Source organism: Heloderma suspectum, chromosome 1, assembly GCF_057233095.1.
Source record: "Heloderma suspectum isolate Gila_16-S chromosome 1, 16-S_ref, whole genome shotgun sequence".
In the NCBI taxonomy this organism is placed as follows: Eukaryota; Metazoa; Chordata; class Lepidosauria; order Squamata; family Helodermatidae; genus Heloderma; species Heloderma suspectum.
The window spans coordinates 120,828,328-121,065,403 of record NC_139458.1 but is presented as its reverse complement, the minus strand read 5'-3'; the positions used below and the strand labels follow the sequence as shown (position 1 = coordinate 121,065,403).

At 44.3% G+C, this 237,076-nt stretch overlaps 1 protein-coding gene across 3 annotated transcripts; it reads right to left on the bottom strand.

The window, feature by feature from the left end:
- Nucleotides 1-14,549: 14,549 nt before the first annotated feature.
- KCNC1 (potassium voltage-gated channel subfamily C member 1) lies at nt 14,550-219,234 on the bottom strand. 3 transcript variants are annotated; one of them, XM_084855046.1, is made up of 4 exons: nt 218,665-219,234; nt 32,770-33,703; nt 18,762-18,950; nt 14,550-15,530 (listed from the first exon to the last, which is right to left on the bottom strand). In XM_084855046.1, exons 1-4 carry the CDS (start codon nt 219,232-219,234, stop codon nt 15,466-15,468), a joined length of 1,758 nt encoding a protein of 585 aa, XP_084711172.1. In that variant the 3' UTR covers nt 14,550-15,465. The 3 variants fall into 3 exon arrangements, with proteins under 3 accessions (XP_084711172.1, XP_084711170.1, XP_084711171.1); XM_084855044.1 differs by lacking the exon at nt 14,550-15,530 and adding an exon at nt 16,265-16,401; XM_084855045.1 differs by lacking the exon at nt 14,550-15,530 and adding an exon at nt 16,265-16,401 and having other exon boundaries at nt 18,762-18,921; nt 32,774-33,703.
- Between the last annotated feature and the right edge of the window lie 17,842 nt (nt 219,235-237,076).

Sequence of the window (237,076 nt, the reverse complement as noted above, 5' to 3'; positions counted from 1 at the left end):
GTATTAGACAGGGAGATGTATATGAGAAACAAAGGAGATAGACACAAGTTTTCGTGTGAACTTGCTTTCCCTTCCACACTGAGAGATTGAGTAGCAATGCTTATCTCCATATGGACCATTCAGTGATAATGCGGATTGCTTCAGGGGCATCACCACATGCACCACCATGCACATGTCCATCTGGTCCCACTGATCCGAACCCACATTTAGACCTGTGGATTGACTTACCATGTGCAGTGTGCTGACCTACTTGCTGACCTAGATGCAAGGATGCCAGATATATGAGTTGCCATTTCTCCCACCACTATCTAGGCCCCATACAGTGAGATCCTATATAGGGCTGTGCATGTGGAACAGCTGTTCTGCATGCACATGCTTCTGACTGTGTGCCTAAGGACATTGCTAGTTTACTGTGACACTAGATTATTTTATATAGGGAATACTGCATAGATAAATATCAATTTTTAGTTGTACCTTTGGCAGTTATATACAGTATTTATTTTTCTAATTTAGTGAAGAATTAATAAACTATGACGACAAACTGCGCTATAGAACTCAAAAACTTACCAGAATCAGTTTATATCCATTGCTTGAGAGCTGACTATTGGGGAGAGCAATCTTATGGCCACTAGACACTGTTTTTCAGATTTTTCAGATTCTGGGAACTGAGGTAGTCTAACCTCGATTTTCAGAAACTGCGCTGCTCACCCCCTCATAGCTGGCATGGTTCTTTCTGAACCATTGTAGTTTCTGCGCTCGTAAATGGAGTGTGGAGAGGGTGAAAAGGGGAGGGGAGCTCCAGGGGTGGTGAGGGGAGGAGATCGTAGAAGCTGCTTTAGACAGCTTCCAATCGGGTATCTGGGGTCCTTCCCTCTTTGAAGCCACAGCTAGACGCACAAAAATGCACGTCTAGCCACAAATGCAGGATGGCTGGAGCACAGAGGAGAGGATCCTCTCCATGTACCATCTACCCTGCACTGGATAGGCGTTAGCCTCCGAGTTCAGAGGCTGATGTCTCTCTCACTAGGATTGCACCCTAAGCTAGTCAACTCACAATTCAAAGGGTGAGACCAGTCAATTCCTTCCATTTTATGTGGCAATAGATATATCAAGAATCAAATAAGAATACTATAGAGTGCATTGGTGAAAGGTGGGGGGCATCTTGCACCACTGACTGCATAAGTGGGGCAATTCACAACACAATGATGTCATGTCATGGATTATGTTTACCTAGGCATTATGAGACAGAGAACATAAGAAGAGCCCTGGTGGGATCAGACCAAAGAGCTATCTAGTCCACCATTCTGTTTTCTCAGTGGCCAACCAGATGTCTGTGGAGAGGCCACAAGCAGGACAGGAGCATTTAACACAAGAAAAATATCATAAGAATGCCATAGAATTTATCTCTCTCCAGCCCTGCCTTCACATACCTCGTTTGCTAGTATAGAGCTCCTTTTGGCACCGGCTTGTGTATATTGGATAGTCACATAAGAACAGCCCTGCTGGATCAGACCAGAGGCCTGTGTAGCATCAGCATTCTGTTTACACAGTGGCCAACCAGATGCCCGTGGGAAGCCAACAAGTAGGACATGGGTGCAATAGCACCATCCTGCTCATGTCCCCCAGCAACTGCTATATGTAGGCATACTTCCTCTGATGTTGGAGGTCTCACAACATGACTAGTAGCCATTAATAGCCTTATCCTCCATGAATTTGTCTAATCCCCTTTTAAGGTTGTCCAAGTTGGTGGCCGTTACTTAATCAGCCAGTGTCGAGGGTAGGCATGGTTGGGCACCTGCCAAGGGCCCACACCCCAGCAGGGGCCCACTGACAAGACCCCCCGCCGGACTTGCTCCTCCTCTGCACCACTGCAACCTGCTTGTTCTCCTACCTCTTGCTCTGGCCCAGACAATGAAGGTGGTGAGAAGGAGAAGCAGCAGATGCCACTGCCTACTTGCTCCCTGGCTTGTTGCCTGTCAAGCAAGCAAGTGGTAACAATAATAAGAGAAAGGATGATGAGCTGGTGACAATGGCAGTGAGAAGGTAGAGTAACTGAGGGAGGGGGCCCATTAAGGGTGTTTCAGTAACCTGGAACCAGCACTGCATATCATGTGCTGTGTGATAAAGTACTTCCTTTCATCTGTTCTGAATTCTATCATTCAGCTTCATTGGATGACCCCAGCTTCTAATATTATGAGAATTTTTTCCCTCCATATCCACTTTCTCCACACCATGCATAATTTTATAAACTATCATGTCCACCTACTTGCCTTTTTTCTAAGCTAAAAGGCAGGAAACTATCTGCACTATATGTTAAAAATACATATCTCTGCACATAAATACAAGAGGATGAGCTTGGTAGCCCCATCGAGAGCATCTGGGTTAAAATAAGTGGAGCAAAGAATAAAAGGAACCTGGTGGTCAGAGTCTACTACTGGCCACCCAATCAAGGAGAAAATGAGGATGAAACTTTTGAAAAGCAAATTGCCAATGTTTCAAGGAAGCATGATGTAGTAGTAATGGGGGACTTCAATTTCCCACTGTTCCAACTCTACAATATCCATTTTGAGCCGCAGTGACCAGAACTGTACACAGCATTCAAAGCTTGGTCATTTGTATTAGACGCATAATGATATAGAATCATAGAGTTGGAAGGGGCCATTTAGGCCATCAAGTCCAACACCTTACGCCTTCAGGAATCCAATTTAAAGCATTCCTCGCAGATGGCTATTCAGTCTCTGCTTAAATACCTCCAGCAACAGAGAGCTCACCACCTCCCTAGGCAGTTGGTTCCATTGCCTGTCTCTGACCATTAGAAAGTTTTTCCTGATATTCAACCAAAATCTGCCTTCCTATAACTTGAGCCCCTTAGGGTGCAATCCTATGGCCGCTAGTCAGTGGCCAGACAGCCATAGAGTAGGTCAGTTCTCTGAGAACCGACCTCTACCCCCTCCCGCGCTGCCTCATAGGTAGCGCGGAATGGAACCGCGCTCTGTGCTTGGAAAAGGCATGCAGAACAGCGAAAATGGGGCATTCCTGGGGGCGTGCTGGGGTGGGGAGGGCGGAAGTTCCATTCCAATGCTTCCTATGCGTTGTCCGGCGTCCACCCACTCCGACTTCCTACAGCTAGAGAGCCGATTTTGGCTCTCTAGATGCGAACACAGGGTGGATGAAGCATGAATGGGACAATCCCCTCCGCGCTTTGCCTGCCTTGCATTGGATAGATGGTCCTCACCAAGTTTGGAGGCGGCCGCCTGTCCCGATTGGATTGAGACCTTAGTTCATGTCTTACTGTCTTGGATGATAGAAAACAGGTTGTGACTCTCTTCTGTGTGAAGAGGGCCGCAACCTGTTAGGTACTTGAAAAGTGCTATCATATTCCCCTTCAGCCTTCTCTTCTCAAAGCTAAACATACCTAGTTCCTTCAATCTTTCCTGGTAGGACTTGTTTCTGGTCCCCGATACTGGCAGTTTCATTTTCAGTTCCTTTCTAGGGATGTCAGAGAATTCCGCCACAGATCTTGGTGAGGCCGAATGCCAGTGCACGAAATTTGTGGAGGAACGAAGCCCCTGCCCCCCCAACCCATGAAAGGCGCATGAAACGGAGCACTTACCTGCTGCCGTCCATGCTGACTTGCAAATGGTGGCCGCCCTGCGGCCACCATTCACATAGCCATGATAGGCTACATAAATACTTAACGTAAATACGTAAACGTAAGTATTTACATAGGCTAAAACGGGGGGGGGGAGAGGAATGCAAATGGTGCCCACTACACTATTTGTTTCCCCCCCTTTTTTGGCTGTAATAGCCTAAAATGGCTAAAAATAGGGAACACAAATGGCCACCATAGCCGCCGCCATTTGTGTACGTTGTTGGTCTTTTTTTTTGGCTTGCCATGATAGGCTACGTAAATACTCACGTAGCCTATCACAGCAGCTTTGCAGGACACAAATGGGAGCCTCTACGGCGGCCACCATTTGCGTCCGCAGCAGCCTGTCCGCAGCCGGAACTATGGCTGCTGACGGCCCTGGCTGGCGGCTCTGTGGAGCTGCCGTGGAGCAGAGCTGGCCAGGGAGGATTCCGGGGGGAGGGACGGAGCGCCTCCCCCCCCACCGCGAATCACATCTGCGAAAAGGTAAGTGACTTTCGTACATCCCTATTCCTTTCCCAACAATTCCTAATGATTTTCAGTTCCTTTCTTAATGTGTGAACAGAATACTGTTCTAGATGGACCCTTGGTCTGATCCAGCATGGCTCTTCTCATATTCTTATGGTTCCCTACATGGAATTTGCCTTTTCCATAGCAGCTGCACTTTGGATCCCACAGTAAGTCATTGGATTGAGTATCACTAGAACAAACTTTCTGAAAAATATGGGTAAGCTCAAATGCTATCACTCAGGTCTTAATCGCTTAACAGGAGCAGAGAGAGAGATGGCCTTCTAACACTGGAATCCTGTATTCACTAGGCAAATAGCATCATGTGACGGGTACAATGCAATGCAACAAAAGCAGCAATGCGACTAATTCTAATAAACAGATGTTTTCATTATCTGTCAATAAAGGGAAACCTGGTGATTAGCCCATCGCTGATGCTGGGGAAAATATGATTTAATAAAGTAACTTTCAATAAAACCCCCAAAGGATTGCAGGCTGCAGGGAAAAATAGAATTTGGCTTAGTTACTTTCAGATGTTTCAAAGTTGGATTTTCTCAGTATGTTGTTATTGCCATGTATGTATATATGTGTACATGAGAATTTAATAGGTGAGCGGGGATTTGAAATTGGGTTTCTCACATCCAAATTGAACATCCTAGCTACTGCATCATTCTGGAACTCAGTAAATAAAAAAGTACTTTTGTTCATGGTGTTTCAACAATGCATATAACCCATGGATTGCTGCCTTAAGGCAATACACCCTAAATCAATGGCATCCCCCCCACAAATCTATCTGTCCTTTCCTTGGAACAAAATTTCCAAGGCAGAAATTTTCACATTCTTCTTAGAGAGCTTGCTTAGGAATCTTTGGGTGCACCGAGATGAGGCGTTTACTGTGCAGTTGCCCTGCCTTGTTCACAGAATTTTACCACAGATCCAGATAACGTCATCTTCAGTTGTAACCCTCACGTGTTTTCCCATCACTTCTTACATCTTTTTTCTTATTAGAAAAAAATCTGCTATGGAGGTTTAGCTGCACAATGCCTTTTGCTTGGAAGCACTAGGAACGTTCTGTCTGGAAGCACCTTGTTGAATACTTACCTTGGGGGATGTGTCTCCCTTTGTGTTGATATATGGACATCTCTTTTTCTTTGCAGCCATTTGCCTTCACTGAATCTTTCTTCAGAAGGGAAGCAGCAATATCCATACTTTGTCAATGGAGGAAAAAGAGAGATCTTAAGGCTTCAATCCTATATCCACTTACCTGGGAATAAGCCCTATGGAATTGGATGAGGCTTCTGAGTAGACCTGTATAGGATTGTACTGTACGGTTGCAATCCTAAATACACTTATTAAGGGATAAGCCCCAGTGAATACAGTGGGACTTTGTTATCAGTAAACTTACATAGGATTGCACTGTAACTCAAATGTAAGCGTCATTAAGTTCAATGGGACTTACTCCCAGGAAAGCTTATATAGGATTGTAGCCTCAGTGAAATGTCCTACATCACAAAGTATAGTGTGTATGCTAAGAACAAAATGCAGCCCTCCTGCAGCTCAGGAAGGTTGCCCATTTCTGTTTTTGTATCTGTGTTCTGGATTGGGACTGCATTGGTATAATAGGAATCACAATATATGTTTGATCAAGACTGGCAATTTCAAGTTGATATGTGAAATCACACAGGACTAGAATCATTCTTCTTTAAAAGATAAATAAATGTGTTTTTAAAGGGCTTTCAATTACCCACACACAGGTATAGAACTGCACAGGTATATAATCCCCTTCTTCATTCTATCCAAGGTTAGACAACATACATTTTTCATGAGTTTCTGCACAAAGAGTGCTCCAAATAAACAAGAGAAGCATGCTTTATAAGCAAATTGATAATCTAAGAAAACCTGTGAGCAAATTTACATAAGTAAGATTGCATCCATGGAAACCTCAGTTTAGGTTCTGGTGATTATTTTTGTCTGCGTACAGCTCTATACTACATGTGCAGGCAACCACTTGTGAACTGGTTAATCACACTTATTTTTAGTAACAGCCATGGGCTGCTTTTTTGCTGGTCTGATATTTGGAGACACACTGCTAGAGAGAGAGAAAGGGGGGGGGTAATCCTTTTTCCCATGTTGCTATCTTGGCACCCCACTCCACATTTCCTCTAATACTTGGCATGCAGCTATGGCGGGCTTTTATTTTTACTCAAATATAAGCCTGGATCAGGGTCCAATCTCATTAAGGACCCTAGCATCGGAGATAGGGGGATTTCAGCCCCGTGGTCTGGATTGGGGCTCCTGTGCCTGCAATTTGCATGGGAAAAAGCTCCCTGGAAGTCAAAGGGGGATTTTTTTCCTATGCAAATTACAGGTGCAGGCCCCCTGATCTGGGACCACAGAGGGGGACCAAAGAGTCCCGCCCCCGAGTTCCCAAACTAGCAGGGCCAATGCAAGCTTTCTCGCTGCTTGAAGCAAGAGACAACTCGTGCCACCTCGTCACTCTCCCTCTTGCCCCTGTCCCACAGCCATCTTTGCTGCCACGCCATGCATCTGGAGAAAGTGGCCTCCTGCGTCTTATGAGTCCTGGCTAGGCTCCTGTGGGATCTCATGAGACGGTGAGACCTGGCTGAGCTCTTGTGGGATCTCATGAGACCTGGCCGCTGCTTCTGCCTGCATGGCTCTTGCTGAGAACAACAGACGGCTGGCAGCTGCTCTGGACAGCCCCACTGGCTGCTCTCATGCTGCAGCAAATGCCACAGTGGGAAAGCAGCTGGCAGGGCTCTCTGGGGCACCCGCTAATGGAGATGGCAGTGGCAGTGTGGGGGGAGCAGGGCAATTTGCCGCTCCTCCGGTGCCGCCACCTGATGCGGGTGAATGAGCCTGTGTAATGGTAGGGCCGGCCCTGCACACAAGGACCCCAATCTGGATCGAATCCTCCATGCTTTCTCTTGAGTAATAAAAATGCACAGATGTAGCTGCAAGCTATAGATTCAAAGTAACATGTAGTTTGGAGGTTCAGTGGTAGGGAACACCATGTAGACAAACCCCAAAGTACTGTACACATGTAAAGCCAATTTGGGACAGATAAAAGGAAGTACTTCTTCACAGGAAGCATAGTTAAGTTGTGGAATTTGCTACTACAAAATGTAGTGATGGCCACCAGCTTGGACAGTTTTAAAAGTGGTTTAAGCAAATTCATGGAGGATAAGGCTGTCAGTGGCTGCTATTCAAGATGGCTATAGATTAGCTCTTGTACTGGAGGCAGTTATACCTCTTTAGGCCAGTTGCTGGGGAGCACAAAAGGGAAGGCACTGTTGTACTCATGTCCTCTTGTGGGCTTCCTGCAGGCAGCTGGTTGGCCCCCGCAGGAACAGAATACTCGCTACACAGGCCTTTGGTCTGATCTAGCATGGCTCGTCTTACATTCTTATGAGACTATCCTGCATTAACAACCCTGTGCCAAATGATAAGAGATTATCATTTCTCTAGCATTCAGTTCATTATAGCTTCCTACCAAGCATCTTGGCCACTGATGGTCAGTTGATGTAGGAATGTAGATCAGGAGTGGGTGTGGATGGATGGACATAGCAGGAAGAAATAGTTGTGCAGTTTGGATTGGGACTAGCACAAGAGACATGGACTTTTTGCGGTTGGCCAGCAAGAAGTAGCTTTGAGGAGCTGCAGGTGAATAGTGTTCTGCTTTTGGGAAACTGTAGCTGCTTCAAGGACTAGTACCGACTGTCTCTCCACCCCACCTCTTTGGCAATACGATATTACACAGGATATTACAAAACATACTATAAGTCTCCATGAGGAAATGGGCCCTATCAAAGGCTGCCCTTGGAACTTGCCCAGGTAAGTGGGGACCTCGATACAGCAACAATGGAACATAAAGTTGTATGATGGTTTGCTTGAAATCAATGACAAACCATTGTTTATTTTGTGAGAGGGGGGTGGGAAAGAGGAGAATAAAGGCAACCATCCCAGCTTGTTGCCTCAGAATACCTTCATCCTCTATACTGCAGTGCTCAGCTCATTTCTGAATTTTCTTGCTTTATCTCTGCCCTGTTTCCTTTGCATTCCGGCATGCTCATTTGTCCTAACCACAATTCCTTTCAGTGATCGTATTTTCTTTGTGCTTGTGAAACTTTAAAGAGAGAGGGAGAGAGAAAGACAGCAATTTGTGTGAAAAATCATTTTCTCCCAGATTAATGTCCATTATGCTTGACTCTTATCACAGTGTCATTAGCTAGAATCATTTCTGGAGTGACAGAATAATAGAAACCACTTTCCCTGGTTGCCTCTTGCGGAGTTATCCTGCCATACGTCATGTGTCATACTGCTTCATGGAAAATGCCATGGGTCTGCTGCTTGAAAATGCAATGCTGCTGCGTGCAGCTACAGTGTCCCTTATGTATCTTTCAGAAGCCATGTGCAGTGCAGTCGCGATCCATGTTGACTCAGATGGAAATACTACTGTGTTCAATGGAGCTTAGGTTTGCAGCCTTACAGTCTACAGTGGTCCTGTGGAGCAGCCTTCCCCAACCTGGTGCCCTCCAGATTTTAGACTACAACTCCCATCACCCCAATGGGCATGCTGGCTGGGGATGATGATAATTATAGTCTAACACATCTGGAGGGCACCAGGTTAGGGAAAGCTGCTGTAGAGGATTGTCAAGGATGTTCAAAGACTATGATGGCGAGACTCAGGCAATTGGTTAGATCAGGGGTGGGGAACCAGTGGGCTTCCAGATACTTTTGAACTCCAGCTCCCATCAGCCTCAGCCAACTTACCCAATGGGCAGTGATGATGGGAGCCATAGTCCAACTGGTCCATCTGTAGGGCCGCAAGTTCCCCATTCCTGATTTAGATGGAGGAACACAAATTTGGTTTCTGAAATGGCATATGCTTCTTGTCGCACAGTAGCCTTCACCTAGCAATATAGGGCTTTTCTACACGAGAGATTTATTATGCGCTTGTCATTCCCTACTCAAGGTTGTTTATGGGTTCTTTAGATGACAAAGTGGCCCTCGTGTTTCACTTCTGTGTCTAACCAACACTTTCAGTGAGTTTTTTTAGAGCAGGGAAAATGCAGCATTTAATTGTGAAAGTGAAAGAAAGAGTGATTTCCTCTTGTGTATTTGTGCTATTCTGCTATAGTGCCACCTAGAGGTTATGTAGCAGAAAAGCAGGAAAGGAAATGCCCCTCATGTAGGGCTTGGATCTCAATTCTGCGACAATATCAAAGGTAGATACAGCGGATTAACAGCCTTTTAACAGCCTCGTGTAGAAAAGCTCATAGAATCAGTTATTCTGCTATAGAATTACAACTGAGAATGCTATTGCCTCTCTACACAGTTTGCTTTGTGGCTTTAAAGTGGAATTGACCTTTTAGCAAGCTTTACTCATACTGCCTGTAGTTAAGAGTAGCCCTTCCTTGAAGGGGGAGAGCAAAGTCATGAGGAACCCTTCTTAAGAGTCTGTTGGGTTTCCTGTCACCTGGGCACAAATCAAGACTCTGGTTTTAATCATCAGAGCGCTTTATGCTTTTGGGTTTCCTTCCCAAAGAGAGCTCCTTCCCTGCTGTATCCCATCATGATCTCTAATTCTGAAGGTGGCTTCCTGGCTATGCCATCTTTTCCACAAAACCATACAACATCTAGAGAGTTGTTCCGTGGTTGATCTTAGAGCCCATTCCGATGTGACATAAAAGCAGGCAGAGCCAAAGTTCTCCTGAGTCATCCTTCTACCCCCCCCCCTTCTGCTGTAAAGTGGGACTCATGGATCTCACCCAACATGACTCATCTAGAGAGGGGGAGGCTGACGGGTCTCATGATGGGTGATAGATCCATTAATCCCCACTTCGCATGTCACAGCAGAAATGAGGGAAACAAAAGTGTGACCTATTCATGCTTTCTGCTTTCCCCACACTGTGAAATGCTAGATCTATCTCTCAGGCCCAGAATCTCATTAAAGATCAGAGCTGGCTCTTGATTAAAGTGTTAAGGTGGTATGGGGCAGTTTGAGCTTATAACCACTGGAGGCTGGTGGCTCCGGTATCAGTGGGGCAGTGAATCTGCTTTGGGTTTCAGTCAGAACCAGTCAGCGCTCTAAAGGGCCTATCCAAGGTGTGGAGCTATCCAAGCTATCCTTTGATAGCTCCTTTAGAGTTTTGAACTGGTTCTGACTGAAACTCAGAGTGGATTCACTGCCCCACTAACATCTGAGCCACCAGCCTCCCCTACTTATAACCATTTTAGCATGGTTTTAATCTATATTTTGTAGGATTCTTGCTTCATTTTGCAAAGTATATATTAATTTCCATCCAAGCTAATGATTACATTAAGTCAGATATTTTTACATCTGATTACCTAATGCTAAGATTATTTTTGTCTCCTCTTTCCAAATTTATGCACGACCAGAAAAGTTATAAACAAAAAAAGCACAAATATAACTTAAGTGTGCGATTCCAAGAAGTTTAGATGCATCCAGTGCAGCAGTGCTAAAGCCCTGGACTGCAATTCTGCACAGAGTTAGGTCTGCTATTGAATTCAGATATGCTTTAAGCAGCCTAGCTGTGTGCCAGATCACAGCCAAGTTCCTTGCTGTCCCTGTACCCTCAATGCCATTTTCACTTAAGTGAGTTTTTAAAAATGCATTCTCACTTGTCTCAATTTCCAGTAAAAGAGGTTACCTTCCTGACTGAGGGAACCATCCTATCCTTCCTGGGAGGACAGCAGAAAGGCTGTAGGAGGCTGTTGACTCCCCTCTCCACAACCAGAGAGGAAAGGTCATCACCAGAAATCTCCCTGGTGCACTGCTGGAAAACTCAGCCACTGTTACTGTTCTGCCAGTGGTGCTGTGCTGGAGGTGGGGCCAGGAATAGTGCATGCGAGGGGCCACCATGGATCTGTGTGGCTTCCCTATTCACATGAGTAACGCCTGGATAGGGCTAGAATCACTTTGCATTCCTTCCTGTTGCCTTACTGTTGATGCCACAGAGAGAGAGAGAGAGAAAGAGAAAGAGAGAGAGAGAGAGAGAGAGAGAGAGACTGTCACGGTGTTACGTTCTCTCATAAGAGAAAGGGGTTGTGCAAATACCAAAACCTTAAAACTCTGTGAACATCCTCCTGGACGCAGTGAACACATGGGCACTACATTTCAAAAACATGTCTGCAAACCACCCAGAGAGCAGGGTAGACCTTGGTTGGAATTCTGCTTACGTGAAAGATCTATCCTGGAGCTGGTGAAATGGTGCCAGTAGAAAAAAAAACTAGGCCAGAACCACAAACACCTCAGGGCTTTGGGGGATTCAAGCCATTAATTACAAGAAAGAGATTTCTCTCAGCTCAGCAGTGTCTAAGGTAAGCACCTGGAATTCATTGGCTGGGACAATTATCAAAGGTAACTATTTTATGGCAAACAACTTTACTTCAGAGCTTGAAGTACGATTGTTAAAATAAAGCTGTCAAACAAAAAGAGGCAGCCTATTTCTGGGGGTGTCTCTACACCTCCAGTTTGTTGCACATTCATGATTGGCCACTCACTGAATTGTGCGGGTTCATTACATGATGTTGTCATCACCTAATCATTATCCCACCATTTCCTCTCACCTATCCCCTGTTTTCATCAAACGGAAAAAATGTATTTTTCCAAATCTGCACAAATGGAGTGCCATGACCTCCCTGTGTATTTCTCCCCCAGCGTGAATGAACTGCTGTGTGTTGGTGGCTGTGGGCAGTTGTTTTGGGTTGTTAGGGGTGCAGTCATGATGCCGAAGGCGGTGGCGACAGGCTGTGGGGCGTGTTGCCTTCCTGCACCTGCGCCGTTTTGGGTCCTCACCATTTTCGGCCTGCAGCGTTCTGAACAAGGCATCAGAGCGGCAGGGCAGCAGAGCAGCGTGCTGGCCTTCTGACCTGCTGGTACGCCCTCCTGCTGTGCACTCCCAGTGAGTAAACAGCTGAGTAAACGGCTGAGATTGTCAAAAACACTGAATGGAGAGGCAGGGGGCCTGGGGAGATCAAAGGGGGGACTGTCTGCCTGTCAGTCCCCATCTACCAGTAACATGCAAGGGGAAGGAAAGGGGCAGGAACCAGGGAGGAATTATCCCTACACCCCGAGCGTGTGTAATGTTTCTTCACGGAGAAGTGGCGATGCCTCTGAGTGGCACCACAACCCCTGTGAGAAGGAAAGAAACAAAAAATAACATGATGGGGACAGCCATCTAAAGAGAATGACCTAGTCCTGCAATGATACCGGATGAGGAAAAAACTGGCTGTGATGGAACCCTGGGTCCTTCATATGCGTAAAAATCACAGGAGTCTGCCCAGCCTTCCTCACTGGGCGCCACCTTCCCAGTTTTCTCTTCAAAGGAATAAAGGCAAGGTCATTGCCTTCCTCATCACCAACAGAAACTTCCATAACATTGTCATCACCCCCAAGTATATATTTTAGGACCAAATCACATGTAATGCAGGAGATCTGTGATTGGATTTCCTGATGTTTTTATTTTAAAGTACTTCAAAGTATTTTAAAATAGGGAAGGGTTGGGGTTTTTTTTTTAGCCCTTTGCCTCTGTGATGTTTCCCCAATAATTCACTCTCTGAAGCTCCAATTCACTTGGCAGCTGAAAACAGCAACAAGACCAAATATGGTGTACTAACACTGCAGTCCTGTGCATGGCTACTCAGAAGAGAGTCCCATTGAGTTAAATGAGGCTCCCGCCGGGCAAGTGGGTACAGAATTGCAGCTGGGAAGAGCAGTCCTACGGGGTGGCATGGAAGGTTCTGTGGTGCAACAGTCACATCCAAAGTCTTGCTGACTTGCTGTGACCAGGGCTGGAGGGGTGTGCTTGCGTATGGCCTTTCCTCCTGCAGTGTTTTTTTTTTTCCTCCCTTTCTCATTGACTGCAGATATATGGGAGGAAATTATCTCCATGAACTCTAGAGCTGGTGTAGTTTGGGGGCCTGTTTTCATGGGCTAGTCAGGAGAATGGGAGAGCTTAGATACCACCAACCATCCGGTCTTTTTCAGCACTCATTGCCAGCGGGACAGCAATGGTAGTGGACTTTTCTGCTACTACAGCAAGAGGACCCCTGGCAGCTGTCCCACCAGTGGCCTTCCTCGGCTGGCAGGGTAGCACTTCTGCTGCATCCCATGGTCCCTCAGCCACCCTGTCAAGGAGTGCAGGATTGGTCCCTCAGGGCACATGGTGGTTGGGGAATGCTGGGAGTTGTATGACCTTTTTCTGTCTAAACAACATTTTTCTGTCTAAACATGCATAGGATTGCACCTCAAGAGTACTTCCTTATTGTCACCTTCCAAGGAGTACAGGATTGCTCCCTTAGGGCACAATCCCATGCATGTTTAGACAGAAAAAGGTCATACAACTCTATGCTGGCTGGGAAATGCTGGAGGTTGTGGGACTTTTTTTCTGTCTAAACATGCATAGGATTGCATCCTTAGTGTCTCATCTAGTTTGGCTTTTACATTTTAAAAAAAAATTAGGAATATGCAGCCCTTCCAAGTTGAACATATATATCATTAACCTTTAGGAGCAGAAAGGTTTGGGGCAGGGTGAAGAAAGGCAAGATATGCAGTTGTGCTTTTATGTATCTCTCACCATTGAGCCCATTGTCTTTAGCTTTTGTGCCCTTCTTCTCAAGCTGATTCTAGAAAGTTCTTCATTGATATACTTTTTCATACTCATCAGTAGTTCCAGAAGCCTTACCTTCTTTCTGGGAAGCCGGCAGATTACAATGGTGAATCTGTAACCCTTGAAGAAATGCTTTAATTGCAATGTTTTGCCTACAAGAATGATTCTGACAAGTAATCCATATATTTTATTCTTTGAATCTGAAATGAAATGCCATCACCACCAGTACCACCACCCTTCAACCTCTATCACAACCCTTTATATTTGGCAGCTTAAGACATAACTCCATACACCCTGAATTCCTTTTACTCTAGATACTTTTTAAAGGCTTACAGGAAGTGGGCTGCTTTTGCAAAGTGGAGAATTTAAGTGAACCACAGAAGTAAGAAAGACTGAATTCACATTATCAACTAAAAAGCCAAACTTTTATTATTAAGAGGGAAAGGAGAAAGGGAGAAAAAGAGAGAGAGAGAGACCTGCAGAACTCTCTAAGTTTCACCTTCTATTTGTTATATTTATTAGTGCTGTGAAGACTGAAGACATGAGTTGTATCAAGGATTTGGGGGCTCGATTATGCACTCACCAGTTTTGCCATTTTAGAAGCAAAGCCAAAGCAAGCTTCTTTTCTGTTATATTTCCACTGGGAGTCTGATATTTATTCACGATTTCGGAAGCATATCTCTGGGATCCTCTGATTATTTCAGAAAAAGAATTCTGATTTACACTATATAGCAGGCATTGAAACCATGGTACAAAATTTATTTCATGCTAGAATTATTTTGCATAACATCATGCATGCATTTTACTCAGAAGTTCTAAATTGCATACAATGCCATTGTCTTCGTTCTTAAACTCTTAGACAAGTTTATACTTGAGTAATTTCCTGATTTGTATATGTAAGTCCCAGGTGGTGGTTGTTTTTTATTTTAAAAAATTCAATACTGCTTAGTTAATATGAACTATTTGTCATGAGGGGTCTTCACATTGGCTCTATACACCAATAAAGTACAACATAACCAGAGCTGGAAAATTAATTTAGACCAGCTGTAACCATCAGGTCCAAGAATTGGTCCCATGTTTCACAAGCATGCCAACAAAAACAGACAGGAAAAAAGGTCGTACATTTTACACAATTCTAGTTGAATGAAAAGTTCTTGATTTTTCATGTCAGTGTGATGAATGCATGAAGGCATGGTCAATATGACCACCCAATTGCACTTTTAAAACCATTCACTCTTCTTATCTTGTATACAAAAAGAAGCAATCCATAGCAAAGGAATGTACTATTTTAGAACATTTTACAGTTTGGCTACAACAACGTATGTAAAAGTAAAGAGCTTTGAAAGAAAATATATCACTTTATCTTTCCCCACCCCACCCCTTTAAAGTTACTCATACAGTTGCAGGGTTGTTTCTGTTTTGTTTTTCATGCAATTCATGCTATGGAACAACAACAACAAAAATTTCTACCATTTGTTACATTTTGGCCATAGAAAAAGCCTGCAAATCTACTTTATATCTCTGAAACCACATAGAATCATCCTGCAAACTTGCATGGAGTGAGATTACATTTGTCCAAATGAGGAGGTCTTCTATGCCCGCACAGTTCCACCCAGACGTTTATAAGCCATCATTGTCCATCTGGTTCTCTCCATGTCAAGTCACTTTGACTGCCTCTGTTGGCATATATTTAGCAATGACAGGCCTTTCTTTGCAAAGATCTGCATGTAAAGAATATAATCAATACTTGAGCTTCTCTCCTGTGCTTTTCAAACCAAGCTGGGCGTTTTAAAGGAAGGAGGGCTAAGGTAGAAAGAGCTACATGCAGAGGCAGCCAGTTTTCTTCTCCACCAGTACTTTTTTCCCATGCAGCCAGCCAGCCAGCTAGAGACCTCTCTACAGTGTATCTTATTGCTTTCAACATAGAATAGGCACCCATGCAAAGTTTCATCCTACTGCGTGTGTTTTGCTCAAACTCCTGCAGGGTTCCTATGGCTCAAAAATATCCTGAGAAAAGCAAAATCTTCAATCGTTGGCATGTTTCAGCATTGCACCATATGCCTAACCCATTCCATAAGAGCCATTGGATCCACCATTAGCCAAGAAAAGCACATACCGGCATGGTGCACCATTAGAGAAAACTACATGGTGCATCCGCCTTACTGTCTTATGTACCGATATCATGCAGTGTTATGGCCCACCAAAGCTACTAATGCCCACTTAGTGTCATCTCAGCACTACTTAACAAGGATGTGGTCAACGTCAGTGTTACTAACACCAGTAGTAACACCATCCCCATGAGATGCTACTGAGAGACATGACATTTTCAGACATCATCATCGTCTGCTTAAATGTGACACTGCATCGGCTAATTAGAAAGAGTTGCTTTTCTTTTTCTTTCTTTTTAAAGTATCATTATTATGATTTTTAGACCATTCTCTGCTACTGATCCATGCTACAAAATGGATGGGATGGGAGACCAAGAATGTCTCATTGGGCTAGGAGAACTGTAGGGTGCAGGCTTTGAGGATAATCCTACTGCTTTTCCACTTATGCCAGCTATGCTGTTAAGGCTCCGTGACATTTCATAACCTTTGTTTAAAAGAAAAAAAATGCAGAAATACAGCATTGGATCAACAACAGAATGGTCAACAAAGTAGCCAGATCAGTAGCATCCTCATGCTTCGACATGCTGAGAGTAGTATCCCTTGCAACATGGCCATGCCAGAAACAGTCAGAAAATGGCGGAGAGAGAAAAAAATCCTTCCCTTGGATGGACACCCTCTACTATAATATAAGCAGTGTCATAAAGCAGCTGGAATAAATAAACAGCAGTGTTTTCTGTGTGAGTCTACGGAACTCTTCACATCACATTTTATGAAGGGCAGGCCCCCTCAAAAATGTCTTTATCACCCCCACCCCACCAAAAATCAAAAGCATTTATTGTGTTGCTATAGAGATACTACTCAGTTTGTGTACCAGCATTTTTGCATGCACTTGTTTTCCTTTCCCCTCTCTGCCAGTTTTTAGACATGCACAAAACAGCTCAGCAAGTTATAGACACAGTTACACAATCTATGAAATGAAATTCAGTTGAAAGAAACACTTAAGATGTTCTCTACATATATTTCTTTTTTTCCAAACAGGCCAACAATATGCTGACATTTATACTTCTTTAGCCAGCTGGCCTTACTTTCAGTCAACAGGCAGAAGTGCATCATGGGAACTGCACATTTTTCATCCCAAAAGAGGTGCCATTTTGCAGCAGTCTCACAATGCACTGAAGCAAGAACCAACAAAAGGCTCCAGTTGAATGAAAATGGCCTATGCCTATCCAATAAAGAATCAGATATAAAACACTTTGCTACAAAGGTAAATTTTAGCAGAGATACTTTCACATGAAAGTACAGTGATCCTACTATATCTTATCATTAATAAGCTTTACAATTATAATTATGTATACTCTATTCCTACAACTGACATTTAGTCTAGACTTCCTCATTTTTCTTTTACCAACAAGCAATGCATCCTGCAGTTTCTATAGAGCTCTATCCTGTGCCATGGATTTACACCCTACAGTCTTTGTAGTTTCTTAATATGCAGTGTTACAATCTATGGCCACAACGACCCAAAACAAGGGGGGGGGTCACCCCAAACCCAGCATGAGCAAGGGATGCCCCATTCACTTTACTTATTTGGGAACATACCACAGAGCATTCAGCAACTACTCACATGAAGCTCCATAGGCACACTGGAGCCTCTGTGTGCATGCTGGAGTTACCAGAAAGGGGCATATGTATACCACATTGAACTTGAAGTCAGACATGGATTTCAATGATGTTTTACTTTTCTAAATATGCACTTCTTAATTTCATAAGGATATATATTACATTATTTGTATTTTTGCTGTCATTTATTTAGCAGCTTAAATAAGCCATGGTCTGCGCACACTCTCTAGATATATACATATATGGAAGCCACTCGTTTTTATTTCAGTAATGGGTGCAGTCGATACTGTCATAAAAGTTGGGTCAAAATATCCAGGGAGACTGGCAACAGGCCATGGTAACAAAAGCTACCAATGGAAATACGGATTAATTTTGGGGGGTGGGGGTGGAGGTCCTTCCATTGACTTACGATGCTGCTTGTCCTAGAATTTTAACTTAAGTGCCATATAAAGACAGAGGTGGCCAAATGATTGTTTTGATATGCCTGCTCTTTCCAAATAGCTGCTGTCCATCGACTATTCCAGTAGATGAGTCTTCCACATGTCTTGAGGAGCAGCTAGAATAAAGATACTGCAGACGACTCTCTACTGGCACTTCATGAAATAAGCAAACACGGAAGACTAATCTGTTTGATGATGTAGCCTTCAGTGCCCTCTTAACTCAGTGGCTCCCAAACTGCATACTGGAACCCTTTTGGGCACATGAACGCTTGTCAGCGGAAATGTAAATTTTTTTTTAAAAAAAGATGGTGACCACTGTCACTTGCATTCCATTTGTAAAGGCCTGGGATTCCCACAAGTGACCTTCAGGTGAAAGTTCTTAGAACCTCCAAAATTCTACTGAACATGTTTTGTATCTCCTCCTCTCCTCTGTCAGCCACACAGGAAAGCAGGGCAGAGAAGGAACAGGTGGCAGATGCTCAAGGAGTACCAAAACATTTTGTGGCAGTAAAAGGGTTGGTGCCATATTGGCAGAGGGATTGCAAGAATAGTGTGGAAGGAAGCTGAGATGGAACCACATGCGGGCTGTTGCAGGTGCACATTGGATTTGCATGACAGCGACATTACCTGCAAAGGGTACACAGATTAAAAAGTTTGGGAACCACTGTTCCTAGCCCAGGTGTACTGATTAACTTAATAGCTAAAACAAGCTTGCTACTTGTTAGTAAGCACTTTCTTAAAACTATGCTGCTATCTATGTGATTATTGGACCTCATCTACATACCCTTTCTTATTCCTCCATCAGGCGGGCAGGGATATTCCCCGGTTGATAAGAGGAAGCAAGGTCCGTATCTCTCCCGAGTGCCAGAATGGGCAAAGGGCAGGCCTTCCTCGGGTGACATAGCCTGGTCTATGTGGGGACAGTCTTCATTTGCCAGCGCCGCCTTGGCCACCTCCCCATTGAGTTTCGAATCTTCAAACATATAAGCAGAAGGCTATTGAAACACTAAGAATGGTTTTATTGGAATGAAATCTGTCGGTAGGGTTCAACAGCTATGTGGAGATATAGAAAAAGAAAAAAAAGTCGCACATTTCTCCTAGGTACATTGGTGGTGTGCAGTGCACCCAAATTATTGTTATTATTTTAAGGAAAACAGCGAAAGGGGGAAACAAAATGTTAGCTTGTTAGAAACAGGGTAGCATTAGCTCCTAGCTCTGAGCAAAAGTCTACAATTAGAAACGTGATTATGTTTAGCATGACGTAAGATGGCACCCAAATTATTTGTTTCTCATGAAACGTCCTTGAACTCACAGCACTTTGGAAATTGGCATTGATGATTATTCGTTTTGTGGCTTTTGAGTACATTCTAGCTTTGCTGATTTATACCTTGTGCAGTGTGTGTCATGGGAAATAATCCTTACATGAGTTGCTTCTGATTTGTTTTCCATTTTGGTGTACACAAAATGGCGGCACACATTGTAGACAGACAGACACAGAGGATGCAATGGAAATGTGACAGCAGAACATGGATTCTTTATGATAGAATCCATTTGCTGAAGTTATCTTCAGTGACATACTTTTCTGCCACCACCCCTTTTCAGCAGCAGCGCAGGATGCTATGTATCTCTGGGTAAACAAGCAGCGGGTGGGATTTGAAAACAAATGTACATTGCAGTGATAAGGATGGCTTGTTTAAATGTGTGCACTACAATCCACATGTGTCTATGAGAGCAGACATTTTTTCTCTGTGTGACTCGCTTCACAGTCTCAAAACAATTTAAAGTGCTCTTCTAACGTTTTAAAGTGCAGATTAGTACATCGAGAATATACTTGAAATATGGCACAGTTCCGTGGGGAAGTTTTGGCCAAGGAGAAATCACCAGGCATAAAAGGAACCCTTTCAAAGGAGCTGATATCTTTCTTTGGAGTGACACAGCACAGATGGGTGCAGTATTCAATCCCTTGGTTGCACAATGCTTATTACATAAAGAAAGCTAGATGGACATGGCAGATGAGCCTGCAAAGTTGAAATGGTCATATCTTCTGCTCTCATGATAGATCTGATCTGAATGCCCATTCAGACATGTTCAAGACAGTTAGTAGTCTTCAATGACTCACCAAGGGTGATGGATAAAATCAGTCCAATGGGATAAAAGAGACCATGCAAAAAGATATTAGGTACTAAATATTCAGCTAATCATTCTGTCTCTTCAGATTTTGAAGGACATGGTGTATATGAACAGTAACAGAAGGTTTCTTTCCAACTCCAGCCCCACTTCTCACAAACCACACTTTATAATAATTTAGAGATGAAGGGTAGCTCTGAGTCCTCCATTTGGCACTTGTGGAGTGTGTAGAATGGGTGGGGAAAAGAGCCAACAGCTTGAAAAAGTACCTTTGCTCTTTGCATTCTCAGAATGCAACACCAACCACACTGACTGCACCGCCCATGTTAGGCAAGCAATTGAACAGAAAAGTTGGAGGACTAACAAATTGTAGACATGTGGTGATCATCATGAGCATCATGAAGATGGACCACAGCATTCACATCTATCCCTATATTCTATCCTTCACGCAAAGCATTTACTTTCCCCAAAAGGAACTTTTTTTTTTTTTAAAGGCATGGTGGTAATTACCTTTATAAATTTATGAGCCAAACGGGCTCCTGATCCTAATGGCCTGCATGTAATTGGGCACTGCTACATCCAGGATCCCATAGTCTCCATGCTGACTTGCTTGCACCAATTGTAATGCAGACAATGATGTGCTTTTTTGGGGGGGAGGGGTGTAATGTTGTCCTCAAATTGAAAATAGACCCTTGGATTTGGGGAAAATTTGGTTCTCCATAAAGTTATCTTCATACCTAGGAAGCATCTAGTGTGCCTTATAGCCCTATTAAATAACAAAATGTAATGGACACATCTGAATTCTCTACAAAAGACAATCAAATACTCGAAGAACACATAATCCAGTATTCTATCAAGATGAAGCTTACTACAGTTAAACACAATGCTAGGGGAGAACAACTAAGTGGTAACTTATTGATGTGGGCAAACAAAAGAAGCATCTGGTCATGTGTAGCTTCCACCCACATGTTGGAAGTGTGCGTGTGTGTGTGTGTAGGCATTCATGCTTGTGCTGTCCCACAATCATGTTATTCTATGATGCCTACATATAACATGTAGCATAGGTATATACAGATGATTCATTTAATCTTCCCCCTAAAAAAAAGAGATATCGCATAAATTATCTATGCATGCATGTGCATCACAAATTATATTTGAGGTGTGGCGGGAGTATATTAGCATTCATGTTATGTCTACAGAGGAGCTGCTCAGAGAAGCATGTGAACATTAATGTGCCATTAAGTGTGCAAGTGTGGTAAAATTATTCTCACCACATGGGCAGATGAACAGCTCTCCTGTGATATCACCACTTGAATGGTGCTCTGTAGTCATCTTGGTAATGTGGGCCAAGCACAGTCTCTGAGGGGGTGGTGCTTCTCTTCTCCCGTACAGAATTAAAGTGGGATGAGAGAGACCTGAAGCTGTGTGTGTGTGTGTGGAATGTTAGAGGGAGATGGATATAGGGTCATGGTGGTAATGGTAAAGTTCTATGAACATTTGCTTTCTCAGATCCCAGAATTTCTTTCAAGGGCCCAAGAAATAGCACATATATTCAAGTAAAATTAGAGAAGGGAAGGGGGCAGTGCTACAGTCTAAAATAGCTTTCCCCAAACTGGTGTCCTTCAGTTATGTTGGACTACAGCTCCCATTATCCCCACTGGCCATGATGGCTGGGAATGATGGGAATTCTAGTCCATCACATCTGGAGGACACCAAGTTGTGGGAGACTGGTCTAAAACTTGCCATACCTAAGAGAACATGTTCCAGAACTCCCTCCTCCATCCTCATGTTCCAGTTCCATCCTGATTTCCTACTTCATGGACACTATGGTTTGTGCTTTCCCAATTCCCTCTAAACTCATGGTTTGAAATGGATTTCCAGTTCTGGTTTGGAGGGCATGAATAGTTTGCTGATTCAGATGTAATGGCAAACAATGGTTTGGCCTGAACCAGGATGTCAGGAAGGGTATTGCAATATGCCAGGGACAGGGAGGAGGAATTTCATGAGCCTGATGCTCAGACAAATGCCAAACCACCGTAATAATACGAAATCAAATTATTTAATGTGTCAATGTCACTGTTAGTTTCTTTGCATTTTATTTATTTATTTATTGCATTTACATCCCGCCTTTTTTTCCTCCTGCAAGGAAGCCAAGGTGGCTTACATTATCCTCCTCCTTTCCATTTTATCCTCACAACAACAACCCTGTGAGGTAGGTTGGACTGAGAGTCTGCGACTGGCCCAAAGTCACCCAGTGAGCTTCCAAGGCCAAGTGGGGACTAGAACCCAGATCTCCCGGCTCCCAGTCCAACACTCTCGCCACTACACCACATGTTAGAATTAAAACAAAATCTCATTAAGAATAAGGAACTATGGCCATTTCTCCAGGCCTGTGTTTCAGATCTGTCTCTTGTGTGTTCTGATATTTGTGCAAACACAGTTTTCCTTAATGGCTTGAAAGTGAGCACTCTACACTGGGCGTGCAAAATGACTGAGCCTTTGATATCCACATTACTGGAAACAACTCAACATATAAATGAGTTTGCCTGTCTTTGGAAAGGGCAAATGTCCATGGACAGGATGCCGCAGCACTACTCAAATGCACCCAGTGTCATGGGAGCCATTTGCTCATGCTATGATCCTAGTGTTTCTGGTGAGTGGGTGTATGAAAGTGGGTGGGGCCAATTACATGGATCTTCCCCACCTGAGCACTACCTGTCCAGGAGGGTAGTGGATGATGCAGTTTGTCCCACCTACCTGGTTTCATTTACACACACTTCCTAGTGGCGAGATATTACATCATGAGGAAATGACTCCCAATGCCACTGTGGGTGCACGTGCAGAAGGCCTTTGCATATACAACATGACTCTCATCTTCCCCAGTGACATCTGAAATCTGGGTTTGTAGTTAGGGGTTCAATGAAGCACCTTATTGACAAGAGCCAGAAGTGCAGTCGAAAATCCAAAGCACGTTCGCTAAGAAAGCACGGGGTTCTTAGAGCAGGGGTGTTGAATCTCTTTCACCTTGAGGGCCAAACCCTATTTCAGAGAAGCTTTCGGGGGCTGCATTTCCAGTGGTGGGCAGAGCCAAAGGCAAAGAGTATGGGGACAAAAGAGCAAAACAGCATATTTGAGCTTAAAGCTCCTCTTGCCAGTAACAAAACAGCAGAGGCATTTCGACCTTTTAGAATGAGGGGAAAACTGCATAAAGACAGGAAACCTCTAAACAAACCGTGGGCAGGGAAAGGAGGTGGTGTCAGGGGAAGGGGGTATGGCCATCTGGGGAACTCCAGTGGGGTGGATTGGGACCCCAGGGGGGGCAGATTTGGCCCACAGGCCTGAGGTTCTACATACCTCTCTTAGGGACCAATTCTCAGCATGTTTAAACAGAAAAAAGTCCTATGACTCCCAGTATGCCCCAGTCCTATGACTCCCAGTATGCCCCAGCCAGCCATGGCAACATGTCATGCTAAGTTATAGATGGGGGTTTCCTTTTAAGTGTATTCTATAACAACAACAACAACAACAACAACAACAACAACACGTTTATGTGCCACTTGAGGGCATGTTGTTTACCTTCCAATTTCAACATAGAAATACTAGTCCTATTATATAAATAGCTTAATTAGAAATAGTAATTAAAATGTTAATTCAATCAAATGCTTATCTGGCTTCTGTAAAGTGTGAAATTGCAATATTACTATGAGTTTAGGATTCTGATTTATAATATTGTCTGGCTGAATTGTAAATACTTTTTGGGTTTCCCCCTATTTATGTGGTTATATATAATGGGGTTGGATCCAGACTAAGTTAGTCATGGCTTCATCTGACTGAAATCAATGAGGCTAAATTTAGTCATGATGACCAGCTTGTACCATTGATCTGAATGGGACTAAAGCATGTCTAACATAATCTGGATCCAACCCAACACACTTTTTCTTCTCTTCATCCATTCAAAATAATGCTTAACATGTATACCACTGGAGATTAAAGACATAAACCTAAGGCTTTACTCCTGAGACTCAGACACAAAACTATCAATGATTGTTCTCCCAAGATTTACTTAATCAAAAATAAAAGCTGTGCTTTCAGGCAGGCTCTCATTCAGCAAAATACCTATTTGTTTTGTACACCAGACCATGCTCGTGTTGGACATGTGTGCCAGAGCTTCAGAGGGATTCAAAAAGACAGTTGTTGGCTTTCGAATGGGGATGACACATTCCAGTTCTAACTAGCACACTTTCTTGGAAGTATGTTCTATTGAAGACAATGGGGCTCACTTCCAAGGAAACATATTTAAGGATGGGGTGCCAGCAAACCAAGGCTACATTTATCAAAAATTATAACAGAGAAGAATTATAGAGGAAGATACAATAAACCACAGACAAGTAATGAAATGACAAGATGACAGCTAGGAGAGAATATGGATGGAAGTACAGCTTGGAGAGTTAGAGGTTGACAAAAGCTATGGTGTGTAAGTGATTCTGAAACCAGGAGCAAAATTATCTTTCAGCCAATACGTTTTGGAAATTTTCTGCTGGAGGGCAATGCAAATTAAGTTGTTTTCCATGCAGACGGTCCTAAAGAGAGCAATTTAGGGCGCAATCCTATGCATGTTTAGACAGGGAAAAGGCATACAACTCCCAGCATTGCTGGGAGTTGTAGGCCTTTTCTCTGTCTAAACATGCATAGGATTGCTGCCTTAGCCAGTTAGTGCCATGTCGCGTCAAGTACTTACTTTTTCTTTGGGCATTAATAACTTTTGCATCAGGTTTTGTGTGTCACAACCTCAGTGGAGTTTACCTACAGTCTGTGACATCCCTTGCTTTGGATTTAAAGAACTGTACTCTAATGTCCTTCTCTTGCCCAATATGGAGCTCAGGTTGATAGAAATTGAAGGAACACTTTAGAATATAAAATGTGAGAGTCTGTAACATATATAAGTTGCAAGCAACATATAGTAATTAAAAAAGCCAACAAATCATGAGAGAGAGAGAGAGAGAGCAACATGAACATGTAAAAGACTTCATTTGTTCCTACACAGCAATTGAATTGATTTGTAGCCATCCCAAAGCTTTAGCCTTACTGAAATACATTGTGGGCTTTTTTTCTTTCTTTCTCCAAATTAGCAGTATCGTAAAAAAAAAAAAAAAAAAAGCCTTATAATTGCTTTATTGTATATTTTAAAACGCACTTCGATGTCACCTTCATACCAATAGACTTTATGCTGGTAGAATTTAGCTTAGCATGCTAAACCCAGAGGCCCTTAAAACCAACCTACCTGTGAGTATTTACTCACCAATGTGTTGGACTGGATCCCTCCAGGAAGTGTAGGTCCCAATAAAGGTACTTCAGGGAATAATCTCTCACAAACCTTATTGGCCAACGCTGTGACCTCTCTCCTAGACAATACCACCATTTAGAGGCACTGTTTTTTGGAGTGAGGTCACATGTTGGTTTACTGACATCTGAAGACAAGGGGTCAAAATGAGAGCATATGAAGGTCAGTCTTTAACAGGTGACTGGTAAGGTTGAGTAGTGCAATGCTGAAAAAAGGTTGTTCCTGGAAACACTTTCCTTCCAAAAACGTAACTCAGAACTAGAAGTGGTCTTGCAGTACTTACAGCCTCACTCACAATGTTACTGTACCTATAAAATCAAACTAAAACCATAGTAGTTTCATAGTAGGATGCTATAGTCAAAGAACAAGTTGGATAATCTGGGGTCTTGCAGTTTGCTACTTAATACAGCTGGGAGAGATAGACATTGCAGAAACTACCTCTCCTAGCCATCACTTCAGATCTTACAGCAATACACAGACTTTAGTTTAGTGCTTAGATAATAATATTATAATATGATGATCTGTAGATTATGGGATGTATGCCATTCATGGAGTAGAGATGAATGTGAAGAACCATGACAGCAGGAATGGTTTTGTTTTATGAAAGCAACAAGTACAGAAAGATTTTGGCTGACGTTTACATCATGTATAAAAGAGTAAGAAAATGTACACTGAAATTATCCATATGAAACCCCATTTGTTTGTTTGTTTGTGTTTGCAGCTGTGCAGTGTGGCCTTAATTTGCTCTATAATAGGACTAATGTAAAATTTATTACTAGATCCAGGATTCAAACCATCAGTACTTCAGTTTCGCATTGTAAAAAGGGAAGCAATGCAAAGGTGTTGGAAGGTTTGGTTTTTAAAAGAAGGGTTCAACTAACATATCCCTATTTTGTAAATGATTTTCTTGTCCGATAAAAATGTGTCTGACTCAGCAACTACTGCAGTGGTGCTGATTTACACTGGTGCAGAAGATTGGTGCAGAGATGGTCACATCAGCACTATTTGCATCATTGTCAGTGAGGCAAATGGCTTTGTGTCCTCTCACAAGATGGATGCCTCCTCATTTTCCACCCATCCAGTCTCATTTGGCTGACTGACATAGAATCATAGAATAGTAGGGTTGGAAGGGGCCTACAAGGCCATCTACTTGTGTGTTACATTTACTCAGTAACACCCAAAGTCACTAAAATATCACAGCAGTGTTCTTGCAACAAAGATATTTACAAAGCATCAAACCATGGATTGTCTAGTTTTGATATTTAAGGGATCATAAAGGAATAACCTCTGTTCATTAACTACACATGGCATGAGTCAACTAGTAGGATAGAAAAGCTCAAGGATTTTACATTTTCTTTCAGATAAATAGGATATTATGTTTTAGCCCTGAAGGCCAAAGTTTCAAGTTCCGGTGATAGATGATAGCATGGTCTTTGAACTATTTCTCTAATAAGAACCGAGCTATGGAATATATTGAAGGAGTTCCTGAAACTTAGCATTTAAAAGCTGTTTGATTTACTCCAGGGAGTTAAACTAGTTCAGGATGAACTGAAATTTTCAAATTCAGGCTCAGTGCCAGTTCAGGGCTGGGTGGTGGGAGGAAGAAAGATTCAGTCTGTTTTTTAAATTCATGTTCAGCTTGCATTTATGCCCCTGATTTTAGGCATAACAAAAGCAGAACATTAAAGTGAGTTTGACTCTGAAATGAACCCTGGACAAAATCTTAATTTTCCTCCCATCAGAACACTCTGAACTAGTATGACTCCATTTTTTATTCTTCAACGTTTTAATAAAAAAAATGGATTAAACTCTTGACCTGCCTAAATCATCCATGACAATGTGAGTAGACGTTACACGCCTAAAGGGACTCCACTGAATACTGCAATGCCCTCTGGCATATTCTCCCCCTGACCCCCATGCCCTTTGGTGCAATGATGTTGTGAGTTTCCCCAGTCCCACCAGAGAATTTCTCAACGCGATGATGGCAAGGATTATAGTAAGCATTCCTTAACATTATGGAGGCAGAGGAGAAAGCTTGCTATGCAAGTGCCATTTTTATGGCAGCCCCGTGGAGGATGTAACATTTGTTTCCGCTCTAACGTTCTGTATTGATCTGGGGTCCTGATTCTGCCAGGGCCCAGTCAAAATGGATTCTTTTAGATTACCAAGATGAAACAAGCCTCTTGTGCAAAAGTATCCACTTTCTTTGCCCATGTAGAGTGGGCAAAGAAAGCAGATACATTTGGCAACAGGGATGAGATTACCAATTTGGACAGTCACTAGGTGGACAAAGAAAATGGAAGAGCCAGTGGCTCACAGGATCCCTGGATAGCTAGTGCATGGAGTGTGGAATACCATGGCCCAAATGCTGAGTGGATCGTTCCCTCCACATCTCAAGATGCAGATTGAAGGAGAAGAGATTTACCTCAGATCAATACACCCTCCTATTGTGAGAGCAGGGGTGGTGTTAGAGAACTGAATCACAGCTATGTATTTATCATCTAATTGCGGCTGACGCTGAAAAATTCTGCAACACTAAGCCACTGAAATCTTTTGGGCTCCCTTGTAAGCGAAGGGCCAGCTAATATGCACAGCTTTATCTTGCGGGAATCTGGGTGCCCAGAAAAAAGATTTGAGAGGCACACTCTCTCCACCCTGGCCCTGATAGAGAGATCACGAAAGGTACAGGCTCCAGTCTGACATGTCATGACAGTCATGCTAATATGTTTAATCCCAAACCAGAATGTTTCTGAATGTAGTAAACCTATTATATAAGCACACTATAAGACTGAACACTGGGGTGCTTTTAGTGATTATTTTCAGTGGAGGCTGGTGGCCTCGATTGTGGCAGGGCTGTGATTCTATTCTGGGTTTTAGTCAGAATCAGCCAGAACTCTAAAGGGGCTATCCAAGGTGCTGAACCCTATCCGCAAAATGGACTCTAGTTCACAACTCTAGTTCTGGCTGGTTCTGACTGAAACCCAGAATAGAATCACAGCCCTGCCATAATCGAGGCCACCAGCCTCCACTGACTATTTTGTGATAGGCTTGAAGTCAGTGTGGAAGCAGCTGTGCTGGGTCTCAAACAGGGGTCTTCCCAGCTCTATTTGGAGATGCCAGGGACTGAACCTGGGACCTTCCACATGCAAAGCAGGTGCACCACCATTCAGCTTTGCCCCTTTCCTAATATATTGTTACGTTCATATACATCCTCCTGACTTCAGTGGTTTATATTTATATGCAGCTATAGTCAGAATCTTGTCTTCAATAAGACAGATCGGTCTGATTTTTTTGAAAAGGAAACCATCCCTCATGAGGTATTGCTGTGCAGATAGCTATACAGATCATTTAATTCCTAAGGAGTCAAAAAGGCAGAGAGGTCAGAGATTGACCTAATGAGTCAAAAAGGCAGAGATCTAGATGGTCACAGATCAATCTATGTGCTTATCATTCACCTCATTTGTTTTTGTTTGAGATTCATAAACTCAACTTACAAGCAAACGGTGGTTATTGTTGTACTGGTTTGAAGCGCTGGCCTGGGGGAGCTGAATTTGCTTCTATTTATCTTATAGGCCTTGAACAAGATGCATACTCCTAGGCAATAGGAAGATGTATCAAGTACAGAGCTACATCAGGAAGGCTCATGCATGCAGAAGGCCTCCAATTCAATCCCCAGCATCTCCAGGTAGGGCTAGGAAAGAATCTGGCTAGGAACTCTGGAGAACCGTTGCCAGTCAGTGTCAACAATACTGGGTTAGGTGGACCACAGATCTGACTCAGTGACCTGGTTCACACAACACAGCCAGGCCATCTTGGGTTGTTTAATCCATGATGAGCTGCAGTGTGTGCCAGGTACGTGCGGCCATTGTTTTGAGTATGAATAAACAACCCTTGAATAACTCACAATTAGTAGTAGTTGTTTAACCTTCAAATAACACACAATGGCTGGGTTCACATGGGTTTCATAGTCAAAATGGCAGCCACATGGACCCAGCACATACTGCAGCTCATCGTGAATTAAATAACTCTCAATGAGCTAGCTGTTCATGCGAACTGGCCCAGTTTAAGGCAGCTTCCTAAGTTCTCCCAGACTGTCAACTTCTAAAAAATATGGCAGGGCCATTTTACTCTCTTCATCATCCACAGAGTTTTACTCATATCACTTTAGAATTCCTTAGGGGAATATAGAACTTGGCATGATGTCTCTTTCTCTTGAAAGGGACAATCGAGACTGGAGAGAGCAGATATCTGTGCAGACACTTGTGTCTGTGCTCTGTAATTTAACTGGTACTAGCATTGAGGGCAGCTGGGGAGGAGGATTTAATCAGAATTCACTATTCCTAAGAACATGAAGACTGGAAGAATCCATTTTGGATTCACAGTAGACTGGAAGCTGCATATAGCTGGTCAGTGTCTCAACTAATGTACCATGCAGAGAACGTTCATTACGTTTGCATTTCAAGCAACTTTGTAATACTTAGGCATTTGTTCTATATGATACAAAACACCAAATAGCAGTTGATCTCTGCATAAGCAATTATAAAGAATAGCATGTTCTTTCCGATCTGAAGGTGAGAATATCTTGGCCTTGCTTTTAACCACTTATTACTGATGTTACCTAGGATAACATGGACATTTCCAGTCTCTCCCTAGTACTGTCCCCATAGCTGCCATCAGTGTGTGTCAGATGCAATTCCCTTTGGTTTCTTCTCTGGGATGTCCAGTCCCTGTCATTGACAATCAGAAGCCTGGGTGATCTAGTGATGGTGGCTGCCACATGCTACCTGCACACAGGAATTGAGGTGCGTGTGTGATATCTATTTGGAGAAAGATAACAACTTCTCCCTCCACTGAATGTTACAGAGCCCTCACCAATGCCTTACAACACCCCCCCCCCCAATAAAGTATGCCACTTTTTCTTTAGGTTGTACTGAATGAATGAGTAGGTACTGTAATCCGACTCTATTAAACAAAGTGCAAATGAGCTCTGGAGCTGATGAAAAGCAGAAACGGCTTGCTGGCATTAAGGGTCTCACATGCAAGGTGGCCACTTGTTTTCTCCACATGATTCTTCTCATGTATAGGACTGAGTGTTGAAACCTCAATTTGAACTGGGCTGGACAAAAGTGCTGCACCACTCACAAAAGAAATGGCTACTGGACCTATATCTAGTCCAGTCCATATTCCACAGAATCTCACATGTAAGAAGAATCACACCAGAGATAATAGGTGTCCAGTAGGACCTTTTACACAAGGGTTACATGTGATTTCAGAGCATTCATGAGAACACATTGGTTCCACAATGAACCATGGATACACGATCTGCCATGATATTATTGGGCAGTTGGATGTATGTGACACACTGCTTCATGAGTGTCCTCTTATCCTTGCTGCTTTACAGAGCCATTCCTGTATTTATTTACTCATGAAGAAGGTGCTTCATTGCTTGGTGATGACTTTGTGATAAGCATTTGCAACCTGAGGAGAATGGACAGAGAAAACCACATAGGTGTGTGCAAAGGGTAAAAATAGTAAAGAGGCAGTCATTCGCATGGATTGTGGCCAGCCTGGTGCAATGGAAGTCTCCAAATCAAATCAAAGATTAAAAAGAAAAATCCACAGGGAAGAATAGTGGCAAAAATGAAAGCTTTTAACCATCTGGATGGATTTTACAGAGTTCCACAAAGAAACAACAGAAAAGTTCATTTTCTACCGTCACTTCCCCATCTCCTGCAAATTAGCATTTGGCACTGGTGAAGCCACACACACAAAGGAAAGTCACGCTTCTTTTGTGTTCTTTCAATAGCATTCACATGCATGGCCATGAAATGGAAAGAGGAGATTTCTCACCCACATGGAGCAATAAATTAGATTTCCACCAAAGAAGTAAATAAGTAAGTAAGTAAGTAAATAAATAAATAAATGATACTGCAAGACCATCATAAGTATACGCTGGTTTTTAAACATATCCCTAACCACTAAAGTTTGGCACACACCACTGTATAAATGACTTTTATCGCAATATTTACCAATGGGAAATATTTTTTTTAAAAAATAGGCTGAAGGTTGCACCTGGTGGTAACCTATGCTCATTTCACCAGCCAAAATAATTTGTGGTTATTTACTTTAAAATTACATTTTTTCCACAGAATAGGTCAATGATATTCCATGGGTAGAGGTAGATTATGGGGTGGAACTGATCAGATCAAAGCCCTGTAACTTTGTGTGCTCTTGAGGAGTCTCATAAAACTGAGATAGTCCCATAACTAACCACTAGCCATGGGATATTATAATATATTCCATGACGACTAGTATTTTCATTCCCCACCCCCAGTGTTGAACTAATGTGAAATATAGTTTAGTCTGAATGGGAATATTTTCTTATTGCTGTCATTTATCACTATCGTAAAAAAAAATAAAATAGAGTAACCTGTAAGATTATCACTCAGGACTCTTCAGAACAAATCTGCCCCAAATGGACAATATTCTCCCCTTTTCAGTCAGCCTTTAATGGTAGAGGGTTGAAGGAGCTGCAGCTCATGGACCTAAGCTTTCACGAGAAGTCGTTGATACTCCTGTGGTTCTGTATTCTAAATGCTAATACGCTTCCATGTGATTCTGTTGTTATAAAATGGGCTGGGTTGCCTGCCATGGAATAAACATCTCTGCATTTAGCTTTGCTGCCTTGTGAATCACACTGTGTTTCTTTAGGAGATCTAAGCTAATGGGTGGCTGCTAACCATCTGAAATAGACACAGTTGTCTCATGAATCTGCTTGTGTTGGTGTAAGTAATCCTTTAAGCAGCCACCTCGTTCCTCTAGCCAAATGCATGGTTTTCTATAACTTTAAAAGTAGCTAGGAACAAGTGGGAAAAATATCGGGGTGGGTGGAAGAGTGTGTATTTGTTTGTTTGCTTTCCTGGGCAAGATCTGTGCCAATGGCTCTAGTTTGCTAGGAAGCATACAACTTTCAGGAGCCATCTTGATGTATTAATGCAGTCCAGCAATGCAAGCTGTAGAACTCTACAAAAATATCCTTCCACTGGTTGTGTTTATCTCTTAAAATCTTTTAAATGTCCCATTCAACAGGACCAGTATTAAGGCTCCCATAGCGTGCACTCCTACATTTCACTTGTCAGCTTCTCCTGTACCATTTGTCCCTGCAACCTGTACGTCCCACACATTATTCCATGTGTGGTGGTGGGACAGTAATGGGACAATGTGCTACCCATTGTGCTAAGAAAGCAGTCTGACTGAATCTTTCAATCTCTACAAAGGATGGAGGTTAAAGGTCAGATGGACATTCCTCTAAGAGGTTTCCTACCTGCTCTGTTAATTTCTAACATTTCTTCTTGGGCGAGAGGGCATGTGTCGCTCTGAGTACTGTGATGTGGAGAGTTTATGACAGATTTACAATAATTGGGGGATCCCAGCTGGGGCGGCCGAGGGATATGCTTCTTTTTTTTCTTTGGTAGCTTCTGCTTAGCCATAGCTAAGGAGTAATACATTCCGAAATTGTTCACAATGACGGGTACAGGCATGGCAATGGTTAGCACGCCTGCAAGAGCACAGAGGGCCCCCACCAGCATGCCTGACCAAGTCTGAGGATACATGTCTCCGTAGCCCAGGGTAGTCATGGTGACAACAGCCCACCAGAAGCCAATGGGGATATTTTTAAAGTGTGTGTGTTCACTGGCACTAGGATCATTGGGTTTAGCACCTATTCTCTCGGCGTAGTAGATCATTGTGGCAAAGATTAAGACGCCCAATGCCAAGAAGATGATGAGCAGCAAGAATTCATTTGTGCTGGCACGAAGGGTATGACCCAAGACCCTCAGCCCTACGAAGTGGCGGGTCAGCTTGAAAATTCGCAGGATTCGCACAAACCGGACAACCCGCAGGAAGCCCAAGACATCCTTAGCAGCTTTGGAAGACAGGCCACTGAGTCCAACCTCCAGATAGAAAGGCAGAATGGCCACAAAGTCAATGATGTTCAAGGTGTTTTTGATAAACTCCATCTTGTTTGGGCAGAAAATGACCCTCATCAGGAACTCAAAAGTAAACCAAACCACGCAGACTCCTTCGATGTAGGTCAGGAAGGCCTCCGTCTCTGCCTCCCGATAGACACGCACCTGGGTGTCATTCCCAACAATTTCCGTCTCTGTCTTGTTAACGATGGGATTAAATCTCTCATGGGTCTCGAGGCAAAAGGTAGTGATGGAAACCAGAATGAAGAAGAGGGAGGCAAACGCGATATACTGTAGAAAGGAAAAACAGGAGGAAACTGTTAGAGAGTAAAGTCTGTTTGCGAGGGGGGGAAAAACAGGAGGCAACCATTAGAAAATAAAGTCTCTTTGTGATGGGAGGGGGGTGGGGGAGGCACCAAGCATACAGATATCTGATTGAGAATCATTAAAGAAAATAATGATGGTAGAAATAGATATTCTGTAGATTCTGAACACCCAATTAGCAAAGCAACAAAGTCCATGGGCAGGCTGAGTTAGAACAATGAGAAAGCTCACCTGCAATTCAAGAAACATCTTGTGTGAACCTTCTTGTTGTTCCATTATATGGTATTTTGTTTTGCAGGACTTCCTTAAATTAATTTATTTTCAGAAAAAGCACATGCCTAAATGCTGCACTAAAGAGGGAAGGTGTATCCCATTTGGGGGCACCAGTACATTCTGAAATAATAAATGGATGACTGCATTCCATCTTTTCCCACAGGTGCTGCTTCACACAGCTGGCTTAGTACGATGTTGTGACATGGAAGTCCTGGAAGCCCCCCAAGTACATTTGCCCTTGCTTCCAGTGAAGGTCAGTCAGTCCTTTCTCCCAACCCAAACTCTACTATTTTATAAATAGAAATCCAGCATGTAGCAATGTATTACTGTACATCCACACCTCCCCCCTCCCCAACAATGAATCCAGCTGGCCAAATCTCAGGAATAAATATTTATCAACAGTGTAATCCTATACATGTCTACTCAGGAGTAAGTCCCATTTTGTTCAATGGGGCTTACTTCCAGATAAGTAGGTAGAAGGTTGCCATCTCTTCAGTTATGATATGAACTGTTTGCCTTCTCTCTTCTTGTTTATCTTATGTCAGAAGATGAGGTGGAGGATGGGGAAACCAAAATGGCTTGGAATCCAATCTTCATGGGCTTCAAAAGTTCTTCATCCAAATATGGCATCTGGTCCATTAACTTTATCCTCATTAATATGACAGCATGCATTCAGAAGTAAATTAATCTTTTTATGCTATTGCACTGTCAAAATCTCCTGAAGGTGATAACACTCTCCCAAGGACACCAAGTCTTCTAAATATCGATCCTTTTCTACCTCTGCCTGTACCAATATAATCACTAGTGACAAAAGCATTACTTATATTTTACTTCAGTACTAGTATAATGTGCATGAGAACTGTATTTTCTCTAATCCTAGGCATGCCTACAAACTCCTAGTCTCTGAAATGAGAAGTAATGAGCCAAGAATGTAGAACCAGGTATAGAGGACACCTTGAAATGTGAACACAAATATTTTCTAGTTAAAGATCAATAGTCAATTCAGCTGAGTGCCAGGGTGGAAGAATAGACAGAATGTGAGGCTTACACTGCGGAGACCTTGTTCATGTCTCCCAGCTAACCATGAAGCTCACTAGATGTCCTTGGGGAAAGTTGCAATCTCATCCAACAGGGAGATGATACAGCATTGTTGCATGCGTGAAAATCGGATAACTGAGAGGAGCTATAGACAGAGGATAGGCTTAAATTTCAAAGTCACCGCAATAAATTGGAAAGGCGGATGGAAAAGTTTTATTAAGGGCCTTTGGCTTGCAAATAAATGACAATCTGCACTAAGCTACACTATCCTACCAGCTCTTGGTTCCTACACTATCCTACCAGTTCTGCAGCATGACATTCCCCTTCATCTACATCCCATCCTGTGGGAAGCTCATGCAAAGGATAAAAATGCACTTTTCAGGGTCCTCTGGGTAAGTCTGACTGATGGACAGGTCTATAAAATCCTACCTTTTTGGAATTCCAGATCTGCCAGTGAGTTGGATGTGTGAGTTCTCAGTGTGTAAATCATGTTTATCCCATGTGCCTCTGTGTGTGTGTGTATATATATGTGCACGCACGCACATACCATCACACATACACGCACGCGTATGGCCACCAATGTTGATGGCTTTAAAAGGGGACTGGACACATTCATGGAGGATATGGCTATCAAGGGCTACTAGTCCTGATAGCTATATGCTGCCTCCAGTATCAGAGGCTGTTGCCTATGTGCAACTCTTGCACTCATGCCTACTTGTGGGTTTATTATTTATTTATTTAAGATATTTCTTGGCCGCCTTTCAGGGCAGAAGCCCTCCCGAGGCGGCTTACAACAATAAATTACATAAAAACAGTTAAAATATTGAAAGTGATAAAAACATAAAAACAATAAAAACAACCATTAAAACCAATAATAAAACCAACAATTAAAACCAATAATAAAACCAACAATGATGTTAACAATGGCTTTCACATAGGCAGTTGTTTGGCCACCGTGGGAACAGAGTGTTGGACTAGATGGACCATTGCTCTGATCCCGCATGGCTCTTGTGTTCTCGTATGTATGTATGTATGTATGTATGTATCACACACACACACACCGCTTGTGGCAGCATCTGAATCAGCCCCAGGTTTTATGTCGGTGGCAGTTCTTACCTCTGAGAGACAGGCCCTTGAGAATAACCATTTCTAAATGGAGCACAAACATGTCCTTTACTGTGAAACATTTTAAAAGCCAAAAGAACACATATTGAGAGCCTTCTTTTAAAAAGGCTTCGATATGTTTTTGGAAGGGTTTGTTTGTTTGTTTGCAAAGGAGGCCCTTCTCTTGCACAGCATACGTCCAATCCCCCGCACCCCCCCCCCCTGGCAGACATACAGCGTGGATGAACAACAGTTCCTGTAGCTGGGCCATGTGGCGCATGAAAACCTTCAGTACAACCTCCCTGCACACAGTATGGTTTATACTGTCTATACTGTATGGTATATATATGGTCTATACTGAGAAAGAAAGGAAGAAACGGTTTTGACAGGGCACTCAGAACTGCTGCAACATTTGCTAGCAATGTATTGCAAGGACAGTGTGGTACCAGAAATGTCTCTTGCTGTTCGTGCTCTTAAAAGAATGCCATAGCCTTAACTTTGACCTCATCAGGGTTAAATGGTTAATAAAACTTAATGCTATATAAATAATATATTGGAAAACTTCAGCTATTGGGCAGTATAGAAATAAATAAATAAATACACACATACATACATACATAAATGTATGTAGAAGAATACCCTGGCCGCTACTCCTTCCATCTTCGCCAAGAAACTGCACAAACTAGAACCCCCTGGCCTGTTATTTATGCAGTGATGGGATTGCAGGAGTGGAGTGGAGGCATCCTCATTCTTCCTCTTGCTGACCTCCCTGCCCCCTGTACATCTAAGGTTCCTATACTTCTTCAAAGTTGAAAGCTAGTTCAGATGTGTATAAAAATCACTCCATTTTTCTATGCTTGAATACTCTAGAGTTGATGATTCACTCACAGCTGAACATGTGAAAAGGATTGCAGTGGAGGTGATGTGAGATCTGTGGTGTTAAATCTGTGATGGGCCATTCACACATGCAGATTATCATTCATTTCATGTTATAGGCAGCAAGTGATGAACTTGAAACCAGCCCTTAGTCGAAACTTGTTCTACAGAACTTGTATGTCTTTGGTACATGACCCTGAATATTTATATTCATTGATTTGTTAGTTCGTTCATTCATTTCATTTCTACACTGCCCAATAGCCGAATTCTATTAGAATTTTTGGGCAATCTAAACATAATAGACTTGAAAGCTGAGCACTTCTCGTCATTGGAACTGATTCCCCTCCCCAGCATTCCATCTTGGAACACCTTCTTTGATCTCCCTGGGTCATTGGTTAATATTTTCTCAAAAAAAGTAATGTGCTGGTAAATTATGGAACAGCAGAAAGAACTGCCTGTAGTTAAATCGTCTATCTTGTTAGAGCATCAAGAAGCAATGGTTCTTTTCTCCAAAGTGATGTTGATCATGGCTGACCCTATCATTAGGCAGAGTGAAGCAGTTACCTCAAGTGGAAGATACTCAGTGGTCGAGAGGGGGCAATGGTGGCAGCCCCCTGGCTGCTCCCCTCTGTTGGTGGACAGAGCTGTGTGTTCCACTCAACCTGCCCTGCACTCCCTAAGCCAGCCTGCTGCTGTCTGTTGAGGAGGAGGATGCTGTCCCGTCACCAGTGTTGAAGTAAGAGTCAACTGCCATTGCCGCCAGTGTCTGTGGATGGAATGGAGAAAGCGCCATTTTGTCCTTTGCCTCAGGCAACAGTATGTGACAAACATCTTGGGACAGGCCTGATGTTTGCCACATGCACCTAAGTGCTGCTAACAGTAGTGCTGTTACTTGCTGTCCCTTCTTTTACACTTTAAAATGAAACTCCGTATGAGATTCTCAAAAACTGCAGTGGGTAAGCAGGGAAGAGTTTTCAAAACATGGATTTGCATTCCCAGATAAATAATGCAAAATGTGATGTTTTGAACGGAGAGTTGATATGCATGCATAATCTCCAGTTACAGCTGGCAGCAAATTGTAATGCAGATAGTTCAATTGTGCTATTTTTGGAGAAGCGGAAAGCGAGGCTCTTGCTTCCCCTGTCAGTAAAGTATATCTTTGCCTCTTTTATATCATCCTCTGATCTGATTGGAAGAACAAACTATTACAATACCTCATCCTCTGATGACCTTCCTCTGGGATGCTCACAAAGGCCTTAAAAGTAGCGCATTGGTGGTAGCATGTTGTTCTATGGCATGTTATATAGCATGTTGTTGAAAAAGATGAACCCCAGAGGTCTAGCAGCAGAGAACTTCCTCTGGCAGAAAGAGCAGTAAATGGCAAAGACAGTAAATGGCCTTGGCCTTGATGTTCTTAATGAGCTGGAAACAGCTCATGGTGGGTTCTCTATTTTTTTAGTCCAGTTTCAGTTTCCTTGGGTACAATCCTATGTGCACTTACAAAGGGGTTTGCTTCTGAGTAGACATGTATAGCATTGCACTGTTAAGATACCCATTTTGCTTGCACCTCTTCTCTTTCTTTGAATTTATTGTTCCCTTTTCCCTTCCTCCCTCTGTCATTCATTCATTCATTCATTCATTCATTCAGGTATGTAGTCCACTCATCCAGCAAAGCATAATAACACTCCAAGTAGTGGTGGCTGGTGACTTCAGTTCTGGAGGGATTCAGTTCTGATTCCATTCTGGGTTTTAGTTACCACCAGCCAAAACTCTAAAGGTGCTATCTAAGGTGCTAAACTTTATCCGCAAAATGGGTTCAGCACCTTGGATAGCAGCTTTAGAGTTTTGGCTGGTTGTAACTAAAACTCTGAATGGACTCTTTGCCCCTCCGGAACTTGAGTCGCCAGGCGCCACTGACTCCAAGCCATTGAAATAGCATTAAAGTCGCGCCCTTCTCTTTGCTGACGTAGTCTTGAGCCCTCTTCCCATCTCCCCCCTGCCAACTCAGGTAGGTAAATCTTACAGTTCTTAGGCTTGGACTTCAGGGAATCTCCCAGGGGGCAGGTTCCCTAAATGGGAAATAGACAATGCTTTTGCTCCTCTGCTATCCCTTATTCTTTACTTGCCTTTCTCCCCCTGCCACCCAGTTGGGCTAACAGCCACTTTTGTGAGGGGCTAGAATGGGGAAATGGAACAGAAAGAAAGGGATAGCCCCTCCCTCCTGATCAGCCTTAATTGAATTATCAGCCACATGGTTCCTTTAAAGTAAAATAAATAAATGCATGAGAGATCTCTGGTTATGGATCTCCTGCATCACATGTAGTTTGGCCTTGAGTAGCTTTGGCTTTTATGAACACGTATTATTTTTAGCCAGGCTTTAATCATTTTCTGCTGCTTCTCCAATGAAGACTTAGGGCTTAAACACCCCATCCTTCACCCAGCATTAGCCTTGCCCAATGTGTAGGGGATCTCAGTAAGGATGCATCTCCATCTAGTTCAACTAGTATCCAATCAATGGCCTAGCTGACCATCATGACGCAGATGACAATGCGCATCTATATCATGTGGATATAGATGTGCATATCTATATTGCATGTTCAGAAGCTTGCTTCCACACAGTGGAAGGGTCAGCCTTACTGCCATTTTGAGCATTTCCCTAGCACCTTAGCTACAAAATCTCCATTTCACATGAAAGAACTAACCAGAGGCATAGAGAGCAACCCTATGGCTCCTAGATATTGTCTGAGGGGCCATAAGATACTGGGGATCCCCCCTCTGAGGTTGGAGACAGCATTCTGACTTCAGAAGGGTGAGTTGGAGATCTGACACACACATCCCTCACAGCTGATGTGGAAAGAACTGTGCCAGCTGTGCTCGGAGAACCATGCTGGCTGTCCTTGGAAAAGTGACCTTGGAGAGGGGGAAAAGGGGGCATTTTGGTGAGCAGGGAGGGGAGGAGACTGAAGAGGCCAGGATACGAGCTATCCTGAGCCTCTTCCAGTCTCTTTCCCTACCCTCCCAAAACATTGTCACTGGAAGGGCAAAAAAGCCTGTCTAGCGAAAACTACAGGGTGGGAGGACAGGGCAGTGAAGATCATCTCCGCTGCTCCTCCGGCCCTGCACTGGAAGATTGGAACCCCCAAGTTCAGAGGCTTCCAGTCATCAAGGGCACAATTGATAGGATGTCCCCTTAGTCACCAAAGCAAAGTAAGTCACAGCACACACGAGCTTTCTGCTGATAGTATAGGCAGGAGAAGTGGCTCCCACCTTCCATTCAATAAGTGTGGGACTACTGGACTGCACACACGCCCCATTCTCCCCTCGATCTAATGCAGTCAAGCCTCACAGTGCTCAGACTGACTGGCTTATGTAGAGCTCTAATGAGGAAAAGCGCCATGCATGAAGTCCAGGAAAACCCACTGGGAAACAGTATCAGGAACTCACAGCCACCCATTAGCACTCATTAAAGTTAGGAGCCCACACCCAAAGAGGGACTTGATCTCTTCTTGCACTATGCACCCATGGGGCGGCGGGGGGGGGGACACACACAAAACCCCATCAGTGTCATCTACATTCCCCACTTTTTCTTTTGGTCCTAGGAAACGGCCCTCCGACAGAGCCTTTAAGATAGTGTTCTTTTAGTTAGAGAGGACTTTTCTCCTTCAGATGTTTTTCCTGAGAGTTTTCCCCTTGCTCCAGAGGAGAATGAGCATCTTCCCTTCTATTCTTCCATGACACCCTCTGCTTTTGTACTATTTCAGAGAGTTCAAACTGAACCCAATTTGTTTTGTTCATGTTTTGTGCCATATGGGGCTCAACCTGCCTGCAACCCCCCCATTACATTTTTTTCCTTGGATGTTTCTTGACAACAAGCTGCATCTTTCCATCTTAGACCCTAGGTGTCTTAGCCCATCGTAATTCATAATGAACAACCCTGGCACTCTGTTGCAAAGGTGGACCCGTGTTCCTGGTAGAGGGATGTCAGGTTCACAGCTCAGTCTCATAGGCCCAGTCCTAACCAGCCCATGCCCTACATGCACAAGGATTCAGAGAGAATCAGAAACCAGGAGGAAACTCAGGACCATTATACACCTTTGTTTTTGAAGTGGTTACACACAAAACATTTTACTCTAACTTGTAAAGTTGAAATGTGGGCATGCCTCCAACGTATGTTTGCCATCTGTGACTGAGTGAATTAGGTGACTATAACTGGCAAGGGGATGGCCTGGCCATAGCCTAGCTCCCTACTGTGCGTAAAAAAACACAGAAGCGAACTTGTTGGCTGTCACATTATGGGGCTGTTCACATAACACGCTAACCCACACTCAGTGGTTGAGTGTGGGTTGTTTGTTGAACCGTAGGTTAGTGTGTTGTCTGAACCCAGGACTTTCTCCACAGAGTGGCTTGTTAACCATGCAGTGTGGCTTGTTAGCCACCCTGAACAACCCAACAACAAACCATGGGTTGTCAAGGTGGCTTGTTCAAGAAAAGTAAGTCAACATGCAGGACAACCTTTGCTTCCTTTGGTTGTGATAAAGCTTCCACAATTACTAGATCAACACATCAGATTTAAGGGACAACGATGATGGAGGTGTATGTACTGAAATATGTACACATAGCAGTGTAGTTGAACATTTCCCTCATGCCTTTAATTCATTACATAGTCACAGATGTGCCTAACTTTAAATACCTGGAAACTCTAGTATGCCTCACCTGTAATGAAGATAGGGAGCTACCTTATGCCAAGTCAGACCAGCGGTCCATCCGGCATGCTGACTAGTAGGGGTATATGAAACCCCACGTACTTGGCTCCACCAGGTTCCACAGGTGGGGGGAGGCGATCCGTTCCTCCCACCGGAATCCTCGACGGGGGGGAGGCAATCCGTTCCTCCCCCCTGGAATCCTGCCTGGCTGGCTCCGCTCCACGGCCAGGCCGCAGAGCTGCCGGTCGGGCCAACCTGCAGTGGGGCCTCCAGCTGCTGCCGGGCTGCTGTGGACGCAAATGGCGTCCTGTGTAGGGGACACCATTTGCGTCCCTACGCCGGCCCGTGATAGGCTATGTAAATATTTACGTAGCCTATCACGGCTAAAGCAGGGACGCAAATGGCTTTCCCTATGCCATTTGTGTTCCCGCTTTAGCTGTGATAGGCTACGTAAATATTTACGTAGCCTATCACAGTGAAAAAGAGAATGCAAATGGCGGCCGCCGTAGCCGCCGCCATTTGCGTTCCCTTTTTTTGCCGTGATAGGCTACGTAAATATTTAAGTAGCCTATCACAGCCTCTGCAGGGATGCAAATGGTGTCCCTGTGTTAGCAGTGATAGGCTACGGAAATATTTATGTAGCCTATCACGGCCATTCCAAAGACGCGAATGGCGGCTGCAGCCACAGCCGCCGTTCGAGAAGCACTGGAACGGCCGACCAAGGTTGGCTACGTTCCGGGCCCATTTTGCAGGGGGGGTGGGGGGCTTTGTTCCGCCACGGATTGCAGGGGGTCAAATGAGCTGGCATTCAGCCTTACTGAGATCCATGGCGGAATTCTCTGCCATGCCTACTGACTAGCAGTGGCTCCACAGAGTCCTAACTGGAGATGCCAGGGATTGAGCCGGGGGCCATCTGCACGCAAAGCTTGCGTTCTGCCACTGAATATCTCTTGGCTTGCTCCTTCTGCACCTAAATATCTCCTTGATTTTAATTAAGATTTTGTTTGGATAATCATTTTTCCAGATGGTCCTTGTTTATTCAGCTCTGCAGCTAAGTGACCTTCATTATGAAATAGCACGATGAGTGTTGCCAATGCTCAGAATTTCATTGGCCACTTTTATAATACAATACAGTCATTGTATGCCAATACTGGTTTACTATGGACAGCTGCTTACTTTGTACAAGAACCGGTATCCATTTGCAATGAATAGCAATGAGTGATGCTAATTCCTATAGTCTCTCTCTCTCTCTCTCTCTCTCTCTCTCTCTGTGTGTTTAATATTTGGTAATATGAGCTCATGACTTGTTTGCTCTAATGTAGCTCCTTGACCCAATGGTTTCAGATGACAAACATATCTGACAGCAGCAATAGAATCATAGAATAGTAGGGTTGGAAGGGGCCTACAAGGCCATCGAGTCCAACCCTCTGCTCAATGCAGGGATCCAAGTTAGAGCATCCCTGACAGTTGGCTGTGCAGCCTCGTCTTGAACGCCTCCAGTGTGGGAGAGCCCACTACCTCCCTAGGTAATTGGTTCCATTGTCATATTGCTCTAACAGTCAGGAAGTTTTTCCTGATGTTCAGCTGGAATCTGGCTTCCTGTAACTTGAGCCCATTATTCCGTGTCCTGCATTCTGGGATGATCAAGAAGAGATCCTGGCCTTCCTCTCTGTGACAGCCTTTCAAGTACTTGAAGAGCGCTATCCTATCTCCCCTCAGTCTTCTCTTCTCAAGGCTAAACATACCCAGTTCGTTCAGTCTCTCCTCATAGGGCTTTGTTTCCAGTCCCCCAATCATCCTTGTTGCCCTCCTCTGAACCCTCTCCAGTTTGTCTGCATCCTTCTTAAAGTGTGGTGCCCAGAACTGGACACAGTACTCCAGATGAGGCCTAACCAGTACTGAGTAGAGGGGAACTAGTACTTACCGGGATTTGGAAGCTATGCTTCTATTAATGCAGCCCAAAAGAGCATTTGCCTTTTTTGCAGCCACATCACATGGTTGGCTCATATTCAGCTTGTGATTGACAACAATTCCAAGATCCTTCTCACTTGTAGTGTTGTTGAGCCACGTATCCCCTATCTTGTAACTGTGGAATTTGGTTTCTTTTTCCAAGGTGCAGAACTTGGCATTTATCCCTATTAAATGTCATTGTGTTGTTTTCTGCCCAGCGCTCCAGTCTATCAAGATCACTTTGAATTTTGTTTCTGTCCTCCAAAGTATTAGCTATCCCGCCCAATTTTGTGTCATCTGCAAATTTGATCAGCATTCCCTGCACCTCCTCCTCCAAGTCATTAATCAAAATGTTGAAGAGCACTGGGCCCAGGACTGAGCACTGCGGTACCCCACTCGTTACCTCTCCCCAGTTTGAGAAGGTCCCATTGATAAGCACTCTTTGAGTCCGATTCTGTAGCCAACTGTGGACCCACCGGATCGTTGTTTCATCTAGCCCACTTTGAACTAGTTTGCTCATCAGGATACCATGGGGCACTTTGTTGAAAGCTTTGCTGAAGTCAAGGTATATTATGTCTACAGCATTCCCATGGTCCACAAGGGAGGTGACCTGATCAAAAAATGAGATCAGATTCATCTGGCAGGATTTGTTCTTGACAAAGCCATGTTGGCTTCGAGTAATCACTGCATTGTTTTCAAGGTGCTTACAGATGGATTCCTTTATCATCTACTCCAGAATTTTCCCAGGGATTGATGTCAGACTGACTGGTCTGTAGTTCCCAGGTTCCTCCTTTTTACCCTTTTTGAACATAGGGACAACATTACCCCTCCTCCAGTCATCTGGCACTTCATCCGTCCTCCATGATTTCTCTAAGAGAATAGACAGCGGTTCTGAGAGTTCTTCCGCCAGTTCCTTTATTACTCTAGGATGCAGTTCATCTGGCCCTAGAGATTTGAAATCATTCAAAGTCATTAGGTGTTCCTTGACCATATACCAATCGATCTCAAGCTCCAATCCTGCCCCTTTACTTCGCCTTTGCCAGGGCGGTCATAGACCCTCTTTTGAGAGAAGACTGAGCCAAAGTAGGAATTGAGCACCTCTGCCTTTTCTTTGTCATCTGTTATCGTTTTGCCATCCTTATTTAATAGCTGAACCACCATTACTTTCCTCCACCTTTTACTATGCACGTAGCTGAAGAAAGCCTTTTTGTTGTTTTTAGCATCCCTCGCTAACCTCAGCTCGTTCTCAGCTTTAGCCTTCCTGACACCATCCCTGCAATTCTGTGCTACCTCCCTGTACTCTTCTTTTGTTACTTGGCCTTCTTTCCACTTCCTATATGTGTACTTTTTTGTTTTCAGGTCATCTCTCAGCTTTTTGTGAAGCCACATTGGCTTCTTCTGTTGTCTTCCACCTTTTCTTCTTGTTGGAATTGTTTGTAATTGTGCCTTGAGAATTTCCTTTTTTAAAAGCTCCCACCCATCTTGGACTCCTTTTCTCGTTAGAGTCGCTTGCCATGGGACCTTACTGATCATCGTTCTGAGTTTATTAAAATCAGCTTTCCTAAAATCCAGGGTATGCGTTTGACTACACTTGGCTTTTGCTTTCCTTAGAACCAAGAACTGAAGTACAACATGGTCGCTTTCCCGCAGAGTTCCTGTAACTGTTACTTTATCCACTGAGTCATCTCTGTTTTTTAGGATCAAGTCAAGGATAGCTGATCCTCTAGTTTCTTCCTCCACTTTCTGTAGGAGGAAGTTATCCACCACACAAATCAGGAATTTCCTGGAGGGTAGGGAATTCCATGACGGATCTCGGTGAGGCCGAATGCCAGTGCATTTGGCCCCCCGAAAACCGTCGCTGAACGAAGCCCCTGCCCCCCCAACCCATGAAAGGCATGCAAAACGGAGCACTTACCTGCTCCTGTCCGCGCTGCTGTACTAATGGCGGTCATCCTGCGGCTGCCATTTGCTTCCTCCTTCTTCAGCCGTGATAGGCTACGTAAATACTTACATAGCCTATCACGGCTAATGCAGGGACGCCATTTGCATCCCTGCGGAGGCCGTGATAGGCTATGTAAGTATTTACGTAGCCTATCACGGCGCGGCGGGCGGAAACCCCAGTGTACGCAAATGGCGGTAGCCCCCGCCATTTGTGTACACTCTTTCCCCCCCCTGCTGTGATAGGCTATGTAAATATTTACATAGCCTATCACGGCTCACTACAGGGACGCAAATGATGGCGGCTACGACAGCCGCCATTTGCGTCCCTGCAGGGCTGCCCAGCGGCCAGATGTCCATTTGTGGGCAGCCGGAGCTGGCTGGCGGCTCTGCGGCTTGGCCGCGGAGCGGAGCCGGCCGGCCAGGATTCCGGGGGGAGGCACAGAGCACCTCCCCCCCGGCGAGGATTCCGGGGGGAGGGACGGAGCGCCTCCCCCCATCTGCGGAACCCGGCGGAGCCAGGTAAACGGGGTTTCGTACACCCCTACTGGAGGGGCCATGTTTTGCAGAATTTGTCTTCCAACAAATATCGGGGAAATTTAAGTCCCCCATTACTACTACATCATGCTTCCTTAAAATATTGGCTATTTGCTTTTCAAAAGTTTCATCCTCGTCTTCTCCTTGATTGGGTGGCCAGTAGTAGATTCCGACCACCAGGTTCCTTTTATTCTTTGCTCCAAATATTTTGATCCAGATGCTCTCGATGGGGCTACCAAGCTCCTCCTCCTGTATTTCTGTGCAGAGATATGTATTTTTCACATACAGTGCAACCCCACCTCCCTTTCTGTTTCTCCTTTTCTTAATAGGCAATTGGCAACCCAGAGATCAAATCTGGCCCATGAACAACTCCCAGCTTTTATTTCAGATAGGAGGAGAAAGTGCTGGGAATACCTAGGATGTAATACTGACAGGTTTCCTGTAGGCTGTCTCCTGTTCTTGGACAAGTAGCATGTTTGTCTGTTTCCTTGTTCTTGAGCTCTCTGGATTGTTCAGCTGAATGGCATCATAAGGGGAAACATAGCAACGTATTTATTTACTTAGTTTAGTTTAATGTTTCGAAAGATCAATTTTATGATTTTTGAAAGCCCACCTCACAATCCTTGTACATGGCAGAATTAATACAGACTTATTCCAACTGCAGCACAGTGTGCAGCACTGACTAGTAGTATTTTTTCCAAGAAGCACAAGTTCGTGCTTTATTCTTGAATGTGTGAATTTTATGGGCATTAAAGTCTTCTGTGTGCATGTCTCATCCTCTTCTACAAAAAGGGTTGCATGCAAGTAGCAATCAGCCTTCTACTTCTCTTTCCTTCTGTTTCTTGTTGCTGATGCTGTGAACTGACATTAAGGCAACCCATGGAATAGTTCACTTCAGTGAACACAGTTATTTCATTCACAGAGCTGTTCACATTTATGTTACCCAGCTGGGAAATATAACCAAATGGTAAGCTTACAGATAGACAAAGCTTGCTCTGGAGGATAAGAGATTGTCTTCTTGCTCCTGCAGAACCTAACAGACATGCTTATGTAATGTTGAAAAGTAAAATGTATTGCACACCATGCAGTATTTGGCAGCACCCCTGGGAAAGAGCATTCAGATGAGAGAGTGTGTGAATGAATGAATGTACAGTCCACCAGGTATAATATTTACATTTTCTCCCTGAATTCTTTGCTTTTAAAAGAAAAACCTGATATTTATTTCATGTGGTAGCATGATGCATTTGATAGGGAATATATTCTTCACTAGCATTGTGTGAAAATTTAGTAATATGTTGTTTGTAAATGGTATTTCGCCCATATCAAGCATTGTTCACAGACAAAGATTGTTGTTGTTCAGTCGTTAAGTCGTGTCCGACTCTCCATGACCCCATGGACCATAGCACGCCAGGCCTTCCTGTCCTCTGCTCTCTCCTGGAGTGTGCTCAAGTTCATATTCATTGCATTGGTGATGCTATCTAGCCATCTCATCCTCTGCCGTCCCCTTCTCCTTTTGCCTTCAATCTTTCCCAGCATCAGGGTCTTTTCCAGTGACTTTTCTCTTCGCATTAGGCGGCCAAAATATTTCAGCTTCAGCTTCAGTATCTGTCCTTCCAATGAGCACTAAGGGTTGATTTCCTTTAGGATTGACTGATTTGACCTCCTTGTAGTCCAGGGGACTCGTAGGAGTCTTCTCTAGCACCACAGTTCGAAGGCATCAATTCTTCGGCGCTCAGCCTTCCTTATAGTCCAGCTCTCACAGCCATACGTTACTACTGGGAAAACCATAGCTTTGATTATACGAATCTTTGTCAGCAACGTGATGTCTCTGCTTCTTACTATGCTGTCTAGGTTTGCCATAGCTTTCCTCCCAAGGAACAAGCGTCCTTTATTTTCATGACTACAGTCACTGTCTGCAGTGATCTTGGAGCCCAAGAAAATAAAATCTGTCACTGCTTCCATTTCTTCCCGTTCTATATACCAGGAAGTGATGGGGCCAGATGCCATGATCTTAGTTTTTTTATTGTTGAGTTTCAAACCAGCTTTTGCACTCTCCACTTTCCCCCTCAACAACAGGCTCTTTAGATCCTCTTCGCTTTCTGCCATTAGGGTGGTATCAGTCACCTGCGTATCTGAGGTTGTTGATAATTCTCCTGGCAATCTTAATTCCGACCTGTGATTCATCCAACCCGGCGTTTCTCATGATGTACTCTGCATATAAGTTAAATAAGCAGGGCGACAATATACAGCCTTGTCATACTCCTTCCCCAATTTTGAACCAATCTGTTGTTCCATGTCCAGTTCTTACTGTTGGTTCTTGACCCTCATACAGGTTTCTCAGGAGACAGGTAAGGTGGTCTGGTACTCTCATCTCTTTAAGAATTTGCCATAGTTTGTTGTGATCCACATAATCAAAGGCTTTAGCGTAGTCAATGAAGCAGAAATAGACATTTTTCTGGAATTCTCTTGCTTTCTCCATGATCCAGCGAATGTTGGCGATTTGATCTCTAGTTCCTCTGCCTCTTCGAAACCCCGCTTGTACTTCCGATAGTTCTCGGTTCACATACTGCTGAAGCCTAGCTTGTAGGGTTTTTTGCATAACCTTGCTGGCATGTGAAATGAGCACAATTGTATGGTAGTTGGAACACTCTTTGGCATTGCCCTTCTTTGGAATTGGAATGTAAACTGACCTTTTCCAGTCTTGCGGCCATTGTTGAGTGTTCCAAATGTGTTGGCATATAGAGTGCAGCACTTTAACAGCATCATCTTTTAGGATTTTAAATAGCTCAGCTGGAATACTGTCATCTCCGCTAGCTTTGTTGTTAGTAATGCTTCCTAAGGCCACTTGACTTCACTCTCTAGGATGTCCGGCTCAAGTTCCGTGACCACACTCTCATGGCTATTGGGGACATTAAGATCTTTCCTGTATAGTTCTTCTGTGTATTCTTTCCACCTCTTCTGAATCTCATCTGCTTCTGTTAGGTCCCTGCCTTCTTTGTCCTTTATCATGCCCGTCTTTGCACAAAACGTTCCTTTGATATCTCCGATTTTCTTGAAGAGATCTCTAGTCTTTCCCATTCTGTTGTTTTCCTCGATTGCTTTGCACTGTTCATTTAAGAAGGCCTTCTTGTCTCTCCTTGCTATTCTCTGGAAATGTGCATTCAGTTTGGTATATCTTCCCCTTTCTCCCTTGCTTTGTGCTTCCCTTCTTTCCTCAGCTACTTGTAAAGCCTCATCAGACAGCCACTTGGCTTTCTTGCATTTCTATTTCTATGGGATGGATTTAGTTGCAGCCTCCTGAACAATGTCACGGACCTCCGTCCATAGTTCCTCAGGCATTCTGTCTATCAGGTCTAATCTCTTAAATCTATTCCTCACCTCCACTGTATATTCATAAGGGATATGATTGAGGTCATACCTGAATGGTTTAGAGGTTTTCCCTACGTTCTTCAATTTAAGCTGAAATTTTGCAATAAGAAGCTCATGATCAGGTCTTGTTTTTATTGACTGTATAGAGCTTCTCCATCTTTGGCTGCAAAGGACATAATCAATCTGATTTCGATATTGACCATCTGGTGATGTCCATGTGTAGAGTTGCCTCTTGTGCTGTTGGAAAAGAGTGTTTGCTATGATCAGCGTGTTCTCTTGACAAAACTCTATTAGCCTTTGTCCTGCTTCATTTTGTACACCAAGGCCATGCTTGCCTGTTATCCCGGTGATTTCTTGACTTCCTGCTTTAGCATTCCAATCCCCTATGATGAAGAGGACATCTTTTTTTGGTGTTAGTTCTAGAAGGTGTTGTAGGTCTTCATAGAACCGATCAACCTCAGCTTCTTCAGCCTCAGTGGTTGGGGCGTAGACTTGAATTACTGTGATGTTGAAAGGTTTGCCTTGGATTCGTACTGAGATCATTCCATCGTTTTTGAGATTGTACCCCAGTACTACTTTTCCCACCCTTTTGTTGACTATGAGTGCTACTCCATTTCTTCTAAGGGATTCTTGCCCACAGTAGTAGATATAATGGTCACCTGAATTAAATTCGCCCATACTTGTCCATTTTAGTTCGCTGATTCCCAAGATGTCGATATTCAATCTTGCCATCTCATGTTTGACCACCTCCAGCTTACCTTGATTCATTGACCTTACATTCCAGGTTCCTAAACATAAACAATATTGTTCTTTACAGCATCGAACTTTCTTTTCACCACCAGACACATCCACAGCTGAGTGTCCTTTCGGCTTTGGCCCAGCCGCTTCACTCTTTCTGGCGCTACTTGGAAATTCCCTCTGCTCTTCCCCAGTAGTATATTGGACACCTTCCGACCTGAGGGGCTCATCTTCCGGCGTCATCTCTTTTAGCCTTGTGATACGTTCCATGGGGTTTTCTTGGCAAGAATACTGGAGTGAGTTGCCATTTCCTTCTGCAGTGGACCACATTTTGTCAGAACTGTCCACCATGACCTGTCCATCTTGGGTTGCCCTGCATGGTATAGCTTATGGCTTTACTGAGTTACGCAAGCCCCTTCGCCACAACAAAACCCCACACTAATAAAAGCTGTGGTCCCTCAAGCATCTCAAATCAAGTTGGGGAGTTGTAATAAATAGGGGTCCAGGAACAAAATTGCCTTATTTTAGAGATCAAACATGGCCTAGTATTTAAAATAAATGAGGAACACTTGCTTCAACCTCTTCTACAGACAAACCTATACAATTCAGGTCACACTGGAAACAGACTGTAGAAAGATGTCTCCAAGGAAGATATTTCCAGGAAAGAAAGACCTCTAAAGAACAGCAATTTGACAATATAGCCACTTGAAGTTGGAAGAAAATTCTGTCTTGACCATTCCTATCCTATAAACAACTCAGACTGGGAACATAAGAATAAATATTCCACCCACTGAATCTTCATAATAAAATCTGGGAAAGGGAATACAAATCCATGCCACTCAATACCTTGTATCTGACTATGGTAGTCCTGATACTCTTGAGGGAGGAGCAAGGGAGGGAAAGAATTTTACTTGATTGTAACAGAGCATACTGAGGTGCCAGAACAGAAATCACAAGATATCCTTCATGAATGTATCCAGATCTGTCCAGAATCCACAGATGTCCATTAGCACCTTGCAAACTGTGGAAACTCTTTATGTCTACAGTCCACTATCATACTACCCCAGAAATCTTTTGACGTTTGGGTCCAAACATGAGAATTTGCCACCATCTATGAAGTGATGTTTGTAGGTATTCTAAATGTGGAGGGTCAGCATGTTTACACAGCATGTTTACCTCACGCACAGCCTAGGAACTGGAGGAGCTGTACGCCATTGACAAGAAGGGGCCAGGAGCTCTGGACAACTGAGTTCTGGGAAGCTGTATGGTAGGAATGCCAGGTAGGGCAAGGCAGGGATGGGGATAACAGAGCCAGGGTAGCTGACATATAACTGTCCAATCTTTGCTTGAATTCCTCCAGCAATGGAAAAGCTACCACCTCCCTAGGCAGTTGGTTCCATTGTCTGACTGCTGTGACAGTTAAGAAGTTTTTCCTGATGTTCAGGGAAAATCTGCCTTCCTGTAACTTAAGCCTAGGGATGGATGGACTTAGCTCCATCTGTCCTCACCGAGTGCTTACTGAACCATGGCTACCACCCGCCCCTGCTCACCATGAGAGCCGGTGACCACCTGTCCCCTTAGCGAGCTGCCACTTTGCATAAAAATGGTGGCTCAGGGTTTTCTGGAAATGTAATGTTGCATAAATGGCCCCTTTATGGCTGCCATTTCTGCAACATTACATTTCCAGAAAACCCCTAGCTGCCATTTCTACGCAAAATGGTGGCTCGCTGAGGGGATGGGTGGCCACCAGGCACTCGTGGACCACACGGTACTCAGTGAACAGGCCCAGTAAGTGTGTGGTGGCTTGGCGAGCAGGGCCCAGGAGCTGAGCAAGGGGGAGTCTGCTGGACTCCACCCCCTCTCAGATTCCCGCACCATCCCTACTTAAGCCCCTTATTTCGTGTCCTACAGTCTTGGATGATTGAGAACATGTTGCAACCCTCTTCTCTGTGACAACCCTTTTGGCTGCTGATCTTCTAACAAAAATATGTAACATGTTCCTAAGATCAGCCTCTGTACCAGAGGACTAGAGAATGGCCAATGTAACACCAATTTTTGAAAAAGGATCCTGGGGGGATTCAAGAAATTACAGGCCAGTTAGCTTAAGGTCTTTTCTGGGTCAATTAGTTGAAAGCATAATTAAAGAAAAAATTAGTAAGCATATAGAAGGATAAGCCCTGGTGAAAGAGTATCAACATGGCTTCCGCAAAGGTAAGTCCTGTCTCACTAACCTTTTAGAGTTATTTGAGAGTGTCAATAAATATGTGGACAGGGATGATCCAGTACACATCGCTTACTTGGACTTTCAAAAGGCTTTTGACAAATTCCCTCATCAAAGACTCCTGAGCAAACTTAGGGATGTTGCGGGAGTCCGAGTGGGGGGTGAAGTCCAACGGACTCCCCCCTTTGGCCTCCTGGACTCCAGTCCATGGAGTGTTGCCACTTACCCGCCCCTCTTCAACTCCCTGGATGAGCTGCTGGGTCCATTCAAACCTGAATAAAGGGTAAATACTCCCAATGGAGGGATGTAAACAGGGTGGTCCTACAGGGACCAATGCTTTTCAACTTATTGGTAAATGATCTGGAATCAGGAGTTAGCAGTGAAGTGGCCAAGATTGCTGATGACACCAAATTATTTAGGGTGGTTAAAATAAAATGGGATTGTGAGGAGCTTCAAGAGAATTTCTCCAAACTGGCAGAATGGGCATTGAAACAGCAAATGTGTTTCAATGTAAGCAAGTGTAAAGTGATGCATGTTGGGGCAAAAAAATCCCAACTTCAGGTGTAAGCTGATGGGATCTGACCTAGCAGTGACTGACCAAGAAAGAGATCTTGGGGTTGTGCTGGACAGCTCAATGAAAATGTCAACCCAGTGTGTGGCTGCTGTGAAAAAAATCCCACGTTAGGCATAATTAGGAAAGGAATTGAAAATAAAACTGCCAATATCATACTGCCCTTATACAAATCTATGGTGTGACCACACTTAGAATACTGTGTACAGTTCTGGTAACCGCACCTTAAAAGGATATTGTTCAACTGAAAAAAGTGCAGAAAAGGGCAACTAAAATGATCAAGGGGCTGGAGCATCTCTTCTATTAGAGAAGGTTACAACAGCTGGGATTGTTTGGCTTTGAAAAAAGGAGGGTAAGGGGAGACATGATAGAAGTGTACAAAATTATGCATGGTGTGGAGAATGTGCATAGGGAGTCATTTTTCTCCCTCTCTCAAAATACTAGAACCCAGGGTCATCCCATGAAGCTGATTGGTGGGAGATTCAGGACAGATAAAAGTATTTCTTCATACAGCACATAGTTAAACTATGGAATTAACATCCACAAGATGTGGAACACAACATGGGCAGGAAGATGCTGTTCCACTCATGTCCTGCTTGTGGGTTTCCCGTGAGCAGCTGGTTGGCCACTGTGTGAACAGAATGCAGGACAAGATGGACCCTTGGTCTGATCCAGCAGGGCTCTTCTTATGTTCTTACTTGAAAAGTGCTATCACATCCTGCCCCCTCAATCTTCTCTTTTCAAGGCTAAACAAACCCAGTTCCTTCCATCTTTCCTTGTAGGACTTTGTTTCTAGTACCCTGATCATCTTTGTTGCCCTTCTCTGAACTAGTTCCAATTTGTCTGAATGTACTTAAAGTACATTCAGACAATGTCCAGAACTGTCCAGAACTGGACACTGTATTCAAGGCAAGCTCTGACAAGTGCACAGAAGAGTGGAATTATTACTTTCCTTGATTTTGAAACAATACTTCTATTGATTCAGCCTAAATTGCATTTGCCTTTTTTGATGCCACATCAGATTGCTGATTCTTATTCAGCTTGTAATTGACAACATCAAGATCCTTTTCACATGTACTATTGCCAAGCCAGATATGCCTGATCATATACCTGTACTTTGGGTTTCTTTTTCCTAAATGAAGAACTTTGCACTTTTCTCTGTTGAATTGCATTTTGTTATTTTCTGCCTCGTCTTCCAACCTATCAAGATCTGTTTGAATTTTGTTTCTGTCTTCTAATGTATTCTCTGTCTCACCCAATTTTGTGTCATCTGCAAATTTGATAAGCATTCTCCCCACATCTTCTTCCAAGTCATGAATAAAAATGATGAAGAGTACATGGCCCAGGACCAAGCCCTGCAACACCCCACTCGATACATCTCTCCAGTTTGATGAGGAACCATTGAAGAGCTGATAGACAGAGTGCCTGAGGAACTATGGACGGAGGTCTGTAACATTGTTCAGGAGGCAGCAACGAAATCCATCCCAAAGAAAAGAAATGCAAGAAAGCCAAGTGGCTGTCTGATGAGGCTTTACAAGTAGCTGAGGAAAGAAGGGAAGCGAAAAGCAAGGGAGAAAGGGGAAGATATATCCAACTGAATGCAGAGTTCCAGAGAATAGCAAGGAGAGACAAGAAGGCCTTCTTAAATGAACAATGCAAAGAAATCGAGGAAAACAATAGAATGGGAAAGACTAGAGATCTCTTCAAGAAAATTGGAGATATCAAGGGAACGTTTTGTGCAAAGACGGGCATGATAAAGGACAAAGAAGGCAGGGACCTCACAGAAGCAGATGAGATTAAGAAGAGGTGGAAAGAATACACAGAAGAACTATACAGGAAAGATCTGAATGTCCCTGATAACCATGGTAGTGCGGTCACTGAACTTGAGCCGGACATCCTAGAAAGTGAAGTCAAGTGGGCCTTAGGAAGCATTAGTAACAACAAAGCTAGTGGAGATGACAGTATTCCAGCTGAGCTATTTAAAATCCTAAAAGATGATGCTGTTAAAGTGCTGCATTCAATATGCCAACAAATTTGGAACACTCAGCAATGGCCGCAAGACTGGAAAAGGTCAATTTACATTCCAATTCCAAAGAAGGGCAACGCCAAAGAGTGTTCCAACTACCGCACAATTGCGCTCATTTCACATGCCAGCAAGGTGATGCTCAAAATCCTACAAGCTAGGCTTCAGCAGTATGCGAACCGAGAACTACCGGAAGTACAAGCTAGGTTTCGAAGAGGCAGAGGAACCTCGCCAACATTTGCTGCATCATGGAGAAAGCAAGAGAATCCCAGAAAAACGTCTATTTCTGCTTCATTGACTACGCTAAAGCCTTTGATTGTGTGGATCACAACAAACTGTGGCAAATTCTTAAAGTGATGGGAGTACCAGACCACCTTACCTGTCTCCTGAGAAACCTGTACGAGGGTCAAGAAGCAACAGTAAGAACCAGACATGGAACAACCGAGTGGTTCAAAATTGGGAAAGGAGTACGACAAGGCTGCATATTGTCACCCTGCTTATTTAACTTATATGCAGAGTACATCATGAGAAATGCCGGGTTGGATGAATCAGAGGTCGGAATTAAGACTGCTGGGAGAATTATCAACAACCTTAGATATGCAGACGATACCACCCTAATGGCAGAAAGTGAAGAGGATCTAAAGAGCCTCTTGTTGAGGGTGAAAGAGGAGAGTGCAAAAGCGGGTTTGAAACTCAACATTAAAAAAACGAAGATCATGGCATCTGGCCCCATCACTTCCTGGCATATAGAAGGGGAAGAAATGGAAGCAGTGACAGATTTTACTTTCTTGGGCTCCAAGATCACCGCAGACGGTGACTGTAGCCATGAAATTAAAAGACGCTTGCTCCTTGGGAGGAAAGCTATGGCCAACCTAGACAGCATAGTAAGAAGCAGAGACATCACCTTGCCAACAAAGGTCCGTCTAATCAAAGCTGTGGTTTTCCCAGTAGTAATGTATGGCTGTGAGAGCTGGACTATAGGGAAGGCTGAGCGCCGAAGAATTGATGCTTTCGAACTGTGGTGCTGGAGAAGACTCTTACGAGTCCCCTGGACTGCAAGGAGGTCAAATCAGTCCATCCTAAAGGAAATCAAGCCTGAGTGCTCATTGGAAGGACAGATCCTGAAGCTGAAGCTCCAATATTTTGGCCACCTAATGCGAAGAGAAAACTCTCTGGAAAAGACCCTGATGCTGGGAAAGACTGACGGCAAAAGGAGAAGGGGACGGCAGAGGATGAGATGGCTAGATAGCATCACCGATGCAATGAATATGAACTTGAGCACACTCCGGGAGAGAGCGCAGGACAGGAAGGCCTGGCGTGCTATGGTCCAGGGGGTCATGAAGAGTCGGACACGACTGAACGACTGAACAACATTGAAGAGCTCTCTTTGAGTAAGGTTCTTCAGCCAGCTGTGGATCCACCTAGTAGTAGAAGTATCATCCAGCCCACCCTTAACTAGCTTGCTAATCAGAATATCATTTTTTCAAATGTCTTGCTGAAGTCAACGTATATTATTTATTTCCCCCTTCTCTTTCTCTTCTTACCTCTCTCTCCTCCTCCTCCTCTCTTTCTGTGTCTCTCCCCATCTCCCTCACACACACTCACAATGTCCCCTCCTCTCTCCACCCTCCTCTCACTGTGTTTCCTCTCTGTGTACTGAGAAAGGCCCCCCTTTTTTCAGTGTACGGGCAGGAAAAGGCAGTGAGCTAGGGATGCAGGAAGAGATCAGAAGGACAAGTGAGAGGGTTGGCCAAGAGAGAGTGTGGCTTGATGGGAGAGATGGGAGGATGGCTGGGGAGGCCTGGTGGGTTGGATCCAGCTTGCAGAGGGAGTAAAGAGAGTGAGAAACTGGAGAAAAATCCCATACAACACTTAGGGGTAGGACAGGGTGTTGCTTAGGGATGTATGGATTCCCCACCGTCTGTTCTGGTGGGGAATCTGCCCGGGGGGGGGAGGTGATCCATTCCTCCCCCTGCCCGGAATCCTCTGGAACAGCTCCGCTCCGCTCAGATTTTGTGGAGCCACCTGGCTTGAGGACCGCTTACCTTGATGGCGGAAGCTGTTCTCCTCTGCGCCGATTGCCATTTTTTTTTTAAAAGGCGATCAGTAGGATGTGCCCATAGACTTATACACAAAATAGAGCCATGAACAAATGGATGGGGGACTTTGGCTGGTGAGTGAGTGGGCCAACAAGCAAGCAAGTGGGTAGGGGGTCTTTGGCTAGTGGGCAGGCGGATTTGGCAGGCAGGGGCCCATCGGCAACACCATGCCAAGGGCCCACTGGAATGTGGCACCAGCCCTGTCTAGAGCAGTGTGGTAAAGGAAGTCAACAGACCAATCAGGTTAAACAGGGAGTGACTGAGAGCTGAATACTGCATATCAAATTCAACTGAATAGTCAAATATTGGCTGCAGGTCTCTAATTTCTGTTATAATGCTACATAATTTCTATATGAAATAAGTCTGCTTTAAAAAGAAAGAATAAATATAGCAGCCTTTCCTAACCTGGTACCCTCCAAATGTGTTGGAAACCACTCAAATCACTACCGGTTTTGTGGGATCAGTTCCATCTTCTTCCTTCTGATGAAGTGGACAAGGTGCTTTCATCTGTAAAACCGACCACCTGCTTACTTGATCCCTGCCCATCGTTATGAGCTGCAGAGAGAGGCTGGGTGAGGGGATCAGGGTGGTGGTGAATACCTCTCTAGAGGACAGAGTGATGCCATCAGCCCTCGAGGCAGTGATAAGACCGCTCTTAAAATCCTCCTTTTGATACTGTGTATCCTCCTGGACTGCCTGGAGGGGTTGGTCATTGGAGATACTGTACAACAGTGGTTCCGATCCTTCCTCTCTGGCAGGTACCAGAGGCTAGCACTGGAAGAGGAGTTTTCGGCCCCTTGTCGCTCACTTGTGGGGTGCCACAGGGTTCTATCCTCTCCCCAATGCTATTTAACATCTATGTGAAGCCGCTGGGGGCTATCATCAGGAGGTTTGGGGTGCGGTGTCATCAATATGCAGATGACATGCAGCTCTACCTCTTGTTCAAATCCTCACCAAGGTTGGCCATAGAATCCCTGTCCAAATCTCTGGAGACGGTGAGAGGCTGGATGGGGAGGAATAAGCTGAAGCTGAACCCTGACAAGACCGAGGTATTTTTAGTGGGAGACAAGAAGAGGTTGGGGGATGTTGACCTGGTGTTGACTGGGGTATGGCTACCCTTGAAAGACTAGGTCTGCAGCCTGGGGGTCATTTTAGACTCCCAGCTGTCCATGGAGGCTCAGGTGTGAGCCAGACAGCTCTGTATCAACTCCATCTGATATGGCAGCTGCACCCCTACCTTCCCGACCATCTGCTCCAATTGGTAGTACATGCCCTGGTCTCCTCTCATCTAGACTACTGTAATGCACTCTACGTGGGGTTACCCTTGAAGACAGTTCAGAAGCTGCAGCTAGTGCAGAATGCGGTGGCTTGCCTGATTAAAGGCAGCCACCGGCATGATCACATCACTCCAGTGCTGAAGGAGTTGCACTGGCTACCATTGTTTTCCAGGCCAAATTCAAGGTGTTGGTTTTGTCCTTTAAAACCCTATATGGCTCCAGCCCAGCCTATCTCAAGGAGTGCCTCCAGCAACACCAGACAGGTGGCTTAACAAGATCAGCCTTGGATGGCCTTCTCTCTGTCCCATCAGCCAGGACAGCTAGGCTGGTGAGGACGAGGGAGAGGGCCTTCTCCGTGGTGGCCCACACTATGTAGAATTCCCTCCCTAGGGAACTCCGCCATGCTCCCTCTTTAATGAGCTTCCACCATGCATTAAAAATGTGGTTGTTCAGGCAGGCATTTGGGGTGGGTTACGGTATTTTTCGAAATACAATGTTTTAATGTGGAATTTTATTGTTTTAAACCGTTGTACATCGCCCAGAGGGCCCCGGTGACCGGCCAGATGTGTGATTAAGAAAATAAATAAATAAATAAATAAATCACCCATAGGCTGGGGATAATGGGAATTGCAGTCCAACACATCTGGAGGGCATCAGGTTGGAGACAGCTGAAATATGGTACGTTGCAAATGCTTCTCAATAGAAGGATACTTTATATAGGCAACAAGGTCTGTCCTAAGACTAGTAACACCTAAAAAGTTAATAAACAGGATTGACATTTTTTGATTTAGTGTGTTAGTCATGATGGTCCATTTGTGCACTGAGTCCTTGTTGCTATTCAGGAGACACTGCTGAGATTCTGTAACAAATTAAAAGAAGCAGCTTGTCACACATGTGTGTGTGTGATATAGAAGTGGGATCCATACTTAGTCATACTTAGAGAAGACTCATTGAGATTAATGGAATGAAAGTTAGTCAAGACTGATTTAATACCCATTGATTTCAATGGGTCTACTCTAAGTACAGTGAAGTCCAGATACAACTGATAGAATGGAAGATTTCCCAGTACCCATGCAGTGTCAGAAAATGATCTGTATGTTTTATATATTTCAGCTGTTCCTGAAACGTTATAGCGTATCTTAGTTGGAAATAGCCATTAGTCTCTTATTGCAAAGGTCTATAGAAATAGCATCCCAAAAAACGTTGATTTAGATGTCATGCTAAACTGGCTGCATGTGGTGATGCCCCAAAGCCTGTACCTATGTAGGAGCTCCAACCAGCCACCCATATGAATATTGTATGCGTACACTAGAGTTCCCTGGCCTGATGTCATTGTGCAAGGATGGACATGGAATACTCATCTTTTAAAGGTGATCCTGGTCACATAGATAAGGGATTTTCAGTGATCCTGACTGCAGCCAGCATCATAATGAAAAAAGGCCCTTCGAAAACTCCCACCATCACATGTGAAGCCATGTGCTTTCAGTAAGCACACAATGCCTAAAACAACAACAACAACAACTTTGTAATTTCTTCTTGTATGTTTTTCTTGTTTTGTTTTATGGTTGTCAGTGGTCCTGAGAATATTACTGAAGACCGGCATACAAATTATTAAATAGGTAACACATTATAAACAGAAAGAAATAAAAGTGCATGTTGCACCCAACAGTACTTTCTTTGAACTCCTTGTCAACTTCTGGACAGTATCATAATACTATCAATTCAACTTCTAGTACTACTACTTCCATTACTATTATTACTACCACTGCTGCTGCCACTACTTCCACCACTACCATCATTATCATTACTGTCGAGGCTGGACAGCCATCTGCCAGGGATGCTATGACTTGGATTCCTGCACTGAGCAGGGGGTTGGACTCGATGGCCTTGTAGGCCCCTTCCAGCCCTACTATTCTATGTTTCTATGATTCTACTGATTATTGTGTTTTGGATATCCATCTCAAAACATCCCCAAAGGGACTAGATTTCAGGCAATAGTCAACCTCCATCTAGTTTTCAAATTGTGTTCTGGGAGCCTTGGGATTCCTCGGGGATTATTTTATTTTATATTTCATCTCAGAGATGTATACCCCACCCTTTAAAATGCCAATTAAAAAGTTAAAACAAAAACATCAAAACACCATGAAATAAAAGTGCAGTATAAATGCAATCAGCAGAATTAAAAACAAACACACCAGGCAGCAAAAAAGGCAATGTACAGAGGATTTAAACACCGGGGGAAAATAAAAGGGTCTTTGGTGCCAAAATGACATCAAGCTAGGTGCCAGGTGAAGGTGACTCTCAGTTGGGTTGGTACAACCAAGTATGCTCTTTCCCTTATGGCCACCTACTGAGCCTCAGATGGCGGGGGTACCTTAAGAATGGCCTCCACTGAAGATCTTTGTGAATGGGCAGGCACAACTGGAATCTTTCCCAGTAGGTTCACAGCTGGCACACCAGTCTCAGCTGGTATAAAGCACTCCATGCCAGAGGCAACCTGCACCTCTAATTGCAAAGATGGATCAATGAGTACCCCCAGATGTGATCTTGTTTCTTTAAGGGGAGTTCAGCAAAGGGTAAGCACCACTGACCCAGGCAGATTAACTACTCATCTGAACTTCAGTTTATCGGCCATCATCCAGCCCATTACCTTTCCCAGGCACTGATCTAGAACCGTCATGCTTCACCTGAATTGGATAAAGAAGCAAAATAGAGTTGGGTGTCATCCACATATTTATTTATTTATTTATTTATTAAATTTATTAATCGCCCATCTGACTGGTCACCCAGCCACTCTGGGCGATGTACAACCCACCATAAACAATTTAAAACAATAAAATTTTACCATAAATTTTTTTTAAAAAAATACCCTAACCCACCCCAAATGCCTGCCTGAACAACCACGTTTTTAATGCACGACAGAAGCTCATTAAAGAGGGGGCATGACGGAGTTCCCTAGGGAGGGAGTTCCACAGAGTGGGGGCCACCACAGAGAAGGCCCTCTCCCTCGTCCCCACCAGTCTAGCTGTCCTGGCTGATGGGACAGAGAGAAGGCCATCCGAGGCTGATCTTGTTAAGCGGCCTGTCTGGTGTTGCTGGAGGCGCTCCTTAAGATAGGCTGGGCCGGAACCATATAGGGTTTTAAAGGTCAAAACCAACACCTTGAATTTGGCCCGGAAAACAACTGGTAACCAGTGCAACTCCTTCAGCACTGGAGTGATGTGATCTCGCCGGCGGCTGCCTTTAATCAGGCGAGCCGCCGCGTTCTGTACCAGCTGCAGTTTCCGAACCGTCTTCAAGGGTAACCCCACGTAGAGCGCATTACAGTAGTCTAAACGAGAGGAGACCAGGGCATGTACTACCGATGGGAGCAGATGGTCGGGAAGGTAGGGGCGCAGCCGCCGTATCAGATGGAGTTGATACAGCGCTGTCCGGCTCACAGCTGACACCTGAGCCTCCATGGACAGCTGGGAGTCCAAAATGACCCCCAGGCTGCGGACCTGGTCTTTCAAGGGTAGCCGTACCCCATTCAACACCAGGTCAACATCCCCCAGCCTCCTCTTGTCTCCCACCAAAAGTACCTCGGTCTTGTCAGGGTTGAGCTTCAGCTTATTCCTCCCCATCCAGCCACTCACTGTCTCCAGACATTTGGACAGGGATTCTACGGCCAACCTTGGTGAAGATTTGAATGAGAGGTAGAGCTGAGTGTCATCCGCATATTGATGACACTGCACCCCAAACCTCCTGATGATAGCCCCCAGTGGCTTCACATAGATGTTAAATAGCATCGGAGAGAGGATGGAACCCTGTGGCACCCCACAAGTAAGTGGCCACGGGTCCGAAACCTCCTCTCCCAGTGCTACCCTCTGGTACCTGCCAGAGAGGAAGGACTGGAACCACCGCAATACAGTGTTTCCAATGCCCAACCCCTCCAGGCGGTCCAGGAGGATACCGTGGTCAACGGTATCAAAAGCCGCTGAGAGGTCGAGGAGAACAAGGAAGGAGCATTCACCCCTATCCAGAGCCCTCCTCATATCATCCACCAAGGCGACCAAGGCTGTTTCTGTCCCATGCCCAGGCCTGAAGCCCGACTGATATGGGTCTAGATAATCAGTTTCTTCCAAGTGTGCCTTCAACTGCACCGCCACCACCCGCTCAATCACCTTGCCCAAAAATGCCAGATTTGAGACTGGGCGAAAGTTGTTCAGAACTTGAGGATCCAAGGAGGGCTTCTTTAAGAGCGGTCTTATCACTGCCTCCTTGAGGGCTGATGGCATCACTCCCTCCTCAAGGGAGGCGTTCACCACCGCCTTGATCCCCTCACCCAGTCTCTCTCTGCAGCTCATAATGAGCCAAGATGGGCAAGGATCAAGTAAGCAGGTGGTTGGCCTTACAGATGAAAGCACCTTGTCCACTTCATCAGGAGGAAGAAGCTGGAACCGATCCCACAAAACCGGTTTGCCACAGGCCGCCTCTTGCTCACTAACTGTATCCACAGTGTGCAGAGTAACACACCTAATCTGATCAATTTTATCTGCAAAGTGCCTTGCCAAAGCCTCACAGGAGGCCTTAGAATGCTCCAGTGGTTCCGGAGCCACAGGACCGACCAGGCTGCGGACCACTTGGAACAGCCTCCTGGGGCAGCACTCTGCAGACGCGATGGAGGCAGGATAATATTCCTTTTTTGCTGCCTTCACCGCCACGTGATAGGCTGAAGATATAGCTCTAGCCCGTGTCTGATCGTCTTTGGAGCGAGACTTCCGCCACCGGCGCTCTAGCCGTCTCACCTCCTGTTTCAGAGCTCGTAACCGCGGATTGAACCATGGTGCAGTCCGAGCCCTGTTCAGGGGGAGAGGGCGTTTCGGAGCCACCTGATCTAATGCCCCAGTGATTGCGGCATTCCAGCCACCCACCAGGGTCTCGACCGAGTGGCCGTTGGCATGCCCCAGAGAATCCCCAAGCGCGTTCAGGAATCCATTTGGATCCATAAGACGCCTGGGGCGGACCATTTTAATGGGTCCTCCACCCCTGCGGAGGGGTTGTGGAACCGAGAAGTCCAACATCACCAGATAGTGATCTGACCATGACAAGGGGGTGGTGGATATACCCCCGACTTCCAGATCACTCCCCGCTTCTCCAGAAACAAACACAAGGTCTAGTGCATGACTGGCTACATGGGTGGGCCCAGTTAGAATATGGTGCAGCTCCCAGGAGGCCATGGTCTCCATGAAGTCCCGAGGTGCTCCTGTGAGGATGGCCTCCGAATGTACGTTGAAGTCCCCCAACATATTGATGACACTTCATCCCAAACCTGCAGATGACCTCAATCAGCCGTTTCATGAAGATGTTAAAAAGCATGGAGAACAAAATAGAATGGAATGCCATAACATAGATGCCTATTTGTTCCTCAATAAGAGGACCAATCATTTGGACAAGATTCCATGAAATACAACTTTTCTACAACTACCAACTGTCCTGTGAAATTTTCAGCTGAAGAGGAGAGCATGAGTTTGTTCTAGGTCCCACACTCAGTTAACATAGAACAACAATGAAGACTAACAGGCCTAGCCAACCTCCTATGTGAATTGAGTGTGTACTTTCCAGAATTCACTGCAACACATAGAGCTTCCATGACAGACATGCAGGGGTTTCTCAGAAAATAAGCATATGAGGAAATAGTTCCTCAAAGACCAAACATTTGAAAACCATTGCTACACATATATCTGATTTTGTGAGATACAAACATTATTAAGGGTGTCCACATCTACAACTACTTCTGAAAATATTTGTATGACTTATAGTTCATTTATCATATCCTCTCTAGGCCTGACCCTAAAACCTCTGAGACCAGTAGAAAGACTGCCACTCGCTTTGTGGTGCTTATCAACTGCTTAAGATATGGAAGGTGGTCAGAAATGGCAGAAAGACTGAGTAATCCAAGACTGAGGCTGAATCTACACATAGCAATTTTACCATTATCATACTGCATTGATAACTGTTGGGACACATGACACTAATGGGCACCAATAGTTATCACTGCAGTATGATAACGGTATAACTGCTATGTGTAGATTTAGTTGTGTCTATGGCTTTTTTTTTAAATGCCACAACATATCAATGTAGCTAGATCATGGGGAACAGGATGTGGGAGGCTATGCTTTAGTATATACAACACATAGTAGAAGAATCAGGAAGATGTCTCTTCCATCTGTGACACTGATTGTATAGCCTTCTTCTGAATTGTCTAGCATTGAACATAAGGACAGTAGACAGACTATTGATCTGTTCTGGCAGTTTCAGTATTCATTTTATATGTGTTGCTATATAACAAAACTACTCTCAATAGACTAGAAATTAGATAGTTAGGCTTGCGGGGGCGGGGGTTGGACTTGATGGTCTTAGAGGCCCTTTCCAACCCTACTATTCTATGATTCTCAATTAAAGAACAGCAGTTATACACCTCCTATTATTTGTTTTACATCTCTTAATATTTCAATAGAGGTCAAAGCCCCAAGAATCAGGTACTGCGTGCATGTCGTCCTTCTCTCAACAACCAAAGTCCTAATAGTTAACACAAGGGCAATCTAGATCTATTTGTTCTGCATGCACCTGTTCTTTGCTAGTAATTATACATTCTGGCCCACCTTCCATAAGATGATCTGAGAAGGGTTGGTGAATGGATGGTCCTAAACCTAAATAACATAGTCTCACTCTCAAGGAGGTGTTAGTACAGAGTGCTTGTACACTAATCCTGTACGAATATTGCAAATAGTTGTCCCTACATTGAGTATATTTGTGTACTAGATGACTCAATACAAAACAGTTGTCCATGGTGGAATATCCTGTCCTAAATCCTGCCTGTTCTTCCATGAAATTTTATTTTCTGTTACCCAGTTCTCAAGTCTAGCTAACAGGTATCTAGCTTATATCTTGGCAACAATATCTGTTATGCTGATTGGGAGCCGATCTACATTGCGCCCTCCATCGCAATGAATTCGGTGTCCTGTCGGGTTAAACGCTCTCGCATTAAAACGTGATTATTCACACTCACCCATTTTCCCCGTTGCAGTGCTTCATCGAATGCGCATGCTTGGTTCATACTCAAGTGCTGTGCTGTTTTCCTGCTGTTTTCCTGCGTGTGCTTGTCTGATCTCAGATGCTAAGCGGGGTCGATCAGTAGTTGGATGGGCGACCGCCTGGGAGTCAGGCTTCCTGCATTGAGCAGGGGGTTGTTGTATCCCTTCAAATGAGACTAAGTTTTACCCCCTCCTATCCCCCGCTCCCGATGTTTTTTTTAAAAATTAAGGCATTATCCTTGCAGAATCGGGGCTTCTCTGCGATGTTTCTTTTCCCCTAATTCAGGCATGATCTTCCAAGATTCGAGGTTGTGAAGCTTCACAACTTCAAAGATCATGCCTCAATTAAAAAAAAAAAAATCGCGGAGAAGCCCCGATTCTGTGAGGATAATGCCTTAATTAAAAACAACATCCGGAGCGGGGGATAGGAGGGGGTAAAACTTAATCTCATTTGAAGGGATACAACAACCCCCTGCTCAGTGCAGGAAGCCTGATTCCCAGGCGGTCTCCCATCCAAGCACTGACCGGGACCAACCCCACTTAGCTTTCGAGATCAGACAAGCGTGCACACATCCAGCCCTTTGCTTGTTGCTAAGGAAATGGGGGCTGCTGAGGAAGCTATGTGATCGGTAGCCGGAAGAAGACATGGGGCCGTCGAGAGCTGTGATTGGACAGGAGGGAAATACAAACACCACCGCATATGGACAGGCGGGGGAGGGGACTATGACTGGATATGGTAGCGAAGGCAGGAAATCAGAGCATTTTAAGGGGAAATACCGGGATATTAGGGTATTGAAAGCGGGAGCATGGAAGTGGGAAATTCTGGTTCCAGTTCGAGGCGGCTACTGCGTAGTGTGAAAGGCGGGCGGTGAAACTTCATTGGAAGCGAAAAAAGGCGATAAGTGTAGATCCAGCCTGGCTTAAAATTTGACAGTGAAGATCTGTCACCCTTTTTATATATGGAAATATTTATGCTGTGATTCCAGCCAGCTGGGATAGTTTTTGTCAGGTTAACATAATAAAAAATCTGACATAATAAGGGCACCCACCAATTTAGGTTCTCCTTAAAATATGTCACTATTTAAATATGCCCCCACAAATTCCATCTTCTCCTGAAGCCTTGCCCTTGGGTAATGCTGAGATTCTGTCTGCTCTTTTGGCTGCAGCAGTGGGGGGCCATATATCCAAACTGGTTAACTTGAGGCAAGGTTCTAAACCAGTTATGGTGGAATATAGAAAGATAACAATAGCATAGAAATAACTCTCCCATTTGTGTAGTTGAGCATTTGGAACCAAATCAGTTCCCTTAGGCCTCATACCAGAATTGAGTGTTTGCCAAAATTTTGCCTGGCCTTTTAGCTTGATTGCCTGAGCTGGATCTGTCCAGAGCTGGGTCTGAAATGTAGCTTTTATCTTCCTTAGCAGTAATTTATATTTATTCTTAGAAAGACCCTAGAAAGCCACTGCCAGTTGCAGTAGACACTGTTGGACCTCATTGGACCAATGGCTGGAATAAGTAGAAAGCAACTTCATATATTCAATGAGATCTGCAGGTAAGGGAAAGTGAGAGCATCCAGGAAGAGGCGTGGCAGGCATAAGATGGGCATATAGTTCGACCTTATATTTTATACAGTATTTATCATTTTCAATTAAAATCAGTAATGCTAAGAATGTAAGAGTTGTGCTAGATCAGACCTATCTACTCCAGCATTCTGTTCCCACAGTGGCCAACATTTGCCCATGGGAAGCTCATGGGCACAACTGCACCCTCTTGCTTGTATTCCCCAGCAATTGGTATTGAAAGGCATACTGTGTCAGATACTGGAGGGAGTACTTTGCCATCATGACTAACAGTCAATGATGCTAAGGGGGAGGTAACTTCTGTGTTTGTTTGTTTGTTTACAATATTTATATACCGCTCCATATCTAGAATAGATTTTGGAGCAGTGAACACAAAAGATAAAACAGTAAGAGCATAAAAAGATTAAAACACCACATTAAAATTACACTGATCTAAAAACAAAATGCCAATAAAAACCATAGCTGGCCAATTAAGGAATGCCTCCTGGAATAGTGCTGTTTTCAGGAGGCACGGGAAACAATGCAGTGTTGGTGCCTGGCTGACCTCTGAAGGGAGGGAGTTCCACAGGAAGGGGGCCACTACACTGAAGGCCCTTTTCCTGGTGGACTCCAGCTGGGCCATGGGCCCATGTGGAACCACCAGGAACATGCCCTCTGATGACCTCAATGACTGGGGAGATTAGTAAGGGAGAAGGCGCTCTCTCAGGTATCCTGGTCCCGAGTTGCTTAGGGCTTTGTACATGAGTACTAAAACCTTAAACCTGGCCAGGTAGTGAATAGGCAGCCAGTGCAGTTCCCTCAGCAAAGGCGTTACATGCTGGAAAGGGGCAGCTCCTGACAACAGCCAAGCTGCTGCATTCTGCACTAGTTCCAGCTTCCGGACCAGCCTTGAGGGCAGCCCCACATACAGCACATTGCAACAATCCAGTCTTGAGATTACTAGTGCCTGTACCACTGTGGTACAGGAGAGGCTGTAGTTGGTGAACCAGCTGAAGCTGGTAAAAGTTTACTTAGAAAGTCTGTTCTATAGAAAGCCCTTACGAGGCTGGACTCAGACTGCAACTCCAGTGATGAGTGGTCATGGGAAGTCCAGGTCATGGGAGTTCTGTCCCATTGGGTCATTTGGAACTGGGTTCTGGGTTGTCTGCATAAGTCTTAAAATGCAGATTTTGTTGTATAAATATATCCCATGGGGTCAAGCGAGAGATAATGGGGTGCTGCTTCAGCTCCACTTTATGTTCACATAAGATTTCTGGTTTCACATGGAGGCAAAATTGTATAAAAATGAATGCTGTGGTTTGCTTAGCCATGGACATTTCTTTTGGCTTGCTTTACCTTTCCTTCAGGAAATTCTCTTTCTCCTATTCTCTGTTCTTTCCATTTCCAGCATCTATTCCAGTTGCTCTTGAGAGTGGATTGTCTCTCCTTCTTTGTTGCCATGGGGATGCATGCCTGCTTTGCTTGCAATTTTAATTTCTTGGTCTGTTCGGTTTTGTTGCATTCCTTGTTTTTAGACCTTTTTCCTAATGTATGCTGGTATTGTAGCTCTTTTACAAGCTCCCCCCTCCCCACCCCATTCAATTTCTGTTGATCCTACCCCATTCAACAGCAAAGACATTGCTTTGTTTTATTTTTCCTCTGGGACAAGTTGTACTGGTTATTTATTAAGGAAGCATAGACAAGTAACTATATACCTTTGGAATAAGTAGCACCAAAGAAAAGAAAAGAAAAGAGAAAAAGACAGACAGACAGAAAGAAAGTAAATGTAAATGTAAATGTAAATGTAAAAGTAAAGAAGAGAAAGAAAGAAAGAAACAAACAAACAAACAAACAAACAAAAATCCACCAGAGGTAGATTAAGAATATGAGGGCCCAAAGAAGCATGGTGCATATGACCTTATGCATATGACCATGAGCAATACCGTACCTTGTATAATGTCGTTGCAGTTATGGAAGAAGAATATAAATACGATCAAGGTACATTGATACATTACAACTAACATGAATATTTTGAGTAGTAAGTAATTAAGTTAAAAGTAGTCCAAACTTCTAATATCCTAAGAAATAAAGAAAGAAATAAAAGTGCACAGAGTGGTTCTCTCTCAAATAACCAACCCAATCGTTATGGTGTTATATATTATTGTCTGCATAGAATGTGGATTTTATTCTAGTTGTTTAAAGTACAGCTTTCAAAAAAAGTTGCCTGGTCTCAAAGTAAACATTCCTGACATGATCCAGTAATCTATTCTGTGTGCGGTGGGTGGGAGACCCTGCAGCTTCTAGTCATGGCATCTCATGCTCGCATCTGCAAGAATGAAAAGCTAAATATAGCCAGGCATTACTTTCATGCACAACACTGGCATCACAGCCTCCTCTGCTTGGCTTTCTCATTGCCACAAAAAACCCTCTATAAAGCCAACATCCTACAGCACTATTAGGCTTCTTACAGGATATGTTTTGTGACCTCTATTTGGATTTTAAAAGCATCAAAATAATCTTTCTGAGATGTTTCTGTGATGCCAACAATTGTATTTGAACACTTAAGCTAACACACCATCCCATTCTTCATGTAATGTTTTCAAGATTATTACACATTACACTTTACATTACACTTCAAATCTTCTTAAACTTTGAGGTTCTACTGCAAAGATAAAAGAGGTAACCTTGTTAAAATGCAGCTCAGCCCCTACATTTTATAAAGTGCAGCAGGTTATTGCTAGGATTCTCTTCCAAACATTAAGCAAGCCCCTTGACAACTTCTCCCCTTACTTTTTGGCTCAGTGCTTATGCTTTCGCCTTTTCCTCTTCCACTGAACTAATGTGCAGGTATCCAGGATTGGGTGTAATTTTATGCATTTTATCTATTTGAGGTGTCCCCTAATCCAGTCATTTTCAGACACAAAGCAGTTAACTGGGCCCTTTCCCTTCTGTGTAATGCCTGTTGTCCTTTTCTGCTGTAGGCAGCCACCCTATAGGATTGTGTCAGCCCATCCCCCTAGGATATTTCTGTAGGATTAGCCCTTTATATTTGAAAAATGTCTGTGATTAGAAGATGACCATTATTTGAACTTTCTGTTGATTGCTGTTTTTTTGCACTTGTAGCTGAAAAATACTGAATTTTGAAAGCTTAAAAAAAAAATTCCCGATGATACCAAAGGGCTCAATATGTCTAAATATGTCTCACATCACATCAATATTGGATATTGCCTCTGACATGACTTATGATCAGCATATCTTCCTCCACCCATGTCCATCGCATGTTGTTACACTAAGAGCAGCATTCAGCCCACAAACATGGGACTTGCATGGCAGCTGAAACTGATTAGCCTTAAGAATGTCATTTTCCGCTTGGCAACAAGTTGTCAGGACTTTGACTTGAGCTCTTAGCTGAATTGGCTGCCTCCTTCTGACATGCCCAAATAACAATGAGTGTCCAACATCACATCACATTCTACAGTTTCTAAAAATGTTTAGGCCGGCTACAAATATTTAAGTGTGTAACATTTCAATATTAAAAAAAGGAAGCCAAGAGCTTTTCTTGGACCTGAGTTGTAAGAGTTCCTTTCAGATCATCATGATCAAGTCAGTAACCCAGATCCCTCTCATTTTGGAACTTCTGCTCAACACGATCATCCCAAGCCAGCAAGGGAGACTCACATGCTGAACCCTATATACACAGTCAGTGCAGGTGTGTATCCATATCTACCAGAAGATGTTCTTCTGGTCTCTACTGAATTGTTGTTTTGGGGGAGTGGGGGAGATGTGCATCTCTATCCATTTTTGCTGCCAGCATCTAGCTGAATGGGATAAAACTAGATCAGGGATATTATGTAGATGGGCTCTGAAATATATCTAATTCCAATTGTGATAACTGAGCTGTTCTGTTAATTCTCTAATTAAGAAAACAAAATCAGTCAGCTACCATGCTGTTCAGTAGGTGGTGATATTAGTGTGTATACACACACGTGTGATTGTAATTCATATACATCAAATATTGTTTGCACTTAAAGCACCTTTTTAGTACTGCATATTTCCTTTGCACCTTATCTAATTGGTTTATGTCATTCTTTGAAATTAATAGTCTTTGTATGCCACCGCAAGCAATGTGAAAAAGCTGGTAGAAGAATTTTAAATATATTGCATAAATAAATATGCAATATAATAGAGTTATAGCTACTACAAAGAAGGAGAGAGGAGCAACCTTTCAAATTAGGTATAAACCAGGGCTATCTGACAATGTGGGCAACTTTAAAAATGTAATTGGAGCTGCAGTGATGTTGACATTGCTCTGGTTATTCAGCTGCTACTGCTTTTCAAACATAGTGGTTTTCTCTCATTTAAGAAAACACAGCTTTATCTCTCTGGTCTTAAAATATCTATTTATCTATCAAAATTCTGATCCACCTTTTCAATCACTCAAGTTAGCTCATGACAACAACATATTTTTTAAATTATACAATTGAATAGTGTTATTACAATTTCAATAACATGATACAAAAACATATTTAAGTAAAAATAAAATGCAGAGTAGTGCATCTTTTAGCATCTAGAGTTTCCAAAAGCCAATTTAAAAATTCCTGGAGTTCCCTCCCAGAGCATCTATATGGTGCCACCTTTCTCTCTGTCTTCAAATCCCTCAAAAAAGGTGTTTCTTTCATGAAGTATTTGGCTTAACTCTTGGGTAGACTGACAATGTTTACTTGGAAATACCTGCCATTGCATCTAGTTGCAGCCTAGTGGTAAAATCCAACATAGGTCCTACTTACAGTAGACCCACTGAAATGAATGAGATTTAAGTTTCAATGGGTCTACTCTAAGTAGGACATGTTGGATTTTACCTTTAGTCCTCATCCCCAAATGAAATAATTCTGCATGCTCCCCCTTTCCCCAAGTGATTAGAAGTTCCTGGATTTTGTTTCCTTAGAAAGAGAGGTGAGTAGAGATGTATGTTATCTTTGTAATACTAGCTTTATTTAAAAACATACAAGCAGAGCATGGTGGAGGCAAATACACCCTAGTCTATACCCTTGTTGTTGTTGTTCAGTCGTTCAGTCGTGTCCGACTCTTTGTGACCCCATGGACCATAGCACGCCAGGCCTTCCTGTCCTCCGCTCTCTCCTGGAGCATGCTCAAGTCCATATTCATTGCATCAGTGATGCTATCTAGCCATCTCATCCTCTGCCGCCCCCTTCTCCTTTTGCCTTCAATCTTTCCCAGCATCAGGGTCTTTTCCAGTGAGTTTTCTCTTTGCATTAGGTGGCCAAAATATTGGAGCTTCAGCTTCAGGATCTGTCCTTCCAATGAGCACTCAGGGTTGATTTCCTTTAGGACTGACTGATGTGACCTCCTTGCAGTCCAGGGGACTCATAAGAGTCTTCTCCAACACCACAGTTCAAAAGCATCAATTCTTCGGCGCTCAGCCTTCCTTATAGTCCAGCTCTCACAGCCATACATTACTACTGGGAAAAGTCTATACCCTAGTTTAGCTTAACTCCAGCCACACTTAGCTCTCTGTTTCTTCCCAAAGTTGCAAACTGCTGTTTCTTACAAATTTATCTGCTGGACATTGGACTCTGCCCTATCCATTACCCATGGGTGGTGAAGTGCCCACCCCGGAAACATTCACAAGTCATGAAGAATAATTCATATTATTTTTGTCAAAGGCCCTCCCTGAGCTCTCCTTCATAATGACAAGCTGGCCAGTTCACAACCCTATTCCCACTCTCAGAAAATGCCTGGCTATCATGCCAACAGCTTAAATGGCTCATTTTTTCTGAGGAAAAGACAAATCAGACAAGTTAAAAAGGAAGACAAGATGATCATATATTGCAAAGATATTTGGCCATCATCAAACATGCACAGGGTGGGGGTGGGGTGCTAGACAACAACTCTAATATAACAGCACATTTCTGGGCATGTTAATTTAGAAACAAGCCCACTATGTTCAGTGGGCTTACCCCCAGATGAGTGTGCAATGTGTAGAATTGCTGTCTAATTGCTCAGAAGTAAGCCCCATTGAGTTCAATGGGGCTTACTCCTATGATTGCAGCCTTAGTATGTGTAACTGCGTATTCATTCCCTGTAGCCTTTTCTCTCCCTTCCTCTGATTTGTCTCCCGCTATTGAAATTAGTCTGGACTCTCCATGGGGCATGGACCTATCTCTTTTTGCTTTTGCAACTTTGTCATGTGTCATGTACCTTGATAGCGCTATATAAATAATGTTAACAATAAATATCTTCACCTTTCATTAAAGAAAAAGAAAAAACGAGAGAAAGTCAAGCATGGCTAAGATGCCCTTGGGAAGCAAATCTAATATTGAGGAAAAGCAACCAAGAAGGCCTTGGTGTTAGTCCATATTCAACCACACTTAAGCAGGTGCAGCCTCACCATTAGGGAGAGAGATTGCTATGGGCAAGGCATGTGATTGGTCAGTGTATCGCTCCTGATTTTGGCTTGGATTCTAACTAGGATTCCATGAATGGAAGCGCTCCTTCTCTTCAGACAGGACCAAGATCCAGTAGAGGATCTTGCTGGGAGAAGGGGGAAGGCAATTTTGTTGATTACCCCCTTCTGCAGCCCCCCACTACTGTTCCAGAGGGGCTCCCCCCAGCTCTCTAGAGCAGATTTGCAAGCACCACAATAGGCAGCAGGAGGATGGGGGAATTAGTGGAAGTCATCTCCCTCCCCTTCTGCTGGCAGGAAGATGCTGTGAGCCAAGCTCTGCTCCGGAGAAGTTCCTGCCAGCCAGAGCAAACTCAGGATTCCAGCCATTGATTAGGAAAGCAGAAGCCAAGGAATCAATAGCAAGAGCAATGGAGCTGGCTGGCAAAAGAAACCTTGATAATGACGAGAAAGGCCCAGTCATCAATATAGTCCTGAAGGAGGCCAACTCAAAGTGCGGTCTTCCAAACAGAGAGGGAGAAAGAGAGGCTGACTAGGATATGAAAGTACTCAAAAGAAAGGGTGTGAGAATGGAGGCTTTTATAGTGAGCTCTGAAGCACAGGAAATAAGAACATAAAAAGAGCCATGCTGGATCAGACCAAGGTCCATCTAGTCTAGCATTCTCTTCACATAGTGGCCAACCAGCTAATCATGGGAAACCCACAAGCAGGACATGGGTGCAACAGCACCCTCCGCTCATGTTCCCCAGCAAATGGTGCACAGAGGCATGCTACCTCTGATACTGGAGGTAGCATAAAGCCATCAGGACCAGTAGCCATTGATCACCTTCTCCTCCAGGAGTTTGTCATCATAGCTTTATCCTCCATGAAGTATACTCAGTCACAAACCTAGTTTTGCAGCCATGTAACTTGTGAGAAAGGGTTTAGAGTAACAGCACTAGGCTAATATGATTACATAACAGCATCATCCGGTTAAACCTTTATCAAAGAGATCCTTGTTCTTGAAAACCACCTTTTACAAACATGATCCAGTAAGTAACAATGTGTACAAAGAACACCATGGATGGAGCTTTATCTTGAAAATAAAGCTCACAAATGAGGGAAAGGTCTTTTTTTCATTCGTTTTTTCCTTCTTTTTTGAGACAGCGTGTAGACCTGCAGGTTGATTGTGGTATGAGCTTTCACAGCCTAGAGTTTGTCAGATGCATCTGATATGGTGGTTTCTAGTCCACAAAAGCTTGTGTTGCAATACCACGGAAAGGCTTTATGGTGCTGCAAGGCTCCTTTCTGCTGCTACGGACTAGCATGGCCATCCCCCTGTTTTTGTTTTGTTTTTGAAAACTGTATCCAAGGCAACTGGGTTTCATTCCGTTACCAAGACAACTGGAGGAGTAATACTGTTTGCTGTAAAGTCAGACAAACCTACTCATGTTCTGTTGACTTGAGAAGGTGTCTTAGAAATTGTTCAACTATTTTTAGCTATCCAAATCCATAACTCACAAGAACAATTTACTGCCTATTAAAATTGCCAGTATGCTGTATAATTCATACATATGAATTATTCATGTCGCTTTGGCTTTCGGCAGAAAGGGTGTGAATTCGAGATTGTTTGACTTTCTACAGGAACATATAATTTTGGTACCGAATCTGACGCTTAGGCAAAATCCTAAGGAGAATCCAGTATCAAATGTGCCTAGATCTTTTTATGGGGATCTGCATCCTTGTCCTGGTAAGGCAAAAAGACAACCCCCACCCCCAATGTGTTAATGAATCAAATCCATACAATATGAAATGAATTCCATTCCAAACAATCAATATATGGTCAGTTATATACAACAGGATGGTTGGTAAATTGGTCAAAATAAAGTTACAATTGATTTTGTGTTTTAAAACTTAATTAGTGCATTTATAGCCATACTGAATAAGGCCGGCCACAACATACACAAGTAGTTTGTTTCATCCACCTTGCTTTGTGTTTGCAGTCAATAGCTGTGATCAAGACAACTATGAAGCACACCAGCAGGCTACACACTCACTGCTGTGATCGTGTTCTCACTGCATGATGGGGTCTAGGACGCATCTCACTGCATCTATTGACTCTGCATTGAAACTTCTTACTGCATCTGTGGGGTGGAAAATGGTGATATGGAGTTCCTCATCCCACCTGCTTCTTGAACCCTATTTGAGTAACTGACAGCTGACTGATCAATGCTATAAAAACAGCCTTCCCCAACCTGGTGCCCTCCAGATGTGTTGGAATGCAACTTCCATAATTCCCAATGGCCATACTGGATAGGAATGATGGGAGCTGCAGTCCAATACATCTGAAAGGTACCATGCTGGGGGAAGGCTGCTATAAAATATGCTTCACTCAGAAGTTCTGCACAATGCTGACCTGCTATTGGAAAGGACATAAATATCACTGCACCTCACCCCCACTCCCAGACAGCTGTGCCAGGGAGCATGCTGGGGACTGGATGTGGAGTGCCCCCCCACACACATACCCACCAAACTGGCTTCAGTATATCCAATATGTGTGATCCGCCTTTGGAAACCAGTTCCTTTCTGCAGATTACTGTTAATGGATAGAGGTGGCTGACTGATCATGTGTTGCTTTACTAACTGCAAGGTGCAGGCTCTCATGATTAGGAAGGAAGGTCTGTGTGGGTGTCTGCCAGCATGCTGTTAAGTGCAGACATGGATGGGGTTGTTACAGCCATCCCTCAGACTGAAAAGGGGGTGGAAGGAAATCAATTATCTTTTATGAAAAAGCATGGCGGGGAGAGGTGGGGAGGCTTCTTCAGAGCAAAGAGAAACAGGCAGTGAAGATTTCCATGGCAACACTTAGCTAGGCTCAACCCTGAAATTTTGCAGAGCAGTTTTGATGCTGAGCTCTGGGATGTTTTCAAATGTCAATAAATGATGGGAGAAAACGCCCCTTAAAATATTTCAGGATTCTAAACACTTAAATACTGCAACAGCAACAAAACTTTCCCCTGGATGGTAAGTTTCTTATGCACACAAAAAAGGCTCTAAAAAGAAGAAGCATCCCTTCCATTTGGCTAGATTTTAAAAGCAATAATTTGGGTACTGCTCACAGACATATCTGTAAGTTGATAAATTCTTATAAGGATTGCAACTTCTGAGTATGTTTTTTTGTTTTGTTTTGTTTTGAAAAATCTAATTAGTCTGACAGTTTGTCTGCCTTCCAACCTCCTTGATGAGCAACCCAAGTACAAGATGTTCTTGTTTCTAGCATTTTACAGATTCTCCTCACTCTTGTCATTTCCCACCAAATATACAGCTATGTTGTATTGAGAAGGGTAGCTTGGCTGAACACAGAGGACTACGTCCCCATATTATAGAATGAATTGCAGGCAGTGGTGGCCACAGATCAATGCAGTGAGCGTCCCTAATTCAAACTTGGCAGTGAGTACTCTGACTCAAAACACAAATGTCCATGTCTTCCAGGTTTAACTGACACAGACACAAAAAAGTGATGTTGACCCATTGTACCTGGCAGCATTCACTCTTGTCCTGGACAAGATGGGAATTCTGTTGGTCAGTAGCCAAGCCAAGCCAGGGCTAGGGGTGCAGCCTGTCTTGGATATGGTCGCTCTCCCTCTGAAGGGCTTTGGGTGCTCTTGGGCCCAGCAGTGCTCCTAGAGGGCCAGGTGGCTGCTGTGGCCAGGAATACCTGTGCCCAGCTTCGACTGATGTGCCAGGTGACCCCTTTCTGGAGAAAGATTTAGCCACAGTGATCCATGCCTTAACTACCTCACATTTAGGGCACAGCCCTATGCATGTTTATAGAAGAACATCCTACAACTCCCAGCATGCCCCAGCCAGAATGGCTGGCTGGGGCATGCTGGGAATTGTAGGACTTTTTTCTGTCTAAACATGCATAGGGCTGTTCCCTTAGATTATGTAAAGTGTTCTACATGGGGCTGTCCTTGAAAAGTGTTTGGAAACTACAGTTAGTGCAAAATGAAGTCGCCAGAATGTGGCTGCTATGCAATTTACAGACCCTTTAACGCCTGCCTTGAACAAATAACACTGGCTTCCAGTTTGTTTCCAAGCCCAAGTCAAGGTGTTAGTTTTGACCTATAAACCCCTCAACAGTTTGGGGAGAGGATAAATGAAAGACCACCTCCTGCATGAGCCTGCCCATAATTTGCAGCATTCATCAAACACCCTGTTGTATGTCCCAACACCAAGAGAGTCTAGGTTAGTAGGAACATGAGGCAGGGCCTTTTCTGTAGCAGTACCCCAACTGTGGAACACCTCCCTCCCCTATTGAGGTCAGGTTGGCTCAGCCTTTATAGAGTTTTAAATGGGCACTGTTTCAATGGCCTTTGATGGATTTTCATGCTGCTCTTTGACTTGTTTTAAAGAAAATTTCATTTCTGCTTTTATTTTGCTGTTGTGGTTTGTTATTTTTATTGTTTTTATTGTATTGCTGTTTTAAATGGTACATTGCTTCGCAGGTCCTGGTGGGCAGGATAGCATTCTCTAAATACTATAGATAGATAGATAGATAGATAGATAGATAGATAGATAGATATCAGCTCAAAGGAAAAGAGGGTTGAGCCACATACATTGTAGGTCCTGCCTGGAAAGATATAGAACGTTCTTCTATTGACCCCTGGCACTCTAGCAATCTCAGTACATGCAAGGCCTCCTGTACTGGACTGATTGGAAAGGCGTAGGCTAGCGCTGCCTCTTGCCCCAATCTTGAGACACACACAAGGAATTCTGCATTCCAAACCTCCTTGGTGAGTTTGCATCTTCCACCTGGGAACCATACGGATCTTCCTAGGAAGCATAAGAACAGCTCGCACACGGAGAGCATCATGAGGAAAATGCTGGGAAATTGCCGGCATGCATGTATCATGTTCCCCTTCATGGATCACTGCCTTGTTGTGGTGAAGGGGCTTGCGTAACTCAGTGAAGCCATAAGCTATGCCGTGCAGGGCCACCCAAGACGGACAGGTCATGGCAGAGAGTTCTGACAAAATGTGGTCCACTGGAGAAGGAAATGGCAACCCACCCCAGTATTCTTGCCAAGAAAACCCCATGGAACGTATCACAAGGCTAAAAGAGATGACGCCGGAAGATGAGCCCCTCAGGTCGGAAGGTGTCCAGTATACTACTGGGGAAGAGCAGAGGGTATTTCCAAGTAGCGCCAGAAAGAGTGAAGCGGCTGGGCCAAAGCCGAAAGGACACTCTGCTGTGGATGTGCCTGGTGGTGAAAAGAAAATCCGATGCTGTAAAGAACAATATTGTTTAGGAACTTGGAATGTAAGATCAGTGAATCAAGGTAAGCTGGAGGTGGTCAAACATGAGATGGCAAGATTGAACATCGACATCTTGGGAATCAGCGAACTAAAATGGACAGGAATGGGCGAATTTAATTCAGGTGACCATCATATCTACTATTGTGGCCAAGAATCCCTTAGAAGAAATGGAGTAGCACTCATAGTCAACAAAAGGGTGGGAAAAGCAGTACTGGGGTACAATCTTAAAAATGATAGAATGATCTCAGTACGAATCCAAGGCAAACCATTCAACATCACAGTAATTCAAGTCTATGCCCCAACCACTGAGGCCGAAGAAGCAGAGGTTGATCGGTTCTATGAAGACCTCCAACACCTTCTAGAACTAACACCAAAAAAAGATGTCCTCTTCATCATAGGGGACTGGAATGCTAAAGTAGGAAGTCAAGAAATCACCGGGATAACAGGCAAGCATGGCCTTGGTGTACAAAATGAAGCAGGACAAAAGCTAATAGAGTTTTGCCAAGAGAACACGCTGATCATAGCAAACACTCTTTTCCAACAGCACAAGAGACGACTCTACACATGGACATCACCAGATGGTCAATATCAAAATCAGATTGATTATGTCCTTTGCAACCAAAGATGGAGAAGCTCCATACAGTCAGTAAAAACAAGACCTGGAGCTGACTGTGGCTCAGATCATGAGCTGCTTCTTGCAAAATTTCAGCTGAAATTGAAGAACGTAGGGAAAACCACTAAACCATTCAGGTATGACCTAAATCATATCCCTTATGAATATACAGTGGAGGTGAGGAATAGATTTCAGGGATTAGACCTGATAGACAGAGTGCCTGAGGAACTATGGACGGAGGTCCGTAACATTGTTCAGGAGGTAGCAACGAAATCCATCCCAAAGAAAAAGAAATGCAAGAAAGCCAAGTGGCTGTCTGATGAGGCTTTACAAGTAGCTGAGGAAAGAAGGGAAGCAAAAAGCAAGGGAGAAAGGGGAAGATATATCCAACTGAATGCAGAGTTCCAGAGAATAGCAAGGAGAGACAAGAAGGCCTTCTTAAATGAACAGTGCAAGGAAATCGAGGAAAACAACAGAATGGGAAAGACTAGAGATCTCTTCAAGAAAATTGGAGATCTCAAGGGAACGTTTTGTGCAAAGACGGGCATGATAAAGGACAAAGAAGGCAGGGACCTCACAGAAGCAGATGAGATTCAGAAGAGGTGGAAAGAATACACAGAAGAACTATACAGGAAAGATCTTAATGTCCTTGATAGCCATGATAGTAATGTCCTTGATAGCCATGATAGTGCGGTCACTGAACTTGAGCCGGACATCCTCGAGAGTGAAGTCAAGTGGGCCTTAGGAAGCATTAGTAACAACAAAGTTAGCGGAGATGACAGTATTCCAGCTGAGCTATTTAAAATCCGAAAAGATGATGCTGTTAAAGTGCTGCATTCAATATGCCAACAAATTTGGAACACTCAGCAATGGCCGCAAGACTGGAAAAGGTCAGTTTACATTCCAATTCCAAAGAAGGGCAACGCCAAAGAGTGTTCAAACTACCGCACAATTGCGCTCATTTCACCTGCCAGCTAGGTGATGCTCAAAATCCAACAAGCTAGGCTTCAGCAGTATGCGAACCGAGAACTACCGGAAGTACAAGCTGGGTTTCGAAGAGGCAGAGGAACTAGAGATCAAATCGCCAACATTCGCTGCATCATGGAGAAAGCAAGAGAATTCCAGAAAAACGTCTATTTCTGCTTCATTGACTACGCTAAAGCCTTTGATTGTGTGGATCACAACAAACTGTGGCAAATTCTTAAAGTGATGGGAGTACCAGACCACCTTACCTGTCTCCTGAGAAACCTGTACGAGGGTCAAGAAGCAACAGTAAGAACCGGACATGGAACAACCGAGTGGTTCAAAATTGGGAAAGGAGTACGACAAGGCTGCATATTGTCACCCTGCTTATTTAACTTATATGCAGAGTACATCATGAGAAATGCCGGGTTGGATGAATCAGAGGTCGGAATTAAGATTGCCGGGAGAATTATCAACAACCTCCGATATGCAGACGATACCACCCTAATGGCAGAAAGTGAAGAGGATCTCAAGAGCCTCTTGTTGAGGGTGAAAGAGGAGAGTGCAAAAGCTGGTTTGAAACTCAACATTACAAAAACGAAGATCATGGCATCTGGCCCTATCACTTCCTGGCATATAGAAGGGGAAGAAATGGAAGCAGTGACAGATTTTACTTTCTTGGGCTCCAAGATCACTGCAGACGGTGACTGTAGCCATGAAATTAAAAGACGCTTGCTCCTTGGGAGGAAAGCTATGGTAAACCTAGACAGCGTAGTAAGAAGCAGAGACATCACCTTGCCAACAAAGGTCCGTCTAATCAAAGCTATGGTTTTCCCAGTAGTAATGTATGGCTGTGAGAGCTGGACTATAGGGAAGGCTGAGCGCCGAAGAATTGATGCTTTCGAACTGTGGTGCTGGAGAAGACTCTTACGAGTCCCCTGGACTGCAAGGAGGTCAAATCAGTCCATCATAAAGGAAATCAACCCTGAGTGCTCATTGGAAGGACAGATCCTGAAGCTGAAGCTCCAATATTTTGGCCACCTAATGCGAAGAGAAAACTCTCTGGAAAAGACCCTGATGCTGGGAAAGACTGAAGGCAAAAGGAGAAGGGGACGGCAGAGGATGAGATGGCTAGATAGCATCACTGATGCAATGAATATGAACCTGAGCACACTCCGGGAGAGAGCGCAGGACAGGAAGGCCTGGCGTGCTATAGTCCATGGGGTCACGAAGAGTTGGACACGACTGAATGACTGAACAACAACAACAATGTATCATGTTGTACAAAAGATCGTGCAGTAAAGAACTTGCAGTCTGCCTGATTTCGAATGCATACATCCCTCTGTATTTCTAATGGGTTTTCAGTGGGTACTGCTGTTGCTTCCACAGCAGACTTTCTTTTCTTTGTGTCTTCTCCCTTATGCACCTCCAAATCCACCGGGGTTTGCGAAGGTGGCCCTGCTCTGAATTGCATTGGGCCAAAGAATTAAACCAATGATGGTTCCATTTAGGGCATTTTCAGATGTAAACCATTTATCTATGGAACTCCTGCCAAAGGGAGGCTAACAGAAGCCTGGCAGGCTACTGAATTACGTGGTTTGAGAGTAATTGTATTCTTTACTATTGTTATATACTTCATCCTAAGCACGGTTACAGCCCAGCAGAGAGCTATTTGGCTCAGTTATAGTCCAACTGGGAGCTTTTCAATCATTTTTAACAGTCATTGGTTCATGGCAGAAATTGAACAAGTGATCCCCCATATGGACTCAAATATGATGGGCTTATGTGTTAAACAAGAATGTGGAACATTTCACATGGAACATCCACTGTGGACTCAATGCTCCAAAAAAACTAATTCTGCATACATGCTTTGTTTTATAGCTTCATTTATATTGACCTTTAATAAGAAGACATGAATGGAAGGCACTTGTATCCCACATTTCCCCTGAGAGCCATTAGATGATATCTCATTTTATTATCACCACAACCCTGTTAGGTTGATTGTTCAAGACTGCAGCCACCCAAAAAGTTTCATGACTTAAGTGGGGATTTGAACCTGGGTTTCTATGGCTCATGTCTACCAAACTAGTCACTAGGCCACACAGTCTCTCATGTTGGTTATACCCCACTGCATTGGAAGATAGGGCATCTATTTGACTTTTTAGCATGTGTGCTGTCTATCTGTTCTTTTCAGCAAGCAGATTAAAATGATTTTCGATGCTTGCTGCAATCCCTTGAAGTAATCTGCAAGAAGCACCTGCATTTTCATTGTGCAGATTCAGCTACTGAGTTTGTGTGGTGGTTTTTGTTCTTTGGCACTGGCACTGACAGTTGCTGGGACTAAATTGCACCAATCAGTTGGCTTACTGCATGGCAGGAAATATTGATGTTTCTTTTTAGCATTATCTGTAATGTTTTCCAAGGCTGAAAGGGAGATCAATAGCAGCACCATACTTCTGTTCCAAATGCTGATTGTCCGAGGTGGTGCAGTCCTCTCAGGGGATTGTACCATTTTGGTTTACCTCCAGGGAATTCACTGTCACATGAATATTCTACTGAATGATGAAACATAGATATCCTTTCTGTAACTTACATCCATTGCTTCCTGTCCTATTCTCAATGGACAAGGTGAAGAATTGTTTTCTCTCACTTCTCCGCCATCCTTTTAATATCTAAAAAACATCGCCATGCCCTTCCTTTAGTATACTTTTCCCTGGGTTAAGCAAACCCAGGGCCTTTAGAGTGAAAACCCCAAAACAATGACAACAGAGCATCACTGCAATCAGTTGTGGTCCCAGATGAGTCTTAGGATCAAAGGGAGAGTCTATGCAAGGGGAAATACATCCATTACATCAGATGAAGTTATATCTGTATCAGCAGGCATTGGGTTTGGTCCTGGGTGTATTTTTTGAGATTGTTTGAACTTGTAGATCCCTTCATGAAACAAAGCAAGACAACAGCAATCCTTTCTGACTTAGAATTCTATTTTGACCACTTCACTGCTTCCTTAGATCAATGGAAAAAGACGAGTGTTCATGCAGATTTACCTCAATTTAAATACTAAGCTAGGGAATGCAAACTTTAGAGCAAGCCCAACATCTTAACTTGGTAGTGCAACATGTAATTGGAAAACAACAACTCCCAATTGTTTCAAGAAAATAATGATATACCTCAGTCTTTACAGGGTTTGATCATGTAATGCTTGTTGATGGTTGTGTGAATTGGTGTTTCATGTGGCGTCAGTTTTCTTTATTACTTATAGCAGTGGGCAGACATATGGTGGGGCTTTGCAATGCAAATAGTGTGTGTCGTAAAGGATGCTTCAGATCTTGTGTATTTTTACACAGGGCTGAGCTGTGGTAGGTGCTTTACAATTATCCAGGAAACTCATTCTCTGAATATCTATTGTTATGTAGCCAAAATGGTCCCATCCATGCACAAGAAGGAGGTATCAGCAAGCTTGGGGGAACTCCTAGATTTGCAGAGGTACAAAAACCTTTGGGACAAACCCTAAGGAGGGAAAACTCCAAAACAATGAGGACTGAACATGTTCAGTGAGCACAGAATGTTGACTGACTAGAATAGACCAGGCATGTGTAACCAATTCAGACAGGATAGTGTATCGTTTCGTTTATTACTTGCTTATACCATGCTTCCACTAAGGGTTGAACCTCAGGTGTATGGGTTGAATCCGGCCTGCTTGGGGTCCCAGTCCAGTCCTCTGGAGTTCTCCAGATGGCCACACCCCATACCCTGGCCCCACCCACCAATCATTTGGTGCTTTTCTGGCTTGGGTGCATTTGTTCCCTGTTCTAATATCTCTCTTAAGACTTAGGTACTGGCTGTAAGAGCTTTTAATGAAAACATACTGGTTTTAAAAAATATTTTAGCGGTGCCCGTTTTGTCTTTGACCCTGCCCGCCACTGGAATGTGCCCCCCCCCCGAGCTTTTCTGAAACTGAATTCAGCCCTTGGGCTGAAAGAGGTATGACACTCATGCTTTAAGGAGCTCGGGTTGGTGTTCATAGTTTTCACCACTCACATTTTATACTTACAACAACCTTGTGAAGTAGGTTAGGCTACTGACCAAAGATAGAGTGACTGACCAAAGGCCAGGCAGCTAGTAAGTTTCATGGTAGAGTAGGGATGTGAACCCAGGTCTCCCTGCTGTGGCTTACTTCCCAATAAGTGGGCACAGAATTGCAGCCCAAAGCTCCCAAAGAGTTCTTATCATAGAATCATAGAATAGTAGGGTTGGAAGGGGCCTACAAGGCCATCGAGTCCAGCCCCCTGCTCAATGCAGGAATCCAAGTCAGAGCATCCCTGACAGATGGCTGTCCAGCCTTGTCTTGAATGCCTCCAGTGTGGGGGAGCCCACCACCTCCCTAGGTAATGGGTTCCATTGTTCAGTTATGTTTTCCATGTTCATTTAAAAATGGATTAGGGAATGCAAAGTATTCTAAACCTGATAGCTGAATGATTTTACACTCTTAATATTTAAAAATGAATGAAATGCAATAATATCCAATACCCCTAAAAGCATACATTGAGCAAATAAATCACAGGAAGGGTGATGGCTATCTAAATGAGAGCCACAAAAGAGAGAAGAGATAGAGACTCATGCCACATTTTAAATGTGCAGATGATAATACAGCTACATTCAAGTAAAGAATCATTGCAGTCTGTCATAGGCTTCACGAATCCTTGTGACTGCCCTAGTTCATTAACAGTGCAATCCTATAAAATCTACTTAGAAGTATGTCCCACTGAGTTTAATGGGCTTACTCCCAGGTAAATGGGTATATGATTGCAGGCAAAAGCATGCAACTACCTGAACGAATACATCCCCATTAGGTCTTGCCATGATTGTTGGTTTTTTAAGGCCATGCTTGTTCTGTCCTGTTTCCGCATGTGCTTGCCATTTTGTAAGAAAAAAATAATCTGTTCAAAAATTAGTACACATTTTTTGTAATGTACACATTAAGATATATATTAATGTATGCATTTTTATGCATATTTTTAAATGCATGCATTTTTGGATGCATGGACCCATTTACTAAAGTATGTCTGCATATTTTGGAAATGTACACATTTGTCTCTGCATTTTCCAAATGTGTGCATGTCAAAAGCATTTCGGTATGTTTTGCAGAATGCATCACAGGCTCAGAAATCTACAGATTTCTGACTGCAGATTATGTCTAGGCCCAAGAGGTACAAATTGGGTAAACCCTTAAAAAGAAAAACCTCAATAGATTTCTCACACATCCCTAAACCCCATAAAAATATATGAAATATAGGAGCCACACATTTTGGAATTGATTTGGCTTACTAGCCAGCCATTATTTGTGGTGATCACCATTTCCTCCTCTCACAGGTTTTCTCCCTGGCAATGGGCTTTTACAGGAGGAGAGATTTATTTCTGAAAATATTTTTATCCCACCTTTCTGTCTCCAAACATAAGGAGCAACCAAATAAAAATGTATTGGGGAAAAAGCAGCAAAAATTCATGGCATTGAAAGTGAGAAAGAAAGAACCTGTAAAATGAAGAGACCAAGCTGGAGAATATAGTGAAAGCAAAGACAAAAAATACCAATGAGCTATAGAATCGTTAGTTATAAGTTAATAAAATGTGTAAAAAGAAGTTAAAACTTAATAGTCTGAAAGACTTACCTGGAGAGCGGCTGCTAGTAAAAGGAGACAATACTGGACTAGATAGACAAATAGTTTGGCTAGTATAAGGCAGCTTCCTACATGCAAAGAATGGCAAATGAAAACAGAGGCCAAATTCTACCTTGTGGCTCCAGTCCAGTTCTTGATATGCTCTGTTTGTTTGTTTGTTTATTTATTTTATTAAATTTCTTAATCTCCAATCTGGATGGTCACCCGGCCACTCTGGGCGATGTACAGCAATGCAAAAAGTTTTAAAACAATAAAATTCTACTTTAAAACATCATATTTCTAAAAATACCGTAACAGACCCCAAATGCCTGCTTGAATAACCATGTTTTTAATGCGTGGCGGAAGCTCATTAAAGAGGGGGCATGGCAGAGTTCCCTAGGGAGGAAGTTCCACAGAGTGGGGGCCACCACAGAGAAGGCCCTCTCCCTTGTCCCCACCAGCCTAGCTGTCCTGGCTAATGGGACAGAGTGAAGGCCATCCAAGGCTGATTTTGCTAGAGGCATTCCTTAAGATAGGCTGGGCCGGAACCGTATAAGGTTTTAAAGCTCAAAACCAACACCTTGAATTTGGCCCGGAAAACAACTGGTAACCAGTGCAACTCCTTCAGCACCAGACTGATGTGATCACGTCAGCGGCTGCCTTTAATCAGGTGAGCTGCCGCGTTCTGCACCAGCTGCAGCTTCTGAACCATCTTCAAGGGTAACCCCAAGTAGAGCACATTACAGTAGTCTAGATGAGAGGAGACCAGGGCATGTACTACCAATGAGAGCAGATGATCGGGAAGGTAGGGGCTCAGCTGCCATATCAGATGGAGTTGGTACAGCGCTGTCCGACTCATAGCTGACACCTGAGCCTCCATGGACAGCTGGGAGTCTAAAATGACCCCCAGGCTGTGGACCTGGTCTTTCAAGGGTAGCCATACCCCAGTCAACACCAGGTCAACATCCCCAGCCTCCTCTTGTCTCCCACCAAAAGTACCTCGGTCTTGTCAGGGTTCAGCTTCAGCTTATTCCTCCCCAGCCAGCCACTCACTGTCTCCAGACATTTGGACAGGGATTCTACAGCCAACCTTGGTGAGGATTTGAACGAGAAGTAGAGCTGCATGTCATCTGCATACTGATGACACCGCACCCCAAACCTCCTGATGATAGCCCCCAGCGGCTTCACATAGATGTTAAATAGCATCGGGGAGAGGATGGAACCCTGTGGTACCCCACAAGTGAGTGGCCATGGGTCCGAAACCTCCTCTCCCAGTGCTACCCTCTGGTACCTGCCGGAGAGGAAGGACTGGAACCACCGCAATACGGTGTCTCCAGTGCCCAACCCCTCCAGGCGGTCCAGGAGGATACCATGGTCAACGGTATCAAAAGCCGCTGAGAGGTTGAGAACAAGGAAGGAGCATTCACCCCTATCCAGAGCCCTCCTCACATCATCCACCAAGGCGACCAAGACTGTTTCTGTCCCATGCCCAGGCCTGAAGCCCGATTGCATTGGATCTAGATAATCGGCTTCTTCTAAGTGTGCCTTCAGCTGCATCGCCACCACCCGCTCAATGATCTTGCCCCAAAATGCCAGATTTGAGACTGGGCGAAAGTTGTTCAAGACTTGGGGATCCAAGGAGGGCTTTTTTTAAAAGTGGTCTTCCCACTTCCTCCTTGAGGGCTGATGGCATCACTCCCTCCTCAAGGGAGGCGTTCACCACCGCCCTGATCCCCTCACCCAGTCTCTCTCTGCAGCCCATAATGAGCCAAGATGGGCAAGGATCAATTAAGCAGGTGGTCAGCCTTACAGATGAAAGCACCTTGTCCACTTCATCAGAAAGAAGAAGCTGGAACAGATCCCACAAAACTGGTTTGCCACAGAACGCCTCTTGCTCGCTAACTGTATCCATGGTGCATGGAATAACACTCCTAATTTGATCAATTTTATCTGCAAAGTGCCTTGCCAAGGCCTCACAGGAGGCCTTAGAATGCTCCAGCAGTTCCGGAGCAACTGGACCGACCAGGCTCTGGACTACTTGGAACAGCCTCCTGGGACAGCACTCTGCAGATGCGATAGAGACCACATAATATTCCTTTTTTGCTGCCTTCACCGCCACGTGATAGGCTGAAGATACAGCTGTAGCCTGTGTCTGATCGTCTTTGGAGCGAGACTTCCGCCACCGGCGCTCTAGCCGTCTCACCTCCTATTTCAGAGCTCGTAACCGCGGATTGAACCATGGTGCAGTCCGAGCCCTGTTTAGGGGGAGAGGGCGTTTCAGAGCCACCAGATCTAATGCCCCAGTGATTGGGGCATTCCAGCCACCCACCAGGGTCTCAACTGAGGGGCCGTTTGCGAGCTCCAGAGAATCCCCAAGCATATTCAGGAATCCATTTTTGTTAGTTACCTACAAAAATCAGTGAGCCCTAAAGATACCCAAGCAAACAGTGAAGTACAGATGTGCATCTAGTCATACACAGATCTCCCTTGCTGGATCAAGTGTGGGCCTTCAAAGGTTTTGAGGAACTAGTGGTTTCCAATGCATTTTCGGCATGATTCCATTCCAAGTAACTTTGATGGGAGCTTTATCTGAGTTTGCCAGCACTATGCGCTCTCCTGTTGGATAAAAAGAGAAGTCAAGTAATGCTCCTGGAAAGGGATGATTCGGGTTTGACTTGGCAAGCCACTAGGAATCCCTGTGATTTCTCTCTCTCATGCCAATTGAGTCCATATGGATAAGTTGATATTTTACTGATTTTAAAAGGAAAGAAAACCTGTACAAACTGAAAAAAAATCATCTCTGCAGTATATTTCTCATCTTTCTGTGGTGCACTAATATATATGTGTGCAAATAAGTAGGGATGTGTGAAAATAAGTAGGGATGTGTGAATCAGCAAAACTTGAGCTTGTTGTAGTTCTCCAAATTCCACCTTGAAGCTCATTCTGACTCATGTCCATATCAGATTGTGAGCTTTTTTTTTCTTTTTGCATGAAAATTTGTGCATATTTTTAATGCACTTTTTTCTAATGTATCCATTGCTTGAACACATTTTTCATTCTGCAAATCGCATTGGAAGCTCAGAAATGTATGGACTTCAACTGCAGATTACATTTGGGTGCACGTTCCGTTATGGGAGGTGCAAACTGGCTAAATTCTGGTAAAAAATGAACTGAAATGGATTTTTCATACATACCTATATGGAAGTCCCTTCCTTTTGTGTGGAGTTCCACCTGAGATCAGAACCTTATTAAGGTGGGCCAAGCCAAGGTATCTCGAAGTGTGATGTTGGCCTTCTGATGAAACATGGAAGACTGCCATGCTTTGTGCTGACTAAGCAGTTTTCAGTTATTTAAAGTAAGCTTCTGGTGTCCTCCAGATGTTTGGACTACAACTCCCACCAGCTTCAGCTAGTATGGCAATGGTTATGAATGCTGAGAGTTGTAGTCCAAACATCTTTAAAAGAACAACTCTCAGGGTTGTTTAACATTTGCATAACCCATGCTTGCCGAGTTAGCTTGACACGACAACCCCCGAGCTCGGGTTGCATATTCAAAATGGTGGCTTCATGTGCCCTGCACGTCCCACAGTCTCAACATGGGTTAAATAACCCATGGTGGGCTGTCGTGTCATGTGAACAGCCACTGTGTGTTACAGAGGATGCTGTGGTGAAAAACAATCCACTCCCTTGATACTGCAGGTGCTACAAGCGTTAAGGACCTGTTTGGTTCCCCTCCTGAAGGCCAGCAAGGGTTCATTCTCCCACTGCAGAAAACCTTGCCGTTTCAATCACTTGCCCACTATTTTGTTCCTGATAAAGGCATTACTCTATTGTGGCATTTGGATTTGTTTTTTCTCATGGACTGACATGACTGACTTTGGGGCCTTTCTCCCTCAGTTATTCAGAACTATCAGAATTATAGAAGTTACAAGTGTTCTGCTAAGAATGAGGATGTTTAAGTTCTTGCAGAGCTTGGATGTGCACTGCTGCCAAATTTCCCAGTTGTGCTATTGTAAAAGATGGAAATTAGACTTAGGGAGCAATCCTATGGGCGCTAGTCAGTGACTAGATGGCCATAGGATATCTTGTTTCCCGGGAACTGACCTTGGAGCCCACGATCCAAGGTTGGTTCCCGGAAAACCGACTTTTCCCCCTTCTGCGTTGCCTTGCAGGCAGCACGGAGAAGCCCCGTACTCCATGCTCGCAAGAGGAGTGCGGAGCGGCCAAAACAGGGCGTTCCTGGGGGTGTTCTGGGATGAGGAGGGTGTAAATGCTGGTACAACACATCCAATGTCTCATCCGGTAGCCTCCTCCCCCACTCTGCCATCCCGTGGCTAGACAGCCGAAAGCAGCCGTCTAGCCGAAAATGCAGGGCAGGAGGAGCGCGGAGGGAACCCTCCATGCTTCTCCTGCCCTGCACTGGATAGGCAGTTGCCTCCAAGTTCGGAGGCAGTTGCCTATCCCCGTAGGATCGTGCCCTTAATTGATCTTGAAATAAAAGAAGCAGCCTGGCCCATTCTCCTTTTGCTGACATAAAGAAATGTCATCCATAGTTGGGGGGGGTACGCATATTTAATTTCACTCCTACCTCTCCAAAGTAAAATCACAGAACACGTAGGCTTTTTGTTATGTCCAGCAGCTGTAGAGGCACAATGGTAACTCTGTACATACACCTGGCAACCCATATCAGAGGTCTGACATCATGCTCGGAAAACCCACTGGCTGTTGCCAAACCATAAAGTGCTCAGCAGAACCAGAAGGATTCTCTGCAGGTGATAAAACAATGAGGCAAAGACAGAAAAAACAGCAGAGCCATGAATAGCTAACTATAGCAGATCGCCTGCAGCAAACAATATTCTATGATAAAAACACAGACGCAAATGACAACAATACTGAGCACCATTTTAATGCTGCTTGTCCAATTGGAAATATCATTCCCTAGATCCAAAGATGAAAAGCGTGGAAGAAAAGAGTAAAAAAGGAAGGAATGGGGATACGTGTTGCTCATGATTTGCAGTTTGAGTAACAATGGGCAAAGCATTGCATTATATGGCCCTCCTTGTCAAGTGCCCTTTTTTGAAAGGCCCATTGAAATACATTCTGGGCCCTGGAGAAGCCAAGATAGAAGGGACCATAGCAAAGTGGCAGAGTATAAAATTTGTATTTAGAAGATCCCAGGTTCAATCTCTGGCATTTCCAGTTAAGTGTTTCACTACAGGGGCAAATAATCTGACTTTGTGTAAGGCAGCATCCTATGTTTCGCCCTGCTTTAGACCAGGGCTGCACAAGTGATGACCCATCAAGCAGAATGCAGCCCACCCACAGCTCTTGGCAAACCTGTTTCTGCTGCCTCCCAAGGGCAACAAAAAGAAAAAAAGAAAGAAAACCAGACAGGCTGTCAAGCACCTGTCTGGCCACAATACCTGGCAGGTGGGCTGCTTGGTTGCACACGTTGTGCAGGTCTGCTATGTAAGGAGCAATGGAAGTTGCAAAAATTCCTTCTGGTTGTATTGCTGCTTCTGACCCAGGAAAGGAATGACTCCCATTCCTCTTATCTCCAGAACTGATCAGAAAAGGAGGAGGCAGGGTAGTTTCAAAGTGTGAGGGCTGAACACTGTGCAGATGTATGTTTTTGTGATCCCTTCCAATGTTGCTGCTCTCTCAAGGGCACTTTGGAGAACTTCTGTTCGTTCACTGGCTTTGTAAAGTCCCACCAACTTACCAAACATCCCTTTATTGCTGAATTGCTCCTCTATGCACACACAGTGTCAGACTTTAAGGGTTTTTAGAATTATAGGGAGATCCCAGGTGGGGAAAGAAATGGAAGCAAAACAGAGGAGTGGGGAGAAAAACCTGGCTGAGAATCCACTTCCCTTGGCTGCTGCTACAAAGATCCATGCATTTCCGCAAATCTTCCAGTGAATTCAGCCACTGTAATCTAGAGTTATGCATGCTTCCCATGCACTGCTGTAAGCACATATCTATCTGCATTTCCCCACTGATCTGAGATTTTGCGCTGTCAGCTCTGACAACAACAGAAAGCTGATGGGGTATGTAGGCTTCCTGATCTAGGAATGACAGCACATGAACAGTTCTGGGTACTGTATGTGATGATCCATGGCACGAACCATCGATGCAGGACTTAATTTTGTGAGTCCCAGTCCACTGGGGGTGGGGACCTGTGCAAACCTGCTTGCATGCATGTGCATTGGATTGGGGTGAACCTGACCTGGATAAGCGATTCATAGGGACTTGATCACATGTGGAATCAATTATTGTGCAATCCACCAGACCCAAATGCTTGCTCACACATGCTTTGAAGCTATAGCTGTTGGCTTTCACTGATGTACCCATGGCTGTGCTGTGAGTAATGTCTGCACTGTGATTAAATCATTTATTCATCTTTTGTATTGCATTTAAAAGGTATTTCCAAAAATACTGCCATTAAAAATAGTTTGAAAAAAGTTATGACAGGAACATTGAAACATGTTGGGATCAATTTCTTTGGCATATGATAAGTTTAAAAATAAAGGTGCTCTCATGAATCAGCACTTTACATTCTACCAAGTTCAGATTTAGCATTTATCACTGAAGATAAATACTAAACTGGCCTCTTTTGCTATATAAGGGAAGAATAAAGCCACCAAAACATTTCAGGTCAGGTTAAAATAAACACCAAACGTGAAGCTAGATTTTTTTTTTTTTTTAGAACAAAGAAACAAATGGTGTTGTCCCAGTGATATGGTCAGTAAGACCTCAGTCAACGCAACTGGAGACTGATGGAAACAGCTGTCCTAATGCTGGAGGTATTTCTGAGACTAGTATCAGGTATTATGGCAAGTAGTGCAATTTTTGCATTAAAAATGATTCAAGACACTAAAAATGATTCAAGACATAGATTGGTTTTCTTTTTCAGTGTTGCTTAAAATCAACCTAAAGTTAACATTTTAAAAAAATGAAACTTCAGAACTGAATTTTAAAAATTGTTAAATTTTGAATTTGTACATAATGTAATCTGTAGTGTTTTTCCATAGAGTGACCAGGGGGTAGGGGTGTACGAACCCCACTCACCATTCTGGTTTGGGGCTTCCGCGGGGGCGGGAGGCAATCCGTCCCTCCCCACGCAATCCTCCCTGGCCGGCTCTGCTCCGCAGCAAGTCCGCAGAGAAGCCAGCCGGGCCCATCTGCAGCCGGACTTCAGTCCGCTGCCGAGCTGCGGATGCAAATGGCGTCCGGCATAGCGGACGCCATTTGCGTCCCTCCTTTAGCCATGATAGGCTACGTAAATATCACAGCAAAGAGCAGGGACGCAAATGGCGTCTGCAACGCAGGATGCCATTTGCATCCGCAGACCGGGGCAGCAGATGGCAGCGGATGGACCCAGACTGGCTGGTGGCAGGTAGGGTCCATCCGGGGAGGATTTTGCGGGGTGGCGGGAGGGAGTAGTCCATTCCGCCATGGACTCCGGGGGGCTGGATTCTAAAGAATCTGGCCTCATTGAAGTCCGTGGTGGATTTCTCCCTACTGGGGGGGGGGTGGTATCTCCATAAGCAATTTACTCTGAGCTGGCTGCGTTTGGAGGTCGTTCGGGATACATGACGTTGTGGCCATCCAGCAGCCACCCCAGAGCTTATCAGGGAAAAAATTGATTTCTTGAGACTGCTTAAAGTCCAATTATTTTCCTTAAGTCAGGTTCTCCCTGGTATAGTTGCTATGTGTCCCAACCCCTGCATTGTCCTCGGGTATGCTAGCCCTGCCCAGAGGTGTGCCTTTCACCGTGACCCCAGTCAAGGGGTGTTTCCTGGGTGTTTCCTGTCCCTGCACAAACCCATTAGTGTCTACTCAGAAGTAACTCCCATTGTGCTCAATGAGGCTTCTCCCCTGAATGTCTACATCAGAACTTACTGATATTCTCCTAAAATGAAATGGCTCAGTTTAAAGCCCAAATTCTGTAAGTGCTGTCAAGCGTGATCTCAAGGCTCTGATTCTCCACTGTTTGGTTTATTGCCTTAGAAAGTAACTACTTCACAGCTTCATTATAGAGATCCTGGGCAGCATCGGGTTAGAAACAGGGCTGGTTTCCCATCCCTGTGTTCTCCCCTGCCCTTTTCCCAGCACAAGCATATGCGTGTCTACTCAGAAGTAACTCCCATTGTTCTCAGTGATGCTTGCTCCTGAAATGCAGGTGCATCTGGAGTTTCAGGGGAAAGGAGAAAGGGGGGGGGGAGGAGAGCAGGGGGGGAGCCTCTCTTATTGGTTGAGCAGCCCCTGCCAGTCAGATGACATTCACTCCAACCCCCACCCCCACCTGGAAGTATGTTCTGTAAGGTGATTTTTATTGGTGTGGAGCACTCGCTTGTGGAGCCCTGCATGGACCAAAGCACAGCAAAGCCGATTCCTTAAAAAAAATCCAGTACTCCTCCATTTGCTTCTCTTTCCGTTGGCATGGAGACACAGTCCAAGAGTACTAAAGTACTAAAACTTTGGCATACAATAGGAATAGGATGTATTGGATTAGTCCATAGACCATATCAAAAGCTGGCATACAAATATGCACAGAATTGTTTTACTTAACAACTGCAAGCAGACCGTCCATCCCCCTATGGTCACAGTTGCACATGCAGAGAGGATTATCAGCATAAGGCTCAATAGAGCACCTCTTCCTACTCCCACTGACTGATTCCGTATATGGAAATGCATGCATTACATCATGCCTGTCTTTACTTACAACAGAAGATCTATGTGCACCTCCCATAGATACATCCATCTGTCCTTCTAATCTCCCAAGTAAATTGTTGGCTGGGGCCCTGAGGAGGAGAGTAACAGCTACACACATACATGCGGAAGGCATGCATTAGACCTCCTATCAACAGGTGGTGGCTGGCATGCCACGGTGCATTTGAAACTGAGGACAAACCATGGAAGATGGGAGGGAAATGAAGTCTCTATTGAGCCCTGTGCTGATCCTCTCCTGCATGTGCAACTGTGTCCATGCGAGCTGGAGGGATGGATCATGCCTCTGCTGATTTAAAAGCCTCCTATGCATGCAAGCTATTTTATAACATATAAGGTATTGTTTTGCTTTGGTCCTCATCAGTTTGGTGGCTTCAGGGATGGGTAAAAGCAGTTACAGGATGTAATCCAATTAACGTCTTCCACTGATGGAATGGAGTCCCTTCAGTGCAGATTTGGGGGTATAGGGGGCTGTAGGAGGGAGGAGAGGCAAGTCCCATTGTGTGAACAAACCTCTGCTCATGCAATTGAAAGATCATCAGAAATATTTGAAAATTCAGATGTCCTTTGGAAAAATAAGAAATCAGTGCTGCAATAGCAAAGTCTAGAGATTATGGACTTCTTTCCTGCCACTGGCAACTGTTTCCTTTCAGGTGCTGCCATTCCCTCCCTCCTTCCTTGCCAAGATGCAGTAAATCAGCATTGAAGGTTGGACTCAAAATGCATGGCCGCCAAGGTGGGGAATTTTCCACTGACTTTGATTGGACTGAAATTAATGCTCTTCTAGCTTTAAAAATTGGCACTTGACTAGGGAATTCTCTGCTTTTTCAGCACTACACTGAAAAAGCATTAGTGTGGCAGGTGCAGGTTTTTCTCCTGCTAGTGTAAGTTCATGGAGTTCTGAAAGTGTACACATCTCAACCTTGCAGACAAGAGAAATGCACACAATTGTATGGGAAATTGACTTTACAAAAACAGAGGTACTGCAGTGTGACTTCTGTATTATATAATGTGAAGGTCCAAATTAGAGTAATCCCAATGGCCAATGTGGTAGAAATAGGGATAGACGAATCTATCAATTTCAGAGTAATCCCAATGGCCAATCCCAATGGCCAATGTGGTAGAAATAGAGATAGACGAATCTGTCAATTTCATTTTCTCTCAGTTACCCATTTTTCCAGTCTCAGGTTTGGTTTATCCTGAACTTTGAGAATTTTTTCCAGTCTTAAATTTGATTCATCCTGAAAGGGTTTTTTTTTTTAAAAAAAGTTTGCATATACCTTTTCATTTTTTGTGCATTTCTTTTAATACATGTATTTTTATATGCAGGTTTGCCTAATATACACCCTTTTGCAAGCATTTTTTCCCTAATAAAATGCATTTTTTGATGTAATTTTCACTAATCTATGCCTTTTTGGTGTACTTCTCAAATATTTTTGTATGCATTTTTTTATCGGAGAATTTGGAGATGTGTGGATTGAGAAGGATAACTATGTTTCAGCTTGCATATTGGTTTGAAAGTGCGAAATTAGGTAAGTTTTCATTAAAATGCGAACTGAACAAATTTCTGCCCCGTCCTTAGGTAGGGAGCAGGATGGTCAGTAATAAGTACTGCTAAGCCTATGTTGAGATACTATCCTGGCAAGTAGGGCCACACTGCTGTGGTCTCTGCTGCCTGCCCTTGCTTTGCTCAGTCTTGATCTGTCATCGCCAGTGGAGGCTGTTGGCGCCGATGTCAGTGGGGAAGTGACTCTGCTCCGAGTTTCAGTTAGAATTCCAAAGGAGCTATCCAACAAGTGTCACACTTTGGTTAACTCCTTTAGAGTTCTGACTGGTTCTGACTGAAACCTGGACCGGATTCACCACCCCGCTGACATTGGAGCCACCAGCTTCCACTGGTAATTGCTGTGCTATTCCTGTCCTGAAACTGCCGAACAGAGACTGCCTATGGTGCTGAATAGCGTAGTGCTCTGAAACGCGCCTCGCCACCCCCACATATAAATTTAGAATCCAAGCAACTTAACTAAACTAATAGAATCACTAATAGCAGCCCTGTTCTCTAAATATGTTTTTAAAAGGGCAGCCACAGCGTTTTTCTACTGCAGTGTTGTATCCCGTTCATAAGCACACGAAACTAAATGTGACTCTTGATAACACTTTTCTTGTCTGTTCTCACCACCTGGTTAAAATGAAGGAAATATATTAAAGCAACAAATAATTACATGTATGTGTTGGTGCTGTTGAAAAAACCAAACCATCAGTCCAGCTTATATTTTTCTTTTAACAAGACTGGTGACGTTCCTATCTCTAGAATATCTCAAATGAATTATTACTGAAGTGCATTATGCTTAGGTTTGTTGCTCCTCTACTTTTGCTATCTTAGGTATTTCTCTTTAAGAGTAAAAGCTTCATCGCAATGGGTCTGGACAACTGCATATCTAGACTTCTCATTCTTGGCAGTGGAGAGAAACTGTAGCAAAATCTTTTCTAAATTTCCTCAGATTCTACTCCATGAGAAGGGTAAATCAGTATCAGTTGAACTTTTATTGGCCATTTTTCTTCCAGGAAAAATGAATAGGTGATCTAGGTTCAAATAGGATTTTGTCCTTTCATATTGGGCTGAATCTACACATAGCAGTTATACCATTATCATACCGTTATCATAATTATTGGTACATATGACACCAATGGGCACCAATAGCTATGATAATGGTATGATAACGGTATAACTGCTATGTGTAGATTCAGCCTTGGTGAAAGCATCAGCATTCTTTGGGTATGCTTATGAGAAATGTTCCATGGCAAATGAGGAAATGTGGATGTTCTAATAAACTTGCTAATTCCCTGTCAATTTGCTGGACTGTGTTGGAAGGGCTGGGCTGCATTCGGGGTGGGGCTGGAGAGGCATCCACATAGTTTGATGTCAACAGTGGCAGCAGAAATGGTGCAGCTGACTTGAGGGTCTGCAAGGGTGGAAGCAATTGTCTCTCTCCTCCAGCATTCCTGTCAGTGGGGTTACTACCATGGGGCCAGCACAGGGAAGGCCTCATGCTTCATCCTTTGCTTGCTCCATGGCAACAGAACTTCTATGATAGTGGGGCTGAGGGAGGAGAAAAGGTTGGCCTCCCTTTGCTGCCACACAACAGTGGTGTTTCTGCTGAGAGGGTCTGTGGAGGCAATTTAGCGTGTGTTGCCTTCTCTGTGCTTTAGTCACCCTGAACCTTCTTTCATACATACACCAATGGGACAGGATGCTCCTACACAGTATGGCTAAATGATGGAAGCCAGGCAGCTAGCTTTTATAACTAATGCACCTTTTCAGAGATAAAAACAAGACTGGGAAATGGACACTTCTGAGATTGTGCACTCATGGGGTTATAAACTGGGACAATTTGGTTACTTTTGGAAGCAGTCAATTAACTTCCTCTGGCAGCTTTTCCATGTTCCCAAAGTATATAAAATGGTATACACTGGAATAGTTGGAAGATACATAGAATCATATGTGTATATATAGAGAATGGGGGGAGAGGGAGAGGGTGAAGGTGAGGGAGAGGGAGAGATACAGGGCTGGCCTTAGAGGTGGGTGAGCTGGGCAGTCACCCAGAGCGCCAAGCTGAGGGAGGCGCCAAGCTGAGCTAAAGGGGTGCCAAGCTGAGCTCAGTGGCTGTTTTTCTGGAAGTACTGTGCAGTGAGCTAGGGTGGTAAAAAGCAACAGCCTGTAACCTTTCTTTCAAGGTTCTACAGGTTGTTTGGGTTTAACTACAAAAATGATCTTCCTTCAATTAGCTTGAAAGTACATTTCTTTTTCAATTTCCATGTTGATGTCATTTGCACTACCTTTTACTTTGGGGTAACATTACCGAGCACTTCACACTTCAAATACTGTAAACACTATAAGCACAATATCAATAATAAAAAAATAAAGCCATGATCTGGAAGAGGTCAGCTGGATATCTTTTTTATTTATAACTTGTCTTGATTATTTTTAAAGATAAAAATAATGGATATCCTAAAATAAAGAATGCTTACCAAAAGATAGGAATTGCTACAGAACAAAAAATGTTATAAGTAAAACCTGTGATAGTTCTGCTGTGTTGTATGGTGCACTGCCACTGCTCGGAATGTGGCTTTTCGAACTTTGGCTTGTGCAAACCGTAGCACAGCGGCTGACAGATCAAGGTTCGAGCAATGTTGTTCTCGATGGACCTCGCACCTGGACCAGGCCCCATAAATCCTCTGGGTGGCCCTGCAAAACTGACTGCGGGGGGGGGGGCACCAAAGGCACTTCTCGCCCAAGGCGCTATTTATCCTAGGGCCCACCCTGAGAGACAGAGAGAGAGAGACCTGCGTGCCACAACCATTTTTCACCTGCTTGAGACAACTAATAGCAATTCAGAGGGGAAAAAACCCTAAGTGCTCCCTGAAAATTAGAACGTTTTGATCGTTCATATCCTGATGGTAACCACTTCTGATCCACGCAGTTTATGGCATAGACAAATGCCAACACAAACCTGAAATGTCTGTGTCAAACTTTGGTAGAGCAGATCTAGCTGCATCTCATGTGAAGGGGAGAAATGCCTCCTGGTATTCACCCTTATGCAGACCCAACATTCAGAGTAGACCACTGAGACCTCTCAAGATCAGGTCAGCACACTGTTATTGTTTCAGAAGCCTGAGCCTGCAACGAGCTGATCAGGGGTGCATGTCACTACGCACAGAATTTTGCTTCTAGCACTTGTTAGGAAAAACATGTTTTTTTGATGCATTGGCTAAAACGAATCACTACATATGTATGTATTAGCAAAGTTAACATATTTGCTCCAGATCAAATCATAACTTCCCCAACCCATTTACGTTTAGCTCTACTGCCCTAAGACAATGCCAGCCAGCTTAGAATCCTTGCTTGTAAGCGTGGGAGAGCGAGTAAATTCTGAACAGTCTCACCCAAGCTGTCATGATTTTTCATGTGCATTGCAATGATTGTTTGAAGAGGGTGGAATGAATGACCATGTAATTGTTCCCTCCAGTCATAAAGCCACACCGCTTTCATTCATGCTGGCTATAGTGCACTGCAGGGCTGGCTGAAAATTTTTTGCTGCATGGGGCAAAGAACAAGATGGTGCCCCTTCCCCTGTTTCATGTTGGACTAAGAACTGAATCCTGCTTAAACACTGGTGACAGGACAGTGTTCTCCACCACACCTCAGGGCAGCAGGTTAGCTTAGGGGTTGCTAGGCAGGCTGTGTGGCACCCACAGCTCTATCATCCAACAGCTCTGCTGCCTGAGGCACCGTCCTCTCTCTGCCTAATAGAAGGGCTGGCCCTGGTGCACTAAATATATCTCGCCAGATACTCACAGGCTGCTCTCATTGACTAAAATTCTCCTTGGTGTTCCTCCTGGGCGTTGTGTGCCAGCTCCCAAGGAACTATTTGCTAATCACACCATATTTTTAAATTCTTTTCCTTCATTGTTCGAGATCTTATTTATATGCAGCCTACATTTGCTGCAACTGAGCATGGATTCAAGGGGCATCCCAGTTGTTTAATACCAGGTTCAGTTCTGCCTAAATTTCATCCAGCTTTCAACACCCAGCTAACAGGCAAATACATTCCTCAGAATGTGGAATAGAAATTCAGTACTGGCAATTTGCAAATGCCTTGCTAATTATAACCCAGTGCTGCACTGTTATTTTTTTTTAAGGAGATGATAAAGCATGTCATATTTTTTCAAGCAGGCAGCATGTAAATACGTTACAAAATGTGTTAGATGCTACAGCAGCAAAGAGAAGGTTTTTGTTACCTGTTCTGTAATTGCCAGACTATAGTATGGCCATAAATATGTCTCCTGGCATCCTTACACAAGCCATAATGAATGTAGTAAATCTGATGAATAAGGAGCTCAAGTCCAGGGGCAATTTGCCTTTAAATTCAAAGGTAGATTTGAAGCTTTTACTTCCAACATGTTGGTTTTAAAATCTTAAGCATCAATGAGGAAATTTCAACTTTTGGTCTAAACTTTATTCTCTTTAATCTCCCCATTTGAATTATTATCTACCATACTCCTACTCTTACAAAATGGATGAGTGCCTATACTCAGCTGAATGTATTACAAATTGAGTCAATGTGATTCAATGGAACTGGGCCTCAGAGATATTTGATCCCATATCCCAAATACCGTTGAATTTCTGGGCGACCTGGGAGAAGATGCTGATTTTCACCCCTGATCTATAAAAAGGGTTATTACCTCAGAGATTACAAGTATGAACAAAGTGAAGAATGTAAAGCATTAAGAGTGTTAAAATAAAGAGTGCTAAAATAATCAATACACAGGAAATGAAAGCACAAATAGTATTTAAACTTATCGTATTATAGGGGCCTAAATTTAGACCAATTCTGGCATCTATAGATAAATGGCCTGAAATTATTTAGATTCCCAAACCTGTGACAAATTAGACTTGTCTGGGCACTTAGGACCGAATAGTGTGCTGAAGACCACACGCACATACCAATGTTCCGCTTCATAGTTGTGCAATGTACCCATCAGGCCACTGTTTCCTTACAAATGTAGAAAAGAATGACCCAGTTGTCTGCGCATGCACAAAACTGTTTGTCTGCCTGTGGGTGATCTGGGTATGCTTTACAAGGCTACTGCCATTTTATAGTGCCCCAACTATAGACATGTTCGGACATGTTGGGAGTCTACAAATACAAGCTTACTGGATATGTGAGGGATGGGGGAGTGCGACTAGGGATGTACGAAAGGGACTTACCTTGTCCCGCAGCTTTTTTCGCAGTGGGGGGGAGGCGCTTCGATTCTCCCCCCGAAGTTCATGCGAGGGGGGGGTGTCTTCCCGCCTCGCCCGGCCGAAATTCAGGCCGGGGGGGAGGCTTCCCGCCTCGCCCGGCCGAAATTCAGGCCGGGGAGAAGCGCCCCATCTCCCCGGCCACGAGCTTCAAAAGAAAAGTAAAAAAAAAAAAAAAAGCCCCGTGATAGGCTACGTAACGATTTACGTAGCCTATCACGGCTAGATCTGCAAAGTCAGCCATGATAGGCTACGTTAATCGTCATGTAGCCTATCACGGGTGACTTAAAAAAAAAAAAAAGCGCGTACAATAATGGCGGCCCCCATAGGGAGCTGCCATTAGCGTACGCGCTTTTTTTTTTTTTTAAAGTCACCCATGATAGGCTACATGACGATTAACGTAGCCTATCACGGCTGACTTTGCAGATCTAGCCGTGATAGGCTACGTAAATCGTTACGTAGCCTATCACAGGGGGCTTGTTTTTTTTTTCTTGTAATGGCAGCGGTGGCAGCCGGTCGAAAGACCGGCTGCCGCCCCCGCCCCTGACGAAGACCTGCTGAACCGCCGCCGGGACCCGCCGCCGGGAGCGACATTCGTAAAAGGTAAGTCCCATCCCGGGGGGGGGGGTGTGTGGCAGGGGGGAGAATTTCTCCCCGAACCTTCGGAGGACCGAATGCGTTGGCACTCGGCCCCCCGAGGTTTAGGGGGGAAATTCTCCCCCATTCCTAAGTGCGACCCTGTTGATTCTCCTGGACCTCTCAGCGGCTTTCAATACCATCGACCATGGTATCCTTCTGGATAGGTTGTCTGAGTTGGGAGTTGGAGGCACTGCACTGCAGTGGTTCTGCTCCTGCTTGGATGGCTGAATCCAGAAGGTGGTGCTGGGGGATTATTGCTCTGTGCCATGGCAATTATGCCATGGGCTTCCACAGGGCTCTATTTTATCCCCCATGCTGTTTAACTTCTACATGAAACTGCTGGGGGAGGTTATCCGGGGGTGTGGGCTGAGGTGCCATCATATGCGGATGACACCCAGCTCTACCTCTCTTTCTCATCAAACCCAGGTGAGGCAGTGGCTGTTCTGAATCAGTGCCTGGGCATGGTAATGGACTGGATGAGGGCCAATAAACTGAAACTCAATCCAGACAAGACGGAGGTACTGTTCGTGGGTGGTTCGTCTGCCCGGCTACGTGATATTCAACCTGTTCTGGAGGGGGTTTCACTCCTCCTAAAGGATCAGGTTCGTAGTTTGGGGGTGCTCTTGGATCCAGAACTGTCACTTGAGGCACAGGTGAACTCAGTGGCACGGAGCACTTTTTATCAGCTTCGGCTGGTATACCAACTACGCCCTTATCTGGACAGAGATAGCCTAGCTACAGTTATCCATGCTCTGATAACTTCTCATCTGGATTACTGCAATGCGTTATACGTGGGGCTGCCTTTGAAAATGGTCTGGAAACTTCAGCTGGTCCAAAATAGGGCAGCAAGATTGTTAACAGGGACTGGCCTGCGAGCTCATATTACGCCAGTACTTTTTCAGCTGCACTGGCTGCCAGTCCATTTCCGGGCCCGATTCAAAGTGCTGGTGTTAACATTTAAAGCCCTTAACGGCTTGGGGCCAGGTTACCTGAAGGATCGCCTCCTCCCATATGTGCCTGCCCAGACCTTAAGATCATCGTCAGCGGCCCTTCTCCATGAGCCCCTGCCAAAGGAAGTGAGGCGGGTGGCTACTAGGAGGAGGGCTTTTTCTGCTGTGGCACCCCGGCTCTGGAATGAGCTCCCTAGTGAGGTTCGCCTGGCACCTACATTGTATTCCTTTTGGCGCCAGGTGAAGACCTTTTTATTTTCCCAGGCATTTTAGCATTTTAGCTTTCTAAACTTTTAGCTTGGCTGTTTTAAATCTGTATTTTAAACTCCTGCACTGCTGCTAGGTTTTATTGTGGTTGTATTGTTATATTGTGGTTTGAATTTTCTATATATTTTAAATTGTTTTATTGTGTGCTGTTTGATTTTAATTTTTGTGAACCGCCCAGAGAGCTTTGGCTATTGGGCGGTATAGAAATGAAACAAACAAACAAACAAATAAATAAATAAATCATGTGTATGTTACATTTCCTTTGTTTAATCCTGCCTGCCACACACAGTGAGTGGCTTCATGTTTGCCTTGACCAGGTCCTCCTAGGAAGCATTTGTATATAATGGCTAGTCTGATCCCACCCTCATGCCCTGGAGGCCTCCATTTAAATTGTTACTGTGGTTGCTCCACTCTAGTCTATGATGTGATTCGCCCGGTTCTAAAGTCCCTGGGACCTAGAGGGATGATTTTCCTGTCCCCGCAGGACGGTCTGGGTTTTCATGGGACTGGTAGCTAATCTCTCTTTTAACCTGATGGCTGTCTAGGAGACAGGTGGGCTACTACTCCATGGACTGGGAAGCAGCTGAACAGGACTGAAGGGGAAAGGGGAAGGAAAACACAGGCCTGAAGCAAAGGTATAGATAAGGTAGTGAGCAGAGGATGGAGTACAAAGAGGTGGAGAAGAAAGAGGATGCCAGGGGGCAAAGCAAAGAAAGTTACGGAAATCAAGCTGAGAAAAGCAACTTAGATGCAGTCCTTCTTAAGACTTAGGTTTCTGAACACATTCCCACCATTTTTGAGCATGTCGCTAACACAGCAGTGGGGACGGGCTGCAGCTGAATAGAATGGAAGAAGCGAGGGGCAGGAGGAGGATGAAGAGGCACCTGTCAGGACGGGGCCATGGCAGAAAAGTGAGTGATGAAGCAAGTTGCGAAGCGAAGAAGGGGCTGACAATCAACAGCCCTCATGGTTATGGGGGTATCTTTATGATCACATTTCTACTCACATTCCCACAATTTGGTGGGCATCTGACTGATGTGAATAACGTCAGAACAGTACTTCTAAATCACTGCGTGCTTGTGGGTGGGTGGGAGGTTGGCTTGTCTTTCCAATAATTTTGGGTTGATCTACAGGAGGGTTTTTTTCCTGTCATTGTAATGCTTGGCTTGCCGGTATGGCACACGATGCTCTCCCTAATCCATTTTTCTCACACTCTTTCAGCCCTTATCGCCTGGAATTCCTGAGATGGCTTTTATAATGATTTTTGGTCATCTTGTGGTTGACTTGCAGACTATGCGCTGTGCATTGCCACTGTTCTGGTTTCGTGACCTGTCCTGGTGGGAGTGGCTTCACTTGCAGAACTTCTTCAGCAACAGCCAACCCTTTGGAGGGGCATGGTGGGCAGTGCATGGCTCTGTGGTGAGCAAATGGGCTTGTCAGCTATTTGCTGCCATTCTTGGCAGTGGATCAAATCCACCAATTAAATTGGGTGGGGGGGAGTCATGTTCTTCCTGTGCAAGTCTGCATCTGCAAAGAATGGGATTTGTGGGCAGGAACACCCCACCCCAATGCCATCTTCCTTTTTCACTTGCTCTTCCACAGCTGCCTGTCCAAACAGCCCCTTGCCGCTACCATCAGCAAGGAAAGAGTAGGGAATGACAGGAGGAGAGAGGCGTTGGGGTGGGGGGCACTGGCAAGGGGCCATTTTGTTGGGTGTTGCTGTGCAAAAGCAGCCTCCTCTCCCCCTGTCCTTTCCCTCCTCTTCTGTATTTTTCTTGGTGTGTGTGTGTGTGTGTGTGTGTGTGTGTGGCTACTTTTGACTGCGCACATACGGTGCAGCGGAGCTCTGAATTATTTTTAAACCTCCACTGCTTCGCACCATCACAGGTGTGCATTCTGTCAGCTGAGTTAAAAGAAGAAGAAACCAGAGGGAGCAGCTCATCCCTCCCACTTCTTCTATGCTCACGTGAGCTGTCAATCCTACTTCTCCCGCAATTAGAACACTATGCCATTTTGTGGAGCATGCAGTCACATTATAAAGAGGGTGAATGCTGCACCGTATTCATTAGCATGTGCCTCACTGGAAACCATTGCATCTTGAAAGAATTCTGCCACGGTACTGACTCGCATATTGAACAGGCTCTAGTGTAGATCTTCCCTTTGAGATTCTCTTAAGATTGAGTTTAAAAACACACACACACACACATTCTGATATGACTATGTTTCATTCTCTCCTTTTTTGGCCTTTAAGTGGAAACATCTAGCTATTAAATAGTTCTATTTATGTTTTACCATACTGAACTGTTTACAGGCATTTTTATGGTCATGACTGTCTACTTACAAAGTAACAATGATGTATGACAAGTTTCCTTACAGAAGTCTCTTGTCAATGCAAGCTATTGCTTCAGTAAAGCAAGGCTATTCTAATTTACATCTTCCCTTTTCACCCAGCCTACCTGACAAACTGACAAAGTGTTCAGCTGTGCATTAAAATCTATGTCTTATTGGCACACAAGAGGAAAGTACAGACATTTTGCATGGTTATTGTTCTGGGAGAAGAGAGAGACAGTTAAGGCTACAGCATTCTTTCTCTCAAGAAATGATGTTGGATTTTATTCAAATCACAAGTAAGATGGATTCTGCTATGTGCAGTTTTATATACTGTGACTCCATGTCCTTAAGCTTAAGGAAAATTCTTAGGTCAATGTTAGCATTATCTACCTTGTTGGATCTGCACCACTTGTGACCTGCCAAGCCAAAGACAGCCCACCAGTCATCATGTATGGTGGCCCACGAAGGACTTGACAACATTCTGGTTTTGTTGGTTAATTGGCACTGGGAAAAGAAAGGTGTTGTCAAACACTATACAGACACAGTATGTGGCTGGTTCGATTGCATTTAGTTTGGTAGGTCATGGGAGTAACCTTGGCAGCAAAATCTTTAGGATTAGAATGTCTTAAGGTCAGATTTCCTAAATTTCAGGCAAGCACCTGAGCCATATTTCCTAGTCCAGTTGTAGGAATCAGTGCTATGAATAAACAGATTTTTAAGGAAAAAAATAGTTTTGAGTATCAGTGAAGATTTGGAGTCTTGCTGATCCCCCAGCTTTGGGGAAACAGGGTTGCCTCACAGGATCTATACTTTATTTCTCCCTCCACACCTGAGCTTCATAATTATGGATTTGAAGCTGGGTTTCCCAAGTCCAAATCCAACACCCTAGTAAAACCTCTATGGTTTGGTAGGTCATGGGAGTAATGACCTACCAAACTCTATGGGTAGAACTTCACATACGAATTACTTGGACCAAGGTCCCGCCGCAGCATGTGTCAGTGATATCTGGAGACGAGTACAGCTCCAGCTTCAGCATAGCAGTTTTGCTATGTATCCACGGGGAGGCTTTTGGAATAGACCCTATGGATGCATACGCTTGGTCAAATGGGCTGTCCATGCAACTTGCTCAGAGACCAGGCTAAGCGGATGGGAAACAAGCAGGCAGGCAGTGCCAGTCCGCAGTCAGCAGCAGTTCAGCTCCCCATTATCCTAGAAGCAGCTTCAGCCTGCTAGAGAAATATGTCAGTGAGCTCTAAACTCAGAGAATCTTTCTTTCCTGCCCACGTTCAAAACGGCAAAACCAGCTCATTTCAGCCCTCATCGAGGAAGGTGAGGAGTGACACAAACCCCAGGAGGTCACAATGGTCAAAGGCCATTAATAGGACATTGAGGGATCACTGACATTGACTGGGTTATTTACCCCACAGTGGGCCGCGCACCCACGGGTGATATATTGCATATCCAACCCACACTCAGGGGTTATTGTGTCATGTGTACTGGGCAAGTGTGGGTTATGCAAGGGTTAAACAACACTCGCATAACTCTAAAACAGACCATGGTTGTTTATTTACCCTTGTGTACCCCATGCTCACTGGGTTCACACAACACAACAACCTCTGAACCGGGTCTGCATATTTAAAATGGTGGCCACCTGCGCCCCACCTGCGCTGCAGCCTCACCATGAGTTCACTCATAGTGGGCTGTCACGTCATGTGAACAGCCCCAATGTCTGTGACTGAGATGTCTGAGTGAAAGGACCTTTTCCACCACTACAGTTATCAGTGTTGCACAAAATGAAGGATCAGTCTGTCTTCCATCTATATAAGTAGCATAAAAACATCCCCCTGCTTCACAAGGAATATTAATTAAGAATGGGAGAAATGCAGTTACCTTCTTGATCCAGAATTGATATTATGGGGGGAAAGGTGTGTGTATGTGTGTGTCCTTTATGAAATCAACAAACCCCAATTCCTGATTCCTATCTATTTTAGCCAAATCATAGCTCCCCTATACTGTTCTGAAAACAGTACCTAAGGGGGCTGTCACAAAAAGTGAGAGGTCCAGGGGCCCCATGCCCCCCTCCCGATAATTGAAACATTTTTTTCTTGGGTAATCTCCCCTCTAATTTCTACTTTTCTGTGCTTGCCAAATTCATGAGATCAAAATCATGAGCCACATCTCATCAAACACTAATGGGGATAAATACAAATGATTCCATAAACTCCCCATCCCCCCCGCTTCAGTACTCCCACTGTGTGAGTATAATGATATCAGACTAAAAATAATATTTAAAATTCCTCTGTTTTGGCTGCAATGGAACTCTTTCCTTGCCTACTACACTTCTCCTTATTTCAGAATATTACAAAACCCCAGTCTTCACAACACTTCCCTTTTACATGTTTGGCCAGATATCTCTAAAGAACAACTCCAGTGCAGCCAGCAATAAAGCAGGGTTTTTAAAGACTCATTCCTATGCATAAAGTCCTATGTTAATTATGTCCTTTCTCTGTGCCTGATCATGTTGTGCACATTCTTTCACAAAGTCAAATTATGCATCCCTCTCTTATGTCTCTTTTCATAGCAGAGAAAACAGAGAAAGGAAGTTTTTTCTCTGGTATCATAATCTAGAACCTGGAGTCATCCCATGAAGCTGAATGTTGGGAAATTAAAGACAGATCAAAGGAAGTACTTCTTCACACAGCACATATGGAATTTGCTACCACAAGATGTAGTGATGGTCACCAACTTGGAAGCCTTTAAAAGGGGATTAGACAAATTCATGGTGGAAAAGGCTATCAATGACTGTATATTACCTCCAGATTCAGCAGCTGCATGTTTCTATATACGAGTTGCAGGGGAACACAAGTGGGAGGGTGCTAATGCACTCATGTCCTACTGATGAGCTTCCCACAGGCAACTGGTTGGTGACTGTGGGAACAGAATGCTGGACTAGATAGACCTTTGGTCTGATCCAGTGCGGCTCTTCTTATGTTCTTAAGACTGCATTCACAGAAACCCCAGACTGCTGAGATCTACCTCCTCTCCTGGGCTAGGTTGACCCTAGATGAAATGGTGCCCTAGCTGCCCTAGTGTTTTGGGTGGGTGGTCATTAACATTAACACAACACTAGCCATGCAGGTCAGTATTGCCAACTTTAAAAGTAAAGATGCTTTGCTCTATTTATTTCAGCTGTTGCATAGTTAGGTGAGTAGATAGCCTATTGCAGGTGCCCCCAAAGCCCTGGACCCTCTAAGCTTGGAACCCCAGGCTGTCAACTGGATTCCTGCCCTAAATACAGCCCTGCTCCTGGGCTGAGTGGTGTTTTGTTTTTAGGACTTTCTCCCCTCTTGCCCTTGTCTCACCTCTTAATCTTGGCCAAGATACTATTCTTCTTGAAGTCTTCTTCAATAGACCTGGAAATCTCCTTGACCTGTATCAATTATCAAACTACCCTGAGGTGAACTCTTTCACTCTAGGGTATGCTTGGCCATCTGTATCATCCTACCAAGTGATAATGAGACAGGTACCACTCATCAGGTGAAGATGTGTGCTAAAAAGGCCATCTGCATCCATCTGCTTATTGTGTAGTACCATGATATGGAGCCCTGCTCAAGATAATGGCTCAGGCAAGAGCCAGAACAGGCTTGCTGGACATCTTCTTTGTTTTAATTGGATGGTTTTGCTTTTCCACCCTATGGACTAATGACTATTGTTGGGATTTGATTCTAGAGGCATGTGATGTCTCCATTCAGAATTGATGGTTGATGTTTTGCATCCAATGGATTGTTGTTGTTCACACCAACTTCTCATATCGGTGTATTATATTAGTACTAAAGAAAGAGGGCAATGACAAGATCTATTGCTGCCTCTCAGTATGGAAATACACTATGCGCAGGATCCACCACCACACCTTTCCATTACATGTGCCTACACTGGATGGATTTGAGCATAAATTACTCACACATCCTTTCTCCATGCTTCCATGGCTTATCCAAAGCCTGGCGATACATCTTCTCCTCACACATCCGGAAGTGCTGAGAGAATGGGCATCTTGGATGAAAGGCAGAAGCAAGACATCTACTATAAGCAAATGTAATGGAAAGGTGAAGTGGATCCTGTGTGTATTATTCACATACCAAGGGTCAACAATGGATGCTGCCATTGCCCTCTTACCAATGCACCACTGTGAGAAGTTGGTGTGATCCAATCAATTTGGTGTTGGTGTTGCACCAACAGTATGATGCAAATGTAAACCAAGATTCTGACTTGGAGACAATCCCACGCATTGCCCTTTACATTGTGGAGCTTAAAATAACCAAAACAAAAACATTAGATCAACAGGAGTAATTGGAAGGTCTAGGATTTTCACATACAATGGTAAGAGGAAGAATACCAGTTGTATTAAATTCATTCTGTCTAGTGCAATGGGCCCTCAGCCAATGTTTAAACATCATCAGTTCTCATTATAAAAGGTCATGGCATCCATAGTCCCTATTGAAAAAGTGGCTTGTTTCCCACATATCTCATACAGCCCAGTAACATCAATCAATATATGTTTACATTTGTAAGCATTCTGATTCTTTCCAGAGATGATAGCCAGAAAGGAAAAATACCATTCTGAAATACTAAGGACCAATACCAAGCTCACTCTCACAATTACCTAAAGCACTTTTTTACTCCGCATAACAGGTATACGTCATGGTCTTGCTACCTATCTCAAAGGTTGAGAAAGGACCTTTAGGAGGAAGCGTCTAGATCATCCTTCCCCAAGTTTGTGCTCTCCAGCTGTTTTGGACTACCACTTCTATCATCCCTGAGCCATTGACCATGCTGACTAGGGGATGATGGGACTGGTAGATGAATAAGGGGAAACATGATAGAGGTGAGGTATACAGAATTTTACATGGTGTGGAGAAAGTGAATAGAGAGACATTTTTCTCCCTCTCTCATATAATACTAGAACACAGGGTCATCCCATGAAGCTGTTTCGTAGGAGATTCAGGATGGATAAATGGAAGTACTTCTTCACACAGCACATAATTAAACTATGGAATTCACTTCCACAAGATGTAGTGATGGCCACCTATTTGGATGCTTTAAAAGGGGATGGGACAAATTCATGGAGGTTAAGGCTATCAATGGCTACCAATCCTGATGGCTATATTCTACCTCCAGTATTAGAAGCAGTATGCCTATGTACACCAGTTGCTGGGGAACATGGGCAGGCAGGTGCTGTTGCACTCATGTCCTACTTGTGGGTTTCCCATGGTTAGCTCCTTGGCCACTGTGTGAACAGAATGCTGGACTAGATGGACCCCTGGTCTGATCCAGCATCACTCTTCTTAGACCAATATAGCTGGAGGGCACCAGCTTGGGGAAGGCTGGTCTAGATGTCTATGTCTACAATAATTTTTAGGTATACATCTATGAATGCAAATAGTAAAAAGTCATATAAGAAGTTCTATTTTTGATAATTTAGAAAATGAAGAAATACGTGACTGGGGTGGTCAGATATGTTCAGGCACAGGGCATATTTTAAAGGAGAGAGGCAGTGTTGAAGAGAACTTCAAGGATTCAGGTAAAATAGTTCACAATGACATCCACAACAATGGTTACTCACAAATCCCTTAGGGTCCTGTAAGGGTCTGGTGTTAGAAACAAAGGTATCTTTAAAACACATTGGAAGAAACAACGAAAGGCCATACAGAGCTTTGAACATATATGGGGAAAGCACAGTCAGACCTTCAGAGAAGGTAGCAATACAGAGTTTACAACTTCTCTTCAAACTTTGGATGGTGAGGGTGAGAGGAAGAAAAGTATATAATTTCAGCTGCATATTTCTCCATATAACTATCATCATATCATCAAGCAAACCAGACCTGGCAATGTACAGAACTTTAAGTGCACATAAATTATAATTGGCTTGATGGAATGATTATGTCTTAATTATGTTGATTATGTCTATTAAAATCATTTGGGTTCTGATGGTATTTTTCCTTGCATACGCTATAATTGGAACTCTCTAAAATCTAGATTTAACTAACTATGTTGTTCTTCTGCTGAAAAGTAATCCTCATAGAGTGATCTAAAAACAACCACTAGGTCCTGATGGCTACTTTTTCCAAGAAAGTAGTTTAAAGGAACATGAATATCAAATTTAGCAGAAGTTATTTTAAGAGTTACCTAATTTTGAATATCCTTAATTTGTGGATGTGGGTGGTGCAGAAGAGAAACACAATTGGCCCTTAAAAAGGGATCTGGGGGGATCCAGGAAATCCGGTTAGCTCAAGTCTGTTCAGGGTAAGCTGTTTGAAAGCATTATTAAAGATAAAACTAGTAAGCATATAGAAAGACAAGCCCTGCTAAAAGGAATCAACATGGCTCCTGTAAAGGTAAGTCTTGTCTCACTAACCCTTTAGAGTTCTTTGAAAGCATTAATAAACATCTCAACAGGGGTGATCTGGTAGACATTGTTTCCTTGGACTTCCAAAAGGCTTTTGACAAAGTCCCTCACCGAAGACTCCTGAGCAAACTTAGCAGTCATGGAATAAGAGGGGAGAACCTCCTATGGATCAGTAACTGGTTAAAGAACAGAAAGCAGAGAGAAGGAATAAATTCTAAGTTCTCCCAATGAACGGAAGTAAATAGTGGGGTCCCACAGGGATCTGTATTAGGACCAATGCTTTTCAATTTATTCATAAATGACCTGGAGTTAGGAGTGAGCAGTGAAGTGGCCAAGTTTGCTGATGTCATCAAATTATTTAGGGTGGTCAAAACAAAAAGGGATTGTGAGGAGCTCCAAAAGGATGGTACGATCACATTTAGAATACTGTGTACAGTTCTGGTCACCACACCTAAAAAAAGGTATTGTAGAGCTGGAAAAAGTGCAGAGGAGGACAACAAAAATGATCAAGGGCAACTACTCTATGAGGGAAGGTTACAGCAGCTGGGATTGTTTAGCTTGGAAAAAAGGCAAGTAAGGGGAGACATGATGGAGTTGCATGAAATTATGCATGGTGTGGAGAATGTGGATAGGGAGACATTTTTCTCCCTCTCTCATAATACTAGAACCAGGATCATCCCATGACGCTGACTAGTGGGAGATTCAGGACAGATGGAAGTAGTTCTTCACACAGTGCATAATTAAACTATGGAATTTGCTTTGTTGTTGTTCAGTCATTAAGTTGTGTCCAACTCTTCGTGACCCCATGGACCATAGCACGCCAGGCCTTCCTGTCCTCTGCTCGCTCCCGGAGTGTGCTCAAGTTCATATTCATTGCATCGGTGATGCTATCTAGCCATCTCATCCTCTTTTCCTTTTGCCTTCAGTCTTTCCCAGCATCAGGATCTTTTCCAGTGAGTTTTCTCTTCGCATTAGGTGGCCAAAATATTTGAGCTTCAGTTTCAGTATCTGTCCTTCCAATGAGCAGTCAGGGTTGATTTCCTTTAGGATGGACTGATTTGACCTCCTTGCAGTCCAGGGGACTTGTAAGAGTCTTCTCCAGCACCACAGTTCGAAAGCATCGATTCTTCGGCGCTCAGCCTTCCTTATAGTCCAGCTCTCACAGCCATACGTCGCTACTGGGAAAACCATAGCTTTGATTAGACGGACCTTTGTCGGCAAGGTGATGTCTCTGCTTCTTACTATGCTGTCTAGGTTTGCCATAGCTTTCCTCCCAAAGAGCAAGCGTCTTTTAATTTCATGGCTACAGTCACCGTCTGCAGTGATCTTGGAGCCCAAGAAAATAAAATCTGTCACTGCTTCCATTTCTTCCCCTTCTATATGCCAGGAAGTGATGGGGCCAGATGCCATGATCTTCATTTTTTTAATGCTGAGTTTCAAACCAGCTTTTGCACTCTCCACTTTCACCCTCAACAGGAGGTTCTTTAGATCCTGTTCGCTTTCTGCCATTAGGGTGGTATCATCTCTGTATCTGAGGTTGTTGATAATTCTCCCGGCAATCTTAATTCCGACCTGTGATTCATCCAACCCAGCGTTTCTCATGATGTACTCTGCATATAAGTTAAATAAGCAGGGCGACAATATACAGCCTTGTCATACTCCTTTCCCAATTTTGAACCAATCGGTTGTTCCATGTCCGGTTCTTACTGTTGGTTCTTGACCCTCATACAGGTTTCTCAGGAGACAGGTAAGGTGGTCTGGTACTCCCATCTCTTTAAGAATTTGCCACAGTTTGTTGTGATCCACACAATCAAAGGCTTTAGCATAGTCAATGAAGTAGAAATAGACGTTTTTCTGGAATTCTCTTGCTTTCTCCATGATGCAGCGAATATTGGCGATTTGATCTCTAGTTCCTCTGCCTCTTCGAAACCCAGCTTGTACTTCTGGTAGTTCTCGGTTCACATACTGCTGAAGCCTAGCTTGTAGGATTTTGAGCATAACCTTGCTGGCATGTGAAATGAGCACAATTGTATGGTAGCTTGAACACTCTTTGGCATTGCCCTTCTTTGGAATTGGAATGTAAACTGACCTTTTCCAGTCTTGTGGCCACTGCTGAGTGTTCCAAATTTGTTGGCATATTGAGTGCAGCACTTTAACAGCATCATCTTTTCGGATTTTAAATAGCTCAGCTGGAATACTGTCATCTCCGCTAGCTTTGTTGTTAGTAATGCTTCCTAAGGCCCACTTGACTTCACTCTCTAGGATGTCCAGCTCAAGTTCAGTGACCGCACTATCACGGCTATCAGGGACATTCAGATCTTTCCTGTATAGTTCTTCTGTGTATTCTTGCCACCTCTTCTGAATCTCATCTGCTTCTGTTAGGTCCCTGCCTTCTTTGTCCTTTATCATGCCCGTCTTTGCACAAAACGTTCCTTTGATATCTCCGATTTTCTTGAAGAGATCTCTAGTCTTTCCCATTCTATTGTTTGCCTCGATTTCTTTGCATTGTTCATTTAAGAAGGCCTTCTTGTCTCTCCTTGCTATTCTCTGGAACACTGCATTCAGTTGGGTATATCTTCCCCTTTCTCCCTTGCTTTTCGCTTCCCTTCTTTCCTCAGCTACTTGTAAAGCCTCCTCAGACAGCCACTTTGCTTTCTTGCATCTCTTTTTCTTTGGGATGGATTGAGTTGCTGCCCCCTGAACAATGTCATGGACCTCCGTCCATAGTTCCTCAGGCACTCTGTCTATCAGGTCTAATCCTTTAAATCTATTCCTCACCTCCACTGTATATTCATAAGGGATATGATTTAGGTCTTACCTGAATGTTTTAGTGGCTTTCCCTACGTTCTTCAATTTAAGCCAACATTTTGCAATAAGAAGCTCATGATCTGAGCCACAGTCAGCTCCAGGTCTTGTTTTTACTGACTGTATAGAGCTTCTCCATCTTTGGCTGCGAAGGACATAATCAATCTGATTATGTATCAATCAATCAGTCTTCATAGAACCGATCAACCTCAGCTTCTTTGGCCTCAGTGGTTGGGGCATAGACTTGAATTACTGTGATGTTGAATGGTTTGCCTTCGATTCGTACTGCGATCATTCTATCATTTTTGAGATTGTACCCCAGTACTGCTTTTCCCACCCTTTTGTTGACTATGAGTGCTACTCCATTTCTATTAAGGGATTCTTGCCCACAGTAGTAGATATAATGATCACCTGAATTAAATTTGCCCATGCTTGTCCATTTTAGTTTGCTGATTCCCAAGATGTTGATGTTCAATCTTGCCATCTCATGTCTGACCACCTCCAGCTTACCTTGATTCATTGATCTTACATTCCAGGTTCCTAAACAATATTGTTCTTTACAGCATCGGGTTTTCTTTTCACCACCAGACACATCTACAGCAGAGTGTCCTTTCGGCTTTGGCCCAGCCGCTTCACTCTTTCTGGCACTACTTGGAAATTCCCTCTGCTCTTCCCCAGTAGTATGTTGGACACCTTCTGACCTGAGGGGCTCATCTTCCGGCATCATCTCTTTTAGCCTTATGATACGTTCCATGGGGTTTTCTTGGCAAGAATACTGGAATGGGTTGCCATTTCCTTCTGCAGTGGACCACATTTTGTCAGAACTCTCTGCCATGACCTGTCCGTCTTGGGTGGCCCTGCTCAGCATAGCTTATGGCTTCACTGAGTTACACAAGCCCCTTTGCCACAACAAGGCTGTGATCCATGAAGGGGATAGAATCTGCTACCACAGTACATAGCGATGGCCACCAATTTGGATGGCTTTAAAAGGGGATTAGACAAATCCATGGAGAAGAAGGCTATCAAGGGCTACTAGTCCTGATGGCTATGTGCTACCTCCAATATCTAAGGCAGTATGCCAATGTGTGCCAGTTGCTAGGGAACTTGGGCGGAAGGGTGCCCAAGGTTCTGGGTGTTGCAGAACCCAGAGTCAGAGAGACCACGGAGTGAAGGAAAAAGAGATTCTTTATTTAACGCGCGGGCTTAAGGCTGGAATCATTTCCAAAGAGCCAGAAGCCCCGAAATACATCAGCACATTGTTTTTATAGACATTGTGACACATATGAAACGGCTCCTCCTCCCCCTCCCGTGTGGGGTTGCAGTCCTCAACATTTCTTCTCCTAGCACTATTGTTTATAATACAAGAACTGGGTTATAGGATAGCCATGATAAGGAGAGAACAGAAGAGAACAGCAGAGAACAAGATATACAATTGTATGACCTTTGACAAGATAAGGAATTCCTGTGTCTCGTTAGCTTACAACAATATATTCAAGGGAGAAAGTGCTCAGCAAGAACATGAAGCATGAGACTGCATGAGGCTACTTAGTCTGACCCCCGATATGGCTGCTACATTCCCCCCTTAAATGCATAATTTCATTACAATTATAGCATTTCTGATAACTATATAAAGCTTTTTGTGACATACATATTACTTAGCCTTTTGTTGGGCTATTAGAGCGTACAGGGCAGCAGTTTTACTAGCTGAGACATAAAACAGATTGGTTAACCAGCGCATAAGACAAGGAACGCAGAGACATAACAGTATCTCTATGAACAACACTGGTAGAATTAGGATGAACAATGCTTTTAAGCCAGCTAAGATTTGGAAGCCAAGGGGTTTACTAATTGAGCTAATTGTTTTGTCTTATTGTTTTGTTAGCTACTATATTGTGCAGCTTGTTGATCTGTTCATCTACAGCATTGCCATTATCAGTTAAGTTAAAACAACAGAGCTTTTGGTGTGTTTCATAACTTAAATGATGAAGAAGGAAGAGGTAATTTATACCAGCTTTAATATTTTCTAGAACTGCACCTCTTAGACCACGCAACTCTTTATTTAACAATGACAATGCTCGTGAGGTGGCATTTATGCTTTTGGCTAAGCTGCAAGCTAACCGGTTGATCTCTAGACTATTAGCCAAGGCTAAACCTGGAACCCCAACCAGTGACATTGTTAAGGCCAATTTTTCTGAGTCAGAATATAACTGCACATGACTATTACAATTTTTAGTTAGTTGGAGTGCTCGAGGCTGCCGTCGACGGATTTTTTCGGGCCACAGGGGAAGAATTGGCACTAGTTCAATTGGCTGCTGAGGCAACATGGGTGGTTATTAGACAAGTTGGCAGGAATGAAAGACCAAGTGCGGGAACTACATGTCTAAAACCATCCATGAGGCAAAAGTATGTGGGCATTATTAAAAGATATGTTTTGAATTTTATTACAGTGGAAGGGGGCCAGGGATAGCTTTATATTTTCTGGAAAAAATTTTGACAATTAAGCATTCGTGCACACGTAGCATTTGTTTCAGCAATGATGGGGGTGCGTAGAGTGAACTCTGTAGGGGGTAGGATCTTTGCAACCATGCCCCAATTAGCATTTTGGGAATAAGTTAAACTTACACCATAAACTCTTAACATGGTATCTTTTTGAATTTTCCCAGGATGTCTACAGACAGGTATTAGGCAAGAGCTAATAAGCCTGTTTGAAGGTATACCTCTTGGCAAACAAAAATGTTTTACTCTCGTGATGTTAGCCAGGTGAAGCCAGTAATTATCAGCAAATCGCTAGGACAAACTTTCCCTTTCAGGGGCTGGCCCCCCTTTTTGCACCTTATTAAGGAGACACAATGCAACACTACTAACACTACAACACGCATGTTTGATCTTCTTTGGGATCTGACCGTACGCTGGGCAGCTATTCACCTGGCAAGCTGCAGTAGGGTCTAGTCCCCTTCTTCAATTTTCCAGTTGCAGGTCTGACCGTACGCAGGGGGACAGTCTCCCGGTGTGTCCACAGTAAGGTCTAGCCTGAGTCTTTTTACTGCTTTTTCAGAATGATTTTTAAAGGATTTTCAGGATTTCTGTTTATAGTCTACTCTCCCCCTCTCGCTTTCTTGACTCGTGTCTAATGTATCCAGGGTTTAACTCCAGCTGCTTTCATAGCTGCGGGGGTGGAAAGTATGACAGTTTTCAGTCCTCTCCATCTGGGAGTCAAAGGGTTATTTTTCCCTCTTTAACTCATACTTTAACTTTTGGTTGGAAAGGATGAACTTCTGTGATGGGAATTGGGGGCTTATTTTCTAAGACAAAGCGACGCTGGGCTTGAAGAGCTTTGCTCAGTGTTTGGACTTCTTGTTTAAGGCTAACGTTTGCTTGCTCTTGATGCCACTCCAGTGTCAATCATGAAGTCAATGTCACGGCCCCTCACAGTCAATGTCATGGCCCCTCTCAAGCTGTCTCCCTCTTCGCCCATTCTGGCCCCTTTGGTTTTCTCCTTTGTGTATTTGATTTATTTTATTTGGGCATTCATGCCACTAATGTCTATCTTGTCTACACTGGGCACACTGGTTTTTTTTTAAGAATCTTCTGCCTCTGCCGGGTCTTCTTTTTTTCTTTCGTCCACGTCTTCTTGGGCCTCTGGGTTGAGGGAGGGGGGTATACTGGCGATAGGCATTTGAAAGACGCTCCAAGTACACTCTGGGGCCTCGGTGGCACCTTGCAGCACTTTAGACACTTTGGTCATATTAATTGACTTTTTTATACCTGCCTTTACTGCATTTAACAGCAGGGTTTGATACTGGGTGAGGCGCTCTAGCCCCACTTGTGTTTTGGGATTCCAGCGGGGGGGGGGGGTTACTTACAAGGAGACTTTATTGGGTAACTTACAGCACACAGGAGTACTTAATGGTTGGATCAGACAGCTTCTCTGAACCACGAACTATTGGGCTAAATGGGTTTTATACCATACATGTTACCCATGAGGCAACACAACACTAGCAAGCATTTTCAGCATAGGCTAGAAGTGTTTGGTTCTCAGGAACAGCTTCCTGTAAACAACTTCGCTTCCTAAAGTGCTTGATAACACTTTTATTTATTAGTATGGGAAGACAAATTTTTTCTCTTTCTTTTGCTTTCTTTTTCTTTGCTGATCTGCCTGTATTGCAGATCATGTTTCAAACTTTTTATATAAAACTTTCTGCTTCATGCACCAGCCTTGTCTCTTTATTTGTCTTTTTTAAGTTAAACTCACTTACTTAAACCTTTCTGCCTTACACTAGTCCCAATGACACACATTTGGGATAGGCTCTTCTTCTCCTTCTAGTTACATTTTTTTTATCTTAAAGAACTATTACATTATTGTGGCTACTTTACCCCAGGTAATAAGCTCCAGGCACAATCAGCTGCTTTTAATTTACCCTGGGGGCAACTATGGCCACGCTTCTTTTCTACAAATGTTTTTTCTTTGCCTCTTGCCTTTTTTTTTCTTCTTTTTTCCCCCTCCCTTCTCTATCTGTCTGCTACTTTCTCTATTTCCTTCTTTTCTACTTGCCTTTGTCTTTTCTCCTTGTCATCCATCGGGAACCACACTTAGTATCATTTGGAGTTGCAACTAACACTAATCTGCAAATATCACATATATTTTATGATATCTAAGAAATCATAAAATATACACAACAAACTTTTTCTGCAATTTAATACAATGAATGGAAAACACTTTTTGCATGGTAAGGCATGATGGAGCAGATCCAGCAATCATACTGCTCTTCTGACTGAAAGCTCAGGGCCCATTAAAATCAAGGGACGGGCATACTTACACACGCAAAGAGTTCTAGGTCACCATTTTTGCATCAGCAACTCTATGCTGCATGAGTTCTGGCAGAAGGAAATCTAAAAGTCATAGATCAAACTCAGCTTGCTGTACACTGAGCTGACTACAAACACAGACACACGGTCTACAGGGATGAGAGTTCAAGTTTATCAAAAGCTTCACAGCACTGTCTATGGCAAGTCTTTGACAATTTAAAATTTTAGTTCATGTGCAGAGTGTCTCTAAAAAGCCCAGATGATGATGGAGGCAAACAGAGAAGGCTCTGGGCAATGAAGATGCGATGTTTCCAGCAAAGGCTCTCCACTTTTGCATCAGTTTAAAAAGGGAAAGTGTGGCCCTACACCCCTTCTGACAGACAAGGGCCTTTAACTTTTTAGCAAGGCCTCTGTCTAAACAGAGCGGCACAGCTCAGCTCTCTAGCCGTGATGCTTTAACCTGGGCAACTCTTCTGTAAATTTTATTCTACTTCTGTCAGGTTCTCACAGACATTTTAAAAACTTACTCTTTTTTTTTTCTCTTCTAACCTGGTACACGAAAGCACTGAAACACTGAGTGCCGAAACTCAGGACGCTGGGGGGTGATGGGCATCGCTTTATACTTGCATTTTTCAGGTAGCCATTAATCTTCGGAGAGGCGGTGGGGTGATTTGCAGGACTTCAAAGGCAAGCTTCTTAGTTTGTTTGTATTTGTAAATCCTAAGCTTAAAACAGGACACGATGAGGTACAGGGCAGCCAAATTCTTGCTTTGGCACGGGCAACAAATAACTCGGGTCACCTTTCTTCGCTGGGGTCTCAAACAGGAAAACAGTCTTAATTTAAAGTTGTAACATCACTGACAGCGTCAGCCAGCCAGCTACACAGATCTCATTTTTTTTTTAAGACAGTTGCTTCAATATCTTCTTTTTTCAATCAGGTTGGGTCTCCCAGCTTACACAGTTTATTGCAGCTTTTAGGAGCATGGTAGTAGTGTGATTTTGGCTTGGCCAGGAACATGCTGTCTGGTTTCTCGGTCTCTTCAGCACACACACTTAGGCAGTGTAACACTGGACACTCAAATCAGTGAGATTTCTTCATTGCAGGGAATCCCACGGCAAAAGCTTAATGGTTACGCTATTCAGAAATCATATAGCCGATGGTCAGTAGCTACAGGCTCTATGCAATTCTAACACAGTTTAAAGCTAAACACGGTTACCTTGACAGAGATCTTTAACATGGTCTTTCCGCTTCATTCTGCTTTGGGCCAGTCTTATGGCACACTTTTCACTCGAAGAGGGGTCTAGCCTGTGCTCTGGGGGCTGATTCTTCACCTTTATTTTCTATTTTGCCTTCATCTTCTGGGTCTTCATTTTCAGTTTCCATTTCTTAGGGATTTCATCTCAATTAGGCGAGGTGATGATGTTGCACAACTCAGAACGCTGTGGGCAATTTTCCTGCCCCCCCCCCCTCTCGGCGCGCTAGGCTAACAGCTACTTCTTCGGCCTTACACTCTCACGCTCCCACGCTTTGTTAAAAGCCAGACTGTCCTGCAACATTTTTCTAATTAACAGCCTCAGATCTTGTTCTTTTTTCCCTCTCAGCTCGACCTTGAGCTTTTTGCTGTTTTCTCTCTCTATTCTGAATCTTTTTTTTTTTTTTAAACCCTTTTCCTTCTTTGTTTGACATACATTTCAAGGGGGTGCAAGTCTTGAGCAGTAGAGGAGCTCGCCTCCTCTTTTTTGTGAGAACACATCTTTTTAAGGGTCGCTGCCGATTTTATTAAATCTTCTGCCCAACACTTCAATTCTTCAGTTTCTTTTATTAATGCTGGTTGAGGTGTAAGAGGGGAACCTCCCGATCCCGTAGAGATGAAAGTCTCGGCAGACAATATCTGGGAGTTGAGGACCGTAGCTGAAATCGGCGAATTACTGCCGGTGGGGCTTGAAACTGATGGCGACAGTTCTAAGTCAAAGCGAGGGGCAATGCCTCTGTAGGGGGGATGGCAGGGGCTCAGGAGCCACAGGATCTGGATCTCGACGGGGCGGTCTCACAGTAACATGGGCCCGTGGTGGAAGCAGGGCATAAGCAGGTGGAAACGCCGTTAGCTCTGCCAGATCTTCACACGGGGCTTTTAACACTGGTTGTACTTTCTTTTTGGCCAATTTTTCTTTTCTGAGCACCAAAACTTTTGCCTGGGATTCTAGGCATTTCTTTAGCAATGGAGGAGAAGCGCGGACTATGGAATCCCACGAGTTTATGTAGGGAAATTGGTCGGGGTGCCCAGGTCTCCCAACCACAATGGCATATACATGGCTGATTTTGCTGGGCTCTAAAGAGCCTTTAGTAGGCCATCCTACACCAAAAGACGGCCACTCTATTTTATACAAAGTCTGCAACCATTGAGGATTCATGGGGGGGTCCCCATAATCTCCACTAAAACCTTTCTTAAAATTTGCTAGCATACATCCCAAGGGGGTGCAAGGTTTGCTTCCCCCACCACCCATAGCCTCCCTCCTAAATTGAAGACAGACACAATTAGGGAATGGGAATTGGTCAGTGAGTAAGGGGTCTCACTGGCTAAGAGGATTTTACACACCACGCACTTTGCTACTGGCCTGGGCACCCGGACGGTCAACGGTATGCGTCAGAAACCGTAGTAGCCACTCACACAATCATCAATCTCTCCACTGCATCCATATGTCCCTGCCACCCACTTTTCCCACTTTTTACCAGAGCGGAAAGCGGCTTCCCCAGCTTCCTCAGCTTCCTACTGAGTACTGGCGTGCTGGGTACTGGCGCCCACTCGGGGGTGTGATCAGGCCCCCCTTCTACCCGCAAGGAGTAGGTTCTTTTGTATACGTATACCACCAACACTGACCTTCTTCATAAGGCGGGGCCCTCTTTTTTTCTGCCCAGTGGCCTTTCTCCCTAAAGGCGGGGCCCTCTTTTTCCCATATACTTGCCTTTCTCCTGAAGGCTTCCAATGTGGGTTTCAACTCAATTGCAGCTGCGATACAGGCAGGGCTCAAGTTCCTTCCTCCGCTTCCCAAGGTTCTCTTGCCACTCACTGCTGTTTGGGTGATCCCGGCTCAGGCTTTCTCCCATTCACTCGACAAAAAGGTCGGTGGCGCCAAGAAAGGGAGGCATGCGCCGAGCTCGTCTTCCCGGTGCGGCGATCAAGAGCAGGCAAATGCCACCTGTCTGGCTCAGAGCCTGCCACATCCGAGTCACGGCACCATTTACGTTGCAGAACCCAGAGTCAGAGAGACCACGGAGTGAAGGAAAAAGAGATTCTTTATTTAACGCGCGGGCTTAAGGCTGGAATCATTTCCAAAGAGCCAGAAGCCCTGAAATACATCAGCACATTGTTTTTATAGACATTGTGACACATATGAAACGGCTCCTCCTCCCCCTCCCGTGTGGGGTTGCAGTCCTCAACATTTCTTCTCCTAGCACTATTGTTTATAATACAAGAACTGGGTTATAGGGTAGCCATGATAAGGAGAGAACAGAAGAGAACAGCAGAGAACAAGATATACAGTTGTATGACCTTTGACAAGATAAGGAATTCCTGTGTCTCGTCAGCTTACAACAATATATTCAAGGGAGAAAGAGCTCAGCAAGAACATGAAGCATGAGACTGCATGAGGCTACTTAGTCTGACCCCCGATATGGCTGCTACAGATGCACCCATGTCCTGCTTTTGGGTTCCTGGTCAACAACTAGTTGGCCACTGTGTGAACAGAATGCTGGACTAGATGGGCCCTTGGTCTGATCCACCATGGCTCTCCCTGTGTTCTTATGTTATTAAAGAATATCTATTTTTACCATTAAAATATGGTTTTCTTTGATTTTTCTCATCTGCTTTCCCCTGCCCACTTTTCCTCTGTATCCATTACATAAACATCTATATTGTATCAATATAGTCCTTAAAGCAATACTGAGTTCTAGCAGGTGGATCATAATGGTTTGAAAGGGAAGAAGAAAAGACTTTTAAACCCCACTCACCCACAGTCCATGGCAAACTCCACCAAGCCACATGTATGGAACTTAAATATGCTCCAATCCTAGGCTGGCAATGGTGGCTGGTTTGTGTGGAGACGTGAGTACAGGGGGCAATTTAAGAATTATTTTGACTCTTTTCATTTAAACATAACAGAAGATCAGCATGACCAAGAGTCAGAAATGAACCACCTGTTATACATCACAATGAAAATGAACATTATCACGGGGGGGGGGGGATTGTGTGTGAACCATATAGTTCCAGGATTTGTGGGGTTGAAGATGCACACTGGGCACAGACCTACACTGTATCTCCATCATAGGGTTGCTGTTGGTGAACGCTGGGCTACACAACATCAGGGTGGTTGGCAGGCAGAGTTTTTGTATTTTTAAAATAATGTTATCAATCAATCAAGCCACCCAGTATTGTCTCCAAGTGCAGTGCTTTATTTATTTTTTTTACATAGGAGTGAGTAATAGCAATTCCTTTATATGGAAATAAATGAAAGATATTCCCTGGGACATTGTGGAGGGGGTAGGGAAAGCATTCCCCCTCTCCTCAGTGATCCAGTATCTCCAAACTGTGTCTTAAATTACAACCCATTTATAACAGCCCCAGGTTCTGCTTTGTGTGTGTGTGTGTGTGTGTGTGTGTGTATGGGGGGGGGGGTCCACTAGAATGTGTTAGAAGACTAGAAGAGTGTAATGAGAAGTTGGGGACTTGCTTTTACATATAATAAATTATAGACACCACTTTCCAGTACCATACAGTAGTACAACATGAGTTTGTTCTTTTCAGAGAAGAGCTGAAATCCCCTCTTCTCTTTTTGCTGTCATATTCCTTCACTGCTTACATCTTCCTGCTGAGGACTTGATGAAATAAGGGAAAGGAAAGGTTCCTCCTGTGCAAGCACCGAGTCATTACTGACCCCTAGAGGGACGCCGCTTACTCTGGCATTTTCATGGCAGACTATAGCGGGGTGGCTTGGCATTGCAGCCTTCCCCAGTCGTGACTACCTTTCCCCCAGCAAGCTGGGTACTCATTTTACCGACCACGGTAGGATGGAAGGCTGAGTCAACCTGAGCCAGCTACCTGGGACCCAGCTTCTGCTGGAATCGAACTCAGGTCGTGGGGAGAGTTTCGGTTGCAATACTGCCACCTACCACTCTGCTATATGTAAACACAGCACATAATTCACAGGAAGAAAACTGCTGCCATTCTAAATTAAATGCTTGGGTAGTCTTACTGCAGTGACACTTGACCTACTGTTGAGTGATGAAAAGAGGCAGTGTCCTGAAAAATGTCGAAGGATTTAGGATTCCAACCCACTCTATTTCTCTCTATTGTTTGAAAAAAATGAATTCCTTAGGGAGGCAAAAAGGGAAGTGACACAATCTCTGTCAACAGCACAGTATGACAAGATCATGTCATTTCGTCCCAATGGGTCTACACTCAATAGGACTAAGACTGGAGCCAACCCATTAAATTTGGGGAAATGTGCAGCTGTATCTACAGTAGCGCAAACCCTGGGATGAAGAACATAACTACATATGAAGAGCCATGCTGGATCCGATCAAAGGCCGATCCTGTCCAGAATTCTGTTCCCACAGTGGTCAACCAGATGTCCTGCTTGTGGGAAAGCCCACAAGCAGGACATGACTACAATAGCACCTTTCCACTCATGTTCCTCAGCAACTGGTATTACCTGTGATAATGGAGGTAATATACAGACATCATGACTAGCAGACATTGCTAACCTTGCCCTCCATGAATTTGTCTAACCCTCTTTTAAAGCCAGTCAGGTTGGTGGCCATCACTCTTTCTTGTGGTAGCAAATTCCTCAGGTTAACTATATACTGTGTGATGAACTGCTTCCTTTTATCTGTCCTGAATTTCTCATCAGCTTTATTATTGGATGACCCCAGGTTCTTGTATTATGATGGGCGAGAAAAACCTGCCCCTATCCACTTTCTCCACACCACGCATAATTTCATACACCTCTGTCAACCATGGACTTGTTGAGCATTGGCTACACGACTGATTTCAATAGTGCCATGGCTCAGTTGTACATGAGATATACAATCAGATCAAATCATTTGCATGGTAGAATGGTTAGATCATAGTTAGCAGTCTATTTACTTGTCCATTAACTCTTCCATCTCTCAGTTCTTGGGGTTCATTTGGTATTGTCTCTTTGCCTGCTTCAGGATATTCTTTGCAAGAGGGACAGTTTATTTGTTTAATGCAGGGGTGGGTAACCTCTTTCAGCCCAAGAGCTGAATTGAATTTTGGAGATGCTTTCGGGGCCTGCATTCCAGTGGTGGGAGGCTCCAAATGCAGCGGCTTGGCAATAAAGGCAAAAGGGGTGGAGCCCAAATACTAAAAAATACCAGCCTACTTTAAAGCCAGTAACTCAGCCTTGAGGGACAGGGACATTTCAACCTTTTCAGCTGGAGAAAAGACTGCACAAAAGCCAGGAAACACTAAACAGTCAGTGGTTGGGGAAAAGATGGTGGGGCCAGGAGAAGGGGGTGTACATTTCTGGGGAATCCTTGAAGAATGGATTGAGACCCAGGAGGGCCAAGTTTGGTCCCCGGGCCTGAGGTTCTCCACCCCTGGTTTAAAGGACATATTCTGATTTTTGGCATGAGTTTCAAGGCAGCTAATAATCAAATTAGATAAAGCAACCAAGACATCATTAAAACAACCATATTAAAAGCAGCAGCAGACAGCTTCAGAGCAGTAAAACAAGCTAGGATGCAGTAAGAACAAGACATAAAAATGGGAGGGGGGTGTGAATATCCCAAACTGCAGATCAAATACCACTAAAAGGTCGACAGACTTTGCCTAGTGCCTAAAAGATAACAACCAAGGTTTCAGGCATATGTGCTAATGGAATGAGTGCCATAACTGGAGATCCCCACCAAGAAGACCCTCTGTCCAGTAGCCACACACCTAACCTCATTGATATTGAGAGGTGTATCTCCAGTTTTTGACCATGCAAATCACATAGAAAATTTAAATCCCCCATTAGAGCCAAAGGTAAAAACTGAAGATAAAAATTGGCCCTACCTCCAAAGCAGATTCAAAGATGTAAAAGTGTGGTGTGAGTCATTTTTTAAAGTCAACATGCTTTACTAATATGATTAGTAAAGGTATTCAAAATCCTATTATTAATTATTAAAAGTCCGGATTAGGGTGATTAGATTTTGTATAGCACTGAGAGTATCTATGGTTGGCATGCAACTTCCCAGTCAATTCTATATCAGTGTGTATTTGACTTGACAATGTTTTAATGGTTTGTTTGTTAAGGGTATTTTATTTTCTGAATTTTCCATGATTAGCTCCATGGCAACAAAATGCAACAAAATTGCATGTTTAAACAAGAAGACTGGATTGGAACTACTGACTTAACCCCTCAGTGTTTTCTGACCCCACTCCAGCCAAGTATGAAACACTGAGCTTTTCTACATGAGACATTTATTGTGTACTCATCATTACCTACTCACAGTTGTGTATGGGTTCTTTAGACAACATCATGACCCTCCAGTTTCACTTCTGTTTGTAAACAGCACTTTCCATGAAGTTTTTTTTAGAGTAGGAAAAATGAGGTATTATTTCTGATGGTGAAAGAAAGATCAATTTCCTCTTGTGTATTTAAGCTATTCTTCTATACCACAGTGCCACCTAGAGGTTATGTAGTAAAAAAGCAGGAAAGGAAACACTCCTTGTGTAGCACTTGGATCTCAATTCTGAGGCGAAACCAAAAGTAGATACAGCATATTAACACCTTTGTGTAGAAAAGCCGATTGTCTCTCATTTAGAAACAGTACTTCCACAGCCAGTTACACAGTTACTGTCTGAGAATATGACTTAAAAATTCATTTTCTGCTTTACCATCGCAGTTTGGTACACTGCCACCATCGATGACTTTTCAGTTAAATGGCAGGCTGAAAAAAGAACTAACTTCATTCACAGGAAATATTCTTGGATTTTAAGGAATGGGATTTAGGTTTAAGGTATTCACACATCCACTTACTAGAGCCAGTGTGGTGTAGTGGTAAAAGTGTTGGACTGGGAGTTGGGAGGTCCGGGTTCTAGTCCCCACTCGGCCATGGAAGCTCACTGGGTGACTTTGGGCCAGTCACAGACTCTCAGCCCAGCCTACCTCACAGGGTTGTTGTTGTGAGGATAAAATGGAGAGGGGAATTATGTATGCCGCCTTGGCTTCCTTAAGGAGGAAAAAAGGCAGGATATAAATGTAATAAATAAAAAATCCAAAAGAGATTACTCAGTCCATACCATGGAGGCATCTTGAAGTTTGAGGGCATAAGTAAGCTCATTACAATAAATCATGCAGGATTGGATCCAATGGCATCATTCCACTAAGTAAATTACTTTTGTCAGCAGAACCAGCAATGGGCGATTCCCACTCCCCCTGCAAAGCGCCCTCCTCAAAATCTGCTCTGGAGGGCTGGGAAACCCTCCAGAGCAGATTTTCAGGAGGCATGGAGGCGTCAGAGAGAAGGAGAGAGGGAGAAAGTTCTGTTGCATTAGTGGACTTCCTCTAGCATGACACTGGATCCAACCCCCAGTCTAGAACAACAAAGGCTGGCTGGGGAATGCTGGGAGTTGTAGGCCTTTTCTCTGTCTAAACATGCATAGGATTGCTCCCTAAAATAATAAAAGCCGAGTAGACATCAACAAATAGGACTTTAATTTAAATGAACAAAGAAACAAACAATGCATTGCATACTAACTTTTTATACAGTTCAAACTCGGTACAAATGGTCTCAGTTGAACTGAGGGTAGTTTAAACTTTTTGAGAGGGTTAGATTTTACCATGTGTCAGGATCCTGGGGACACCTGGCCCACAGTCTGCAGAGAGTTCAGGAGCACAACCCAGTCCTGCTGAGGACCTAAAGCCTCACCCACTATCTCCACATTTTGTAGACAAAAGAGAAACAGAGGGAGGAGATAAGACTCCCTGGAGTCCCCAGCCGGTCCTGTACACTACCGTTGATTTACTTTCTTTAAGGTTTAGCCAGTAAGGTAGAATATGTGGAAGTTGAAAGGCAGGGGTGGGGATGGAAATGTGTGGCCCTCCAGATGTTGTTAGACTCCAGCTCCCATGGGCCCTAGCCTGTATGGCCAATGGTGAGGGATGATGGGAACTGCAGTCCAACAACATCTGGAGAGTCACACATTCCCTGTTCCAATATGTGGAGGTTGTGCATTTTTAATTCAAAGGCATAATTTGGAGAAGACATCATAAAACATTTTCTGCACTGGAATGCCATTTTCTGCTTATGTTCAGTCTGCAGGGCATCCAAACAGTCCCAACCTTTAGATTTGCCCAGCTGGTTTAAGAGGCACCATTTACCAACAGAACATCCCAAATGATGTTGCATTTGCATAGTCTTTGGAAGTCCTATGTACAATGTAAGACAGAATTTAAAAACCACAGTATGGTAATACCTTTATTAGGACCAACCAAAATGTCACAAAGCCATGAGCAAGCTTTTGAGTTCTCTCTTGAGTTCCCTCCTGTCTAATTAGTTTTTGTTTTGTTTTTTTAGAATCTGGGACATAACAACTATTATGAAATTAACTTATTATATATATTCTAGGGAAAATCAGATGTTTGAAGGTAACTTTGTTAAAAGATGCATTCTATTACCTTTTGGAATTATAAATATAGTGATGATTTGCACCCTCACTCTTTATTTAATATATGTATTTTAGGAGCATATGTGTGAGATATATATATATATATATATATATATATATGCAAAATAAAAATCTTTTTGAAAAAAAAAATGATGCAAGTATTTATAAAGGCTGCATATAGCAACCCCATCTTAGAAGAGGCATTCCCACCTAGTGTGATGCATGAACAAGTAATCTAAAAACAATAGTTCTTTAGAACTATTATTTTTCTCATATGCAAGTCTATGCAAATTTAATCCATCAACTGAAAAGCAGTGCAATTGTATCCATGTTTACTCAGAAGTAAGTCCCACTTCAAGTTCAATCCGGGTAGGTGCACAAAAGATTGCAGTCTAAAACTCATTGGATTAATCAACTGTTTTCTTTAATCTTGTAACATTAATGCCACTATGTTAGAAAAATACTAAGATAGATAGGACTGATAACATTGATCCTTCCATAACATTGCACCTGACTTTCTGTATTCTATGCATTCAGGGTGTATTTTTTCACCCCCCCCCCAGGAAACACTTCATGACCCCTTAGAATTGTTCATATTATAACAAGCAAATGAAATTTTGTTCAGCAGGCTCAATAATTACGTCTAATCTTTTTTTGGCTGAAATAAACATTATTAATAAAACTGCAGTGAAAGAAACTATTCATTGACAGACATAGGAGCTAATTAGCATCCTGGGTTGGTCCTGAAAGTTTGCCAGTGCATGCTGTCTTTGGAAGTACTTCAATTTCAGAATGACAGTTTCCCCATTTAAGTGGATTTTTCTCCTGGGTGTCTTAGAAACATTTAAAGCCTATGAATGTATATAGGTTTACTCACAGAACCTTAATATCAGTCAAAAGTTACTTGGTTTTGCTTCTAATAAACACGTCTTATTTTGTCAAGAAATATATAATGGTGTTGATTTACCATGTCAAAAGTAGGCTTTGATGAAGTGGAGCCTAGTGGCTCCGATTTCGATGGGGCCGTGAATCCTTTCGGGGTTTCAGTCAGAACCAATCAGAACCCTAAAGGAGCTTTTCAAGGTGCTGAGCTCCACCCCCAAAATGGGTTCAGCACCTTGGATAGCTCCTTTAGAGTTCTGGTTGGTTCTGACTGACACCCAGAATGGATTCACAGCCTCACTGAAATCAGAGCCACCAGCCTCCACTGGTCTCATGGCAGAGTGCATGGAGTGTAGGGATGGTGGAGAATTCCGCCATGAACTCCCTTGGAGTCCGTGGCGGAATGGACCACCCACCTCCGCCACCCCGCAAAGTTTCCCTGGAACGGATCCTACCTGCCACCAGCCAGGTCTGGTCCGTCTGCTGCCATCCACTGCTGGTCTGCCAAAGCAAATGGTGTCCGGTGTAGCAGGCGCCATTTACGTCCCTTCTCTTTGCCATGATAGGCTATGTAAATTTTTACATAGCCTATCATGGCAAAGAGCAGGGATGCAAATGGCATCCGCTATGCCGGATGCCATTTGCATCCGCAGACCGGCAGTGGGCGGAAGTTGAGCTGTGGATGGACCTGGCCAGTGGTTCTGCGGACTCGCCGCAGAGTGGAGCTGGCCAGGGAGGATTCCAGGGGGAGGGAGGGAGGGATCGCCTCCCCCCCCTGCGGACCCCCCTGCGGACTGGTGAGTGGGTTTCATTCACCCCTAATGGAGTGTTGGGTTTAACTGTAGGAGAGTCTGTTCCAAGCAATTATGAAGCTCGTTGGGAAAGTGAACATCTTTTCAGCCTAACCCGGCAGGCGTGCTATATGACAGCAATTGTCATAGAGCACATTACACCAGTCTCCCCCAACCTGGCACCCTCCAGATGTGTTGGACTACAATTCCCCTGGCATGCTGCTGGTGTGATAGGAGCTGTAGTCCAACACATCTGGAGGGCACCAGGGGTATACACTGGAAACAACAACACACACACACACACACTGCAGAAGAAAAAGATTTCCCACATCACTGTTGCCTTTCCTCTCTGCATAGATTTTTAACATTAGAATAAAATCCGTGTCAGATGATTTTTGTCCTTACAAGAAGATGTATAGAAGAGGGATAGAAAGGGAATGAAAAATACTCCGGGTGAATGACTGGCTACAAAGGTGGTGCTGACGAGAGAAATTTGGATTCATGGGCTATACTTCCTGGAAGATGGGCTGTTGGCTAGGGACGGGTTGCACCTCACAAAGGATGGGAAGAATGTGTTTGGCCACAGCATGAAGAACTTCATCAGGAGGGCTTCAAACTGAATCCTACAGGGAAGGGAGATGTAATGTTGGGGGTAACAATGGATGTAGGCGCATGCACTGCAACGGAGAGAACAGCTCTGATAGCGCCCAATAATAGTCTTCAGACACATGTAGGAAAAAAGCCAGACCATGAAGAACATGGTCTTCGATGTCTATATACTAATGCCCAGAGTATGGGAAACAAACAGAACGAACTTGAACTCTTAATACAAGAGGGAAATTATGACCTGATAGGTATAACTGAGACTTGGTGGGATGACTCTCATGACTGGAATACAGCAATTGAAGGATATATCTTGTTCAAAAAGAACAGGAGGAACAGGAAGGGAGGTGGGGTTGCACTGTATGTGAAAAATACATATCTCTGCACAGAAATACAGGAGGAGGAGCTTGGTAGCCCCATCGAGAGCATCTGGGTTGAAATAAATGGAGCAAAGAATAAAAGGAACCTGGTGGTCGGAGTCTACTACCGGCCACCCAATCAAGGAGAAGAAGACAAGGATGAAACTTTTGAAAAGCAAATAGCCAATGTTTTAAGGAAGCATGGTGTAGTAGTAATGGGGGACTTCAATTTCCCCGCTATTTGTTGGGAGACAAATTCTGCAAAACATGGCCCCTCCAGGAAATTCCGGACTTGTGTGGCGGATAACTTCCTCCTACAGAAAGTAGAGGAAGGAACTAGAGGATCGGCTATCCTTGACTTGATCCTAACCAACAGAGATGACTTAGTGGATAAAGTAGCAGTTACAGGAACTCTGGGGGAAAGCGACCATGTTGTACTTGAGTTCTTGGTTCTAAGGGAAGCAAAAGCCGAGTGTAGTCAAACGCGTACCCTGGATTTTAGGAAAGCTGATTTTAATAAACTCAGAACAATGATCAGTAAGGTCCCATGGCAAGCGACTCTAACGAGAAAAGGAGTCCAAGATGGGTGGGAGCTTTTAAAAAAGGAAATTCTCAAGGCACAATCACAAACAATTCCAACAAGAAGAAAAGGTGGAAGACAACAGAAGAAGCCAATGTGGCTTCACAAAAAGCTTAGGGATGACCTGAAAACAAAAAAGGACACATATAGGAAGTGGAAAGAAGGCCAAGTAACAAAGGAAGAGTACAGGCAGACAGAATTGCAGGGATGGCATCAGGAAGGCTAAAGCTGAGAATGAGCTGAGGTTAGCAAGGGATGCTAAAAACAACAAAAAGGCTTTCTTCAGCTACGTGCATAGTAAAAGGCAGAGGAAAGAAATTGTGGTTCAGCTATTAAATAAGGATGGCAAAATAATAACAGATGACAAAGAAAAGGCAGAGGTGCTCAATTCCTACTTTGGCTCAGTCTTCTCCCAAAAGAGGGTCTATGACCCCCCTGGCAAAGGCGAAGTACAGGCTGAAGGGACAGGATTGCAGCTTGAGATCGATAGGCATATGGTCAAGGAACACCTAATTACTTTGAATGAGTTCAAATCTCCAGGGCCAGATGAACTGCATCCTAGAGTAATAAAGGAACTGGCAGAAGAACTCTCAGAACCGCTGTCTATTCTCTTTGAGAAATCATGGAGGACGGGGGAAGTGCCAGATGACTGGAGGAGGGCTAACGTTGTCCCTATCTTCAAAAAGGGTAAAAAGGAGGAACCTGGGAACTACAGACCAGTCAGTCTGACATCAAGCCCTGGGAAAATTCTGGAGCAGATGATAAAGGAATCCATCTGGAAGCACCTTGACAACAATGCCATGATTACTCGAAGCCAACATGGATTTGTCAAGAACAAGTCCTGCCAGACAAATCTGATCTCATTTTTTGATCAAGTAACCTCCCTTGTAGACCATGGGAATGCTGTAGACATCATATACCTCGACTTCAGCAAAGCTTTCGACAAAGTGCCCCATGATATCCTGATGAGCAAACTAGCTCAAAGTGGGCTAGATGAAACAACGATCCAGTGGATCCACAGTTGGCTACAGAATCGGACTCAAAGAGTGCTTATCAATGGGACCTTCTCAAACTGGGGAGAGGTAATGAGTGGGGTACCGCAGGGGTCAGTCCTGGGCCCAGTGCTCTTCAACATTTTTGTTAATGACTTGGAGGAGGAGGTGCACGGAATGCTGATCAAATCTGCTAGGGTTGGCGGAGAATTTCTCCCCGAAACTTTGGGGGGCCGAGCGCCAACGTGTTCGGCCCCCCGAACAAGTTTCGGGGAGAAATTCTCGGCACCCCCCTGCCCCCCGCACCCCCCCAGGACGGGACTTACCTTTCCCGAATGTCCCTCCCGGCGGCAGGTCCCGGCGGCGGTTCATTGGGTCTTTGTCAGGGGCGGGGGCGGCAGCCGATCTTTCGACCGGCTGCCACCGCCGCCATTCCAATAAAACTAAAAAAAAAACAAACGCTCCCGTGATAGGCTACGTGACGATTAACGTAGCCTATCACGGCTAGATTTGCAAAGTCAGCCGTGATAGGCTACGTAAATCGTCACGTAGCCTATCACGGGTGACTTAAAAAAAAAAAAGCGCGTACGGATAATGGCGGCCCCCATAGGGAGCCGCCATTCCCGTTCCTTATTTGGTCGCTGTAGTCTACGTAAAGATTACGTAGACTACGGTGAAAATAAGGGCAACGCTAATAATAATAAGGGAAGCCTCCCCCCCCGGCCTGAACTTCGGGGGGAGCAGCGAAGCGCCACCCCCCCACTGTGAAGCAAGCTGCGAGACCAGGTAAGTGACTTTCATGCATCCCTAGAAAAACGTCCTGACTGTAAGAGCAATACGACAATGGAACCAATTACCTGGGGAGGTGGTGGGCTCTCCCACACTGGAGGCCTTCAAGACGAGGCTGGACAGCCATTTGTCAGGGATGCTCTGACTTGGATTCCTGCATTGAGCAGGGGTTGGACTCGATGGCCTTGTAGGCCCCTTCCAACCCTACTATTCTATGATTCTATGATTCTATGTGGCTTCTGCATCTGCTGCCTCCCTTGAGACATATGTTTAAAAGTTCATAGACATGTAACTGAAAGGTTATAGTCTCCCTGTCTCTTTGGCTCAAAGACAGACAAGTCACGGAAACAGCAGATGACAGGGTGAATGTCATGTTGCTTTGATATATGTACAGTGGTGTTATCAGCATCTCTTACTCAACATGGAACTTGAGGGTTTTGTTTTTTTTTTTACTTTCAATGTAATTTATGCTCCACTGGACACACTTTCACTGATTTATAATTTATTGATCCAAGGTGTATATACATATCTTTTGCTAAATCCTATAAAAATATCCTTTGCTAAATGCAAACTCAAGCCGCCTTGAACTTTTAAACCAGTTTAAATGTAGATAAACCCTTCAAGCAATGCAGGTTATCCCCATGTTTTAATGAGGCAAGCAAACAAGGAAATCAGATTGCTACTTCAAAATGGGGATGTACAAGAGTTTTCTCCTGGTTCGTTTATATGGCAGCACTTAGTTGGGTCCAGGTGGTGGAGGAAGGGAACAAAAAAAAAACACAGATGTAGCTGGGATAATAAATTGGCCACAACTTAATTGACTTTCACTTGGATAGGCTTGGCAGTAGCATAGCATCATGCCATTGGCCAGCCCACCTGCTGTCTGATTCCCCCTTCCTGGCCCACAGGCCAGGAACGCTGGTGGTGGATGGCAGGGCGAGGGACTCAACGTGGCACAAACTGCTAATGTGAACCCCTTTCCACCACCATGGATATGGCCAGCTCACAGCCCCCATGCTGGGCTGGCCTTGGTGCCACATCCCCAAGATCCCTTGTGGGAATCCCCACTGTGGGGGACTGGGGAGCCCAATCCTGCTCCCCTTCACCACTGGATCCAGCCCAAAGCCTATCACACTTACGTAGTTGTGGCAAATGTTATAAAATGAAGCATCCAAATTTTTTTTTACTGACAGTCCAGATAAACTTATTTATAATGTAATTAATGTTGCAATGGGGAAGGCAAAAACCCTGCACTGTCTTTGCCAATTGGTATGGAGGTAAAATTCCATCCCCGCCCCACTGGCGACTGCTTCTACCACTGCAAGACATATTGCTAGCCAGAGTGGGTGTGTGTGTGTCAGGATTCCCTTTGCCCCCACTGAACTTCAAACACCGAATCAAACACAGACAAGAGGCTTCAGTCTACAGCTTTTAATCCATTACCACAAAGGGTCATGTTGTTGTTATTTATTCGTTCAGTCGCTTCCGACTCTTCGTGACTTCATGGACCAGCCCACGCCAGAGCTTCCTGTCGGCCGTCACCACCCCCAGCTCCCCCAAGGTCGAGTCCGTCACCTCCAGAATATCATCCATCCATCTGGCCCTTGGTCGGCCCCTCTCCCTTTTGCCTTCCACTTTCCCTAGCATCAGCATCTTCTCCAGGGTATCCTGTCTTCTCATGATGTGGCCAAAGTACTTCAGTTTTGCCTTTTAGATCATTCCCTCAAGTGAACAGTCTGGATTTCTTTCCTGGAGTATGGATCTTCTTGCAGTCCAAGGCACTCTCAGAATTTTCCTCCAGCACCACAGTTCAAAAGCATCTATCTTCCTTCGCTCAGCCTTCCTTATGGTCCAGCTCTCGCAGCCATAGGTTACTACAGGGAATACCATTGCTTTCAATATGCGGACCTTTGTTGTCAGTGTGATGTCTCTGCTCTTCACTATTTTATCAAGATTTGTCATTGCTCTCCTCCCAAGAAGTAAACGTCTTCTGATTTCCTGGCTGCAGTCAGCGTCTGCAGTAATCTTTGCGCCTAGAAAGACAAAGTCTGTCACTGCCTCCACGTTTTCTCCCTCTATTTGCCAGTTCTCAATCAAGCTGGTTGCCATAATCTTGGGTTTTTTGAGGTTTAACTGCAACCCAGCTTTTGCACTTTCTTCTTTCACCTTCGTCATAAGGTTCCTCAGCTCCTCCTCGCTTTCAGCCATCAAAGTAGTATGATCTGCATATCGGAGATTGTTAATGTTTCTTCCAGCGATTTTAACTCCAGCCTTGGATTCATCAAGCCCAGCACGTCACATGGTGTGTTCTGCATACAGGTTGAATAGGGAGGGTGAGAGTATACAATCCTGCCGTACTCCTTTCCCAATCTTAAACCAGTCCGTTGTTCCGTGGTCTGTTCTTAACGTTGCTACTTGGTCGTTATACAGATTCCTCAGGAGGCAGACAAGATGACTTGGTATCCCCATACCACCAAGAACTTGCCACAATTTGTTATGATCCACACAGTCAAGGGCTTTAGAATAGTCAATAAAACAGAAATAGATTTTTTTTCTGAAACTCCCTGGCTTTCTCCATTATCCAGCGGATATTGGCAATTTGGTTTCTAGTTCCTCTGCCTTTTCTAAACCCAGCTCGTACATCTGGCAATTCTCGTTCCATGAATTGCTGGAGTCTACCTTGCAAGATCGTGAGCATTACCTTACTGGCATGTGAAATAAGAGCCACTGTTCAATAGTTTGAACATTCTTTGGTGCTTCCCTTTTCCGGTATGGGGATATAAGCTGATTTTTTCCAATCTGATGGCCATTCTTGTGTTTTCCAAATTTGCTGGCATATGACATGCATCACCTTGACAACATCCTCTTGCAAGATTTTAAACAGTTCAGCTGGGATACTGTCGTCTCCTGTTGCCTTATTATTAGCAATGCTTCTTAAGGTCCATTCCATCTCACTCTTCAGGATGTCTGGCTCTAGCTCACCGTCACCACACCGTCAAATCTATCCCCGATATTATTATCCTTCATACAGATGCAAATTCCCAGTGACTCTCAGTCTGCAAGGAAATGCCTTCAGGGGGCTCAAAAGATAGCTACGAAAGTTGCCCGCTGTTTGAAAGAAAGGCAGTCTCACTAGCCTAACTTAAGTGGTGGGGGGAGGTCTCTGTCTCTCTCGTGAGGCTTCTAAGCGCCACTGTTCATGCAGGGCCAATTGGGTGGATCTTCTAAGTTCAGCCCCGGCCTTCTTTCTCTTGGCTCTGCATCTGCGCCTGGCATCTATTAATTCAGACTCTCCAAACCCCACCTCTCCCTGTTTGCTATCTCTCATGGGGGTGGTGGTGAAGAGGGACCCTCCTCCTCCAGCTGGACTGTTGAAACCTGAGGAGTCTGCCTAGCCTTGTCTGGACTAGCCTGGGAAAATACCTCCTCCATGTCTGGTGGTTCTTCTTCAGAATCTGAACTACTATCCCACTCCCTGTGCTCAGAAACACTCCTGACAGTGGGGAAGTCAGTGACTGCAACACTGCAGGTGCTCGGGAGGCCTGCTTTTAAGGGCTTCAGGTTCAACTGGAGTGAGAAGAAGAGAGATCTCACACCAGTGGGTCCGCCCCTTTGGCCCCACCCATCAAGTCCATTGGAGCTCTGATTGGCTCAGCAGGCCTCTCCCTGGAAAGGCACCAATGTTGTGGCTGAGCAGCGGCTCCTTGTCCTCGCCAGCCTTTTCTCCCTTTGCTGCCAGGCTGCAGGCCTGCCCAAATCACAGCTCCCTGCTAAGCGGGGAACTCGGCCTGTGAGCAGAACTTGCCCTTTTCACCTCCCTGAACACAAATGCATTTTGCAAGCAAAGCTTGCACGTGTCCAAGCTTGCAATACTGGTTTGAAAAATGTCTACTTTGAGAAATTGTGCACTTCAAAAGTGTGCATGTTTATGCTTTAATCAATGGGGGAAAGTATGCCTTTGGGTACACACTTAAAAAAATGTGTACCCAAATCCATACTTTCCCCCTTCGAACAACAACAACAGAAGCTGCAGTTGGGAATGGAAATGAGGCAGACCAAACTTTGAGGTGGAACTTGGAGAACTTTGACAAGTCAAGCTTCGCTGATTCTTCCATCCCTACTTCGAAGAAGGGATTTGTTACTTATAAAAGCTATACAGTTGGACATTTTGCATGAAACTGAGACATGACTTATTCATCTGCATGTTGACCATCTTGGGGCACATTTTCATTGATATGCAGCTGTTATCAAAATACACCATACACTCAGTGTCCCAGAGTGGATGTTAGTGTCAGAATATGCTGATATACGTATATCCACTGAGAGTCATCTCAAAATGCTCAAGAGTCCCAGGATATTACCTGTAAATGCTACCTCAGATCTTATGACTGTTAATATAAAAAAGAAGGACAGTATTCAGCACCACTTGCTTATAATTCAGGATTCATCCACTGTGTTCCCTAGAAAAACAATTTTTGATTGCATGTCAGCAACTCATGGGTATGAAGAAAGGAGAGGTGGATAAGTGGGTGTTAATCATATGGTGAAATGAATGGGACAATCTATTTTGCTAAATCAATCATAGTGGAACAATACATATTTATTTAGTCTGTACTGTACTTCAGCCAACAGAAGCATCACAAATCAATCTTGCTCATAAAGTTCAATAAGTAACCCAAGCCAGCATTTTAAATGCCTGTATCTTTGTGAACTGAGCTTTTTCCTGATACAACAGTTGATTTTGTAACAGCCATTCTTTCCCATGATGAATATCTTCTCACTGTTCATTCTCTATAAACTCTGACAATCCCATTCACAGTCTAAATAATAGCTGTTGGACAACAGAAATAGCTATTAGGCTATTATGGAATGTTACGGATTTTAATAGTAGTTATCAATGAAATTAAATATGTTAAATAACGTTATATTTTGGTATTTTAATGGAAATTGTTTTGAGCTATTTTATATTTTCTTTGTTTGAATAATTTTGTTTTTTTTTAAGAGAAAGGCAACTAAGAAATTCAAGTAATCATCATCTTGATCACCACCACCACCCCACCACCACAAGAGAACTTATAAGCTGACTCTCCTATTCTAAATATTTGTGCCAGTGTTCCTGACAGCAGTGCTGATATGATGTTATTCTTTGGAACAGAGTGGTGGTACAGTGGCAACTATCCTAAGAACTTTCCTAACTCGGAAATTATTTACTATCAGGCTATTTTATAACTATTGGGTTAATAAGCTCATGGACTATTAATGATGCAAACTGTCAAACTAATTTACAAGGATTGGCTAATGTAGCCAACTTTCTTTAGAATTTTTTTATCCATCAGATTCTAGTTTCATTTGAAAATATGGCTGCAATCCAAAGTGGCACACGTGCATTGGAGAGAAGTATGCATATAATCCTGGATTTTTCCTGTGCATGTGGTTTCATAGTCCTTTGGGGCTTGAATATTATCTTAGGGTTTTTTTAGCAGTTATTCTTTTTAATGGGAAAAAGTGCACATTAATTTATTTATTTACTTACTTACTTACTTACTTACCAAATCGCCCATCTGGCTGGTCACCCGGCTACTCTGGTCGATGTACAACAATAGAGACAGCTTTAAAACAATAAAATTCTACATTAAAACATATTTCTAAAAATACCCTAACCCACCCCAAATGCCTGCCTGAACAACCATGTTTTTAATGTGTGGCGGAAGGTCATTAAAGAGGGGGCATGGCAGAGTTCCCTAGGGAGGGAGTTCCACAGAGTGGGGGCCACCACAGAGAAGGCCCTCTCCCTCATCTTCACCAGCCTAGCTGTCCTGGCTGATGGGACAGAGAGAAGGCCATCCAAGGCTGATCTTGTTAAGCCACCTGTCTGGTGTTTCTGGAGGCGCTCCTTAGGATAGGCTGGGCCAGAACCATATAGGGTTTTAAAGCTCAAAACCAACACCTTGAATTTGGCCCGGAAAACAACTGGTGACCAGTGAAACTCCTTCAGCACCAGAGTGCTTCTAGTTCTTATTCATTCCAGATTCCATGGAAATTCCATTTTGCTTTCATGCAAGCAGAAAACTTCATGGCCCAGTGGTATTCTTGGTGGTAGCCTCTGTTCTGTTTGTCTGATCTTGTGGAAAATACACGTTCAACTCCAAGGGTAACCCAGTTTGTTTAAGTGGGCAAAGACACCCACTAGCATATTTCAGAAACTCCTGCACCATTTGTAAGACAAAGCCATATGAACACTGGCTAGAATGTTGTGTTTGGGTCCAGAAAACCAATTACTTCGAGGGGCACTAGGCCTTTCCTCGCTTAAGGTTGGTCAGCCACCTGTTGGGTATGGATGGGGGAGAATTCTGCCACGAACCCCAATGACGCCGGATTCCAAGAATCCAGTCCCATTGGGGCCCGTGGTGGAATGGAGCACTCACCTCCCCCTCCCCCTGGAATCATCTGGGTCAGATCCGTCTCTGTGTCGATCCTGCAGAGCTGCCACTTGCTCCGCATCGCTGGCGATACGGCCGGCAGCCATTGCCGTGCCGTATCGCTGTGCTAAGTCTCCAGACACAAATGGTGTAGTGGGCGCCATTTGCAGCCGTAAAGCTCGTAGATTAGCCTAGGTTAACCTACCAGCTTTATGGCCGCAAATGGCATCCACTATGCCATTTGCATCCCTGTTTTTTGACGTGATAGGCTATGCAAATATTTGCGTAGCCTATCGCATGAAAAAACAGGGACTAGGGATGTACGAAAGGTACTTACCTTTCGCGGATTATGTTTATGGTTGGCGGGGAGGTGTTCTGTCCCTCACCCCGCCCGGAATCCTCACCAGGGGGGGAGGCGCTCTGTTCCTCCCCCCTCCCGGAATCCTGGCCGGCCGACTGTTCTCCGCAGGGATTCTGTGGAGTCGCTGGCTGGCTCCGCCAGCAGCCAGACATCCGGCCACTGGCTAGCAGGGACACAAATGGCGGCAGCCGTAGCCGCCGCTGTTTGCGTCCCTGCAGTCAGCCGTGATAGGCTACGTAAATGTTTACGTAGCCTATCACGGCTGACTTAAAAAACAAAACAAAATGCGCGTATGCAAATGGCGGTGGCCACGGCCGCCGCCACTTGCGTTCCTTATTTTGGCACGTCTTAGTCTACGTAAACATTTACGTAGACTAAGACGGCGAAAATAAGGGGAACACAAATAGCGTAGAGGCTACGCTATTTGCGTTCCTCTTATTTTCGCCGTCTTAGTCTACGTAAATGTTTACGTAGACTAAGACGTGCCAAAATAAGGAATGCAAATGGCAGCGGCTGTGGCTGCCGCCATTTGCGTATGCATGTTGTTGTTTTTTTAAGTCAGCCGTGATAGGCTACGTAAATCTTTACGTAGCCTATCACGTTTTTTTTTTTTTAAACTGGAAATGGCGGTGGCGGCAGCCGGTCAGAAGACTGGCCACTGCCGCCTCCGCTGCTGCCGGAGCCACCGCCGCCAGGAAGATCTGCCCAAGGTAAGTCTCGTCCCAAGGGGGCGGGGGGGGGGCAGGCCGTTCCACCACCAATTTCGGGGGGCTGAATGCGCTGGCATTCGGCCTCCCTGAGATCCGTGGCGGAATTTTCGTACATCCCTAACAGGGACACAAATGGCGTAGTGGAGGCAGCTGTTTTTCCCTAGCCGATGCATCTTTTTGTTCCCATCAGAGCTTGTTGCTGATTTTATTTTCTTCTGGAACCTTTGTTAGGAGAACACTACCTTTGGGGATCCAGTAAGATCTTCCCATCTCTTGATTTTGTCTTCACAACATGTGGTCCCTTTTTGAAGATAGGGATTTCTGAAGGGCTCTCAGATACAACCCTTGAATATTTGGACAGCACTGCAGCAAAGGAGCTGGAATGGAAGGCAGTGAACATAATCATATTCATTTGGAAGCCACTCTGATTAGACAAATATAACAGAATTCTATTCTGTCACATAATCTTAGGATCGGTGCATTGTGTAATCAATTGTGCCCAAAGGCAACATTTAAGCTGTATGCAGGTTAGGGATGTACGGATCTTGTAAAGTCTGTTCCGTCTGTGTTTCACTTTGTGATTGCCATGTCCCTTTCATTCTGTTCCAGAATCAGATTTTTTTTTGTTTCCAAATTTGTGTAAATTCGCATGAGCAAAAATACACCAATTCCCCCCAAATGCACGTTTTCATGCTTTAGCCTTTGTGAGAAATGTACATTTTTGGCCGTTACTTTTTTAATGTGTATTTTTCTCTGATGAAATTTGTCAAAGTTAGAAAAAATGGTCCATGAGTCCACAGAATCTGCCTGACAGTGGGAAAGCCGGTCTGCTGCAGAATCCTCGGGTTGGATTCCTGGAAATCTGAGCTCATTTGGTTCTGTTGCGGATTTCTCCAGCATCCCTAATGCAGAGAGCCCCCCTTCCCTCAAAGCGCTCACTGAAGCAGGATTGTGCCTGCTTTCCACTCCCCGTGACGCTTTCATACCCACTGGCTATGCTCCCCCATGGCTGCTTAGTTAGCGGGGGTACGAAGGGGCCTATGTGCATACAGATAAATACCCATAGTGCTCCTTCTTGCATGCAAAAACTCTGATGGAAGAACCCTATACATGCACATTTTACACCACCGCTCAATGCACAACTGCTGTGTGTCATTGCCAGTGGCCTGCTACCCCCTAACTTGTTCACTGAATGTGAAGGTGGGCCATCTGCATAGTCCGTTAACTGTCTAGAATTCCACAGTTACTTGCGGGCGGGAGTGGTGTGGGGAAAAACACTGTCTACATTGTTAAAGCATTAATGGGTTGTATGATGTATCCAACAGTGTCCTCTTCACAGTGGAAGGGACACCGCTGGTGGATTTGGGTTTCTCTCATTTTTCTAATCTTAAAATTGGTTTGTCTCAGACTTTTGAGAATCCCCCCCTTTAAGTTTGCATGAAATTCATAAGCATTTTTGTGCACATTTCTCCTAATATATTTTTGTATGAACTTTGGCCTAATATACACATTTTTTTTTGAAAGCGATTTTCCTAATTGGGTGTATTTTGAACACTTTTTTTTAATTGGAGAACGCCACTACAAAATTTGGAGCAGTGTGAATTTTGAGGAATAACTGAGTTTCATTCCACATAGTGGTTTGAAAGTGCAGAATCAGGTCACTGAACGACTTTCTCCCCCCTCCCAATGTTATTGGCTTGGGTTTCGCCTCTGCTTCTCAGATAATGTTGGGAAATCGAGGCCATGTGAGAAGATCCTATGATGGAGCTCCTTCCACACCAGTGCCACCCATACTAGAAACTTAAACAATGCTAGAGTGGGAAGAAATCACATGTGATTTATCCTCCTGTGTGGCTGCAGACTTTGGACATTGTATTTATTTATCAGATTTTTATACTGCCCTTCAATTTGCAATTATCATGATTAATTAGTTCAGAAGCAGCCAAACTTCAGCATCGCCTGTGTCTCTAAAGGTAACATTGTAAGGGGCCTAAAGTCACCAACTTGTCACCTCTTCTAGAGGAAGCAACTTTCAGGTTACCATTTTAGTAACTATATGTAAACTTTATATTTGCCCATTGCCTAACTTGGAGGTTGATTTCAGGGGTAACTGAAGGGAGAATAGCACAGAACCTAGTGGGGAGACTGACTCACTATTAGGAGGAATGTATTTCCTTTTCCAAGTAAGAAATATTATTATTATTATCATTTCTACAACTGGGATATGCAACAAAATGTTGCAGTGTAGAGTGCTTCTGTTCAGTGTTCCTGCCAGCCACATGCCCAATCTCAAGATGGTCCATTCCATTCCTCCTTCCACCTCTCTCTCTCTCTCTCTCTCTCTCTCTCTCTCTCTCTGTCTCTCTCTCTCTCCCCCCCACACACAGTAGTTTAGTATTCCATGGCAGGCCAATGAGCATGCTCAGTCCTCCTTGGGTTGTTTTGGGATCTCCCCCTTAGGTTCCCCAACCATGCTTAAATGGCTGTGGATGTGTCCTGAATGAGCAATTCACCTGCAGCAGTGGGGTGTGAGTTGAGTGCTTGGCAGATTGTGCTTGGCAGTTTTTGCAGCTGGAATGGGCAGAGAGCTGTGAGTTGACTAAAAGTGAAGCACACTGGGGGTCTCTCTCTCTCTCTGGCTGAATCTACACATAGCAGTTATACCATTATCATACCGTTATCGTAACTATTGGTGCCCATTAGTGTCATGTGTACCAATAGTTATGGTAACGATGTGATAACGGTATAACTGCTATGTGTAGATTCAGCCTCTCTCTCTCAGGATGTGATGTACAGTGGAAGAGTAGTGCATGTATTTGTCTCCATATATGCTCTGTGTGCATATTTATAAATAAAACAAATATTAAAGCTACACTACATTTGTCCTGTAGTCTCATCCAAAGGAAACTAAATTTGGTAACACTGCCGTTGGAACTCTTAACTGCCTCTGAAGAGCTCGTAGCAATATTTTGTCTAGCGTTGGCTCCTTAGGCCCTGTGTAAGCTTTTTCTGTGTCCCTCCTTATTGGCCCTTCTTTTCCCAGTTCCACAGCTTCTGTGCCTGGTTTATCCTTGGGTCTCTCTGTGTCTCCTTTACTTGCTTTTCCCGACAAGTTCCTGTATTTTAGTCCCTGGTGTCTCTGTCATCCTGCCTCTGAACTCACTTTCCTTCATTCCATGGCCTCAAGGGGCCTCTTTTCATTCAGTTTGCATTCCTTATCAACACAGCTCCTCCTGTTTGGCTCTCATAAGCCAGTGTGAGGTTTTAGTCAGGGGCAAAAGAACCACTTCCTTCTCTCAGAGGAGACTGCCCATAAAGATTCTATGCTGCCTGAATCTGTGGGTGGCAAGGAAGAGATGCACACCCAATTGGGTGTCCTAGCTTTATTAACTTTAAATATAATAACAGCCATTAAAACAGAACCATAGACCAGTGGGAAGCAGAGCCATGTTTTGGGTCTCTAGCACCTCCCTGTCCCACCACAAATGTTCCTCAGGCTGGTGGCCAGTCCTGAGCTGACTGTCATCGGCAAGCCTGCCCAATCCATGCAGGTAGGCAAAGGGTCATCCAGGCAGCAGCTACCTAAATTCCTGCTTCCTGTGTAACACCTGCTCCGCCCAAAAGGAGATCCTAAATCTCCTTGCCTGATTTCTAATCTGCCCTGCTGGTTTTTGCACTCCCTTTCCCCCAGAGTGCATCACTGATGGTCTTACCATCCATCACTGGTCCACCTGTCCGAGCAGCAATGACAACAATAATCCAGTTAGCGAAAACACACCAATCAAACAATGCCTCAGGAAACATGCCAAGCAACAGCCAATCAGGTAGGCATAAAAAAACAAACACCGTCCTGGTCCCTGTAATGGGTGACCAGCACATTCAGAGCATTCCAATATATCAAAGAGGTGGGTGGGACATATTGCATGCCTAACCCACACTATCAACCCACACTGCCCATCAAGGGCAGGAACCCTGTCCTGTTTCCTGCCTCTCAATCTAACCCCCATGATGATAGGCTGCCTACCCCCATCACTGCAATGCTTAGCTTTAGCTAAAGGCCATAGCAACCCATTTGTACGTTTGGTGCCTGCCTGTTGTTATCCCACAAGCTACGCTGTGGAGGTGAGGAGCCCACACCCCTCAAATCTGGAATGTTCATGAACTTCACATCACCTCAGCCAAAAGGAACCCACAAGTGGGACCTACAACAAAATACTGCAGTGTGGAATGCTCCTGTTGAGTCTTCCAGTCAGACAGTCATGCCCTTTTCTAGCACACTCCATTCCATTCTCCCTTCCACTCAGTTTCCCATCCCCACGCCCACAACAGTCAGTCAGCATTTTATGGCAACTGAGCATGCTCAGTTCTCACTGGGGCTGTTTTATGGGGTTTCTTCTGCTCAGTGTAGCTTTCCTAAAGATTTTTTTGTGCTTCTGTAAGCTTTCCCCCAGGCTGACTGATACCTCCCTCTTGTGTGTGGATGGTGCTATTTTGGCTACATAATCCACACTCACCCCTGAACTTTGCAAATAGAAGGAATAATGGCTTTGCTGCTGCTGGCCTAACTGCTGCAATCGCTGTGACTGCCACAAAATCCCTTTGCAAATAATACAGATATTTGCTTTGCTGTACTAGGATTTCAATTTTGGAGGTCAAACTCCATAAGGAATTTTGCACGGGATTCAGTCTGTAAGTGTAGAAGTGGAAGGCAACTCCAACAAATTCCAGCTATTTCCTTCAGATATCATTAAACTGATCCTAGATACCAAAATGTTTGAGGACGAAAAATTAAATTGCTGCTAAAGAAGAAAGCACTACTTGTTTTCAAAACAAGCAGTACCATCTAGCACTGGCAGCTGGTAGGGCCAAGAGGTCATGAGAGGTGGAGCCAAGGGGTCATGACAGGCAAAGGACTGGGCACTGTCTCTGACCCACCAAACTCCATCAGAAAACATTCCTTTGAACCCACACCATCCTGCTCTACCAGCTGCAAGCAATTGCACAGTATCCAAAATCCACCTCTTTACACAAGCATCTCCACCGCTTTAAGATCATGATGCCAAAGGGAGGGTGTGTGTGATTCACACAGCCACACAAAAGCACTTATTTGGACCCACATTCTCTTGTTACAGCAACAACTCCCATTGCACAGAGAATCAAGTGCCTTTAAGATCATGAGTGCAAAACAGTGTGGGAAACTCCCGACAGTGACACAAATGGTATCCTCTGAGCCACACAGAAATGCAGTCTTTGGAACCCAGGAGTGATCCATTGCAAAAGGAGACACTGAGAGATGATGATAATGACGATACTAATAACATCCCCAGAGCTACACAGAAAAGCATTCAACATCCTGGTAAGCATGGCAAGTAGGCAAATTCTGATGATCCAAGCATACATCTCAGCAAACCCCTCAAGCAACAACAGAAAGAAGTACACACAGTATTTTAAAAAATCCATTTTATAAATGCCTGCTCTGAAGCCAAAGGCCTGGATTACTCAGGATTAAGCATGGCCAGAAAACTCCGAGTTTCCAAATATACATCTCTTTACATGAGTATCCTCACAGTCACCCCTCTCCAAAACTCCTCAGAAGTAAGCAGCAAGTAAAAACAACAACACAAAAAACACAACAGAAGTTTACAGGTCTCTCACAAGTACAAAGGCTGGATTACTCAGGACCAAGCATCGCCAGCAAGTTCTAAGCATCTGAAGCAGCCCAGGGATTGTTACCCCAGCCCAGCCCCCTATATTCAAGCCATTTTCAAGCAGCCAAGGCCCAAGGCTTTAAATTAATGCAGCCATAGAGAACAAACTGCACTTGTAAATTTGCCCCTCTCCTCAGTCCACCTTTATTCAAGCCAGAAAAATATCCCCCTTACCAACATGGGGAGGGAAATGAGGAGTTGTTGTTTTTATTATTGTCATTGTTTTCATTGTCAAAAGGACTTTGAACAACAGCCAAATCAAACCAAACCAAAAATGCCTTGCTCAGCTTTCAGGCAGCAGCCCTGGAAAGCCCCAAGGGAGGGAGTCCTGCTTAAGTCCTCTAGAGGACTTTTCAGAAAGCTCAAGAGGCTGGAGAGGTTGCAAGGACAGACAGGGTAAAAATGGTAAAATAATGAGCACCCACCCCCTTCCCCCTAGTCACCCATTTACAGCAGCCAAAGATGGAGAAGCTCCATACAGTCAGTAAAAACAAGACCTGGAGCTGACTGTGGCTCAGATCATGAGCTGCTTCTTGCAAAATTTCGTCTTAAATTGAAGAACGTCGGGAAAACCACTAAACCGTTCAGGTATGACCTAAATCATATCCCTGATGAATATACAGTGGAGGTGAGGAATAGATTTCAGGGATTAGACCTGATAGACAGAGTGCCTGAGGAACTATGGACGGAGGTCCGTAACATTGTTCAGGAGGCAGCAACGAAATCCATCCCAAAGAAAAAGAAATGCAAGAAAGCAAAGTGGCTGTCTGATGAGGCTTTACAAGTAGCTCACGAAAGAAGGGAAGCGAAAAGCAAGGGAGAAAGGGGAAGATATACCCAACTGAACGCAGAGTTCCAGAGAATAGCAAGGAGAGACAAGAAGGCCTTCCTAAATGAACAATGCAAAGAAATCGAGGAAAACAACAGAATGGGAAAGACTAGAGATCTCTTCAAGAAAATTGGAGATCTCAAGGGAACGTTTTGTGCAAAGACGGGCATGATAAAGGACAAAGAAGGCAGGGACCTAACAGAAGCAGATGAGATTAAGAAGAGGTGGCAAGAATACACAGAAGAACTATACAGGAAAGATCTGAATGTCCCTGATAGCCATGATAGTGCGGTCACTGAACTTGAGCCGGACATCCTAGAGAGTGAAGTCAAGTGGGCCTTAGGAAGCATTAGTAACAACAAAGCTAGCGGAGATGACAGTATTCCAGCCGAACTATTTAAAATCCTAAAAGATGATGCTGTTAAAGTGCTGCATTCAATATGTCAACAAATCTGGAACACTCAACAGTGGCCACAAGACTGGAAAAGGTCAGTTTACATTCCAATTCCAAAGAAGGGCAACGCCAAAGAGTGTTCAAACTACCGCACAATTGCGCTCATTTCACATGCCAGCAAGGTGATGCTCAAAATCCTACAAGCTAGGCTTCAGCAGTATGCGAACCGAGAACTACCGGAAGTACAAGCTGGGTTTAGAAGAGGCAGAGGAACTAGAGATCAAATCGCCAACATTCGCTGCATCATGGAGAAAGCAAGAGAATTCCAGAAAAACGTCTATTTCTGCTTCATTGACTATGCTAAAGCCTTTGATTGTGTGGATCACAACAAACTGTGGCAAATTCTGAAAGTGATGGGAGTACCAGACCACCTTACCAGTCTCCTGAGACACCTGTACGAGGGTCAAGAAGCAACAGTAAGAACCGAACATGGAACAACCGATTGGTTCAAAATTGGGAAAGGAGTACGACAAGGCTGCATATTGTCACCCTGCTTATTTAACTTATATGCAGAGTACATCATGAGAAATGCCGGGTTGGATGAATCAGAGGTCGGAATTAAGATTGCTGGGAGAATTATCAACAACCTCCGATATGCAGACGATACCACCCTAATGGCAGAAAGCGAAGAGGATCTCAAGAGCCTCTTGTTGAGGGTTAAAGAGGAGAGTGCAAAAGCTGGTTTGAAACTCAACATTAAAAAAACTCAGATCATGGCATCTGGCCCCATCACTTCCTGGCATATAGAAGGGGAAGAAATGGAAGCAGTGACAGATTTTACTTTCTTGGGCTCCAAGATCACCGCAGACGGTGACTGTAGCCATGAAATTAAAAGATGCTTGCTCCTGGGGAGGAAAGCTATGGCCAACCTAGACAGCATAGTAAGAAGCAGAGACATCACCTTGCCGACAAAGGTCCGTCTAATCAAAGCTATGGTTTTCCCAGTAGTAATGTATGGCTGTGAGAGCTGGACTATAAGGAAGGCTGAGCGCCGAAGAATTGATGCTTTCGAACTGTGGTGCTGGAGAAGACTCTTACGAGTCCCCTGGACTGCAAGGAGGTCAAATCAGTCCATCCTAAAGGAAATCAACCCTGAGTGCTCATTGGAAGGACAGATCCTGAAGCTGAAGCTCCAATATTTTGGCCACCTAATGCGAAGAGAAAACTCCCTGGAAAAGACCCTGATGCTGGGAAAGACTGAAGGCAAAAGGAGAAGGGGACGGCAGAGGATGAGATGGCTAGATAGCATCACGGATGCAATGAATATGAACTTGAGCACGCTCCGGGAGAGAGCACAGGACAGGAAGGCCTGGCGTGCTATGGTCCATGGGGTCACGAAGAGTCGGACACGACTGAACGACTGAACAACAACAACAAGCACTGAAGCTCTGCACTCTGAGAAATTTCTCAGAAATTCTCAACATCCCTACAAAAGAGGCAGAAGAATGACTGCCTCTTTCACAGGGAAATGAAGAGGTTGCGAAAGGGCAGGTAGGGTTTCAGCACAGCACTACTAAATACCCTGAGCCTACATTCTGCCCCTTAAAAGCCTTGAAAAACCTTTATATCTGTCCAGATGGCAATGTCTGGAGTATCATTCCAGGGTGTCTTTGAGCTTCATTGACTTCCCATGGCTATCAAAGATTTCTGTGAAAAAAAGTATGTTACCTTTGATATGAATAAATTGTCATGACCCACAGTGAACTGGATAGAATGCCTCAAGGATGACAGTAAATTGCTAGTATTCCTATTTTACTTCCAATCCCACTCCTAATATGGAATGCATACATAACTCAGCTTGTTGCAAAACCTTAGCACCTTTCATTAGCTTCTTGCTGGCATAACCATAAGGCTCTGGAGACTTGGCAATCACTGCTTTATGTTACCTTGGGAGTTCTTTCAGTTCAGTCCTGTGGAACAAATATATGTGAGAGGAAATAATTCATGTTGGAATTCTAACAAATTGGTGGGTTTTGCATAATTTTTTTTGCAAGCTCAAATTGTGAGTCACAAATTCAATCCTTCTATGTACACAGCACTAAAAGGGTTTTTGTGTCAGTCCTAAAGCTGAAGTGGATATTTCTCACTGATGAAAATAATAACTGCACCATGAAATGAATTCTGTTTCTTGTCAGATCTCTTCATATTTGTCATGATTTTTTCTGACTTTCTTTTGTGAAATATCGGGCAGCCCTAGGGTAGGTTCAGTAATCATTCTAGGTTCATTTTTTACAAGAGTCTGTTAGTGCGCTGGTGTGCAGTGTACACTTTAAGTCAAATGTCATATGTTTTTGCTCTGCCTTAATTACAAACATTACCGCAACTCTTCAGGGTTTCTCTGGTTTTGTAGAACAGTCTAATCAATAGCTTGCTCAGGAATGAGCAGAAACTTGCCTGAATGGCTTTTGCTGGTGTAGACAGGAGACAAATTTTGCTCTGCTTGTGAAATATGTCTACAGAAGATATGCGAGTTTCTCCTTTAAAGAAGGGTATTGTGATTCACGAAGTCAGGGTAGTTCTATTACTGCTTGTCCAGAACTGCTTTTGTGTAGCATAGAGCATGTCATTTAGTCTGTGAATTAGTTCCACATTTGTAAGAAACTGGGCAACAGTTTCTGTTACTCCTTTGTTTAGTTAAAATACTTTCTGACCCAGAAGCTTCTCACCATGTCTACATACAATATACAACCACTGAGTACCATTCAGTGACAGCACTGCTGTAATGCTAACTTTACTCCCAACATCACAGCTTAAACATGGAGTATCTCATAGTACTAGAACCCAGGGGCATCCAATGAAGCTAAATGGTAGGACATTGAGGACACAAAAAGGAAGTACTTCTTTACACAGTGCATAGTTAAACTAAGGAATTTGCTACCAGATGTGGTGATGGCCACCAATTTCACAATTTCATAAGGCTATCAACAGCTACCAGTCATGATGGCTATATATTACCTACAGTATCAGGGGCACCATAACTCTGAATACCACTTACTGGGGGGTGGGGGACATGAGCAGGAGTGTGCCATTGCTCTCATGTCCTGCCTGTCAGTTTCCCATAGGCATCTGGTTGGCCTTTGGTCTGATCCAGCTCTTCTTTCTAAAGATTGATGGCTAGACTGGCTTGGTCACGTATCTCCTTGGGAGGGTACAATTTAAGAGGCATCTGCTATGCCAGCATCAGGCATTCAAGTCCCAACTGTTCTATGGCTTCCATTTCAGCATATATGGTACAATATGCTGGCACAATGTATGAACTGGGAATGCACTCCTGAGCCTTCTGTAACATCATGAATGTGCAGGTACATTCTCACTGTGGCTCGCCATGTTCCCACTCCTGTCACTCAGAGAGCAGTGAATTGTTTTGCATTATTATAGAATGGAAGAGGGAAGAAAGAGAGGTATGGAAACATCTTTCTATTGATTTGAACAGTTTCTCATCTAGTTGATAGTTTTGTTTCCACTGAGAATATGTGTTATGGTAAACCACACATGTGCTCATATACACAAGGCCTGAACCTATGAAGCTGCAGCTACTGTTGCTTTTAGACACTCTTCTTTCTAACTGCATGGTGCCATGAATGTATTTCTTCCAGGATGAAGCCAGAGCAGCAGATGATGTAAAGGAAGCCATTTGACCAGCTCCGCTTTTGTCTAACAACCAAATGGATTGCAAGGTTGATAGGTCAGCTCCAATCTTGCATATTTTTGTGACCTTTGTTAGCTTATCTCCATTGCTGAGTCTACTTAGTTTTCTGTTTCAACTCTTCATTGGTTTTTATTCTTAGTAATTTTTAATCTAAGCATTCACTCAGGGTCTAAAATCTCATTCTAATTTCAGCCTTTAATTTCCTGTGCTATTAATTACATTTGCTGCATTGTTCAGAGTAAGTATGCAATGACTGCCTCCCTCTAAGGTCCTTTTCTTTACATCTCAAACAGATTCTCTGAGATATTAATGCTATATGTATGTTTTCCACCTGAGAAGTGAACTCCCTGGCTCTTTAGCAGGACAGATTTGTCCTCAAAAGAATTGGCAAACCCAAATCCGTTGCATTATGATTGGTTGAGGAAGTTCAGCCTTCAGATACTGCTCTGTTAATAAGCAAGGAAGGCTTGGGGTTCTCACAAACTGCACTTTAAGACTCATAAAGGTAATCCATTTAGAGGCTGGGCTAGGGTGCCTCTTCCACCACCAGAACCCCGTTGTTTCCCAATTAGGCAAGTGGAAGCCTGTTTATACATGGCACTTGAGTACACTTCTTACAGTCTTCAGTTCTGTTTACATTCTTACAAGCCCCTTTCAACTGACTAGCCTTGTCACATACACTGGTACATGTTAGCAGAGTAGTCAGATGGTCTCGCTCAGAGTCAGTGGTGCAGTGAACCCCACAGGGCCACAGACCAAAGTTCTAGATCTTAAGCACTAGGGTATTTATTAAGTCCCCTTCATGGATCACTGCCTTGTTGTGGCGAAGGGGCTTGCGTAACTCAGTGAAGCCATAAGCTATGCCGTGCAGGGCCACCCAAGACGGACGGGTCATGGCAGAGAGTTCTGACAAAATGTGGTCCACTGGAGAAGGAAATGGCAACCCACTCCGGTATTCTTGCCAAGAAAACCCCATGGAACGTATCACAAGGCTAAAAGATATGACGCCGGAAGATGAGCCCCTCAGGTCGGAAGGTGTCCAATATGCTACTGGGGAAGAGCAGAGGGTATTTCCAAGTAGCGCCAGAAAGAGTGAAGCGGCTGGGCCAAACCCGAAAGGACACTCAGCTGTGGATGTGTCTGGCGGTGAAAAGAAAATCCGATGCTGTAAAGAACAATATTGTTTAGGAACCTGGAATGTCAGATCAATGAATCAAGGTAAGCTGGAGGTGGTCAAACATGAGATGGCAAGATTGAACATCGACATCTTGGGAATCAGCGAATAAAATGGACAGGCATGGGCGAATTTAATTCAGGTGACCATCATATCTACTATTGTGGGCAAGAATCCCTTAGAAGAAATGGAGTAGCACTCATAGTCAACAAAAGGGTGGGAAAAGCAGTACTGGGGTACAATCTTAAAAATGATAGAATGATCTCAGTACGAATCCAAGGCAAACCATTCAACATCACAGTAATTCAAGTCTATGCCCCAACCACTGAGGCCGAAGAAGCTGAGGTTGATCGGTTCTATGAAGACCTACAACACCTTCTAGAACTAACACCCCAAAAAGATGTCCTCTTCATCATAGGGTATTGGAATGCTAAAGTAGGAAGTCAAGAAATCACCGGGATAACAGGCAGGCATGGCCTTGGTGTACAAAACGAAGCAGGACAAAAGCTAATAGAGTTTTGCCAAGAGAACATGCTGATCATAGCAAACACTCTTTTCCAACAGCACAAGAGGCGACTCCACACATGGACATCACCAGATGGTCAATATCGAAATCAGATTGATTATGTCCTTTGCAGCCAAAGATGGAGAAGCTCCATACAGTCAGTAAAAACAAGACCTGGAGCTGACTGTGGCTCAGATCATGACCTGCTTCTTGCAAAATTTCGGCTTAAATTGAAGGACGTCGGGAAAACCACTAAACCATTCAGGTATGACCTAAATCATATCCCTGATGAATATACAGTGGAGGTGAGGAATAGATTTCAGGGATTAGACCTGATAGACAGAGTGCCTGAGGAACTATGGACGGAGGTCCGTAACATTGTTCAGGAGGCAGCAACGAAATCCATCCCAAAGAAAAAGAAATGCAAGAAAGCCAAGTGGCTGTCTGATGAGGCTTTACAAGTAGCTCACGAAAGAAGGGAAGTGTAAAGCAAGGGAGAAAGGGGAAGATATACCCAACTGAATGCAGTGTTCCAGAGAATAGCAAGGAGAGACAAGAAGGCCTTCTTAAATGAACAATGCAAAGAAATCGAGGAAAACAACAGAATGGGAAAGACTAGAGATCTCTTCAAGAAAATTGGAGATCTCAAGGGAACGTTTTGTGCAAAGACGGGCATGATAAAGGACAAAGAAGGCAGGGACCTCACAGAAGCAGATGAGATTAAGAAGAGGTGGCAAGAATACACAGAAGAACTATACAGGAAAGATCTGAATGTCCCTGATAGCCATGATAGTGCGGTCACTGAACTTGAGCTGGACATCCTAGAGAGTGAAGTCAAGTGGGCCTTAGGAAGCATTAGTAACAACAAAGCTAGCGGAGATGACAGTATTCCAGCTGAGCTATTTAAAATCCTAAAAGATGATGCTGTTAAAGTGCTGCATTCAATATGCCAACAAATCTGGAACACTCAACAGTGGCCACAAGACTGGAAAAGGTCAGTTTACATTCCAATTCCAAAGAAGGGCAACGCCAAAGAGTGTTCAAACTACCGCACAATTGCGCTCATTTCACATGCCAGCAAGGTGATGCTCAAAATCCTACAAGCTAGGCTTCAGCAGTATGCGAACCGAGAACTACCGGAAGTACAAGCTGGGTTTAGAAGAGGCAGAGGAACTAGAGATCAAATCGCCAACATTTGCTGCATCATGGAGAAAGCAAGAGAATTCCAGGAAAACGTCTATTTCTGCTTCATTGACTACGCTAAAGCCTTTGATTGTGTGGATCACAACAAACTGTGGCAAATTCTGAAAGTGATGGGAGTACCAGACCACCTTACCTGTCTCCTGAGAAACCTGAACGAGGGTCAAGAAGCAACAGTAAGAACCAGAGATGGAACAACCGATTGGTTCAAAATTGGGAAAGGAGTACGACAAGGCTGCATATTGTCACCCTGCTTATTTAACTTATATGCAGAGTACATCATGAGAAATGCGGGGTTGGATGAATCAGAGGTCGGAATTAAGATTGCTGGGAGAATTATCAACAACCTCCGATATGCAGACGATACCACCCTAATGGCAGAAAGCAAAGAGGATCTCAAGAGCCTCTTGTTGAGGGTGAAAGAGGAGAGTGCAAAAGCTGGTTTGAAACTCAACATTAAAAAAACTCAGATCATGGCATCTGGCCCTATCACTTCCTGGCATATAGAAGGGGAAGAAATGGAAGCAGTGACAGATTTTACTTTCTTGGGCTCCAAGATCACCGCAGATGGTGACTGTAGCCATGAAATTAAAAGACGCTTGCTCCTTGGGAGGAAAGCTATGGCAAACCTAGACAGCATAGTAAGAAGCAGAGACATCACCTTGCCGACAAAGGTCCGTCTAATCAAAGCTATGGTTTTCCCAGTAGTAATGTATGGCTGTGAGAGCTGGACTATAAGGAAGGCTGAGCGCCGAAGAATTGATGCTTTCGAACTGTGGTGCTGGAGAAGACTCTTACGAGTCCCCTGGACTGCAAGGAGGTCAAATCAGTCCATCCTAAAGGAAATCAACCCTGAGTGCTCATTGGAAGGACAGATACTGAAGCTGAAGCTCCAATATTTTGGCCACCTAATGCAAAGAGAAAACTCCCTGGAAAAGACCCTGATGCTGGGAAAGACTGAAGGCAAAAGGAGAAGGGGACGGCAGAGGATGAGATGGCTAGATAGCATCACTGATGCAATGAATATGAACTTGAGCACGCTCCGGGAGAGAGCGCAGGACAGGAAGGCCTGGCGTGCTATGGTCCATGGGGTCACGAAGAGTCGGACACGACTGAACGACTGAACAACAACAACACAATTTATTAAGCAAAGTATTCTGAGTACATTAGGACAGAGAACTATAGACAGGCATATCTTTGTCTGAAGCCAGATAGCCTTTAGACTTTTTTTAGCTCCAACTTTTTTGGGCTCAGTGGGTACATTTGGAATTCTGAGAGTGGTGCATGCTCTCACAAAATGGCTGCGATGTTTTGTTCAGTTGATAATGTAAATTTGTATTTTGTGTTATTATTTGTGTTGTACGTCGCCATAAATAACAATAAAAAACCCACTCTGGAACCCAAATAAAGGTGGTGCTGCAGGGCAGAACTTTGCTTTGCAGCATGCCAGTCTGCCAGTTAAAAAAAAAGTAATTAAAAACATCTTAAGAAATAAAATATAAATCAGGAGGGGCCAGGAGCCTGGCAGGTGCCGAGAGAGACCCCAGCTTTAGAGGAAATGGGGAGTTCAGGATTCAGCAACTTAAATGGCTTCCTTTGGATGTTACTTCATCCATTTCACCTAGTTCCATCAGGGCCTTTTGTCAGCAAGGAGTCTAGTCAAGGGAAGAGTCTCCTTTATTCAAGAACTTGGAGCAGAACTAGCTTCCAGCTCTTTGTTCTGCTGAAACACCTAGGCAATGCCTCTTTCATATTCGGATCCCACAGGATGCAGGTAGGACAGACTGAACCAGACAAAAATGTCCTGAGAGAACCATAGTTAATGTCACCTTGTGCCTCTATGGCTGAAACCCTATACACACTTACTCAGGAGTTAGCCCCATTGAACTGGATGGGACTTACTTCTGGGCAAAACTGCATAGGATTGGGCTGTAAAAGGCTCATTTGAATCAATACAAAAGAGTTAATTTCATGGGTGTTTACACAGTAGACACCATATTGCATTACCTGATTTATAAGATCCTTTGGAACTCATTAGAGCACAGGGCAGTTATAATACTACTCGACCCATTGAAATTCTGACATTCCATATTCCTTTCACAGCCACTTCCATCAAAGTGGTGATTGGTCAACTATGCCCTACTTGTTCTACAATATGCTGTCTTTTGCTGTTACTTTGATAAAGAACATGAACATCCATGTCTTTAAATGCATAAATATCTAATACTGGGTGGGTAATTAGACATTTTTCAAGAGAAGATTTCTAAATTAATTTCCAGAAGTTTGGTCTGTGCATCTCCCTTGGATTATTTCAAAAGCTCTTTTTAATGCAGCGAGAGGTACTGTTGTGAGAGGAACAAAATCCCCAGTGCAATACACAGACCTCGGAATGTATCCCTTACAGAGCTCTCTGGATTGTAGTCTCAGTCCTGCATGTGAAGGTGGAGTTTTAAAAGCCTGTGCAGTGCAACCAATAAAATACATACGAATAAACCTTTGATTTCACAGTAGGTATAAAATTAGGCACCAAATCTCCTTCTCCAGTTTTCTGTGAAAACTGTGAACTTTTCAATGGCAAATACCTTCAAATGGAAAATATTCTTTAAAAACATTCTGTCACATATGTCAACAACAACAAAAGAAACTTGTACACACATAATGTTACTGTTATGGTACAAAGTATGTACTGGATAATAATTTGTTTATTCTATTGGCAACAATCTGGAGAGAGAGAGAAAAAACACCACATTCTTACTATTATTCTGTCTTTTCTTTTTCTGTCAAGATATACTTAGATACTGTGGAGGCTATAATAAGCAGTTAGCAGATACAACTCTGTGCTCACACCGGGAACTTGTTTCCAAGAATGATAACCGATGATTTATCACTGAAAGCAGAAAAGACATAAATGTTGGGGTTCCTTGTCTTTTTCAGCTGGATTTCTAGGTCTGTATCTTGTGCCTCTCTGCCCTGTGAACAAAATGTAGAACTCTTCAGAAAAAGCCAGAAACTGCCCCAGAAAAATAATCCCTGTAATTGTACAAAGCTGAGCAACTTTGTTGACACCCAAGACCATCATTGAAACGACAGCATAGCATGGAGCACAGAACTGGAGCTAATCTGCATATTAGTTTTCCATGCGGTCTTATAATCTACACATCATTGACAAGAATGAGATGGGAGTCAATTCACTGGGCACACTGCTCTTTTTCTGTGGTGGTGGTGGTGATGATTCCCATAAATTATCAGCGTGGAAAAAGTCTGAATCAGTCCTTCAGACTTTAAAATCTGAAATCTGGGTTTCATTTTTCTTGCATTGACCTCTGAGCCTTGAGAATGTTTTAGCATCAAGTTTTGAAATGCTTCAGCAACAAGGGAAGTTTAAACCTAGAGGAAGAGCCAGTCTGGTGTAAGTGCCTAGAGGGTGTTTCTACATTAAGCAAAACCCCTGCAAAAACTAGGGATGTTGGAAAATTCCGCCATGGACTCCAGTGAGGCTGGATTCTTTAAAATCTGCCCCCCCCCCCGGAGTCCGTGGCGGAACGGACTACCCCCCCAGCACCCCCCAAAATCCCTTCCAGAATGGACCTACCGGGGGGGGGGCGGCTCTGGCGGCGGCTCTAGGTCATCTTCCGGCCACTGCTGGGCTGCTGCAGCCACAAATGGCAGCCGTCATAGTGGCCGCCATTTGTGTCCCTGCCAAGCCGTGATAGGCTACGTAAGTATCTACGTAGCCTATCACGGCAAAATACAGGGATGCAAATGGCGTAACGGCCTCCATTTGCGTCCCTGCCTTTTGCCGTGATAAGCTATGTAGATACTTACATACGTAGCCTATCACGGCTTGGCAGGGACACAAATGGTGGCCGGCGTAGCGGCCGCCATTTGCGGCCGCAGCCTGGCTGTGGCTGGAAGTCAGGCTGCAGCCGGCCCTGGCCGGAGGCTCCGCAGCCTTGCTGCAGAGCGGAGCCGGCCGGGGAGGATTCCGGGGGGGAGGGATGGATATTTATTTAGGTATTTAAACCCCACATTATAAGGCTTTATAAGGCACAAAGCAGCTTGCAACACAGCTAAAATGGTAACCTTTTAAAACAGAAAGGGTTCAATAAAACAATGCAATAAAAATGGCAGTGGTGAAATTCTCATTATGAACGTAACAGGAGGGGCTTACTGAAAACAACACAGCAATCACCCACTTAATCTAGAAAAAAAATCATGGAGTAAAGTGGCGCAACTTGGAGGGGGGCAATTAATTTTTCATACCACTTTCTCTCTTCACTTTCTTCACAATCTTCACTAAACTTTCTTCACAAACAGTAGTGTTACCAACAAAACCACAAATCCCCTTGTAACCAGGATTTTGTTTTTTACTGCTTGTGTGAGCAACTAAATGGCTCAATGATTTTTCTTCTGGGGTATGGACTTCTGATTGATTCAACAGTATTAACAGTGACCTATAAGGTCAGAAAGTGCTTGTTATTTCATTAGGATAGAACTAAGCATATGGACAAGTCAGTAAGAATACCATAAATCCCTGCATATGCTTTTGGTCCATTTTAGGGTAAGCATGGCACAATTACTTTAGAATTGTAAGTCCAGTAAAAAGGATCTGGACTTTTCACACTACATATGATTAAACTGAATTACAATGGCAACAAATATAAATTATATTGTCAGGATATTTTAGGCTAAATGTAACCATATAAATAATGTTCAACTTCTTTATAAGCAAAGTTTGTAAAAATAAAAAGGCAAAATACAACTTTAAGGAAATATATTTCCAAATTCCTATCATCTATAGCAGAGGGCCTAACAGTTCACCAGCGTAAGACTTCCCAAAGCAAGGAAAGAATTATTAGAGCCTCCACAGCAGAATAAAGATGAAACAAATAACATGACTGAATAATTACTCTGACACCATGCACTGGCAGCAAGCAGATCAATGGGAAAGAGACAGAAAAGTTATTGTGGATATATTTAAGATCCCCGTGGGTAGAAACAAAAAGACATCTCTGAAAGGAAGGACTTCCCCCACTGCCCTCAGAACTGTCAATCTGACAAAACTGCCCAACATATACTGGGTTATGAGCTGAGGAGAAGTCAGCATTGCACTCTATAGCCAACTCAAAATGTGCACAGAAAAGAAGCAGGGGTGTCAAATCAAGGAGTTTACTTTATGCTACCCTTGTTATGTTTTTGTTAAGAACTTCGCTTGACATTTTGCCAGGTTGCCAGTGATGACCAGAAATTTACTTCTGGTGACCAGCAGGGAAAGTCTCAAATATCCGGCTTCAGGAATAATATGTTATTTAAAAGCTTCCAGAAGCAAAGAGAGGCAGAGTGTCTCTTTCAAAATGGCACCAGGTTTTATCTTGCATTGGAATGTGTAACATTAGTGTCATGGGTTGAAAGAGGTGGGGAGGTTTATACAAACATGCACACATTCTACTAGGCCATGGATGGAGAACCTGTGGCCCTCCAGGTGTTGGTGGACTACAGCTCCCATCAGCCCCAGCCAGCCTAGCCAATGGTGAGGGGAGAATTGGAGTTTCAGTCCACCAACATCTGAAGAACCACAGGTCTCCCCACCACCACCCTGGGCTAGCCACTCAGTCCTCCTGTGAAAACTCCCTCACTGGATTGTGCATACAAAAGATTTTTCTATCCCACAATGCCTAGAGCCTGCCAATGATGGAACACAGAAGGTTGTGGGGGACAAATAAGGCTGGCAGGTGCTTAACTGGAAGCTACCTGTCTGTTAACAGTTAGAGATGCAAGCACAGCACAATTAATTATGTAGCACTAATGGAGCTTTCTGTCCTGCAGCTTCAACATTCTGCTTGCCCATCTCTCTGTCTTGCCTGCTATGGGGTGCAACTATAGTAGTCATGGGAGAGGCGTAAGCAAAGGTTCCCTGGAGCAGCAAGACAAGGTATTTCTGGCTGCTTTCTGAGCTCAGTCTGAAGAGAGAGGCAGAATCTCCAGGTAATCATTAAAAAAAGAATGATCAAGCAAAGTCTCTGAGTCCGGAGGTGGTAATGTCAGGGTGGAAACTGAGCCCATAGAGCCCCAGAGCAGTTCTGATTCTGAGGAAGAACAGCAATCCATGGGAGAGGAGCATGCTCATCTCTCACAAGCACAGCAGCTGGCAGAGATTCCTCCTGCCAGCATTCCTGAGAGAGATAGTGACCCTGGCAGTGAGAGAGCGCTGGAGGGGGGCTTGCTGGACGCTCGGCACAGACGCAGGGAGCGGCGACAGATGGAGGGCGCCGAAAGGAGGCGTACCACTCGTTTGGTGCTCAAACAACGGTCGCGTCCCGAGGACCCAAGGAAAAGAGGGAGGATCTCTCCCTAGCCCATAAGTTCAGGGTCTTCCCATGGTTCCCCTTCAAACGGGGACCAACTGCCTTACCTGGAGCTAAGGCTACTCTGCTATCTTTCCCCAGTGCTGTTCCTTGCTTAGTTGCTAGTGATTAGTATCTGAAAGAATCATAAAGGAATAAAGGAATAAAGCCTTCAAAAGAATCCTCGTTGTCTGTGTCCTGAGTTGGCTATTGGAGGGGACTGCAAGAGGCAGCTAGGGCGCTCCTGACAGGTAACCCCAGACTGAATGAGACTGTACAGTGATCTGACCTTTCCCCCTCTTCCTGTTCTTCTGTAGCCAAATGCACAGAGCACTAATGCAGGAAGAACACACCCAGTTCCTGAAAAATAGCGATGCTAAACCATTCTTTAAAAGTCTTTGCCTAGTGAAGGGGTGGACAACACATGGCCACTGTAGCTCCCCTGGCTGTTTTTGTGAGCCCCTGCACCTGTGGCAAAAAATCAGTGATTTTGGAAGAATAGAAGGCATACGGGGAGCGCGTGCCTTGTTTGGGAGCAGAATCACATTTCCGGAAGCCTCCCAGGAGCACCACTATGCTTGTTATCAAGGTATGCACTCTCTGCGCTCCTTGCTTCCTTCTAAAATTGCTGGGGGTTTTGCCCCCACCATGGCAACAAATTCAGTGGTGGTGGTAAGGGCAATTTTGATAGTGAGAGGGGAGGGTTGCGCCCCCTGGTGGTTTCTGGAGGGCAATGTGACTCCCCCCCTGACCCTATGAGGTTGCTCATCCCTGGCCTAGTCTATTTCTTAATATCTGAGGCCAGTGTAGATTCATCCACACTAGATCTTTCAAAAATCCTCAACCTATAGAAAACTACTTTATTATTTCAAGGAAGGAAGCATTCATCTGCTACATTGCTTATGGAAAGCTATTGCCAGCAATGTGGCTTCTGCTGCAGAAGCAGTTAATTGGATAACCTGGTCTTATTAAATCAAAGTGAGGTTTAACCATCCAGATTTGCTGTGGCCATTTTTTTCATTGGCATCACTTTTACTAGTTATAAGAATAGGCAATTAAAAGGGAGAAAGATGACACCATTTTGTTACATAATACTTGTAGGTGACCGTGTACAAACGCTCTCACAAATATGGCATAATTTGGTTTCTGTCTCTTAAACACCATTTCCCTACCAAATCAGGCTGCCTTTTCCTGTAAATGCTGACACATATTTCCGTAAAGGCATGGGCATTTCCCTCACAAACGAATACGTGGTTCCTGGCTGCACAGCAAGTCACCTCATTTTCTCCCAGCAGTTCATAATGCTGCTACATGTCGAAAAAGGGCTCTTGGTTTATTGACTTGTTTGTCATAAAAAATTAATCACTTCCTCTTTGATGAACAGTGATAAATAATGACCCTTAAAGTGTGCTGTGGTCTCAAGTGTACTTAATGTGTTCAGCTTTTGACTGTAGGAAGTGAACAGGATATAGGTAGATTGTGATTTCACACTGGTTTTAGAGGGAAGAGGTATGTCTGGTGTATCTGGCATAAAAATAATGGCATTATGCTGTCATCTTGGTGTTAATTGGAATAACTTTGGCAACGCCACAGTTTTCCTAAGCTGGTATGGTACTCACACAATACCGTTTTTATTATTATTAAGGAATTCTCTAGGATTTCAAGCATGAAATGTGCTCTCTAAACGACATTGGATTAATTTTATGATGGACCTGTGTAACAGAGAATCATTTATTCCCACTTAGATATAGACCAAAGCCTCAGCCATTAACTAATACTAACTGAAAAATTATTCCTTTGTCTAATCCTGGTCAATGTCATATGGTGGATAAAATCTTGACCTGGAAAACCCAGGTTCATCTCCCTAACTGGGTGGCCTTAAGCAAATCATAATCTATCTGCTTTTGTTCCCATCTGCAAAATGGGAATTATAATTACCCACATCACAAGCCTATTGTGCGATTAACCTTTTATATACTGGAGGCCTATGCCAACATGGCCCAAGACTCAGGCAGAAAGTCCCAACAATTCCATGAGGTGGTAAAAATATAACAACAAATGCGGGTTGCAATCATAGTGACCATAGTGAAGTTACTTCCAGGTAAATATGGATAGGATTGCACTGTAAATAGTTAACAATTTCTTGCCTTTTAATGGTATCTCAAAATCTTTTGCTTCACATCATGTCTAATGATAATTTTTGATACCCCAAAATCTTCTGCTTCACATCATGCCTAATGGCCCAGGTCCTATGGAAATGATGAACAGCATTGTCATCTGCATTAATTGTGTGTGTGTGTGTGTGTGTGTGTGTGCGCGCGCGCGCGCGTGCATACATATTTCAGGAAATTAATATTGCTTAAAAATCAGCTTCATTGGTTATTCCTTACCATCAGTGCAATGTATTGATCAAATGTCAGTGGGAAAATGCTTCTCCCAAAGTAACTTCTCATGCAGATACTGTGTACATCTATTTTTCTTGTGCTGGCCATTTCTCTGATTATCACACAATCTTGCTGTGCGGTGGGCAGTTTTCCTTAGCAACAGAGCAGTGGACGCTGTGTTGGGGAATGAACCATACAACCATAACACCCCTCCCCCAACAAATGTGGCAGGGTACTCACAGGCCCAACCTCCTGCCACAAACAGGAACCCTATCTACCTAATGCTATCTTTCTCAAAGGAATATGAATGATACGCAAAATTCCAGCAGTAAGACAGTCCTTCAATATATGGTTCAATCTGCCTCCCTGAGATACTGACATGACCTGAATACACCCTAAAACTTCTTTAACTTGCTGTAAAATGTCTCCTCCGTTATTCCCCTAGGCAATTTCTCTCCATGCTCCATAACTCTTAATTTGGCAAGTTCTTCCTAACGTCCACCCTAAATCTTTTAGATTGCAGCTCCATCCCATTATTAATTGCCTTGTCCAGAGTTGACAAGGAGGACAATGAAGACTGATCCTCTGTAAGGCAACCCCTCCATGCTCTAGTGTTCTCCAAGTTAAATAAATGAGATGTGTGCGTTCGCTTTGGACAAATCCCAAAACAAATTCGGGCTTGTCCAAAATAAGGCTGGGGTCCTCCAAAGTGGTCCGAACTGAATCAGACTTCTTCTTCAGGAATGATTCAGAGGGACAGAGAAACAGGCAATGTTTCTGCAAAGTTATCTGCCAAGTTCTCTATATAAGAAAAGTGCCAGGGAGAGGAGCGGGGGATGTAGTATTGTGCCAGACAGCTCTAGCTTCCAACCAAGGAATCATTTTATCAGGGCTCTCTCTTTTTTCTTCCAATTACAATGCTTTTGGGAGGGATGTAGAAGGAGCTTCTCAGAGGCTGCTCCTGCATTTGCACTGCATCTTGTGACGGTGTGTCTCGGGCAGCAGAGGCAGCAGCAGTGCTCAGGGCTACCAGGAATGGCTTTACTTGAGAGACAGAGCTCACTGGGAGATGCTTGGACCCACTGATGCCTGATCAATGGGTGGCTGCTGCTGACACCACTCCCCAACAGGTCTGTGGAGTTCTGTCAACTCTCCACAAGCTGATGGTGCCTGCAACTTGTAGGAAGGGGACACACATTTCCCAGCTGCCAGGGAGTGGCGTGCAGCTGGGAGCGGGGGAATGGTCTCGCCACCAACACTGCCTCCTCTCCCGCTGCTGAATGGAAAGCCCAGTGATGAGCTAGGCTTCTCGCTCTGCAACAAAGAAGAGGGGACACTCCTTTCTGTCCGAACACAGCCGCTCAACACATACAAGAAAGACTCAGCAAACTGCCCACAAAAGGACGAACGGGAATCCATAAAAACGTTCCAGATTTTAAAGGCTTCCCTTACACTATACAGTGTACACAAGCTCTAGAATGTGCGCCTTCATATATTTTCACAATTAAGTCTCATCCATGCATCCACACCATCAAGGATAAAACAATTTGTTTCTCTAGCTTTGGTATCCATTGAGCAGAAAAACAAACAAACAAACAAAGCCCCTAAAACTGTTTTTCATCCATTATATCTCCCTAACCCCTGTACCTATAGTTCTGAAATTTTGCACTTTACTTACATAGGACCTCCTCTACAACATATGCCATTGTTCAGGGGAGGAATCCCCCAAAGCCTTAGGGAATAAACAAATCTATTCTCCCCACCCCCCCAATGTTAAAGATTCCCTTTGCACAAAAACACCTCTGTTTGAAATTTGACAGGCTCTGTTCTCTCAGATGGGGCTGCGACGCTTGCGAATTTCATCCAATTCTGCCAAAAAATAAAGTTATAGGCAGTTCTTTGTTTTAAAAACTCAGACTTGTAAAGATACTTGCAGAAAAAAATCTGCAAATTTTGTTCAATTCTGTCAAAAAGTAAAGTTATATCCATTTGTTTTCCCATGGCAGTCAATGGGGAGACATGAAGCTTTGGATTTCCCCAAAGCGATTTTCTTCTTCAGACCCTGGACAAAACAATGGCCCCTGAAGAGCGCTGAGCTGAATCAGCCTTCTTTCCAAAGCAGGATTTGGACTAAATCTTGTTTTGGGTGAATAGCCTAAAACAAGTCCTAACTCATATCATTTTCTCTAGACCTCTCATCATTCTTGTTGACCTTTGGATTAATTCCGGTTCTCCTTGTCTTTCTTGACATGTGGTACCAAAACTCACAGTATTCCTCCAAAGGCCAAACAAATGCTGAGCTAGTTGGGAGAGGTACATCCCATGGTTTGCTCTTGATTCTTCTATTAATGCACCCTAGGGCATGCTTATGTGCAAATCCACTTTTTTTTAATCATGAAATTTGATTTTATTTTGAAACAAGGTCAACAAATTAAAGGCAACAAAAAGAAGAATGTGCATAATAATATATCATCATCACTAAAGAAACAAAGGAATTCACTAATTATAAATCTCGGTAGGAGCTCAGTTTCTAATGAAAGTAAACATGCAAGTTCTACAACATCTGAAAGTAGTGTATGCAGGTTTTTGCCATTTTGTGTGTTTGGGCATAGTAAGCAGAAAAAAATTAGGCAACTTTCTAGATCAGGGGTTGGCAATGCAGCACCCTCAAGTGCATCTGTACCTCCCATGACCTCCTAGTGCATCTTTCAGACCCCTCACAACCCTCTCCTCTTACCTGTGGAGCCATGGTGGCAGTAGTGAGAAAGGCTCCCCACTGAAAGAGTGATGGTGGTGGCAGGAGGGAGGACATTTTGAGCAGAGGAGGAAGGATGAGAAGGTGAGTGTGGTGATGGCAAGGGCAAAGGGTTGTGGCAGTGACAGGCAGGCAATGTTGGACAAGGGAGGGAGGAGAAGGAGGTGGAGATGAGCACAGTGGGGTGTGTGTGGGGAAGTGGGGGTGCAGTGGGGGCGCAGCGGGGGCGAGCACAGCGGGGTCGCAGTGGCAGGAAGGAAATTTAGGGTGGGGGAGGAAGGAGCAGAAAGTGGAGGTGAGTGCAGTGGGGTGGGGGGAGGAAATCTCAGGCAGATGGGGGAGGAGGGAAATCCCAGGTAAAGGCTGGGGAAGGTGTGCCACCCCCCAGCAATTTGTGGACACTTTTTCGATGTGTCAAATGTGCCCATGGGACCAAAAAGGTGGCCCGCTAGATCTTTTTCTGCACTAGCACATGAGAAGAGATGGTCATTTCAAATAGTAATTGTACCTTTCATTGTTCTTACATGAGTACAGGACCTTGTACTTACCCTTAATAAATATCATCCAATTTATTTATACATGAGGACAGGACCTTGTACTTGTCCTTAATAAATATTGTCCAATTTATTTCTGCTTGCTTTCCCATCCATTTGAGATCATTTTGAAATATTAGCCTGTCCTCTAGAGCAGGGGTTCTCAAACTTTCTACCCCCAGGGCCCACTTGAGAGCACTGAAAATGACTGAGGCCCATCAGTCACAAAATAGTGACAGACTGAGGTGGAGTTTGGCATAATCAGCTGACAGTTGCTGATTATGTACATTCACTTCCTTCCATCACAGCTGGCTGCTTGTACCTTCATCCCCTTCCATCACAGCTTCTCTCTTATTCCCTCCCTCTTTATTCCTAGTTTTTAGAAATGGTAGCTTTGCTCTGTAACCAATTCCCACTGCCACATCTGCCTATGCAGTGTGCATGCCGCAGGTTGGTCAAGCAAAGAGGTACTCGGCGGTCTGTAGCACTGAGACCCACCTGAAGTTTGGCTGAGACCCAGTGGTGTGTCCCAACCCACAGTTTGAGAAACACTGCTCAAGGGTATTCTCGGGATGGGCGAAGAAGTGATGTTTGAACTCATCAACATTCACCATTTCTCACCTTGATGCCCTTTTCGCCTTGTTCTCAATTCCAGCCACCAGCGCGGGGGGGGGGGGTGTCCTAACAGGAAAAGTGCATATTTTAGAAAAGGAAAAATATGCATTTTTTCCAAGCCTGCACCCAAATGTGCACTTTGCCCCATTGATTAAAGTGTGAAAATGCATCCTTTAAAAATAAAATACGTATTTTGAAGAGAGTATTTTTCAAAAATAACTCAATTTGCAAATGTGATCACCAGCTCGAGAATGTGCAAGCTTCCCTTGAAAAATGCAATCCCTTCACAGTCAGGGTTGAGAATGGGGAATTTTCTTCTATTTTTTGAACACCAACAAAATTATCATATATCCCTAGGGTATTCACAGTCCCTTCTAATTCCTGCAAATTTTAGAAGGTACTCCCTGTTCCAAATCATTCATGATTTGGAATGGGGAATACACTTTTAAATCACACCAACACAACAACAGAACCTTGTTGCATTTAACTTGTTATACGATTTATACATCGGCAAGTGTTGCCTGAATCAGTTCCTTGGTCCCTCCTTTTTGCAGATGAGCTTCCAATCTCTTAACAGTGGCAAAATCCTTTCATTTGTTTGAGACCAAGTCACGTGTGAGTGCCAAAAGCCTTATTTAAATCTACAGACACCTCATTCACTGCTTCCCTTTTATCTATAATATTGATCTGTTCAGTGCTATATAACCTTGGGCAAATCACTTACCTCTTCTTTTCTTCCTTTGTATCTTTCAACAGTATTGGCTGGGTGAACCATAAGAAACTCCCTTACGCGGGGCTTGTATAGCAACCCTTCCCATTTGCTTATGGAATTTCAGAACTATAGGTACAGGGGTTAGGGAGATATAATGGATGAAAAACAGTTTTAGGGGCTTTGTTTGTTTGTTTTTCTGCTCAATGGATACCAAAGCTAGAGGAACAAATTGTTTTATCCATGATGGTGTGGATGCATAGATGAGACTTAATTGTGAAAATATATGAAGGCGCACATTCTAGAGCTTGTGTACACTGTATAGTGTAAGGGAAGCCTTTAAAAACTGGAACGTTTTTATGGATTCCCGTTCGTCCTTTTGTGGGCAGTTTGCTGAGTCTTTCTTGTATGTGCTGAGAGGTTGTGTTCGGACAGAAAGGAGTGTCCTCTCTTCTTTGTTGCAGAGCGAGAAGCCTAGCTCATCACTGGGCTTTCCATTCAGCAGCAGGACAGGAGGCAGCGTTGGTGGCGAGACCATTCATTCCCCAACTCCCAGCTGCATGCCACTCCCTGGCAGCTGGGAGCTCATGTGTGTCCCCTTTCTACGAGTTGCAGGCGATGTCAGCTTGTGGAGATTTGGTAGAACACCACAGACCTGTTGGGGAGAGGTGTCAGCAGCAGCCACCCATTGATATAAGGAATAATTGGTATGATGTTATTTTTACTGTTTTCAAACCAATCTCCTGAATTTCTCTACCATACTGCTATGCCATTATTTCTAATCTCAGCAGAAAATCTTCTCTTCTCCTCCCCCTCTTCAATTATGCACAGTGTTCCATAATGTTTTCATCTGAGCAGCACCATTTAATTGACAAAAATGTGCCAAATCACTATCAAGTATTGTCAAAGAATTATATTTCTCTTCCTGAGCATTTGCATTCCATTTCCTGCCTCTGTTTGCATGGATTTGCCATTCTGGGCTTCACCTATCTTGGAAAAGCTGAAAAACCAAAATTGGATCTTTGTAAGACTCTAAGGAAACACTTCTTTTCAGAACACCTTGAGCGCCATTCCCTTGGTAGAAAGGAGGGGCACAAATCAAAATAAATAAATAAATAAATAAATAAATAAAGTCACGATGATCATTTATCTTGTCAAGAACCTTTCTAAGGGGCATGCCCTTGCCCCAGTTTTCAAGACAGATGGATGTATATCCACTATGTATCCAACAGCTGTAGTTCATTTTGTACTACACTGGTTCCTCCACCTGTGCTCCTTCATCTACACTGTAGGCAGTAGTCATCCCAAGACAGCATGGGCCAAGTGGTCTGCTTGGCCAGAGCTGTGCTCTGGACTTCTAAAACAGATTGTTCCATTTCCAGTAACATTCAGCTGAGCACAGAAGGTGCACAAAGCCAGTCTTGACGTGACTTCAGAAGGAAAACAAAGCAATACTCCACACAATAATTTTGTGATGCAGTTAGGGTAGGAAAGGCAAACTGTGTGGGTGTCATTCTACAGGAGAAGCCTTTTGTATGAAGTCGCTCCTTGAGCAATTCTAGCAGTTTCAGCCGTGCCAGTTAAACCCACTGAAAGAGTTTTCAGTGCTTCCTGGGTAATTCGCTAGAGGTGAACCTGTATTTGGTGGATCACATTTTTGGTCTTAAAACATCTGTATGGGCTTTCGGCAAAGGAGGAGGTGAGACAGGAAGACTAGATGGTGATGCGTCCATCTGTCAGGTGGCTTATATTGTGCCACTGATATTAAGGCAAGAAGGTTGCTTTTGAATGCTTTCCAACTGGAATTTCTTCTCTTCTCAGCTCTGCCCTAAATAACTGAAGACTCGATAGTACTCTGTGTTCACAGTGGCTTTTCCTTGCTTTGGGAACCTGCCAACTACTCTTGGATCTTAGTTTAGGCCTTAATTCATGTGAATATTAAGTCCTAGAAGTCGCTTACTCTGTGCTTCTAGAGTCTTGTCTTTGGCACTATGTCCTGGCACACTGCCAGTGCCCCTGGTTTTTCATGCTGAGATGTTCGTGCTGGAGTCTTGCCACTCTTCTGGGAGTCTTGCCACACTATTGCAAGATTCTTGTTCTGGGTCTTTTAAAGGATCCACATTCTGGGTGTTAGATCTGCTGTTCCTGGCCTCTCTCTCTCTCCCCATCTCTTTAGACATTTTGATCTTGTAGCATGGAATACACTAAACAAATCTAGCAAACTACTGAACTACAAAATTATTTACTACAAAGTTTCTTTTTCACAGGATTGCACTAAATAAACAATTTGAGAATTCTTAGTTTATGCATCGTTGCTAATTGCCATCTATCATATAGCATATGTCATTTTTCAATAAATAAAATATATGCATTTTACATCCAAAATTTAAACAATTCTTACCAGTAGCCAGGTGGTCCTGGACACCAGGTTCCATAGAAACATCTATGCTGTTCTGCCTCAGACAGGTCAGCAACTGCACCAGCTCATATGTTATTTCCACCATGTAGCATCGTCCTGGGGGACACTCTTGTGTGGAAGATTTGAGAGCATATGATCTGGCCCTCACATTACTTTCCCAACATGGTTCCCTTTCTTGAAGCATCTGGAAGCTTCTTTAATTATTATTTGAGATTTATTGAGCACTTCTTAATTCCTAGGCAAGCAAGTGCAAGGAACCTGGTAGTTTTATCATTTTAAAAGTGCCTGATATAATATTAGGTACTAAAATTGTAGCTGTATGAGCCACTGATTTCTCTTTCTGGAAATTAAATATTACCCCCACTTCCCTGGCAAGCCCCACCCAGCACAGCAAGAATCTATTTTCAAAACCAGGAGTAATGGAAGGAGACACAGTCTTTTCCTCTCTCCCAAAGAAATCCACTCCAACTTTTCCTTCTTTCCCTACAACAGCTCCCCTCTGCCTTCTCCCATCCAATCAGTCAATCAACTTACAAATCCAACATTCTTGTTTTTCTTTTAAAAAAATCTACCTGCCATTGGAATAAAGTGGCAGGAGTTTTCAACAAAGAGCTTTCAGCGGTATTTGGAAAGAATATATATTCTCAGGGTATGAGATGGAGGCTGGGGCAGCAAAGGTTCTTTAGCAGCTCCTGCTGAGTTCTAGGAGAAGGATAGCACTGTGGGAGGAAAGGAAAAGAGATTGCATGGGGGAAGCAGTGTGTAATACATCTCAAATCACAAAAGTTTTGCACATGGAGAAGGAGAGAAACTAAAACAGTATTATTGAGTAGTACCAGAAAAAGATAGTGAAACTAGGCTGCCTACACCCAATCCTTAGCCTACCAATCAGATCTGCTGTATTTCCAGAAGGGAGGGGAAGGAGAAAAAATAAAACCCTTATCTATGCCATTCAGAACTAGAGAACAAACTGTCTTGTAAATATCTTCTGGTTTTTCTGGCAGCCCAGTTTAGCTGCTATAATGCAACCTCCCTCCTCTAGCATTCTTTTTGCTTGCCAAGGTCAAAGACGCCCCCCTGCCCCGGCCTGTTGGTGAGTGGGTTTCTTGAAGTCTGGTCAAGATAAAGTTGAAGGAAGAAGATGAAAATGACTCAATAAAGACATAATAAAACTGGAGTATTAGAGGTGTGCCAACAATGCAGAATGATGGTCAAGGCAAGGCTTTGTGTAAAAAGTGAGTTTTGAAGAGTGGTTTAAAGGAGATGACCTAGGAGAGAAGAAGAGATGGAGCATAATGGCAGGAAGATACAAACTAAAAGTGTGGGACACATTTGTATAAGGACTTGCCACACTAGTCCAGTGGAAGTGGAGCTTTCTTTTGAAAAGCCAGTGCAATTTTCTTCCTGCGACTGAAAAAGAAAGGGTAAGAGAATCATAGGCCGCAAAATAACGAAAGAGGACATGTTTGGGAGAATCAGGAAGAGATAAGCTTTGGAAATGTGAGGGACTGAACAGAAGGCTAAAGACTGCCTGTACCACAGAGGAGAAAACTAAGGAGACATTCCAGTCCCAGCTGACACATAGCAGATGTGTAATTGTAATTGCTTAGAGTACACATATTCCATGGGGGACATCTTTAGCATGGCCTATGGGGCATAATTTCTTTCTTGTGTTTGCCAGTTCTGGGCAGTACTGGGCGGGCTGATTGCTTTTGCTCTGTTGCTTATCAGAGTCACTCTGGGTGATGGTACCAGAGCAGCTGCTCAGCTGGAAGCGTACTACTCTCTGCCTTGCAGGGGGCACATCCCTTATTACAAGTAATGGCTGGCCGGCTGGCTGTGCTTCCATCTCTGCAGCAGTGCTGGCGGCAATGCACCTTGTTATCCCCCATCCCAGAGCTACATGACATACAGCCCTTGGGGTGGGAGAAAGAGCATTTTTCAGATGTGAAAAGTAACACCCATCCTCTTAAAAGAAGGAAGGCCAAATCAGCCATCAACTGACTGCAGTCTGTACACATTTGAGGATCATGCTTTTAGACTGTGTAGTCTTCAATCCTAAGAAGTAGCTATTTTGGATTCAAGAGGAGGTCCATATGAGGACTCCAAAAAGATGGGTAGATTCAGCATCACAGTTCTAACTACCATTTAAAAATGAAACATAAAATCCACTCTTTGCATAACTATTGTAGTTAAACAATGGCCAAAACCAAGCAAACAAAAAACCCAAAACCACACACTGCTTTGCCTTTAGATCTAATTCGTGAAGTTCACTAGTAGGAATCCACTGAGATGGAAACCTAAAATGGTTAAGTGCTGAGGTGTCACTTGGAAAGAAGTGGCATCTATAGTGACTACTGACCTTCAGAGCAGCTATAGAATGCTATGCCTATTGCCTCCAGATGTCTTCCAGCCTGGGGCTACAAGGTACAACAAAAAATGGAAGAAGTATATTTGGAACAACTGGAAAGGGAAAGGGGAGGAACTAAAAATGGAAATTAATGCAGACTCCTTGGAGTGGCAGTATCCGAACTTGGAGCCATCTCAGCATGTGAACTCGTGATGTTTATACCATCACACAACCAGTTCACTCTAGAGACCTGTTCCGGAAATGTCTCAGACAGGTTTGTTCACTTCTGATGCATCTTGGCCAAACATGTCACTTTCTGAGATTGCAACTTGCAAGATGCTGAAAGTTTGGAAGGATCAGATATGCTGATGCTGATTAGGTCTCAGGGGACTGAGGAGATAGCCAGCGTGCTAGGGTTTGCTGACGGTCAGAACCTAGAGATGTATAATCCTAGAATAAATGCAAAAGAGTGGCTACGGATTCATATTTATTACATAATCCATCTGGGGAATGTAGGTATTTTTAGTGTGCTTCTGTTGTATGTTTACCACTTGGTTTCCTGATGCCAAATAAAAGTTCTAATTAGTTGAAGTAAAACAGGGGTCTAACTGCATTACACCCCATCCCCACCCCAAAACCCTCTGCTAGTCAAGTCCCCAACTGAAAGGAGCCAGTTACTAGAGGCATTTGTCTATCCCAGTTGTTTAAAATAAGAAATGTGAAGTTGAATATGCACAAAAGGGTTGCCTGCTGTGTCTATTTCACCATGTCTAGGCAACAAAAAGACAAACTACAAATAAAGTGAGTCATTAAGAAAAATTTAGAACAACGCACATCGTTTCCACTGCCAAATGCAATTTTCCTTAGTGCTATTAAGTCTATGCAATGCACTGAAATGTCTGGAGCTGTCAAAGCCTAATAAACCAGTTCATTTACTTCCTGAAATCCTTTCAATAATTTAGACCCAGTCTCTGTTCTACCAATGCCCATCTTACTCTGTGTCAAGAGGACAGGGCTTTTGTGTGCCATTTCACATTTTAAATTGACTTACAAAACACTAAAGTAATAAAGCATTTAAGTAATAAAGCCTTTAGTTTTTGCTCAACAATCTTTATCATATTTATGTGTGGTTGGAAACGGGACCATTTTGAAATGAGACTGCTCTCCTTTATTTTCTATCTGTTTCCTTTTTAAAAGACTAAATGTGCATGTATTTAAACAAATCCTGTGATGGCAGCATCTCTTGGTGCTCAAGGATGCAAGGTTTCTTCATTAAAAGAAACAGTTACTACTAGCACATCAGTTCTGCTGATTTTAATCCCCTGTTGAAAGCCAGAAAAATTCATTCTATCACTCAGTTTCTCTGACTAATACGCAGACAATATCAGCATTTTAGGGGGTGGGCTGGACTAGTAGTTTTATATTAAACCATTTGTATTGCTAGTTACTTACAAAGTGCGAACTTACTATCTGTCGTTATTGTCCTTAATGGAGAAGTCAATGGGAGAGCAAAGGAGAATACAGAAACAAGAGAGTAGGGAAAGAACGGGAGGGATGCAGAAGAAAGAATAAGGTCCAATGTTAGTCCTACTTAGAGTAGACATGTTGAAATGCATGGGGCTTAAGTTAGACTAACAATGGATACAACCCATAGAGTCTAATCCATCAGAGTGTAGACTATTGAATTTGGTCAGTACAAATGGGTGAGAATTTTGTTTGAGTCTGGTTTTGATAAGAATTTTGTCATATTCAGGAAGGAAAGAACTTGTGATTTAAAAAAATCTGAATGTGGGAGAAAGAGAAACTGAATTATTTATTTATTATTTCATTTCTATACTGCCCAATAGCCGAAGCTCTCTGGGCGGTTCACAAAAATTAATTAAAAATGTAATTAGTACTGTGACAATGTACCTGGTTTCGTGTAAAGAAAGTCAAGTAACAAAAGAATGTAGATGATTCCGCACCTAAAAATATTAAATGGAGTGAGAATGGGGAGAAATTATTAAGAATATACTGTGTTTTTAACTATCAGTTAAAACACACACATAAATATATACTTTGCTTCCACTCGTCATCATCATCGTATCGCACCATGGTGATATTTACAATGTACGTTTTGTGGTGCTAATGAGTTTGCATCTATGCAGCACATAGGAACTTCCAAAACATTTTCCAAACTTAGAGAGACAGACAGAGAGAGAGACTGTTGTATTTGCCTTTGAAATGTAGCCACAAAATGATTAGCTGTTAAACAGAGCACAGCAAAACCACTCAAGGGTTTTTCCAAGAAAGAATAACTCCTTATTCCATTGATATCCCATAGGAACATAGGCCGAGGAGGATGTGGCTGCTAAAATGAATCTTTGGCACAGGTCCTGGATTTTAGTGGCCACTGAGAAATAACCATGGATGGATTGTAACCTACAGTAGGGCTTGTTATGTGGACTGAAATTGTTCCAATAACAAAATCAGTGTTAGTGGAATTCAGCAATGGTACCTTAGGAAATTAGATTGGGCAATCTGCATGCATAAGGAGAAGCTATTTTAATTGGGCAAATTTGTTGTAATCATTTCAAGATTACTCTTAATATTGAAAATGGATTTTCAAATAGCTTAAATTGGACAATCTCACTACAGTACCAAAGCTCAAATTATTGTTTAGCACAAGAAGAACGAAGAGTTCGGTGAAGTCTGAAAGCCTCCATATTCTTGCCAGCATATCCAGGGGAGCAGCAGCAGTCAAGGAGGAGGGTGAGCTAGGGCAATTACCTCTCACCACCTCCTTCCACCTGTCCATAGCCTGATTACCCACCATGCAATGAACACCACTACTTTTCAAGAATATCCCCACACACCAGTCATACTAAACCAGCCTTCCCCAACCTGGTGCCCTCTAGATGTTTTGGACTACAACTCTCATAATTCCTGACCATTAGCCATGTTGGCTAGGATTGATGGGAGCTGAAGTCCGAAACATCTAGAGGGCACCAGGTTGGGGAAGACTGTACTGAACCATGACTGTCCTTGCTGCAACAGGGGTGCCATAAGTGGCAGGGGCAGTGGGACTTTGAGGCACATCTGGAATAGGAGGGCCCATTTGCCTGTCTATGCATAGCAGCATATGTGATGAGAAGCCCTGGGACAAGTGGGGAGAGCCCACATTGTGCTTCCTCCCCATGCCAACTTTGCTCCAGCAGTGCAGGTAAGTGATGCACTGCAGCAATTCCAACACCACATGAAGTAATGTGAGAAGAGCTCCCAAATCAGAGTTTTAGAGTTTTGCAAACATCCAACCTAACATAGCATTTTGTGTGCCGGTACAGTTTGCTTCCAGAATCGCAAACACCAATACGTCCAAATAAAGGTGTTATTTAGAAGAGGGTAGGCAGACTTGAGATCTACTCTGTTGTTTTTACTAAAATGATCATGGGGCTGAGCAACTCCACTATGAGGAAAGGTTACAATATTTGGGACTCTTTAGAAAAGGCAAGTGAGGGGGACACAGGATAGAGGTGTACAAAATTATTCATGATGTGGAGAATGTGGATAGGGAGATATTTTTCTCCCTCTCTCATAATACTAGAACCTGGGGTCATCCCATGAAGCTAATTGTGGAAGCTTCAGGACAGATAAAAGGAAGTAATTCTTCAGCCAGCACATAATTAAACTTTGGAATTCACTACCACAAGATACAGGGCTTTTCCACACAGAGGCTTTTTATCCCGTGATTTTACCAGGGCTTCTGCTTCTAGATTCTTTGCGGGATTAAGATCAGCCTTTTACATGCACTCCCCCCCCACCGCTTTCCCCCCTTCATCTGCGAGTTCTATGTTTCATTATACAGCCACTAGATGGCGCTGTTTGTATAGTGCCACTTCTTTACATCAACAAATTCAACCCAATTCAAAGTGCTTCTTTTTGTTAGCTCATTATTTCCATTTCAAATTAAGCTGCAAAAATGGTCAGAAACCTTGGGAGAGGCACTGGAGGTTGATAATGTAATATAATGGACCCACAAACTTATGTGAGTAATCAATCTCAATCACAGGATAAAAGCCCCATGTGGAGAAGCCCATAGTGATGGCCATCAACCTGGATGGCTTTACAAGGGGATTAGACAAATCCATGGAGGATCAGGTCGTCAGTGGCTACTAGACCTGATGGCTATATACTCCCTCCAGTATCAAAGGCAGTATGCCAATGGGCACCAGTTGGTGAGCGGCACAAGTGGGAGGGTGCTATTGCACTCATGTCCTGCTTGTGGGTTTCCCACAGGCAGCTGGTTGGCCTCTGTATGAACAGAATGCTGGCCTAGATGGACCTTCAGTCTGATCCAGCATGGCTCTTCTCAACCCCAAACTAAGAGCATAGGAAGCTACCTTACTCAGAGTTAGACCATTGGTCCATCTATCTCACTGTTGCCTACACTGACTGGCAGCAGCTCTCCAGGATTTCAGACAGTGGTTTGTCCTAGCCCTATCTGAAATTACTGGGGACTGAGCCTGGGCCCACTGCATGCAACTCATGTGCTCTAACACTCCACCAAGCAGAGCCAGGTGCAAAAGCCATACATTGAGAATTACAGGAGAAGGTGCTTCTCTGAGCACGTTCTGAGCCTAGGAATTTGTTTTCAGTACGAGAACTGAACTGAGGTAGCAGTCCCTTTACAAAGAAGTCCAAGCCTGGCTTCCCCATGCTGCTTTCTAATTTCAGCAGCCTAATTTAGGTGGAAAATGTTATTTCATTGTTTCTACCATTAAACAACTCTGAGTCAGAAACCCTTGCCAACCCACCCAGAGGTCTACCAGTAGATCCTAATCTACTTTCTGCCCATCCCTGACTCAGAACACTCCCAGAGTTGTATATGGGGCCATTTTGTACCCAGGGGTGCAGTGGTCGGGGGTCTCACCAGGATGAAAACCTGGGACTTTTTTGGAGCCAGGCCTCAGCCAGGTCCCTCCCACTCCCAGCCTACTGCTGTGGGGCAGGTGGCTGGAAGAGCATGAGATGCTGTTGTGAGTGGGAGCTGCTGCAGCAGCTGCTGCTGGCGACGGCAGCCAGAGCAGCTTCCTGCGGCCGTGGGTGCCAGGTTAGGAGAAGACTACGAGGCGAGGCAGCCATCGTCACTGTGGGAAGGAGAAAGGGAATTGGGGGCTTGCGTGGTCTGTTTCCCTCCTTCATCTTGGCTGTCTGCATGGAGACAGCGCCCGACTTTGTACGCTCCCCTTCCTCCGTTCCCTTCCTTCCCCTCCTCTTGGTCCTGTCTTTCTTTCTCTCCCCCACCCCCCCACCCATGTAGAAATAGAGAGCTGGGAAGAAAAACAAAAGCTCCAGTCAGGAGGAGGAGGAAGGAAGGGAACGGGGCGTGGGGGGGGGAGGGGAGAGGAGAGGAGGAGGAGGCTGGGTCTAAGAAAGCTCCTGCAGCCTTTTTGTGTTTTTCCTACTGCTTTTCCCTGTGTGCTTAGTGGGAGGGAAACTGGGGAAGGTGGAGTCTGTGTTGTGTCACTGCACAGTACATGGTCTTGAGGAGGTTACATTAAAAAAGGCAGGCGCAGGCCCCTAGAAGTTAATGGGGTATAAACAATCATGGATTCTTGACTGGCCTCTTTGAATTCTTTATAACAACAAAACAGCCTCTTTGGCTGTTGCATCTGAAAGAGGCAGTGAGTCAGTTTATGTCTCTTTCTTGAGTGTGTGTGTGTGTATGAGAGAGTGCATCAATGTGTGTTTATGTTTTCTGTTGTCTGTGCACTGTATTTTGTAAAAGGAGAAGCTTGTGTTTGTATTTGAGTTTTCTACCATGGAAGAGATATAAGTCATTTGCTTCCAGGAAAACATGGAAGATAATTTCCATCAAAATATGTAGTGAAAAATGGTTTTTCATTAAAATTGTACATTGTTGACTCTGTGTGTGTATGTTGTGTGTGAGTTCAGTACTGGGGGCAGAGTAGGAGGCTCACTAGGGACAGTTACTCTGGGGCCTATCATGGCCTTGAGCTGGCCCTTGCTGTGTGGCTTTGAGGTTATCCTCATTAGCAGTGGCAGTAGCCGTTGTTTCTCGAACAAGAGAATGTGGGTCCAGAGGAATGCTTTTGTGTACTGTGATTTCCCCAAAGTTGGCGTCCCCTATGCCATTTGCATCCCTGCTTTAGCCATGATAGGCTACATAAATATTTACGTAGCCTATCACGGCTAAAGTGGGGACACAAATGGTGGCCGCTATTGCCATTTGCGTCCCTGTCTTTTGCCATGATAGGCTACGTAGATACTTTAGCTGTGATAGGCTATGTAAATATTCATGTAGCCTATCACGGCCTAGTGTAGGGACGCAAATGGCATCCCCGATGCAGGACACCATTTGCGTCCGCAGCAGCCCAGCAGCGGATGGAGGCCCTGCTGCGGATTGGCCTGGCTGGCGGCTTCGCAGACTGGCCGCGGAGCGGAGCCAGCCGGGCAGAATTACGGGGGAGAGGACCGGATCACCTCCCCCCCATTGAGGATTCCGGTGGGAAGACCAGATCGCCTCCCCCCTGCCGCAGAACCCAGTGGAGCCAGGTAAGTGGGGTTTCGTACACCCCTACTAAGTCTAGACCCAACCCTTTATGTGGCCTTCTGAACAATGTCTCATCCTTGGGGAAATCATGTTACGTTAGCCATTTGCGTCCCCGCTTTAGCCATGATAAGCTACGTAAATATATACATAGCCTATCACGGCCTAGTGTAGGGACACAAATGGCGTCCCCTACGCAGGACGCCATTTGCGGCCGCAGCAACCTGGAAGATGACCTGGAGCCACTGCTGGAGCCGCTGCCAGGTAGGTCCGTTCCAGGGATTTTGGGGGGTGGCAGGGGGTTTTGTCCATTCCGCCATGGATTTCGGGGGGCTACGTAGATGGACTACGTAGATGGATTCAGTGGAGTCCATGGCAGAATTCTTCAACATCCCTAAGACTTAGTCTTGCTTAGAGTAGACACACTGAAATCAATGGGAAAAATTAGTCACCACTTATGACTATGTTAAGGTCCTCTGATTTCAGTGAGTCTACTTTACGCATGACTAAGTCTGGATCCAACTAAAACACAATAACAGATGACTGCACTATGGATTCTGGACTCATGAAAAAAAAACACACCTATGAAGTCAGTGGTTGCAGAGGCCACAGAATGTTGAAAGAAACCGAAACAGTGATCAAGAATCCAGACTGCTGCTCTAGGGAGAATATAACAAGATGTGTTTCTGGCACTGTGGGTGATCAGTTGGAACTTCTGGAAGCTATTATTGCATTCTTCTTGCTGAATCTCAAAAAGGCATGCCCTCATCCTGCATTCATTGCTCAACAGAACTCCAAAATGACTGAAAGCTCATTTTTATTGTATAATCTTACAAAGTTGTATAATCTTAGAAGGGGGCGTGGCTGTGACTATCATGAAGGGCCCCTGCACTTCTGAATTTGCCACTACACCACTGTTTGTACCTCACTCACCTCCCCACTAAGTCCCACTCTCAACAGTCCTTAACAGACTCACATCCTTCATCCACCAAATCCACCCCACCCAAAAAACAATTCCCTCTGGTCCTCACTGTGCCTCCCCTCCCCTTGCCTATCCCCTGTACACAAATAAGGGAACCTCACCTCTTTACGATGCTGACTGGAACTAACAACAAGTCCTAGCTGTGGCTGAAACCTGTCCCTGGTTGGACTTTTTCTTTCAGCCCTCATAATGGTGTCCTGGTCCTAGTGTCCTGTTTCAGACATTTGAAAACAAAGAGAAGGAGAATCTATTCATCCAAGGAAAAAGCAGTGTAAAGCTGAGCAACTGCTGGTGTAATGCAACTCAACACTTCCCAGTATGAAAGAGTCTACTGAGCATGCTCCAGCACTGGGAGACCATCTTGGGCCCTACCAAAAACCAAAGGGAGAAAAAGAAGCAGGTGTGTGTGTGTGTGAGTGAGTGAGTGTGTGTGTGAGAGAGAGAGAAAGAGAGAGAGACTCATGCTTTAGACCAGCGGTCCCCAACCTTTTTGGCAGCAGGGACTGGTCCAATTTTTCCACAGACCGGGGGGGGGGGGGTTCCGCTGGCGGACTTCCGGCTGCTGGGACGCAAGTGGTGTCCACTACACGGACACCATTTGTGTCCCTATTCTTTGCAGTAATCAGCTACGTAAAGATTTATGCAGCCTATTACTTGTAGAACAGGGACACAAATGGCAACCACATAGCGGATGCCATTTGCGTCTCAGCAGCCAGAAGTCCGCCAGCGGCTGGAGCTGGCTGGCAGCTCCATGGACTCGCCGCAGAGTGGAGCTGGCCGGGGCCGGCAAGGATTCCAGGGGGGGAGGGACGGATCACCTCCCCCCACCCTGCGGACCCCCACGGACCCAAGGTGAGGGGGTTCCTCACACCCCTGCAGCCTGGTTGCTGACAGGCCATGGACCGGTACCGGTCCGCAGCCTGGTGGTTGGGGACCCCTGCTTTAGACTGTAGTATCTGAACACTTTTTGCAGATTAGAGGTTAGATCCTGTAAGATTCTTCAGGCACCCAGGAAAATACAGAGAAATGTTCAGGGTAACATGTGCTCTTATTAAAATGACTTTAGTATAAGCAAGTGTTTCTCAGAGTGAGGCATACCAAAACCTTTCATGGCTGTGTGAGCAAAGTCTTATCTGGAGAGAGAGAGAAAGCCTGAGGCTTAAATAAAATCTAGGTTGGTGCTACACCAGGTTTTTAAACATTAAAGATACAGTGTGGTTATGGAACTGGAAGAGTAGCAGGTTTTCTTCAGATTTTGCAGCACTCTGTATTGCAAGAAAATAGAAAATCGCTATTATTTGTACTATGGATAGACTGTAGATGACTCAAGGCTATGTTACTTTTCCATAATTTGAAAGTCAGGCAAAAAACAGATGACTATGAAAAGCCATAATGCTCAGTAAACTATACATTTACAGTATAAATGTTACACTGTAAAATTATTTAATTTGCAAAGACATCACCTGAATGCAAGGCTAGTCTCTCACTATGCAAGAACCAAGAGTGAATGCAAAAGAATATTTTCGCTTTAGGCTATCCTAGTCTATTTTACATTGCTTTCATTTAGGACAGATAGCAAGCCTCTATGGGCAAAAAAAGAAAAAAAAATCTAAGCCACCTTCTCAAATTTGTTCCTCTTGTGTCTGCAGCTTTATATGGGTTAAACCCAGCATCTTTTCAGTTTTCTGGGATTGCATCTGATACGATCCTGAGAGCTCCACTTCCAGGTCCTCACAGGTACCGGCATTTTTTTTTAATTTTGAGATTGGCAACCCTATTTATGCCGTGTAATTCTCTTTAAAAAACACACACAACCCCAACAACTTATTAATGCCTCTTTAGAAGAATATGTATACATGCACACACCAGTATCACATCATGGTTAAAATGATTACACATTGTAAAATGATGCATACAGGGATTGTGATACAATAACCAGTATAAATGCATGCATTCCTATACATGCACTGCATTGACACTGGTCCCTTCACCACAACTATATAAACAAAACAATGCAAAGACACTACAGAGTAGATTCCTTGGTGCCATGTAATTCTCTTTATTGCCCTAAGTCACAGAACTTCTCAGAAACAATTCATTGCTATGCAGTGCTCCCTGGCTGAGCCAGCCACCTATTCCGAACGATAATGTAATATCTAAAAGAACCGGAATAGTAATATATTCCCAAGAAGCTATGAATTGATTGTCATGAAATCTAAGTGCACATTCACATACCAAGTTATGATCCCTAAATGGACACAACACAGGAATTGCCATGGTGGATTTTGTAATTGCAAATAGAAAATAGAAGATGTGGCAGTGGGTGCTTTGTAAAAGTCAGGAGCATATTTAGTCACCAAGGGGGTGCCTCCACAGGCTGCATTTGGAGGTCGTTCGGGGCACATGATGTCGAGGCCATTCCGCAGCCACTCTCGGTGCTTTTCACAGGAAAAAGCAGATTTCCTGAGACTACTTAAAGTCCACTTCTTTTCCTTAAGTTGGATTCTCCATGCTATAGTTGTTGTGTGCCACAACCCCCACGTTTACTTTGGGTAGGCCAGCCCTGCCCAGGGGTGTGCCTTTCACTGTGACCCTGGACAAGGGGTGTTTCCTGTCCCTGTCTTTCCCACCCCTGTCTTTACCAGCACAAACATATGTGTGTCTACTCAGAAGTAACTCCCAATGAGGCTTGTTCCCGAAATACCCTTAAAGCTATAACAAAGGTGCGTGTCTTTGATGTTTGCTTCCTTGCTTTTCCGAAGTAATTAATTCATAGCTTTGATCCTTCACAGCACTGGGAACTTTGGGGCGACGAGGAGAGAAGCTGCATTTCTTTAATGTTTGTCAGCTGTAAGGAACTAGTTATTGTGAAGCTTCTATCCTTCGCATAATGGGAGCTTCAGGGGAGGGACAAGGCTTTCTTTAATGTTTGCTTTGTCAGCTGTAAGGAAGGAGGGGGGTGGGGGGAAGCCTCACACATTGGTTGATCAGCCTCTGCCAATCTGATGACATTCACTCCAAACCCCCCACTCCCTCCGGAAGTATGTTCCTGTGAAGTGACTTAGAATGGTTCGGTGCACTCATTCGTGGAGCCCTGTGCAGACCAAAGCCGATTCCCTGAAAAATACAGTAATCCTCCATTCACTTCTCCCATTGTCGTGGAGATTCCCCCCACCCCAGAGATACAACCACCTTGACCCATATTTTCTGAGTTTACATGTCATTAACCTTAAATCAAGGTTTCCAGTGCTGTACCTTCCAGGGGCTCACCATTTGGTGGTCTATGAAAGAACCTTAACTTTATTGTTGAAAGTTAAGGTACATATCAAGAGGTAATGCAACCCTAGATACCCAGTAATGCAACCCTAGATACCCAGCCCTCTTTTCCTGAACTTCAAACTGCAAATGTTTGGGTAACAATCAACATGACCACAAGATCTATATTTTCTAGTTCAACCACAGCTATGGAAACAGATGACATGCTACATGATTGAAGTCTTCTGGCTGCTCCTTATTTGATCTGCCTGGGCTTAAAATATCTAGCAATAGCAGCAGTAAATCCCTCTTTATTTGGTTATGATGAGATAAGTGGATCTCCCTCTGTTATTCCATCACCTTCTCTCCTCTTTCCTTGCCTGTATCCCACCTTCCCTCTCTGTTAAATATTAAGATATCTGTGATTTTATTATCTGGCTTTCTGTTGCTTATGGACTACATTTAGGGTCAGATTCTTATTTTTCATGACGCAATCATGCATTTCAGAATTTTGAAAGGTTGTTTTGGAAACCTTATATATTTCCTAATAAATTATGCCCTTTAATTTCTAGTCATTCTCTGCAGTAGCTTTACATCTTCGTGTTATGAACACTGTGAATGAAATGAAGACTGCTTGCTAGTGAGTTATTGATAATTTAAAGTGCAATCCTATGCATCTCTACTGGGAAGTAGGTCCCATGGAGTTCAATGGGACTTACTCGCAGGTAAATAGTTTGGGGCTGGGACAGACTGATGAGGCAAAGCTACTGATTCATCCAGCTCAAGGTGGCAAGTGGGGGGCAGTTTTTCCCTCCATTTTTCCTCAGCAAAGCAGGGTGTTTTTTTAAAAAAACAACACACAAAATCCTTCCATTGGCTACTTTTAACCACAGAGAATATTCTGAAGGAGATTAATACTCATAAAGTAAAAATATGGCATAGATTAGACAAACTAATATACGTAAGTTAGCTCAGCTTCACCCAAGTTTAGCAAGAGAAGCCTTGAGCTTATAAAGTATAAGCAGACACATAAAAAGAGTAAGTGGTGTCTCTGAAGATAGAGAAATAGAAAAGGGGAACACACGCAAGAACACAGACTAGGACAAAGGTACTTGGAGTCAGTAAAATCACATCGTTAGAAAACACTGGGGTTTGTGGTCAGATAATGCCAGACAGCTAAGGAATATATCAAGATGGATTGTACAAATGGGGTGCTGGGACAAAAACAAAATTGGTGGCTGGACCGATGAAAACCTAAATTTCTTGCAGTAACCAACATTGGTATTGAGCTCTGAGAGAGTTGAGGTTTAATGCCGTCAGTTCACATTGGGAACTCTCATCTGAGTCACCACGGCTAGCAGAATACTGCAACTGGTAATGTATGGACTGTGTTTCTGAAAGCTTGTATGTCATATTCTCATTCCGTGCCCTATATTCTGTTAACTAGAACCATAGTACCACCTTCTTTCTTTAGTCTTCAATTGCTTTGGGTTTATTTGCTTTCTGTCAGTTGTTTACACTACTCCGGGCTTCCAGTTTCACTTCTGCCATCACCACTCACCCAGAGTAGTGCAGGCAGAGCCACTTCCCCTCCATTGCCAGCTGGGCACAGCACTGCAGCCATGCTGCCACCAGCCTCCCCTTGAAGGCCTCTGGGCCCTCTCCTGATGTACACAATGGGGGCGAGGCCCAAATTGAGGAGAAGGAAAATGACAGCAGGGGCCCTGGCTGTAGCTGCCTCTTCTAGCACTTCTCTTCATTATGGCAATTAAAAAACAAAAGTTTTTTTTTTAAGAGGCTGGCACAGAAGAGGCAGCTGGCATCAGCCCCAGTGGGCCTCAAGTGGCCAAGGACCCTGGCATTTGCCCACCCATGCTGGGTCCTCATGCTGGGTCTGTTAACCCTTTGCCTTGAGCCTGAACACAAAAGAAGAGTTCAGTTCTAGACTTGAGTCCTTCTAGCTGACTCTGTCCCTCTGCCAATCTCGGATGGGTGTTATATTCCACTGGAGAGAGATTTCAGGCTGTTACAGACCTTCTAGCTCCTTTTGTTAATCTAATTAGCCGTCAGGTTAGTCTGAAAAAACTATAGTGATAGGCATATGCATAGTAATCTTTATCAACATAGCCAAACTCATGATGCTTTGCATTATTGCATGATTTCATTATTTCTTTTGTTCAGAACACTGTGTGCAGTGTAAATAAAATGTGGGATGGGTGTACTGGTGAATCAACCAGTTATTCAGCTAGTCAGACCATATTTCTTCTCCTGTTTAAATTAAGTTTTCCTGTCAGGCATGCTGATGAATCCCCGGTCTTCAAGGGTCTCCAGCAGTACTGAGTCAGTCACAGTCATTTCATTGATGTTCAGGCTAGCAGATCATTTTGAGCAGATCACCATTTTGATGATAATGGATCATCTTATTAAGATTAAAGCAATAACTGAAGAGAGATTCACTGAATATCTTGCCTGGGAAATAGTAATACTGAATTATTCATCAAATGCACAATTCAGTTCAAATTACTCAATGCTAGAGCCCCGGTTTCGAAAGCTAAGTTAGATTTGTATTCAGGCATTTGCCAAGGGTGCCTTTATGGTGCTGTGCTCACTTTGGGGCACCAAATTTCAGGACATACAGGAGGAAGAGAAGGAGATAGTACAAACATTGATAAGGCACTTGGACTGAAAGTCATATGCTAAAGGAACAGGCCAACTTTGAGCTAGAAAAAATATTAAGGACATGATGGGGATGAATAGGATATAGGATAGGATGGCGGTGAAAATATAACTTAAAGAGTGGGTGGGGAACTGAATTTCGGTAGTTGGGCCATATGACACCCCCACCCTCCATCGGCCTGATGATGTCAATATGGGTGGAGTGTTCCTGCTCCTGGTGCCTCTGTGAGGGTCCTGAATTTGCTGCTCAAGGTCTTTCTTTGGCTAGGGAAAGCTGCGTACAGCCAAGCCACCTTGGCCAATCACTGGTTGGAGATAATGGTGGAGATTCCTCTTCCCACTAGTCCTGAAGAGGCAGGGCCTCCGCTGAGGCACTGTAGGCCAAATGGGCCAGCCTGCTAGATGAACTTGGGCTTAAGGTTGCCCATCCCTGATGTAAAGGTATATGATGCAGTTCTACCTCTGAAGCCAAGCAGATCTGGCTCCTTCCTCTGCCTGGATACAGATTACATGGGAATTATATGGAAGCCACACTGCGTTTTTGGAAGAAAAACAGGGTATTTGTGTCATTATTAAACCAATAACAATACCAGTGTTTGTAATATATCCAAAAGTGTTCAATAAAAAAGAGGGAACATCTACATCGAGGTCTGATCCTAGAGGTGTCTGTGCAAGGCAACAAGTCAGAAGGTGTGGATGTAATATTTTGAGCTGTAGTGTTCTACTAGCACAGCAAAATACCCTCCATGCTGCGTCAGTGCAATGTGATGTCTCAGGATGATGAAGGTGCTTGAGCAAGGCATTAAGCACAGAACTACCCATCTCAACAAGATCAAGGATCGTTCACCATTTGTGTCCATGCACTTGCTGCAACCAAATAATATAAATATTGATCTAAAAATAGGAATGTGAAGCCCAGGGCCAAGCCCCACTAGCCTGTCTGGATATACATCCTTCATATGTCATGCCAGCTAGTTTGGACTAGTGGCAGCAATGGCTCTCTGCAAGCTGGAACTACTGGGCCAGGAAGGGTTATCATAGAATCATAGAACAGTAGGGTTGGAAGGGGCCTACAAGACCATCGAGTCCAGCCCCCTGCTAGAAGGTCACTAAGTCCAATCCCTAAAGAGGTTCATCCCAAATGTAATTCACACAGAGATAAGCCCACCTAAGCTCAGCTGTAGAGTGCCACAAGCAGATATCAGAGTCTAATGAGGTCCATGGATAAGATGCTTTTCAGAACAGGTTGCCTAAACAAGTGAGCCAAGCCTCAGATGGATGGGAAAAGGTGTAGATTTATATTGCAGCAACACAGATTTAGGAAAGGTTAAGGGAAATCCTAAAATGGAGACAGTGGCTAGTAAGCTTTGCAGTATCCTTCTCTGAAGATTTTGAACAAGGTGCCAAATAAAAATCTGGCATGGTTCAGGTATAGAATTGGACAGGATGACCCCAGCGATACCTTCCAAAGTTGTATTTTTATTATCTGATGAGGCAGTTGGTGGCAGTGTTAGACACTCCATGCTGTATGAACAAATACATTACTTGTTTAAATATTTAAAAAGTAATTAATGTTTTAAGAAAACTTTCATTTATGTGCAGTATCTGTGAAAGCTGACAACCACCTGCACCAGAAGAAGGAAATGTCCTCATAGTACAGGTCATCTCTGGCTTTGAATTGACTACCAAAACCATGTTCAAGGCCACAAGGGATCCTTTTCAACATTTTGCTTGGCTCTTAGAGTTGACTCACACAAGATGTTCAGGCTGGTGATTTAAGCCCCATTCAGGTGCTAACTCTTAGCCACTTCTGAATGCTTTCTTCACTTAAATGTATGTTAGGTTGTATAAGCAGTATAACATGAAGTGAAATCTCCAGGATCTCAGTCTTGGCAATGTCCAGAATCCATAAGATATGTTTTTGGAACTTCAGAGATTATGGAATTTGTTGCTGCTGAGATTCAAGAGCTCTTGGATTCTATGTTTTGTGGTTCATGCAAGAAGTCAGAAGCAGAATGAAACAGGTAAACTGTCCTTCAAATGTACATTCCACACCTGAAGAGCAGTGCTGGACCTATGTAGCTCAAAAATCTCCCAATTACAGCTTGTAGTTAAGCTCCCCAATTCACTGTCACTTAGCACGTCTTCATACTTCATTGCTTCTGTGTATTGGAGGACACAATACGTCAAACAGCTACCAAGGACAATCATTCATGCTGCAATCATAAGACCCACTCCACTACAATGAACAATAGACCTCAGCCCTTCAAGGACTAGTGCAAATCCCTTATTTCCTAACACATGTTCGGGGATCCTGCATACTGCATTGACCTGCAGCCATTGGATACATTTCCTGTGGCATGGGACTGCACAGCCAAGCATGCACATAATACCTCTTTGCAGTCATACAAGATGTCACATATGTTCACTGTACATGCAGTTTGTAACTTTCATGACCTTCTTCAATAGCAGTTTATTTGCTGGCAGTGAGTGAGGGCTAGGTTCTGCTTGCCGAGAGAACATAATACAGACAACCACTGTGGCTCCTTGCCTTCTGATCTCACTGCTTCCTAAACATGTATATCTATATCCCATTCTCCCCCCATAGTCACTAGGTATCATATTTGATCCGCATGTCTCATTCCTATTCTCCCATTCCATAACTCACAGTTTCTTACTGCGCTCTGAGTCCCGTAGCCTCTCTTTTCTAACGTTGTGTGCCATCTCCCCATCTCTCAGGGCTCTAGTCCCTTTTTATTTTGGCTCAGAACCTGTTCCAGTGGTATTCTGATAAATTTGCAGTTCACTTAAGCAGAAACAGATCATATCAGCTAAAATGCAGTGGCATCATTATTTTTTATATTTTTTAAAGATATTCTAGAGAGGCAGGGTAGTCATTCCAAGATCAAAGTAAGCCCAGTTTATTAAGCAGCAAACTTGAGTTTACAGGCTGCAGTGTACCTTGCTGATCTCCATTTGACACGTTTCAGACAATTAACACCTTCAGGACATGGCATTTTGTATATGGGGAGGATTTTTTTAAAAAAATACACATACGAAGGGCTATGTGATGAGGCCACAGGGGAGGCTGGTCGATCTGATTTTAGTTACAACCAGTCAGAAGTCTAAAGCAGCTATCCAACGCACCAAACCCTTTTGGGGGATAGGGTCCAGCACCTTGGATAGTTCCTTTAGACTCCTGGCTGGTTGTAAGTAAAATCCAGAATGGAATCTCCACCCCACTGAAATCCAATCCACCTGGAGGCCACACATTCCTCTGCTGGGCTTCACTATGAGCAAGTCTAAGAGAAGGGCATCTCCCAGCTTTGGTTGTCATTCCGAAGCAAGGATGCATGTGCTGTTTTCAGCAGATGTACATCTCAGCACACCTTTACAAAGCACACCTTTATTTCTCATAGGCCTGACAAAGCACCAGAACACTTGATTCTTCATGTCCCCTATCCAAACATTTCTGGAGACAGCAAGGAATCTCTCTGCATACATTTTGATCTTCTTCTACTCCCGCAAAGAGCCACCTGCTCTGTTTTGGAATAACACTGGGGTTCGCTGAGTCATGAAATACAACGATCTGAAATAGCCACATCAATGTTTCTGGACAATTGGCCAACACTGTAACAGCAGAACTTGTATTGTTGCCCTTCACATAGTTTCTCCTGTGCTGCTAGGATAAGTTGCTTGGCATGAATATGCACATTTGCCTTCTTGAAGGACCATTTAAATAGAAGCAAAGTTTTCATTATTATTATTTTTTAATTAACTGTTTGACTTGCAATGAAAAAAAATGGACTGGTCTTTCCAAATGACCTTTTCTGAAGAGGTTCTAGTGCACCTCTGGATATTGATTTATTGCTGCTTAGACATAGCTAACATTTCAAATAATCCATACTGGTTTAAATTTACATTAGGTCTTTTAATAAAACCACTCACACCCAGGGGATTTTCCAAAGGGATAAATGCCTAAGACTAATCAGCCCACCCATGGTATGTCTTTACTGCTTAAGCACAGTTCAATGCACACATTTGTTTCTTTTTAAAAATACAATGAACACAACTCTTATTTTCCCTATCAAAGAGCCATTAGCATATGCTTCATTTACAGTGCAGTCCTCTTTGTCTAGTCAGAAGTCAGTCGTATTGACTTTAGTGAGTGAGCCAGTAGTAATGCAGTCAAATTTTATGATTAGTCAGCTCATTGGTCAAAACATGTGCATTTGTAATTCTCACCTTTGTAGAAAGCTTAGATCACTATCTTATGAATTCACTGTTAACTTTGGAATAGACTGCAAGCTTTGGAGCATGCACTCTGAAACATGGCGTTTCTGTGCATGCACTGAGTTTGTCTGATTAACCCAGGTTACTCTTCTCATGGAGCTGGAGCTCAGTGGCGAAGACAGGAAGACTCAGTGGCGCCCTTCATCTCTCCTCTGTACTGAACTGGTCAGTGATGGCAAGTAAATATTACATAGAAAGGCTATGTGAAGATGACCAATCGAGAAGGGGAACATAACGTAGTGACACATTATGTGATTCCAAACAACAGCTCCTAAGATGCAGTTTCATATTGCATGTGCACAGAAAGAGTATACACTGAATGAAGTCTCAAATTAAAAAGGAACTTTCATCCAAGATTACACAAATTAAATTTTCCAAGGAAATCACAAACTGGTTTGGGGTAAGTTCACCCATCACTTATTATAATGAGCATTCTCTGAAGCCTAATGAAATCAGTGATTCATGAGCAAAACCTTCCATCAGTTAATCACAGGAAAAAAGATGAAGTGTGACTTTAATTACAATAGAGCTCCTCATCATTGGCCTCCTCTTCTAATGGAAGTTTAGCAACTCCATTCAAAAAACATAGGAAGATTCCTGCTGGATTGGTCCAAGGTCCATCTAATCCACCAATGGTGCAGTTAGGTAATTTCAGATTCTGGACTTAATGGTCTTTAGATGTTAATGTATTACTTCTCTTAATTCTTCTGGTGGAGAAGGCTATCAATGGCTACTAGTCTTGATGGCTCTATGCTACCTCCAGTATCAGGGGCAGTATGCCTATGTACACCAGTTGCTGGGGAATATGGGCAGGAAGATGCTGTTGCACTCATGTCCTGCTTGTTGGTTTCCCGTGGGCAGCTGGTTGGCCACTGTGTGAACAGAATGCTGGACTAGATGGACCCTTGGTCTGATCCAGCACAGCTCTTCTTATGTTCTTAAATCCAGCCCCATTACATTTGGGGCCCCTCCTGCTCATTTTGCTGAGTGGAGCCCTGAACATCTGACCCAAAGTCCTGCCCTGATGGCACTACTGAGTCCAGCATTTAATTTCTATCATTGGCTAGTCAGATACTGCTAGAAAGGTTACAAGCAGAACATGAAGGCAAATGGTCTTTCTCCTGTCCCTAACGTCTGGTTTTTGGAGCTATACTACCTTTGAGCATGAGTCCAGAATAAACCTTAATGACATTAAAATCATTGGCTTGGATCCAGAGATAAGTTAACTTAAGTTCATAGTAGGAAGTTTCCCATCCTCCCCCCCCCCCCGCAGCCTCCTGTACATCTGAAGAGCCTCTCTGGGGGTCAGGGTTCCTCCTGAGTAATGTGGAATGGGATGTGTTTGGGGGCTCCTGGGGGAAGGGAGAATCACCCCAAATGGGATGGACTTATACTAAGTTTGGGGTGGTTCCCCCTACCCTGGGCAGACTGTCATGCTTCATCAGTCATTGTTCAGGCAGCCCCCCTGGACCCTGAAAGAGACCGCCAAGAGAATACACATTCCCCACCCAAACCAATTAATGCTCACTTAGAAATCTCGCAATAATTTAGTTGATGGGGAATTTGCCCATCACTGCTCCACATTCTGGACGTACTAGAGCAGTTCAGTTCCAGAACATCAGGAAGATGGGATTTTGTTGTGATGCCTGATAATGGGTGTTTTAGAAAGCTGTCCCTGCTCCAGAATATGACAGCCCCAAACTGATTACAGAACCAGAATGAAAGCTTTCATCTAACATCCATCTGGAAGGAGTGGCTATGTTTGGATTTTAGTCCCTTTTTGACTACCAAGAAGTGTGTAACCTTGATCAAACCAAGCAATTATCTCTGGCCCAACCTATCTTGCAGGCTGGCTGTGAAAATGTAGTTGTGAAGAGAACCATTGTACTGGAGCAGTTAGAGTGTCGGGCTAAGACCGGTCCAAATCCCCACTCAGCCACAATGCTCATTGGGTGACCTTGGGCCAGTCAGCCTAATCTACCTTGCAGAGTTGTTGTGAGGACAAAATGTGGAGGGGAAAGAAGCATGTAGACCATTTTGAGTTCCTTAGAGATACGGCAGGATATAAATGGAATACATAAAAACAATAAATAAAATATGTTAGTCTGAGCTATCTCGGGATGTATAATAGAAAAGAGGTCAGGTGGGGAGAATTAATAACTCTAAAACAAAGCAAGTTTGACTTTAATTTTACTTTCATATAGTATGGCTGAATTTTCCACACTGGGCCCACTTTGGAAACACACCAACATTCTTTCCACAATATTCTTACTAGAATGAAGAATATTAGTGATGGTCACCAACTGGACAGCTTAAATGGGGCTTAGACAACTTCCTGGCAGATAAGGCTATCAACAGCTACTATGTATTACCTTCAGTGTCAGAGGAAGTATGACTTTCAGTACCAGTTGGTGGAGAACACAAACGTGAGGGTACTATTGTGCTCATGTCCTGCTTGTGGGCTTCCCATAGGCATCTGTGGAAACAGAATGCTGGACTAGATAGGCCTTTGCTCTGATCCAGCACAAGTCTTATGTTCTTAAAAAAACCCACTCATATGCTAATGGAGCAAGGTTTTTTGTTTTTTCTGATGTCAATAATAAATTGAGGGGCTGATTCGGGTATCACAGTGGAAGACCACTTTTCTGAATGTTGTTGATTGAGCAGGAGATTAATGTAGGTGTATTTGTCCAGTCATGCAAATTGACAGAATACTGTTCAAGTCATGTGTGTATCCTTGGGTACTGCAGCTCTTAGCTGGGGCAAAATTGTTTCATTTGTTGTCTTCCTCTTAAAACAGCAAGATAAGCATCGATTTCCCCCTGAATGGATTATTTGCTTCTCACCCCTAGTGGAAAGATGTTTAGCACTGTCTGTCCCTAGTGCAAAGCCACAATAATTTTGATCTACCATTTATCTGGGCAAATCGAAGAGTTCACATTAATATGTGCTTCTGCTTGCTAAATATCAAAATAATGATGCAATAGAATGCCAGAGGTGTCTCTATGCTTTAGGAATATCTGCAGCAACTACATCACCACCTTTGATGCAGCTCACTGAAACCAGAGATTTATGGCATTTTTTTTTTTATCCAAAGGGCCATTATCATGTAAGTTTAACTTACTTTTATTAAAGGACTTACATCATAAGCAATTACTGTAGAAAACTTTGGACCGTAGACTTATTCATAATTTTATAGCATGATTAATTTGAGCTGTACTGCCATACATAAATCATATCAGAAGGAAATGAGAATTCACCAAGGTCTACACCTGTTACCCTTTGTTTTGTAGCTAGTACTGGTGAAATCATTGGGACCATTTGTGAAGTAAGACAGATTCCTCAAACACATCTGACTGAATGTCTCTCGGTCAAAATGTTCATGTAATCAAGGGTGTGGTTCGCATAAGATTATATTGACATACAGTTACCTGGAGGAAGGGAAAGGACAGTGCATTTTGAATGAAAACAAAGAGCTAATCTGTAGAGTTTCTATTGTACTCCTTAAATTCAGGATTACCAGAATTTGATCTTGGATCAGCAGAGAAAAGAGACTTTAAAATGATTCTAAAATTGATAGCATTCAGAGTTCAGATTTCTTTTTATTTTAGGCAATTCATTGATTCCACCTAATTTTAAAATACATTCTATCTACCGTTCTAACATATACATTCTGTGATTTGCATCTGAATGAATCACCTGCTTATGTAATATAATGTTCAAAAGAAGAAACCAACTCAGTCCTGCAGTAATATTTCCCCTGTGTTTTCAGTGTGTAGAAACTAAGGAGCTAATTGTAAAGCCTTCAAAATGGCTGCTGCATTACTTTATGATTTTTTTTCTTTTAAAAATTCAGTAGATTAGCTTAAAATGAAATGAATAAAAGGCCTAATCTTACCTTTATTTGTGAATAATTGTTTTAAACATAAATAAATTTTTTGGAAGGGAAATCATTATTTGCATTAAGGACAACTTTACAGGTTTGAAACCTATATACTGATCTTTCTTAACAGTCTCTAGGGTTTGAACAAATGCAGCACTCAAACATGCTGTGGTCACAAATTCCCTGAACACTAAAATGAAATAAAGATAGACTCAACCAATGACTTTATACAGAGTTATATTTGAGGACAGTTCAAAGCTAGTTGCCTGGTTCTAGAAGTTTTTGTTGAGGCATGCTTTATACAGTAATTTTGGTGAAAGTTGACATTTACCTGTAATTCATAGCATTTTAGGAGACAAGTAGGCAACGTCAGAAAATGTCAGATTTATTTTGGACTGTGGTAAATGCTGTCATTTATCTCCTGTGTTGAAATTTGGTTTACATTTCTTGAGATTTTCTGTTAAATGTCAGAGTTTTCTGCAAAGGGAATATTCTGAAAATATTTAAAGAATTATTCTGTTTTCAATTGTTCTCAGAGACAGAGCACCTTGCAAATGTCAGAATTTTCTAGCTTTTCCAACTTGCCAGCTAAAATGTTAGAAACTATTAGTAAATCTCAGTAATCACCAAAAATATTGGGAAGTTATACATTAAAAAAAACCTAGCTTAACTTTAACTCTGGAAAACTTGATAAGACAGTTTTATTTTTTATTCTAAGTCTTCTAAAAATACAGAGAGAGATCTGCCTGTTTAGGAACCTTTTCATAGCAGTTGATCTGTTCTTCTACTTTATACCTGGGAGACACATTCTTTTCTCTTCCTGGCATAAATGGAAATATTGGCAGCAAACTTCATGACATAATAGGATTGGCTCCATTACTCTCATGTTGTAAAAACAACAAGATGGCAATACACACTCCCTTTATGATTATTTATTGCTTACTTCTTAGTACCATAAAAATAAGCTACTGAGTAATTAATTGACATTTTAAGTTAAGACAGGTATAGAAGTATATTCCCCATTAAAATCAAATGATATGATGGTGGCAAAAATGGGAGGAATTGTATCAAGTGTTTATGTAAAGTCAGTTTAATGGCCAACTATGTACAAGAAAAACAACTGACAACACATGGATAGAGAGGAAGGAATGAAGAGACATAATGGGTGAGAAAGCAAGCAAGCAAGAAAGAACATATCCACCAGTAGTCGAGCTTTATTGGCATTATTGCCTTTTCTCCAAGTAGCAACAATCCAGAAACTGAAAAGAGTTATGGCCCAGTCCTGTTGAAGCATTAGTTTGGGGCACAGCAGCTAAAGAAGTGTGTTGTATTTGACAGCTTCTGCTAACCCAGTGGCACGCTGCTCAGTTGTTTCCAGAACCAATCAGTTAAGCAGTGGGAGACAGGAGGGAGGGTCCCTATCTGCACATGCTGAGATGGAGGGGAAGGGTGTGTGTGAGTGTGTGTGTGTGTATGTGTGTGTGTGTGAGAGAGAGAGAGAGAGGGGGGGGGGAGAGAGAGAGAGAGGGAGGGAACTTGGTCCCTCTCACTGCCAGCATGTTGCCCCTGGGCCTCGACCCACTGCCCACTACTGCCTGCAGCCCTCAGGGCAAAAACAGAGGCCATCCCTACATTACGGCTCTCTCACCCAGGAACTGGAAAGCTAGTCCTTTGCCCTGTGAGCATTTATATTGCAGTTGGTTATGGCTTCAGTGCATTATAGACAAGATTTGATCCATATTTCCTCACTAAAAATCCTTAGTAAGTGCTTTTATTAAACAAATTTTAAGTAGTTACTTTTAGGTTTTCAGCTTCACCTTTCAAGACCATGCAGAATTGCACTGCACATTATTTTAAAAGTTTGCATTAGGGCTGAGGCTAAGTTAGTGTGTGCACTTTAATTTACCCACAAATCATCTTCTCTACTGATGTTATTTTTTCCTTTGCGTTAACACGTCTGTGGCTGATAGGTAGAATGGGATTTCCCCTGATAACACTTGAGAAGCCAGCCACCTGTTTTCATCATTGCACTTAAACAGATGCACCATTATTTGTATAGTATGCCTATATGACTACTTACACAAGCCTGGGGTTGTATGTCTATATGTGTGTATGGAGTAAATGTGGGGAGCACCCCTCCTTGCCGTGAAGTCAAAGCAGGAAACGCTCATTGTTCCTGTTTACGTGTTTGGGCTAAGTGTTGATTTTATCAAGCTAAACAATGCGGAAAATGAAAACTAAGGCCTGGGTTCAAATGCAGAATCTTTTCTGTTCAGCACAGAGGTTAAACTCAAATAAGACTTGGGAAAAGCTCACTTTCCCTTCCTAAGGTGAATTAGACCTTTGGCTCTCCCTCCACTGTCACCTGGCGGCAACCATTCTAACAGGCTGCAGAGCAGAGAAAGAGAACAGAAGTGGGGTCATTCTGCTGCCTTTGCTGAGAGACCAGCTGTCTTTGGCCCCCCTTCATGGATCACTGCCTTGTTGTGGCGAAGGGGCTTGCGTAACTCAGTGAAGCCATAAGCTATGCCGTGCAGGGCCACCCAAGATGGACAGGTCATGGTGGAGAGTTCTGACAAAATGTGGTCCACTGGAGAAGGAAATGGCAACCCACTCCAGCATTCTTGCCAAGAAAACCCCATGGAACGTATCACAAGGCTAAAAGAGATGACGCCGGAAGATGAGCCCCTCAGGTCGGAAGGTGTCCAATATACTACTGGGGAAGAGCAGAGGGAATTTCCAAGTAGCGCCAGAAAGAGTGAAGCGGCTGGGCCAAAGCCGAAAGGACACTCTACTGTGGATGTGGCTGGTGGTGAAAAGAAAATCCAATGCTGTAAAGAACAATATTGTTTAGGAACCTGGAATGTCAGATCAATGAATCAAGGTAAGCTGGAGGTGGTCAAACATGAGATGGCAAGATTGAACATGGACATCTTGGGAATCAGCGAACTAAAATGGTTAAGCATGGGCGAATTTAATTCAGGTGACCATCATATCTACTACTGTGGGCAAGAATCCCTTAGAAGAAACGGAGTAGCACTCATAATAAACAAAAGGGTGGGAAAAGCAGTACTGGGGTACAATCTTAAAAATGATAGAATGATCTCAGTAAGAATCCAAGGCAAACCATTCAACATCACAGTAATTCAAGTCTATGCCCCAACTACTGAGGCCGAAGAAGCTGAGGTTGATGGGTTCTATGAAGACCTACAACACCTTCTAGAACTAACACCCCAAAAAGATGTCCTCTTCATCATAGGGGATGAAAAGCAAGGGAGAAAGGGAAAGATATATCCAACTGAATGCAGATTTCCAGAGAATAGCAAGGAGAGACAAGAAGGCCTTCTTAAATGAACAATGCAAAGACATCGAGGAAAACGGAAAGACATCGAGGAATGGGAAAGACTAGAGATCTCTTCAAGAAAATCGGAGAACTCAAGGGAATGTTTTGTGCAAAGATGGGCACGCTAAAGGACAAAGAAGGCAGGGACCTAACAGAAGCAGATGAGATTAAGAAGAGGTGGAAAGAATACACAGAAGAACTATACAGGAAGATAGAACTATATCTTAATGTCCCTGATAGCCATGAGAGTGCGGTCACTGAACTTGAGCCGGACATCCTAGAGAGTGAAGTCAAGTGGGCCTTAGGAAGCATTACTAACAACAAAGCTAGCGGAGATGACAGTCTTCCAGCTGAGCTATTTAAAATCCTAAAAGATGATGCTGTTAAAGTGCTGCACTCAATATGCCAACAAATTTGGAACACTCAACAGTGGCCACAAGACCGGAAAAGGTCAATTTTCATTCCAATTTCAAAGAAGGGCAACGCCAAAGAGTGTTCAAACTACCGCACAATTGTGCTCATTTCACATGCCAGCAAGGTGATGCTCAAAATCCTACAAGCTAGGCTTCAGCAGTATGCGAACCGAGGACTACCGGAAGTACAAGCTGGGTTTCGAAGAGGCAGAGGAACTAGAGATCAAATCGCCAACATTCGCTGCATCATGGAGAAAGCAAGAGAATTCCAGAAAAACGTCTATTTCTGCTTCAGTGACTATGCTAAAGCCTTTGATTGTGTGGATCACAACAAGCTCTGGCAAGTTCTGAAAGAGATGGGGTAGCAGACCACCTTACCTGTCTCCTGAGAAACCTGTACGAGGGCCAAGAAGCAACAGTAAGAACCAGACATGGAAAAACTGATTGGTTCAAAATTGGGAAAGGAGTACGACAAGGCTGCATATTGTCGCCCTGCTTATTTAACTTATTTGCAGAGTACATCATGAGAAACGCCGGGTTGGATGAATCACAGGTCGGAATTAAGATTGCCGGGAGAATTATCAACAACCTCCGATATGCAGACGATACCACCCTAATGGCAGAAAGCAAAGAGGATCTAAAGAGCCTCTTGTTGAGGGTGAAAGTGGAGAGTGCAAAAGCTGGTTTGAAACTCACATTAAAAAAATGAAGATCATGGCATCTGGCCCTATCACTTCCTGGCATATGGAAGGGGAAGAAATGGAAGCAGTGACAGATTTTATTTTCTTGGGCTCCAAGATCACCGCAGACGGTGACTGTAGCCATGAAATTAAAAGACACTTGCTCCTTGGGAGGAAAGCTATGGCAAACCTAGACAGCATAGTAAGAAGCAGAGACATCACCTTGCCGACAAAGGTCCGTCTATTCAAAGCTATGGTTTTCCCAGTAGTAACGTATGGCTGTGAGAGCTGGACTATAAGGAAAGCTGACCACTGAAGAATTGATGCTTTCAAACTGTGGTGCTGGAGAAGACTCTTACAAGTCCCCTGGACTGCAAGGAGGTCAAATCAGTCAATCCTAAAGGAAATCAACCCTGAGTGCTCCTTGGAAGGACAGATACTGAAGCTGAAGCTCAAATATTTTGGCCACCTAATGAGAAGAGAAAACTCTCTGGAAAAGACCCTGATGCTGGGAAAGACTGAAGGCAAAAGGAGAAGGGGACGACAGAGGATGAGATAGCTAGATAGCATCACTGATGCAATGAATATGGACTTGAGCATGCTCCGGGAGAGAGCACAGGACAGGAAGGCCTGGCATGCTATGGTCCATGGGGTCATGAAGAGTCAGACATGACTGAACAACTGAACAACAACAACAACAAACTGTGACCATTCCAGCAGGTTAGCTGAACTGTTTCCATCCCAGCTGGTCATTATAACCACTGTAATCTTCATTTGCTTCTCTCCTCCTCCCTCCCCATCCCTTATCCCTTCAATGTCGTGTCTTACATTTAGACTGTAAGCCTGACAGCAGGGACTGTCATGCTACCTATCTTTGTAAGCTGCTCTGGGAGCCTTTTTGGCTTAAAGGCAAGATCTAAATGCTATACATACATACATTTGTGAGCTAAATCCTAGAACTTAGAAATCTGCCTTATATCAAGTCAAGACTATTTGTCCATCTACCCAGTATTTTCTGGCAACGTCTCTCCAGGGTCTCAAGCTGAGGTCTTCCCCATCAACTGCTACCTGAGCCCTTGGAGATGCCAGGGATTGAACCTGGGCATTTCTGCATGGAAAGCATGTGTTCCAGCACTGACCTATGGTTCCTCCCCTGACCATTAAGCAAACCTTAGTATGCAGGGAGCTGCTGCCCATTATGGCTTCCCAACAAGTGTACTTGTATTTGTAAACAAGTACACATTATTTTGTTAGGTGTACACTTAAAACGTCTTGGGTTGGATCCAGACTTAGTCATCCTTGGAAGAGACCCCTTGAAATCAATTAAATAAATCATACTGCTTCATCTTACTGCTCCATGTATTGTTCGTATTGGAATTGTTTTGAATATTGTATTTTAAATATTTATATATGAACTGCTTAGGGATTTTATATTTAGCAGTATATAAATATCACAAATAAATATTGGTAGGAATACCAAGTGGAACATTTCTCAGTTGTGCAGGTCCTTTCTCATGGAGAGAAACCCTTTGATGTTAATAGATCTTGTATGTTCACAGAAATGTTCACAATGTAAACAAAGTAGAAACGATTGACTGTGTGGTGAGCCAGAATGAAAACAGCCAGAGGTGCTGTTGTTGCTATTAGTAGGAGTTAATAATGGCTGGTACTAGTTAATAACAGATATTACTTGCAGTAGTATAATCAGATCATACACCAGCTACTTGAGACTGTTGATTTATATACGTATTTAGTCTTTCAACCCACCCTGTCCTGAAAGCTTAGGTATGTTCATTTGGATTTTAGCCTTAGCCTATTGCTAAAAACACACACAGTAATCTCATTGAATTATAGAGATAGACAGACCAAAAGTTACCCGTGTCAACTCTCTACTTTTATTTGAAGTCAGGGACATCTACATAACAGCTTCCACCCCTCCCATATGCAACTACCACAGGATCAATCTGCAGCATAATGTGCTATAAGCATAGAGAAGAAGCATCACAAGAACATACCTGCAAAGTTTAGAGCAGGTAAAGCTTTTTAAAAACAAAAGAGTCAGGAACTAAAAACCCTTGATTCCTGTATCCACATACAAAACTGCCACCCCCCCCCCTTTATCTGCTACTACACACCCACGGATTGGTCTCTAAGTTCTTATAACTGCTTAACAGGTAACTGTCATTGCATGGTTTGCCTTATGTTTCTAGTTCCCAACAAATTAGCATTTGTAGTGAAACGGTTAGATCTCACCCATGGTTAGATCTGTGAATTTCACATGTTTTCATAGGTGAGCTCCATTAATCCAACTTCAGTCACCATTACTTGATTTTGGGGAACCAGAAGCATGAGGCATTGGCACTTTCGCAAGCCGCACAATGAAGTGATGTCAGAACCAGCTCTTATATTTTTCTGGAACAGTTCAGATCTCTTTCTCAGATCTCTGCATGAAAGTGTCCTGGCCATTCTTAGTTGGGGAATGAAGACATTAACAAGACACCATTCTGATCTAGCTATGCAAGTCATGGTGGGAGGTAGTGAAAGAGATGGTCTCAAAGATACATAGAGCATCATGGATTAAAACTAAGTCCTTCAGTTGTGCTCAGGAAGTATTTGAAGTCAGTGTAGATGCTGTGCATTGGCATCCCATAATGCTCTAATGGGCTTTTGTTGAGTTAACCATGTCAGAAATCTGGCTGCTGTAGTGCATGAGTTGAAGCTTCTACATAATTTTCCAGATCAGCCTCATGAAGGCCAAGTTGCAAGTACTCAGCTTTATTGAAAATATGGATGTAAATGATGGTTGTTCGGGCCAAACCTAGTCACACAGCCTTGTCACTAGCTGAAGGTCCCACTGTTGCTAGCTGAAGGTCCAGTACCAGCAGTTGAGGTATTCAGAACACCACTGTTAATAGCTATTCCAGTGTTTTGTCTTTTGTCCATCACTCTTCAGTCTTCTCTGTTATCTATGAAATTTCTGCTGAAACTTTCCAGCTCCCCTAGGATCAAACTGCCATCTTCTCATGGAAGCCCAAATACTATAGAATAACAGCCTAAGATCTCCTACATAGCTTGGATGACTCAATAACAAAAATGATAGCCAATAGGAATATCATCCTAAATAAATATCCATGTGGAAACAGTGTGTACTTTAGCTGAATGTCCATGGAAGGCATAACCCCACTCCCAAGCAATTCTGAATTAGCACCCTCTCTCTCTCCCTCTCCCTCCCTCTCCCTCTCCCACACACACACTCACTTTTCTTAGTTATGTGGGCAGAACACATTTTGCTCAGTTCCTTCAGATAACAAATTAGATTCTGCATCTAAAACACGTACACACTTGGCAACACCTCCCTGCAAAACATTTCCACAATGAAGAGGAAGATACTATAAGAAATAAAACTCAGGGGAGGAGCAAAGACATCCGTATGAAGAAGCAAGATAAAGCAAAACCATTTACTTTAAATCAACTTTGTTCTAAAGCTTTGTAGCAGCAAAGCAATTGCATTATCCTCACCATTAGCAGTAATGTTGATTTTTTATGAAGAATTTTTAAAAAATCAGCTGTAAGTGGATACACACATTAATAAAGCTAAGAAAAGTGCACACTTTCATAAAAGGTAAAATAAAACATATGGTCATATATGAGTCTAGAAAAACACAGGGTGTTCTAGTTACCCATTAAATGAGGGGGAACCACCAACTTATTACTGTGCATGTAATAGAAGAACATGAGAATTCTCCGGAAGCCGAACGGTATCTTACCAAGTAGCAATGCAACAGCCAGTGTAACAGATTCCATGAAAATCCCTGTCAATGTCCATGGCAGCCTTCCTCAACATGGTGCCCTTCAGTTGTGGAGTAAATTGGCCTGTGTGCTTCTAGGGTGGAAACACGTCTGAGCAACAGCTCACCTTTCTAAAATCCAGCATTTCCCCTTTTTTCTTCCCAGCAGCCCTAGGGACAGCCCCAGGTCCAACCTTGTAACCATCACATAACTGCAGAGCCTAATTTGAATATCTGCAGAATCCTCCTCCACTTCATCTTGAGACTCTGAACATGCAGACACAGTGAAGAGATGATGAAGAAATCTGGAGATCTTAAAAGTCTGCACATTTTTGGTGACCTTTTGGTTGGCCTAACAGAAGTATTACACTAATATGAATTTTGGAATTTTTCTTCTGGGCAGCATGGCTGCCTTTGTGTTCATGTGTGTGCTGTATTCTTTGTAAATCCCTCTGAGAGCTTTTAGAGGGGATGGCCTACAAAAGCACTGAAACATATATAATTTAGCAACCCATTCCTGCTCAAAATCAGTACACTGAGCCCTACCCTACACTGTCAAGATAGACCGTTTCTTTGTGCCTCCTAAGAATCTATGAAATCAGTGGATTATTTTCAGAACTTGATATTTCTCATTACTGATACCATCTTCAAACAATGGTGGTAGGGAACACCACTACAAGCACCACACCCTACGTCATTAGCAGCAGCAACTCTCCACTGAAGTAACTCTCCACTGCATCAGAGGAGACTACCATCTCTTGTTTAACCCTGGGCAGCCTCTGATGTAAGCATCCAAACAGGCTTATTTCAAATATTTTGTATTCTATTGTATTCTTATTCATTTTTTCTTTATTGTTCACTCAGTATTCTTAGATATAGAGCACTTTATAAATTTTGTAAAATAGATAAATGAACAGGCATTAGCCAACTCACAGAAAGATTCCTCTAGCAATCCAGGATACAGCAAGGCTCAGATGCTTCATAAGGCAAGATAGGACCAGGGCAATGCAGGGCCCCTTTGCTAGGCCCAGGTACTCCACCTTCCCTGTCTAGATGTGGGCCTTTAATGAATACAGATGTCCACTGATGTTCAGAATGGCTTACTTCTCGGCAGTGGTGTAGTGTAAATTTTGAAGTGCAAGCGCTCATCGTGACAGTCCCCATAGCCACACTGCCAAGGAGAGGCCAAAATTGCAGTCAGCTGTGCTTATCCAGATCAATGAATCAGTTTTAGCAGTTTTCATCTCTACCAGAAGCAGGTATTTCATAAAGTTAGTGGGTCTTAATTGCCCATTCAAGATGAGGCGACCCCAAAATATCTTGCATTACAACAGGTACAGCTCACAAGTATATATTGTTGGGAAAATTCATTTACCCCCCATTACTGTGAAGACTCCAGCTATGTTCAGAGGGAACAGGGAATTCTGATCAGGGTGGCAGCTGATGTCAGCAACCCTGCTAATCAAAAAGTGCTGGTGCTCTGTCCCTGCAAGTTCTGGCTCCACTACATCACTACTTCTGAGTAAGCTTGCACATGAAGCAGCATACCTTTTTCTTTCCCCTCCCTGACCTTGTTTCATCAATAATCTATCTGTCAGGCAGAGTGACAACCTCAGCCCTAAAAATTACCTCACCTTTGTCTCAGTTAACAATTTCATCCTACCTCTTTCACACTGTCAGAACACTGACAGGAGGACTGCACTAGGCATGTTTAACCTATGTGACAAGAAGATCCCATTGACTTGAATGGTCTGGGGACTTCACACCTAATCTAAAAACAAATGAGTGAGCTAATTTCAATGAAATTTACTGATTAATGTATTCAACCATTACCAGGTCTCTAACATCTCTGTCCTAACTAATACACCTTGGGGGCGGGGAGCTTTATTATTTATAAATTTATTTATTTATTTATTTATTTATTTATCTATTGAATTTCTTAATCACCCATTTGGCTGGTCACCCGGCCACTCTGGGCAATGTACAGCAATACAAACAGTTTTAAAACAATAAAATTCTAAATTAAAACATCATATTTCTAAAAACACCCTAACTAAAATACCCTAAATTCCCAAATGCCTGCCTGAACAACCATGTTTTTAATGTGTGGTGGAAGCTCATTAAAGAGGGGGCATGGCGGAGTTCCCTAGGGAGGAAGTTCCACAGAGTGGGGGCCACCACAGAGAAGGCCCTCCCCCTTGTCCTCACCAGCCTAGCTGTCCTGGCTGATGGGACAGAGAGAAGGCCATCCGACGCTGATCTTGTTAAGCAGCCTGTCTGGTGTTGCTGGAGGCCCTCCTTGAGGTAGGCTGGGCCGGAACCATATAGGGTTTTAAAGGTCAAAACCAACACCTTGAATTTGGTCCGGAAAACAACTGGTAACTAGTGCAACTCCTTCAGCACTGGAGTGATGTGATCACGCCAGCGGCTGCCTTTAATGAGGCGAGCCGCCGCATTCTGTACCAGCTGCAGCTTCTGAACCATCTTCAAAGGTAACCCCACGTAGAGCACATTACAGTAGTCTAGACGAGAAGAGACCAGGGCATGTAGTACCGATGGGAGCAGATGGTTGGGAAGGTAGGGGCTCAGCCGCCATATCAGATGGAGTTGGTACAGCACTGTCCAGCTCACAGCTGACACCTGGGCCTCCATGGACAGCTAGAGTCTAAAATGACCCCCAGGCTGTGGACCTGGTCTTTCAAGGGTAGCCATACCCCATTCAACACCAGGTCAACATCCCCCAACCTCCTCTTGTCTCCCACCAAAAGTACCTTGATCTTCTCAGGTTTCAGCTTCAGCTTATTCCTCCCCATCCAGCCACTCACCGTCTCCAGACATTTGGACAGGGATTCTAGGGATGTACGAAAGTCACTTACCTTTTGACGAAATGTGATTCGAGGTGGGGAGGAGGCACCCCGTCCCTCCCCCCGAAATTCTGGTTGAAGGGGAGGCTCCCTGTCCCTCCCCCCCGAAATTCTGGCCAGGGGGGAGGCACCCTGTCCCTCCCCTCCTGAAATTCTGGCCGGGGGGGAGGCGCCCCATCCCTCCCGCTGCGAATCCTGGCCGGCCGGGTCTGCAAATGGTGGCGGCCATAGCCGCTGCTGTTTGCATCCCTGCAGTCAGCCGTGATAGGCTACGTAAACATTTACGTAGCCTATCACGGCTGAGTAAAAAAACAAAACAAAAAACGCGCGTATGCAAATGGCAGCGCCCATGGGCTCCGCCATTTGCGTTCCTTATTTTGGCATGTCTAGTCTACGTAAACATTTGCGTAGACTACGGCGAAAATAAGGGGAACGCAAATAGCGTAGCGTCTACGCTATTTGCGTACCCCTTATTTTCGCCGTAGTCTACATAAATGTTTACATGGACTAGACGTGCCAAAATAAGGAAAGCAAATGGCGGCGCCCATGGGTGCCACCATTTGCGTACGCGCGGGGTTTTTTTGTTTGTTTTTACTCAGCCGTGATAGGCTACGTAAACATTTACGTAGCCTATCATGGTATTTTTTAAAAATCTAGCCGAGATAGGCTACGTAAATCTTTACTTAGCCTATCACGTTTTTTTGTTTTGTTTTTTACTGGAAATGGTGGCGGTGGCAGCCGGTCGAAAGACCGTCCGCCGCCGCCAGGGAGATTTGCTCAAGGTAAGTCCCGTCCCGGGGGGGGGGGGGGGGAGACCGTTTCGCCACCGATTTCGGGGGGCCGAATCTGCTGGCATTCGGCCTCCCCGAGATTCATGGCGAAATTCTCTGACATCCCTCAGGGATTCTATGGCTAACCTTGGTGAAGATTTGAAGGAGAGGTAGAGCTGCATGTCATCCGCATATTGATGACACCACACCCCAAACCTCCTGATGATAGCCCCCAGCGGCTTCACATAGATGTTAAATAGCATCGGCGAGAGGATGGAACCCTGTGGCACCCCACAAGGGAGCAGCCATGGGTCTGACACCTCCTCTCCCAGTGCTACCCTCTGGTACCTGCCGGAGAGGAAGGACCAGAACCACTGTAATATGGTGTCTCCAACGGCCAGGCAGTCCAGGAGGATACCATGGTCAACGGTATCAAAAGCCGCTGAGAAGTCAAGGAGAACAAGGAAGGAGCATTCGCCCCTATCCAAAGCTCTCCTCATATCATCCACCAAGGCGACCAAGGCCTTTCTGTCCCATGCCCAGGCCTGAAGCCTGACTGAAATGGGTCTAGATAATTGGCTAGATAATTTTTACAATGGGAAAACTCCTGTGCCAATATTATTATCCTGATGGTTTGAAATACTAAAGAAGGAAACTAGCAAGTCAACAGATGCAGTTTGCTGTCTCTCTTGCTATCTACACACATTCTAATTATACCAGCTCCCTGTCAGAACTCCCTGTCAGAACTGAGGAAGTCTACTGGGCAAGCTCAGTTTAAAGAATTAATTATGAACAAGTAACATAAGCAGGGGACAAAAACAATTGTGCCAAATACCCACACATTAAACTCCTTCTAAACCTTTTATTATTACATTTTTACCCTACCTTTCTTCCTCAAGGAAATTTCTCAGTGTGATCATCCTCTCCCTGTTTATCGTCACAACAACTAGTGGTAGAGGAGAGGTTGTAACCTTGTAAAGTGTAACCCCCTGCAGGATACATGGAGCACAGCCTTTTTTGGCCCTGAGGCACTGCCCTGGGAGATCTGAGGAAGAGGATGTTTTTTATGAGGCAATTCTGAGGGATAGTGGAAGAGAGGAAAGAGACTGGGGAAACCATAGGGAGAGTGAATAAAAAGCACAAATTACAGAAGACAGTGGAGGAGAGAAATGCAGCCAAATACATTCACACAACATTCATTCAGCAGCAGCAGCTTTGGAACCAGAGAGTGACAGGCTGAGGCCCACAATTTCATTATGGCCCAGCTTGGGATGGATAAGAAATTCATTTCAGTTTATTTTTTGACAAGAATGTATCCAAGCCCCACCTTCCAGAACTGAATGCAGACCCAACCACAATTTGCAGACTGAATTCCATTCATTTCTGAACTTGCAATGTGATTCAAGCAAAACCAAGAATGCATTTGAAAAGTGCACATGAAAAAGAAAGAAAGAATATATTTGAAAAAATGTGCACAAACATGTTTTAGTCAATGGGAGAAAATATATGCATTTTTCTTCTGCCCTATTTGGGCTTTGATTCAGCCATTAACCTCAACACTGAATGTAAAGAGGTTTGTTTTTAAAGGGCTGTCATCAGTTCTGTTTATTACGTCATGATGTAGCACAGAGTAAAGACCATTTTGTGCCTGAATTACATTACTTTGGTTTAGGATATTTAAATGATCATAACTTAATACATTCACTGGGCAGTATCCAATGCTGTCCGTGTGCTAGTGGGACCCACCGCTAGCACAACAGGAAGCTAAAGGATCCTGCAGCAATCAGAAATGAGTGCAATGCTCTGCTGACCTGTCTTTTTCTGGAAATGCATGTTTCTGCTAGTTTCTGGGATTGCTGTTGGAAGCTCTAGTTCCAGTTGGGCAAGTGGTGGGTCCCACAAGCACAATAGAAATGGTGGGAGTAGAGCAGCAGTATTGGATACTGTCCACTGTACAGTATACAACACATACTGTACGGTATACAAAATAGAAAATTTGTAATTGAATTTCTTGGTGTTTTTGAAGTGTCAGATAACAATACCATCATGCTCTAGGATCTGCTATCAGTTGAGACTGTTTTCACTTCCCATCTCTTCCACAAGATTTCTCCTCCTTTTCTTTTTTGTCCCTTAAAATCCTAGGCCAGGCCCCCTACCCTGGGAGAGGACCAGGGGGATAAAGTTCCATCCCAGGTCCACTCCAAGGTCCCACCTCTAGAAACTTCCCAGCACAGCAGATTGGCTCCCAGGGGAGCTTGAGCTACTGCCCAGCTGAGCAACCAAGCACCCCAGTCTACCTTGAACCACACTAGAGAGAAGAGGTTCCCCTTCCCCCATGACAAGCACAATACCCCCACCCCCCATGGGTAAGTGCCCCATATGAGGGCTTATCATTATCCTGTATAGGGATTCCCCGTACTGGCCCTTCACCCGTACTTGTTTTCTCAGCTAGCTTAGAGTGACAGAATTCACAGTCACTTGCCTATCTAAAAGTTACACATCTTGAAAGAAAAGGAGGGTGCATTTACTTTAAAGCTCATTTTACAGTAAAAATAAACAGCTTCATTTTAACCCTGATACCATGAAGTACAAGGAAATCTGGTGAAATCTACCATCACTTTTCTAACTTTCTAACATCTCGTGTTCAAGCTGCAGGTTGATCTAAGAAGTGCGGAAGATGGTCTTTACTGAATTCAACACAACTGTTCTGACTGGTCTTAACTAGTTAGAGATTGCAACTACCTCATAAGTTCCTTTGAGATCATTAGGAATAATAAGTGTCTATTACTAGATGATGGTAAGTTCTGAAAGCTGAACTACTGGCTCCTGATTGGCTTCGCTAGCTGTTCATTGACACCTTGTTTATGTGAAAGTTTCACGCAAACTATCCTTGGGATTATGTTAACTGAAAGGATCTAAGAAAATATTGTAGATGAAATCCAACTGTCATTCTGTCACTAGACAGATACACCTGCCAGTAGAGTTGATTCCTCCTCCCCTGCTTCCTCAAGTCTGCTCTGTAGAGTTGGGGGAACACTCTGTAGAGTGGAGGGGAGCACACTGGGATAGTAGAGGGCGGGGAGAGGACTGTAAACTCAGTTGCGTGAGTCCACTCGCACCCACAGACCCCAGTGCCCCGCAGTGGGACTGCCAGCAAGTCATTGCAACAGTTCCATACTTCCCCCTTTAATTACATGATTCTCACCTCTGCAACTGGGAGGCAGACTTGGCACTGAGGGGTCCAGTTGCTTATCTCTGGTCTATACAAATAACTTTAATAAGACTAGGAATTCAGCTTTAAATATATATATATATATATATATATATATATATATATATATATATATATATATATATATTTGTGCAAAAGATTATACATCGATAAAGTAACTATGATCCCAGAAAAGGAATTAATGGAATCTCTTATTATTTGACAACTTCAAGGCACGTTGCAAAACAATAGAACTATAGATATTGCTAAATTCCATGGGGGTCTTGAACTTCACAGGATATTCTTGCCTATGCCTGAGCATGTGGTTGCCTGACTCTGTAATGATCTTGCCAGGGCTCTTATCCATGGTGTGCTACATTTTTGGCAGGTATTAAGTTCAGCAATTCCACTGGTTAGTATCTGGCAGATACCAGGGAAGCATCAGGCCGTCTGGTATTCCCATGCAGCAGTCCTCCTGCTTTCATTTCCAGGACAAGAGAGACGAACAACATAAAGTTGCAGTGTCCAAGATTCCAGCCAGCCATGCCCTATGGTCTGTGGGGTACTCCATGCCAATCCCCTTCATCCCTCATTTTCCATACCCACTCCTAGCGTGGTCAGTGTTCCTTGCCCACAAAGTATACTCAGTCCTCACTGGGCTGTTTTCGAGTCCGTGTCCTGCTTTGGCTGGGTCAGACTTGGCAATAAGGCAAAAAAAGGGGGGGCAAATCCAATGGCAAGTCAATAAGCAGGCAAAGGTCAAACACAGAGGTATCGGTCCAGCAAAAGAGCAGGTCTAGGCAGGGATAGTCAGTAAACAGGCAACGGTCAAAGCACAGTATTACCAGGCAAGAAGGAGAGTTCCAAGACGGAGGTCTGAGGCACAGCCAAGGTTCAAACACAGATAAGGAACCAGATACAAATGCAGTCCAAGAAGAAGAGTCAGGCAGGAATCCAAAGGACAGTAGCACAAAAGCTCAGTCATGGAGCAAGGACACAGAAACAAAGCACCAGAGCTGATAGACCAGCATTACTCCAGCAGTAGCTAGACAGGAATTGAAGGCTTCTGTAGACTGAGCTCCCAGAGCCCCCATCCAGGGCTCAGCTGCAGTTCATCACAGGCCCTTTGGCAAAAGTCCTACTCATGAGAAGGGCCTTGCTCACAAGGAGGCCTTTACTCCTGAAGAGTCCTTTCCTGCAAGTGGGCACTCCTTTGCCTGGCCATGGTCTTAGGTGTACTTGTGTTCTTGGGGGCTGGGTGGTGGCCCAGCATCCCCCTCTAACTCTGAAGTAGAGCTTTCCACCTTTTGATAGGGAAGATCTGAAGCTCTCTCTCTCTCTCTCTCTCTCTCTGGAGAGAGAGAGAGAGAGAGAGAGAGAGAGAGCCCAGGATCTTCTTTCCTGAAGCAGTGAAGGCTGGTGGCTCTGATTTCAGTGGGACTAAGAATCCCTCCTAGGTTTCAATCAGAACCAGTCAGAACTCTAAAGAAGCCATCCAAGGTGCTGAACCCTATCCCCAAAATGGGTTCAGCACCTTGGGTAGCTCCTTTACAGTTCTGGCTGGTTTTGACAAGACCTAGAATGGAATAACTTCACCAGACCCCATCTCCGGGAGACCAAGGTTGCTGAGTGCATGTACTGGAGGTTGGGCCCGAAGGGCGGTCTGGGGATTCTGCTCGTCTACCGTCCACCCCGCTGCATGACTGACTCCCTGGCCGAGGTGCTTGAGGTGGTCTCTGATGTGCGTGTACAGTCCCCTAACTTACTGGTGTTGGGGGACTTCAACGTACATTCGGAGGCCATCCTCACAGGAGCACCTCGGGACTTCATGGAGACCATGGCCTCCTGGGAGCTGCACCATATTCTAACTGGGCCCACCCATGTGGCCCACTAACATGGGCCCACCCATGCACTAGACCTTGTGTTTGTTTCTGGAGAAGCGGGGAGTGATCTGGAAGTCGGGGGTATATCCATCACCCCCTTGTCATGGTCAGATCACTATCTGGTGATGTTGGACTTCTCGGTTCCACAACCCCTCCGCAGGGGTGGAGGACCCATTAAAATGGTCCGCCCCAGGCGTCTTATGGATCCAAATGGATTCCTGAACGCGCTTGGGGATTCTCTGGGGCATGCCAACGGCCACTCGGTCGAGACCCTGGTGGGTGGCTGGAATGCCGCAATCACTGGGGCATTAGATCGGGTGGCTCCGAAACGCCCTCTCCCCCTGAACAGGGCTCGGACTGCACCATGGTTCAATCCGCGGTTACGAGCTCTGAAACAGGAGGTGAGACGGCTAGAGCGCCGGTGGCGGAAGTCTCGCTCCAAAGACAATCAGACACGGGCTAGAGCTGTATCTTCAGCCTATCACGTGGCGGTGAAGGCAGCAAAAAAGGAATATTATGCTGCCTCCATCACGTCTGCAGAGTGCTGTCCCAGGAGGCTGTTCCAAGTGGTCCGGACCCTGGTCGGTCCTGTGGCTCCGGAACCACTGGAGCATTCTAAGGCCTCCTGTGAGGCTTTGGCAAGGCACTTTGCAGATAAAATTGATCAGATTAGGTGTGTTACTCTGCACACTGTGGATACAGTTAGTGAGCAAGAGGCGGCCTGTGGCAAACCGGTTTTGTGGGATCGGTTCCAGCTTCTTCCTTCTGATGAAGTGGACAAGGTGCTTTCATCTGTAAGGCCGACCACCTGCTAACTTGATCCTTGCCCATCTTGGGTCATTATGAGCTGCAGAGAGAGACTGGGTGAGGGGATCAAGGCGGTGGTGAACGCCTCCCTTGAGGAGGGAGTGATGCCATCAGCCCTCAAGGAGGCAGTGATAAGACCGCTCTTAAAGAAGCCCTCCTTGGATCCTCAAGTTCTGAACAACTTTCGCCCAGTCTCAAATCTGCCATTTTTGGGCAAGGTGATTGAGCGGGTGGTGGCGGTGCAGTTGAAGGCACACTTGGAAGAAACTGATTATCTAGACCCATTTCAGTCGGGCTTCAGGCCTGGGCATGGGACAGAAACGGCCTTGGTCGCCTTGGTGGATGATATGAGGAGGGCTCTGGATAGGGGTGAATGCTCCTTCCTTGTTCTCCTCGACCTCTCAGCGGCTTTTGATACCGTTGACCATGGTATCCTTCTGGACCGCCTGGAGGGGTTGGGCATTGGAGACACTATATTGTGGTGGTTCCAGTCCTTCCTCTCCGGCAGGTACCAGAGGGTAGCAGTGGGAGAGGAGGTTTCGGACCCGTGGCCACTTACTTGTGGGGTGCCACAGGGTTCCATCCTCTCGCCGATGCTATTTAACATCTATGTGAAGCCGCTGGGGGCTATCATCAGGAGGTTTGGGGTGCAGTGTCATCAATATGCGGATGACACGCAGCTCTACCTCTCGTTTAAATCTTCACCAAGGCTGGCCGTAGAATCCCTGTCCAAATGTCTGGAGACGGTGAGTGGCTGGATGGGGAGGAATAAGCTGAAGCTGAACCCTGACAAGACCAAGGTACTTTTGGTGGGAGACAAGAGGAGGCTGCGGGATGTTGACCTGGTGTTGAATGGGGTATGGCTACCCTTGAAAGACCAGGTCAGCAGCCTGGGGGTCATTTTGGACTCCCAGCTGTCCATGGAGGCTCAGGTGTCAGCTGTGAGCCGGACAGCACTGTATCAACTCCATCTGATATGGCGGCTGCGCCCCTACCTTCCCAACCATCTGCTCCCATCGGTACTACATGCCCTGGTCTCCTCTCGTTTAGACTACTGTAATGCGCTCTATGTGGGGTTACCCTTGAAGACGGTTCGGAAGCTGCAGCTGGTACAGAATGCGGTGGCTCGCCTGATTAAAGGCAGCCGCCGGTGAGATCACATCACTCCAGTGCTGAAGGAGTAACACTGGTTACCAGTTGTTTTCCGGGCCATATTCAAGGTGTTGGTTTTGACCTTTAAAACCCTATATGGTTCCGGCCCAGCCTATCTTAAGGAGCGCCTCCAGCAGCACCAGACAGGCCGCTTAACAAGATCAGCCTCGGATGGCCTTCTCTCTGTCCCATCAGCCAGGACAGCTAGACTGGTGGGGACAAGGGAGAGGGCCTTTTCTGTGGTGGCCCCCACTCTGTGGAACTCCATCCCTAGGGAACTCCGTCATGCCCCCTCTTTAATGAGCTTCCATCGTGCATTAAAAATGTGGTTGTTCAGGCAGGCATTTGGGGTGGGTTAGGGTATTTTAAAAAAAAATTATGATAGAATTTTATTGTTTTAAATTGTTTTATGGTGTATTGTGCATCGCCCAGGGTGGCTGGGTGACCAGCCAGAAGGGCGATTAATAAATTTAATAAATAAATAAATAAATAAATAAATAAAATAACAGCCCCACCAAAATCAGAGCCATCAGCCTGCATTACTCCACTGACTTGTTCTCCCAGGCCTCCTGTCTCAGGAGGCTCCATATCATCCCCTGAAGAGGACTCCTCCACCAGAGGCATGGCAGTCCTCCACCACTCAGGGTGTGTGTGTTTTTCCTTACGATTTGTTTTTAAAACTTCTGCGAAATTTGGGGATCCCTCCCCGGCCTGCTGATACTTTCCTCTTGTGCATGGATGTGGCATTTTTGCTACATGAGGATCCACACTCAGAGAATGAGTTCACTATTAGTATTTTACTAACTGTCCTCAATCACTGGATTTGCTTTTACTCATTAGATTACATATCCAGGGTTGTTTTCCTAGATTTTATTGTATCTGTAAAATGTATTACATAGAGCAATATTTCATCTAAAACTTGTGCCTCTGATATCTGAGGCTTTAAAATTAAATTCCATCTGTCCACTGCAGTTGTAAATATATCGATCAGGAATTCAAGTTTTCTCAGCTTGAGCATGTACAGTGTATAGCTGTTTTTCATCTCACTCCTTTCTTTGTTGGTCAGGCAATGGGAAGAGGAAAATAGTCCCACATGGATGAAACCATTGCAAAGAACAAGTCTGGAATGTTTAAATTCTAAAATCTGTTTTTCAAACAAGAGATACTGATGTCCATGTATGAATATGTGGCACAGGTTACACATGGGGTTCATGGAATACTTGCTTATATTTTTGGATGGGATGAAGAAACTGAGTTCCATTCAGGATCAAATAATACATTTCTATATAGTTTGATGGCTCTTGCATAAGAAAAATTGAAATGTGATGAAGCATTGCTCATAACTGTTGCTCAGAGAAAAGGTGCTCCATTGCAGGTGTTTTGAAAGGCTTTGGAACCTTCAAAGACTTTGGAAATATAAGATTTGCCTTCACCCACATGATCACATCTATACCATATGGCAATTGGTTACAGCTAAAGTCATTGTGAAAACTTATAAATGCAAGCCTTAAGTATTGAAGAACTGTACAGAAAGGCGAATGACACTTTATCCATGTATCTTTGTTAGATGAACATTTTATCCTCTTTAGCAGTCTTTTTTTTTTAACTCTCCATATGTTAATGAGCCTATTGATCTTTTTCTTCTTCATGACTACCTAGCTAGTTTAAAGTCTTTTGTGTGGTCTGCCATTAAATTATCACAGCATAGATCCAAGTACTCCTTAATGTACACATCCATTAGTTTCTGTTTGTATTATAAGATGTTAAGTGTCTGCTAATGTATCCTTAATGGGTGGCTTATGAACATATTAGACAGATTTTAAAATGTTTACGTGTTTATGTCTTACTCCTTATGGACACTGTGCAAAACCTGCATATAATATCATGAATTAAGGAGAACTATCCACTCACAGTAGCTTTTGGAATAGATCATGGTAGAAGAAATCCAAAGGCTTCATATGGCACACATACAAAACAAAAACAAAAAAACCAAGATGAATTATGAATAGCAAAACTCGCTAATTAGAAAAGAACAAGAATGATCCAGTTATATCTTTTACCAGGAGGACATATAAATCCAGTGAAAGAGCATGGATTTCCAGAACTGATGCAAGTCCCACTAAAAACACAGGTTATCCACAACAGCTGCTCTGCTGGATTGATTTATGGCCGACGTATGGTCAGATGAAGCCTGAGTCAGGCCATTGGTGCATCCAGCTCAATCTTATCTTCTACTCAGACTAGCAGAGGCTCCCCAGTGTGTTTTTCATGGCCCTGCAACCTGAAAGATGCCATGGATTCACCCTTCTACATCCAAGGGCTGTGCTTTAGCCCTGAGCTGCCATATCTCCTCAAATGGAGTCTCATTTTGAGTTTTGACTGAGGACTATTGCACAAGACATTGCTAATTGGGACAGGATGTCTCTGACCCTAGTCTATGTGTAATTAATTACCTACAGGGTACTGGGGTGGTGGGTGGGGAGACTTCTCAGAATCCACCCTGTGTTCACGTTTCTCATATTTCATTACAGAAAGCCAGCAAAGTCTGTCTGAAAAAGTCTTCTAACCTTCCCTCCATACTTTCATACCCCCCTGGAAAAGATCACTGGGATCCAAAAGTTGCTGCTCAAGAATACTCTTCTTTTATCTTGAGGTAAATATTTAATTAATCTCTTCTGCTCCACACTATTTAAAGACACAGAACTTTCAACTTGCTAATTCTGTAGGAAATCTCAGAAGAGTATGTAAAGAAAGTGCCGTCACCTAAAAGAGGACGTGTAGAAAGCATTTCAGGGCTCCAAGCAGCCGGTCTCATTCATTCCTTTGCCAACCTGGCAGTGGCACCAGTTCTGCTTGTAAGATATTTACTGAGCCTGATGCTTCCAGTAAGTAACTACAATTGTTTTATGCACCTAATCATTCATCCAGTTTTTCTCATCTAATGTGCTCATCTTCCTCCATACAACTGTTTTCCAAATGTCTTTTAGCCTTATCCCTCTTTTCTCTTCACACAGGACATATCTATCAGTCAATTACACACACATACATAGAACACTCAAGATATTGGGGTGGGGAAACAGGAACTCCTTTATGTAATATTTGTAACAAGCAGTTGTTTCCCCACAAACACAGTTCGCGGAGAAAAATGAAACCACAGTTTATAGACATTAATAAACTCTTGACTATGAATTATAGTGAATAATCATTGTTATTCATGGAATCTATGTGTCAAGAGCTTTCCAATGAAGTGTGTTTCATGAGAATTGGTCAACAGAAAGGCAGTCAAAAAGGGATGACCAACTAACTCCCAACTTTGAATTTAGATAGATCAATAGATTATGTGTGTGTGTGTGTGTGTGTGTGTGTGTGTATGATATAGAAACAGTGTGGAAAATGGAGAGAATGGAAAGATGGAAAATATGGTTTGCTTTTGTGCGGTCTTAAAGTGATTATGTGTACACCCCACACCCCCCACACACACCCCACACACACTGTATGACCACACAAAAGTGAACCACCTTTCTATCCATCTGTCCTCTCCATTTATCACCCTGTCCCCAAGCAGCAGCTGCATGAGATTGATCCAGCCCCCACTGACATCAGTATGTGTTTTGCTGATGACATCAGAGGCAGCAGAATCTGTCCCTAGATTAGCACAAGAGTATTTTTCTTTCCTCCCAGCAGCAAAGATACCAATTTTGAGAGGTTCTATTGTCTGTTTCAACCACATTCACAGTGATGTGCTGAGCACAGAATCTGTTTTCTATTGCTTCTAGTTCCTGGTTCAGAAAGAGAGGAATAGTCATCCTGCTGCCCTACAATAAGATATACCTTCCAATATGCATGTCTTGGTATGAATCACTTTAGTCTAATAAAAATGCAACTGCTAAAGTGAAAACTAAGTCTAGAGCATCATACCTGCCCTTTGGCTTGGAAATCTGATAAAAGAGAATGCCATTTTAGCTCAGCCAAAAAAACTCAGCGTACAAGCCTTCAATCAGCTGGCTTTAAGGAACGAATACATCTTCACCTTGTTGAAAGAGGGAAAAGTAGGACGTAGGTCAACAAAGAAGCTTGACAACAGAACAATTCTAGGCCAGCCTTCCCTAAACTGATGCCCTCCAGATGTGTTGAACTACAATCCCAGATGCTGGCTAGGGATGCTGGAAGTTGGAGTCCAATGCATACACATCTGGAAGGCACCAGGTTTGGGGAAGCTGTTCTAGGCAGTCACTTTTGTGAATATTGAAAGGTGTGTCTTTAAAATCGATTGGAATCCTGGTTTCTTGTTACAATATTTTGCCTCCTTGTGGAAAAGAGTGCTTTGTGCCCTTGCACCTGCCCTTGTTCCAAGGTGCTGGCCTTTGTGTACTCATGTGGTACCTGCCTTAGAAGGCACATGACTCTCTGTCTGCTCTTCAGTAGAGGAGACCTGCGTAAGTATCCAGGGCATGAAATGCAAACAAGGACTAGTAAGGAGCACTGAATTAAAATCCCTCCTAGATTTTGTGTAAATAAGGCATTCTGCATTCTGACTGTATGGCTTACCCTTGCATATCTGGAGGAATAGGGATCCTCAAATAGTGCCCAGATACGGGGCTGCCACCTCTTCCAAAAGCCCCCAGGCCTTCCATCTGGGGAATCACTGAGTGCCAGGCGTTTAGTCATCTCCAGCTCCTCCTCACCATCACCTGAGTCTCCAGTGCCATCTGCATCTCCATCATCAGCGCTGCTATCTAGAGGTGCCCCACCAAAACTGTCAAGGGCCTCTTCAGCATCACGGTGCTGCCTGTAGGTCATCCAACAACAGGGCTCCACATCCGTCTCATCGATGCCCCAGAAGGCCAGCTCCTCCTCATACAGTGGTCCACACACATCTGCTGGGCAGTGCAGCTTACCTGTGCGGTAGTAGTTCAAGATATGGGCAAAGACACCTGGGTGCCGGTCAAAGAAGAATTCATCCGTGCGGGGGTCATAGTCAAAGTGGCTGTGGGCATCTGGCTCAGCGATCCAGGCCAGCCGAGTGCCGGGCAAGGTACGTAAGGTGCTGCGGTAAGTCTGGTGCCTAGTCCCTCCCACATTGATCACAATGCGGTCGCTTTCATCACCCTGGCCCATCTCGTCTCTTATTCGGCATGTCGTGGACTCATCCAAACAAGCACAGCACACAGCAAGTACATGGGGGGGGGGATTTCCTGCTTGTCTGCAATCAATAACTAACTTGGTACCTTATCCATGAGGGCCAGGGATGCCCACATTAAAGGCATCCACTGTCTGTAACCACCTGTACCCTTCACTCCAGGTGATGCAAAGTCAAGAGTACCAGTGAAAGTTAATGATGGCAGATGCAGGTCCTTGATTCAGCAATTGAAACTCTTATCTGAGTACCATTTAAAATAAGGGTTCAGGGAGCCCACAAAAAAAGAAAATAAAACAATATATACGGATGATGCACTGCCTCCAAGAACAGTGATTGTGAGGGATGGTTGGTTGGGTAAGTTTGAGTATCAGAACGGAAGATCCCTTCCTCTGGTAGATGTGGCAATTAATACATCTACTGGCACATGGCTGACCTACCAGAGGGTTGGAAAAGGGAATAACTGGGGGTGGAAATGCCTGCAACAAGAGACTGAAGGAAGTGGAATACAGGGTTCACAGTACAGACACCACACGCACGCACACACACACACACACACACGCATACACACTCACACAGATGGTGGGAGGAAGAAAGGGGATAGATAGCAATGCCCAGCTGCAACCATCAGAGCAAATCTCTGGAAGATGCTGATGCTTTTCAAACAAAATCGTTCTGCACCGGAGTCCTAGAGGCAGGAGCAAGAGGTGGCTGCTGGGAAGAGCTCAACACGTAGCAATCCAAATATGTGGGTAGATTTTGAACAATAGAGCATCAAACCAATACACACGAAATTCAACGCATCTGAAGGAGTGGTGGTGACGATGAAGCAGTGGCAAAGCAAGTCTGGGGGCAGGGGGCTGGGGGTGGAAATAGATAGGTATCTATCGGCCTCAGCTGCAGCTCTCCGATTCAGACAAAAGACCATGAAATCCGTCCCCGGAGCCTCCCCTCTTCGCGCCCTCTTCGGCGTCGCCACTTGCCGATGCAGCTCACACCTCGCAGCAGCAATCGAGGCCCCCGCCGCGTCGGCCCGAAGGCCCCTCCTGGGACGGAGCGAGGACTTCGGCGCGGGCTTGCCGAGTGGCGTGGTGCTGAATCGGACAGCGCTCCGGCAGCCGCGGCGCCGGGGAAGGCTTCCCACGCCGAGCGCGCGCGGCGAGGCTGGCTCGCTCCTCGGGGGCGGCGGGCCGAGGCGAGCCGAAGCAGGCGGAGCGGGGCGGGAGTGGATGCCCAGCGGGGTCTCTCTTCACCCCTCCTTCCCGGGCGGAGTCGAGCAGGCGATCCGGCGGGCTGGGCAGGTGCCGCTGAAGCCTCAGGTGGGTCGTGCTGGGCGAAGCGAGGCAGGTCGGCGCGTCTCTCCCTGCTCCGCGCTCCCTCCCACGCGCCCGCCGCCCGCGAGATCCCGCAGGTGGTGCCGAAGGCGGGGTGCCAGAGACCTCCCCGCCGCCGCTCTCCTCGCCGCTCTTCGCCGCTCCGTCCAGCCAGCGCGGTCTCCGGACACTTCAGTGCAGCGCAGGCGCGCTGGGCTCTGAATAGAGCAATTCTCCCTGGGTCCTAATGCAGCCCCCCCGGGGGGGCGCGGGCGGGCAGGGGAGGCAGCTCCGAGCCCCCCGGAAATGGAGAGCGCCGTGGCAGAGACACGCCGCAAGCGGGGCGGGGGCGGGCGGGCTGCGTGGGGGCGAGTTTAGTCGCCGGAAGAGGGCTGGAGGGGGGGCGGGGGGGGCGCCGGTGGGTCCGATCCGCGGGGCTGCAGAGCAGAGCCCGATTCTGCCGGCTAGAGCGGAGCCGCGCTCCCGGTTCGGGCAGATCAGCTCCGCGCCCGACGGGGGGGGGGGGGGCGGCGACGCTCTGGAGGAATGGCGGCGACAGCGACCGGGGCGCGCGGCCGGGGCGGCGGCTCGCTGGGTCTGCCGCTGACATCTGCTGCTGCTCCCGGGAAGCCGAAGCTAACGAAGGACGGGGCGGTGGAGAAGAGCAAGAGCGCTGGACCACCGGGATGCCCATGGTCTGCCCAGCGGCCTGCGCTTCGAGGGCGGAAGAGGGAAGGGCTGCGGGAAGGAGGGTCTGCGCTCCCTTCGGTGTTTCAGCTCGGGACAAAGAGACTAAGGGGTCTGCTGGCCGCGTACTGGGCTCATGTTTAGCCGCCTTAGTCAGCAGGAAAGAAGAAGCTGAGAAGCTTGGCCGGGGAGGAGACGAGAGCAAAAGCTGCCTTTTGCCACAGAGAGCAAAAATTGACGTTCGCTACGTAGCATTTTTATTCTGCCTCTGAAAAGCGCGCACAGGCGCGCGCGCGCACCTGCCCGCCCGCCCTGTCCATCGGGACATGAATTTCAGGTAGATGAGAAAGAACGTCTTCTGACACCCGGGCTCCCTCTCGCCAGGAGTGGCGACGGTGAGGGAGGGAGGCAGAAATGGCCGTTCCGCTATTGGCCAAGAAGAGCCATCATTCCTGACAGGCCCATTTCACTGCTTAACGAACAAACCAACCAACCAACTAACCAAGGGCAGTTGTTGCCTGCTGAGGGAAGAGTTCCATGTGTAGGTGATGCATGATTTTCAACGTTTGCTTACAAACATTTTCACTTCAAAATGGAAGTATTTTGGTAGAGATGACTATTTGTGGGGGGGAAAGATGCCATTCAGAATCTGAAATTTACCTGAGTGCCTCGGTATTTTCTTGTTTATGTTCCTAGGTCTGAAACTTTTTCAAATGCTGCTTGACTTCAATACTTTATGAAGGATGCTGAGTCTACAAGTCTCATTCCAAGCATCACTAGAGATATCCCAAGTTACGCCCCTAAGCTCAGGGATCCGAACACACTTTTGTGGGATGGAAGTAAATTGCGTTGCAATCCATGGAGTTTGCTTCCACCTGATAGCTTAGTGGCTAGGACAGCAGTCCATGAGCCATCTAAACTGACTGTACGAGGCATCCTTTTTCCTAGCTGGAAACACTCCTGTCCAACAAGCTCTGTGGATGTTTAAAATCACACACACACCCCTCCACCACAAATGAAGTAGATCGAGCCATAATCTTGATTGTGCTGACACACATTATCAGTTGCTGGAACTTTAGGCTAGAGGTGGGCAATTTGTGGCCCTCCAGCTGCTTTGGCCTGCAACTCCTGTCATCCCTCACCATTGGTTCTGCCGGCTAAGGAGAATTGTAGGCCAAAACATTTGGAGGGTTACAAACTGCCCACCCCTGCTTTAGGCCAAAGCCATATTGGACCTTTCCACTCTTGCCTACCCAAATGACCCTTGAGGTAAAAGTGTATGTACCATAGCATTAACTAGACTTATTCCACCCAGAAGAATCATAGAATCATAGAATAGTAGGGTTGGAAGGGGCCTACAAGGCCATCGAGTCCAACCCCCTTGCTCAATATTTACCCCCTGCTCAGAAATATTTCACATTTTCCCTCGTGATAATTCCTTGGCTGCAGGTCACGATCATACTCTGCATCTTGCAATGAAAGCATTACCATTGGGGTGGGGTGGGGTTTTTAGAAAACAACAGCAGACTGGTTGTATATAAAAACTTGCTCTAGTGTTCTGTAATGGTACAATTTATTTCTGTTATTGTACAGTTGAGAAACGGTTGTGGAATCCATTGCAATAGCACAGACTGACACTTTGATGGCCAGGGAGCGAATTTCTCTGCCTACTGGATTCTCATATGAGTTCCAGTCTAGAGCTGTATTTGCTCCCGTTGAGAGTAAAGGGTGAGGACCGTGGGGACTACCTTCTCTCTGCGACATCTTCCTCTGTCCATCTCCATAATCAAAGACAAAAATGGAGACGAGTCCCTCCCCCAGGCTGCGCAATGAACATGGAAGGTCCACATTGATTGTACTTTGCCATAAGCCCATTCTCTCTGAGGGAACCTAACGCTTCACTGTGAAATTATGATTTCTGCTGCCATATGAAGGTAAAGGCCTAGATCCAAACCAATGAAACAATATGCTCAATGACACCCTGCTATCCGTGTATATCTCCTTTCAGTTGCTTTGCATGGCAGATGCAAATGGAAATGACACAAAGATGGTCAGGGGACTGGAAACAAAGCCCTTTGAAGAGACACTGGAAGAACTGGGCATGTTTAGCCTTGAGAAGAGAAGACTGAGGGGAGATAGGATAGTGCTCTTCAAGTACTTGAAAGGTTGTCACAGAGACGAAGGCCAGGATCTCTGCTCGATCATCCCAGAGTGCAGGACATGGAATAATGGCTCAAGTTACAGGAAGCCAGATTCTGGCTGAACATCAGGAAAAACTTCCTGACTGTTAGAGCAATACAACTTCCTGCATTGAGCAGGGGGTTGGACTTGATAGCCTTGAAGGCCCCTTCCAACCCTACTATTCTATGATTCTATGATTCAACAATGGAACCGATTACCTAGGGAGGTCATGGGCTCTCCCACACACTGGAGGCATTCAAGATGAGGCTGGACAGCCATCTGTTGGGGATGCTCTGACTTGGATTCCTGCACTGAGCAGGGGGTTGGACTTGATGGCCTTGTAGGCCCCTTCCAACCCTACTATTCTATGATTTTATGACACTGGGGCCCCATCTACATGAGCCTTTTACTCCGGGGCGGCTGTGAGTCTAGGTCCCTCAGGACAGACAACGTAGTTGTGATAAGAATGACTACTGTTGCTTTGCTAACTTTGCTGATTGTTGAGTCTGTAAAAGCAGTCCTAATTTAGAATTTCTTCAACGATTCTTGTATGATTAAGAAACTGCTGTGAATAATGGATATTAGATGCCATATATGGTGATATACTGTGACTGGTCCTCGGGCTAGTTTTTCCTCCGGTATATGAATGTGTTGTTCTGGAAGGAGGGTTGTTGTTTCCCCTTTGTTGGCAGCCAACCTTCATGCATGAATAAAGGATCTGTGTTAACTCAGCCTTGACCTCCAGCCTCATTCCTTATTGAGCGGAGAACCTGACAGTTGCCACTTTGCAGCCATCCATGGTTTTCTCCCAGAAAATGCAGATTTCCAAGGAGGCATTTTGCTGTGATGTTTTTTGTTTGCTATGGGTTTCCCTGCTGTTGCGAACTATCAGTCCCTTCCCCAAACTGACTTCGGTCTGCAGTGGGCATGTTGTAGGCATGCACAGTGCTTACGCCCCTCTGTGACACCCCTTTACTCCCCCCGTCCCTTCGCAGCTGCGCAGTTACAGAGGCACAGAGAGGCGTTGTCATTTATTTAATCACACTTTCGCACATCTTTGCAGCTTCGTATCTTCACAATGGCTGTTTTGGACTCAGTGCCCAAAGTCGGGGGCGGTGTCCTTGGGGAATGTCCACCATTTCAGACTGATGGGTAGGCATGTACTGCTCATGTGAACCATTGCGAGAGTCTCAGGCTGGGGAACTGACAAACAGATGGCATGGAAATGAAGGAGAATAGAACACCCACTTTTTACCTAACGGGAGACAGGTAAACACAGCAGAACCCCTAAAATACAAAACTGCCACTGAAGTGTCGCACCTCCACCCCACACACTGCACAGCTGCACATTAAAGTATAATGGGAAAAAAAAGGGCATGGCAGAGTCTGTTAGGGAAGCCTGCAGTAAATTGTGAGTGTATCCCAGCAGAAGCTAATTCGAAGCTGTAATGCTGCACAGTTGCGATGTAGTGAAGGATGAAAGTGGTGCCATGTAGACAGGGCTTGGGTCTTTTCCTGGGCCTTTTGTCTGCAAACATTTGTTGAAGATAGGACAGAAAGCAAATAACTTCTGATGGAGTAGACTCTTCCATATGAAACAATGCTCTTGTCATGATAACTTTTCTAGCCTTTAGGGCTCCACATGACCCAATTGTTCATATCAGTTCAAGAGACTGCTCATTGCTGTAATTACCATAACAGTGCATGGGGAGATGCTGTTCTGTCGAGGGTGAGTTCACCTGCTCCCCCCCCCCAGACCCCAAAGCAGGGCTGGAGCTGCAGCTTGGGAGGCTCGGCTTCAGGGGGAGATGCTGTTCCAACCAGGGCATTTTTCCCCTCATCTGCTCTGCCCATCCCCCAGCCTGGGAAACCTTATAAGGAGCCCTGGATTATTCCAGCTCTGCTCTGGCATTTTTGCTGATGGGTTTTTGCTTTTGGATATGTAGGAGGTGCGTTTGGGCTGCAGGGTTTTTAGTTGTTTCAGTTTTAAACCGCTGTTGGGATAGTTCTGCTTTAAACTTGTATTGTTTGAATATTGTATTTGTACATTTTTGTGGGAATGATATTAAAGGCAAAACTGAAGTACTTTGGCCACATCATGAGAAGACAGGATACCCTGGAGAAGATGCTGATGCTAGGGAAAGTGGAAGGCAAAAGGGAGAGGGGCCGACCAAGGGCAAGGTGGATGGATTATATTCTGGAGGTGACGGACTCGACCTTGGGGGAGCTGGGGGTGGCGACGGCCGATGGGAAGCTCTGGCGTGGGCTGGTCCATGAAGTCACAAGGAGTCGGAAGCGACTGACCGAATAAACAACAATATTTTTGTGAGCTACTTTGGGGGCCTTTTGGCCAAAAGGCAGCATAGAAATATAGTATAATGTAACATAATAAGGTCACACCTCCTCCAACATTCTTGAATGGCTGCTGATGATTAAAATGCTCTAACAGTAGTTCATCTCCTGCTCCTCCATCTCCTTGCCTCCTACTGTGCTCTGAATTGTTATGCATATTTATGCTAGTTCAGAGATTACGGCCCTGAGATCTGCATAGGATCTGGATTGACGGCATATCTGTGCATCCATCCACACACATGTCTCCCAATGCACTAAAACACTCCTGATTAAGAAGATTGGGCTGCACATACAGTTAACAGCTGTGACTGTGAGGTTTAATGCACCCTTCTTCATCAGATCTATATAAGACAGCCCTCCCATACCTGGTGCCCTCCATGGCATGCTGGCTTGTGATGATGCTAGCCCAACACATCTAGAGGACGCCAGATTGGGGAAGGACAATAGCAGGGGTGCAAACCTCTTGCAGCCCAAGGGCCAAATTCCATTTCAGAGAAGCTCTCAGGGGCTGCAGGTGGGCAGGGCTGAAGGGAAATGGGGCAGGGCTAAACATCCCAGCACATTTTAGCTTAATGCTCTTCCTGCCAGTAACTCAGCCTTAGGAGGCGCATTCAGCTTTTTAGAATGGGGAGAAAACTGCGCAAAAGCCAGTGATTGGTGGCTGGGGGAAAGAGGGTGGAGAAGGGGCCATAGCCATCTGACAAACCCTGGCAGGACAGATTTTGACCTCAGGCAGACTGGACTTGGCCTCTGGGCCTGAGGGTCTACACCGTTGCTATATGGTTTATGAAAGAATGTCACTTGCACTCTGTCCTGAAGAGGAGATATTGATGGTGCTTCCAGATGAGCCTTTTACTGTGCAATCCCTGCCTCATTCATGCAATTTTATAGAGGTTCCAGATGATGTCACCATTTGCTCATAAGCCTCCTGTGTATTATTCCCACAGCTTCTTCCATCTTTTTTAATTTCCACAGAAAACCTGTTAAGCAGGCAAATGAAATAGCTGCACAATGGGCATTTCTACATGAGGCTTTTATCCCACACCTTTACCAATGCTTCTGCTTCTGAATTCTTTGCAGGATTAAGCTTGGCTCCTTTACAGGTGCTTTTTTCCCCGGGGGCTTTCTTTCTCTGCCTTTCTATATGTTTAATTATACAAGCCCTAGATGGCACAGTGGCATAGCAGAATTGCATAATTACACAGGGGGTTTCATGGCACTATTCAAGATATACCAGACTTTCCTGGTTAGAAAAAAAACACGATAATAATTGCAAAGCATGAGAGAGGTCCTGGAGGATGATGGCATCATGTAAAGCACCCAAAAACTACTGTGAGTGAGCAATAGGAATGTCAGAGAATTCCGTCATGGATCTCAGTGAGGCTGAATGCCAGTGCATTCGGCCCCCCAAAATCCGTGACAGAACGAAGCCCCCTGCCCCACCACACTGCAAAAGGCACGTGAAACAGACCACTTACCTGGTGCCATTCGCGCTGCTTTGCGAATGGTGGCCACATCTGCGGCCGCCATTCACTTCCCCATTTAGGCCATGATAGGCTACGTAAACATTTACATAGCCTATCACGGCTAACACAGGGATGCCATTTGCGTCCCTGCAGAGGCTGTGATAGGCTACGTAAATATTTACGTAGCCTATCACAGCAAAAAAAGGGAACGCAAATGGCAGCCGCCGTAGCCGCCGCCATTTGCGCCCCTGTCTTTCGCCATGATAGGCTACGTAAATATTTACGTAGCCTATCACGGCCAAAAACATGAACGCAAATGGCGGCCACTGTACCCGCTGCCATTTGCGTCCGCAGGCTCCACACGCCTGCGAATACACCCGGCTGGCAGCTTCGCAGAGTTGCCGCAGAGCGAAGCCGGCCGGGTTAGGATTTCAGGGGGAGGTGCGGAGCGCCTCCCCCGCACCGCGTATCACCCCTGCGAAAAGGTAAGTGACTTTCGTACAACCCTAGTGAGCAATCACAAGTGCACAATAAAAGCCTCATGTAGAAAGGCTCAGTGTCTTTTGACTGAAAGCACTAGGAGCCCTCCATCTGGAATCACCCAGAGTCACAATATACCTAGGAAAAGGATGTTTTCAGGTAAAGTGGAATAAAATCCACTTTCAGAACAGGGAGCAGGGCAATGAAGGCATGGCACCAAAAAGCAACTGCTATGTTTTCTGTGGCATGTTACTGTATTCTTGCTACATAACTCTTAACTGAGAGATGGGACAAAATCTTTTTACTCCGGAGTGGGTGCAAGGCCCTGATCCAGATTTTTAAAGTCCCCTTGCCCCCACACTCAGGTCCCAATCCACCGAGGGGAGGGCAAGAGAGGCAGCTCAGAATTGGAGCCAATTGCATTCCCCTGGAAATGGAGAGCGCCATGGCAGAGACACACAGCATGTGACCCTTTCTCTAGTTTAGCATCCATCAGGGGTGGGGAGGGAGAATGGTAGAAATAATATTATGGTATATTAATTGCAGACTGTTTGGCTAAAGATGTTATTGTAGGAATTTGGTGGAAATAATATTATGGTATATTAATTGCAGACTGTTTGGCTAAAGATGTTATGGTAGGAATTTGGCAGAAATGGTCAGACTCGAGTGACCTGCAAACACTTATCTGTGGAAACAGATAAAGCAAATCCAATGGCTGAAGCAGCACACTTAACTTCACAAAATGCTTTTGACAATCGTCCACATCAAAGATTAATGACAGCAGTGCAGAGTTGTGGAATCTTAGGAGAAATGGCTGGCTGGACAGAAAGTTGTCTTAGGAGCAATAGAAAAAGGCTAGTTATAAATGGAAAATCAATCTGTCTCTCTCCTTCCCTTCCGCCTTCCCTGCACACTCAGAGAAGGACCGGGGCAGGCAGGCGGGGGGAGACACTCTCAGATAAAAGAATGTGCTCTACACTTGCATTGTTTTTGCTTAATGCAGACAGCCATTTTGTCCATCCAGAAACTATATCCATCATATTAAGCATCAGTTCAAATGCTGTGTTTTCAGCATTCTCATGCGGCCTTATATTCCCATTCATCCAGTCATACAGTTAAGCGAGTATCACTTCCCCCTACTACAGCTCTGTTTACTGGGCACAAACAGTTTAGATCTGTGTGGTTTAGAGCTGTTTTGGTTAAAGCAATCAACACTCTGAGGTGCTCTTGTTACATTAAAAACAAACAAGGGATGCCCTAAGAGAGAACGCTGAATAGAAATGACAAGATGGAGGACTAATAAACAAGGTGTATAGTAGAAAGCTGCTCTACGCCGAGTCAGACCATTGGGTTCACTATGGTTCACACTGACTGGCAGTGTCTTTCCATGGCTTCAGAAAGGAGCGTTTCCCAGTTCTACCACGGATCAAACCTGGGACCTTGAGCGTGCAGTGCATGTGTGCTGCCACTGCGCATTGCCACTGAGCTACATCCCCTTCCGGGTCCACTTTGGCTGCATAGTGCCCCACCCCTCACCCACCATGTCTATTATAACTAGCTTACATCATACATTAAAGTATGGTATATTTTCCTCCTCAGGGAGAAAAATATTTAAGAAAATATCTAAAATCCTCCCATCCTAGCAACAAAGCAAGTTCAAACTGAGTTACTGAATGGTCCAAGAGTTCTTTTTAGTAATAAACCGTAAGCATTCTCTTCAGTATAGGACCCTGCTTGTGACAAATCTCTGATAGTTAGGGAGCAGCCCCATGGCACCTAGGCAGCGTGTGGGGGTCATAGGGTGCAGCAGTTCTCCTCCTCCAGGGCAGAGACAGAGCTCTGGCCTTGGAGGGAGAGATCTGACTGTAGATCTCTCCCCTGTCATGCCCCCAAACCCCTCCCAGCCACTGTGGAAAGCTCTCCAGCAGCTCCCTTTCCCAATGTCAGAACTACAACCTCAAAAAGAGAGGAAATGGGTGTGTTGGGGGTGAGGTCGTGTGCAGGGAGGGGACAGACCAGAGGCCATGGATCTGCTGGATCCAAAGGCCTAGATCCTAACACCAAGGGATCCAAAGGCCTCTCAGCTGCCAACCCTGCACCCAGCAGGGAGGGATAGTCAGATGGGCTAAGAGGCTCATTTAACATAAGCAGCTATTTCAGAGGACAGAGGGATGAAAATAGCCTCCACCACATTCACCTGCCCTGCCAGCAAGAGTCCAGCAGCCCATTGAGACTGGAAGGTACTATATTAAGAAAAAGTGTGATATTAGTCCAGACTTTTCTTTTGAAAGTCTGTCTCTCCAAAATGATGTTGACTATTGTTCCCTTTATGGCATGTCCAGATGCCTCTTATTTTTTGAATGAGAGAGCACAGTGCTATAGATTTGGACTGGGAAAGCCTGGGTTCATATCCCAGCTCTGCTCACTCACCTTGGACTGAGCGAGTCAGCCAAAAACAGGAAATGGGATAACCCCATGGATGCTACCAGTGGAGGCTGGTGGCTCTGATTTTGTTGGGGCTGTGAATCCATCCTGGGTTTCAGTCAGAACTAGCTAGAACTCTAAAGGACCTACCCAAGGTGCTTAAGCCTATACCCCCAATAAGTTCAGCAGCCTTTGTAAGACTTTCACCCTGATCCTATGTTTATTCAGAAGTAAGTCCCATTTAACTGATCAACATATGTACAGAAATTCAGCCTTAGGCAGCACTCCTATAACCACTTACCTGGGAGTAAGATCCATTGAACTCAATAGGACTTGTATGAGTAGACATTGCACTCTTGGATAGCCATCAAAAGAAACAGGAAGCTGGAAGCTCATTAGTCAAGATGGACATTTCAGTTTCTCACTTTTCCAGTTGTAAGTTTGGTTTGTCCCATTTCCATATCACTTTGGGCTTTGTTTGTTTTTTAAAGTTCTCATGAAAAAATGTGTGTGGATTTTCCCCAATACATGCAATTTTGTACACAATTTTGCCTAATATATGCCATTTTTGCAAGCAATTTCTCCTAATATAATGTTTTTTAAAAAAGTTATTTCCACTAATATGTGCATTTTTGTGTGCACTTTGCCGAGATACACATTTCTGTACATGGTTTTTGATTGGAGAACTCCACTGCAAAATGTGGAGAAGTGCACATGGTAAAGGATAGATGAGTTTCAGTTGGTATATAGCTGGGCTGGGCAACTTGTGGCCCTCCATATGTTTTGGCCTACAACTCTCACCATCCCTCAATCATTGGCTATGCTGGCTAGGCTGATAAGAGTTGTAGCCCAAAACATTTGGAGGGCCACAAGTTGCCCACCCCTGGTATATAGGTTTGAGAGTGCAAAATTAGGCAACTTCACATTAAAATGTGAACTGGACACATTTCTCCCATATTTCTACTCATTGGTTGTTCTTGCCTCCATGGAGGTTGGGGGTACGTCATTAACAATGGGTGGTGGAAGCATTGGCTTATCTCCTTCTCTGCTTTCTGCCTTGCCCTGCCCTGCCCTGCCCTGCCCTGCCTTGCCCTGCCCTGCCTTGCCCTGCCCTGCCCTACTCTCTCTCTCTCTCCTGTATAATCATTCTAATGAGTTTGTTAATAAAACTTACTGCCTTGCGTTGTTTCCCGTGGGATCAGCGTTGGCCCTTCTCCCTGTGTTTGGACATGTTTCAGGCCATTCTTTCCAAGGATATTAATTAGACATCCAAAGAATCTTGCAAGTCCTGCTTTTCTGGTTTAACTGCAGAAGCCTTCATCCCCCCATATCTGTGGACCCAGCATCTTTCATCAGAGTCAAAACTGCTTTTTTAAGTGGCAAGGGGTAAACTCAGGGAAATGATCAATACACAGATACAAAAGATTAAACAAGTCAGGATAAAACTAATCAGGGATTTACTGAAATACCAGGAAATATATGCTGGATGGAACTACAGACAATGTGCTAAGTGATCCAATGTGTTTAGCGGGAGACCTATTCCAAGTTGATGTGTAAAATCACTGCATCTCAAGCCAATACCTAACTATGTCAAATCATCAAAGACATACCTCCTTAAATTAGTAGAAGAGGCTGCAAAGGCCTGTAAAGTCTTCCATACAATAGCTTTAGATTCTGATCAGGCATTTGTCTTATGTTATCACAGCACACTAGGGATATAATTACACTCTGGGTACAATGATGCATAGAGGGATAAAGGTGACAGGTGTATCTTGTATCTCAGTCTGCCAAAGTAGGTGCTTACACTTCCTGGATCATTTGACTATTGGGTATTTCAAGGTGAACCAGCTAATAAAGTTATTTACACTTGGGAAAGGGATGGGTCCTGCTGCTAATGAGATAATGAGTTATGCCGAGGTACTGTGGTGGAGTTCTCAGCACCGCAAAGCCTTCTAAGCTGGGGTGCACAACCTTTTTGGACCCGAGGGCTACATGTGGAGCCAGGTGGTGGGTCAGGGGCTATTTACCTCTCCCCCATCCTAGCAATCCTGCTGAAGATTGCTGTAATGCTGGTGGAGAGGTTTTAATCTCACTCTCATCCCAGCAATGTTGCTCAAGCTCTCTGGGGTGGAGGGATGCTGCTTTGGGATTGCTGAGCAACCCCTCCCCCCCCAGCAATCCTGATTGGGATTGCCCTACACAAGCAGCCTGCAGGTAGTGCACCCATGTTCTAAAGGGAAAGGTGTGATGGCCTGCAGTGGCTGAAGCATATTTGATCAGGATGCTGGAAGCTCACCCAGACTAATCTCCCCAACCTGGGTTAATGCCATGGGTCTGCATAGGGCTGCTACACACCTGCATGCTCAACACATGATGACAGCATCATGAGGTGGCTACTTGCATGTGTGACTGAGCCATAACAGATGAAATGCCAGAGGCAGAGATTTTGTAGAACCCAGTGTCATCTCAAAGACAACACTTCCCAAGGCAGATGCATTCCACTGTGAGTCATCAAGTGTTGAGTAATTCAGTAGAAAGAAATCAAGTGATGAGCATGCCTGATGTCTGAAGTGGCCCTGAACAATTGCAATGTCTTCTCCTCATCTCAGAGTAACTACATTCAGTCTGCATGTGTCTGAGACTGGGAGGCAAAACATCCAGCTCAGAGAAATGTCATTTCTCAATAACATGGAATCTTGCCACCTCTTCTCTTTGAATTGTAGAGTTTCAGAGTTGGAAGGGTCCATGGAGGTCATCTCATCCAACCCGCTGCTTAGTGCTGGAATCTCATAACTACAGCATCCCTGAGAGATGGGTGTCCAGCCTCTGCTTAAATACTCTCAGTGGAGGAGAGTCCATCACTTCCTGAGGCAATCTGTTCCACTGATGAACAGGTCTCAATAGGAAGTCTACCTTATCGTTTAGCTGCAATTTGCTTCCTTGCAGTTTCCAACCGTTGGGCCTAGTTGTGCCCTCTGGAGCAGCAGAAAATAAGTCTGCTCCATCTCCTGCATGACAGCCCTTCAGATATTTGAAGGCTGCTATCATGTCTCCCTTTATTTTATTTATTTATTTATTTATTTATTTATTTATTTATTTATTTATGTGTTACATTTATATCCCACCTTTCTTCCCTCATGGAACTCAAGGTGGCTACATGTGGTTCCCAGGTAGTCTCCCCTCCAAGCATTGGCCAGACCCAAACCTGCTTAGCTTCAGCAAGTTGGCTGCCTCATATGCCTTGGACATAATCTTCTCTTCTCTTTCTCCTTACAACACATTTCAGTGACACTACCCAAACAACATTTAAAATGAACAATGAAATGCATCCTAGATCCCTGTGTTGTTTGTTCTTTAAAAAGCTTCATGCCTATATAATAAACACCACAGCACATGTCATCCATTATGCATGGCCTTTTGTAGGTGATGCAATGGATGAAGTGTTGCGTTTGGGCCCTGCTCAGCTATGAGACTGGTTGAGTAGCCTGGACATATTACCATCTCCCAGACTGAGCTACTTGACAGGGGTGTTGTGAAGATAAATGAGATGAGAAAATCATAAAGCAGCTACTGCACACATGCTATAAGCTTGAGCGAGAGACCTGACATCACGGAGAAAGTATTTTCAGCCTTGACAAATCAGTGAATAAGTAAGTAAAGTAAGTAAATAGTAGTATGATATACTAACACAGGAACACCAAAGCAATTGGCTTGGATTCTGAGTTGCCCTTCCTTGAGTTGCCCTCCTCTTTGGGGAAGGATGTTTGCTCCAGTGAAGGTGGAGTGAGGAAGTGATTTTCACCAATTCCTCTTCCCCTAAAACCCCCGCACTGCCTCTCATGTTGGTCCTCCAGCCCTCCAGAACAGATTATCAGGGAGCACAGGGAGAAGGCATGATTGGCTAAACCACCTCCTCTTTTCCACCTAAGGGAGTGTCTCCCACGAGCAGAATAATGCTCATGGAATCTCAGGATCCAAACTGTTCCTTCTAAGGTAGGTTCACATAGACATTTTTTCTCCTAGCTAGGCACTAGGAGTAGGGCAAACAGCTCCGTCTTGAACCCATTCACAATATCATGTAGGCCAGTATGCCAATGTCATATTGCGCTTATACAAATCTATGGTGCAACTACACTTGGGATACTGTGTACAGTAGGTCACCCCACCTACAAAAGGATATTGTAGAAATTTTGCCAGAAAGAACAACCAAAATGATCAAGGGACTGGAGCAACTCCACTACGAGGTAAAGTTACAGTGTTTGGGACTAATTCACATAGAAAAAGGGTGAGTAATGGGAGACATGATAGAGGTGGGCCAAATTATGTATGGTGCAGAGAAACTGGATAAGTAGACTTCCCCCCCCCCCTTCTCTCATAATATTTATTTTTTTGTTATATTCTATCTCAGCTTTCCTTCAAGGAGCAGGAGGCAATGTGCATGATCCTTCTCCTCTCTATTTTATCCTCACAACAACCCTGTGAGGTAGGTTAGGCTGAGAGTCAGTGACTAGGCCAAGGTCACCCAGTGAGCTTCATGGCTGGGTGAGAACTAGAACCCTGGTCTTCCAAGTCCTGATCCAACACTCTAACCACTGCACCACACTGGCTCTCCAGTTATCCAAGCCCTCTCCCTCTTGATGCTTCAGCAGCAGAAGGAGGTCACCTCTCTCAGTTTCTGAAGAGATGGAGGGGAGAAGAGAATTGGTCTGAAAACAGGGAGTCAAAGAGAACGCATTTTCTGAGCCAAATCCCCTCCCTCCCATGATCACCTTGCTGATAGAGGGAAGCTGAGCATGCTTGTTTCAGAGCTGGCAAGAAACAGTGATTTTATTTTTTTATTTTTTTTAATCATGACATGGACACAGTAATTTAAGGAGAAACAGTTTTGTGAAATGGCTGCCCCCTTCCTCAGCAACTTTGCTTCATTGGTTCAATTCATTTATTCTGCAGCACATTTACTTGCGAGTAGATATCACTAGACCAGATGGGGCTTACTTCTGATTAGATATGCATAGACTTGTTCTGCTCATCTCCGATTCCCAGCTCCCCACCCAAAAATATACAGTGTGGCATGCCTGTTAAATCTTTGGGTCTGCTTGCAAATAAAGCATCTTTGGGTTTTTCCAGTCTTATTAATTTGCCAAAACATTGACAAATCAAAACAACCCATTTTGCTGTGGGTGAAATGGCTCTGAAATGACAATTGTCATTTCAAGCCGGCCCTGGTCTGTTTGCATATGATCGCCCTGCCCTGGTGCAGTGGGGCAGCCAGGGCTGGGCCTTGGGGTCAAAGTCCAGTGCCCCACAGCTTAGGGGCCCCCCAAATGAGCACCCAGAAAATGGCTGGTGATGAGGGCACCAGGACAGCAGAAGCAAACTCATTTTATTTCTGCAGTCATGATGGTGCTGTAATTTAAGTGAGTTTATAACGGGGAACTGCCCACTCTCGGGCTATTTTTCAAAATTAGGGTTGGCAAACAGTTTTGTTGTTTTTCTCACATATCAGGAAAGTAGAAGCAGTTACAAGGCATGGAATGGCAGTTTGCAGGGGTGGGGTGGAGAGAAGAGAAATGTTAGCTATTGTTTTGAAGAGACGAAGCGAAATGGGTTTAAGAGTTTTTAAACCCATTTTGTTTTGTGTGTTGATTTTGGTTTAAGATAAGACCTTTATTCATATTTGTTGTTTTGAAACCAATGTTCAGTTCTTTATTTGCTTTAAACCAAAGGTCATCACAAAACAGAAGAAAGGGGGGAAACCCAAACAAATCCACAATAAAGAATCACTCAGTCTCCAACACACACACACACAAATATAAATTATACATAATTCCATCTAATTTGAAAAACAGCTATTGCAGATAATGAAACTTGGTATGTAACATATTTGTTCTCATCAGCTAAAAGCATACAGCTTTCCTCCAAAAAATGTTAGCGGTGTGCTTTGCAACAACAGAAGTAAGACACACAGCCATCATAGAATCATAGAACAGTAGGGTTGGAAAGGGCCTACAAGACCATCGAGCCCAACCCCCTGCTCAGTGCAGGAATCTGAGTCAAAGCATCCCTGACAAGTGGCTATCCAGCTTCATCTTGAATGCCTCCAGTGTGGGAGAGCCCACCACTTCCCCAGGTAATTGGTTCCATTGTTGTATTGCTCTAACAGTCAGGAAGTTTCTCCTGATGTTCAGCCGGAATCTGGCTTCCTGTAACTTGAGCCCATTACTCCCTGTCATGCACTCTGGGATGATAGAGAAGAGATCCTGGCCTTCCTCTCTGTGACAACCTTTCAAGTACTGGAAAAGTGCTATCCTATCTCCCCTCAGTCTTCTCTTCACAAGGCTAAACATGTCCAGTTCTTACAGTCTCTCTTCATAGGGCTCTGTTTCCAGTCCCCTGATCATCTTTGTTGCCCTCCTCTGAACCCTCTCCAGCTTGTCTGCATCCTTCTTAAAGTGTGGTGCCCAGAACTGGACACAGTACTCCAGATGAGGCCTAACCACTGCCGAATAGAGGGGAACTAGTACTTCCCGGGATTTGGAAGCACGAATTTTAAGTCCAGGGCTTCAATTTACCTACCAGCACCACTGCCCTGGTGGGTCACAGGCTAGCAGCTTCATGCTGCCTTCTGGAGGCAGGGATATTCCCTGTCAGCAAGAGAGAACAGCACACATATCGCTATTACCCAGAATAGGTGGAGGTGGAGGGTATTAAAGGGGTTCTACTCTCCTCCCCCCTTCCATCTTTGTGACTTCAGCTTCAAATTCAGCACATGATGAAATTTAGAAATAGACAAGCCTTTATATGCAGAGCTTCTGTTGTACTGAATAATCTTGTTCAAATCTGTTTTTCATTCAGCTGCTTCCTACGAGGTTATCTCTTTGTCATGCTATGTTTGTTTTCACGTGATTTGGTTTACTAAT

Bases quoted from the DNA above. Each gene is read 5' to 3' on its own strand.
- KCNC1 (XM_084855044.1), bottom strand. From the start codon at position 219,234: ATGGGCCAGGGTGATGAAAGCGACCGCATTGTGATCAATGTGGGAGGG. The intron at 33,704-218,664 runs GTAAGCCATACA...TCCTTTCTACAG, and splicing joins ATTCCTCCAGATATGCAAGG to TATATCGCGTTTGCCTCCCT. The intron at 18,951-32,769 runs GTAGGAAACCTC...ATATGTTTGAAG, and splicing joins GTTAGAAATTAACAGAGCAG to ATTCGAAACTCAATGGGGAG.